The following is a 284208-nucleotide window of genomic DNA, read 5'->3' on the forward strand; positions in this document are numbered from 1 at the left end:
GCAGAACTTTAAAGTCTATTCTTTGGCGAACAGGCAGCCAGTATAAAGACCTCAGAAATTAACAGATGTGGTCTACTTTCTTGGTCTTAGTGAGGACTTGAGCAGCAGAGTTCTGAATCAGCTGCTGGTGTCTAATTGATTTTTTTTAGGTAGAACCTGTAAAAACACTGTTACAATAATCAAGCCGACTAAAGATGAAAGCATGGACTAGTTTTTCCAGGTCCTGCTGAGACATCAGATCTTTTACCCTTGATATATTCTTAAGGTGATAGTAGGCTGACTTTGTAATTCCCTTAATGTGTTTTTCAAAGTTAAGGTCTGAGTCCATCAATACACCCAGATTTCTGGCCTGGTTGTTGATTTTTAGTTGTATAGACTGAAGCTCTGTGGTGACACTTAATCGTTTCTCTTTTGCGCCAAAGACAATCACCTCAGTTTTGTTTTTGTAATGGTGACGTATACCCTGGTAAAATTAGTGAAAATATTGTGTGTTTGGTTACACAACCGATTCTGAAAGAAAATGTTCTATTTAATAGATGAGGCCATTTAAATTATCCAAATTGTACTGATTAATAAGTTTATGTCCACTTGTTTGGCCTTTAATAACTTCACAAGTTAACACACCCCACTTTTATTTGCAATTATTAACAATAATCTTTTGTATCTGTATGTATATTTGATTGTAATATAATATAACATATAACCCTCTGTACAAACCTTGCTGAATAATAAAACTACATGGACAACAAAAGGGGCTTTTAAAATGACTGAAAGAAAAAGGTTGTTGAAATGCAGGGAATCAGGAATAGGATTTGAAAAAGATTCCCAAAGATTTGAACGTATACAGCTAATGGTACAAAGATGCCCTTTCAAATATCAACTAACCAAACTAACATAACAAACCAGCACACTTGTAATATTGCAGTTCTTGAAAAAACTCAAAACCTTGGGAACAAAGTCATTTGAAGTGCTGAAATCAAAATTGACCTTTCAAGCTCAAATTCTCGAGTCAACAAGGCTTTTAATGAAAAGTGAATCATTCCCTTTGTGAAGCAAGCTGTAGGCTGTAATGATTTGGGGAATGTAACTTGTATAGACACAAATAATTAGAAAGAACTGATGACAGGAGGGATACAACAAGTTATTGGAGAATATTAAAAGAAAATCTTTACCCATCTTGGTAACCTGTGCATGTGATGCACTTGGACTTGATAATAATCTGATAGAAAAAAGGGAAGGCTTTGAAGTTGCCATCACAGACTACTGACTTCACTATCACTTAAACCGCTGTGAGAAGATTGCAGTTTATTTTTATTTATTTATATTCATTTAATTTTTTTGTACAAACTTCACATTTTCAAAGCTTGGAAGATAATTTTTCCTTTATTCCAGAATGGAAGGCTCAACCGTCTAAGAAATATTACAGATTGTCCACCTTTTAACAAAAAAGACTACATCATTGACGCTGAAAGAGAAAATACATTCCAGCTTTATTTTAATATCTGTATGAGCTCAATATCATAGCAACATGTCCAATGATTGACAAATTTCAAAATCAGCTAAATTTAAATTAAAGTCAATGGTACATTTATAGCGTTCAAAGATACAAATACAATACAGATACAATAACACTGTTGTTTCCCTCTTTCTGTCAAAAACTGAAGACAGCCATGTTTTTGCATTAAATAAAACGATAAATGACAAATGCAATAAAGCTTTTTATTTATTTAAAGGTTACATTGCCACTGCAGACAAAATGTCTCAAATTTGACTTTTTTGATCATTTTTATGTGACAGTCTGAATAGAACAAACCAGATTTAGTTTAATCCGACCCAGGCCACTTTTATACTAAACCTGATATATAGACGATCTTTATTAAAGTGACCTCACATGAAATGTGACACGTGATCGTGTTACATTTCACAAATCTAATATCAGCAAAAAATTGTAATTGTGTATTAAGAACTGTAGTGTGAATGCTGCCATAGATTAAAATAACTTGTATTGATAGTCACACATTGTGGCAGATGGGTTGATGTGAACAAAAGGGGCTTGTGGTAATAATTAATTTGTTTAATGAACTATTAAAAGTTAAATGCACAGGATTGTATAAAAGACTTTAATCTTTACATTATTTAGATTTCTAAGCAATGAAACATCATCACATCAGGGAGGCTAGATATGATTTGTCCAAATGTATTCAGTTGCATGACAACAACCTCATATATAAAGTCAGAGTGATATATTTAGGAACAAAAACAAGGAGTCCTGCAACAGATGGTGTGGGTCCTTGCTGTAGCTCTGATCTCAACATTATGTCAAACAGCCACAAACCTCAGAACTGTGGGAAGCTCTCCAAAATGCTCAAAACAGATTGACAATATAAGGACGATAAAACAAAATATCATTTTTGAGTTTTAAACACGTTGCTTTTAGTGGCATTATGTATAAGTCGTGTTGACTTTGCAACATATTTGAGATGCACTGTGGTCACATGACAAAATTTTCTGTTTGACTGAAAAGTTAGCCTCTCCATCTGCAGAGAATGGTTTTAGTGAAAGAGGAAATTTCTACACAAAGTCTGTCACTGTAGGACCTCCCACACTCAGCACAGGGGTGGCTGATGATCCATGAGCTGACTTAAGATTTAACATAGTTGAGTAAGTTGATGAAAAGGGCAGGACTGCTAACTTCCTCTTTCTGTCTACTTGTGTGAAACAAAGGACTTGTGTAATGCTTCATTGTGCTAAGAAAATGATTGAATATTGCTCACAAACTATCAGCCATATCTGATGCCACCTGAATTACATGACAACTGCTTCAGGCTTCAAAGCATTGATTTTCCTGACATTCACAAATGAGACTCTGAATGCTGAAGAAAGCCACAGTAGAGACCTGCCAGGCCTCAGAATGCTCAGGTTATAAACCCTGAAGGGCCAAGCCCAGATTTACAGGGACCCGTCACAGTCGCACAGCAGCAGGTTGTCAGGACTGCCACAGCCATGCTGGAATGTCCTTCACATTTCTGTAATAAGAAATTGAATTTTCCTCCCTTTGGCATGACACTTACAGGAACAGGACGAGCAAGCAGTTTTTGCATACAATATATGTTATAAGCAGTTTTTGCATACAATATATGTTATAAGCTCTGATTTAGAGTATATTTTTTTCTTGTGAAAATCGTTTTTTTCCATTTTGACTGCATGACTGTAGGTGCTGGTCAATTATTAATGGCTTGTTTTATTTATGTTAAACACTAACCTGAGTGTATGAAGTTTAAAATGTAATTTTCAAAGAATTCCTTTAAACAATAGAAATGGTAAATGACAGAACTATGCTCCTCGAAAGGTTGTGAGCATTTCTGATGAATTCCTTTCATTTGATGTTACCCAGCACACACCATTCTAATCAATGGTGTAGTAACAGGAGCAGGCCTCCAGTTTTGTATTTACTTTTATGTTTTCTGTTTTCATGTCAGCTTTTGTCATTATTTTACAGCCATTGGGAAATTTTAAAAGACACACTGTGGATCAGTTCTTCTTTCTCTTGTTTGGTCATCTATACATCACCTTTCTTAGATAAAGATTTAGAATAATTTTATTAGTCATTGGAAACAGCTCAGCATCAAGAAGTTGTCACAGTCAGGGACCGTAGCAAGGAGGACCCAAATGCAAACACACAGAGAGGTGAAGGACGGAAATGAACAGTCTTTGTTTACAACTTTTCACTAAAACCGAGTGGCTTGGTTCAGATACAAGAGTCTCTTCCTGAGAGAGGGCAGACGATTAATGTTGATCTGAACAGGTTCTGAATTATGATGACAAGATCTGTGGCTTTCTGTGATCCAGTGCTTGTTTGATGGTGGAAGGGTGAGTCAGGAAATGATCTCTGGTTGTGGTGTATAAGTTAGGCGGCAGGCAGGGCTGAAACAGGTCTGAAACAGGGCTGGTAGAGGCATGGAGTCCAGATCCAGAGTTCTTAGAGGATATCCAAAAGTTTCTGAAGCAATCCAAAAGAGCTGAGGGGAAACAGAAACATCCAGGTGATAATTGCAAAAAGCCAAAAAGAAAATATGTGTAAGAAGGTTGGATTACCACGCAGTAACATGAAACAATCTGGAGCTAATGCTTGTCCCTAAATAGAAGGGTGCTGAACAGGATAACGAGCAGGATGATGAGCTGCAAGTGGTGCCAAGTGAAGCTCCAGACTCCACCCTGAATCCCCATGGCAGCCTGCTCTGCCCTACCTGCAAACTCAGACACACACACACAGAGCAAACCATGACAGAGGTCATCCTGGCCCTTACCTATTGCATCTGCTGAGTTGTCCAGGATGTCCTGGTCTTAGTTGGCGTTGGGCAGGACCTCAGCTGGCAGGATAGATGGTTTTCAGGCTCATAAGGCTCTAGGTCCTGCACTAGACTTAGGCTTAGTTGGTGCCTGGCGGGGCCGGTGGGCTGTCGTCCCTGGCCTCCTGGGATCAATATTCCATGACTGTTGGTGTTCTGGCAGGGATCTGCTGTCTTCTGGTTGGGTGCATGGTCATCCCTATGGTGGGCTGCTGGTTTCCCTGGTCTTGGGGTTCTTTTTGTAGGCTCCTGATTCTTGGAGGGGGAGCAGTTGCATTGGTTTTTTCTTCTTTTTTTTTTTACCCTGTCCTGTCCAGCATCTTAACATACAGAACGGTGGTCTGTGTGCCATATTCTGCTTGACAGATTTGCTCTACCAAGGGAGACATGTTATATACATGGCTGCACTTGATATTTTTATTATTTTTTATTGTAATCTTATTTTCTTTAGTCTTCATATGTCAGTGCCAAACCAGACAGGGAGATAGAGGAAGAGGGAAAAAAGGGAGAAAAGGCCAATGCCCCAAAGGCCCAGCAGGTCCACAGAGCACCAATCCCAGGACAGCCAAAGCAGATAGAGCAGTGGCCCACTCAGACCAGAGCAGAGGGGCCCCCAGACCCACCGGGCACCGGGCAGCCCAGGGTGATGGTGAGCAGGCCGCATGGACGGCAAGCACCCCACAGGTCCAAGGGCCACCCCCCCCCCCCCCAGCAGAGCCCCCCCCAGGAACCTGTCGGGGCCCGACCACCCCAGGCAAAACCACCACGAGCCACGCCAACCCAACACCAAGGCTGTTGCATTTGAATGATTGCACTCATCATTACATACAACTCATTCTTCATATTTTGCACACACATACATACATTAACATGGATTCTTAGGTTTGATAAGACATAGCTATTTGTGTTTTTATATGCTCAATGCTTTTTGTTAATGTTTATGTTTTTGTCATTTTATTAGAGCTCTTCGTGATGCTCTCATTTTCTTAAAGAAGCCATGAGATGTTTTCTGTTAAGTTTCTTTACATGTGTAACAGCTGGTTGTCTGTTTTGTTCTTTTTTGGTATTGATTGTACAGTTCTTGTTGTTTTCTTACAGAAGCCGAGAGTGACTGGGCTCACATGTTTTTACCACTGTTTTCTTGTATTGACGGGATAATTTATCTTGTTATCTTGAGAAAACAAAATTTGTTTTCTTGAGATAATGGATTATTTAAATGCAGGGTCACGAGGGGACTGGGGTCATTCCTAGTCCATCAGAAAAACAACACAAAGGATAAACATTTCAGTCCGACTCGCACTGTATCAGACTTAAGTCCAAAATGCATGATTTTAGAAAACTAAATAGGTATGTACCACATTAAAAGGGTAGTGCACCCAAAAACTTAGTTTTCGAGCTGTACAACACAATATTACTTAATTGTGATAAAAAAAAACTGCCTATACTGTTTATAAAAGTTGTGTTTTTTATTTATTTATTTATTTTTTTTATATAAAACTGGATTTGTGGGTCAAAAATAGCTCATAACTCACCCTACAGGGTAAAACAAGGTTTTATTTTTCATGATGTAGAGCTGTACTGGTGCATCTCTACCTCACAAGAAAATTTTAAAAACCCCACGGCCCCTCGCTCCAGATGCAGAGAGTCGGGTCCTCACCTTGCAGGCATTGAAAACCATGTCTACCAACAAATAATAAGGAATGTGAGCTCATAGTTTATGGTGCAGATCTGCTAGTTTCAGACTTCTATTCTTTCACAGAATTTCTGATTAAATATTCCTGCAGTGGGACGGATTTGTGCTTCTGAGTGGTGTAAAAGTAACACAGGACTTTATTCTTTACCTGCTGATCCTCATCTGGCAAAAGAAAGCAGCTCAAATCGAAGCAACGGCAACTTACAGCAGCACTTCCTGCAGCTGGCACAACCTGCCGCAAGTTGCCACAGCTTTCCAGAGCCTGCTGGAGCTGTTGACAGGTCAGCGCAACAGCTAACGGTTCAGACTGATACGGTTCAGGACTGTTTTTTTCTTGTGTAGCTGAGGAGATTCAGGAGGGGAAAGTCTTCCACCTCAAAGACCGCTCTGTGGCGTAGGTGCTTTGTGCATCTCGCTTTCCATTTATCTAGTGGCTGCTTAGCTGCTGTCTGTCAATCATTTCTGCCTGTGCATCACAACCCGCCCACTCTCCTCTCCCACACCTCCAACCCCAACCCTTGCAGTTACAGGCATTTTTCAAATTTGGCAGTGGGTGGAGTTACGCAAAAATAGGGGGTGTATTTACACTTTAATAAATTATATTGGCTTTTGTTAAGTGAGTTCATGCTCTACTGGGAGCAGTGCTGGCTTCCAGGAATCAAGGACTCGCAATAGTTCCTTCACACTTTGGTGCAGCAGTCTGTCTTTGAAGGAGCTTAGGCTGTGGAAAAAGTTATTTAGTAGTAAACCTTCATCTTTCCAGAAGCATGTGCTTCTCTCACCTGTCTTTGAAGATCACTCACACTAAACACACTTGACATTCCCTTTGTGTTATTGACAGTTAATCTGACAAAATCAATCCCAAGTTAAAATTGCTGTAGCATATTAACTTGGTTCTGCTGGTTAAGCGTTAGCTTGCATCTGCTGAGTCTTTTATCTTCCTTGCTGGCAGCGCAGCTGCACTTTGTCAGTCTTTATCATTTTATCAAGCTTTGCAGCTGCCTCAGAGATGCACAGATAAACCTGCGTGTTTGTGCCCTCCTGGCTTGTGCTGTGGTTGATTGGATAGAGACATGTGTGTATGTAGCATCCTGAGCTCTACCTGCAGATATTTTTGTGAATCCCTCAATAATTTTGTAACTGTACCTCCTGTTTATAACAGCTGTTCGGTTACCTTTTTTGACCCCTTTATTCCTCATTTGCTTTTTTTCACTGTTCACTATTCAAAGATTTTAATGTGAACATTTAAACATAATGCAAACAAATATCCCTGTTAGGTTTTCCTTTTTGTAACTGTCTTGTTGTGAAATTGCCTGTAATTATGTGTTTTAAAATACAAAATCAGATTTGGCCAGCTGCAATATACAGCTTTTTGGCACTTTCCAGTTTCTAATTACATGTTTTATTTTCTGCCATGTTGAGGTTTTTTGTCAGGATTTGTCTGAAAAAAAAAAAAAATCATAAAAAAAAAACAAAACAAACAAACAAAAAAAAAAAAACAGCAACAAATAAACAGCAAAAAATACAATCTTCTTTTATATCCTGTTTAAATAATACATCTTAAGTCTCAGTTTGATTTCTATTAATAATTGTCCGGTTTAATTTTGTGTCACCAAATTATGGTTTTTAAGATCATAAATCTTTGATTTAAAGTTCATCTAAGATATCTGTATCTGAAGCTTTTGTCTTCTGCAGTGGATCTAACATAACAGCATGCTGTTGTTTGCAGTAGCTTTGTTTATCCAGGTCAAGCAGCAGCTGTGTAACAGAAACAACATTGTGAGGTCTTAAAGATGCTTCACTTTCAATCTGTGTGGGATCAGCAGTTTGAGATAAAAACAAGCAAGAAGACTAAGAATATTCATGCAATACACAAATGATGTTGTGTCAGTTATCTGCTTGGGAAACTAAGAAGGAATATATCATTCAAGATATAGTGGTACATCTTCCAGACATTTTGTAAGACCACAATAGAATATTTTTTCCAAGGTTTGTTTATGAGCTCAGCTTTGATATGACTTGCAGTTCAATGCATTACCTGAAGGTGGCAGTAAAAATCCATCAATGAGTTGGAAGCTGCAGCTCCTCTCTGAATTATGAGCATTATTAATCCTACAGCACCAGGCATTTCAGTTTGCGTTCTTACAATACTTCGCCATTTCCTCCCCTGTAGAGCGGTGTATTAAAGACGCCCACCCATGATGATGATGATACCATTACTTACTATTTATTTTGGGATCATAAAACAATTCTACCAACATAGATGCCCCTTTTATTGCAATGTAGGAGTTAAAAATTAATATTTGCATTAAGAAATGTGGTCTAGCACACTTTTCCATTTATTCAATTTTTATTTTAATGTAGAAAATGAGAATTCAAGTTATTCTTATTTTTGGTTCTTTTTTCATTTTAAAACTAAAACTCAAAGCTGCAAGACTGATAATTAATATGCAAAATAAAACACCAATAACCAGCAGGGATTATAGAAATTAGTGGATGCAGCATTTTTAAACAGCCAAGATGAATGACTGATGTATGCAGATTTTGTGAACTGTATACCAAACATCCAGAAGATTTACGGTGCAACTGCTTTAACACTCTTGTTACCTTTTATGAAACCTGAAATGTGTCTCTTTGGCAGAATGCATATTACATCCATTTCAGGACAATGGTCTTCATAAAGAGTAATGCTTTACAACCCTCTTAGCCTGCTGTATTTTTTCTGATGTCTTCATGTAAAGGTTAGATCCACAGAGAGCCAGAGGTAGTCAAATAGTGAAATCTATCTCAGAAATGGTCATTTAATGGCACGACATCAATTGAACAGAGAACACACAAATGGTCGGACATAAACCTGGAGGTGACCACACGGCAGAGATGCCGACATTACAGAACCTGGAAATGTATATTTTTACAAAGCAGCAGATGAACTAGGACATTCCCTGGAGCTATATCGGTGCATACAGATGATATGGGAATATCTAATTTGTGTCCTAAAATGACCATCTGTATACTATTGGTGTTATATAACTGCTTGTTCCCAAGTGACCACCTGCATGTTATATTATTCTGCTTGTTTTGGGAACTGTGTAACTGCCTATCTTTGGAAGGGTGAGAAAAGGGTGTCTTGTAAATATGTTTACAAGACAGGATCTCAGGACTCATCCTCGCCTGTGGGAAGGACCGGCCATCCTCTCTCTCATGCGATGTTGTGTTTTTTCTAAATAAGTATAAAGACGGGGAAATCCCACATCTCGGTAGAGTCTGCTGCGGGTTACGTACGAACGCCCAGCCGGGGTTTTCTAAGCCACTCTACCGGGACTGTTGGCTCTCCAGTCCGTGTCAAAGGTAGGGCAAGCTATGCTATGCTATGCTATGCTTATAAGGCTGAACCCATTGAGATGTAATGATGAGTGTCATGAGCTGCGGGGAATAAACCTGACACATTTATTCTAGCACTCTGACTTTGTGTGTTTCATCTGCCGACCACCACGAACCTCTAAAATCACACATTACATTATTGGCGTCACGAACATTTAATAAATTGTAATTGATATTATTTGGTGGCTGCGGAAATGTTTATGAAACATAATAAGAAGCCTCCCGCCGTGGAGCAATCTGATGTGCCAGGTTGGACTGGCGAATGGAGTGAAGTTGCGCTCTGTCTGCGGGACGGCGGTGGTCGTCCCGAGCCGTGGGGAGATGCTGTGAAGGACGGCTCTCTAGCGGCTGCATTGCCTGCGCTTAAAGAAATTGTTGTTCCTCCGACATCCCCGTTGGGGGGGATTCAGAGGCGTGCGTGGTTTTGTGCATCAGCATGGCGTGTATCGCAGGAGAAAAAAGAACAGTTGGAAACACAGCTGTCTTTAGCCAGGCAAGAAGTAATGAAAATGCAGGCAGAGAAAGACGCACTGAATCACTGTTTGAACAAAGCTTTGGTGGGATTGGCTCAGACTCGGTGGCAAATGCGGAGGAGACCGCCCCGCCGTACTGACCCTGCCAAAGTCCGTACCGTGGCTGCACGGGTACGGGAGGATGCTAGTTGGGATCCCATGAAATGGGATGAGGATGTCTGGGACGAGGCTGAAGGGTTAGACTGGTATCAGGCAAAACCAGTGACCCGTCGTCGCCAGACTGAGGATATGGCTCAGTTAATGATGAGGGCAGGAGTGTTTCTGGGAACGGCTGATGCATGGGCTGATATGAATGTGCCCAAATCAGTACGGGATCAGCTGATAAAAACCAGTCCTCCACATTACAGACCCCTGGTGTTGACATTAATGTTAAATGCTGTAGACAGACCTGCTTCTGCTGTACAAGGGATGATAAGAGAATTAGAAAATCTGGCAGATGGATTTTACTGGACCATTGCCAGTCTCACAGAACTGTAAATATGCATGTACTGCTGTAGATACTTATTCTGGAGTATTGATAGTTCACCCCTGTAAATTTAGTAATCAAAAGGCAACGTTATGGGAAAACCATGTAGAATGGATTTATCACATTCCATATCACCCACAAGCAGCAGGGTTAGACAGAATAAAAAATAGAAGTAAAAGTGGAATAAAAATAGAAATAAAATAAAGATAGAAATCCAGAGTGGATTGGCAGATAAAGTGCAGTGGCAAGATGATGACTATGTAAATAAAGGATGTGCAAAGATGATACAGAATGTTGAATGATGTGCAAAGGATACAAATATTGTATAATTATATGATATATAGTATCAGAGCGACAGTTATAGGTTGCAGTAAGTGGTTGACTTAGTCCAGTTGTGTGATCGTGGCTCTGGCAGAGGTAGATGAGTTATGAGTTAATTGAAAGACTAAATGGATTATTAAAATCCTCACTGAGGAAAGCCTCAGGTGATAATAGTTTAGATAATTGGAAGCGCAATTTACCAGAGGTGGTTAAACAAATTAATAACAGACCTCTTGCAGAAGGAGTGACACCACTCACTCAAATGGTCATGGTGCGAAAGTGTTAAAATGTGGAAAAAACAAAATGATGCTAAATTCCACTGCGAGCCACGACTCAGCAGGTTTTGGACCTGACAAGTAAATATAGCTGCTGAACCGTTTGTGGTCACTAAAGGTGACAAAATAGCTCAGCTGGTAATAAAACCATGTAATATGACAATGGTGCAAGAAATAACAACACCACAGGTGTTTACTACTAGAGGTCAAGGGGGATTTGGATTTAAAAGACTAATGCTGTGTGCTATATTCTTCTGAAGTCATGTGTCTCTTTCAGCCTGGTGTGCCTGGTGGATGTCTGAGTGGGAGTGGAGGAGGTTGATCGGAAGATCCAATAAGGAGGGGACGCAGAAGGATCCTCGCTAGGGCCCGCCTGAGACCTGGTGGTGCTGCCTGCTGGGGCATGCTGCTAGCTGCCCTCACTGTCACTGCGATGACCCCCCACCAGTCGATGGAGGAAGTGGTTCAGTTTCGAATGGGCTGGAGGAACGCAACAACAATGAGGCCTGTTACATTGCCAATTTATCAGTTAAGAAATGCTACAACCATAGATAATCGGACTAACCCTTTTATTTACCCAGTGGACGCATTGCCAAAGGAACTAGTAATTAAAAATCATACAGCTCCACTGGTGACGACCTGCCAGGAAAAAGCACACGCTGTGGTTCGAACAGGAGAAATCACTTGGACAATGTTGCCCAACACTGGAAATAAAGCTAGCCAGGCCGTTCATCGCCTGGGGAACTGGATGCCGGTCCCTATAGGACCACAAAAAGAGACTGCAATCATTTTACAACAACAGTTGAAATGGCAAACTAGATTGTTTAATGACACTGCCGATGTTTTAATAAATGTAACCAAAGCTATTGATGCAACTGTGTGTGGTTTACAGGTGATATATTCCCGACTACAGGAGGAGAGGTTTGTACGGGTAATAACTACACCTAACCCAAATGAATGGAGACGATTGTTTGATATATCTGATGCTTTATGGTTACAAATAAAACCTGAACAGACTCGATGTAATATGACCATGTGTACAGTAAGTTGGATACAGTGGAATGTTACTCAAGTAATCACCATCTGTAAGTTTCAGGTATTACCATTGATCGTACATAATAAGTATATGTTTTTGAGAACTCACGGTGAATGGTTTAGTCCCCAAACCAATCACACGTATGACCTGACGGACTGTGAAACTACTGATCGAGGCCAAGCCTGCCTCTTATCTAAAGGGTATAGAAATCCATGCTTTACAGGAGACACGGCACTGTGTGAATGGTTTATAGAACCAGCTAGCGACATGCTATGGCAAGTGGGCCCCAACACCCTTTGCGTAGCTACTACTCACAACCATACTCAGTTGCCTACTGTACCGTTCTCAGGTTGTTTAAAAGGTTTACACCTATGGCATTGGCACAATGTAACTTACAGGTTGACTAACTTTACCACAGAATCTCATCTGACGGCTGTCCAGTGGAAAGTGTTACACCTACCATGGCGAATTTCTCTGGAGCGTTTCCAAAGTGCACTGTCTCGCTCCCGTGATCTTAAAGATATTATGTCTAGCCATTCTCAGAATGTTACCCGTGCCTTAGTAACAACTCTAGTTAACCGGGAACAGGTTTTGCATGCAGCAAGGATGGTGGAGATGGACAGTGCTCATCACTGGTGGGACATTTTTTCAGGAATGTCTGTCACCGCTAGAACATATGTAGCTCCACCATTATTGATTCTTGTGGCTATTTTATGTGTATTGACGCTATGCAATGTATTAACATGTCTTTATATACGCCGGATTAAACAACGATTGTCTAGGACCATATGATGCACATACATATTTTAGCAGAAGATGGACCTTATGGAACGATGTGTTATCATGTAACTGTGGATACAGATACTGATGTAGATCAGTTCACTTATATGCACTGGAGTAATCAAGATCGATGGGTGCACAATGATGTATATGCCACGCGAATGGAGTTGTTAGATTTCGTGTGTCATTGGGTCAATACTATCTGCCAGGAGTATCAACATGCTCCTGGCCATACTGAAGATGATGATGTTATCTGGGAAGGTGAAGGTTTTATGAATTAAGGCCATTTTAGGCCAGAGGTGGAATGATATGGGAATATCTAATTTGTGTCCTAAAATGACCATCTGTATACTATTGGTGTTATATAACTGCTTGTTCCCAAGTGACCACCTGCATGTTATATTATTCTGCTTGTTTTGGGAACTGTGTAACTGCCTATCTTTGGAAGGGTGAGAAAAGGGTGTCTTGTAAATATGTTTACAAGACAGGATCTCAGGACTCATCCTCGCCTGTGGGAAGGACCGGCCATCCTCTCTCTCATGCGATGTTGTGTTTTTTCTAAATAAGTATAAAGACGGGGAAATCCCACATCTCGGTAGAGTCTGCTGCGGGTTACGTACGAACGCCCAGCCGGGGTTTTCTAAGCCACTCTACCGGGACTGTTGGCTCTCCAGTCCGTGTCAAAGGTAGGGCAAGCTATGCTATGCTATGCTATGCTTATAAGGCTGAACCCATTGAGATGTAATGATGAGTGTCATGAGCTGCGGGGAATAAACCTGACACATTTATTCTAGCACTCTGACTTTGTGTGTTTCATCTGCCGACCACCACGAACCTCTAAAATCACACATTACAACAGAGAAGCAACAAAAGTCCATCTCTAGTCTTTTCGAGGCCAAAAGGCATGTGTAGATTTTATTTTTCTCTCATATACCTTTGTACCCCAGTGAATGCCACGGGATGATTTTTAAATATCTCTGTTCAAGAAGTTAAATATTCTTGTTTGTATTGAAATTGTTGTCTATCCCACTGACCTATGACAGTTTATTGGCAGCAAGCTTTAAGAAATATCTCACATAAGACACATCTGACCTCCAAGTCAAACAATATAATGTAGTGTTTCAGTGAGTTACTGAGAACAGGAGTACCACCCCATCTTTCTGCTTTCTTGTGAATATACTCCTACATGCAGGTTAAATATTCTGTTTCTTTTTCTATTCTGTTTCTGTCTCTTTTCCATGGCTCCTTTGGCAAGATATTTCCCCACTTAAACACAGAAGTATTGGTTACATCTGTTATCTTCAAGATTTGGCCACAACACTTCCACTCCTAAAAATGAGATGCATATAAAGTTGCTGATGTAGGACTTGCTCAACTGTTAGTTGCTCTAAGTGAGATTACCAACTGAAGCTCCAAACGCAAAGTATAATCTGCACTTAATTATACTTTATTATACCTAATTTACCTAATTAATAACTGTGTCCTTACAGCAATCACATGGGTGAAGATTGTGTAGAATAAAGCTGTTGAGAAGTTTTCACCAGTACTCAGAGGATAAAGGATAAGCAGCTCACTGGCTAACAGCCTCACAGATTCACAATAAACTGAGACACAATCCCCCACAAATGCTCATCTCCAGTGGCAGCATCACCATGGTTTACAGCCAAGGCTGTGCTCCAAGGGTCTTACTGGAACATCACAATGCATCAGAGTGAATAAAGCTGGACCACAACAGCTGACGGTGTCCCTATTGCTCTGAATTGTGCATGGTTTTAAAATGCCCTCTGTTGTCATCATTGTCTTGCTGGATTCGTACAAATCCTGAGCTGCCCTGTCAGTAAGCAGTCTTGGCATCCTACTGCCGTTTTACATGAATGTCCACACAGTTTGGTTGCTTTAATGCTGGTGTGTGTCCTGGCAGTTTGCCTTTGATTGTGGGTACATTGCAGTTGACTTTGATAAATTTAGTCCCCCTGGTCAGACAGCTATGTTTAGTTGTCCTTGAATCATTAGCACTGATTTTTTTATGAAAAAAAGACTAAACACAGTTTTCACCATCAATTGTATTTCTTCAGTGGCAGCTGTACCTTAGTTGGAAGAGCAGTTGTCTACTAACGAGAAGGTTAGTGAATTGATTCCTGGCTTCCCAGACTAAATACCGAAGTGTCCTTGGACAAGACACTGAACCCCATGTTGCCTCCCATTTTATCCATTGGGATATGAATGGTATGTGATAGTTAACTTAGTATAAACCAATATATTGTATGAGTGTGTTTGTGATTCTGTGAAAGTGACAAAAAAAAAAAAAAAATGTAATTTGAGTAGTCAAAAGAGCTATGTAAGCTCAACCCATTCAGTGAGGTTCTTTTTCCAGAGTTATCTTTAAAACAAGCATTCCCTCTAACTATTTAACACCATAGATCAAGTTATATATATATATATATATATATATATATATATATATATATATATATATATATATATATATAATCACTCTGTTTGGCACAGAAAAACTTGCTCATTCTCTCTTTCTCTTTCTTTCTCTTACTCTCTCTAATTTCACCAGTACACCAGTAAGGTTCTGCAGCTCTAAAGCCCATCTATCATTGGGTGGATGCAGTTGATAATTCCTGCACAGCTGCAGCATGTGTTTATTTGTGCTGGGCATGCAAAACTTCTTGACTAAAGTATGTAAAGGAAAACTGAAGCAGAACTCTAGAGCTTGGATCATATGATTAACTGCATTATTTTCTGTGACTGAGACTGGTCACATATGTGCTCTGATAAATATCCCCAAAGAATTAATTATTTCTTTGGTAAAGTACAAATAATGCAGGGAAGCATAAGCACCTTTTGAGGTCTTTTTTTTGTTGTTTTTTAAATCTGGCTAAGCTTGCTAGGTTACGTACAATAGCATACATGCAATCTTTGTCATAACTGATGTAATGGCTATGCTAAAATCTGTAGATGCAACTGATGCACACAAAATCATGAAACCATAATGTTATGTTAGGGTGCTGTACATTCAGCAGTGATTGATTACAACTCCAATCTTTTATCATTTAGAAATGATATGAATTGTGTACATCATGAGGTGTGTTCTGCTGTATGTGGTATGCTCTGTAGATTGTGCACCTTTTGCATATATATGTAATAGTTGTACCCTAGACCAACTTGACTTTTCCAAGCTTAACTTATTGTAGTTTACTCCAACAGTACATTGGTTATGTAAACCTTATACTGACACAGATAATCATAACAGAAACTGTAAAGATAAGCCTTGTAATTCAGCATTACTTGGCCATAATTTCATCATCAAAGTATTTCACAAGGCAATATTCTTTGCTTGTTTTTCTTCTTTCTTTGTCCTATTTTTTTTTGCAAAAAAAAAAATGCATGTTCTTGTTTTTGTTGCTCAGCAAAAAACCAAAAAACCTAAATTAATTATTCTATTTCTTAAAACTGCTAAAAACACATCAATGAACTGTCATGGGTGTGTGCGTTACATCTAATGTAGCCTGTTATGGTTACTCATAGTTTTAACAAGTCGACTTTAATTGTATGTGTCCACATAGTGATTTCTCCAGGCAGAAAAATGCTGGCAGGCACTGGGATAAACAAATAATGCTCATCAAAAAAAGGACTTGCACTCACAAGGGTTGACTATGCAGCTTACAACAAGCTTGCAACTCGAACAATGATTAAAAAAAGAACAACATTCAACAGTGTCCAAGAAATCTGTGTCTACAAATGAGCATTTGTTGAGAAGTATGAACATTGATGACTCAAGCACCTCTTTGAAAACTTCAGAGATTTTCAACCAGTACTTCCAGAGGCTGCACAATAAAGGGTGGAACGTTTTAAACAGGAACGCAAGCTCCAGCACTTTTTGTACCATGCACTCTTCCCTCACTAGCAACAAAAGGCTTTTTTTTTTCAAATTCAGCCTTTTGAAAACTGCTGAAGGGTGATGTTGCTTTGGTTAGATAATTTATTAATTTCCCTGGTCTTTAGTTGCCTTGATGGAATTTACTATAAAATGGTTTGTATGGTACTGATTCAACCTCTATAAATCCCAAAGAGGTTCCTAAAAATAATCCAATTTTTAAATATTCTAATACTAAACAAAACCATTTCAGGACCATTTGTGAACTTCAACTTTGAAAGTTAAAGTTATTATTTCTTTTTTTTTCTTTTTATTCCTTGGTCTTTTAATCTGTGTTATTTTAAACTGAAGTGTCTGAGCTGAGCTTCACAAGTTATTTTGTAAAGGTCCCGTGTGCAGGTTATAGCTGTGTATCATTTCATTATATAGCTTCCATCCACACGTTTAAAAAACTTCAAGGTAATGTGTGTAAAAATGACTGATATCTAGTGGTAAAGATGCACATGGAAATTACTTCAAAAGCCAGATGTTATCGTGAATGGATGGTGCCCAACAGTGGCTAAAATTCCTCTATACATAAACATCATTTCATCTGCAAGTGGATCCAGAGGCCTCAGCTGAAGCAATGACTGCATGAAGGCCCATTTGTGCACGATGGTTAATAATATATTATGGTTTCGTTTTCAGGGAGCTTAGCTATTCGTCGCTTGACACAGTAGACGTAAGAATACCTCCGTAAATCGCGGGCCAGTGCTGAGCAGAACAGCTGACATGACACCAGCATAAAAAACAAACCAGAAAACAAGAAGAGGATCAGGAAGGAAAGACAAAAACATCAGAAGAGCAAAGACAAGGAAAACTATAGACTTTGCACAAGCTTTTGAAGAAACATATGCGAGTGTTTAGAACATGCTGGGTGGTTGGAAACAACTTCATACTGGCCCATTACCACCACAAAACGGTGTCTGAAACTGACGTCAGCTCGCAGGAATGAACTCTGAATTTAGCACTGCCCACTAGTGGAGGAATTGACTTAACAACCATGGTGACGCAAATGACGCATGGAAGTATGAGAATAGTGATGCATGACACCGTTTGAAACGGACATTGCTTTTTACGTACGTAAGGGAGCATAAATGGGCCTTTACCGGTAACTACTTCAAAGTTGTGCACAAGTGTACTGCCTTCTTCAATGTGCCTTATAGGGCAGAGGCACCCAATCACACACCCGATTCAAATTAAATGGCTCTCTGACAAGCTCTGCACAAATCTGCTAATGAACGATTACTGTGACTCAGGTATGTTGCAGCAGGGAGACATCTAAGACCTGCAGGATAGTGAGCCTTGAGGACCAGGGTTGGGGACCTCTTTTTAAGGTGTATCTGCCGGTGTTGCAGTTTTAATGCTTGGAGGTTTCTCGCTTCATATACAGAGTTGTTTGTCCATTCAGGGACACCATAGTAAAACATTTTGGCACAGATATGGCAGCTGTCATGCATGTGGACTCACAGCAAGTAGGTATAAATAGCTCATTCTGAGAGAGAAAAACACATACCAGTAGATACCAATAGAAACACAGTTTTTAATATGTAAAATTTTTCTGTCATTGACCTTTGATTTAGTTTCTTGCTGCACCTTAAAAATGCCTGATTTGTGGTAGGGGCGTTATGGTAGTGCTCCCTCTAAGACAATATGAATACAAAGAATATTGTTCTATTTTTTTACACAAAACATAGTTGGGAATATCAAATTGCACTTCTTGTAGTCTTAAATGAAAATACTGCGGCAATCATGTACTTGCAAGACAGCAAGTATGAAATGAAAATTCTGACCTTCTTAAGAGCTAAAGCTAGTTAAAAGTAGATACCTTTCTTTGGAACTGATGGAGATCAAACAAAGATGTTGCGGGTGTTTGTTTTCTTTTACCTGTTGTCTAAGATATTAGTCCAAGGTCTGTTTGTAAGCTTTTGCGATAAGTATTTATCCTGTTCTATTACTTTGTCAAAATCACACACAAAACACATTGCAGAAAATACAGATCAAACTTCTTTCAGCAACTTGAAAATGTGCTATCCCCATGGTGTTTGGTGTATTATCAACAAACAAAAGCTTATTGGGGATTTGTGTTTACTGCGATTTAAGGTTGTTTTCCCAGCACCATATTCACTTCTTAACATGTAAACAAACTGAGCATCACAGCAAGTTTTTTTTAGAGCTTATTTTGCATGTTCTGTGAAAGCAGATTTCATACTCCTGCACATACAGCTGCATTAGAACTGCCTTCAGCTTCAGCTTTGCCTACACACCATTTTCTTTCTTGTTCCTTTTACACACAAAATGTTGAATGGCACTTTAGATTTTCATAATGGAAATTTATGCATGGTTTTTTTCCCCCCTCTCATCTCTTGAAAACTTTCTGTAAATATACTTAATAAACTGTGGACATTTCAGCACCTGGTAACTTATCTTCTCAAGCTTGATATTTATGTTGAGGAAAAGCAGCAAACAGTCCCCACTAAATGTAGCAATATTGCTGACAGACTATTATTGCAGCCTGGTAAGACTCAGACAACAATGTCAGTCACTACAATACACTATGTTCTTAAAAAAAAAAAAAAAAAAAAAAAAAAAATATATATATATATATATATATATATATATATATATATATATATATATATAAATATATATATATATATACATACATATATATATATATGTATGTATATATAAATATATACATATATATACATAGGGAAATGTGAACCAAACTAAAAAGGCAGTTGAATCTGAGCCGCCTTTGAGGAACCAATACAGACAATGGGTGTGTTTTTGAAAGGCTTTTAACTATTCTCTGCAGCTAAGCAGAAAAATGACATTGATTATATTCTTTAGTTCTAATGGGGAATTTTGCTTTGAATCATAGGGGTCCTATAATAATCTTTCACAAAGAAAATAAGAATACTCCTGACCTTTTATGCTGGATGTAGCTAGAGAACACATGGTTTCAAAGCTCAAAGATTTAGTCTCCTTGCCTTTCTGGAGAAGTACCAAGCTTAAAAATGTGCATTCATTAACAGTAATAGACAGATAAATGCAGTATGACTCTACATAGAACCCTTTGTGACATAATGCATTTTACAGTAAACACAACACTGGGTTAATAGTTAAGTTTGTTTAATTAAAACAGATAATTATAACCATGTCCACCCTAAAACCTAACAGTAATATTGTTCTTGTATACACAAACAAGAAAAATCTTCTTAACTGCAGATTTTTCCATGTGTTTGAATCTGTTCACATTCAAATGCAAATTAATGTGGACTGAACCTGAACAATTTTGAAAACACCCTCCAGGGCATATATGTCTGTTTCTAACCATAATATTCATCTGAGGACTGGAAAGCCCATATTTTAAGCCTGTGAAGACAGACTGCATGCTGCTATTTCCTTGATTTAATATTTTTCTTCAGTGGTTAACTTCGTTAAAGTTGCATTAGTGCTAATGCTTTTATTGTGACAATTTGCATATTTTCACAGACATGTTCTCTTACAAGCTAACTTTGAAACGGAACAGAGGAGTCAGGACCCTTTAGGGAGCACGTTGCTGCTACAATTCAGCAATAGAGAATCCTACACGAGTGTTACCAATTTTGGACCAGGCCCAGTCAGACTTTTATGAGTTTATGCAACACCTTTCAAAACATTTTGCTTATGGCAGGAGAGATCTTACATTCTTAGTACATCACTTTTGCATTTGACCATAATGCTTTGTTTGAAGAGCAGGGAACTGTTATGAGATCAGACATCAGTCCCATCTATGGAATTTTATGTGAAATGATTTTTTCACAGATTTTTTTCAACACCACACCTGTGAGGCTGTGGCGGTTAGCACCACAGCCTCACAGCAAGAAGGTCGCTGGTTCGAGCCTTGGCTGGGGGAAGGTTTGAACCTTGGCTTTTCTGTGCTGAGTTTGCATGTTTTCCCCTTGTGTGGCTTCTCTCCGGGTGTTCTGGTTTCCTCCCACCATGCAAAGACATTTTTAAATCCAGGTTAAAAACATGTCTTTTCTCATGCATGAATTCTGCACAGTAACTTTTTTTTTTTTTAAACTTATCTTGTTTTTAATTATTTTAATGTAATTTATGATTTTATTGTTATTCTTGCTATTTGTTGCTGCCTTTTACTATTCCTTAATATCTGTAAAACGTTTGTAATAAAAAAATTGTAAAGCATTTAAATTGTCCTGTATATGAAATGTGCTAAACAAATAAACTGCCTTGCTTTGCTTTGTTAACTGATGACTTTAAATTGTCCGCATTAGTGGGTGTGAGCATGAATGGTTGTTTGTCTCTCTCTGTGTGCCCTGCAAAGGACTGGTGACCTGTCCAGGGTGTGCCCTGCATCTCATCTGGTTAGGCTCCAGCTTCCCCACGATCCTTCATTGGACAAAGCGGCATTGATAATGGATGGATGATTTTTTTCTTTTTTTTTTTTTTTTTTAAATGGAGGAAGAAAATATTAATATTAATTAAAAGTCTGACTGGAACTCCTACTCAAATTACAATAACAATAACAACAATAACAATAACAATGTATTTCTAACCTTAAATCTAAAACAAAAATCCTAAAAAAATATCTTGAAATGAACACTATGAATGACAGTACCAGTGATTCAGAGCACAACAACAATTATATTTTCCTGTGAATTAATATAGTACAATCTCACAAATTTAAGCATTAACAGAGTCGGCAATTTTCTGCCACCATTCTTTCCTGGCTGTTGCTGTGGCAGCAATGTTGCTTTTGGCCTGGATGACGTGTTTGAATTCTTCATATTTTTGAAGAATAGCTGTCTGCTCCTCTATGGTAAAGTAGGCTGCTCTGCAGGGTTTCTCCATGTTTGCAATATGTGAGGTGCTGTAAACACCACCTCTTTTATTTGAGTGCACACTGATCAAGATGGAAAACCCTGGGTTTCATTACAGAATTAATAACCAGCTTTGTAGCACCACTTATCAGGGTTGTGAATGTCTGGATAAGTCAACCAAGGTAACAGAGTTATCCCGGGTATGATAATCCTGCTTGGTAGTATAGGCCTCTGGCCTTGAATTCAATGTTAATCCAAGTAGAGAGAGATCTGGAGTTCACTTTCACAGCATCTCAAGGGCTGGACTCACATGCACTCAAACCAGGGCAAGATACAAACTCAACAGGCCAAGCTAAGGTTGCATCAGGCGCCTCCTTGCTCTGAGGCAGCGGTGATAATAACTTAAAAACCACAATGTCCTCGAAAAACTAGCAAATCAGCAGCTTAAAACATCTATTAGATCTACATGCATGGAAAAGCTGATTAGCTATTTCAACCCAGTATTCATTATTTCTCCATAGTGATAACGGTGGGAACAGGAAGCTGACTAGTTAATTTTTTATTTTTACTTCATAGACGAAATTTTGACAACCGTTTGCCAAAGAATTGTGTTGCAGCACTTACATGTTTATAGTTTTCACTTTGCATATAGGCATGAAATGATTGAAGGATGAGCAAGATGAAAAATATATGCACTTGAAGTAATATTTTGCCTCACAGAGCTCAATACCAGCCTTTTGAATCTTTTACATAATGCAACTTAGTCAGCTTGGATGCTGTGATTATAGGGAGCTTAGCTGAAATTGCTTTACATCTGTAGTGATTTTGTGTTTGGGAAAGAAAGAAATTGGCATGTTTAAAGTAAAACTGACAGACATATCAAATCTCTTTTGTATCCAATGCTACTACAAGTATTCAAGACATAAAATGAAACGTGTTTGTGGCTGTAAACACCACAAAACTACAGATGAGAAATACAAATTTTCATCAAAGCAAAATCCTTTTTAAACATTGAGGCAGTGGGTGGGTTTGACTAAACTATTAAGTAAAATTTGACTGAAGCATATGTGAGGTAATTATTTAGATTAATTGATATAACATTCAGGATCAGCTATGGGTAATTATTCCAAAATAATCTTGTATAATATAAACAATTCATGCTCATTTTATGTAAATTTTTCCTTATTAAGTTAAAATGTTCAACAGGTTGGCTAGAGCAGTATCATTGCAAGTTCCATGCTGATGTGATTCATGACTGAGAGGGATTATAAAGGTCCACTTAGGACATCCTTCCTGGTAACCAAAGGGAAGCTTTGGTCGTGCAGACTCCTGACAACCGGTCACCATGGCTTTCCAAGCATGAACTTCTAATTAGTCCAGATAAATGAATGGAAATCCTCCAGTATGGTAATAGGCTACTACTAGCTACAATAGACTCCAAACTCTATTAAATCTGTAATGGAAATCATTCATCATGCTTATGGTGTGTGACCTGTACCTTTTGCATGCACTGCTTAATATTCTACCTGTATTATATAGTTGGAAGTCTCACTTGGACCATTCTCTCAGTCATCAACATTTTGTTCCCGAGCTGATCATATTTTCACAAGAAAAACCTTGAAACACTTTGCAGAGGGATTATTTCACTACTGCACATTTTTGTCCTCATCATTGTCCATGTGTATTGGAATTTAAAGAATGAATATTATATGCTTTGCAAAACAAGGTTTTACTCATTGTTAAACACTGAATTTCAACACTTAAAAACAATTACACCCTGATGCTGGATGATCAGTAAATTAAATTGATTTGTAAGTAGTGAAAGAGTATTTGTAATTAGATGTGCACAACACCCTTTGGAAGTGAGACTAACAAAATTAGTCATAAATCCAGCTAAATATAGACTTCAAAGGAGATATTATAGCTGTTTTTCAGAAGTTGGCACATCCTGTTGTCTTAATAAAATATACAGTATCTGGCACACTTTGGTTGGAATAGAGTAGAGATACAAATAAATTTTAAATTTAAACCATAAATCTACAGCCTTATAGCATCAGGGTTTAGGGTATTGCATGACCTTCTGACTCCACTCCACCCCTCTCTGGCAAAAGTTTAGCCTTGATGAAGTTCTTTTCTATAAGAATTTCAATTGCAATTTCTACATGCAAGCCTGAGAGCTCACACCAGCACACACAGGAACAGCAAACCAAGCTCAGAGTACTACCCTTCAAAGAGAACACAAAATGCTTGATCCGCTTCCTGCAGAGGGGACAGCACAGCGTGGCTTTGTCCACCGACTCCAGGAAGCACACCTTGCAGAAGTGGCTCAGGCGGTAGAGCAGGTCGTCCAATGATCGGAAGGTCGGCGGTTCGATTCCCGCTCCCGCAGTCATCTGTCGTTGTGTCCTTGGGCAAGACACTTAACCCTCCTTGCCTCCAGTGTAGGCATCGCTGGTGTATGAATGTGTGGATGAATGTTCGGTGATGGTCGGAGAGGCCGTAGGCGCAGACTGGCAGCCACGTTTCCGTCAGCTTGCCCCAGGGCAGCTGTGGCTACACACGTAGCTTACCATCACCAGGTATGAGTGAGGAGTGGATGAATAATGGATTCACACAATGTAAAGCGCTTTGGGTGCCTTGAAAAGCGCTATATAAATCTAATCCATTATTATTATTATTATTATTATTATTGTTATTTTTATTTCAAATGCTTTATTTGGCCCAGGTTGTTAAAGCACTGCTTCATGGATAGAAATGTGGAAGAAAAATATTTGCTGGCCAGCAGATTATATAAACACCAGTAGAAAATCATGTATTTCCTTCATCAAGTATTGACTCTGGAAACACAGGGCTTCGGTACAGCTCTATTTATCTGTGTTGCATATGGGTTACTTTTAATTCTGGTGAGTTTATGACAAACTGGACATCAGATGTTACAACTTTTACTGGGAAAAATAAACAAATCTAATTAGAAGCTGACTTGGTTGGGATGAAAAACATTAAACAGTGTACAGGTTGAGCATTAGCTCATTTATTTCCTAAGTAAACTCCTCATCTAAGAATCGGTTGTTAATAGCAAAGCAAAAAGGTTTCAACTGGTTAAGTGCATTATTAGGGAGAAATCAAGATGAGGAGGAGGAAGAGCAAATACAAGAAAGTACTGAAGTATCTTTTATGTCTGATAACGGTGGAAAATAAAAAAATCATGTGTTATTATAATTGGGAATTACAATTTTTTTTCCGTTTCTTACTTTCTCCATATGTCAACATACTGTATGGAAATATGTATTGCAGAATGGAATTATGCATAATACTGTTTAATGCATTAAGCTTATTCAACGAGTCATGTTAAATTTCTTAATACGTACATGAGAATTTTTTTATGCATCACCAGTCCAGCTGGTTTTTTTTTTTTGGTTTTTTTTCATGTTCTCTTTAATTTTAATTTGATCACTCATTTGCTATGGTACACAGGAGAGAAAACATTAAATTTAGATAAGAAAAAAAAAGCATAAACACAGCATCGCTTGGCTTTAAAATCATATTTCAGTTTAGCATTTTTCCTCGAAGAAGGGAAGTGATTTCACTGTTCATTCACAGCCTTATATAAGAGCTTTATTAATGAAAGTATCATAAATCAGTTGTTGGGCTCTGCCTGAACTGAGGCTTGACTTTGCCATCACTGAACTATTATATGACTGTATTTCTTGAGATGACTTACTCTAACAATTTATCTTTTTTATCATTATTATTTTTAGTATTTTGCTGTATTTCCACTTATCAGAACACAAGAGGCAGAATGAAATGAATGGACCAACACAAAACAATAGCAAAAAAAACGCCTTTCACCAATAGCTGAAGCAGCATGGGCGCTGACATCATATCACTCCCACATCTCCCTCTCTTGATTTCAGCCCCACCCGCTCTTTTCCATTACCAAGTCAGTCCATGTCCCTGTGTTATTTAAAGCCAGAGATCCTCCCTCTCGCCGAGCCACTGTGTTGCATCTGTCTGCCTCGCTGCTTGTGTGTCTGGGTGTGTGTGTGTGTGTGTGAGAGAGAGAGTGCGCTAAAAAACCCGAGCAGCCAGTGGGAGAGCTAGAGAGCGGGGAGAGAGACACAGGGGAAAGGCAAAAAGCATCTGAGAAGGGAGAAGGAACGGGAGTGTGAGACAGCTATGAAATTCATCCAAGCTATTTGCTTACTGCTTCTCTGCCCAGCTTTGAGCCTCAACACCAGGTAAGAGACAAATAAGAGTGTGTTTTCTTTCAATTTTACCCTGATATTGACTCTGAAACAAAAGCAAGAATAGGTTCAAAGCATGCCTCAGCCAATCTTGGATTACTAATCTGAAGGTCTGTTCAGTCCTGCCAGATACTGAAGCCTTAATTCATCCTGGCAGAGGCTCTCTGTGCTACGCATGTTGGATGTTGAAAGACTTAAAAGGAGGAAGGAAGGGCTTATCTGTTCAACTAGGCTATTATCTTTCTCACTTCGTGGCAGCCTGAGCGACAGTTGTCCTTTTGTGGTGGTAATTCACAGAATTTTCCTCCTCCGATGCCTCCTGAATAGCAGCGGCATTGTTTTTTGGGACTTTTGCTGCCTGCTGGTCTGAGAGGGAGCAAGTTGAAGTGACGAGAACTGAGAGAAAGGACAAGGCTACTTGTGTTGCAGTGCTTTAGAAAGAGCAGGTGCTTGTTTGTGTTTCTGTATATGTACTTATCTGGAATATCAGCCTTAAAAAAAAGACCTGAAGGCAGAGTGATTGGCAAGAAGAATGAGTAAGAAAGAAATATGTGGTGAAGTTTTAATGATTAATTATATCATTGATAAAATCATCCTCATTCTCTGTCAGTGCCTGACACCACTGCCTTAATGAGAGCTGTGAGAAGAAATTCAGGGCTTCACTATACCATAGAGACAAGAAGACATGCATTATAAAACTTGGCTTTTCATTTTCTCCTCATTTCCTCAAGCACTTGGATATTGTTGTCATCTTTTCGTAGTGAATTAGGAGGATGCTGTTTCTGAGGAATGCATGCGGGGGGAGAACAATGGCTATGAAGGCAAGGTTTTGTTGAGGAATTAAACCAAATAGACCAATACCAATGTTATGGCAGTGTTATGCCAAACACAAAAGAGAACATGCAATCATGGATTTTGCCTTAGGAGTTATAATAGATTTGTAAAAAAATTCAAGGTTATTGCCTAATTTCAAAGTGATTGTCAAAATTAGAGGTTAAATGATGATGCATGAGTCATATAAGCTGGGTCTGTATGTTATGTTAACCTTTAGCATTTAGTTTCCAGCATATTATTCATACGTACCCTTTAATATTTATTTAATTTTTTTTCATATAACTATGGAAGTATTCTATTCACTCACTATATTTACCTATTTACATATTTATTTATATAAATCAGTGCTCATGTGTAATTAGTAATCAATCAAATACCCATTGTCTCCAACGCCTGATTTGTAAATACTATTTGCCATCATCATTCTGTGAGGTTCTAATTGAAGAGGGAGGCATTATGGTAGTAATTTGGCAGGTCAGCACAGATTGTATGCTACCTCTTGAGGGTGAAAGTAATTACCAGACCACACAGATATCATCAGCGTTTTATTAGATGAGTTGTTTCTAAACTAATTTTTTTACTGAGTAAAAATAATAATAACAATAACATGCTCAGATGCCTATTTGTTGTTGAAGGCAGAGGGTTTTCCAGGCAAAAGTGATACCCCAACTGTGAAGCTGGGAACGTTTTATCTACTTTATAACCAGGAAAGCAAAACAGAGCTTGTGCCTGTTTCTAAACAGATTTGGAACACCATAGCTGCCTATTTTGCCTTTGGGAAGCATGGGATACAAGCAGCTAATCTTAAAATGCCGTAAAAGAAGAAGACAATGTTCTGGGCGACTTTACATAGTAATCATGCAGCCTTTCTAGAGTTTCAGTCTCAGGCAGTAGTTTTCTTGTTTGTCATTATGTGACTTCAGATTAGAAGAAAATGGCATATAATTTGTCCTTCAGTTATTGTTCTTTTTTTCTAGGCTTCTGTGTTTCAATCAAGATTCTGAAAGTCTTCTTTTTTCTAAGGACAGAAATGATGTTCCTACAAGGAGTCCTTGACATTATTTTGCTTTTTGTACAGATATGACATTATGATTCCAGAAACTGATTCATTGGGTACCTACTAAGCAGATAAAATGCTCAACCAACATCTATCGCCCTCATCTTCTGCTGTTGATATGTCAACTATCAAACAACCAGTACACAGTTAGCTATTATTTTAAAATCCTGCTGTAATTAACTGCAGTATTATCTTATTTTTAAGCCATTGCCATGCTATGTGAGTAAAATTAAACCTGACTTGCAACATTTTAGTAAAAGCTATTAAGATTACTTCTTTCTTGTGATGTACCCCAAGAATCTCTCTGCTTTGTTTGAGAACAATGGCGTTTTATGGGACAGTTTTGTTTATGATCTAGGCAGTACTCGAAACTATTCAGGAGCTAATTGTTACCTGAAAACCTGTCATATAAGTGTCAATTTCTGATGTTGTGGGAATCCTAATCATCATGAAACCCTTTTCTTTTTTCTTTCTTTTTTTTTTTTTTAATAGTATCCCAGAGAGGAGATTGACTATGAGGTGCATCTGCCATAGAAAATGAATTGTGGTCTCACGTGTCTAGTTTTCATAGTGGGGCTCACTTTTCTTGATTCCCTATCATCTTATCAGTGGTGCGTGAGAAAATCCATTTCACATGTTTAGTGCAACCTTCATTGGTTGACCTGATAAAGTTGCCTTGAGGAATGCGAACCACTGAAGTAGGAGTCATGTCAATTTTCTTGTTTAATAGCAGCAGTTTTTGATCTCAGCTTATTTCTGTTGTACAGCTTTAAACTCATATGGACTCCCGTTGTATCACCTTGCATGCTACACCGTTTATATTGACTAATTGCATTGCAAAATACAACAGGTTAGCTTTTTTGCATGATTTTTCTGCAAGTATTCGGTTTTAATAAATTTACTTGGTTACTCAGAATGTGTATAAGTGGTGCATGGCCGTGTGTCATTGCAGAAATCAATTGGTACTTATGCAGAACACAAGACTGCATTGACATTAGCCCCATGAGATATGACTGTCCACCTCTGGTTCAGAGTTGGGAGGCTGTAACAGTAAACCTGTTCTGCTATATTTGGCCTGTTTCATTCCTTTATTATTTTTTTTATATACAGATCAAACAGCTCCACCTTTATACACTTTCAAATATTCTCTTTCAGGCATTTCTTGAAACACATTTGACACATTGTCTTGACACTGTCTTTGATGTCTGTTACCTCAGCAGACTTCTCTTGGAAGCAGTGATATCTGGTGGGATCCCCACAACATCAAATATTTATGAGTGTTTTGGACCACAATTAAAAGGACTGCAGAGAGCTTTGGATTATACATACAGCGCAGCCACATTGCTGTTTAAATTAGTAGCTGCCTGTAGATTTTAACCATGCTAACATTTTCTGTGGTGAGGACAATGTGTCCTTATACATTTTGGGGGCATGTTATTTAGACTTCATTTCAATACATGATGAGTTGAAAACACAGATTACCATTTACTGTGCGTTCAATCAATATTTCCCTAGAAGTGACAATACATAAATGCACTACAGCAGCTGAGAGAAACTCCATGTGATATTCTATGAAAACAAATACTCACTGCCTGAATTTTGTTCCTATTAATAAATGAAAGAAATGTGAAGATGTGTAACACTGCGTCCAGTGTTGAGTAGATTCATTAATCAGGGAGGAATGAAAATATTCTTGCACTAATGACACTATAGTTGTTTAACAATTAACCCTTCTTAACCCCGGTTAAGGTTTACTACTTTGTTAACAACAGTGTTACCTTCCTTCGTTAATGTGTAGTGTGTAGTGCTATACATCCTTTTTTTAATTTGGTAACTTTGGAAAGGCAGTGATTTAGCTTGACATATTTGATGAAAGCAAATTCTCAGTCTTCATAGCCGCTGGAAGGGATTGTCATAAGTAAGATATTCCTCCTGGAAAATTGCTTTAGGATCATTTGAAAAAGACAAACCATTTTTTTACACAAGTTATCTGTTTTATATAGTTACCATCAGCAACAGTCACCTGTGCAATTACAAAGCAAATGACACCAAAAATTATTTTAAAAAAAGTCAGTCGGATCAAAATTAGACTTTTGAAGTTAATGTAAACATGTTTAGACCAGAATCATACAAAATCTAGCAGAAACTAGCAGCCGGTTAATGTGGTTGGGAGAAAAAATATGCTTCCATTTAAATGCTTAACTAGACTTGAATTTACTCAGCACATGCTTTACAGTTGTAAGTGTCATTTTATATAATACAGATGATTTTCTAGTATATGGTTTAATTCAGGTATGTTTTTCAATTTCCTTTGTGAAATGGCCAAACACATCTCCTATGCTTGTGCATTGTGACAAGCACAATAGTCTGCTTTGTATGTAACCATACAGACAGGCTGTGCTCTGTAAAATAATTTAGCTCATGCATAAAAATAACATTTTGGCAGTAAAATGCTCATGATTTGCCATTTTCCCATGCCATCAAACAACATTCAAGCAGAGATGATTAGATGAATGACTTTCAGGGGTGACATCCTAAGAGTGACTCAAAATGATATTTGTGCAGCCTGGTAATGTCCTCAGCGCAAATCAAATGGCAAATGATAATTAAAATTCAAAGGACATCTAGTAATGGTCACACCATGGCAGCAACACTGGCCCCATGATAGTTATGAAGTGGACCACAATAAAGAAAACCTTGGGTGGCTCCAACAAATGAGAAATTAATTAAAAGGACCAAGACCGGTGCATGGTGGAGAGTCACCAAGTGCCTAATATTCAAGACTACACTGCAGGTGCCATGTTCTCTAAAGACATTTGAAATGACAGCAGTGTTTATTCTGTGTGAGATGATGTCTTCACATTTTCATCAGCTAAGAATGCAGATGCAACATGACTTTAAAAACTGGCGGATAAATCCACTACAAATGAATTACAAATAGTAATTGTCTAAGCTGTTTAGTGATGGAAAATTGACATAATACTATTTCCTCTGTGTTTCCCAATGAAAAATTGAATAAACAAGTTGTCTGCCATTGCTATACTATTTGTGGTGGCGGGACATTTTCTGTGGAAATTGCTCTGAATAACTTGAAATAACAGTTTGATTATAAACAAATTAAACACAAGCTATCAACTGACAACTAACTCAATCAGTGAATGTCTGCACATGTCTTATTAAAGCATTGCCCACCACCTGTCGCCACAATAGTTTTAATACATGTTGGAATTATTTTTTAAATTTTTTGAAACAGTACTTAAGGAGTGGAAAACCACTCTCATAATGATGCCTGATCATTTGATGTCTTGATGGTAGTAAAGAGCAATGTCTAATGCCTTGGTCCAACATTTCCAATGAGCGCTGACTTAGATGGAGGGTACGGTAACTGTGATGCCCATAGCTAGTGATTTACATAAAACTCTTACTCATCAAGCCAAGTGACTCATTAGATTGAGCCATCATTGTCCTGGAAGAGAAGAACCCAATCGGGAGGGAACTTTTGTCATCATAACAGTGATCATGCAGATTGACTTATCACTCGCTGTGACCTCTCCCTCTAACATGCAAAACAGGATCCTAACCTTGCAGGGGTCAAGCATTCAGGCTATGCCCCGTCTGCCCTAGACATGCTCTCATCCACTTGAGAGTATATTGGAGGAAGACTTATCTGACCATATAACTGTTTTTCACATCCCTTGGGACAAGTGCCTACAATTTTTGCACCACTGAACTCTCAAATGTTCATTCATCTTTGTAATGAGGGGTTTATGCACTGCAACCATTCTTTAATATCCCTTGGTGTAATTGCTGACAGACTGTTCTTGCTCTCAGCCTGATAATGTCCTGGACTGACACTCTCAGTCACCTGAATTCACATCTTACATTACATATCAGTTATCCACAAACTATACAGTCATCAAATGTGCAGTTTCAACTATAAATATTCTCTCTTTCTCATAATTCTGGGGTCAGTAGCACAAAACACCTTCAGCTAAGATTTTCCCTCTTGTACAAATTAAGAGTTTCTCAAGATCTATTGCACAAATAGCATTAAGCCTCGTCCTGAAGATTTCATTGTAAAACTGTTCAGTGTTTTGTTTTTGTTTTTTCCTGTCTTAAACTTAATTATTTTATAAATGCGTTAAACAGTCTTTACTGTGTCATTGCAGCAGGATGACAGTGTTGATAAGAAATAACTTACAGTGACCAGAAGCAGTAATAAATACAAGATGAAAATACAAGATGAAAAAAAAAGAAAAAAACTGAAAGATTACTAATAAATACATTTTTGAGAGACTCTTCATTAGATGACAGAATATGAAAAATCTTAATATCCCAGAAGAACAAAACTAGAAGAACTTACAGGATGTGCTTAACAAGTGCTTGATTTTGCATTATAGATTTGACTGTCACAAAATGAATAAATTGTCAGACTGTTTACAAATGAATGACATTTTCCTGCAGCTGCACTCTCTCTGCAACTTCACAGTTAATGATCACTCTGCAGTTATATGCACCGTTGCTGGCAAGCAATTCGTGTCCACAAGTCAATGGTGTGACACATCATTCATAAAGTCTAAGTCATCCTGCTCCTCCAAACACTGGTGAAGTTACCAGCTTAACAACAGAAAGGGATAGAAACACGCTTGACTTCCCAACAGTGTGTGTGGTGATTGACAGCACATCAATCTCATATAACATGTGTGATCAATCAAGGTCTTGTAACTGTGTGATCATAGGAATATCTAGGTTTTTGCAATATTTTCTAAGTGTTTCAACTTATAGATTATTAATAAAAATGAAAATGAAAATTTGGTGTCTGGTCACTGTCCCTACTGAGAGACAAGCCAGCTGTAATGGAAGCCACTTTGCTCCATTTCCCAAGCATCAGTTAGGTTTTTGACACAAAACCAGAACAAACTGAGCCTGGTTGTCATATTTCTTTTACATTCCAAATATTGCGTTATTGGATGTAAATTCCTTAATTATGCCATGAACAGCACCTGCATAAACATCTATATAAATTAATTCTGCATTTGTGTGTCTTCCCTCATTTCTTTATGTCCCCTTTGATTTCTTGGGAGCTACTTCATCTTAAATAGAAATTTAACATGCTTGGAAATACAAAATACTGTAAATTTTGCATTTATTCTACAACAGAAAATACAATCTGAGGGACATGATTTTAAAAAAAAGAATTAATTAAAAACACGTATTGATCATGTAAACATATAAAAACTACAGGTTATAAATTATTCAACACAGTTGTGTAGTGAATGTAAAATTCAAACAGCTTCCTCTTTCTGTTTGGAAATAAGATATGTTTCCTTGGCAGGAAACCAAAACAAGAGGCTAAAAGGCTCCGAAGAGATAAAAAGTAGTTTTCTTTCTCAGAAACATGTTATGTGAACAGTGCTGCAATGATGCTAATTTTATGTTTGCTGCAGAGCATATAGTCTGACAGCTGTAACATCAGGAAAAATTATCACTGTTCAAAACGTTGAACAGAATAGACAGTAATGTTCTTCCTTCAACTAGTGCACATGGAAACTGTTTGCTGGTTTTATTTATTAATGCTAGAATTCAAAGATCACAATTTTGCCTTCGATGGTGTCTAAAAGAAGTATAAATTCAAATCCAAAGTGCTATAGTAAATATTATGTTTTCCAACCTAAAAGGGTTATAAATATAACACAAGTCTCACTTTTTCTTTCTTTTGATTACTGCTTAGATACATTTTATTGTTGTTGTTCTTAATTGTCCAGCTGTCATTAGACAGAGAAGTTTGGTAAGTTTCATTTATTTATTTATTTATTTTTTTTTTTTTGTGAAACTACTTAGGCAAGCAAATGTGACATGAATGTTACACTGAACTAAAAGTTCCACTTTAGTTGTCATTTGATGAATTATCAGACATATCGATCAAGCTGAAGTTTTAATCACTCTATACATCCAGATCCTGATTCTGTCAGCAGTGGTATTAGTCACTGTTGTAATTGGCAGACACTTAATTGCTTAGTCCCTGCAAACATGTTGGTTATGATGTTTCAGTGATGAGTCATTAGTTGAAGGCCTGGTGTTTTTTTCTACAGCGAAACACAAGATGTATAATTGTAATAAACAGTTCTGAGAATCATCCTGTCACAGAAACTGTGCATATAAAATGTCAGTGTTGTTTCAATGGAATGTTGTCAAAGAAAAAGCCAAAGAAAAACTGCATGCTTCACTCAGTTTAATTTATTTATTCTATTTATATTATAAAATTATCGTGATTTCATTTTTTATATTGAGGCTAAATGGTGTAGTATTATAACATCACCTCAGTTTTGATGGGACTTTACAAGTTTAAAGACATGATTGCAGTTTATATGGATTTCTCAATATATATTTTGTCGGTCTGGACAGTTGGGGCATTGCAAACATGTTTCTACTGTTGAATTTGCCTTTACATATTCCTGATGATGAGTATTTAAAAGCATCTGTCTATCTCAATTCCTTATTTGAGAGGACACATTCAGTCTTAGAAAGATGAAAATATTACCTTTGCTTTCCTGTTTGCCTAGCCTACATGCTTTCATTGTATTTGTATTTAACCAAAGAGGAGCTGGTAAGCACATGTTCTCTCTCCAGCAACGGCAGTTTTTTAAATTCATAGCTACACTCTTTCACACCAGGGAACACCCCTTCTCAGATCTTGTGGCCCTCCTTTTCAGTAGCTCCGCTGAAGCGCTCTACTGCTTGCTCGAGACTACCTCTGCAGTAGTTATAAAAGGATGGGAGGAGGGGTCACGTGTTCACCTTGCGTGCCCCAATTTTCTCAACCTTTCATGGGATTCCACTTTCAGTCACAGACTACTTGTCTAGTAATTAAAGCTGCCACCAGTAACCTACCCATCCTCTGATTTCATCCTTTTTCACAGTTTAATGGGCCATAATTGGTTCATACCGACAGAACCAGAATGCTGAGAGGCATTATTAACAGAACATTAGGGAGATCAGAGAAAGCGGAAGTATTGGTATTGACATGAACAAAAGAAAAGGATCATAAATAATATGGGTCGGCCCAACATGCTTACATCATGTAACTGAAACACAAAGAGAGCTCAGTGTTTGGCATTTTCATCAATACATTTGTGTCTTTGTATTATCTCTGCTCTAGTTAAGAGGCTGCCTACTGAGACCATTGTTTTGTGTAAGCTGTCATTAAGTCTGTTCTGTTTTTGTACCCTTTTACATTAGTGGTCTAATTCATCTGGATTTAAATAGACATCAATTTGAATGTCTGTGATTAATTAAAATGGCATCATCATCTCTGATTTCCTTCTGTTTGTATTTATAAAAAAAAAGTAATGTTTCTTTCTATTTTTTCACATGTGATTATAGAAAAAACGCATTTTCTTTAATAGTAAGAATGCATGACTATAAAAAAGTCTAATTGATAATTTTATAAAACAAACATACATGCTCAAAGACCAATATACAATAAATATCAGGAGATATGGCATTAACTGATTCTAGTAGAAACATGCTGTGCTTTATTCTCAAAAGAGTTTCATTCCACACAACAATCAAGTAGAATCTATTAATTGAAGAAAAAGGTCCGGCAGTTTTGTTTAAACTGTTTGAAGTTTCAGTTAAGATGCTGACACACAATCACTGTCATCAGGTGGCTACACCTCAACATTTGTCTGATATTAGACCCTGAGGCCTGCTTCACAGAGAGAATGAAGCTTATGTGTTGCATCTGATTTGCTGAACTGCAATATTGTGGATTCATGTTTATATTAACTTCAACAACCTGTCTGCTACAGCACAGCTGCTGGGAAGCAGTTGCCTCTATAAAAAATATTTACTTAAACACAGCATACCTCTGGTAAAGGCCATGGAGGCCATAGCGGCTACATTCCCCAAATGTAGACATTTTTAAATCCAGGTTAAAAACTTTTCTTTTCTCATGCGCCTATGCATGAAATCTGCACGGTAACTTTTTTTTAACTTATCTTGCTTTTAATCATTTTAATGTAATTTATTATTTTATTGTGATTATGTGTTGATGCCTTTTACTATTCTAAATATCTGTAATGTCTTTGTTTTATGTAAAGCACTTTGAATTGTCCTGTACATGAAATGTGCTATACAAATAAACTGCCTTGCCTTGCCTTGCCTTGTATAATCCATGGTTAATCTGACTTATGAAGTCAAGACATGAAAGTAACTTAAGAGCAGTAACATGCAAAGTCTAAAACTATCAGAACCAATCATCTTTGTAACAGGTAAGCTGTATTTTTACAGTCTGACAATTGTCTAATGAAAGTACGATAAAGGTGTGTTGTTGTGGACATGAGGTAATTATGATGACATTGAATGTTTTTCTTGTGTGAATAGCTGAGAATTGCTTCCCTGATAATGATCTCACACCATGTCCATAAGGAATGTGGCTCATTAAGCCACTTCTAAGATTAATGCCTTATTCAGTTGTTGGGAATCCTTTAAATTTAAATGATCAACACACACATTTGCACTTCCAATGTGAAGAAATATATTTAAAAAAAAGAAATGCAATGGAAAATGTACTTTTATTCATTTCCTTGCGACAATAATAATGTTTTGTTTATTTTATATATTTTTTTTTATTTATTTTTTGTTAAACAAACTTACTTAAAGTAACAATCGGTAAATAGCTCAGAAAGCAGCTTAGCCAAAAGGCAAAGCTCTTGATTTAACTATCTATTTACGTTCCTATCCTCACCTTTGATCACAAACTGTAGGTAGTGACTGATAGAAAGAGATCGCAAATACAAGCGACCAAAATGAGTTTCCTCCGTAGGGTGGCCGGCCTCTCCCTTAGAGATGGGATAAGTAGAGTCTTTGCTCCTCTGCATTTAGAGGAGCTAGAAGAGGTGGCTTGGGCATCCGGTTAGGACTACCTCCCTTGTGAGGTAGTCCAGGCATGTCTCACTAAGAGTAAATGCAGGACGAGCTGGCAGGTTATCCTGGGAACATCTCTCGATTGGGCTGGGAACGCTATGGCATTTAGGACAAGCTGGCCAATGTGGCCGGGGAGAGGGACATCTGGGCTACCTTGCTTAGGCAGCTGTGAGATGTATGTATCACCATGTTTAGGTTTTTCTCAAAAAAAAATAAATAAATAAATGAAATGTTCTTTTTACATACCAGCTGAACATAAATTCCCTAGGTTTCATGTGTCAGTAGTGATGGCCTATGGTGTTTTATAGAAAATTTGTTTTTTGATTTGTGGACCAATGTGGCTTAAATGTTAGTGTTGTTTCTAAGAGTTCTGACAAATTGTACTATTGTTTGTAAAACATAGTCAATGTTATTGCCTTTGGACAGTACTTTAATAATTTAAGCTTTCTGTCAAATAGCAAAATCAAAAGGCTTAATGGACTAAAGTATAGTTTGCTTATCTACTGAGATTGTGAATAGTGTTTTTTTTTTTAGGTTTTTGATTTTTTTTTTTTTTTATGTTATTTACTGGAAAAATGCCCTTTGAGGCATCTATAAGCAGGAATAAATTTACTTCACCTAGCTAAATATCTTCAAGTGTATAATCCATCAACATGGATGGCAAATGGACTTGTACTTATATAGCGCTTTTCCAGTCATTTTGACCACTAAAAGCACTTTAGCCTACTCATCACATTCACCCATTCACACCCCGATAGGCACATCGGGAGGCAACGTGTGGTTAAGTGTCTTGCCCAAGGACACTTCGGCACATAATCAGTGGAAGCCTGGAATCGATCCGCCTACCTTCCGGTTGAAAGACGACTGCTCTTCCTGAGCTACAGCCGAATGTCGACTTTGTTTGGTACTTGAAGTCACAAGATAATTTAATAGAGAAAATATTAGACCATAATACATTTTTTTACATATATATGCAACTCCATGTATAATTTTTCATCAGTCAGTCCTGAAATTCCTGTGATTCTACTGATTATCTTATGAGGTCAGGGTAGACTGCATCTCTAAGTTTGCTCAGAAGTTGTGTGGACATAATTAAAATCCAAGATGAAGAAATACAAGTGCATCTTCTCACAAAATGACATGCCTATCAGGAACCAAGAGTAAATTGCAGCATCTCTTTTCCTCTATGGAAGCCTATGCCTAGATAAACTGCCTGGCCAAGGAAAAGATCTCTACCAAAACAAAAAGAAAAAAAGTTTTTTGTTAGGCCGTCTTTAGCTTTGATTACAGCAACATTTGCTGTGCATTGTTTAGATAAGGTTCTGCAATGTCACAAGATTTATCTCCATCCAATGTTTCATTTATTTTTTCACAAGATCCTGTACTGATGATGGGAGAGTCGACCACCTTCTCCAGCACGTCCCAAAGTTTCTCAACGAGGTTGAGGTTTGGACTCCGGTGGCCAGTCCATGTGTGAAAACGATGTCTAATGCTCCCTGAAGAAACTTTTTTATGAGCCCAAAGAATCCTGGCATTATCTTGGAATATGACCGTGCCATCAGGGAGTCCATTGATTGAATAGCTCATTCAGTATATTCAGGTATCAACTGATCTCATTCTTTTGATACATAATGTTGATGAACCTGGACCTGACCAACTGCAGCAACCCCAGATCATAGACTCCTCATAGACTGCACAACTAGGCATGATGGCTCTATCATTTCACCTGCCTGTCTACTCACCCTGATGCTCCCATCACTCTGGAACAGGATAAATCTAGACTCTTCAGACCACATGACCTCCCATTGCTCCAGAGTCCCATCCTTATTCTCCCCAGCAAATTAAAGCCCTTTTCTCCGTTTAGCCTCCTTGGTTAGTGGTTTTCTTATGGCTACAAAGCTGTTCAGTTGCAATCCCTTGAGTAACCTTGCATTCTGCATGTGGAAATGCTATTAGTTTCACTATTAATTCACTATCTATTCTGTTTTTCTTCAATTTTATTTCTCCAAAGTTCATAATTAATTAAAAAAAAAAAAAAAACCTTCTGGGTTTTTTTTCTGACCACATTCATTCCTCTGATGATGGTTCCCCACTATCCCTCCAGTTTATAAAAATGTGGTTCTTAATCCAATCTTAGCAGTTTCTTCATCTCCGTAGATGCTTTCTCTGCTTGATGCCAAGGATTTGACCCTTTAACATCTTTTCCACATCCACAGGATGTGTCTTTCCACATGGTTGTGAGGATAAACCATGAACATAACAAAAAACAAACATAGAAAACAAGAACAAAAGTAAACCAAGGAACATAAACCGGGAATCATGACAGACTGTTTAAGAAATGAGAAGCTACTCATTGCATCAGTTGGGGTTAAGTAACTTGTTGCCATCGGAAAGATAGTCAACCATTCAGTAATTATCCAGTAGTAGCCTCCTACTTACTTGCTTAGTTAAATCCAGATAGCAACTTTTTTTCTTTTTTTTTTTTTTTTGCTAGGCAGTGTATCTTGTTCCATCTGATTTAGGTAATCTGGTTACCCAATCCATTGACACAATGATTTTATTGACACTGAAGTTTGTGTCTTAACTAGATTACTTTAATTGTTTACCAGTTTGACTGGTATGAAGAGAACCAAACCAGCCTCATCAAGCTTTTTGCATGTGATATGGAGAGACCAGGATTTCTTTCCTGAATCAAGATTCAGCAGTAATTTACAAATTACTGCTGAGTCAGCTTTTTCAAGGGAACAGCATTGTTTCTCAGGTTCATCTCTGTTAGGTCTAGTTTTGTCTCTGAATTGTGGGCCATTCCAAGTTCTGCTGGGACAGTTTTGTCTAATAGTTTATTGCAGATCAGACTGGAACAAATCTGAAATTAATTTGCTGCAGTACAGGGGAATAAGTGTAAGCCGTTGTATAGGTGCCATGTCACTGAGTAATTGAGGTCTGATTGGTGTTGAACGCTGGGATTGGATGAGTGTATGAGCTGCCAGAATTTCCTCCTCAGCTGTCAGTGGTCTTAAGTGTAAAATAACAAAGGATATTTGATGTGAGACTTTTCTACATGATTACAAAGTTTTTTAACATCAGACCATTTACAAACAGAAATTGTTATTTTGCACATGGGTTTACGGACCATCACAAAACTGTATTGTGCCTTTGACATAGATGCACTGTCAATATTCAAGGACAAACAAAACAAGCACACATTCAAGAGATGGAATTGATTTCCGAAGACATCACATAAATCTACCAAACTGGTGTTGTGTTTTTCATTTCCTGTCTTTTATTAACCCCTCTGCATTTCCTGTCTGCTGGATGAACTGTTCATCACAACCGAGCTCCTATGTGCCATTTTTCAAGAAACATAATATCTGCTTCTTTTGGTGAAGGCTACATAAATCTGAATCCTTTATCAGTCACCAGCACACCTTCTCGAAGACGCCCGGGCGGATTCTGTTATTTTTATCTAATCATTTCCTGAGCATATTCTGGTGTCAGGATCCATCTTAGCTGACAAGAGCTGGTTCCATTTGAGTCCCCTATCGCCCTGTTTTTCCAGTGTTTTGCAATGACACCTGACTGATAAATGTGCTGTTCTGTGTGTACAGAAAGGGTGGATTTTAGCAGTGACACTTGGCATTTAATACATAGAAGTCATTCAGCAGTGTCCACAGTGGCAGTTTATCTTATAAAAGTGTTGCTTTATATTTTCATTGAGGATCATATGCCTGCAGACCTCAGCGTTTGATGGCACTTTGGAGACTCCTGTTTATTTACTGCAAAGAAAAACTGTGTCTTGAGGAAATGTGAAGTGCCAGATATCATTAATTCACAGGCTTTGGTCAAAGGAGCCACAGTTTGCATGAATTTGTGGGCACTTTGAAACTAATGTCAGGCTGAAATTAAAACTATATTTTCAGCGTTTTTGAAGTTTTCCTTCAGCATACACACATAATGATCTTGTTTATGAGTTTTTTATCACAAAATAAGACAAAAACATCTTACGGCACATTCAGTTGTCGAACTGAGAGGTTCTTGTCATTTTCCAATCAATTTCCTTTGTCAGATCTACTTTTTGGCAACAAATGGGAACCCACTCATGCAGTTCCTTATCTTTCTGATTGCATCTCTCTGATCAGTCTGTGCCAGTCTGCCTTTTTTTTTTGTGTTTTTTTTTTTTGTCATTTCTTGTGAAAGAAAACTGCTAAGTGTCCAGTGTAAAGAGAAGTCTGGATTAAAATATTATGTCCTTTCCATTGTGTGTGCATGTACATGTATTTAACCTCAACACTGGACACAGTGAGGACAGGAAGAGGGTGCTATGTTGCTAAAGTCCACCACTCCCATTTGCCTGTCTGTCAGATGTCTTGCTTGGCTGAACTCCACACAGTGATGGTGTTGACAAAATGACAGGAGGGAGGGGGCACGCCAGTAATGTCAATTTTGCTGCAAAACACAGTTTTCCCTAGGAGCATTGAAGTTCTGTCACATCAGAACAGAAAACAAAAAAAAAACAAAAAAACTGTTTAAAATAAAATGTAAGTCTCACACAATCTGAGATTTACATTGAACACAGCCATAACAATGTATGCTGTACAGCTCGTGCTCTTATGTCTGCAAAATGTGCACACTGTGAGTGAAATTACATCCTTGCAGCTGCAATTAGCCGCCTTGTTGAGCAAACTGCAATAAAAATGCTACCTGGAATTTTATCATAATAACAAAAAGGTGTTGAATCTGCCAAAGCAGGATTCGGTGGATTATCTTCACAGACTGTGTTCTCAAAACTTTTCGTGGCCTTGCCGACTGTCCTGACTTGACTGCTGGGATTAAAGACGCATTCTAATGTGTCTCTAATCTTATAATCTGCCTAATAGGGGCCCAGTTACACAGCAGCCCTTTCATGTAAAAACACAGAGTGGGATGTAGAACCGTAGAGGTTACTGGGGACGTTTTGTGCAGATCTGAATCTATAAGCTCATCATTAACATTCACTTAATATTCCTGTTTGTATCTGTCTTAAGAGTCACATCTACAGAACTTTTGACATAATCTGTTTAAATTACACTAGAGAAACTTCCCATGTTTTTTTTTTATTATTATTTATTTTTTCAAAGTAGGGTTTCATGACAGGTGTTTGAATTAACGCTGATTTAAGAGTTTTATGAAAGCCCCATGAGGATGAAGGGAAACAAACAAAACAAATGGAAAATCTCTTCTCCAAATCCATCAAAATGTGTTCATGTCTTTATCCTAACTGATCCCACCATGGACACATCACAAGATTATACAAGTACTTGTGCTGATGTATGACTGAGGAAGAGACCTTGATTGTTCAGGAATGAATTTCCCAAAAGGCTCAGTCAAACATTAAATTCCTCTGGACTGTAACGTCATTGCCATGCACTAAGTCCATATTGTGATAGCGTAATTAATTGAAAATGCTTACAAAAGGTCATTCAAAAGGCAGCAGTCTCCATCACACTGTTTTCTCTTATTTTAGAAGCTTACAACTAAAGTTTTATTTAGTTAAATAATACCATTGGAGTAATAATTCACCATAGGAATGAAACAAACAATGTCCTGCATTCAATCTGGTACCACTGTATATACTTAAATAAAACATTCGCTCTCCAAGTAATACCTCAACTTTCTATTAATTTGTAACGCGTGGGTAAAAATAGCCTCAGGGTTAAAGTTTTCCAAAGGGTTTCAACTTTTATTGTAAACATGAGCCCATGCAATCGTCAATATGATTATTTCACTGAAGAAAACAACATCTTCCATACAGAAAAATAGGAATGTATCACAGCGCCACAGTACATGTATGTATACTTCAAATGACTTGGTGCAAGGTTTTTATACAATGCCTCAAGTTTCTGTTAATTTCTGTTTGGATGAAAATAGCCTCAGGGTTGCAATTTATTCCTACAATTTATATTATTTGTAGAAAAAAGAACATATTTATGTTTCCATAAATTATACATTCCCAGTCTTTTTCTGATGAAGCTGTAATACTGCTGTAATTTAACATAATTCATTTTTGGTTTCCTTATGAATGGGTCGGGAAATTAAACAATAAAATAATCCAGAGTTTTAACATTTGAAATATCGGTTGACATTGAACTGCTACAAACAAATGCAAGCAAATGTATTCATTTTATTTTCTGTTCATTTAATATTATTGTTGCATAAGCTTGATAATTGTGCAACCTTACATCAGTTATCACACTACTTATGAACACTTACATTTTAAAATAGCTTCTGCAGCAAAATTAGCCTGAACAACCCAGTCTCACTAGTTTGAGTAATAAAATGTGTGGTGTGTAACAATGTAGTTTTCCATAACTATGCATTTTGTATGTACATTAATTATGTATGTACATTAATACTCATGTTTTACATTGATGGATAATTGTTTTCTTTGTTTTTTTTTTGTTTTGTTTCTTTTGTTTTGTTGTTGTTGTTGTTTTTCTCTTTCTCTCTTATTCCACTGAGCCTTTGTAACATCTGGCCTGGGACAATGGATAAAATTAGACTCATGGCTAAATCCAGCAAATTTAGAAATGTTTTTTTTTTTGTTTTTTGTTTTTTTTTTTGTTTTTTTTAAACCTGACAACTGTCCCTGTCAAATAAAAAATTCAATACATAAATATTTTAACCCTTACTATTTGCTGATAGGAGAGAAGTGAATGTATGTGGCTGCAAGTAGAAACTGAAATAGAAAAGTTAAAAGACTGTGGAAAATATGGCAGAAAATGGGCTTTAAACTAGCAGTCTCTCACTTGAGAGTCAGGGGTTTAAGGCAATCTGTAAAGCTCCTCCCGCTCACTGATGTGGCATTTCCGTTTTGGTCAACATCATTACATCATGAGCATCAACGTCATAACACATGCGTGAAAACATCATCACCAGTGCAGAGAACAAAAAGCAACTGAAAAGAAAACTACATTTTCTAAGACTTTGAGGTCAATATCCATACTTACAAATATTTATTTATGAGATTTTGTTGAAACTAGCAACTTAATTTAAAGAAATTCTTAAGGGGACAGTGTGTTACAAAATCAAAAGTCAATGACAGAAACAATTCAATATATAATTAAAATGATGTATCTATCTAATTGTTATGTTTAAATTGTCTTGGAATGAACTGTTTATATATAAATACTTTGGGTCCACAAACATGGCAGCCGCAAGAGATGGGCATATCGATACTTCAAGATCCACCAGTCAAAATTTCGGATTTGATACTGATACAACACTCATTTGTTTTCGCTCCCGAGAGTTTTAGGCAATAAAATTACGTGCAAAGTCAGCAACAGTGTACTCATTGTCTGTCACATGACTACGTATCACATGTCATGATGTCATGATGATGCTGTTACTGTTAATGATGATGAGGTTTGTTTTTTTATATGTTGCAGGTTCAATGAAGGTTTTTGCATAGTTTTATTATTTTTATTATATTACCATGGAATGTCAATAAGCTTATGTTGATATTTAGTTGAACTATTTTATCATTTTAAATATTATATATACATACATATATATATATATATATATATACACATATATATATATATATATATATATATATATATATATATATATATATATACACACACACATTTATATATACAGTAATATCTCGAGATACAAGTTTATTGCTCGTATCTCAATTTTCCCCATTTAACTTAATTGAAATCCCATTAATCCGTTCCAGCTGCAAAATTCCAGTCCCGTTGTTGTTGATTTCCTGTTTTAATTCAATAGACATCATCTTCTTCTTTTTCACAGCACTGTCCTTTACACCCACCTTCTTAGGACCCATCATTTTTTTTATGCGATAAAGTTGTACTGTTTCCAAAATAAAAGCACAAAACACGAGCACAGCTTTACACAAGTGTTAACAAAGCGAGCTACACAAACACTAACCGAGTGAGACACGGGAAGCTGAGGCGGGGGAAACAGAGCACACGTTGTTGTGGGTCTTTGTTCGGTGGCGGCGGCTCGGATGCTCGTATCTCAAAAATTTGTTCGTATCTCAAGGCAAAACTTTGGTCGAAGCACACCTCATATCTCAAAAACTTTGTACGTTAATGCACTCGCTGTATTTTTTATTTATTTTTTTTACTCAGTAAAATTTATTAGCGTTTTAAAAGCATTTTATATGATCTTGAGTTTTATTTACATTTCATACTGCTCTAATAACACTGATATTAATGCAGACTGTTCAATCCTGATATTCTTATAATGGGCAAAAGTATCAATATCGGTATTGATATTGAGATCAATATAAAAGGACCATATAGTCATGGTATTATAACAACAGGAAAAATGTTTCTATCACCCATCCCCAGCAACCATTTTTGGTATGGCGTCTCTTTATGGAAAAACAGCTCTGTCTTTCTGATCTTTAACACCATACTACTGGCTTTTATTGATAGATGCTAGAGCACTCTTTGGGATAAGTAACGCCTTAAAAGACACAGAAGAAGAAAGTACAGATGTAGACAATGTTGAAGTATTTACCTGTGGTTCAGTCATCATCTAAGATCCCTTGATCCACTCACAGATGAAAAGATGTTTAAGTTTGTTGTTTTGGCCACTGACGGCCACCGTCCATTCACAACTGTGACTGGCATTTGAAGTAATGTCTATGTCAAACTATACCACTAAATATCAGTAATTCTTACACACTGTACCTTTAAAGATTATTTCAACCTTAGTTTCACCAACTTACTATTTTAATTCCCTATTTGGGGTGTCAATATTTTTCTGTCTTTCTATAAGAGTAGTAATTTAAATACGCTTTAATTAAAAAGTTAAATTCATAGAAATGTTTCTCCTATTTTTTTTTCGGGGACCTAATGACCCCATTGGAATCATCACAAAGTCTTCTGCTTAGTACAAATTGTCATATGTGTGTCTACAGTAAGTGCAAATGGGCACAAAGCACCATGTTTCTGCCCACCTGCAGGCACTGAATAATTTTCTCTGTTGCTGGAAGTGTTTTGATGGGTTCATTCTCATCATCACATTTTGCAAACGAGTTGTGTGAATACCAAATTACAAAAAGACATTAATGTCAGCTTCACAAAAGAAAAAAAGAGAAAAAAAAGAAAAGAAAAAACCAAGTAAACCAAAGCAGGCAGATCTCTTTTAAAGCATCCACCTCAGAATTAATTAAAAAGATGTATTGCTCCATTCAACATGTAGCTGTCTCAAGCAGAAATATTGCATTTTCCAGTTTCTGGTTTTCCTGCTCTCCTATTGTTATTTTTAGCATAGGTGGTTTCAGCTTCTAGTTTTTTTTTTCAGACTAGCTAACTAGCTAAAAAAAAAAAAGCATGTAACCTTGGCCATTCACCAGTTCCATTAAAAAAGTTGACAAGAGCACATAAAAGATGAACATTTTAGTTAGAATTCAGTGTAATTTATCTGCTGTTGTATTCAATGTGGAGCTTTTATGCCATTTTGTTTGTATTATTTCTTATATTGCTGGATAACCATAACTAAGCCAAATATTTAAAGATGTCACCCAGTCTTCTGAACACTTTTGAAAGCACATTTTATAGTATTTAACATTTTAAAGGATGGTCAGTAATGGAAATTGCCATTAGATGCAGTACAAAAAGAAAAAAACACAAAACAAAACAGGGAATTAAGGTCATAGCCTACTTCTCTAGAAATTGTAAAAGTAATTAATCCTCATTAGCGGATGCAGGGCCATGTTTGTTTCTTTGTTGCTCGATACTTGGACATGGAGTAACAGCAATGACAGCATTTCAAAGAAAGCTGGTGACCCTGTGCAAGATCCTGCACACACTGTGATGTGTGAGGGAACGTCTAAGAATGGTGTTGAGCTGAAAACTTGACGGGTTTAAAAAGACACGAACAATGGTCACCTGTGGGAGTGGAAAATTGTCCCTGCTGAACGCGACCTTGCCAGTCGTCTTCTGATCAACCTCAACACAGACAAAGACTCTGTAGTGTCACCTGCTGTGGGCATTGACCACAACACAGTGGAGAGCAAACCTCGCTATGCAAGTCTGTCCTTGAAATCAAGTAGTTGCTTAAAGGCTGAGTGTTTCAAATCCTCTGACTGCTTTCAGAAGTTTTTCTTAGATGTATGCAATGAAAAGCATGTGATCATAGCTAAAAGCAGCCCAGTTTGAAATCCATTTTGCTACAGTGGCTCAGAAATTCCTTTGAATTTATTTAGTTCACAAAGAGAGAAATTAAGCAAAGCTTTAAATAAGTGATTCCTAAATTTTATTTGGGTTGTTCCAAAGGCTGATTATTTATCCCGTAAGTCTCTTCAATCTTGCGTAATGTGTTATACAACTTAATCCAGCACCTCCTAACCTGACAACAGGTTTCTTTGAGAAAGTGCTTGGCTGTATAGTGAGCAGAATCCTATTACTTAAATGGCTAGGACTAATAATAAAATATCACTTCCAACATAACCGGATTAAGAATGATCTTCTGCTCTTAGGAATTGGTTGAGCTGCCTTTTCAGCATAAACACCTTTTATACACAAAGCTTTAAAGCTAGTTCATTTCATTTGTAGTTCTTTGTGTTCAGGGATTGGTAGAGGAATAATAAATGCATGCTGGACAAATAAGGAGGAGGGGGGAGGTAAGGCTCTTTAAACAGCCTGTTTATGTGCTTACTGCTGCACCTCACTGTATAGCTGAATTAATGCCAAGTGCATGTTAGGTCAGTGAGGGAATGCTAAGCACTGGAGACACATGCTGTTTGTAGACTCCATGCCAGTGAAAATGCTGATGAAAGAAAAGGGCAAGACTCTCAGAATCAACAACCAGGACTGAACTGTGCGGAGCAGGACTCAGGGCCTCTTATGCTGATTGACCTCTCGTATCTGTTTTCAGGGTGAATTTTTATACGAGTCCGTAACTCAAGAAATATTATTTAATTTTAAGGGCAAATGCAAATGCAAAAAAAAAAAGAATTACCCCTCCCCCAAAAAAAGCAAAATAAGTCAGCGGATGATGCGTATGAACTGTTTTTTCTTTCCAGTTTGTGTCTTTTTTACTTATTTATTTATTTATTTATTTATCTTCTAGAAACCAACATATCGTTTATTCAGGTAAATATAAAATATGCACTGCAATTTGGAAAAAAAAAAGGCTCTAGCTCAAAGTTTTTAGCTGAGTTCTGAAGTGGCCAAAAGGGGGAAGCAGTCAGTTGTACTTGTACAGATTTTAGTCTCATTATAATTAGATGCAATAATGTTCAGGATGATAATACATAGAGTTGGATTTGCACCAACAAATCCACTGATATAAGCATGATAAGAGTGATTCATATGCATAATATATACAGTATATTAATATGGATAAGATTCAGGAGGGTTATAAATGAGTGCAGAGCCTTCTGGAAGTATCACAAGTTTAATTTATTAAAATGTTGATGACAGCATAACTTCATAATGCCTTTACTCCTATTCTCACCCATCCTTTCCCCCAGCACGCAGGCCACTAAATGAGATGATGTTACCTTTACATACAGTTTCATAACCTAGATGAAGGTTACATCAGATCTTCTGTATTACTTAATGAACATAAGTTCACCCTCCTATCAGATGTAATATTTTTAGACAGGGTTGAGAATTTCTTTTGACAGGTGAAGGCAGTTACACAAATAATATTGGGGGTTTGTGCTGCAGAAATAGATACTTGGCAGTCTAGTCACAGCCCTCCCTTTTGGCTAACAGTTAAGATAAAGTCATACCTTAAGCACCAAGTGCAATAATTGTGGTTGGAGACTGACCTCCTTAAACCTTGTGGTTGAATTAGCAGGTTTTAACCAATGTAAGAAACTGTAACAGTGAATGGATCTACTGACATTTAATCTGAAACTATTTAAAGGCCAAACTGCCTTTTTATTGAATGTCTGTTGATTTCTATCAGGATTTTTATTAAATTAAATAATGTGATATTTAAATCAGCCATTTACAAGCATATGCTTAGAGGACACATATGTAATTCCCGTTCATGTCATTTTAGAGGAACATAATGTGAAAAAAACAGCAAGCAAGTGTTGACATCATTGTTCGCCTCAAGATTTTCTCCTGCTTTTTTCTAATCTCAACACATTTTGATTGTCTAAATCAATAAAGACTGGCAAACAGAAAGGGGGAGAAAGAGGGAAAGACAAATTTAATCTGAATTAATTCAAGTTACGTCAACATCTGCATTAGTTTTCCTGATTTGTTGGATTAGGTTTCTGTACTTCATCGTCCAAATCAGATTAATTTAGAAGAATTTGATTTCCAAACAGCTCTTGTGTCTCAAGTAGTTTGGGGAGTTGTTGAAGGAAAATATCAAAATTTTACATTTCTTAAAAGTATGCCCATCTATGATCTCCAAGTTAGTTTTCTGTCCCTTTAGACCACAGATATGCATGATGTCGGCTGCTTTTTTTGTTTGTTTTTTGTTTGTCTTGCACGACTAGAGTCGTGCAGACATTACAATTACATTACATTGTGGTTCATAAACTCTGGAGTCTCTTATAAATGACAGCAGGATATGAATAGGTGTCAGCTTTTAACACCCAAACTCAATGCAACCAAGTTGTTAAAGGGATACTAAGCGAACAGACCTAAGCGAAACTAAGCAACAGCGAAACTAAGCAACACCAAGTTATAAAAACAAGTGAAACTATCAACAGACGAAGGCGAAAAAAACAAAAAAAAAAACAAAAGTTGAAGCTGATTATCCTTTTCTCCACCTTGACTGCAGCTGTCCCTATGTAACCTTTGCTGCTTGTTCTCAAGTAAACAAATAATTAATGCTCCCGCTGCACGGCTACTCTGACACCAAAAGACACCTTGTTTACATAACGGCTGACAGGATTCTAATTTTTCATATTATTTGTCATACAAATAATTACCATCAGTGAATTAAATGCTGGAAAACAATGTGGAAAATCAGCCTTTTTTATATACCTATATAAAGTAAATTATTAAAGACAGTTATAATTATTATGCAGACATAATCACTCCTATCTTAAATAAATGACTTACATGATCTGGTTTTAATTATGAGAGGCCTTGTGCATACCTCAGACTTGTCAAGTGCTTTGACAGAATGGAAATAATGAAAGACTTTAGGATCCCAATCTTTGTCAGCAAACAATAAATCTGTATGGAGTGGAATTTAAGAAATATGGAGAGGTGTTTACTTTTCATCGTGAACGAGTGTCTTCATTTAGGGCAGTGTTTGTCAGACAAAGTCCTCAGGATCCACTGCCCTGCATGTAACCTGTTGAGAAGACCCTTTTGAATTAGACGTGTTGGGCCTGGGAAACTTCTGAATTTCACAGGACAGCAGATCCAGAGGAGCGGGAGTGGAAAACAGTGGAGCAAAATAGCAAAACTGTTTCCTTTGAAAAAGTCGCTAAAAAGGGTTTCAGTATGGCTTTCTGAGAGTCATGTGGCAAATTAAAACATTGTTATTGGTTCCCTTTAGTCTTCCCTCTTTTCAAAGTATTGCGTCATTCAACGGGATGCCTTTTTGAAAAGTGTCAGACCACAGCTGGTGTGTGTGGAGGGCTACACAGTGCAATAGAGATTTGATAGCAGGGAAGTAATGAATTAACTCAGCAGATGTTTGTTTTTGATAAGTTCAGCCATAGTGTTTCTTGTTTTTTTTTTTTTTTATCTTCTGTTTCACTTTCTTTAGCATAGGTGACAATTCTAGTTTGGTAAAGGTAGGAAAACTATTTGATCTAGGTTAGAAAAATGTTTTCAGGAATGCAGCCTTAAAAACCATATATGTTTCACTCACAGCAGCACAAGATGAGCTTAGCCAGAAGTATTCCTCCTTTTCCTATGAAATATTAAAATCATGATTTTGTGGCAGAAAAATATAAACTGTCCAGATATTTATATTAACGCCATGGTTTCGACAAGCAGAAAATGGCAGTTTACTCTGGGCTGGGCTTGTTAAGGGTTCATCAGTTCTTGGGTACTCCTCATGTTGAAGTAACTTAAACTAATACCAAATATCTCCTAGTCATGGTAGTAAGTAGTCTTATAGCATAAATGTAGTATGAATAACTACATTATTAATCAGTACATTTTTATTGCATTGTTTGTGTACAGCAAATTATTATATATATTTCTTTTGTTTGTTTTTTTTCCCTATTGGGTCATCTATGACATTCTTTGGTGAGTAAATATTATAATTATTCTAACTCAAAATGCCACATCCATTGTGTAAAAGGCCACAAATATGGACCCACCCAGCCACACACAAGATTTATTTTAATGAAAAATATGCAACAGTTTTGATCATGCAGGAGTAATATTTATCATAGTAAGATATGAGTTGTGGCTTTGAGTGACAGCATTTTGGTATTTTTTCATATTACCGGAGACATTTTCTAAAACACCCCTATCTCTCATCTCATCACAGTTGTACTGCAAATGTTTCAATCGATAATATTATCCCACGATTTTTGCATTTTTAACTGTAGGCTGAGAAGCTGAAGTCATCTGAGAATGCACATTCTGAGTGACGATGAGGGCAAGAACTATAAAAATTATTTAAATGAAGGGAGCGACATAAATGTATAAACAAAGTAGAAGTCTATCAAAGATTTATCTTGCAGAAGGCAAAGGAATGTCTAAAGAAGCTGAAAGAAGTAGCAAAGAGCATAGTGAGAGGGCAGAGGGAATGGGAAAGGGGACGTCAAAAAACAAATGACTCAGATCCGTCAGAGCAGCCAGAAAGAAGGACTATTGTTCTAACAAAGCACGTTGAATACAAGAAAGTACCTTGTAGCTTCACTGTATGAGAACAGGGATACAAACCAAAACAAAATGTAATTTTCTCTCAATGCACTTTCTCCACATTTCAATTTAAGTAAAGGGCAGACTCATGAATCAATGAATATCATATATCTTAATAAAAAATCAAGCGGTTCACGGTGGTTCCTTTCATCATTACCACCTTATTTGTCTCTGAAATTTAAGTTTTATCTTACTTTTATTAGTTCCCTAGTATGCATACAGTAACAATTTCCTCTGAATTATTTTAGTCTAAACATTCAATATTTAGCTTATATATAAATTTTATATGATTTGCCTTTAAAATATAAGTTAGATTAAACAAAATCCACCTGACATAAAGCAATCCCACATAAATACAAAGCCTTGAAAAGGCAAGAAATCTGTGAAAACTACAAACCTTGAATCACTGAAACAGCCATTGTCAATATTTATGCAAACTGATCTTTCAGTATAATTAAAGTGATTAATAGTTGTTGAAAGTCAATGTTGTATTTTTCAGAAAATATAAACAAGTTCACTTAAAAGAGTATAGTTACCAATCCAAATTAATTGTCTATAAAATAACATAAAATGATAAACATACAGATCTTTAATTTATCTTTATTTTGCATAAATTACCTTATTTTAATGTTAACATCACAAACCAGAAACCGGCATATATGGTGCTATTCCCCAGAACGCTGATATATTCATGTCTGAAACAGAAGAGTGGCTTGGAGTATAACAAGCAAGGTCAGATCCTCTGGGAATTACTATGTGAATAACTTTGTGGTACTACATCAACATGCAAACATGAAACCAAGGTTAAAAAGAAGATGTTGAAAATCTAGATATTAATAGGGATGCATTGTTCATTTTCATTATTTTACCTCCGAATCAGAAAACTGTATTTATTCCATTTAATTTTGCAGCAAAAACCAATCAAAATTCAAAGTGTAATGTGTAGACAGGAATTAGAACAGTACACATGAGGTCAGTTAAATTAAAAGATTACAACATTAAATAATCAACAATAAAACAATAAATACCTGTTTACTTTTTTAACAAAATAAAATGAAAACAATATAAAGCTTAGATCTAATTGGGGAATCCACTAAAAGTAGTTTGGGTATGACCTGAATGATAGAGGCCTTCACTATTTGGCAATTTTCAACACTAGTACTGCTGCCGATTTTAAGGCTTAGATTTGCCCAGTTATGATTTCTGAGTCATGCATGGCACCCTTTGACCAGTTATACAACAGATGAAAGCAACTGGGTGCAGCTGTCATAATAGTCAACAATTTACTGCCTTTAAAATTAAGGGTGTCATTTTAAGGGTGCAGATGTTTTGGGATTTTTTTATTTATTTTTTTTTTTTCATCTTTTTCCATCTTCAACTACAGTGCAGTATTTTGTAGAAATCAGCCTAACCTAGAGTCTGTTATTGAAATGGTGTTAATAAATTGTCATTTGCCCAAGAAAAACCTAGTGCATGACAGACTTTTTCCTCTGAAGTTCATTGAATAACTTCAATGTACTATGAATGACACTATGAAATTTCTTTTAATTGCATTTTCATGGGGGCATGTGAACAGCAGGGCTGCCTATGCTCCACTGAGTGCAAACACAGAATGTAATGGTTCATGAATGTTGCATGCCTGGGTGTGATCTGTGACTGCAGTACAGCTTTTATCAGCAAGCATGTCCACATCCATTTAATGTGACAAGACTGACAAAATATCTGATTCCACCAGATCTTCAAAAACAGATATTGAAGTTGTCACAATGAGGATACATGAATACCACTAAGGATGTAGCCACACTGTGATATTATAAACTATTATATAAGCAAATACATTGAAATTATGGTTAAAAAAAAAAAAACAAGGCTATAAATCAAATGTCCATATACCAAAAAATAAATAAAAAACACATGTGTTCCTTGTATATATATTGAATATATATATATATTGAGCCAATTTATATCCCACCAGTGCCCAGACTCTTCAGAGGGTATCAAGGACTGCAGGACAAGGCCTGGCACTGCCAGTAAATGATGGAAACACAGCAGCCAATACTCTGGTCTGATGAGTATTTACCTACAGGGGGTATGCTCATCCCTTCCGTTTTATCTCAGCAAGCACATATGGTGCCCTGTTGCAGGAGCCTCCAACAGGAATTTCTGTTTCCAGAGGATGCCTGTAGTTTATTTATACAGTTTTGTGTACTTGTTGTACAGCAATGTAGTGTTGGACCAAGGGGATATTTTGTCAGAATTGTGGAAATTGTTCTTACTTTACTTGTCCTGGAGTGTCATGCTGTGATATTACATTGTGTGGTCCGATTACAGTGCCAAGAGCAATATGTTCCCAATAAAGAACATTTTAATGCTCTAGCATCAGTAGGTGCCATCATTCTTGTCCTTCAGACAGCAAGAACTCCTGTTGAGCCCATGTGAGTCACTGACTTCATTCACTTAAGCATGCTTTACCCTAACATCTAACATGTCAGTCAGTCCTTATTGATTGTAGTGACCCCTCCAAGACTGAGGTGTACATATTTATGCAGCAATAGACAGCTGTCCTTCCGAATAATCTAATAGAAGGCCTCAGAGACAGACACTGAAAGAGAATAATGGCTCCACTAGAGATTTTCAACTGCCAGCATCATCACCTTCATAAGTTAAAAAAAACACACATATTCACTTTGAATTAGTTTATCAGCTTGACCTTATTGTCCATACTGATGGCTTGAATGTGCCCCCAATCAATGATATTTACATAATGAGATTTACAATGTCAAATGCTTGTCAAAGACAACTGTTCCAAAATGCCTTCCCAAAGGTGCAAAAGATGAAGGGTGAACATGTCAGATTTTTCAAAAGAGCTCGGCATGTCATGTAACGGGAACAATAAATTAAATTACCCGAACTTTGTGCGTCAAGGCATGCGTCTGTTCTCAAGAAGTAGCGCCAGGCAGATGAAAAGAAACCTATGTAATGAGAGAGATGTTAAACTGATGAAAATCAAAAGACAATATGTATACAAATGAAAGGTGTATCCATTTGTGATGGCACATGACACAACCCGTTTTCATCTCCATATGTTTCTGAGCTCTACTGCAAGTTAAAAGTGAGTGATGAAATCTCTTGCCAACACATTTTATTTAAAAACAATGCCAAGTTAACTGACATTTTAGGAGATGGAAAGCAGCCATGTGCCTTTATCTAAGCTAAAAAATAATAAATAAATAAATAAATCACTTTATTTATTTTTTTTTCATATTGTTGCAGCATTTATACTAAATTGGCTTCTCCTCAAATACATCAGGGCTTAAAATAGGTCAGAGCTAAGTTGAAAAAAAAACATAGATTATGGAAAAAAAAAAAAAAAAAAAAAAAAAGATGGTGGCTGATTTGTGTTTTTGCACATTTTTACCAACATATAACACACTTAATCATTTTAATTAATTAAATTAATTAGGACTGGAACTAAACACATTCCTTTGGATGCAATCAGTTTGCCTTTGAGTGGAGCTTTAGACTCACAAAAGGAATAATATTTTTGATCTAATGACTTGAAATCAGACACTTTTAAAGGGTTCTTAATGACACAAATAAACAGCTGTTTGTGTTTCCTTATCCCCACAGTGTTTATTGTTGCTGGTTGAAGTGGCTGCATGCACACACACGTTAAAACTTTTTCCCTTAAAAGGGTTGTTAGTGAGTGTCGGAGCTCCTGCTGAGTTGTTTGGCCTTAGAGCGGCAACCAATTAACCACTGTCTTGTAGCAACAGTATTATTGTGACAAATTAAATTCAGCTTTGAAGTTACATTAAAAACACTTAAATGCTTGAAGGAGTTGATTAAACTAACTGATAACTGTGTCATAAGCCCTTCGACGTGCGACAGCGTACACCCCCTTTTCGAATTTTACCTTCAAATATTCTGGCTTAAGATTAACATCTTTCAAATGTGAGTGCAGCAGACGTTCACTGATTCACACTATAATATAAACAATATCACCATGGCAACTTCAGTGGTATTAACATGAGTTAAAACCTTTATGGCAAACTGGAAAGCACTACAGATATGATAGATTTGATTAACTTGTTTAGATTATTTGAGTATCTATCTCCCTATTTTATTTTCTTATAAAATTTCGTCACCAAAAAAGAAAATTGATTTAAACATCCGGTCCTTTTAGCAGTGACTAATTAAATTTCCACGTTTGCGTTGTGAGGATTAGTAACTGAAGATCTTAATCCCTTATTTGTAAATTTTTTATGAGTTGTTCTTAATTTCTTTTGCCACATCTTGGTTTTGACATGCCAAATCCATACAATGATACAAAGAGCACTTACTGATAACTGATATTCTGTATGACACCTGCACAGGAAGAGCTGGAATCCACATTTCAAGATGGCACCTCATTACCTCAAATTAACTCAGAAAACAAGAACAAAACAGTTTTCAGTAAAGACAAGTAACAGTTAGAACACGATACTGTGGATGAGATCTGAGCCAAAACCTTCATAAATCCTGTCTTCACAAGGATTTAAGATGGGGTAAATTCATCACCAACTTTTATCAGATTTGTAGAAATCCTGCAACGTTTTGTATTAATGGACTCAACGTGCTATATTAGTAAAAGGATAGTCCCGAATCATTGAGCATGTAGCTCAATTGATTGGTGACTGCACACAACAGAGGGTAGAATAAATTATGCTTGCTTTAAGGAAAAGCCTTGAGTTAATTTATTTATTGGTGTATTCATTTATTTGGGTTGTGGAGCAGTGGGTCATTCACTGAATAGGTGAACAAACACATTAGTACTCTCTGGGAGACTTTTAGATAGAATGTTAGCATGAGCCTTAGCTAAGACATGGGGAAAAATAGTCATGTCCATACATATGTGGGAAATGATTTATTCCTCATGCAGATCTCCCTCTCTGCCTTTGTAATCTGAGACCATCTGGGGAGGTTAACAAATTATAGTTTAGTTTTAAATGAAGTATTTATAACTAAATGTATGTTAAACTGATGTGGTCTCTGTTCTTGTGTATGGTTAATATTTACAGCTTGTAAATTCTTTTTGTAGTCTGTATGGTTTTATTTGGAGTACATTCACCATTTATCTCTGAGGAAGGCCTCAAGCTTTGTTAAATTATTGTACCATCTCGTGCAGACTGTTATTCTCATGTTTTCAGTGGCGTTTAGCTTGAAGGACTTTGACGGTCAAGCGAAACCCGTCAGCTTGTGCCTTTGAATGCAGTCAGTTGTGGATTTTAAGTATTTTCTTAAACATTATGATCCCTTTTGTAGAAGCCCTATTTTAAACTTTATCCTTTTCATACAAAAATATTTTTTAAGAAATAAAAGATATCCTTTCTTCTTCAAATAATTAGAGAGGTGATCTTTTTATATGAGGACCAGCTTTATTTGTTCTTTTAGGCAGTTAAGATGTTATTATATTATTTTATGGTGCGTTAACACAGTTTTTTTTCAAAGTTTGTTGCTCACTTGCTTTGAAAACACATACAGACAAACTACAGTTGGTACTTTCTTGGGATGGGAATCATAATGTGTATCAAACATTAACAGCATTTGTGGTTGGGTCACTTAAACCGGTGTCATATTGAGGTCTGTTCATTATTCTCCAAACTCCACTTCATCAACATGGGAAAAGAAGCGCACACTAATTCTCATTTTACTTGAAACATGAAATTGCTACAAAAAGTGTAAGTTCCAAAAGTTCTTTATTTTAACATGATTTAATCTTATGCAATAAAGCTGTCTTCAACAGTAACACATAATGGATTTTTTTTCTATATTTTTTTCTCACGATTTAAGAGTTTTTTCTTTAAATGCAGATTTTATTTGAAAATGTGCCCATTCAGATCACTTTTATTGGTTTGATGTCATTGCCTTGACCACGTGGAACCTTTTTTTCCTGCTGCTTCTGTCAAAACAGGATTTTAAAAGAAAATAATTAATTGTAAATTACTTGAGAATTTGCACAAATCTGAGAACATTATTTATTTTTTCTTGAAATATCACTTCCTCACGCACAATCTAATTTTAATCCTGCTTTTTGTCTGTTAGAACAGGGAAACAAACTTGATGGCTGCAAATTCTTTATTGAATATTTTTTCCTTTTGTGTGTTTTGAAGAAAGGTAGATTCACACAATTTTGGAAATTATACTACTTATTTGTTTTCTTTTAACAAATTAATACTGAACTTTTCCTTGTTCTTTGTTATATATTAGATTTTATTATGTTTAAAATGAGATTTAAAATGATTATTTTAACTGCAACTGTTAAAAGTATCTATTGTTGTTAAAAAGAAGTGTTTGCAAACCAAAGATTATTTCACTTTTTTTTTTTAAGTTAACCTTCATTATTTCAAGAAAATTGTTTGAGAACCAATTCTCATTTGCAAATATGTCCTGATTGTTCATAAAGTAGTACTCAGTAAAAGTGTGCAGTGCACTCATTGTTGGACGTTACAGTAATTATATTACTTTTTAGGGTAACGAAGTAAAGTAATGCATTACAGTTAAAATATTGCTAACGAACTGACTTTACTTGGCTACAGTAACGTGTCTTTCTGCATTATTCAAGTCGTGTTTGCTAATGTGTAAAGTTCTGATCTGTTTCACGTGTTACGTGCATGCTGCTGCCTGTGTGTGTGCTTGCCAGGGCACGTTGCCATACAGATCGATTTGCGTGGCGTAGCTGATTGAGCGCCAACCCAGGAAAAAGAAAAATTGAGCTGGAGATGGAGACAGGGGCTGTGTCCGAATGTGTACCCTATTCCCTACATAGTGCCCCAAGTAGGGGTCACGCCATATTTTAGGAGTGTCCGAATGTTCAGAGAGAAAAAATTAGTGGACTTAAAATTACCCACAATGCATCTTGAAAATTAGTGAGCACTGATGGTCACTAGATGGGTCAATATAGACCACAATGCATTGCGGGCAGAAACTCAACATGGCGCAAGGAGTCAAAAAAGTCGAGCAGCGCAGAATGACCTATAAGAAACAAACAAAGAATAAAATACAACATAAGGAATAAAAATTAAAAAAAATATTTACACACAACTTTGGATTGGATTTGGAATGACATCTTGACGAGCGTTGTGCTTGCCCCGATGACGGCTTATAGTCACGTGGTCTGTGGCGAGGAAAAAATAGGGAGCTTTGTGTCCGAATCACCAAGAGAATGAATGCACTATGCAGTGTGCTATATAGCGCAGCCCTAAGTAGTGAACGAGGGGTTTGGGAGTAGGGTGGACATTCGGACACAGCCAGGGGCTTTTGGTCAGTGGTGACATTTGCATTATTTTCAGTTCAGTCCAGATTCAGTCCAAACTTGTGGCAAAAGATCCTGCTCACTGGTTAATGGAAGGAGTCCTTCAGCTGCCACCCCACCTAAACAAGCTAAGCTTTTTTCAACATTTCTTGGAGCGCAGCAGCCGGTAAAAACAGACAGAAATTAACAAGCTATTTGCAGGGTTCATTGTTGGAAACATGCTCCCCCTGTCGACTACTGAATCGCCCAGGTTTAGAAAAGTACTAGATAAAATGATTATGAGACAAGTGTGCCCATTTCTTCCCACAGACAGGGATGTTGTTCTTATGGATTTAAAGACATTTTGTTTACAATATACAGTAAACACTTTGCAGACAGGCTGTGATGATTCGGCTATGATGTTTGTCCATGTCTACATGGTGAATTAAGAAATGGTAAAGTAAAGTAATAAGTAGTGGCGTTACTTTTCAAATGCAGTAGGGTTAGGCTAGTAAAGTAATTTCATTACAATTTAAAGAAGTAATGAGTAACAAATAGCTAATTATTTTTTAGAGTAACTACCCCAACGCTGAGTGCAATACTTTTGAATTAATTATTGAGTTATATGGATAATAATGTGATTAATAGTGATTAATCAGAGAAAATAATGCAGTAAATTGAGAAAAGAAACTTCCCTTATTTACAGTCGTCTCCAGGTTAGTTGTTATTATTTCTCTGCAGACTTCTGTGACTTTTTATGAGATGCAGCTTCAGGAGTCAGAATATTTTCGATCACACGATTTTAATTATGAATACTCAAAAGCCATGCAAAAGGACAAAAAAAGAAGTCTAATTTTATTTTCCTTTTACTGAACTAAACAATACTTTTACATACATTTAAATACCACTGTATAGAAATGTTAGTTTTTTCCCAGTGTAACTACACTTCACATCATTCTACAACCATTTCCTTCAGTATTTCTCACTTCTTATCGGCAGTGTACCAATCAAGTGCTTTCAAAATTAGGCCCTTCATTTTTAAATGTGGGACAGTGACACAGTGTGAACGGTTGCTGATTTGTTCTGTCAACTGAGAAAGTGGGGCTCAGAGACACTGACAAGCTGTCAGGGAACAGCAAACCCTCAGGCTGATAGATTCTCATTTCTACTCTCAGGCTGTCTTAGTGTCATGTAGCAGCCTGCTATCCCTGTCCACCCCCACTGTTACTGAAGCAGGTATGGCCCCTATGCCTCTTGGATGGACCCAGAAAAAAAAAAAAAAAAAAAGGATTGTCATTTGACATATACTGAAATGTAAAATTATTACCATGCAGGGAATAATCAAGTTGTCAGTTTAATTTTGATTATCTTCTTGAAATACTCTGGTTGTGGCAACAGAAACAGATCTGATCAATTTCCAGTCAATATTACATTGTATGCATACTCCATGCAAAATTTATATATATATATATATATATATATATATATATATATATATATATATATATGTATATATATTTTAAACTCAAATTGAAGTAAAGAGGTTAGCTTTTGGTGGAATTTTCAATCTTTTTCTCTTGCCTCAGGACAGGTCTAAGATCCTAATGTGTTTTAGTAATACTCTCTTATCAACACAGCTCAAGGCTGTTTAGATTGGCCTGCAGGTTGTGGATATCCTCCTGTCAGGATTTAGGATTATTTATTTATTTTTTTCTTTTCAAGTTGATGATTTAAAAAATAGTGAAGGGAAAAAATGGTTTAAATGAATGAGTCATTTTTCGAATGTAGGCAATGAATAATGTAACTAACGGACTCTTCTATAACTCTCACTTAGTGTATTTTCTTAATTAAATTTGAATTTATGATTCACTTGTAGACACTAACTGCCTTTAGCCACTGTCACTGCATGTTTCTGATGATATGTATTTATAAGATGTGATGAGCATCATGATTGATGTCTATTGATTTATTAATTAATTCAGCTGATAAAATGAATCCAACTGGAGCAGCAGGTAGAACCATAATTTGATTCAGCATAGGCAATAAGTCGTTTTACTTATGAATAATAATTGTTTCAGAATTTTATTCTTCAAGCTTGGTGCTTCAGTACATTGAAGACAAATTAAAATAATATATGCAAAATATATATATATCCATTGACTCATATTCTCTGCAGGCAAATCAGTAATTTTGCAGAAACAGTGTGTAAGATGATTGTAACTGTATGGTTCCTGTAAAGATTTGTCTCCCTATAATGTATACTTCCACCACAAGAGGCCAGATGTATTTGGTAAGTCGCTAATAAATTAAAACAGCATCAAGAAGAGAACTACCAAACAAATTAACCACAGGCTGAACCTTTTCATAGAAATCATTACACATGACAAAGGCTGAAAGTGATGTAATCTGATGTGCAAAGGACTAGAAGCAAAGAGACAGGCTTAATAATGTCATTACCAACATTTCGAGCACCTTCAGCCTCCTGAACGATGCAATGAAAGCTCAATCTGAAGGACCACAGTCTTTATTCTGCATAAAATTCCTCCCTTTTAATAAGAAACGCATAACTATTTTTTTTTATCAGGAATTAGCACTGAAACAGAAAATTTGGCAATGCCTAGCTCATTTCTTTTATTCCTCTAAATTCAAAAGGAATAAAGGGTGGGTTAATTTTTGAAAATGAAATGAAAGCAAAGATTAGACAAAAGATTAGATTAAAGATTAGAATTTCAAGATTTACAAAAGATTTTTAAACTTGCAGGTTCTTATTTATCTTCTGTTTTAATCAATATTATTATATTTACTTCCAAATGTTTCTTCTAAATGAAATCTTGTCTGAACTCTCATCTAAATCATCATTTGGGTATGGTGAGGACAGTATGGTTCTAGTCATTAATGTGCCATAATCTCCAAGAGCTCTGAAAAGGTCTCAAAACATGTAAAATAGAGGCAATATCAAACACTTTAAGCTGTTGTTGGTAAGCCTGAAAATGGTAGATACTTTTTCTAGAAAGGAGAGGAGAGGCAGGAGAGGAAGGAGAGTCTTTGTGATAAAATCTTGCTTACCTTCCTTATGACCCTTCGAGCAGCACTCCTTAAAACATGTCTCTGCAGTATCTCCTCTGCAGTTCATAAATGTCATCTCGCTTCCTCCTCTGTAGATGCTACTTGGAAATGCTTTGCTATCAATTTATCATTTTAAAATGTGTTAGATTGACCATCTGGAAGAAAGTAATATGTAGATTTTCCTCACAGTCTCACTTGCAACAGCTATCACATGAGTAGAGGTGTTTATGGATGTCTGATTGACCACTGTGGAGTTAAAATCAGAGTACTGAGTCATCGAATGATGGCAAATACCCTTACTCAGGAGAACAGAGACAATGACTGGATTCCAGATGTTGATGTTCTGGCCAAATGAAAAATAGTGGTAGTTTGGCGACAGAGCTGACTTCTCTCCTGATTTAAATTAAGAAATAAGTGTATAAATAAATAGCTCTGACAGCATACTCCCAGATGTTAGCAAATGACTACTTTCAAAAGAACAGTCCTCATTAACCCACTTACTGTAACAATGATAGCCCGTGCAAGAATAGTAGTGTATAAAACATTAAACTTTAAGCCAAATTTGTTGATTAACATCTGTCCTTGTGGATGTAATCCTCACTTTAGCGGTAATTATTTACTATGACAAAAGTGGACTTTGAATACTAAGTAATTTCTTACATTTATGAGATGTGAAATACTTCCAAAAATTTAGAAAAACGTTTAATTGATCTTTATCACTCATAAACTCTCCGCACTGTTTGAAAGGGGAACACAGCATCAGACAGATGTGGTATTTGATTATGTGTTTAGTAAGAACCCCTCTATGCATCTGTCTGCTTGCCCCAACCATCGTCTTATGCTGATGCTCGAGTATTTGATGCTCGAGTATTTATCCTCTTCCTACTTGTATCCACAGTAGATTTCTTTGTCCTAATTGGAAAGCTGAGTTAATTATCCCCCAGTCTGTACTTGGCACACCATCTAGACCTCCCCTGGAGAGACTGTTGGGTTTGGTTTATAATCCTGAGGAAGAAGAAATCACACTGGGCTGAAAAAGAAAGATGTGAAAGCACTCTGACCTGAACTGGGCCCTTGATTGATTGATATGGATTGGGGACCAAGAAATCAAGAACATCCATCATAATTTTCAGCTGTCTGCATTCACAGCTAATTGGAAAGGCACGCATTGGGTTGCAGTTTTTAATTTTCCCCCAAGGTTTTTCCAAAATGCTGGTCCTCTGTATATCTGATGTTAATAAGGTCAAGTCAGAGAATAAGAAGAAATTAATAAGGAGTCACCTTGGCCAGATTGGCACCTTCACACGTGACAATGACACTATAGACTAAGTCTGAGATGCCAATAACTGTTTGCGTTGTCTTTGACAAATCTCACTTGTGTTGTTTGCAAGGACTTTGGGGGGGGGGGGGGGGGTAGTGCACCCAAAAATGTTTTTTTTTTAGCTGTAAACAACACAATATTACTTAACTGTGATGAAAACCACATATACTGTTGATAAAAAATGTATTTTGTTTTTAATTTAAAAACAGGATTTTGTGAATAAAAATGGCTCATAACGCCCTCTACAGCGTAAAACCAGGTTATGTTTTCCGTGGTTATCTACATCACAAGAAAATTTTAAAAAACCCCACAGCCTTGCAGACAGAAAACCACACCCTCCAATGCATAGGGATGATGTGAATGTATATGGTGTATGTATGTGTATTGGGGTGTAGTTACACTTTAATTACAAGTTTATCATAGAAATCAATAGATTTAATAGATATGTTATGCATATTATGATGCTGGACAGGACAAGTTAAAAAAAAAAAAAAGATTTAATAGATACAATCATATTCATTGTGTAGCTGACAAAATCACTATCTATTATTTTAAGTCCCTGATGAATCTTTTGCAAAGTTGAGAAAACAAACATAATGTTTTGTGCAGTTCCCATTATTCACAATTTAAGAAGCAGTATTTTGCCCAATACTTAATCTTCCATGTCCAATTTCACTTAGTACTGTATAAATTGTAGTTTGTTCTCATTATTATGTCAGACAGGTTCAGCTCTTGAATGGCACTTAGTTAATTGCCAGAAAACAGTCACATACCTTGTGCATTAATGCAACAAAATAATGCTTTCTCTGAAAAGTAAACAGTAAAGTAAACACTAAAGTAGAGCACAACTGGATTGATTGTAGCACAGTTTCTCTTGGGATATATTTCATTCAATTTTACAGAAAGAACTGACATACATTTTATATTATTGATGATGGATCCTGGGGCAACCCCCGAAAGGCTCGTGTGAATTGACAAGACTGCATAAAGCACAGCTTGTAGATGTTATTCTCTTCTCTTCTGCAATCTGTATGTCATTACTCAGCTCTGCTCCAAAATAATATAAAGTTTAAGAGTCACTGTAAAAATTTATGACATCTCAGACTTATTATAACTGAATGAGTTTCAAGATCGTTTCCTCTTTCAATTAGACACCAGTGTGCATGAGTCATCACAAAGACTTCTTCCAGCTTAACATGTTGACTTCTAGATTTCATTATGTCACTAACAGAAGTAAGTCTGTTTGTCCAAAGCCTAAATGCAAATTTTACCCGCTAAGCACCAAAGTTGCACAATTGCGAAAATCACCAGGTCAGAAAGAAAGTTTAAACCATTTTCTACTTTCCACCCCGAGATGGCACGAAGGTGAATCTTCAATGTAACACAAAAGGTAGGGAGGAGAGGGTGGGGGAGGTGAGGGAGGGGGTCCTTTTAAAGTTTATAAGGAAATCGAATTTGAAAGACATAACATGGAGCTGATGAAGAAGCGCTCATAGTCGCCGATGAGTGGATTACAGAGAATGTACGCAACATATCACAACGTTTTTTCACTGTTGATGCAGTAGTTTCTCAGCTATTAGCCATCTCTGATTCTGGAGGGGAATATTTGCCTTCTGAGGATGATGATTGGTCATCTGGCAACAGTGAAAGTGATGCTTCTGTTAGAAATCCCAGTGCATCCGTCTATAATAATAACGTATCTGGAGAAGTACATGTGGGAGATGTTAACTCTGAGGTTTTACCCAACCAAAGTCGACAAGGCAGAATTCCAATATTTAGCACTTGGTCACTTGGTAAAGAGTTGATCTAGTAAGAAGTGACTAAATCAATAAAATCCTAAAATCTGAAAACTTAACCAAGTCAGTTTTGGGAGATCTTTGCTCAATATTTGGTTTAAATTCATCTTTATCCATATAAATTCAGATATGCACATGACATAGAATGTACCTGTTGTGCTAAAATGTTGTGCATGTCTCCCTTAAGAGGAAACACTCTGAAAAAGACATGAGGCACTTAAGCTTTAAAAGTAAATCAAGTTGGAGGACAACAAAGCTATCCTTGAAGTGGGTTAAAGTGAATAATGGTAAATGGATTTACTGTGAAATGAAAATTATTGGGCAGCAGATACATCTATTGGTCCTTTTATATTATAAACCATTGCCTCCATGATCTAATTTCAGTGAGATGGTTTCTCAGCATTGAGTTAAGGTTTTTGACGTTGCACACCTCAGACAACTGTGATCAGATGCTGCTCAGAATGTGTATTGACAATCTGATAGTGTGTTGACTATCTCCCAGACACCAATGAAATCGCATGCTTCAGCCTACTTAAGAACCCTGGAGTGGCAATCTCTTAATAGAGGAGTTCTGTTCAAGGATCTGAAGAGATGTGGCAAAGGAGATACTTGATAGAGTGGCTGTCTTGGAAAACTGATGAGAAGGACGAGATGCCTTGAATGTGATCAAAATACCAACTCAGCAGCTCAGTCTCCTGGTCATAGGGAGATTTGTGCGAAAATTGGAACCTTGTAAGCCAAGTGAAAGAGGTCTATGCATCACATCTGTAACTCGTGCACATTCTCTGTTATCAGCGTGCGTCACTGCAGCCAGCAATGAATGCCAAGTCTGGTCCACTATAAACCTAAATGCTCTGAGAGCTGCTTTGCCTATGTGAAATGTTCACCCTACATGCTGGATTGTTGCCTATTCTATTGTACTTCTGTTATGGTCATCTAATCCTCTTAAACTTTTATCGGTGTAGTATTGAAAGTCTTCTTACCAGCTCCATCACTGTGTGGTTTAGTAATCTCACTGTGAAAGAAAAGAAAACTTTAAACAGAGTTGTTCGCTCCGCTCAAAAGACGATAGGTTGTGACCTACCAGTCCTGGAGAACATATACAAATCCAGACTCTTAACTATAGCTTTAAAGATCATCAATGATCCCTCTGACCACCCTGCTACGAAGATGCTTGACCTCTTGCCTTCAGGGAAACGAGATTGTGCTATCAATTGCACTACATCTCGTCATTTTAAAAGTTTTTTTCCACAAGCTGTCATGACTTTGAACAATGCACTCTGAAATGCCTTAGACATGCATTTGACTGTTTTAGTTATTTTTACTGCTAATTATTTATACAGTGTTTTATACAGTGTTTTTTTTTTTTTTATAGATTTAGTGTTTTTATTGTTTTTAGTCTTATGCGTTTTAGGATGTGTCTATGTGTTGTATTCTTAGGCTTGTGGCCGTATGTTTGTTTTGTCTGTTAAATGTGACAATGCACTTTGAGTTCCTTGCAGCTGTTTTTTTTTCCAATGTGGTTTCCTTCTGCAAATGGCAAATAAACTAAACTTAAACTTACACTTAAACTTAAAGAGTTCCATTCGAACGTTTGAACACACTCATTCAAAATGAAATTGCTCTTTTTGTTACTTACTCCTCACAGCTCTTTTTAGGTTGCTTTCAAACTGTCGATTAGTAGAACATCTTTCATTCTTTACAACCCTGTAACTAATTCCTCACTGCAAAGTAAATGGAAGATCTTTTATTGTCAAGCAAGTTTGAGTTGGTTTAATTGAAAAACTGAAAAAGAGGACATTAACTTGCTTGTCATAATCACCTTCTTAACATCTCAATAACAAATAAAGCACATGCAACCACTGCCATATAAGCTAACACACCAAAAGTTTTTTTTTTTTTTTTTCTTCTTAAATTAGATTAAATTGCTTTGTACACATATTGTTGTATAATATTACATCATTGTTGACCATCTTTTGAAACAATTTACCTGAAAAAGATCCTCAAATGTAAGCCTAACAGGTCTAAACTGCCTGCAGCTCTCCATGTAAGAGGCTTTTAAGTCATTTCTGACAAATAGTAAGACTCTACACTGAATCGGTACATCAAAAACTACCACAAATCTAAATTGTCAGTTTGGAGTACATATCAGTCTCATGGTAATGAGCCAGGGATACTGACATTATTTAACCTGTTCTAAACATACTCATCTACAGCTCTGCCAATTTTAGTGCAATCAAGATTAATCAAATAATAAAGCACTTTGTAACATAAGTTAAGTTTCACTTTAAATTTGCTGTGCATAACAACGGTGGCATTTTTATTAAAAAATATATATTTATATTTACCTTGTGTGATATAAATTTGGTTTGTTTCTGGTGCATTGCAACTGCAGTATGAATGATAGCAAAATTAGCCACATCATAAAATTGCTGTTTTGGCAAACTCAACATTCACTATCTCAAGTTGTTAAATTTTATACAACAGCAATCTTTCTCTATATTCAGCCCTCATGCCCTGAGCCTCTTTGACAAATAGTGATGAAGTTACATGGATGTAACATAAATTTCAGGGCAGCAACATGACTGCAGTTTATGACAGGATGGACTTGATTGATGCCGGTTATAGCCAGAGGGCTCTCACACAGCACATGGCAGTCAACTTGATTAATTAACACTATCAGCTGCAGTAAATACAGAGGTAGTAACTAAGTTTTCTTAATGTGTGCATGTAAATGCTTCTGAAGAACAGTACTGTGTGCACTGTGTATGTTTCTATCCATTATTATGCAAAATTATTGTATTAAAGGTAATTTTTAACTTAGCCTCATGCAGTTGCAATTTATTAATATATTTATGTTAAACTCAAAGCCAAAAATATTGAGGAAGCCCCAGATCTTTCTGTGCTGTATAGCATTGAAAGCAAACGTTGATATGTTAGCTAATTAAATGAATTATACCTCACATTTTGTTCTAATTTCACAGGTTGCTTACAAATCCTACGCCCCTGTGTTCTGACATAAGTTGGTTTGGAACCCATGCTAACATTCCTAGATAAGATTTCTTTATTGATTCTGTGGGTGACGTGAAGGTCAGACCATCAGTTGACTCAAAGTGGCTGACCTTCAGAGGAACTGTGGCACAGACAGTTGTCTCATTACATTTGACCGGGAGCATTTTCAGGGACTGATGTAGCAGGATAGCAGATCCGTGTGCTTTTTCTTTTTCAAAGGTGTCCTTTAGAAACAAGTAGTGCATATTAAACGGCCACTAATGGTTTTACATTTGCAATATTCAGCCTGTGTGATGTCCTCTGTGGTTTCAAAAATGAGCTTTTTAACATCTCTGAAAACAACTCTTCAATTGCCATTGGAGTATTTCAAGTGGGCCTTTATCATTATTAGAATTTCCGTAACAAAAATCTCTGTTTTGAATTAGGATTTATGCGAAAAAAACACAACTGTTTATCAAAACAGGGGGACTTGATAAAATGTGCTGTTGAGTGGGAGCCTAAGAATCAGTGGTTTAGGAACTTGACACAGAGGGACCGCATTGGGATTTGAATCCACCAAGTCCCTGCATAAATCTTGCTGGAGTGGGTGGTTTTAGAGTCACTGCAGACAGGAAGAGGGGGGGTCCTTCAAAAATAAACTGATTCTTGGTGCAGCACCTGCTCTGATGTTAGCTTTAACCACAATGATGCAGTCAACAAATGAAGCCAAGGAAAGGATTAAAGTAGGGCTTTACAATACAGATGGGGAAGAGGATGTGTCTCACATGAAGAAATGTCTGTGTTGTGAACAAGCTACCATATCATTAGAAAATTGCAGAAGGGGCAAAGTGTATGGATTGAACGTCTAGACCAGGGGTCTGCTACATTTACAAATAAAAGAGCCATTTTTACTACCTGTCCCACTAAATAACAGTTTAGAGCCTCAAAACACATTTGACCTTTAAAAGTAACTTACAATAAACAAAAGAGTTAACATTTTCTTGCTTTTTTATGTGTCACAACAAAAGAAAACACCAAACTTGTGCACCATCAGAGTTCTGTCTACATACCAGCGCTATCCGCTCAACATTGTCGACATCCCTCTACTCGTCACAGGTGATTGAATCTGCTGGAGCTGAATCAGTTTGTTGAGTTGTGATGGTTGTTGTCATTTTAATGGTCATGACCTCGCCATTTTTTTGCAGAGAGAAACTTATCATTGATTTTCTGAACTATTTCAGATTTGTTTGTTAAGTTCAAGTATAGAGGCTCTAAAAATTTTATGAATTATTCTTTTGTGAATTCTCCATTTGTGAAAGGCTTCCCACATGCTATCATCTCTTATGTTGCCAGAAGACCTGCACCTCTTTAGAGTATGCACTGCTCAGCTTTGTACAGAAAATCTGAAACTACATTTTGTCTCTCATCTTTACTTTAGTACATTTCAGTAAATATTGAGTGCTTGTTCTGTAAAAGTCTTTAAATGCTACATTTTTTGTTGTTTGCTAACTTCTTCACACAAATCAAGTTGTTAATTAGCATGAATGTATCTGTCCATGTAGAATGACACTATTTTCCTTTGGAGCAACAGCACAAGTGCTGAAGACGTGCATGCAGTGGGCTGCAGATCCCAGGTGTGGGAGCCCTGACAAGGGCTGTGTTTCATTTAAGGACTATAAAGAATTTTCACTTGGAAATAAATTAAGTATTTCTGAATCTAAACCTAAATCTGAAGACAGAAGGAAACCATTTGGTTGTTAATTTCTTAACCTGTTGAAAAAGTCTCCTAACATAGCTATTGTAAACCAGATATAACAGCAGCCACAGCTAAACATATAGACATGTCTAAACAACTAAACCTTGATTGGTTTTATTTTTACTTTTGTACAGAAGCAAAGAGTGGCCATGCCTGCAATTTATTTTTTGCTGCATTATCTCTAGATTACTGAAGAAGAAATTCATTTATGGCATCATTTTGCTTTGCCTTTTGTTGTTTCAAGGAAATATAACAAGATAACAAGCCTTCTTCACAAGATGTTTAGGGAGAGCTCAAAATGAGTTGTTAGCTCCTAATTTAATTGGTAATTGTCAAAATCAATGACAGTGGGTTTCCTGAAATCTAAAAAGAAACCCTTTTTTGTTTTGTTATAGGTTATGAGTATTTATTTATTTAATTTTGCCAAGAAAAAAAGTACTTTATAATAATTTATATATTTTCTAAGAGCATGGCTTCTAAAAAGTGCCACACTTTTAAGTCTTTTAACTTGTTTATTCTGCCAAATCTTACATTGCATTGTTTTGCTTTTAGGTTAAACTTTTACAAGGTGTTTCTGTTTTTGCTCATTGTCCCATACATGTTTCCCCTGCCTTTTAAATAAAAATAAATAAATAAATGAATAATAAAATTCAAATAAATTCAAATGTAAGATATTAATCATTGTAGGACTCGTGATAATGGTTCCAATCAAGCAGCTAAAGTGAAAAATAGTTAAAAGATTCTTGCAAAACATAAAATCAGCCACCATGTCAAGGTTGATGGAGAATCTATTTAGGGCATGGTTTTATTTTTAATCTTTTTAAGCAGCAAGATTTTGGCACGATGGCTGGAATTTGTGCAATGTCACAAAGTGTCACAAAACACTATATGCATATTTAGACAGCCTGTTGTATATGATTTATTTTTATTTATTGTTTTATATTTACTAAATCCTCAGCATCAGTGTTTACAAAACTCTTAACTAGAGCTCAATCTGGAGGTCTGACAGTGTTGGCGTTCTGACCTTTTTCTGAACGATTATAGTTGCCCTCAGATTTAATTTAGTGACAGCGCTGCAAGGCTTCAGCCTGATGGTGACACAGACATATAATTTGCTCTCTGCATGCACAGTGTGAGCCTCATTTAGCTTATTAATATCTCATGAGTTAAACACAAGCGAGTAGTTGTGTTGTAAAAAAAATTATATATTTTCAAACATGAGATTTTGAAGCTTTTCTTAAAGCTTTTATAGGTAAACATTTTGTTCCTTTATCTTTTTCTGACATGACCTTTCGACAGCTGTCAAGTAAGACTGTCAGAGCATGAATACATGGTATTGAATGTAATGAGTGGGAGAAATCAGCAATACATGTGGACAAATTCATCTTGACATAGATGAGATTACTGGCAGGTCTGCAAGGCGGCAGCTGGTAAATAAAACCTAATAAGCAGACAACAGGAAGATGGATCTGTTGGAAAAATAGAGGACTAAGAATAATGAAAATGCTTAGACTGTAAAAAGACATGCAAACAGTTGCCTATTTATACAGCATAATGCATGCTAATGTGCAAATTTAGAGTGTGACCTCTTTTATTGTTTAGATGGAAGACTGTCCCAGCTTTCCATACTGAAAGAGCTAGTGGTGCAAATGGCAGAGAGTAGTGCTAACAATGGCTGTGCCTTCAGTCAGAATATTAAGAGGAAAGAAAAGAACATCTGGAATTATTTTAGAGAGTCAATGTAAAAGTTTAAGTCACAATTTAACTATTTCTCAGCTGCTATTGCATAACTAAAAATGGCAATAATAGTCACTAAGCAGAAATCTTGGTCCACATAATTAAATTAAATTAAATTAAATTAAATTAAATTAAATTAAATTAAATTAAATATAAAGAAATTTAGCTATTTTTATTTATTTCAATAACAATATGTATGCTGATGTGAAAATGATGATTTTGTATAATATCACAAATTCTATGCAATTGCTATGAGTCAAGTCAAAGTTATTAAAACTGTTAGGATCCTGTTACTGTAAACAAACAAACAAAAAAAAAAACTTACCTTCCAGTGGCCCACTATTGGCCACTTTTATATCCCTACCAATGTCAACATCGAACCTATGCCCTTGTGTGCAATGACTAAGTGTGCAGCCACTGCCTGTAAAATGAACAGCAACAAGCTGAGTATGTGACGTACCAGGAAAGACATGAGAATTGGGTGGGGAGGGTGGGCGGTGGAGGTAGGTTTTAAGTATCCAGCTTCAACCTGTCATTTTAACGCATAAATGATTTCAATTAATATTTTCATTTCAGTTAAACATAACTCATTTCATTCAATTTCACAGTTTAATCTGACTTTTCATGGTAATATTGGCAGCACCTCTGCCAAGCTGTAGAACGGTGAAAAACATATCACATTAAGTCCTCCAAGCCGAGGTATATTAAATGGTTTTATATCTGGCAAAGGCCTCTTACCTGCCAGGGCCATGAATGTAAAATTATGACTAGAACTAAAAACTGATGGAGTGAATAAACAGATTAATGGCAACAGCTTTGCTCCATCATTGGTAATGTCTATGTTGAAAATCTGTCTTTGCTGTGGTGGTAATTCTACAGACTGTCCATCTGAATGATGGTTACGCCTCCAATCACTGACTTCCTGATTCCTGTTGCTGTCTGTATATTGTTTCACTGCAGCTGATTTTACAATGAAGTTGTTTCTCAGCTTCTTTACAGAAGTTCTGGAGACAGTTTGGTAGAGGTGGGAATCTTTAAATACCTCACGATTTGATTCAGTTACACTTCAGAGGGCTACATTGTGATAATAAAATAGCTATCAATGCAACTTTTTAACTTTTTAACTTTTTTTCTAACTGTGTGACTATGAGGTACTTCAAAGCAAATTAATTTACTCTGAATATATTTCATCAATAAAAACAATTCCACTTTTGTTTGCCAACACGGAGGTCAAAAGAGCAACTACAGTTAGTGTTTGTGAAAAAACTGAATATCTTTTCCATTATTTTTTTTTATTCAAATGCATTGACCTGTGCATCTTTGGATGAGTACTTCACAATGTCTATTATTATGGTGAAAACCCTTCATTTCAATCCTACCATGTGAACAAAGGTGCACCAAATCTCTGCTCCTGATGTAGACGTCAGCTTTCCAACAATACTGTGGCCCTCCAGAAACTACCTGAAGCCAGAGGCTCAAATAGAAAGGAGAGCATCAGCAGCACACACACTGACACAGAGGTGGAAAATCAATATACACCGCCTGCTAGATATGATGTGGAATCTGCTTTGCTTCACTGCAGGTGATATTTTCACGGGTAACCTGCTGCTTTTCAGGAATAATGAGACGCTATGGACTGTCTATGAGTATTTCACGTAATTTGCATGTCTCTTACATATTTTTCACTGCATGCTGTACATATCTTTTAAGGCATGGTAGTCATGCTCTAACTACAAGTAAAGGATAGACATTTTCACAGTACTGACTAATATGTACCCCCTAAAGGAGGAATATCATTGACTTGTGTGATACCAATCTTGTTCTAAAGAAGCTCCCAACAGCAGGATTTCCTTATTTCATTAAGCATCCCAACATCTCCAAGATGGATTGGCATATCATTTTGTAGAGTTTTACAAAATATATCCTTTTGGCTTTCTCAATTCTCTGAATTTTTCTTTTTTTTTTCTTCTTCTTTTTTTTTAACTATTGCCCCATAGAAGCACATTTCAAGCTTTACGAGATAAATCTTAAAAACTACTGGAGGGATTCCTTCTACATTATCAACTTTTGCTCAGGAAAAAAGTGTAAAAATCCGATTATTTTCCATCAGTTTTTTAATTTTTATTTTCCTTTGTGCCTTTTACAAAAGCCAAAACAAAACTGTAACTCAAACAGCATTCTCGTGTTACTTATCTGGAGTTTCTATACTTTTATTCTGCAGAAATTAGCGACAAGCATAATTAGAATGGTGAGCATTTTGATGTGTTCCATCTCAAAGAGCTGCTAAGCTGCACACCGTTTGTCTTATGTTTGCATATTTCTTAAATACCTCTTAAAAACTATTTTATTTCCCCTCTCACTTCATAGCTGTGCAGCAACACAATGATATGAGGACAATTTGGACAATAATATAATTACAATGCAGTTCAAGAGCATCACAAACTTCAGCCTCCAAAATAATTAGGAAACTGGGTCAAAGTGTATGTAAAAAAGCTGGCAAAACAATCTCATCACAAGGCATATAACAAGCTGTTTAATAGCATTCAGTCATATTACATACTCTTTAAAGATGAAGTTTATCCCAAGTAAAATAATCATGTTGTTCTTTTAATGCTTTTATTTTATTTTAGGATCTTTTTTTATCTCTAAGTTAAAACCAAAGTGAAGCATTATTATAAGTGAGAACTCTTTAAAGCGGTTTCCACAAAACCTTTTAAACCTTTGACCCAGGAGGATTTATCACATCGGTGATACATTAGTTTGAACTACATGTACCTAATAATCTTGCAGCTGAAAACATTTCCTGTCAGCTGTCATGAGAGATACAAGTCTGAGTATAACTCAGACCAAGAGATACTTAAAAAATGAAGAAAATTAGGGCTTTACCTTTACTGCAGTACATTTTCTTATTTGGGAAACTTTCAAGTTTTGCAGGTTGTTTTTCTAATTATTCAGGGATAACTGACAGGAGCTGGCTTCCTCTAAAAAGAACAAAATTATACCCCATGCTCTTACTCACTCTCTGCAGACACAGGCAGGAAAAGAGAGAAGGTCTTCACTTTCATTTTCATAGTCTTAAAAAATGTAATCAATTAAAAAAACCCTATTACTCTTTAACTTCGTCCTGTAATAAGAACAGTAATGAGACAAGAAAAATGGTTTCCTGCCTACACTGCCAGTTATTTCTTTTCTTGACTGTCAGTGTTATGCAAATTTCAACCAGGATATGCCGCACAGTGTGTCAGTGGTTGAAAGAAATAACTTGAAATAGCAAGCCCCATTTTTTGAGGACAGCTAATTATTTTGGAGCTATCCTCCATCACTTTCGTCACACGCAGCCGATCTACTGGTTTGTTTAGATGCTATTTTCTCTTCTTTTTGTTTTTATCCTTTACCTCAATCTGCACCTCATCCAGTTTTATTGACGGTGAAAAATGAGCTGATTAACGCTTTGGATGATCAGCTAAACCTTGATCTGCAACTATTTTAATAATCCATAATTCTTTTAAGTCCTGACTTTAAGCTTCTTTAATGTAAAAATTAGCTGTTTTTGTGACACTCAACAAGACATTTTCATATTTTACATTTAACAGGATATTAGGGATTTTCTCACATTTTAAGGACCTTTTTCTTGTTCCCTGTTGACTTCCAGCTGTGGAATTTAGAGCTCTTGATGTCATACTCAGTTGTAATGTCTTGCTTTAGGAAGGTGATGTCATTGGTATAAACCAGGTCAGAGCTGCAGCGTAACTGGGATTTCACTTGAGAGAGTGTGCCCAGGCCTACATGCTTCTCCCAACACTTTTCCTGTCACCTGTAGCTGACTGTACCCTGATGGATAAAAGCACACCCCCTTTGGCCACTTTTCACCTGCGCTTATCGTTCCTTTTTACACCTGGCAACCGTTTCTTTCTGTTGGGGAATTATCAGCACAATGTGCAGAGATTATACATCTAAAGCTGTGCATTTTCTGTGGCTTGTGACAGGATATATTTGCCTTTTGTATGTTATCTTTACTGTAAATGAAGATTAGTCACCTTTTGTGCATTTTTTCTTTGTGTGTGTGTGTGTGTGTGTGTTTGCATGCCTGTGTGTGTAAATTTTCTATTTTTCGCGTGTTTTCACACATTCAGTGAGTACATTATTTGCCAAGTTGCACACAGCTGACAGGCATACAATCTTGGACTAATCTTGAATCTACTTGTCTTTATTTTGAGGGCAATTTACAGTTAGTCTGTTTGTCAGACAGTTTAGAGACACAGCAGGTGTTTATTGGCCCATTTACATGAACTCATAATTAACAGAAAATGCATATTCCTGGCCATCAGCACAACAAAAATACAGCATACAACTAACTGTGTTTGAACAAATAACTACCCAGAATATATTCCTTACTACATGATGGAAATATTTTGATCTTGGGAGAAAAAAAAATGGGCTCACATGAAGTTTATTTGTTTTTCTTTTAATGGCTTGTTTACAATTTCCATCAGTCAGTGGACTTTACACAGTTGTCATGGTGATGTCTCAGTTAGGATTAAGGTCTTTGGTCACGTCTTGACAACTGATACAATATAACCATCTCCATGACAACCAACTATACTCTTTGCTTTTGCTTGTGTTTTTTTCTTCCTTTGTTAAATTCCTACATTGAATCATCCTGTGAATTGAGCCCTATGCTGAATCATTTAAATAAATTAAATCCTGACTATATTAACCAAATTAAGGGCTTTTGGGGTGGAAGAGAATAATTTTGTTTCCAGTGACTGTGCTAAGTTAAATCACAGCCATGAAAGAGCCTGACAGCAGTCAAGTTTATAGTTTTTTTTATTTTTCTTCACACCCTAAAAACTACAGCTGTACTTAATTGCTGTTCCTACATAACTACTAAATTTTCACCAAATCTAGAAAATTTTAAATTTTCAAGCATGTTTAACCCTTAAACTTTTAATATAATAATACTAATATTATTAATAAGTTACCCTTGCCAAATATTTTCACATGGGCGTCTTTTACAAAATGATTTGCTAAAAACATTTAATTGGAGGTTCCTGCATATGGCCTTGGTGCACAATCAGACTATTTAGCCATCAATATTCATGGAACAGGATAAGATTTAGAGCAGGGGGTAAAACCAAGTTACAAATTGATTGAAATTGTAAGAAAATATTAAAGGGGCCTTCCTACACCCCAGCGATATATAGCAGAGAGGTGTGGTTAATTTTTTCTCTGCACTTTTCACCTTCTGATCCAGTCCCCACCTCTATTTAGCTAATGAAAAATGGTCCTTTTGTTTTACAGACAGGGCTCCTTGACATGCGGTTGGTTACCAGCAACGTGGCAAGGGTATCTGCTTGATTAATGCAACACTGGCTTGTTCACAATGCTTTCAACCTCTTACATAGAAGGAAAGGTATTCAGTCATGACTGACATGTCTAATTGTTGCTGGGTTTTGTTGTCTGATCTAACAGTGAGAATCAGACACTGCTGTGCAGCAGGTGTGGGGCTATAGTGAGATTTATTTATTTACTTATTTATATTTTAATCCAGCAAGTTCAAAGGGCAGCGTGTTTATAGCTCCGGCATAATTCTGCTGAGATTTATTTCCAGCATTAAAGTTTTACATGTGCAATCGTACAACCTAGTACAGAAATAGCTGCCTCGAGTCCATATACATACCCTTTAGTGAGCTCCCGTGAGGTTATAAAAGTGCAAGATTGCAGGGTGTAGATCTAATTGTACTCTATTAACATAATAAATTAACATGGCTCCATGCATGTAGTTTGTCATCACAAGAAGTTGCTATCCAGCCGAGCAAACCTTTTCAGCCTCCTCAGTATATTTCTATTTTTCTTTTTAAATACTTTAGCTAATCAATCCATTCAAGTCTGCTTATAATTATATAAATTGCATTTTTATTTTACAACAGTCTGACTGACCTATGAGGATGTTGGCATTTTTCATTTCCAGCATGCACAAGAATCCAGACTGTATTATATATTTATACTACCGTTCGGGCTCTGAGTGTGGCACGTTTAGGGTGTGTTACAGGAATTGGTTATGAGATGTATCTCCTGACAGGTGAGACTGATCGTTCAGCAAGTTAAATTTTTCTGAAATGTAGAGAATGAATGACTGAGATGCACATGCTGTGTGTGTGTTGGATGCAAAAGGAGGTCAAACACAAGGTTACACATGAGAATAATGTATCAACTGGATCCACCTGACACGCATGCACCAGTTAATCTTGTAGAGCTGCTATCTTGTATTAGAAAAATGTTGTTCTCAGACCCTGTCAAGGGGTCAAAAACTGGTCTGTTTCCTGTTTGAACAGGCTGCAACGTTGTTAGAATGTCTGGTGTTTAATTAATAAAATAGAAATGAACACCTCTGTTAATTAATATATCACTTGAAAATCAGCAGGTACTTGCAGTTGCAAATCATAAGTCTTGTTATAACCATGTCTTGAATTAGTGTGAATAAGATATAGTCTTTGTCTAGCTAGTGGTGTAACAGTTGACTTTAAACTTATATTTATCATCTTTTTTTTTACTCATTCATTTTTAAATGACCAGTGATGGCTGTTAACTGGCTTGTGGGCTGTATGTAGAGGTATAACAATGACATCATAAACAACAAAATGCACTTTAGCAAACACAGACAACATAACTTTTCCTTCAGAAAAGTTTGCATCATCACTTGTAAGATTTTTTCACTGGTATGCTGAAACCAAAAAAATGGCACAAAATTCATTTAAAAATCTTGACATTAAAACGTTGCTTTCCACTAAATCCCCCACGAGACTCTCCACCTGCGTGAGCTTAGACATTTAATATAGATTAAAGCTACTTCTATTAAAATTACCATAATCAATAGCCACGAATAAAAGAAACATTTTCTGAAACTATCAAATCTATTTCTTGATAGAACACCAGAATACTTTAATTTTTTCACATTGGTAACTTGATTTTAGGTCTTCAAAGGCCAGATTGTATTTGTTATTTGCATTAACTGAACATGACCACATCTACAGATGTTATCAACTCCATAGCCCCACCCCCTGGTGACAGGAAGCAACTCACTTTGTACTCATATTAAAGCCTAAATGACCTGCATTACACTCAAAAACTTACTTTATTGCTTCATATAACTCAGCCCTGCTGTCCAATGCATTAAATGTGACAGAAGTGATGCAAGGTAGCAACATTGGTCAAAGCGACGCTAAAGATGTGAGGGCCTTCATCGTCACTTTAATCTGTTTTGTTTCTATTGAAAAGAGTAAAGTACTAAAGATAGCTTATGGATTAAAATCTTTAATCTCGTTCCCCTATAAGATAAAATTATTGTCCAAAAGGAAGTTAGTCTTGGCTTTAAGCGCTGACACAACTGCATTACAGCAGTTTTAGAACACACGTTAATAAAAACAGGAACATAGGTACAGTAAAGAATTACATGTTACTTAAACTTATACCACAGAAAACTATCTAATTAGTTGATAAATTAAGCAATTCAATAATTAAATAAATGTAATAAAGTAATAAACAGATAAAAGTACAGATAAAACAGTCTAATGAAGGAAAGACAAGTTATATCTACAAAGTCCATGTTGTAAATGCCTTAATCTCAGTACCTGCATGTGTTTGACTGACATCTGCCAGCAGGCCTCCAGTGTGCAGATATAAGCGGTAAAGTAGGAGAAGCAACGAAAAACAATTAGAACTGAGACTGCAAGCCGTGGGCAGGCAGATGGGCTGACGACATGTTTTCTCGGTAAGTTTGAAGAGTATCGTGCAGACAAGAATCAAAGAACCGAAGTGACATTTCCAGATATGGCTTCATGCTGTTAAATGTGCTGCGGCTGAACAGTTAATTAGCTGTACAAACTGCAAACAGGTGTTAGTAGTGCACTTGTTGCTGCTAGATGTTCAAATCAAAATAGGGGTGGCCGTGACTCAGGAGGTACCACTGTCAAATCTCAGTGACAACATTCTGTTAATCCAAGGAGAAATGGTTATCAGATTCTTTTTATTTATTCACTTTTTGCCATTGTTACATGAAGTGTTCCCAAGTTCATTAACGTAAAAGTGGCTCTGACGAAAATCAATCTCACTAACTAGGCTCACCAGGACACTGAAGTTGTGTCTTTGAACTGATACTGGAGGAGAAAGATTGAAAAGTCTCTCCTGTAAATGTGTGTCAATGAAATAACCTGTACAGATAAATAAAAAAAAGAAAAAGAAAATGATGAATGAACTCTTCTCCCACACTGTGGAATTTAAGGTTAAAAGTCCTTTCAGTGACTAAACAGGCTTTGAAAGGTTTTCTTTTTACGACCAAGGTGTGGTGTAGGATGTTGCTGTGATGCACCATTACATCCTTGCTGCAGTGTGGGGTGTGAATTGATGCAAGATAATGATGCATTTGCTCCAAAATAAATTCTGCAGCATTTTGGACTCCATCGAATAGTTTCATCTCACCCTTTGCATTCTTCTTGAAATTCCTCATCACATCACAAACCCTTTTCCTGTCAGTCTGTATAAATCTACAGTGCATAGAATGACACATTCTGCTTACTGTACTTAGTGCATGTAGGGTTGGATTATCACAATACTGCAGCACATAAAAGGCTGGAAGTGAAGCTGAACACTTAGCACTTTAACATCTGTTTTCCGTGTTACTCAGTGTTTTTCCTATAATCCCGGTGCACAATACCAACAGCTGAACCCAGCAATGTAATTTTAAATAAGGATTAATCATGTATGTTGTTTTGTTCTCTGTCTTTCTATTTGCCACCCTCCGCTGAGGCTTCTTTACAAATTGCAGCGCTGGTGAGCTGGCAACTTTCCGCTCTTGCTCTTTGGAGAGACGGCAGCAGGCTGAGAACAACAACAAAAAGAGAAACTGTTTCTCAGCCTTTAGTTAGTAAATGTGAAAGTGGTAACTGTATAATATGTCTATGTAGTTTTTCTAATATTTTTTTTAAATATAAGCATTGATTTGACCTATTAAATTATTAAATTATTTATCTGCCTATCTATCTATCTATCTATCTATCTATCTATCTATCTAGCTATCTATCTATCTATCTATCTATCTATCTATCTATCTATCTATCTATCTATCTATCTATCTATCTATCTATCTATCTACATAAAAGGGTGAAAACTGTTGGGGGACTAAGGATGGGATTTTGGTGCCAGTCTGAGTTTTTGCAGAGAATCATTCAGGTTTATCTGGAGAAGGGGCCTCCAATGACTTGGTTTGTGCTACAGGCTCTTGACATTTCTGTATCAGATTGGAACGTGTGACGCCTGGAAGCTGGAAGGAGTTGTTGTGTAGCAGTTTTTGCAGTGCTGTGGGGGACATTGTTCTGCTGAAACAGTGCTGCTTAAGTTGATGCTACTTATTAAAGTACCATCCAGTAGATTGTAAGCCAGAGCCCAGTGTTTACCATAATTGTCACATTGATCAATTTGTGTAGACATTTTTGGGCTGAGATGGTATTATTTTGCACAACCAAGCCTGAAGGCTTATGAGTATAAACTTTTGGCAGCTTTTAGTGAGTGGAAAACATGTATTGATAACTGTTACAAGCTAGCCATCTGTCAGTTCCAGGACATTATAAAGAACGAAAGAAAAAGATTAATAAATTAAATTAATAAAGGCAGTCCAAACTGTTGTCGTACAACCAAATACTGAAATATCTCCCTGGCAAATAAATCGACTGCCAGCTCAGGTGAAACAAAAGAAAATACAAACTTTTTTTAAGAAATAAGGGTTCACGTTGTTTAAGTCTTGATTATTGCCCGTGTTACAGAACAGTGTTAATGGATGTAACCTGGTTCATTATTTATTGTAAATCTCAAGAAAATGCCACTGTTTTCCATTTTCAAGTCCTTTCAGTTGCCTCCCACATAATGTTGACTGAATTCGGTTACAGTGATAATACCATTCATGAACAGCTAAGAAAGAAATACCTGGTGATGGTTTCACTGATGTGAGCTTTGTTAATGTTTAATCGTAAAAAGCTGGTGAAGATGACAAATTCATGCTTGATTACTCGACAGATCAACAACAACAAATCTGCTGGATGTTTTGTCAGCTGTCTTGCCAAAGAGGGAATATTCCATTCTGTTTTGTTTTTTCTTTTTTTTACCCTTCCATCATAGCTCTGAAAGAACCAACTTTTTCATCTTCACACCTGTTTCTCAGGATGATTCATCAGCACACAATGTTTCATTTGCACATCAGCCCACTTTGAAGCTCTGTGAAACCCTGCTCTAAATATTTAATCAAAAACCAACCAACAGAAATTGAGGGAAAAGGGGCACTGAGCTGAAGCTAACACTTTGTGGCTTATCTTTAATCTTAAAGGTCATGAATGAACTGAGGTCCCAAAGCAGCAAGAATAGCAGATTCCTCTCACTTTGACACTCATATAAAGAGACGTACGAGCCAAGAGGAGGGTGGGAGGTAAGAAGGGAGGGCTGAGTCTGAATCTGTTCTTCCTGCTTTGTCTTTGTGAGGAAGAGGACTTACTGTGAGGAGCTTACAGTGTGAAGGAAGAATGCAAAATTTGTAGTGACAAACACGGCATTTGGACTCCTAATATCATTTGAGCTTTAGACATTATCTGTCTGACTTCATCACAGGCATCAGCTTTGATGGTGTGCTGTTCTGCAGAATTTATCCAAATGTTAATGGCCTTGGCTGGAAGCTGCAGTAAAATGGCCTCAGTGTTGTCAGCAGCTCAGCCAGTGTCTGAAGTGCAAGGCCAAGCTTCTGCTCCAGCTTTTAGCAGAGCACATGGCCCCTTGGAGTAAGCAACATGATTTGTGCACATAAAAGCTCTCATGACACATTCAAATATCATGATTGCAAAAAGTTAAATTACAAAGGAAGGCTTACAATAAATCATTAGAGTTAGTTTTATACTGATCCTGTATTAATTGATTTGCACTGAGACAGAAATTTGTGTAAAATGTCACCACAAAAGAACTTTTTTCTACTAATTACGATTTAACTATTACAAATAAGGCATGTTGGATGATGGATTTAGTTGGTTTTAGAAACATGCTGAATTTGATGCCAGCACCACATAACAAACATGTTTACTGCACTGCTAAATCATCTGTACTTTGACCAACAGTCTGGAAAGGTTTGGGAACTCAAGAGAGCTACTATTTGCTGATTTGAAACTAAAGCAACAGTCCAGGGCTTACTTTGTCTCATTTATTTGTTTGTTTGTTTCAGAGTGATTCAAACATAAGGTGACAAGTCTGGACTTCAAGTAGTACATTTTAACACCCAGATGTTGTGATACATACAGAATATGTTTTTATTTCTAGATGGTATGCTGCTCCAAAATCTGTATACATTGTTCAGTCTTACTTGTGCCTTCACAGTTACATAAATTACCCATGCCATGTACACAAACAGATCCCCAGACAATCGCATGGCCCACTGATAAGGACAAGATAGTCCTACTCCCCTTTAACCAGAAGGACAAGGTGTCATGAACCAGTTTTCAGATTTCTTCCACAGTCCATAAAGTAAAACTATCTGATTCTATAATGTCATCCAACGACAAAGCCAATGTGACGGAGCAGGGACCAACCATACAGTCAACTGTATATAACATGGCAGCGGACAGGAGAAAGGTTTTCTATTATCACTGCCAATCATGGCAGTGATATACACACACACACACACTAGCACATTTGCCTAGACCAGGGATCACCAACTCCGGATCTCTTGGGCCACTGTCTTGCAGGTTTTAGATGTTTTCCTACTGAACATCTTTGCACCAACCTCTTAACCAGGTGTGCTGTAGCAGGAAAACATCTAAAACGTGCAGGACACTGGCCCCAGAGGTCTGGTAGTTGGTGATTTCTGATCTAGATTGTTTACATTTTTTGATGAGGATGTAAAAGTTACAATACAACCAGATGCAATGTCTATGTCAAATATATCCTCCATCTTTTTGTAAAAATTGAAAGGTAAAAAACAATCTTGAATACCTGTATCCTTGATGATCTTATTCCAATAACTGTACATATTTTTTTTTCGGTTTATTTACACTCACCAATTGAATAACCCTTTAAGCACAAATATTTTTGCACTTGAGCAAACTGCATTGTATTCTCATTTATTAAGTGTCTTATTAGACGAACACTTCACTGACATCCAATTCAAACCAAAATGAATTAATCCCTCTCTTTTTCCATAAACGGGCATCATTGAATAAATAAACTAAGCCCCACAGCAACTATTTTTTTTTCAACAAGAAATCATCGTCAATCATCATAATCATCATCTAATTATAACCAGGGGTTTTGACAAACAGAGAAATGAGATATTAGTAAAAGAGACACGCAAGCTTGAAATACGTGATTGTCTCACTGCTCTCTATTTAACGAGACTCATTTCATCAAAGTCTGGCCAGTGATCTATTTTTGGCCCCGTTCAAATTGAAAAATGTAGATGAGGCATCATTAAAGACTTACATGTGATGAAATTTTCTCTCGTGGCCAGTGTGCAATTCTTCCTCCATTTGTCCAATTTCAGAGGAAAAATAGGCCCAATCAAGCATACGTCAAATTTATTACTGTTCATGATAGAAGCACATTGTATTGGTCTCCATAGTAAAATGGCAGCTTAAATCATGGTGACAGAGTTAATTGCCCTGGTTCACAGTCTTGTCTAGTCATGGCATCCAGCATATGTGTTCATTGTTTGTGAGGATGTGTCTTACATGTTGTCATCCATAAGGAAAAGCTCTATTTGGGAAGGCTATCTCCCAATATAACAGTTGTCTTGTTTTTTTTTTTTTTTTTTTACCATTTATTTATTCATTTATTTATTTGTGACCAAATGTGGTAAACATTTACAAGCAGCTGTTTATAACCAAGTTTAACCTCCAGCATTTACATAATCATGAACAAATTTCCCTGCCAGTGTGATAAATGAACTCCCAGTATCCAAAGAGAAACATGTTGAACTTCTGTTTCTCATAGAGAACGTGATCTCCATTTATTTTGTGTGTGTGTGTTTAAATTGCCTGATTCCAGGTCTTTAAATGTTTTTACATTATAGACCACACATTGTTAGTTGAAAAGGAAAAATATTTTTTTTTTTATTCATTAATTTTCAATCTTTGTTGGGGTGGTTAAACGGTCAAATGTGCAGAATTTCAGCAAACTAACATTTACTGATAATGATTAACTGGGGAACAACAAAAGCCATCTCTCATGGAAATCAGTTGTAGCTCATTGTGGGAGACTGACATTTTCAGATGACAATTTTCTAATGATCTTGTTGTAAAAAGAATAAATAAATAAATAAATGGGAAAAATATACCCCCTAAGATTTTGATGCTTCTGTGGAATATAAGCAAATGTTTTAAAGTGATTACAAATGACTAAACCACTTGGAGCAAATTTAGCCAGCAGTCTGTTTCACTGATTCCTGTGTAAACATGGAGTTCAAGGATGCCATGAATCATGCAAAGTATGTCTTGAAATGACCATTTCTAAATGTTGAACTGAGCAGGGTTCAGTAAGTGTATTTGTATACCGTCAGCAGCTTTTATAGTTCTGTAACATATAAACAGATGAGCTGATTCTAAACCGAAATAAATGTTCTGTTGTTTAAATTGTTCCTTACAAAACAAAACAAAACAAAAAAACAAAAAAAAAAAAAAAAAAAAAAAAAAGTGGGTGGGGGGAGGGGGGGATAGCCATGGAAAAAAAAAAAAAAAAAGTGGGTGGGGGGAGGGGGGGATAGCCATGAAAAAAAAAAAAAAAAAAGTGACACTCTTTGTGAGACTTTGTGCTTATGTTTTTATCCATGATAGATCACTGCCTCTTTTTTTAATAATCTTTTGTTTTTAGTCCCAAGCATCAATAGAAAGTGATGAAACTGACATGTTTTGCTGAAATTTGGTGTTTCTTTTGGAATTAACGTTTGGTGTCAGATAAGACATTAAATAATTTGCAGGATATTATTTCACTTAGTAGTCGACTATAAATTCTTGCAATTTCAGGCTTTTCTCCAGGTTTTTTGTGTGTTGCTGTATGTTAAAAATGACATGAATGTGCAGTAGGTCTGATTTAAGCATCATTTTTTTCTTTTATCTGATAGTGCTGTGAAATTTGAGTCCATTCAAAGTGATTATTTTTTGTTATCTGTCAAAGCACAGAGTGTTAGTTAGGCTTCTGCCTTTCCGGAGAAGTATGTCTTCCTTTTACTTGCAGCCATCCTGCTGTGCCTCCACTCTACTACGGGAGCCAATGTTACCAGATCCTGTGACAGGAACAAAACACCTAATCTATCATTTAAACAAGTCCAGAACATAACAAACTTCTGCTTCTTGACAAAGTACTCCAAAGTCCCTAAGAAGCACACCTGGTAACACTGGAGGCATAATCATTTGTTTTAAAAGAACATTATGTGTAGCAAAAAGCTGGTAGAACATAATTTTATTATTAGGGTGTATCCGTCTCTATGAAACTGACACCAGCATACAACACACAACTTAATTCTGTTCTTGTTTACTCTGAATGTGACCTTACATAGTTTAAAGGTCATTAGAAACTGCTGTGTACTGGACAGTGTCTCATTTAATCTATTTGGTTTAATACTGAAATATTGCTGTGTATGTATACGGAGATCACAAGTGAATGAACCCGATACCCCTTAGTTTTCTATTTTATTGGAGATTTGTAGCAAGTGTAGTAAAGTCTTGCGACCTTGTAGCCTTCCAGTTTTTCAGCTTTTTGGGCCTGCATCTTGTGTAATACTCACTTGTTTGGTTTTGTATTGTCTGGTTTTTGCTGGTGGTTCTTTGGAGTTTTTCTGCCAATTTTCTGCTTTGTCTGCATTGCCTCCTCATATTTGACCCCTCATTGGGAATAAACAGTGAGGGGTTTCCACCAATATTTCCAGGAATTTTTATTACTCAGAATTTTTTTATCAGGGTAAAATTATTCCTGTTAAACTGCCAGACTTCCACTGCTCTGCAAAGTTCCTGAAAATGTATTCTTATCAAGTTGATACCACTTATTGGTAGGATAGTTGAACCTACTTTGACTGTTGTGGTCCTTCAGCTTCTCAAATCTTCTCAGTTTCTTTAACTTTTTCCAAAGTTGTATCTGTGTGTGTCCTACTTTCAGCTCTGTTAGCTTGTTGGTTATTCTTCCAGACACTCTGTTGTTTTGAGTTTCCCGACTTGAAATCAAACTGAACGTCGTTCTCTTCAAATATGCTTCCAAAAACCTGGATCTTCTGTTCCTTCCATGTCTGACAGCTACATTTTTCAAACTATAAAACAGAGTTACGTTTGTCAAAGCAAAAGAAATGTTTTTAGCTGCATACTGGCTTATACATGAAGTGTGGAATACTGTATGATTTTGATTTTCTTTTTAAATCCTGAGTAAATGAACAAAGTACATCTGGTGAAGAAGGGCTGTACATAGTTCCTAGATTTAAATCTGCCTTCTAATCCTGCTCTTAAATCTTCCTTCCCTGAGTAATCATCACAGCCCTTTATTTTTGTCAAACTTAGACATCTTCAATTAACATACAGTTTTGATTTTATCTAGCTTCTTTATTATTTTCATCCTTTATAAAACACCCATAACGGCAGATAAAACCTGATTACCAGTTTTGATACTGTAGGTGGTCTTTCACTGAAAGATCATCTAAGGACACTGTAATGCTGACATTCTGAAATGCTTTATGAAAAGGCCACGAGTCTATAGAAAACTAAGCAGTACCACTGAACAGAGTATTTAGTTAAGCTTGAGTACACTTGTGGCACTTACAATGGTAAGTTATGTCCATTAAAATTTAACACTGCATTGCTCGCAATGCTGAGATAGCTGTAAGATGCGATTGAGCCAAATCATATAGAGATATAAATTCTACTTGATGAAAAGTGACAACAAAGGATGCTACATTTTGGCCGTGTTTGCTGTTTAAAATCTAATTTTAGACTAATTGGAAAACTTAAAAAGTGACATTTGACTTTAAAACCTCGAGCATGCTGTAATGCAAAACTCCTGAGAACAGCAGACTTGCAAAACGAGGTTTCACTGTAGCAGATTCATGGCCTCGCATCCCTCTGGCATTTCTGAATAAGTGGCCCTTTAAAGTACATTTTAATAGCATTTCATTTCTCTATATTACACATTTCACTGGGGAAAAAAAGATGGGAGATAGGATGAGAAGTAGCAAAGGTCCTATGCAGGATTTAAAAACAAGATATTATGACTCCACATAGCCAACGCTTTGGCTAAATGATCTGCCAAGACAGGCAAGCGATCTCTTAATCCGAATTTACCCACGGCCTTTTTAGAGCTTTTGCTGCCAAGTTGCATATTTACTCAGATAGTTACATGCATTATTCATCAAGCCTATTATTATAATCCTTATACAATGTTTTTCTTTTGTACCCTTTAAGGATTTTGTCTTTGTGAGATCATTGAACCAACAACGCTTTAAAGTCACTTTGGGGATTTGTATTAGAAAACTGTTTTCATTAATCTGTCATAATTACAAAAACATCAACTCATGATTAATGTCTGTTTTCAATGCAGTCTACTCAAGTACTATTTTTTGGATGTTTTGTGCCTTACTTCCACTCTTTTGCTACAAGGAAACTTTTGTAATAAAAGTTGGACAGACATTTGGTGAAAATAAGGGTTGCACAAAGTAAAACATGAACCCTTGCTAGGAACAGTTGTTAAGAGGAAGAGGTCCTGAAAGACTGTGGCACTTTATAACACTAGTGCACCAATTTGATGCAAGAAAAAAGACGTGCAAGTTTAAACTAAATCATAACATTTTGGTGTATGAGTCAATCAGGCTCTTGACATTTGGAGACAAAGATAATTGTGATAATTGACTGCAGCTGAGACAGAGCCTCAGGTAATATAAAGCCTAATTAGAAGAACACATCTCCTCTCTTGATGATGTTTAGGTATTGAAATGTTTGTACTAGGTTGAGGAAATAATTGTGACTGGGGGTATAGTTGGAACCTGTCACGGCATGTTGTAAATTCATATTCCATTTTTTTTGGATCGCCAGTGTTTGAAATCCTGTCATGAGAGCACCCTATCGATAACATCAGCATTTCACAAATATGTATACAGACATATACAACTCCCATAAATTTTAAAGTGTAACTGGCTTGACAAGGAAAGCCTATTCCAACATTAGCCAATTTGTCCATCAACAGTGCACATCTGGAATTCATTCTAATAATCACTTGGGCTTATGATTAATGAGGAACACAGTGTGTTCAGCTTTTCATTACAAGGACAAACAGAGGCTGTTGTAAATGTTCAAACGAACATTTGCTCATCTGAAGTAATCATATCAAATATGTGGTTTTATACTGGTAAATCTAATCCTGCAAATTAGCGTGTCCATAATCTTTCCATTTAGAAATAAGTCTTTATAATCCTGTTTTATGCCCAATTAAAGACTGCAAATGATACCCATATCTTACCTCAGTTATGCAAATAGAAACTGCATTTTTATCAACTACAAGTTATGACTATCTTTTAATGCGATAAATATTCATAGACAAGCGAGCTTCTTGTCAGAAATCCGAGACGCAAATTTTATTTTTAAATATCCCATGCTAAGGGTTAAAGAGGAAAAGCACAGCAAAATAATGAAATAAACCAGTAGTTTACTTAGACTGTGAGGGAAACTTTCATCACATTTAAAGTAAGTCAGCAAGATTCTGAGCCAGGAGAGTGACATAGAAGAAGGTGGCTGCTTTTGTTCTTTTTTCTTTTTAAGACAGGGTCAAGTTGACACAGAACCTGGATGTTAACAGATGGTAAAGCTTGAGAGGCCAGGTACCTGGGGCAGGCAGCAAGTGTATGATTGACAGTTTCACTGACAAAGCACAGTAAATAGAAAAAGTAAGCTGTTCCAATACAAAGGCATGCAGAAATGACACTTGTGTAACCAGTGCATTTGTATTTCAAAGCATACTTTATTACTGTTTCTGCCTGTTTCTAAAAGACAAACACTTAAAACAGCTGAGCGGTGTGGCTCAGCTAGATGGGGCAGGTGTCTTGTAACCCAAGGGTTGCCGGTTTGATCCTTGGCCAAATCAATTTCATGTCGAGGTGTCCTTGGGCAAGACACCGAACCTCTAATTGCTCCTGATGGGTCGTGGTTAGCGCCTTGCATAGCAACTTCTGCCATCAGTGTGTGAACGTGTGTGTGGATGGGTGAATGTGATGTATGATGTAAAGTGCTTTTGCCATTTTGAGAAGTGTTTCATTAAATGTTTTAAGGATTATCCAGAAATTTAAAATCCACAATATTGAAGGGCATTAAGAGAGATATAGCCAATCAAAAACATATGTATTTATTTAGGATTTTTATGGACAGGTGGAGCTGTCACCCAAAAAAAAAAAAAAAAAAAAAAATGGTTATAACGTAATAGTTTATTGTTATATGAATCATAGTAGTCTGTACTGTATGCAGATGTTGTTGCAACCTTTATTGGAGCAAAATACATTTTATGGAAATTATTCTCGTCAAGCAGAAACATTTCAGTTATTTTTTAGCAATGAATAATTGTTCTACTCTGGTTTATTGTACACACAGAAATGTGGGACAGTTATGAGCAACATGGTGCATCACCTGCCTGTGTGCAGTGAGACTCGGTGTGTCTGAGTTGCCATAGATTGTGTGCTGCTTTTAGTCAATAACATGTACCAGTGATTACACCTATGGCTGTCTTCTGAAAATAAAAATGAAACTTATAAACGAAGTACAATCTAATCCCATTTGGTAAATTAGGCATTTCTCTGGCCATAGCATGCACAATTTAACATACATACATACATGCATATACAGCAAGAAATATGGTTTGTAGTCTACGTTTTCACCACAAAACGTACGACGTTATGAAGTGATAAGGTCTCATTTTTTTTATTTGGGTGACAGCGCTATGCTCCCACAAATATTAGACAAATTCATTTTTTTTTTCTTTCTTTTATATTATGTAAAATCAAATTAAACATCCTTATTGTTTGGAGTGCAGCTTGTGCCCAGATGCTTGTGTCATGATGTTAGTAGATGATCAGACGTGTGGTGCTTTGCACCTATTTCTGCTCTCGTTGCTCATAAAACCAATTTAGAAAAGCCTAATTTTCCTCTATGCTCTTGTTACTGTAAATAGACCTGTTCCAGCAAACAGTTGTTAAAACCCAGCACCAAAAGCTATTAGACAAGGCAGTGATGGTGTTGCTTTATGGGGGAAGGCATCAAATACTTTATAGTAACTGGATAATTATCTAAGTGGTGCTGGAATGAAATCACATATTTTTAAATTGTCTTCTTGTCACTCTTGCTCAAGGCCAAAGCTGCTTACATTCATTCTTATCAACGAAGGGTGAAGACCTCTATTAACCTTTGTTCATTTCAGTTCGTCTTCAGATTGGAAGTATTTGTGGGCATGAAAGATAATTTCCCCTTTTCAATACAGTTCAGTGTGGCATAGTTCACATAAAGCAATGTAAATGGACTGCAGATTATAGTTGATTTTGTACTTAATATGCTAATAAGTGTAATCAGAAACTTGATAGAAACCCATACAGATTAAAGAGAGAATCTTTGCCTTTCTCATGTGATCTATTAACCAATTTTAATACATCTTAGTTTGGTAGCTTATCATTTTTCATGAAATTTGGCTGAACATGACTGATAATAAGTGGTCTGCTAATCTTTGCATTATGGTAACCAATACATGGCTGATATGGCTGCTAGTTGAAAATTGTTATTTTTGAATGTGCGTGGATCAAAGAGCATTTCCTCCCCTGACCTAAATAGCTTTATAAGCATACTACCGCGTGTCATCTCATTTGTTCTTGTCCTGATTGCGCTGTTCATGGTGCCTTTGTGGATGGACTGTTTATACAAAGACTGTTATGTAGTAAAGTTGAAGCCAAACACATTCAAAAGGAACTAGAGACTGTTATTTACATTATTTTCCACAATAACCTTACTTATTCCAGTCAGCAACAAGATTTTAGAGTTTAAGTACCTAATTAATGCAATGGTAAAAGGTTGTCAAATTTGGAACTTTTATTCACAAGAGAATATAGTTAACATCGAACGTGAAAGGAGGCCACTTTACCCATTCATGAAAAAATATTAGCTTATTTTGAGTCTGAATGTAACAACACATCTTGAAAGCTGAAAGTGGAGCAACAGAAGGCTGGTAAAGAACTCAAAGGAAACAGCTGGGGGGAACACAGCATGTTGCAGCCAATTAGCTTAATTGGTAATAGGTGATAACATGAGTTATTATAGAGAGTGCACCTTTATAAAGAGCCTCGCATAAGTAAATATGTGCACAGGTTCACCAATCTGCAAAAAAATGTTCCTGTCATGGTTTGTGTGTTTTTGGTTTAGTTTTACTGTCCTGTGGGTTCTTTGTTTTATCTGGTTTCCTGTTTTATTTTGTAGTTCCTTCCATGATGTGTTGTATTCTGGTTTGCTCCCTCTTAGTTCACCTCTGTATATTTACCCCTTGCTTAAACTTAAATCCTGCCATTTCTTTGTAGTCTGTGTGTTGAGTCTTTGTGTTCTGTTACAGTCACATGTTCTTTGGTTCCTCAGTGTTCATCTTCAGTTCTCATTAATAAACCCTTGGTTCCTGCACCAGTCTGTCTTCTGCCTCGGCAGTCTGTGTTTGGGTCGTCACCTCTGCCTCAGCCCATGGCAGATCTCAATGTGAAAATTTAAACTAGTCAAACAAAGAAGACTGGAAGATCTTTAGAGAAAGCACTGCCTTATAAACAGACATGATTCTTCGGTGGAAATCACTGCATGAGCTTCGAAACACCTCCAAAAATCTGTGTCCACACAGTTTGCTGTGCTGTCCACAAATTAGGATTAAACTCTACTATGCACAGAAAAAGCAAAATGTGAACATGATGCTGCCCTATTCTCTGTGTGAGCTGAAGTATAGGGGAAAACTGTATGTTTAACCTAGCATTACAACTTTTTTGAAATTGTATGTGTGACTTTAAAAGCCTATGTGACTCCAGCATATAAATATATGATCACCTCCTGTTAACAGTGTGTAGAGTGTTAATGAATTAAACCCCTCTGCAGTTGTAGTGCTTGTCTTGTTTTAACTGATTCACTACACTTCCCATCCATTGTGTATTGAAGCAGCAGTAGTGTAACATTAAAGGTGTATGATCTAAATAAGTTACATCTGATTGTTATAACTGCAATGTGCTGAGGTTACTCCTTGGTTAAGCTTGTATCCTGCCATTTCATTGCAGTCAGGCAATGAATTGGCACTGCCAGGCTACAGAAACATGGCTGTTTGTTTCTGAGATCATTGCCTTGTAAAATATGGCTCAGTGGGTAGAGTGGTCGTCTTGTAGCCTGAGGGCTGCCGGTTCAATCCTCTGCCTCATGTCAAGGTGTCCCCTGAGCAAGACACAGAACCCCAAATTGCTCCTGATAGGTTGTGGGTGCATAGCAGCTTCCGCCATCAGTGTGTGAATGGGTGAATGTGATGTATGATGTAAAACACTTTTTTTTTTTTTTTTTTTATTTATTTATTTTTTTAATCATTTTTTTTATTATTTATTTTTTTATTTATGTATTTATTTATATATATATGATGTAAAGCACTTTGGGTATCATTCAGTAAAAGCGCTATATAAATACAGACCATTTACCATAAAATACTTACTGTTTTGTTTGTCTGGTAAACACTTAACATACTTATTCTCGTAGCATATTATTTCACTTATTGAACTAGATAATACAGTTTCATGTGAATAAAATATTAAGTATTTCTAAGGATTAATTGGTTTACAATAAATCAGTAAATGTCTTCTAAACATCTGTATGCTGCCTCTGCAGGTAATTGAACAGTCTTTGTCAAATCTTTTGCTGAAGTCATACAAAACGCCGCTTGCAGCTTGTGACTGTGTAGTGAATCACAGGGGTGCAACTTTTATGTAGGTTGTTTCTTAGCCCAAGGATGATTTGTGGAAAACCAGCAGCAGCATCACAGACAACATACCCAAACAAATATCCACTAGAGACGGCACTGCTTTCCTGAGCTTATAAACTGCACATTTAATATGATTTGTTAAAGTGGAAGGATAAAAATGCACAATAGTTAGGCTCTTTAGGAAGAAAAAAGGTTAAAGCTACTAAAATGAGCTTTTTATAATAAGGTTAACCAGAAAACCCATCCAGGTATGGGGGTGCATGCGAATCTTCCAGACCATGACTTATTCTGAACTCAGTAAAGAAAACTATTTATAGCAGAAGTGGTTGATTTGTTTTATATTTTTAGTCTTTTAATGGGAAATAGCTTATTGTAGCCAGTTATTCACTACCTACAAAGAATTGAAGTTGAAAGTGCTGAAACTCTAAGCACAAGGGCATTTTCTGACTTTTTTCTGCAGTATGGCCATATTCAAAAACAATGGTTCCTACATTTCCCATTATCTAGGTTGAAAGATTGTATCATGTGACACCTTTATTCAGTTAAACCTCCTTCCACACTCAATTAAAATGATACAGGCTGTAAGAGGTTTTTATGTCATTTTCTCACAATACTTTGCAGAATCACTGAAACACCTCTAATCTCCATGTTTGTGAAAAGTTTGTTTAAAGCGTCTCTCTCTTTAAAACAAAACTTCCAGAAAGATCCAGCCTGCTCTGAATGATAAGCCCACATGTAAAATATGGTGAAGTGTGATGGAAAAGCTATTAATTTATTTTATTATTAGGCAAGGAAGGCATGGCAAATTCATTTGTATAGCACATTTCATGTACAAGACAATTCAAAGTGCTTTATTTAAAAGATTTCAGCAGGGTGCACAAAGCAATACAAGTGCATTAATAAAAAAAAAGATTAAAAGAAATGCAATTAATGAAATAAAAACAACAAAGATGCTAAAATAAAATAGATAAAATGGAAGAAATAAAATTTCATTGTGGGGAAAGACAATATTAAAACATGATTCCAGCTTAAGAGAACCAGATGTAGATTTTGATTTCTAAATAAAAACTAGTTCCATGCAGCAGAGAACAGGTGGGTCTTTAACCTGGATTTAAATAAACTGAGTGTTTCAGCTGATCTGAGGCTTTCTGGGAGTTTGTTCCAGATATGTGGAGCATAGAAGCTGAATGCCTGTCTGGTTCTGACTCTGGGAACTGATAAGAAACTGGAACCAGATGACCTGAGGGATTTGGTAGGTTCATACTGGGTCAAGAGGTCACTGATGTATGTTGGTCCTAAACCATTCAGAGCTTTATAGACCAGCAGCAGAACTTTAAAATCTATCCTCTGACAGGCAGCCAGTGTAAAGACCTCAGAGCTGGACTGATGTGGTCCACTTTCTTGGTCTTAGTGAGGACTCGAGCAGCAGAGTTCTGAATAAGCTGTAGGTGTCTAATTGATTTTTTAGGTAGACCCTGTAAAAACACTGTTACAATAATCAAGCCGACTAAAGATGAAAGCATGGACTAGTTTTTCCAGGTCCTGCTGAGACGTCAGATCTTTTACCCTTGATATATTCTTAAGGTGATAGTAGGCTGACTTTGTAATTCCCTTAATGTGTTTTTCAAAGTTAAGGTCTGAGTCCATCAATACACCCAGATTCCTGGCCTGGTTGGTGATTTTTAGTTGTATAGACTGAAGCTCTGTGGTGACCTTTAATCGTTTCTCTTTGGCTCCAAATACAATCACCTCAGTTTTGTTTTTGCTTAACTGAAGAAAGTTTAGACACATCCAGTCATTAATCTCCTCAATGCATTTACCAAGAGCCTGTATGGGGCCTCGATCTCCTGGGGACATTGTAATATATATCTGTGTGTCATCTGCATAGCTATGGTAACTAATGTTGTTTTCCTTTATGACCTGTGCCAGTGGGAGCATGTAGATGTTAAATAGAAGAGGCCCCAGGATGGAACCTTGGGGAACTTCACATGTAATTCTTGTCTGCTCAGATGTAAAATTACCTATTGATATGAAGTACTTTTTATTCTCTAAATAAGATTTAAACCAGTGTAGTGCAATACCAGAGAGGCCCACTCAGTTCTCCAGTCATTTAAGTAATATATTGCGGTCAACTGTATCATGCAGCACTGAGGTCCTGTAAGACTAAGACTGACATTTTTCCATCGTCTGTGTTCAAACATATGTCATTAATGACTTTGGTCAGAGCAGTCTCAGTGCTGTGGTCCTGTCTAAAACCTGACTGGAAGACATTGTAGCAGTTGTTTAGTTGATGAAAAACAGCTTTTTTGATTATCTTACTTAGAAAAGGAAGATTTGAGATTGGCCTGTAGTTGTTCATTTATGTCTTGTCTAGATTGTCCCTTTTTAGGAGAGGTTTGATTACAGCTGTTTTTAGAAGTTCTGGGAAGACGCCGGAAATTAAAGACAAGTTCACAATCTGTAACAGATCTGGCTCCAAAGTCTTTGAGACCTTTTGAAGAAATCTGTGGGCAGGATGTCCAAGCAACAAGAGGAGGAGTTCAGCTGACATAAGATGTCACCCAGATCTTTGCTGTTAATGGGATTAAACTTTGTCATGGTGCTTAAACTGGTTTTCAATGGACACAGTATGTCTGTTGAACCTGCTGTTGATGAACGAACTGCTTGTCTGATATTCTGGATTTTTTTCAGTGAAAAATTTGGCAAACTCATTGCAGGCCTCAGTGGAATAAAGTCAACAACAGCAAACAAGAGCCGAACATTATGATAGTTTTTGCTAATAATGTCAGAGAAATAGGACTTTTTTGCATTCCTTGTAAATTGTAAGAGTGAAGTTTCTCTTTAAACATGTCATAATGAACCTGTAGATTTGTTTTGCTCCATCTACGCTCGGCTTTCTGACACTCTCTTTTTCCATACTTGTGGAATTTCTCCATGTTGAATTTCTCCATGGAGACTTTTTCTTTCCAGAGACAACTTTCACCTTAATAGGAGCAATAGCATCCATAATATTTAACATTTTAGTATTAAAACTAGCAACAAGATCATTGGCTGAACCCCCTGATAGGGCAGGTGTTAAAGAGAAGATCTGGTTAAACATTCCACTCGTGTTTTCAGTTATACACCATTTTGTGATGACCTCTGTTGAGACATTTGTGTGAACAGAAACTGTACACTCAAAGAAAACACAATAATGATCAGACAGGCCCCCATCACACACAGTAACCATGGAAACATCCAAACCCTTAGAAATCACTAAGTCTAGAGTGTGTCCTTTAATGTGTGCGGGCTCTGTTATATGTTGAGTCAGCCCAAAGTTATCCAGACTGTTACCCAGATCTTTAGTCGCTTTGTCCTGAGGATTGTCTACATGGATGTTAAAATCACCAACAATAATTACACAGTCAAAGTCTAAATAGATTGCAGCCAGCAGTTCACTAAACTCATAAAATTCTGCGCAGTGCCCTGGTGGTCTATAGAAATTTAGATAAATAATAATAAGCTTATAACTGAAGAGCCACGTATTCAGAAGAAGTAAAACATCCAAGAGATAACACTGAAATGATTTATTAAATAAAACTGCAACCCCACCTCCTCTCCTGTTCAGTCTGACCTCACTGATAAAACTAAAGTTGGGAGGGGTTGATTCTATAAGAGTGGCTGCACTGTTATTTTGGTTTAACCAGGTTTCAGTTAAAAACATAAGATAAAAGTTGTGCTCAGTGGTAAAATCATTAATTAAAAATGTTTTTCCTACTAATGACCTAACATTTAATAAAGCTAACTTAATGGGTTTAGAATTGTGTACCCTATGTTTGCGGGCACGCTGTGGCTCACAGGGTATGTTAACTCTACTTGGAAACCTTTTAGAAAGCAGATCTTTGTGTTCTGACCGAGCTGCATTTCTCCTTCTGTTGCCAAACATTACAGATATTTTTGAACCTTGGTCACAGGAGGGGCTGGGTGCCCTCCCTTTAGCCGCTCTGGTGGGGGGGTTTATGCGGGACAAAAGCATACTGGGGCATGGGGTTAGTTTGGTCGCAATAGTGACCAGCTGCTTCACCTGGGAAGTGAAGTCCAGGAGGGGTGGGGAGGATGGGGAGAGGGAGGGTGTCTTGGATGGAGTATGATGAGATGAAGGGGGTGGGTCCTCACTAAGAGCTTTAGGGCTTTCTTCGGGAGGGGGCTGAGGTGGTTTTTTCCTAAGGTTTCCTCTAGGCTCTGTCTTATCACGTTGTTTTGGGGTGAATCCCATTTCACCCCTTGGCCCTTCCCCTTAGCCCTTCCCCTCCGTTTTTCACGTTCACGTGTAGGGGTAGGGGTGTCCCAATTCCTTTTAGGACAGAGGGGTAGGGGTAAGGGGTAGGGCTATATACCCCTTCAAACGAAGATTTTTCAGAGGCCCACTTGAAACGGAGGGGTATGAAAAATTTCCTGTTCTATATGAGAAAGCAAGTGTTTCTACGCACATCACGCTTTCTTGAGGTGCAGGACAACACACACTCGCACAAAAAAAAAAAAAAAAGCCACAGAGAAAAAGAGAGTATACCAGCACACACAATTAATTTTAATTGCATGAAAAATTCGTACATTACGTCCCACATATGCCTGTCGATAAGCAATAAGTCAATTACTGTAACGAAAAAATGAGCGCAACAAGTTTGACGCCGCGATAGTTTTTATTAGCCCCCTCCCCCATCTTAGTTCACCATAGACTGTGTATGACAACAGGTTTCACTATGGAGTATCTCGAATGAACCCTCTTGTGGAGTGATCTCTCTCATGTCATATTTGACAGCAGCATGTTGCAGCACGAGACCGTGGTGAACCACTAACCTGTGCGAGCCGGTACGCTGCATTTGTTTTACAGGGCTACTGTCACGCATCGGCCGTGAGATTCATGCATTTGAGTGGCTTCTTACGCTCTCACGCTAAACCTCTGATTTCTGGAATACACATCAAGAGCAATGCCGGCTAATGGAGAGGTTCTAGAGGATTCCCAGTGGGCCGCATTACTTTTGTGCCGGTGTCCCGGCGTATATGTCAAAAAGACGCAGTGTCCCGTTGCAGCAGCGGTTCGCTCACCGCTCATAGATCAGACTGACACGCAGTGATGAGGGAGATATTTCAGCTTCACAGACGGCAACAATGCACAATATAGTTTTTCCTAGTTTTTTTAAATACAGCTGGCAGTTTTGCTGGTTTTTCCTGTTTGAGCCCCATGTTTAATATTTTTTAATAAATTTATTGTTTTTTTTTTATTTAAAGTTTCTTCCAGTTCCTGTGTAAAATGTTCTTTAGTGACTACTGATGACGTATGTGACTGTTGAAGGGGTGTCCCAATTCGTAGGGGTTGACTTTTCAGCCCTACCCCTTCTAGCTCCGTTTTAAGGGGTAAGGGGCAAGGGGTAGGGGTAAGGGGTAGGGCCAAGGCGTGAAATGGGATTGGGCCTTGGTCTCATGTCTGTTGTCCCTGTCATGGAACAGAGTGTCTGCTTAGAAAATAAAACAGGTTGGAGGCGAACAGCTTTACTCCTGACCTGTTCAGGCAGAATCCATTCGTTTTAAAGTGCCTGCGGTCCCAGAAGAAGTTGAAGTTGTCTATGTAATGAACTGGATGTGTGGTACATACAGCCGACAGCCATGCATTTAGACTTAACAGCCTACTGAATCTCTCCACTCCTCCTCTGATGGGAGGAAGAGGGCCACTGCTGAATATCCGGGCATCCAGACAGCGGATCGTATCCAGCAATTCAGTAAAATCCTGCTTCAGCACCTCACCTCACCTTGTTGTTTCACAACATCATTCGACCCCACATGCAGGAAGAGGTTTTCCACAGTTGGGTGTGCCGCCATAATTTGTGTAATTTTGCCTCTCACATCTGATACCATATCCTTGGGAAAGCACAGTACTTTTGTACGTTTTCCACACACATTTCTCACATCTTTCACACCAAAGTCACCAACAATCAGAGTCTGAGGCCCAGCCATTTGCTTTTTTTGTTGCCTTTTACTGTCTGATTTGCTTTTTGGTCTAACCTCGGTGTGTAGGGAGATTTCATTCTGATCATCAGATGTAGATCCAAAATCCTGCAGCAGTGGAGCAAACCTGTTCTGTAGTTGCATGTCCGGTTGTTGTGGAGAGGATTTGTTAGTTTTCCTTCTGATAACTGGCCATGACTGTGTCTTGCTAATGAGTATGGGGTTGAGGATGTGCTTGGTCTGGATGGTAGAGCAGGCCAGCCGGTCGCGTCGCTAGTCTCAGTAGACTGGGCTCTGCCTGTTACTCGTCCTCCCATTTACCTGTGAGCTGATTTACTCTTTGACTTTGTACCAAGAGAATTCCAGGGAGCACTATCAGTGAAAGAGTTATTACTTTTTCTCACAATTCAGTGACAGGGTGTTTCAAAGTGCTGTTAAAAAAAAGTAAAAAGAAAGAACATTGGATACAAACAGAATTAAAACATGATCAAGTTTTAAAAAAAATCAAGCTTAAAAAATAACAGATGCAGATTTGGACTTTTAAATAAAAGTAATCCAAATCTGGCTATTTCTCATTTTAACCGAACAGTTTTGTCATTGTTTGGCTGTATATTTATATTTAAAATATATATATAATGGGATCTGGCAAAAAAAATGGATCTAGAGTCCTGCTCAGAAAATGAATGCAGGATAAAATAATCAATAACCACAAAAATAAAGCACAACTGAAATAGTGTGGACCTTTGTGATGGGCAGTTCAGAACAGAAGTAAATTTGACAAAAACCTTGATAGGAATTTTCATTTAAGAGTTGGTCAGGTGACATCCCAGTAGCAAGTATGTCCCAGAGAGGAAACTTCAAGTGCAGGTAAAGACAGTCAGTCGGCCCTGAGTGGAACAATAGATTCTTGTCTTTTCCAAACTGATAAGCCAGCCACCAGCAGGTTTTCTCATCCAGATTGGTAAGGCTCACCAGCAGGATAGTTAACCAGTAATCAAGTCACATCCGTCATCCAATTCCAAATTCTCCACCTCAACCCCCCCCACCACCTCCTCCTTCCCTTCTGCCTGGCTTAACTTGTCCTCTTGTGTTTTCCCTGAGTGACACTTGGAAATTGGTAAGAGGCCTCAGTGATTGCCCTTGATGTGAATCAAATGCATCTGCCTGTTTGTTGCCAGTTTCTAACTTCTTAGCCATTGGTCAGATGAGAGAAGCAAGGCACAGAGCAACACTTTATTTATATATATATATATATATATATATATATATATATATATATATATATATATATATATATATATATATATATAATTAATTGCCAAAGTACTATGATAAAACAGATATTGCTTATTTAGTAAGGAAAGTGACTATATGTTGTTGCTACACATGATCCAACTTTACTCTTATTCATTAGCTGCCATTTGTATTTAATTTAGCAGTTTTCCTATTGACACCAATGTCTACAGGGACATTAAATGGCAAAAAACTTGAATTAAAGGAATTATGAGAACATGATTTGTTAAAGCTGAATTTGTATTAGCATATTACAAACTTGAATTTGTCTTCAAATAAAATTACTGGATTCATGAATTAAATTATTATTATTATTATTATTATTATTATTATTATTATTAATAATAATAATAATAATAATAATGTAGAGGATAGTAGTGCCTTTTTCCACGGCTGGGATGATCTCCTTTATTAGACTTGACTTCATATTTTAACTCCTATTAGACAAGTATTACAAGTGCTCTTTTTCAAATAATTTTATAAAGAAAAAAAAAGAGAGACAAATGAAAAGCAGTCACTGTCTGGTAGTGTTTTGGTGGCTATTTGTGGCCTAAAAGATTTATCTTTATAGAAAGATATGCCTTTATGAAAACTTCAAGGCTGCTGGCAAGCAGTTCAACACACGCCAATGCAACATTGTGCCTGGTTGATTAAAAACTGTCGGCAGCTAAAAAAAAAGAGAAAAAAAAACGTTTTTCAGCTCACTGAACACAGCTCACCAACACCAGTGATATTAGAGCCCCATCAGAAAGCCTTCAAATCTGCTGCAAGTGTCTACTCTGAAGAAATTAAGAAACATGTTACACAGTCGTTACACAGAGGACATTTTCAATTGGAAATTTTTTGGCATTAGTGAAAATTTTGGAACTTTTTGTGCTATATGCACCAAACTCTAATGTTGATTCAATGCTTTAAAACTTAACTGTTAATAAAAGTTTGTAAACTATATTTTGCTTCCTTCATCCCACTCATTAGTCTGCAGAGTTTTTAGTGTAAGTCATACAACAGGTCATACAATGAAGCATTGGGGCATTTTTAACTGACATTACAACAAAAGTGCACAAAAAGTTACAAAGGAAGTTCATAAGTGCTCTGAGTATAAGTAACCTGCTATTCCAATATACTTTTTAAGTATTAAGTAATGCTTCATCAACTTAGTTACTTTTACAAGTAACGTTACCCAGATGGGCTGGCAGTGTTAAGGGATTTGCATTCAAACAACCACCACTCTTGCTTGCACCCTCCAGAATCCAATAACCATTTATCTGAAGTTACTGACAAATGAAGGAATTTCTTGGGACAACATTTCATCCTTGATCCTAAATTCCCAGCTGCAGTGGAAGCCAGAAACATGCCCTCAGAAGGAGAGTCGGCAAGCATAACCCAAAAGATGTCAACACTTTGCCCAAAGTGACTCACAAGTAAGAAATGCATTGGGAGACAGTGTGAAGTCCTGCATCTTTCCCATCAATACCGCACCTTTTGAAATGTATTAGTTATAGTTGGCAAGTTAGAGATGGAACCACCAACCTTTTTAGTTAAATTATTATTGCCTAACCTTTGCCACGCTTGTTCTAGTCAAACAAGTCTAATCTTGTTTGACTAGAACAAATTCATCAGTCAAATTCATCCATCCATCCATTATCTATACCACTTTGATCATTAAAGGTTGCGTGGAAGCTGGAGCCTAACCCAGCATTTCAAACCAAATTCATATTGATTAAATTTCTGTGTGTGGGTGTGATCACACAAAGATGCTCTTCAAGGAGATGCTTTTTCTCACCTTTTGGCTGAAATTCTCTTGTAATTTCTGCTAGCTGACCTGCTGGGAGCAGAAATCCAATTTTAACAAAAACACAGTGTTTGATGATTAAAGATTTAGGCTTTCAAATCCCTCACTCAAATTTAACAAAGATCTCCTCAACATCGTCTTAACTGGCTTCGATAGTCCATTGATTTGAAAAATAAATAATATTTAGAAAAAAATATGCTGGAGTTTTTACACAGTTTAACTCTGGTAAAATAAAACACATGGATGAATTGTTTGGATTTTTGTATTGGAAAATTATGCTAGTTGATGTTAGTTTCCCTGTTAGGTTGTCCACACACCTACAGTCCTACCTTCTGTTTCTTCTCTTACAAAAAATATAAAAAAGCATCTAAGCCACAAACTTTTCTGGGCTTGTTTTACATCAGTTTTGACAGAGATGCAGTACTTGCTTTTATATTAGGCCTTTGGGAATAACAGTAAAGATCCATTTCTTTGTTTTGTGGTGTTGAAACATCAAAATTCTCTTCTAGAATGAGGTGTTCAGCCTTTTGCATCTGTTGTCTTAAAATCCTCAAATAATGTGAAAAATGCTGTAAAATGTCACACATTGTATCTTTGCATTATCCATGTTATACCTATAATGCATATTTTCTACATGTTGGTTAAGCTACCTTTGTCAATTAGCAGTTACACCCATTTATGCTGTGACAAATTAACTAAGGATTGTTGTAGTTTTAATACCCTGAGTATGTTGGTTGCTTTGCAAAGCACCTTGTTTCACGCAGTATCCAATGCTGGAAAGAAAGCTGGATTAAATGTTGTCAAAATGTCTTTGAGGGAAAATGTGAAGTCCGCCCACACACACACTTTTTCATTTGCAATGGAAGTAAGCATTGATGTCTGGTAAAGTACCCTTTCAGAGTAAACAAAAAATCCAAGCTCAGTCCAGCTTTATTATAGTCCAACAATTATTAAAGCCGGAGTCTCAGTGTAGCGCAGCTTTTAAAAAAGGGAATGGATGGAATTGCATTAGATACACTCAAATCCCAGATTTAATTGGTGCTGGCAGCCGTAAGAGGTTCCTGGGATGCTTTTAAAGCCGTAATTTGTGTGGTATTGGTCCCTAGATGGGAGACTCTTCTATAGGAAGTCAGAATGAGTAACATCAACATCATGTATCAAGCTGAAGAAAGACTCTAAAACAGAAAATCTGTGTTTTTCTAATCCTAATTGCAATGCTTTGTCTAAAGTATTAGTGGCATGTATAAAAACAAACATAGTATGAATGTGTAATTAACCAAAAAAAGGCTCACCTACAGGTTTACCAGGAGTGATGAGGAGAGTTTCATGTCATTGTGTCAAATGATTTGGGTTTTTCAAGATAGAGTGGACTACATCAGTGATGGACCCTGGTCCCCGAGGGCACTGTCCTAGAGTTTTTAAATGTTTTCCTGCTCCAGCACACCTTATTCAATTTAAATGGATCCAACAACTTGTTGTCAGGTGCTCCACAATGAATCAGTGTTGTTTTTTTTTTGTTTTTTTTTTGTTGTTTTTTTTTTCATTCAAAAATGTGCTCTAACTTTTTGTGAAATACTTGTCTGAAACCAGTATTTTAAGGTACATGTAGAGTAGTGTATCTGAAGTCGAGGGAAAGGAAGTGGCATCTACTTATACATGAAAAAGCCTGCAAGTGATAATTGAATTATTCATCTAATATGCTAATTGTTTCTATTTCAATACCATAAATCTCTTTGGTGCAAATTACGTAACTTAAAATTGAGTAAAATAGAAGGACTCACACTTCCGGTATGAAAATATTAGAAGGATTTTGTACCAGTTCATGACTGCTTCAGTACTTTCTTTTTTTAGTGTATAGCGTATCAACTTTTTAGATTTTACATTCAGTGGGCAGTTTACATGACAAACCAGTTCACAATCTTCTATCTTTACATCCATAAAAAGCTTAAAAATTAATTTCTAAAAAAAAAAAGAAAAATTAGGTTTGCCTTTTTTCAAACAGTTGAAAGTTAGATTATCAACATTTATTGCCCATGTTTAAAATTGGTTTGAACCACTTCAAATTTTATCTCTCTAAATGATAAAATACTTAAATGCAAATTGCTCTGCAGTTAATTATTTTTAACAGATGCATCCAGGCTGTATTATTAACTGGTTGTATGATTAGACGGGTTTTGCAATAGAACTCGCTTTGCTGCTTAGCTGTACATACACTTTATTCACCAATCACCTTTTCAGACCCCTAATGTCTTATTAAAGTTATATATTAGTTTCCTTGTCTTTTTTTCAAGTCTACAAAGTCTACAAAAAGTACAAAAAATAATCAAGTTTTGAAAAAGTAATCTGCAATTCAAAATGTCTCATTTACTGTCAATGTGAACATTATTTGGCATCACTGGCAGCCTTAAGTCTCACTACAAGTTTAGCTTACCCATCCTTAAACTATGTCTTCCTGGTGTAAGTGATCCATCCAAGGTTCAGTGCACAGTCATTGTCAGGTCTCCCAAGAGCTGCTGTAGTGGGTACCACTTGATAAAAACCTTGCTATCTGTATGCTTGAAATCCTTGTTCATCACTGGAAACATGCTCTAGAGGCTCTGGAGGACTTACTGTGTGCTCGGCTGTCTCCTGGATGGAAAATTCAGATCACTGTCACTGTAATGCGAAGAGTGAAATATTACTATAATTAGACATGTTACATTTGTCAGATCAGATCAAAGTGACAGTGATCGGATACTTTCACTGACAGAGCAGAACACATGCTGTCTTCTTTTAGAGTGGGGTGCATTTGTAACAGTGAAAAGGGATGCTGCACATCTTAGGAAAACAGTTTTCATCCAGTCGAAGATCCTAAGTGCTCTGGAAAATACTCTCATTCCAGAATGTCCTTTTATTCAAAATCCATGATTCTGTCCATCCTTTATAGTTTTTCTGTCAAAGCTGTGGGAAAACATCCACATAAAATTCTATTCTCTCAGCATGAGTCACTCAGGTGACTTTTGGCAAATGCCCAGCCAGCTCTCAGGAATGATTATTCTAACTACCTAATGGTTGTGTGTCTGTAAAGTTGTTCCATCTCCTAAAAATACAATCTGGATCTCATTCACATATCATATCATCAGCTTTTTGGTTACCAGTTTAACCCTTGATCCTGCATTATTCAGTTTGGCTGAGCAGCAAGGGCTAGGAAGTCTGGTTGCTCCGAACTTCTTCCATTTTTGAATTTGCACTCTGCCTATGGGGGCTTTAAACATTGATTAAATGTCCCTCATTTTACCCTCATTCAGATCTGTGCCTTGACATTTCATCACTGGATAATTCCCTTAACCTCACAGCTTGAAATCACTTGGCAGAACTCATATGGACAACTGTGTACGTTTGTCATCATATTATATGAATTCATGTAGAAATCTTGAAAAGAAATGGAAAAAAAAATTATATTTTAATAAAAAATGATATTTTGATAAAAGCTGAATGCAACAGAGTTCACTTGTTACTGTCAAGGAATATGAATACATGTGTGTAAAAGAAACATTGTTGTATTTAATTCTAATTAGAAAAGAAACTCAATGTGGAGAATTATGTGTAGATTAAGTTAGAAATAATAATAATAATAATATTAATAATAATAATAATAATAATAATAATAATAATCTCAGATTAAGGTAAATTCATTTACACTGACAGGAATGTAAGTTGCTTGTTTCATTTCAACAACAACAGACCTAATTACATTAAAATACTTGAAACAAAGAGTTGGCTGTGGATTCATTGAACTCACATGAAGCAACAAATAACATTGTTGTTGTTTAAAAAAAATCTTTATGAGTAACAATCAAATCACATGTTCATTATCACCAAACAGTTCCCAAATGCCAAATAATAAGTCATTTAAAATAAGATTAAAAAATGAAAAAGCTGGACGATGATTTTAAAAATTGACAGTAAAAAGTAAATTGTCTCTTTCAGATGGGATACACTCAGATGATATTGTATGAATTTGCATTAATTTAGTAAATTTTTATGCAATTTCAAATGCACAAACACGCCTCACGTCCTCATGTCCTGTTGAGGCATTTGGGGTCTCCACATTGCAATGACCTTTATTGACAAAACAAAATTGCCTCCCCCATCACCAATTGTTTCATCATATCCCCTCACCGAACAATTAAGGAAGATTCAGTGTCAGGCCTCCCATGACATGCATGCAATTAATATTCCCTGCTGTCTGCCTTGTTTATACAACAGTTGGTAAACATGACTGACTCTTTTTTGCAGATGCAGGATGGTGGTCATGCTCTGCTAGAGGAATATATTAATTCACTGACAAGCCTTGGGCAATCCCACTTATTAAAACTATTTATTTGCCCTCCTTCAAATGGCATACAGTAATTAATCCAGCTAGAAATTGGAAGTACCACATAAACTGCTGTCTGCCCATAATCTGCATGACGGCATATAAACTCCTTTTATGCTCAGTGGCTGTTTGTTTCTGAGGTCAATGCCTTGTAAAATATTATGTATTTACCTTTGATCTTACAATCATGAGTATGGCTTATTTTATTAACATAAATACCACTGGCACCACACTCCCCTGTTTAGGATGTAATTTATTAGGCGAAGCCTTGAAAGCAACCGTGACTGATGAATGCTGACTCAAGCTTTCATATCCACTCACAACACATGTAATAAGTGCATCAAATGTGACTATTTTGACAAATTCATCAGTGATATGTCAGAATTAAAATTTAGTATCTAACCACAGTTTGGTCATGTTTATGACTAAAAGGATGAAACACTAGGCTAGCAGACTCCTGTCATTACTGATGGGCTATTCTATTATTGGTCAGATGACATGGCATACCAGATTTTCTTGATTTGAATTGGTAATTTATATGAACAAAATAGGTCATATAGGTCATAAGAAAATATCCAGTATGCCTACAGATGCTGGAATACATCTTTTTGTTTATTATGAATTATGTTCTGAGTTGACATTTGAAATGCGTGATTGATGGAGCTCAGATGCAGCTGTGGGTGGATATTAAAACTGGTAGTGGAGAGGCCTCCAAAGACACTGAGCCCAGAGGGATCCTTAAATTTGTCCTTGTCTGAACCACTGTCTGACTCCTGCAAATTTTCCAAAAATAGCAGCATTGATGTTGAGGAAGGGGAGACGCTGAGTCACTCAACCTGCTGACACACACTGAGCTCCTCGTGTTTATGGAACTAATTGCCAAGCAGATGATGCTGAATTATATCCTCAATGTCACTGTATTTTCTATTAGATTTCACTCTCCTCTACAAATACAGACTTTTTTTTATTTTCCTCCCATGCAGGGAAATGATTCCCCATATCCACTGTCTCACAAACATCATTTATAAAATTTATACCAGAAGAGGGGTAAAGGTTAAAAAAGATTAACAAAGATGTAGGTATAGCAATGCAACCAGTCACAACAGAGTACAGCTGGCACTCTGCCCTTGACTGTTCAAACAGATGCCTGTGGAGAGAAATTAATTGCAATTTCAACCAGAGTGAACACAATAGAATTAACATCATCCACTCACTACAGTATGTTGTAGTTTGATAAAAGCCTAAACTGTACCTTTAACACCCTGCTACTTTGAGCTAATATTTCCTTTTTGTAGACTGAACTTTTCTTATGAGCAATATACACTGATAATGGCAAACATTTTTATACAGTATATGAAACTCTCCTCCCAAAATAACTAAAATGGCTGCTGGATCCATCAAATGGATCTAACAGCCTATGAAGTTCTGCACAATGACTCATTATATTGAGTCATTGTGCACTTCAGGTGTATTGGGGCAGGAAAACTTTGAAAGCCTGTGGGTTTGTGATTCTGAAAGACTAGAGCTGGGCACTACTGATTTAGGTGTTGCATGTAGATCTGGTTAAAGCTTCTGAATTTTACCTCTTGTTGCCTTCCACTGCCTCAAAAGAGCAGTAATCAACATACGGAACAGCTTAAAAATGTAGACCATGGTTTTGGTTCGCGTTGTTGGTTGCTGCTCTGTTAGAAGACGAAGCTCGTTAGCCTTTCTGGAGAAAGTAAAGATTTTAAAACCAAGAGCTTAAAATGTAGATTGCTACCACAGAACATTGTTTCAGACAATAGATGACCAATTCTGGTCCTCTTGGCTATCACTGTTGTTGTTTATTGGCCTGAATATTGCATACTGCACTTGGGTTCACTTTCCTCCAGTCAACATTTGACCAACTTGTTGCACTACTGTTTTAGTGTAGATACCCTCAAATGGTTGTGAAAAGTTACAAAAAGTAGCATAGTATTATTATATTTCATTCCCAATCATAATACCATATAATGTGTGTCTGAGACGTTTTAAGTTAAATGTTGGCACTCTGTTGTGACTTATAAGCAAATCAGATTTTCCAGATAATCTTGACATACATTTTTTAAATGTCAAATATAGTTTAAAATAATACCCTAAAATAAATTATACTATATATAATATATTAATAAAATAATACTTGACAATGGTGTTTGCTTTAATGTTGTGTAAGAAATGTATTTCCCACGTGTTTCCTGTTAGAGGACTACCCTGGTTTATCGTAAGACTGACCAACCTATTTGGTCATTGAAGAGAAGACTTTTTGTATGATGCTGGTCCTCCATACACCAATAAAAACAGACTCTAACCACTGAGGCATGAACTCCACAAGGTATCAGACAACAAAACATTAACAGCAAATATTTTAATTAAATTCATCAACCCCTACATCATTAATCCTTAGTGTCATCATTGCTGAAAGGAAGCATCCTACAACTTATGCCCCAGTTCAACCATTTTGGCCTATAACATTATTAAAGTCATTCAGGTCTTTTCATTTGATCATTACTCCAACACATAACCGAAAAGACGATGACTCCCTTGAGTAACAATTTTATAGCTTGATTTTTATATAAACTACATTTGTTTTATATGTAAGTGGTAATTGCTGTGGTCACTGTTGTTGTGATAACAGCGGTAACTGTTTAAGCTTGTTGAGGGTCCCCAGTTAATGTGGTCAGACTGCTGGTTGGTTGAAACAGAACTGGGTAAGAACATAATGTAATGCACCTGTAAAGATAAGGATGTACACTCTTAATACTAGTTTAGTTTAGTCTGTTGCAAAGCTTGTGTATGCCTTTTTTAAATGGGCTCTTCTTTACAGTGCAAAATACTACTGACAAGTGGTAAAGTGCATAGTAATGTATGAAATGTTGTCCATAATACTATCAATCAAGATTATTTACACAACAAAACATAATCTTGTTCAGCTCTTTCTGTGAAAGTAGTTACCACAGCCTTGACTTCCTTTATCAATCCATGGTTTGGATTCTGGCAGTCATCTTTAGCCTCAGCAGTTCTATTTCACACTGCAGTGTCAGCCTCATATAAACCTGCTCTGACTCCAAGGGTAAAGAAATATTAGTCCTCAATGATCTGATCCTATAAATGACATCCCACCCCCCCCCTCAGTGTCAGTAGTTTGATGAGTTTCATCAAGTCAGGGACTCATTTCAATCTGCGGATGTCCAAAAAGAAAGATTTCATTATCCCATCTTCAGTGCTTGATGGCCGTGCCTGGTGGTGCCATTTTCATCATAAGGCTTTTTTGTCAGGCGCTGTGGTCGTCATCATTGTCATTAATGTCACTGGCTTTAAAGAAAAAAAAAAAAAAAAGAAAAGAAAAAAGAATCTTTGTTTGGTAGGTGCCTGTTACAATACCAAACTTAGTGGGGGTCATGGTACAATCACACGGCTGTTACCATTTATTTGCTGTAATGAGAAATGTATTGTGGATTGAATTGGTAGAAGAAAGGCAGACTTTATACAAGAATCTTGTGATATACATGTTTCTGTGTCAGTGGGACTCAAATTATGAGCCTCATTCATTTCACAGATACCCAAGGGCCTTTTCCATTGGGTAATGAATAATACTGCAGACTGGGAGGATTCTCTCACCCTATCTTCCGCCTTTGCTTGAACCTGTAATAAATTTTAAGCCAGCGCCATATGGTAGCAAGTCAAGTGTGGGATTCAGTATGCCATGTTATTTATTTATTTCCCAGGTGCTGCTTTTCTATTAGAGATTTATGTGTTATTGTGTATGATCTGCTGCTGGGATCTATGACAACGGGTGTGCAGGGTTTTTGGGAGATGGCCCAGGTTGAAACAAAGCCATGGAGCCAGAATAATATAACAGCACTGTTTCATCCACCAGCATTCCAGTTTTCTGCTTCTGTCTCTTAGCATGAGAGGAATCATCAAGCTGATGGGTGTTGCAGCTTAATGTAGATATTGGCAATAAATTATTCTGCTTCTAACTATATAGCAAATATTTTGAAAGTCGGTTTGTAAGGAAATTTCTATGAATTGTTTATTTTGTTTAAAAAAAAAAAATAACATCTCATTCTCAATCAGTTGGTGGGGTTGTGGTGGTTTCTGTACCTCAGTGAAAGGTTTAAGCTTTTTATTTTAATCACCCTTATCTGAAATTGCATGAAATGTTAATTTCCTCGAAAAAAGGTAGTAGGTTATTTTCCTTTACAAAATACATTTTTGCTTGCTGACATAATGGATTATTATGTATGTACTGCTTGTTCAGAATTATTTTCTTTTTTCTCTCTCATAAAAACAGTCTAGTTACAAAGAAGTTTCCAAAATGAAACTGTTGATCACAGATAAGCAGAACCAGTATGTCCCAATGAAAATCAAATAGTTTTTTGTCCTCTTTCTTCTACTGTTCTAATTGTAATGGGTAATATTAGAATAAAAAAAAAACACCATTAGAGGAAGCTGTTTTTAAAAGTAGCTTGAGGGGAAATTTGTCATAGCATTTGTATTGGCTTTACACTTATTCAGATTAACTTGATTTCAGTAGTTAAGCAATGTAAAACAATAAATCTACTTTCTAAGTGTTAAAGTATTAATTATTAATGGATATTATTGTTGATCCTTAAATCTGTTTCTGCAGCTCTGCACAAAATCAATCCAAACATGTGAGTTTAGTTCTTCCTGAAACTTTGTGCTGCTCTCAAACATCAGCAATGGCCCTGATGGATCTGCTGCTGTTGCTAGAATGGCAGTGGTGACATATTTCAGTTTAATTCTTCACAAATTCAGAGAGGTTTTTTATTTCTCATTGTTATTTTGAAGTTTAATTAGAAAACCTCTGGAAATTCTGACACCAAGGAAAGAAGCATTTTAGCTAAATGGCTAGCAGGCTAGACTGTTTATGCTATTTGAGCATTAATGAGGTTCTCTTTCCTTGTCTTAAATATTAAGTTATCTTGCATCATAAATTTGTGATTTTAGGCCTTTCCTAACCAGGCTTTGATAATTTTAACTTGGTCTATTTATGTTTTCTTTATCTTTGTTCATTCTTAGAATAATAAAAAAGAAGTAGATATAATTAAATATATATATAATATATATATATATATATATATATATATATATATATATATATATATATATATATATATATATATATATGCCTTGCAATCAATCTCTCATCCATGCAGGGACCGATTTGAGTAGATATTAAGTTTTCTTTTCTTTTTTTTTTTTTTTTTTTTTTTCTCCTGTTGCTATACCCTTTAGCTTTTACAATGCTTCTGCTAATCCAGTATAGAGCACATCTCTCCTAGGGGCGCCAATAAAGAGTGAATTTTCTCAGCAAGTGGCTGTTATTTAATAGTGAAATCTTACTCTCTCCTTCTCTCAGCAGACAAAGCTACGATGGGCTGGAAAAGAGGCTAAAGGAAGTCTTCAGTGAACGAAGCAGCATCCTGCATCAGCTCTCCAAGACATCAAAAGAACTGGACAGCATAAAAGGCAACCTTCAGGTTGGAATTTTCCTGCTTTTATTCATAAGATAGCAGTGTTAGAAGTCTCTTTTGGTTGAGACTTATGAGCCTTAGGTAATTTTTCCAGGCTGTTTTCAGCCTTCTGTAGCATTTTACTTGTTTTTCAGTCAGTATGGGGTAAACCAACTTGATTTTATGAAATATTGATGTGGAAATGTTTTCAATTTGCCAAGCCAACCCAGTTTTACTTATGTAATGTGTCACTAGAAAGCCAGCTGCTGAATAATGGAAATAGAATGTGTAATTAAACTAATTTTAGCATTCATTCTCATTCTATTTCTCAAAAATTTTGGCTGTAAGGTATCCATAACACTTAACCTAAAGGATATTCATATTGTATTAGAAGTTGGTAATATTATAACAAAAACCTTAGCAGTAATTGTTTTCTATGGAATTGTTTCAACAAAAATAAAAATAAAAACAAGTCCGAGAGGATCCCGACCAGCAGGTGATTGAGATTTTGTTATTTCAAAATAATATTTTTTTCCTTTTTCAAAGTTAAAAACACACAGGCTATACTGTGCACTTGTGGCTCATAATGATGTTGATTCCAGTTTTACATAATAACAGAATAGTGCAGTCATTTTGGGTCCAGTTAGTTTCAGTTTTTCACTCTCAGTTTAAGAATGTTGTCATGCAGTAGTTAAGATCTATCAATTGGCACTACAGAAATGTAATTACAGAATTCAGACTATGTACAAGGATAACTGCAAATGATCCAGTTTTGTGTTATAATATCGTTAAATAAAATATCTGAAGTTATTTATCAACAATACCTGGGGAGCGTGTCATGCGGTGCATGTCGGGCTTAGGTGGCCTGGCTCCCGGCACATTGCGGTCACTGCCCTTCAGTTTTAATTGCAAACAACACACACTACATAAACAGTCAGGAGCGGGGTGGGAGAGGGTATTGGAGACCTCTCACACACCTGTTCCACCTGGGTGTGGCCGGGGGCGAGCAGGGGGAGGTGGTTGCCCCAGGGGCCGGGACCCGGGGTGGCTGCGCTAGTGGGCTTCTGGCTCTGTTGGTGCTGGGTCGGGGGGGTGCTTGGGGCTCGCTGCCCTCTGGTCTGCCTGGGGTGTCCGCCACAGGGCATGGTGGGTGGTGTATGACATGATCACACAGTCATGTATGACATGACTGTGTGATAGTGAGTGCTTGTTGGTACGGTACAGTCGAGGGTGTGAGCCTCTGGGCTCCTGGGGCCCTGGGCCCTTCGCTTGGGCTGCCCTGGGTGGCCGGTCCCTGGCGGGGCCGGAGGCTGCCGATTTTGGCCCACTGGGACCTGTGCCCCAAGACCGTGGGGGGCTCTTGCTGGGGCTCTCCTCTGCCACCCTTCAGGTGGGGCCGGAGTAGTCTTCATGGTGGGGTAGCTTGGGTTAGTACTCCGGGGCTGCTGCTGGGGGCCCGGGTCTCTGGGCTGCCCTGGTCTGCCTCTGACCTCCGTAGAGGCGTGGTCGCATTTGCACGATCTCACTCACCACTCTTCATCACTGATTACTCCTTATTCCTCATGCTCTGCATGCTGACACAGTCCAGTGGGTTTATATACTATTATATATAAGAGTGAGTTAGTATCTGGTCGCTTTTATGCTACTTTCATGATATGTCTTTTTGATTTGGTTATTATTTAAAAACTCTTAAAGACTAGCAGCTCTATTTTTGTTTTTTTGTCTTTTTTTTTGTAAAAGTTGTAGGAAATTTTCTGGTGTGTTCATGTACAGGTGTAACAGTTTGTTGTCTGGTGATGGTGTGGATTGAAGGGTCGTTGCCTTCTGTCTGTGATTTTTTTGTCTCCTTTCTTCTTTCCCTTTTGCATCTTTTTGCTATTTTCCATTTTTTTCTGTCCCCTCCGGTCAGGTCCAGCACAATTACATAGGTTCTGTGATTCAAAGTAAATAAATAAATAAATGAATCAGATGATCAAGAGGAGCCTTACCCATAGGCCTCCCCTTGGCAGAGTAAATTTGTTCAGCACGATACAGCAACCAGATTATCATTTTGCTTGAAATGATGCTGGACAGGACAGGTTAAAAAAAAAAATCAACAATGGGAAGATTTTCATGTAATCAAATACAGAAGGTGCAATCCCAAAATGGTGTTTAGAAAATCATGGATCAATTAAAAGGAAAAGCTCTAATTTTATAAGATACTGACCATTATCTCTGTTAAACTGCTGCTGGTTAAACTTTCACTGCCCAAAAGGATTCAGCCCCAAAATCAAAATACTTTTTAAAACAAAGCAATGAAATGACAGGCACCACCACCATGGAAATATATTTTCTTTTCTCTTTTTTTTTCTTCCTAGCAATATTGTTTCATTAAAATTTCATAAAAGCAGTTTTTAAACCAATTATGACCAGGGTACACCCTTGTTAGACCCGCACCTGCCTCCGCCACGGACACACCCGCTCCGGCCAGGCTTCATCACAGCCAATCCCCAGAATACTAATCAATCACACCTGTATTCAATCTACTCACCAGGCTTCAAATACTCCAGCTCCCCACTCAGTCCTCATCAGACCTCGTTTCCACATAGATGGACTATCCTATTCACCCCCTCCCGGTCTCGACTCTTCTGGCTGCACTCCAGACTTCAGTTTGGCTTCCTAGCTCCCTGCTCTTCATAAGCTTCTTTGAGAAGGAACAGTGCTTGAATAAATCCTTGTTAAACTCCGATCTGTCTCAGTGGGGTCCTTCATAACAACCCTACATTTGCATTTTTTTTTTTTTTTCTTATTCTAGGTCATTTGGGCATTTTCCATGGTACTGTTGTCAATGACTGACTTTGTGCATTGTATTTTGACATTTTAATAAAAATGATTTATTCCCTGCTGTAAGGTTACAGTTGAAGACAGTAAATAATTCTTATGAGAATGGCATTCAGGATAAAAACAAAACAAAAACAAACAAACAAAAAAACAAAAACAAACAAAAAATAAATAAATAAATATCCATATGGTATTTGGATTAAATCAAATTAAATGGGAAACAGGTTTCCAAGGCATCCTGGATTACCTAACTAGTAAAATTATTATCACTTCTACAAAGATGCTGGATGAGGCAAATACCAGCCTTGGACATATTATCATGTATTACTCTTCATTATTTAGTAGATAATGAAATTCTGTTAGAATTTTACATATCACAATTATCTCAGTGTTGGTTACTACACATGACTTCCCACCAGTCAATTGAGGTTAGCTTCATTACAGCTTTAGGCAATAACAAGAAATGTAGAGAAACTCATTTACATATTCTTAGATATCCTAATAATTTAGCATTTTTCTGTCACATTTGTCTGTGCAGTCGTGGTCTTACAGAGCATGACATCACTTATACATGCAGATGTTCTGTTCAAGATGCCCCTGTGTTTGCTCCCATACTTGTACACTAACTCATAGTTTACTCTGACAAGCTTGCTAATAAAGTTAGACTTTAGACAAAACTTGGGCTCCACTAAAATAGTCAGAAAATCAAGAGTCGAACAATTAATATTTTCACCCCTGCTCTGGTGTGTGTTTGTCAAAGGTATCCCATGTGTCTGTGAAAAAAAACAAAAAACAAAACAACAAAACATGTCTGGCCACCATCATCCCTGGGGCAGGCTTTGATGTCTATTTAGTCCAGGTTAGCTAGTTTGGGATCTTCGCCCTATGCACCAGCATGTTGGGGAGGGCAGAGGTTGGGTTCGATTTAAAATGGTGTGCTGTGGAACAAATCTATTCTTCAGGGGCAAAACACATCATCAACTTTTAATAATGAGAATCAAGTCAAGAGGGAAAAGCATCCCATGTTTCTGGAAAAGATTATAGAGCATGTGCTCATAATTTTAACAAGTTGCCCTCTAGGTGCAGGTCAGCAACTCCAGTAATTAAATTGGGTGCTGGATGATTTATTTCTGGCAGTAGCCCTGGGAATGTTTTGAAGCTGTAAAAAATGGGTTTAAAGTGGCTATTGTTGTTTAAATTTAGTGTCAAGATGGTAAAAGCTTTAGGCATTTGCACATATAATGGATTATGGCCCCATCAAAGAGGTAGATTGAATAGTAGCCTACCTCCCCACAACCCAATAATCTACATAGTCTATACATATAATATGAATACAAGCCTAAATATTATTCAGCTAACATATATCTGCATCTGGTAATTATCACTATTTTAGCTTTAGAGCATTTTATGATCCAGAAACTGTAATTTTCATCCTTGGGTGTGAAACTGAACAGGGTGTTTTATTACAGAAGGTAAATGAAGGCGAGAGAAGAATATAATCATACAAATTCTACAGTATTTCAAAACTGTACCAAACAAATTTTTCAAGGCTGGACTCAAAGTTTTGAAATGAACCTGGCTTTGGGAAAATCTGAATAGACACCAAAGAAAACAATAAGTTTATCCTCCATTGTCATGGATGTCTTCATGAGTCTTTCTCAAACAGAGATCCAAATCATTCAATGTCAAGCTGACTATAATAAAAACTAACTAAACAGATTTAACATTGTATGGATTAAAAGCCCATAAAACATAATTGCATACATTCAAAGTTCATTTAGAAAAATTTCAAATACTGAAGTATATACATATGTATGTATGTATGTGTGTGTGTATATATATATATATGTATATATATATATATATGTGTGTAAGAGATAATGCCCTCTGAGGTGGCCATTATCATAAATTAATGGACCACGCGGAGGCATGAACCTCCTCCGTGTCGTGTAAAATCATAGGTTTTTCACAAGAAGCAGTTGAGTGGACTATTTCGTTGTGACGCGTTGCCACGGTAACCGGCTCTGACAGAACCTGCAGCTCGGTCAGCTGCAGACGTGACATAAACATGTCAGAGGGCTGGTGCAGCTCTTACTGTTTGTATCCTCTGGATGATGCTACATTTTGTTTCAAAGAGTCAAAGTCCACAAATAATTTCCTAAATCTTTTTTATTGAAAGAAATACTATCCACCACTCTGATCATTAAAAAGTGTATCAAGTAAGTCTATACTAAATCGTTTTTATAATGTTATTCACCATTCACTCTGTATCAAGTATGTAAGTAAGTGTGGTGGAGTAGGTTTTTCTTACTCCAATCTCCTCGCTCCCCCATTGAAGGCGCAAGGTGTAGCGAATATGGCAGTAATTTCGGGGCAGAGTAGAGCTCCTTTATATCCGGGCAGGTGTTTGTCCTTTAATGCTGTACGCTGACAGTTGTGTGGCTAGCGTGCCACAGAGTCAACATTACCTCCCCTGCGATCTTAAGTGCCATAATCTCTTTCCTTCTCCACTGGGGCTGTGGCAGTCCTTGGGTATTTACACCTGCATGTTTTTTTGCAGCGCTGCGGTGTGCTGATTGTCGTAGCTGTGTGGAAAGCCGCATGATGGGCGGTTTCACCTTTTCGTGCACTGCTGGGTTGTGACTGAGTTTGGTGCTGGGGCAGCTCAATGGGACCTGTCGCGGTATTCCTGGTCTCTTCTCTCTCCCTCCCCATTTTGGGATGTACTGGTAAGACTGCTTTCGCTCATCAGACGGAACGGGACATTAATCTGCATCATATGATTGGTGTGTTTTCCTTTTTTTTTAGACACATGAAGTAGCGTGCCCTACGGTATACTGTGCGTGAGAGGTAGCTGTTTTGTCTTGGATTTCTGCCAGCTCCTCCAGTTCATCGGCCCTCCGTACGATCTAAACCCCGGCATATAGGGTTGTTTTGGAAAATTGTCAGTTTTTATGTTTTATTATTAATTGTTTAAAAGGAAATTGTTTAAATAAAATGTAATTTTTATGGGAATCCACCTGCCAAGGTGCATTTTATTTGAACCTACCCTTTTTAGATTTACTGGGGGTTTTAACCCCCCAGCTGGGCTGTCACCCCTTTCTTTTTTTGTATAGAAATTATTGCCATTCTCTCTCTCCTGGACTGACGGAGCCCAATAAGCCTGCATCTTTAAAAAAAATAATCAAATTAATTATAGGCTTTGTAATTCATGTCAATTAGCCGCACTTTAATCACATGTTTTTATTTAAATGGATTTAAGTCGACGACTTAATCAAACAATAGACACAGACATTAATATTTTAAACTCAAGTTCTAGTTATGTCTGAAAAGTACTTTTAGTGGCAGCTCCAGCTGTTCTCTAAGAGTCTACAACATCTTAAAGTACTTTTAACTTTTTAAATGTTTTGTTCACACTTTTCATTAATAGGCTCTAGTATCTGACAGTAAGCTTGGGTGAGATCAGCCAGTAGAAGCTTTACACAATTTATTTTCAGTCTCGTCATGGAGCAGAGGTGAACGTCTCCTGCTCTGACTGCAGCTATGTGCGCTTTTGGACGAGGGAGGATCCTGAGTGCTGCTTAAAGAGATTAAGTAAACACGCTTTCACGTCAGTTTCCAAAAGTCTCCAATAACACCAGAAACAGTCTGTAAATAAACTCGTTAAAGTCTGGGTGGCTGTTTATCTCAAGCTCGGGTACTCTACCAGAATCCTGGCAGCTTGAGGGTCCTACGCAGTATCTTAGCTCTTTCTAGGACTGCGCTCTTCTGGATGGAGATGTCCAATGTTTCTCCAGGAATCTGTTGGAGCCACTTCTTCAGTGTGGGGGACACGGCCACCAGTGCTCCGATGACCACTGGTACTACTGTTGCCTTCACCTTCAAGGCTTTCCCCAGCACTTCCTTTGGGCTTGTCCTCCCATGACGGTTTCCCATTTCATTCTCCTCCAGGTTCTATTGCCTGAGGCACCCACTCAGTGCTTCATCCCTTGGGGCCATTTTCCTAATGTATTCATGGAGCTTGGATCTTTCATCTTGGATATTGGCCCTGATGTTCACTAATCCTCAGCCTACCTCATTGTGCTTAGCCCCTGGACACAGGATTCTGTGTTTTAATTTCTGTGGTCTTGTCTCTTGTTAAGGGTCTTGTTTAAGGACCAAACTGGAAGCTGTTAATATTTGCCCTATCATAATATGTCCCCTGTGGAATTCAAACTGGAGGCGAGATTGATGCAATAGTGAGTCCTCGTCATGTTGATCATGCTGGCATAGCCCTGGTTATCTAGCTTCATTCCACATAATGTGGATTAGACTTTGTTGTTCAGTGAAGTGAAATACTTCTATCTTGCTCTGGTCTGTTTCTTCTGCTATAAACTGTTGTAAAATGTTGTAAAATTTGGTTGTGTCTCTGTGTTGATGAACATAACTGTCCACCTGCCCCAAACAAAAAGTAGTCATCTCTTAACCTGCATGGATCACAACTTTCACTACACCAGTTTGAAGTAAATTTTAAAGTAGTTTCCTAATTAGTCATCCTTTATAAAAATGTTGGCAAAATGCTCCACATTTCTAGAGGAGATTTTGTCTAGACATCAGGTACCAATTAATTAAGAGCAGATGCTTTGAATCCTTCAAGCTTTGAGGTGTGGCTTCATGGATCAGTCATATTTTTTTCAGCCAGATTGGATTAAAATCTCGGCTGACTGGATTGAAATCTGAGGCCTATTAAAACTAAAACAAAACCTTTAATATTTTGTGATGTTCCTTAACCATTCTTGACTAATATCTCACATGTAGCAAGAGAGGGGCCACTGCTATCAGGAATTATGGGAGTGTGTGGTCTGTGACAATGTTTAGGCAGGTGGTACATCCAAGTGAATAAGGTTTGAGATCAACTTGACTTTTGGATGACAATTGTTGAGATTTGGACCTTTTGAGTTTGAAAATTATACCATCGGCTAAGGTGGGATTCCTGAAAAACTTTTGCTTTGAAATGAAGTGAAGGAAAGGAAAATACTTGATCAAATCTAAATAGGAAATTCTAATGATGCAGTGGATTTTTGTTTGTTTTTCTTTTCTTTTTTTTTTCTTTTTTTTTTGCATTCTGGTGTTTTGTGTGCAGTGTATGGGAAGCCATTTCCATTGGAAACACAGTTTTACACAGAGGCTGCACTTCAACAGCAACAATGTTTATAGCTAGTGCATCCAATTACAATCCATATTAAAGCCAAGATGCAGTTTTCCAGTAGAACATTACATTGTTATGAGATGATCAATGCTATGCATTTCACCCACCTATGGTTTTAATGTTGCAACAGATCTGTGATGTTTTGTCACCAGCTGCTGTTTGCTCCTTTTTCCGCCTTCAGCCTCGGTAGAGATTCATGTGAAATGAATTTGGCCCCAGGCTTCTTTGTGACAGAAAGAAACAGGCTTTGTAGAAATGTAACCGTAAGTGCAATTTAAGGCACTCCCTCTGAGTGCCACATTTCCTTAGAAGTCCGGACATTTTCTTTTCAGATCATAACAAATAAATATAAATCAACAAGCTTGTGGGAGAACTAACTAATTCATAATTACCCATCAGGCTTCTGCTTAGGCACCAACAGAATCCAATCTGTGCATCTCCATGCACCCTCATTAGGACATTCATTAACAGATTATTAAAGGCTATGTGATTTGGAAACTTTTTGCATCTGTTGCTCATTTATTAATGTTTTCCTCAATTATTTCATCAATTAGTAGCTTTTTTGCATTGTGCTACAACAATTTGTTTTTAGTTCTGTCATGACTATTGTTCACAAATACAGTTTTGCTTGTGGGAACATAAACTCCTGGGTACAGCACATTGTGAAAATTTTACTGCACAGTTCCATGTCTCTGTTCTTGATTTCTGTTGTACTTTGATGTATGGTAATATTAAATTTGGAGTTTGTCATGTCTTTAGTAAATCTTTGGAGGAAAAACTATTTGTTTTCTGTTCTCTTTTAGTCCCTGAAAAATGATGACACTGTGGCCAAGAAGGATGTGCAGAGGATTCTGGAGCTCAGCCATAAGCAGAGGTAAAGTGGAGTTCCATGCATGACTTAGACATGAGTTTGCATCAGTGCTTCCCTTCTCTTGATTGTCATCATCATTTAGCTCAGAAATGCATACATATTTGTTATGGTGGTGATGATTATTTGGCCTAAAATAATTAAAAAGGCAGTAATTTGGTAAAGGTGGCCAGTATTGTAGCGAAAACACAAATATATGGACAGTCACGATTAGAAAGAATAAAAAGAAAGAACAACTGCATTGACAATTCCTGTTGTTTCATAGCTGTGTTCTAGTTCTATGTGAAATAACAACACCTCCTACCAAAAGAAGTGTATAATATTGCCTGATTTTGAGTAATAAAGCTGATGCATACTTTCAATTTGACTGCTTTTATAGGAACTTGACCAGCACAGCAGCCCCAGCTGTGAGGAGAGACGTTCACACTTCAGTGGACTCAATTTGGCTAATCTGACCTGTAACTCAGACCCAGGGCTGTACTAATTTTTCAGCTCCTTAAAAAAAAACCTCTTTATTCACCATCTACTTCCGTTTAGTTCATTTAGTTAAAGCTGACTCATGACTTTCAACTGCTAAACATTTTTCTTTTTTTTTAAGTGTCAGCCCTTTTTCAAACAGTTTCTAAGGACGACTTCCTTCTGAAGCCATTAAGTTATTACTTTTCTGCGTGAAACATGACTGAATCTATGTACTTTATTGAGGTTTTCTGATTACATTTAACTGACCTTGACATCACAATTACTGATTTGAATATTACAGTATTGCATGTTGAATGCATTTGGGAAAAAAAGAAACAAACACAAAAGATATATTCAGATATACACAAAAAAAAAGACTTGGAAAAAAAAACTGAAATATACTGTATAAAAATATTACACTTTTGCACAACACAAGGTCTTTATATTGATTCTAAGAATTAATGACAAGAACCTGAGCTTTTTAAATCTTTAGATATTCACTACTATTAAGTTGGGTTATTCTAAGCATTGTCCTTTGTTTATGGTTGTGGAGAAAGTGGAAGATGGATAATGCATGATTCAATCATAAATCCTCCATGTACATTTGAAAATCAAGGGCATGTCTTCATTTAGTTAAAAACAATATAAACCATGTGTGATTTAGTGTTTATTTTTTGCAGTCAGCGTGAAAAAGGATTTATCTAAAGTGGTCTACCAGTTAGGATTCTCTGATTAATGCTGTATGTAATGAGTCCGTTCATGATTAGGTGTAATTTGTGGCCTCACATGCTCTCTAAAATGTCAGTCTGATTGAAGTCCAGCCTCTTGTGTGCAGTACCTTGATAGCCAATCAATAGCCCATCACAAGTCTGTGGCAGCTCTCACATGTCATGAAGCTAAAAACTATAAAGCTGCAGATTGGCTTGATGTAGCCTACCAAGCATTTTGTAAGTCTAGTTTTTTTTTTTTTTTTTTTGGGGGGGGGTATTAATCCACCTTCAGAGTTCCACAGCTGCCAAGTGTGATTACTAGCTGACTTCATCACAGTGGATGCAGACAGGTGATTCATTGAAAGTCATTTATTTTTGACAAGTTTTAACAGAGACTTGATTGCTTTCCTGAAAAACTGCAATACAACAGAAATGTTTACCAACAAAGGGGACATACAGGTTTAACTTTTTATATTTTAAGATTTCAAACTACCAATTAAACAATTAAACCAGCTGTGCTTTAAATTGCCACCAAAAGAGTTAGAATTTCATGACGTGTGCTGACTGCTCTGGGCCATCTAGGTATGCCTTACACTTGTATGCCCTTTTCTGTCAGTTTGGACAGCGTTGATTTTGAGCGTCAAAATGTTTCCATGTCTTGGATGCTGTCTTGGATGCAGGAGATGGGATTATAAATGAAATGCCAAAGCAGGGGTGGAGGGCTGGTTACTGTGAAGAAAAATGTTTGCTAGACTGAACTTATGCTAAGAGACAAGACCACTGGCATATAAAATGTAAGATATCTGGCTGTTCCTTTCAGCACTGACTCGGAGTGCTGCTGTAGTATCTTGAAAGGTGCTGCCGCTTCACTACACCACCGCTTCACCATGACTTATACTTTTAAATCTGTGGCTGTGGTTAGAAATAGTAAACAGTCTGTTTGCTATATACTTTTAACAGTGCTGCCTCATGTGTTGTGATTTCTACACATCACTTGCCTACTTGATTCATAATTCATTTTTGCATTGCCATTATTTGTCAAGAAGTACTAAAATAGCCTCTGCATAATATTTAACATTCATGTTAAATGCATAATGAATGCTGTACTGGTCCTTAATGCTGTAGGTGTAAAATTGCAGTGGAGTGATTCAAATTCTACATAATCAAACATGTGTAGGGTGACAAGTGGTATAATGTTTACACATTTCAACAGCTTTTTCCTTTATTTTGACATGATGGTGAAGATACATAGTTGATAATTGCATCAAGAGAATAACTGATTATGATTCTGAACATGTTCAGGTTTAACAGTGAAACATAATATTGAAACATGTTGAATTACTCTTTTGAAAATATATTGAATTAAGGAGTGAATGTTTTGACTCCAAAGAAGAAAAATAAAAACTGGAACCAAAGTCCTGGAATGTAAAACTGGTAGTTGTAAACAAGGTAAAATATACAAACAAAAGCAATTTATGGCAATGTTTGCTGTCAGAATGTTTAAACAAAAAATTCCATCTTTGCATTATTACTGCATTCATTCCTATGACACACCTGTAAAAAAAAAAAAAAAAAAAAAAAAGTGCTCTGCTTGCTGAAATGGGAAACTTGAAATCATAAATATTTGACACTGGTCCTTAAAAACAATGTCTAATACAAATTTTACATATGTAAAGACTGATAAGCACCCATCTCCACATTTGAAAGCCTCATGATTTTTTTCTTTTTTCAAGTCAAAGAGATGGCAGAAGTTTGAATCTCTTCCTTCTTTCTGAACTTCTTTCTTAGTTCAAATACAGTAAACCATACCCTTAAGTGAAACTTTAGTTACATAAATCAGCTTAACTCTCAGTTGTGGTTGCTTACAGTTGGAAAGGCATTCTGTGGTAGAGCAGTGAAGGCCTCTGAGAGTGTGAGGGGAATGTGCTAACAGGGTGTTTCTCACTTCTCTCCCACTTGACAGAGAGGAGATGAAGACCCTCCAGGCAGCCTTGCAGAAGCAGCTGGATGAGGCAAATGAGCGAGCTGAGAAGCAGCAGGCCACGGTAAGACAGAGCTGACCTCACCATTGGCATCTAGGTTCCTCTAACCAGCACCTTCACCTGTCACTCCGGCCCCTCAGTGATCCACACTCATTACACAGCAGCCTGCTCTCACCTCCTTCTCTCAACACTTAACAGAGACTCTGAAGCTGCAGATAAAAGACTTTGTGCCACCTTGTTGTTTTTCATATACCACAAGACAAAAAGACAAATATGTTTAGCTTATTATCATGCTGAGCTGGAACAATTGATGGTTTTTTATGATTGTTTAAATAGCTGCTAACTGCTTTTTTGTTTTTTGATTGACAAATAAATTTAGAAATGTCAGCTTCAGGCATTTAACAGAAGCCTGATTATATTTCAAGAATGCATGTCTTTTACACACAATATTTAAACAATTGTGTTTGCAGATGACAGTTTGCCCTTAATTGCAGGGGTCTTAGGGTTATAAGTTCTGATTTACTTTTTCAAGAAATAAAAAAAAAAGAAACTTAAACAGTCACAACCATTTCAAATGAGTATTCATATGCAAGGTCTGGAGGTGGAAACAAATAAATTACTGACAAAGAGTGTTATGGCTAGAGAAAATTAGCCGTAATGAAAAGAGTTATTCAAAGTCAACGGAGAAAATCACCTTTTCTTAGGCCAGCTATTGTTGTGTCTATGTTGTTCAAATTAGCTGCTATACTGGTCCTTTTTCTACAAACCAATACCTGACATATGCATTACGGACACATGAGGGAAGATAAATATTGTTGACTGTTATTGATATATTAATATAGACTTACTCACTCAGATCACAATAAACTCTTATAACCATCACAATATTTTTGCTTCAGCAGGAACTGTTGCAATTTAAAGTTGTACTATGTGACCTTCTGACCTTAAAAATATGCATTCCTGACTCATTTGATGTTGCTCTGACATTTATTATAAATGGTTCTGCCATTGCTGCTCAGCAGCGTCTTGAGGTTGAGAAAGCTCATTTTACAACATTTGCTGTCAGGATGCCACATGACGTTGCAGCTGAGTTTTGCTTTACACACGGCGTCACACACTAGGAAACTGATATCAACACAATGGCCGCTTTGAATGCACACAGTAAAGGAATGCAAGAGGACATAAGGGGAAAAGAAAGTCAGAAAGAGGCAGAGCAAGAAATAAGACAAGAATCAACATAGGACCGACTGTTACTGTCTGGTGAGAGCTCAGGGTACAGGTTGGAGGCAGGATGACTTAGTGGTTGTTAGGGGCTTTTCAGCCGATGTTTCGTAGTGCCTCTTTAAATACCTGTTGTGAAATTATTTTACTTTAAGGACCCCACAATGACAATTTGAAAATTGGAAATCCAAATAAATATGCCAGATGTTGTTTTTAATGCATGTCCTCCATCTTACTGTGCCATCCCACATTCTGGCTGCACACACTGCTAAGCTCTGGCATGTTTATACGATTATAAAAACGTTGTTCTCTTGTAGTCTTGACACCTTATGCACAGTCACAAGGTTCGATGTGCATCATGACATTACAACCAACAATCAGAACTTTGATATATAAACAATACCTGTAACAACTGATGTGACATTTCTAGGGACAAATCCTTGTTTCTGGGTTTTATGGTTTCTGGGTTTATTGTATGTTCTTATAAACAGAATTGATTTAAAAAAAAAGAACATGTCAAAAGAATGCAAACACATACAGGGACATACATTGTGTGATTTCTTCACATCTTTACATGTATAAATTTTTCTTTACAAATATTTGGTCTAGAGTATTCCTTGTCATTGACATCCAAAAGCACAGGCATAATGAGCAACATTAACAATGACCACATTCCTTTTAGTGCCCGGCAAACCTTGACAATGAATCAGCGTAACAACAGCAGAACCTTCCCCAACTGGAATGCAGCCATCATTACGCCTTTCAATTTTCTCCTTGTCAAAATGCCTGTTCTGAAAAAGTATATAAACAGTCAAAATATCCAAAAATATTCAGACTCCAATTTTATGGATGGCACTGTTGGTGCAGTCCATATTTTTTTACCACAACTTATATTTGTCAATTACTCATCAATTCTCTATGGGTTTACAGGTGTTGCTCCCTCTTGGAAATTTTAAACTTCATTTCCTTCCTTCATTTTAGTGATTCTTAGCCAAATTCATACTGACTATAGTTAAGGTACAAATTAACAGAGGACAGAACATCTTTATAATGAGCTGATGTTTGAGATATTTAACCACTTGTGGGATAATTAGTGTCACTGTCATGACACTATCCACCTGACCTTTATGCGGCTAAATTATATTGTTGTCATTTCTGCGTCGTGTGTCCACCTGGTCAATATGTGAGAAGCTGGCGTCACAATTACGGTGCAAAAAGGTGTTGAAACTGCTTGGATAGTAAAAATATATTTGCTCTGGATGTGACTGATATGCAGTGCCTGATGTCACCTCCTGTGTTAAAGGATAGTTACTATGATTTATACAGTTTAGCATACATTGCTCAACCAAAAACAAAACAAAAAAAACTCCCTTCTGTTTTAAACAGAAGAAGCTTCTTGAATAAGTCATGAAACTTTGTAAAACTGTTATCATTACTGTTAAATAAAGTGGCATAAAAATCTGTACATGCATTAACTTCTTTTAGGTAACCTGAAATTGCTTTAGTTATTAAATGATTTTTCATTTAGCCCCATTGTCCGGTCACCTGAACTATGTGCTTGAATAATTCAGGAAATTCCCATCTGTGTCAGATGCACTTACTGTATGATCACTCTTACAAACTGCTGTGATGGCCATAGAGACAGCAGTTGGTTGTGATTCAGCTGGGAGAGTGGCTGTTTTCCATTTGGAAGGTTGGTAGTTTACTTCTTAGTGTGTCTTTGTATTGAAGTGTCCTTGGGCCAGACACATGACTCCATGTGGCCCCCAAAAATTTGACCGGTTTGTTTTATTTATTTAACCAGGTAAAAATGTTTGAGAACCAGTTCTCATTTGCAAACATGACCTGATTTGTGATTGTAATGAAAATAACACTCCATACTATATATAGGTGGATGAGCCATTTTTTTGGGGGGGGTTAATTATTTAATAGTGAAGTAGCTTCTCAAACAGAGTAAGCTGAGTTAATGTGTCACGGAGTCCTGCTTTACAGCATCAAGACATGGCTGTGTTTTCTGACTGAATTTCTCTTTTAACATGTTGTAGCTTAAATTGATATATAAAACAGCCTTTTGACTGTGTATTTAACACCGTTACCTGGTGGTTTTATGATTTGTTTTTTTTACCCCCTTTTACATAAAAACCTAAGGCAGCATCGCTATTTATTTATTTTTTTTTTAGCTGTTTTCTTAAACATTCCTGTGGGCTGTAACAGTGACTGAAGGGCACAAACATGAACTTCGATGTTATCAAGCCCTGCTTTAGGAACTGTCAAGATTCAGTTTACTACTCCCTGGGGTGCATACCTGGCATGAGGTCACCAGCCCTATGAATCTTTTCCTTTTTGTCCTCAGGACTAATCTAGATGACCTCTATGAAGGTTGCACGGCACTGCAAAAAAAATCCCTTTTTTAGAACAGATAAACAGAAAGAGACTAAACCTTGACCTATCTATCTTGCACCAAATTCATTCCTTTAGATGTTAGTTGCCCATAGCAGGAGTTTGCCATCTGCAGTAGATGTTTGAACCTCCATCTGGCTGCAACAAGTACACACACACACACACAAGCCATGGGGCTGCACCAACAAGACATCTGAGCTTGTGATAAAGGGATTGCCATAAACAAAGATATCACTCTGACACAATAAGTGTATGGGTTATTAAGTCAGGCACACGGTGGAAAATAGCCATTTGCTCACAGCAGGAATTAATGTGTCGGTGTTGCATATGCGTGGAAATCAACAAATCTGCGATTAAACATTAGTGGACACTTGTTATGCTACACTAACTTTGTAAAACATGAGAGAAATATAATGTGTGACAGGGTTTTTTGTCAGAGTTAAAAAGCCTTTAAGCCTTGATAGGTGGCCATCTGAACGGTGATAAACTGTTTTAAAATTTCATGGCAGCAACGGGCCTCTGCACCTCTGCCAGCTTGTAAAGAACCGTGTTCATCTATAGTGAGAGCGTCGGTTAAGCTGCTTGAATGTAAACTTACCAAACCTGCAAATACTCAGAAAAATAGAATAGTTTATTTGCATCAACTGTCTTTAAATGTATTTTTATGCAATGAAAACCATTAATAAACCTAAGGCTCTTCCTTCTTTCTGCATTTGTTTTATATTTCTCTATTTTTTAAGGGCAGTGACAATGACTGAATATGACCTTTGATGTTATCGTGGCCTGCTTAGGGATGTGAGTCAACTGGTGAGGTCTAACTCACAACACCCCAGGGTAGCTCACTGGAAAGTGGAAATGATGTTACTCTGAACTGTGGGGGAAAAAAAGCAAAAATAAAATGCAAAGCTGTTTGTGGACATAATTTAACATTTTTAATATTTCTGTAAGCAGGGGTAAATGAGCTTAGGGTGGCCAAAAAATGATGCAGCTGATTAAATATAAATAGTTAAGCTAAGCATATATAGGCAAAAACTGCAACCCTAATTTAGAAAAAAATAGGTATGATGATACATAAAATGTTTATTAAATCAAATACAATGATTGAAACTTACTTTGGTTTTATTATGTTTGTTTAGTTTCTTGTTATATATCTTTTTGTGTTGTTTTTTTGCCAAAATATAAAAGTCTTTCAAACTTTTAATTATTGTCATTCTTGTGAGCGAGTGAGTGAATAATTGAATGAATGAATGAAAGAATTGGTGTCCTCTAATTAATCAGGAATCACTGGTGACCAGTGTGGGTTTACACCTTTGCAATTTACATACTGAAGCTCCTTAAATTATAAAAAATGGAGGAATATGCTCGTCCACTCCAATGTTTGTTTTGAGAAACATTGATTTTTTCAACCACCAACTTGACCATCTTTTTTCCCTCGAAGACTCGCTTTTCTGTTTTTAACCTCAATCATAAAAACAGTCCTCCTGTTGACGTCACATATTTGAAATACCATCATATAATTCAATTTAATTTAATTTATTTATCTTCATTATTTTTTAACCTTATTCCAAACTCTCTAGTCCATGGCAGAGCTTTTTTCTTTTATCTTTTTTTTTTTTCAATCTGAGTTGCATAACAGGACTTAAACTTAAAAATGAATGTAAATCAACAAATGAAATTGAGAAAACATAAGAAATATTGTTGGTTTAAATAAACTGTGTGAAAAGAAAAGTCAAAGCAAATGTAGAAATAAATGTGTTCTGTTTTATCTTGAATCTACTATCAAGTCCCAGCTGATTTTGGTTTGAATTACTTTTGTCGTGCTCTTTCACTGATCTTAAACACACACACATACAAACAGAGCGAGACTCTCAGTTTGACTGTGTGTCTTTTCTGTCCTCAGATTAAATTTATTAAAGTGGAGATGGAGAAAAAAACCAAAATCATCAAGGATTTACAACAAGAGGTGAGTCACCAAGTACAATCTGAAGGCTGAAAAGAGTTGCAATACTGAAGTATATGTACTTGTCTGAAGCCATAGTGGTACAATTTCCAGTAAGTTAGCCCGACTCCCCCTGCCATGACCACTTTTATTTAATGATTTCTGAAATTGCCAGATGCTTCTTATCTCTTTTTTTCAGTCAAAGGCAGACATACACTGGCTTGTATTTATTATGTGAACATATCTTTGATCATGAATGGAATCATGGGTGTTTAGGCTTGTACTGGTTAAGAATTTGGTCTCCCCTAAGCTTATTACTGAGCTAAATGACATGATATGGCTGGCCATTTGGCTTTTTCTATTGAAGGATTCAATAGAACAGTTCAAATATGCCAAAAAATGCAAGGAAAATATAATTTGCCTTGAAATGCACCATGGTGATATCTTACATTTAATATGTGATTGTTTTTAAATAATTTTTACTTACATTGGTTGGATTATTCTTTATTATTTTTACCAGAGTAGGTTGTCTGTTAGCAGTGTGGCATCAAACAATAATGAATTTATCTAACTAAAACCCCTGCAGACCACTACTGTGACAAATTTCATAAAATCATGCAGCGACAGCCATTTGATTGATGGTATGGAATTTTGTAGACATGGAAGGTCTTTATTCAGTCCCTGGAGAATTTTTGTAGAAAAATACTGTTTCATTACAACACGAAAATACCCTGTTTTAAAAAGCATAACTAGGATGGACAAACAATTCAAGTGAATTCACAACAGAACAACTTTATGAAAAACAAAAACCTTCACAACCTTATGCGAGATGACCTTGAACAAATGCTGAAAATTACACTTTGCTGTTCTTTGCTTCTTTGCCAAGAATAATTTTGAACCATTCAATTCTGTTTTGGCAACATGATCAAATGCCTCAAATGAAAAACCAAACAATGGCACAATGGCATCTATTTAATCTTAACAAGCTGTTATGAAACGTACGTGCCACTGTGCAAGTTCCTGTTAATTTATGAAACAAGCATGAAAAAAAACTGAAAAACAGAAAAAACAAAGCATGATCACAAAGTAAGCATTATGTTCATCTGTGCCTTATTATTGCCTTGCTTCCTGCTAGCTAAGATTCCATATTTGTAATGTTGTAAACCTATGTGGACTGATCTTTTTTAAGGTTACACTTTGCAGCTCATTGCTGCTCTGCCAGAGATGATCTTCGTCAGATGTTCAGATCAATTTTGAGGCATCTCTAGTTAAACTCTGTTTAATTAGAATTATGTTTGAATTATTGTTTTGATTTATCCTGTAACAACAAAACCTTCTCAAACCAGTTGTCCCCACTTGTAATTTATTATAAAAAGTGCCTTGTGTTCTGCCCCTAATGTTATTTTTGAACTATGGAGAAGGAAAAAACAAAAAAAAGACATTTTGACCCAGTACCACAAACTGCAGAAAGACTGCAGTTTTCCCATCATGATTAGTTTTAGAATGTAATGCCTAATGAAAGAATGGGACTGGGTATTTGTATTTTGTGTACTTGGGTGTCCATAGCTTGATGGGTATCAAGATTTTCCTTCGAAATCTAAGAATTTAGAAAAGATTGAAAAGGCACCATATAAATTTAGACCATATTGAGTGTGAGCCACAATAACTTTGCCATGATTTTATTTTAAAATGAGCAAATACAGATCCTTTAATTTCTAAACATCTTAATTAGGGTGTAGGAGAAATTCTGAGACACTTAAGAAGAAGCCTTAAAAATTATTTAATCCTGCACATTCAGTGCAGCTTCTGTATGATTTCATGTTTTTACATGTTAAGATTGAGGCCCTCCTGCTAAGACCTCATTACCATAAGCCACCCATCAATGTACACAATAATCTCCCCCCAAAACACAGAACTGGTAAACAGCTCTGCCAACTAAAAGTCTTAAGTTAGAGTTAATAGAGCTGTAATTGAAGAGACTCAATCAATTAAAATGAATATAATTTTTATTTATTTATTTTTCCAGCTAACAAGGTAAATTTTACTGATTGAGATATTTTACATATATCATTGATATACATTATGAATAACTTTGGCCCTTAGACTGGCCCTTGTGGTACACCACACCCAAGGTTCAAACAACATGACTGATGTTCACCCAATTTCAAAAATGATTTCCTGATTTTCAGATAATTTTCCAATTTATTAAGTAAAATTTTGTGGTTTATTGTATCTAACAGATTTGTACAGAACTTGACAATAAGCTGTTGGAGATCCATTTTATTTGATCAGGTGCTGTGGTAGGGAAACACCAGATACTTGCAGGACACCAGCATTCGAGGACTGGAGTGGTGATCCCTGATGTATGGCATTGGTGGTTTCCTCAGTTAGTTCAATTAATGCTTGTGAAGTGGACTGGTTACTTTTGAATTCATAGGCAAGGCAAGGCAAGGCAAGGCAGTTTATTTGTATAGCACATTTCATGTACAGGACAATTCAAAGTGCTTTACATAAAACAAAGATATTACAGATATTTAGAATAGTAAAAGGCATCAACACATAATCAACACATAATCACAATAAAATAATAAATTACATTAAAATGATAAGTTAAAAAAAAAAAAAAAAAAAGTTAAAAAAAAAAAAAAAAATATTGAATCTATAATTTGAGTATGAAAAACTAAGTTATTAGTTTCAATAAAGTTATATAATCTGTTGTTGAATTTTTTTTTTCCAAAGTTTTGAGAATTGTGGGAGAAGATAAACAGGCCTAATTTATGAAGTGGTGCTTCTCTCCAGTGGGGTCACTTTAGCTTTTTCATTTTATTGGGCAATTGGCCCATTTGTACTGACAAACTAAATATGTATGTTAGTAACATGTTTTACTATTTTCACATTTGTACCATTAACCACTTATTGCACTTATTGACTATATAACTGATCTCCTCCATCTATGGGTGTTAAATACATTGATCTCATGATCCGTCACATCTAATGATTTCTTTCTATAGGATAGTTGATGGTTGTCACTGGATGCTAGATTTTATTGGCAAATGTGATATGACACTAAGAAAAACTTATTACAGTAATTTTCTATATTTTGTTTACATTTATAATATATTTTTCTTTAAAATTGTGCAATGACTACAAGTTCTAAAGGAGGAGGGTTTAAATTATCTATAATGATTATCAATAATAATAAACTCTGTCAACCTCTATGTGGTTCAAGCACGCACAAAAACAGCATACAATACAGAAATGATCATTCAGCAGTCTTTCCCAGGACCTGTTCAGTAAACATAGCCCTCCCTGCTGCATTTTTGTCACTAGGTCATAGTATCACGCACCCAGGTGTTGGCTTTTAAATGACTCCTGCCTTAGTTGTTTTTCACTACGTCTTAGCAGAAGTTTCAGGATCCGCCCTTTTTCCTAGCTTCCTCTCTTTGTTCCCCAAAGTAGCCCTTTTCTTAATGTAATACGTGCAAAGCTGTTTCCTGTGTTTATGGGAGCTTCTTCCTTAAGCAATTATCTGTTTGGCACTCTATAGGAATTCTAATGATTAAGCTGTTTAGTGCTTACAAATAACTTTAACAATAAGAAAGCATATAAAATAAAATATTTACAACAGAGCACACACATGTCTGTGTGTGTTCTCACTGCTGTGAACACAAAAAGCAGGCACAGCTATGACATGCTGTCATGTAAATCAGAGAAATAGCATCGGACTGTTTACTTTTTGAAAAAAAGACAAAATGTAAACTTGTTTTAGAGGAAATTTGACTTTAACTGACCATATCGATCAATTGTATCTTGCTGATACAATTGTGAAAAGGCTTAAACCACCCTTCTTGACTGGATTGAAAATTCTTTCCAATGGTGGCCAATCGGATCAGCTGACATGTTTACATGATGCATTTTTATTCTGAATGGACATTTGATCGGAACAAAAGTGATCAATGTAAACACAGCTAGTGTTTTCTTAACACTTTACCATTAACATTAAAATCAATAATATAGTAATGTCAATAGTTAAACTACCAAAACAGCAAAAGAAATTAATAATTAAATCTTTCACTTTGGCATTACACACTCAAACCAAGTGGGAAAGATGGCCCAAAAAGGTTTAATTTAAATGTTATTTAAAGTAAGTCTCTTCCAAAATGTAGAACAGGTAAATAAAGAATTAAAACGTATTTTCACGTTGCACATCATAGTAACTTATGAAAGTGTGTCACTGGGATAGTCTTACAACTGCAGTTGGATGTCAAATTATTATCAGTGATTTCATTTCAGAGCTGTTATCAGTAGTTTAGGGAGCGTGATTTTCAGGCTGACTTGGATCCTGCTGGGCTTCTTTAGGTTCTCACAGAGCATTGTAATATACCACTTTACCACACAACTAGCACAATGCTACTGATCCTGACATTTTTTAGTCTAAAATGGTGTATTATCATTGTCTTCTTCTTTTCATGCAATTTCAATGTAATTTCACTGGATAAGAGGCAGAAAAAAATGTCTCTGTGAAACTCTTACCAATTCTGAAGTAGGCAAAAAAGATGGAGACTGCATCATTTTGTGTTTTGAATGGGGAAAAGACAGCAGATGAAGCAATTAAAGTTAGAGGTTTGTTATTATCGTCTTACAAGCTGTACAACTTTTTTTTCTGTTTAGAAACATTGCTGATTGACCCCCAGTCACTCAGACAAGGGCAGTAACCATGGCAACAACCCTACAGACAGAGCAGGTAGAGCTACCGGTGTGGAAGATCCCGGAAAACACTGGAGTTAAAAAGTAAAAAGGAGATTAAATAAACTTATAAACAATTCAAAGTTTATAAAAACTGTGTACTAAAAATAAAATAAAACAATAAAACAGAGAGCCATATAAATAGGTGGTATTTTAAAATAATAGAAAAATATATGATTAAATAAGTGAAAATCAAATAAAATTCAACTATAAGCTTAGCTAAAAGATAAGTCTTGAGCCTTTTTTAAAAACAGCAACAGTCTCCGCAACCCTGAGGTTCTCTGACAGGCTGTTCAACAGTCCAGGTCCATAGTGGTGGAACGAGGCCTCGCCATATGTTTTGATTCTGACTTTGGGAACAGCTCAGAGGCCAGTACCAGAGGATCTCAGGGTCCGCGAGGTCTGACAAATAAGAAAGTGCAAGATCCTAAAAGATCCTGAAACACATGAGGAGCCAATGCAGCTATTTAAAAACTGGTGTGATGTGTTCCCGCCCTCTGGTCCTCATCCGAACTCACGCTGCAGAGTTCTGAAGTAATTGTAGGTTAGAAATAGACTTCTGGTAAAGACCAGAGAGCAGGGAATTCCAATAATTTATTCTACTATAAATAAAAGCATGTATCAGCACCGAGGTGCTGGCAGGAGAGAGAAATGGGCAGACTGGCGATGTTTTTAAGATGGTAACATTTGACATTTCTAATGTGTGAAATAATATCAAGCTCAGAGTTAAAAAGGACACCCAGATTTCCAACACACTTAGAATATTTAAAGTTTTGTAACTTTGGTAAAATGATTTATCTCTTGTTTTTAGGAGAGATAATATATATATATATATATATCCTTTAAAATTAGTTATAAGGTATATTTGAACAAATCTTAATTACAAAAAGAAGAAGAAGAAGAGGAAGAAAAATAATAAACACCATACAAAAAGCAATCAGTAGTGATTGATGAGCTGGTCTAAAACCTCCCAGACAATCACAACTGATAGAGTAACAAATTTAGAGGTGCTTCTAACTGGAAGATGAATGAATAAGACTTTGATTACCACAATAACATTTTGATTGGGGTTTAGACTTTAGCTGAGTATCAACATGTTACAGATATTTTACCTCAATGATAAAAGCAGACATATGAATGTCATTTGCATCTTATTCATATGATCTATCTTACTTTTTATGCAGAGAGCATTTGCTATCAGTTTTTGACATGTATACTTATTTCAGCCCCCAAACAGCTCTGACCTGAGCTTTCTTCATAAACATCATTGATTGTCTCTCAGATCAGGGGAAACCTAAAAAAACTTGCCTTCAGTCTGATGTGGCTTGGTATGAGTTAGTGGATTAACGGACTGCTTCCTATGCTTGGTCAGTGTCGAAAACATTTCCAGGACTAGTTACTCACTCCAGTTCCCATTATTTTATCCACACATAACCAATTTTCTCTTTGAGAATTGTAGTGGAATAAGTCACCAGAGCTTGATCTTTAAGACATGGGGACCTTTTTCAGTATGAGAGTGTTCATTCCAGTAAAGCATTTTCATCACAGGAACTTTTTCAAGAACTGGAGTCTTTCTGGGATTCAACAAATCAACTTTAAATTTAATGCAGAGCAATAACCCAAAAAGTTGTGAATCCGAGCAATGAAACGTTAATCTCTGCTCTGCCTAGAGGTAAAAATGCAAACATGCATAAACCCATTAACACTGACAGATTTTTCCAGTGAATGCAAATAAAGTGCACTTCTTCGTTTAAGTCTTTTGTTTTTTATTCTTCTTTTGAATTTGTTATATTCCTTTCTGGCCAAGTATCTGTTCAATGACAAGCATTAAACCAAGAAATCATGTGATTGAGGTACAGATTTCTCCTTCAAGCATGAGCAACCATTCATTAACTTCATCACCTGCCAGCTCTGCCACATTTTCTGCTGTGCCAAATTTCATCTGCTTGGTTTAGGTGTATACATTCAGACCTCTAGTCCCAGTTAGTTTCCGGCCAGTGGCTCTTAGAGGATACCCTTTCATGCATCACTGAATCTCGCTCGCCATAGTTAATGAGGGAAGCAGCTTTCCTGTCACATGATGGGACTTACAGAAAGATTAAAAGGAGTCAATTTATGCAAGGATGGAAGTATATAGATCCTGTCACAGATTTTCTCCAAAATGGGAGCGTATTGATGTCATATGGATGGGGTTAGGGACTGAAAAAGTTACATTAAAGATTACATTATTAGATGGGTTTTAGAAGTTAAGAGTGACATACTGTTTATGGTTTGCTTATTTTGGGGTTTTGGCGCCTTTCCTGATGCTAGCTTGAAATATCCAAATGGAGAACCAGTGTAGCTGCCTCCCGCTGCTAAATAATAAGAGCAGTGGCAGAATAACTTTAGGAAGAAGACAAAAGCCTTCGTAAATTTCTGCAGGCATATTCATGGAGGAGAAATACAGAAAGGAATTCTAAATCCAAAAGCAGGGGAGGGAGTTCTTTGTTCCACTGTTCAAATCAGTAACTTCTGGTTTTATTCAAATTTGTGCGCATATAACAAAAAGTCATTTGTCGTTTGCTGTTTGCCTTTGTTACCAGGGCTACAGCTCTGTAAAGTTATTTCAAAGCTATATTAAAACCTTAAGTATATTTTTAATTTTTAATTTTCAGCCAAGAAGAAGAAGAAAAAAAAAGAAGAGATGTGAAATATTAAACAGAAGATTAGTGGAAAAGTCTACAGGATGTTGACCTCAGTTTACAGTGACGATAATGCTTGTAGTGGATTGAAATACGATGTGTTTTTATAGCCAAGAGTTAGTTTGCAAACTTTATTGTCTGTAGCAGAAGCTGCTCTGATAAGTCAGAGACTTTTTTAGGCAATGCTCTGTGTCAGTTTTTTATCAGCAGGGCCAGTTATGCAACAGATGACGTCAAAATGAGCAACTTTGTGATCTTCTTCACTCTCTAATGCTGTGCTGTTGTCTTTTTTAATTAGAAGTGATAAGCCACAGTTTGCATATTTGCAGAGATGGTTAGAGCTGATTAAAACCCTTTGTGAGGACTGTTTCTCAGCAGTGAGTATACATGCATGGAGGAAACAACATTTTTTTTTAAATGAAAAGAGGGGAGAGAATAAATAAAATCAAAGTACAGTAACATAGCTTGTTAGTGATGAAATCTGGATTGGCAGGTAAACCTTAAAGCACATCATGTGGGATCAGTATCTCTTACTAACAGGAGGGCATTTTCCCTCTGGGACCTTGGGGGCGACTTGTATTGAATCTGCTTTTCCTCCCCAACACTGCCAGAATGCTGCAATATGCAAAAAGAGAAATTGTAGTTACCATCTGTGAAACCACCAACGCAGCTATTTTACTTTAGTTACAAATAATATTTTTTCACTTTAAAAACTCTAAATATCATCCATGTAATTGTAATTCTTTGTCACGCTGTACGAAGGCTGTTCTTTTCACAACCTGCTTAAATTCACAATATCTCCTTGCTTGGCAGCGCTGACTGCGTTGTCTCTATATGTTTTGTTTTTAAGTTCTATAAACTTTTCACAGATTTAGATTTTTTAAATCAAAGTCATTGTTACTGTAACACAGAAAATTTAAATATCAAACTCTTGGTTACATGTGGTTATTTATCATCACAATTTAAATGTTTATACCTCTTAATCCCTTATACCTCAGTTAAAGGCTGCTAAAATTAGATATGCCCTTTATAATTTAAGCACCTATGACGTATTTATTATTATTAGTATTATTATTATTATTACAATTGGGTACAACATATAATACAGTTTAACCACAGAGTGGGCATCTTTCTGCTTTTGTCCTTCGATCACTACTTTAGTATCTACTGAGATGTGTCTTTAGATGTCCCCCTCTAATGTAGGAACATTGGAACTAGTGCAAAACCAAATTTTAGTAACTTGTTTACGACAGGTGCTGGCGGACTCCATGCATCCAGAGGGCTAGTGTCATGCTGTCACTAAGCAGCTTCATTTTATTCCTCTCAGTCAGCCTTGGATATTGATTTCTGGCCTTCAGCTTCCAGATAAGTGACCAGTATTCTTTGGTATTCAGCTGTGACATCATAGTCACCAGTCTAGTCTGTTTTGTATAGAAATGCACTGAAGTGCGTCATGAAAGATGAAGGCTGTGACTGCAGATTTTACTTTGAGATACTCGGAAGATTTCATTTTATATATATATTTTTTTTTACTTTATTGTAGCTAAAGGCTGTTTTAACAAACACTGTGCCTTCACAGGCTGTTCAATTTCAAACTGTCTTGACACCATGAGAGGGTGTCAAGACATCAGAAACTATACCTATAACTTATTTTAAAAAAGAAGCTCTTGAAAAGTATTGCAAGTAATCCAATATTTTTCTGATGCAACGGAGCTCCTGTTATTAGAATAATATGTGTGCCATGCTATTTCTGCTTGATTACAAGAAAGATTAGTGTGATCAAATAACATAATAATAATATAAAAATAGCATAAGATAGGTTAAAGCTACATCATTATAGTGTTGTAAGTAATTTGCTTGACAGTTTTTATTTTATTTTATTTTATTTTGTCTTTTTTTTTCTGCAGTCGATAATAATAATGGCTCAGTGAAAAGTGTTACCTTTCGTGTTGTGTCACACATCAGAGTGCTGCTTTGCCTCCTCCATATGGAGAATTCTCACTTTCTTTGCTGTCAAGTCCTTCCCCTACAAGAATTTCTGTAAATTCATCTCTATTAATTATGTGAATCATGTAATCCCATCAAGTATACAAAAACTCTTCCCTCAGCCGCCACCCATCTCCCCCAGTTTGGGTGGGTGACTTTTTATCTCGAGCTCGGGTCCTCGTCCAGAGGCCTGGGAGCTTGAGGTCCTGTGCAGTATCTTAGCTGTTCCTAGCATTGTGCTCTTCTGGGCTGATTAAAATAGCAGTCAGGTCGGTGGGTAAGTTCACCAATGGGCAGCAGCTCTATTATTACTCTCACTGCAATTCAAATGTTCACAAAATTCTTGCTACTTCACATGGAATACCTCAGATCTTCTTTGAAGCAGCAACACTCGACAGGAAATACCAGCGAGGATCAAGAGGGTTCATCTTCTCTCATGTCTTCAAACAGCCGGAAGTCTTGCCCCACGTCCCACACCACGGCTCATCAGCTATGAGATGTACAGAAAGACAATCTGTAGGATGTGGACAATGTTTCCATCAGAATGGTTTAATTGATTGGGTGAGAAATTGAAAACAAATTAAAATTATGCTTCTATGTTTGCCTTAATCCATTATACCCTTTATTTTGCTCTTTTACATTTATCAAGTAAAATAAAGGGAAGTTTATTTTTACGGAAAAAATTTTTTTTCCAAGTTTTCAATACACAGATGAATTTTCTCATTTGTATAATCCTTCCCTGTGACTTTTAGAGTCCGTAAGAAACTGCCAAGTTCAAGTTCAAGTCAAGCAGCAAAACATCGTGTAAGACGCCTGGGGTTACGTCATATTTAGTAGTTTATCCACACTAAACATTTACTTTGGTGATTCCTATTATTTATATTGGATGAGTTCCTCAGCTTTGTAGCAACTTGTTTTGGCCTGAGCTCAATTTTCTGTGTCTTATTGTGTCTTATTTCACATGTTATGAGTGAGTCTGGACTGTACTGACAGATTGTAGTTGGTTATGTTTAAAATCTGTTCATTACGGCAGAGTAGACAAGTTTTGCCTTGTCTGACAGAGCAATGTTTTTACGTCACTATAGCCATGCATATTAAAGACTAAAAGAAACTCCAGAGAACAAGGAGAAATAAAAATCTATCAAACAGAAAGATTGTTAAAGTTACTAAAATACATTAATTTCAGTTAAGATGGAAAAAAGTGGTAAAAGTCCCCCAAAGATTAATTGATTATTATTATTATTGTTGTTTTCACAGCTGATTTGACCGTACATAAAGACAGTTTGTGTCTCTTCTCTTTTCTGCTTTATCATTAGACCTTTTTGGGATTCTCGGGAAAAAAAAGGGATGATCCCAAAACTAATAGTGTTATTAATCAGCATACAGAACTCTGACCTAAGAAGCACATGCAACATTTTCAGCTTTTGATGTTTATCAGGCTCTGGTGTATAAATAATTCCACTTCCAATACTTGCTATTAAATATTTGACAGTAGATCATTTTGAAAATGAAACATAACAGCATGTGAAACATAAATGGAAATGCATGGCAAAGAGGTTTCATAGAGTCAGTTCCATTATCCCCGTGTGGTCTTCGGTCTTTGATAATGATTTGACACAGACATTTGGCTCCATTTACAATATTGTTGAGTAACAACTATAAATCAAAGTTTGGAAATAAATTTAAAGCACTTAGTGAAAGAATTAGTCAGCGTGAATAATAAAAAAAAAGAGAACAAAACATCAAATATATTGAGATGTGTGTTGGTGAAAATAGAAAAAAAATGCATATAAATCAGGCACAGATGGTGGTTTAACATAAAGATTAACAAATTAACACAAGTTGTTCAAGGAGTTTTCAATGTGTTTGTAATAGTCCCACAATATCAGACTATATATATATATATATATATATATATATATATATATATATACACAATCTAAGTTTTCTGACCACAGTGTTCCAATAAGGGATATTTGTTGTATGACATACCCAAAGAAAATCATCTCTTTATTTCATGAAGATGTTTTTGGCATCACTAGTTTATGTCTAGTTTATGAATATTGCCCCAGACCACTTCAGAATTCACTGCTTCCCTAATTCTTAAAGCTGTCTCCTTTAGAGTGGATCAGCTAGAAGACATGCTAATACCTGGTGGAAACTGGGCCTAAAACCCTTTGTTCCAGCAAAATAATCTGTCCTGCTGTCACATTTTTCAACACAGAAAGGCATTAAGTAATCTAAAGTGACATTGTGTTTATGATTCTAAAATGTTTAGTAAAAACTATGCTGAAACCAGAAAAGCATCTTTTCAGTCAGCGAGTGCTTATAATAAAGAGCCTAATTAACACCTCCACTAGAAATAAATACAGCCTTTTTTGTTTATTTGGCACTGTTCAGAGCAGCCTTTAATCGATAAATAATGATTTTCACATAACATGCAAACTCATAGAGCACTGATGCATCTTTTTTTTTTTTGTTATTTTTTGTTTTTTGTTTTTTTTTTTGTTTGTTTTTTTGCATTACCTTTGTATTGACCATGAATCACTTTGGCCACTTAGGCAGGCAAGTGTGATGAAGACAGTACCTTGCTTTTAGCACTTGTGTGTTAGTTTCAAGCAGTGTGCATGTGTAGAGTACAGATAAAAAAAAGTTAATACGAATGGCAAGGTGGTTTTCATAGTTATTCAACTTTTTTTTTTTGTTAGATTTTTTTTTTTTTTTTTACCTATATTGCAGTGCGTTATATATATAACTCTCAGCGTTCTTGGTGTAAATGAAAGAACAACTTGACTGATTTTTTTTTTTTTTTTTAAAAGAGGGGGTGTTGAGTAGTGCGAAAGCTGACCTAGATGAACAGCACATATCAACACTCAGGCACTGCCAGCATGTCATCACTTTATAATGTGTGAAAGTAACTGGTGAGTTCACTTGAACACTTGAATGGACATTTTTCAGTGACGATGTCCTTCAGATTTTTAGCAACTCCTTTGTTATATTTCTGAATACTATTAAAAATGCATGCATACTCACTTGTGTGCACACACACAAACATCCCCACCACGCACTAAGAATCCACCTCTCACACACCCTGGCACCAACTGGTCCTCCAGACCCCACCTCCCTCTCACCCCATCCTGCCCACCAAACCATGTTTAAAAGCTACTCTGGGCGTGGTGTTTAGTTCATCTAGCACAGACACTCTGCTCCACAGCGTCTGTTTCTCCTCATAGACAGAGGCTACTGCCTTTTTTCAGCCTTAGCATCTCCCTGACCACTTTCCCATTTACCTACTGTACAGAGAGGCAAGAGCTCACATAATGTTAAAAAATAAAATAAAATTTTGGTGTGTGGAACACACGCTTTATACAAAGAAAATTTGACACACATTTTACAATTTCACTATGGGGATGAAGTCTTTTTCATTTAAATATTGATGACACCGTGATGGCAAGTTAACTAATCAACTAATCGATTAATCAGTTTAAATTAACCTGACTAGTGAACTTCAACAGTTACTTAGAGTGGAAAAAATAACACAGAATGAAAAAAAAATGTAATTTCTCTGCGTGACTTGTAGTCACAATATGACTAACAATTAAAAGAAAGCAAAGATCCATAGACAAAATGAGTTGAGCTTCCCCGAATGCTCAGCTATGATAAGGTTTGAGCAACATGATCTTGAAAAAATGCTTTCAGGTCCAGAGGGTGACAATGCTGTAAGAGTAACACATAATGACATATACAGCTCAGTGTGTCTAATTTTGCATAATGCATTGCGACATAAAAGCTCCAAAGGATCTTATTTTCACTCTGAGCATGTCCTAGGGCTAAGCGACGTCACATTTTATGATGGCTGCCAGTTCCACATGTCCTCAAATGGTGGTCCCTCTGTAGGGATGAGAGGAGGTGCAACAGCATGGAATTCATGCTTGGCCAGTTTTGCCTCAGTGATTCACAAAACAGCTGCCATCACATCTCAGTACATCTTCCCAGTGTGTATGTACTGATTATATGAAGAATACAGTGCACCGCACAGGTGTGGGTGTGAGAAATGAATTGCAAAGAAAAAAACTCTAAAATGTAGGAAGACTATTTCCTTTAAACCAAGTGTAACTTTTTGTTGCATCAGCATATATATATATATATATATATATATGTGTGTATATATATATATATATATACACACATATATATGTGTGTATATGTATATATATATATATATATATGTGTGTGTATATGTATATATATATATATATATATATATGTATATGTTCTGGTGGATGAGTTTGAATTGTGTCCTTGACTGGTAATTACCTTTTTAATAAACTCATTTAAAACTCTAAATGCAATGCCGAGAACTAGGATAGATACATCCATAAAAGCCAATATAATGGCTGTGTGTACGACATTTGCTTTCTTAAACAGGCAACACACTATTTGGTTGTCATGACAATACCTTTTTAACACATTTTAACCCATACAAGCCCAACATGACATATATGTTACATACAGTTTTTGAGACATTTTGCTTCAATTTATGGTATAAACTTTGCTGAAAATCCTGTTAAACCCAGTCTGATACTTGTCTTCTGCCCCCTAATAGATACCCAGAAACAGAAAACCACATTATAATAATTATATAATAATAATAATTTTTTATTCATCACATGGTAGTAAATGGTAGATATCCCTCCCAAAAATGTTTTTAATATTTTTCTTACATTTTGTTAAAGAGCCAAAGAAAGACCTCATATTAAAAAAATTGACTTTATTTACCATTTTTTCATGGGTCGGGTCTTAATGGGTTAAGCTCATGTTAACGTTTTAATTTTTTTTCTTTTTTTTTTTTTTTGCTTGTTTTGTAGAGCGTCTTGAACGTTGTATTTATTAATTTAAATACAAGATTCACACATGCAGCCCACTCCATCAGGTTTTTACCTTAAGTTTAGTTTTTTGGATGGCTTGCTATCTTTGCTGTGATTTAAACTTGGCCTCCTGCATCAGGGACTGAATAAGTTTCTCATAACTGCACTCACTGGAAGCAGGCCAACTTTAGTGCTTTTACACCTTAGTGAAGCTTCTGTCATGGTTGGTTGTGCCATTTTATTGGGTCATCTTGAGCTCTGGATGTGTACTTTGGGTTTAGCATTAAGCTGCTTCAGGAGCACTCATGATAACAGATCACTGCCAATTACAATGGGAAATTCCCTCCCTCACAAATGGTCTTATCACATTCAGTCCTCTTCTGCCTTAACATGCTCTCTCTTGGCTGTGCCCTTTGCAGATTTTCTTTGAACATTAGAAGAAATATACTCGGACTAAATTCAGAGAAAAAAAAAAAAACTTTAGTGTGATGTATAGCAGCAAGCCTATGGCAGTGAATAGTTGTGTTGGGTTCTTCTGTGACCTTCTTTTAAGTTAAAGGGTTTTTACTTGTCTAAAAGCAGCTCGGCTATGATTTAGTTCTGAGGTTAGATAATTACAAAAGTAAGGAGAGTCACATTTTTTTCATTTAGTTAAATTGTTTTCGTTACAAAGAAATTGTATCTTATTTTGAAATCTGGAAATGATAATTAATGTTCCAAAACACATTAAATATAAATTTATGTAACACACTTAACTGTACTCAAAATCACTTCCATGTCTCCAGATCATGTATAAAAATTAAAACAAGGATTAGCAACAAACAACCCACTGTGACCTACAGATTGGCATATTTCCACTCCCCACCTGTCATATTAGTGCTTCACTAACCACCCTTAAAGTTCTGTTGTCCTGCTTTGAACTACATTTTTGTCACTTCAGGAGGCCTATGAGCCTGAGTGAACCCTCAGACAGGACGCATGAGACTGCTCCTCAGTCTTGTCTGAAATTGAGAGGCAACCAAGCACTTGCAGCCAAGGCTCTTATGCAGCCAAATGTGCTGTTGGAGAAACTAAAGCCGTGCTGAGTCAATAGAGCTTTTTATGAAAGAAAAAAAAATGCTAGAGGAACATTAGTACCAGCCAGACAAAAGCCTTTCTGTCCTTTCTCTTTTCCAGAACAAGAGCTTGAAAAACAAGTTGCTCTCGGGAAACAAACTTTGTGATGCCTACGCTGAGGAGGTAAGGATTTTCAGTTTGTACCGTTTGTTTAATCACATTACTATCTAATTGTTTGCTGCCCGTTGAAAACATACAAGTCCCTTTTTTCTTTTATGAGAGCAGTGTTAACATATTATGTCTCACAAGTGAAATGTGGTTACTTCCATCTGTTTGAAGCAATAATTTACAGTCATTTAGTAGTTGTTGTAGTAGTAGTAGTTGTAGTGTATCCTTGTTTGACTCACTACTATATAGTGCACTTATATGTTATTGTAAGAAAGTAACAGAGTTTTTTATTATTATTAAAGCAGTTAGTTTACTGAACAAAAATGCTAGGGTCTAAGGTTTCACTCTTTAACTCTCACTTTGTTATGAAACATAATCCATTTTGGAATCAACACTATCAGACCCTGAAGCAAGCACCAATCATAACACATCCCCAACCATTCTTTATGCTTGTTCTGGGGTTGTTTTCTTAACAAAGATCAGAACTTTTCAGAACCAAACATGTGTACTTTCTTAGTCTACTTAGCATGTTGTTTTAACAAGCCTGATGTTTGTGCTCATGAAGATTTACAGTTTTGCCACAATCTTCTTCCCAGTGAGCAAAGGCTTTCTCTTACCAAGCTTTCCTTGCAAAGCAAACATGAGCAGACTGTTAGTTGACACTTACACCAGAAGAAATTACCTGAAGATCTTCTGATGAAATTATGTGGTTGTTTGTGCATCCTATTGCCTGCTTTTGGGATAAATTTGCCACTCCCGGATGGATTGATAAGCTGTGCCACCTCAGTCAATTGAAAGAAGACTGTAAGAAATTAATCACATTATTTGAAATCACTTAAATCTCTTGGCATGTAGAGCTTTTAAATCTGAAAACAACACCTGTGTTGTTTAGCAAGTCACGAATCCCCCGATTCTTCTTTCATGGATTTGAAAGTTTCAGTCTGGAAATTTTCAATGTGACCCATTTGTTTTAAATGTTATTATCGTGACAACTGCAAAAGAACAGCTCTGCAACTCAAGTGAGTATAGTTGTTTTTAATAACCATACTTGCTTGGTTACATATGTTAAAACAGTAATCTATTTCCAGAGGACTTGAGCTTTGATATGAATCAGAAGAGTGAGAGAAGAAATAAGTCACGTTTTTTGTTATATTATTTACTATTATTTAAGCTATATATATATGTATATATATATATATATATATATATATATATATATATATATATATATATATATATATATAGTCATAAAGCTGCTGCTATATAATGAAAGTCTTACAAAATCTAAGCTAAAAAAATTCATGCTTGCCTTTGTTCCTTATGGAGTACAGACAGGCACTCGTGCTGTCTTGGTTTTGGCTGTCCATTTCATTTCAGACTAACAGACAGCCTTTTGATGGCTGTGCAGTACAATCCGAGGAACTGTGGTTGCACTAAGAGCAGCTTGGAGTGCATTTCGTTTGTCACTTTTCCTCTTTTTCTGCTTCAACTGTGCTGCCAATTGCTACCGTCAGCACTGTCCACCAGGTTCACATGCTTATTGAAGCCTTGAGCTTTGAACTGCTACTTTTACCTTCCTGCTGACCAAAGCTCATGCCGTAATTTAGCCGTGAAGGTCCTTACAAGGCAGTTAGTCTGGCAGGCATCCTGATGTCATGCTCAAGTCAGTACGACATGTGTTGTGTAATCATAGGCTTTATAGCAATGCAGTCACACAGTCTGTAACCCCAAGCTTGTCTACAGCATGTGGAATAACACAGTGTAGAGCTGTGACACAGTTTGATAGAAAGATGACAACCTTGGTGTGCTGGGTGGTTTCTACTGAAAGACCCTGGGCTATTTTAAGGATGCACGAAAGCTTCCACAATGACAGCTGAGGCTTGTGGGATTAATGCTTCAGTTGATACTAACAAGGTTTTTGCTTGCACCAACTAGTAATTTTCTGGACTAGATTAACAATAATGAGGCTTTGTAGGGATAAGTGTTGAAAATGTTTTTTGTCTCTGTAATTAAAAAAAGCCTTCTTAGGAAAGTAACTAATGCCCTTGAGCAATTTCAGTAGCCACTATATCCACTTTATATGCTGTTGAGGGAGGATGGTGAATCGATTCTTAGTCAGTGGCATTGGGTGGCAGGTGGGTACCCAGAAAAAACCTTCAGAGAGAGAATATAAAACCTTTCAAAAGGAGGTACAATCAGCTTTAACTCAAAACTTCATTGCTGTGAAGCAACAGTGTTAACAAAACTATCACTGTGTTTTCAAATTACTATCTTCTTAAGTTTCTTTTCAGTCAGTGTAGTAGATCAGTGTAGGTTCTGCTTGATGCTGGTGAGTTAAGCCCAGTACACGGTCATGAACAACACTCCACAGCAATGCAAGTTAAAGAGGCCATAAAGTTAAGTTCTGCCCACATACCAATATAACAGCTTGTATCAGTGCCAACCCACATCAGCTCATTTATCAACTGACTCTCCTTCACGCATTCAAGTGGCAAATCTCATACATAGTGCACCATTTGTGTTACTTTAGCATGCCTTTACTGCAAGCTGCTTTGCAAGCACCCTCCACCCCATTCCACCTTTTCAGTGTCAGACTTAATTAATGTCAGGACTGCTGTCACTGACATTGCTCTGTTCTTTACTCTGAGGGTCTTTGCTGCTGCCTTTCATGACTCAGATGTCCCCTGCATGCTCCTGAAAAGCAGGGAGATCTTAGAACAGAGTCATGCAGTCAAACATAAATGGATATGAATTGCTACTTTCGTCCAGACCATCTTAACAGTCATTTTGATTGAAATGGTCCGACAGTGGGTTTTATTACTATATGGTTTATATCTGAGCTTTTATGTTAAAATGCATTAGCTTTCCATCAGTGTTCTTAATTAATTGGCCAGTGCTCCAGAATGTTAAAACCCTTTACATATTGTATATATGCCACATGGTCACTGTGCCTGAATTACAAACTTTGAATAGAATTAAGTCATTTGGGGGCATGAATAATTAATTTGAGGTAATGCATCATGATTAACATAAGAAATAGAACAACTATGAAATTCACTGCTGTCTTGAACAGCATCAGCAGTGATGAACTAATCTGTGAATTGAACACTTACATGACCACACAGCTCCAAAGCTCACAATAAGAATTTACTGTTTGGGAGGTTTTGATGTTGAGGAGCTACCCAGAAATCTGCTCCAACACTAAGGTTACTCTTGCATTCCCACTGAGACACCGGAAATTGGACTAAAACATTTTACTGACCTTTTTTCTTTTGAAAAATCTTCTGAGAGAACATCCTTGACAGGCTGCCAGCTAAGCTTATCCAAGCTATCATCATATATTCAAACTGTAAGATGATGATGCCACGATTTTACCATGCAGCCTGTCAGATAGGAAGAGTTGGAATGAGTTAAAAAAAAAAGCAATGAATATATGCTGATTGAAATTGTGGGTCACTACTGTGTACTGAGCTGAATTTTCCCACCAATAGTAAAGGAAATTATGAAAAAAGGGGACCAAATGTGGTTGGTTGACTTTGCACACACTTGACATACAGTAATGCATTTTCCTGGCTCACAGCTGTCCTCTGTGTCTATGTCTGATTATTTATAAAGACCCATTGGTAAGGCTGGTGGACTTTGAGATGTTGAGGGAGCAAATAGCTACCAGGCTTCTGTTGGACAGAGGTAGATGGAGGTCACTGTCTTCAATTCCCTCAGCAGACTTTTGATTTTCAAGTAAATCAGTGAGAGGAAATTGTTCCATGCTCCTACTTTTGTCCTAGAAAGTTATTTATGTTTGAAGGGTAGAGGTTACAGACTGAACCTGTAATCGCACTGTAATTACCACAGAGTGACAGAAAAAGATGGACCAGGAGGCTGAAAAACAATCGCTAAAAGGTGACTGCAAACATTATTCTATTACAGGTCTGTCTGTAGACTGTGTGGGACTCAGAGCTAACTATCTTCACAGTATGAGTTGTAATTCTGTTTAAAATTAGGCTTTTTCTACAATGAAATGACTCTTACTGATTATTGCCTTTAATTGTATTTTAAGTTTAAAACTATGTATAATTGCCTTTCTTGAAAATGATAAATAAATCAGTCTAATAAAAGAAATAAATGAATAATTCAACCTTCAGTCAGAACTCTGAGATCTATTGTAGTTGGCTTTTGATAAACTTTTTAAACACAAGCTCCTTTTCTTGCAAATGATAGATTTTAAGATTTCGTATAAATAAGCAGAAGCCTGGTTTTATGTGTGATATGCTCTTTCATCTTGGGCTCTCATCTATAGTGGGATTTGTTTTATTTATTGTGGTAATTTCTTTAACCCTAGGATGCATGTTGGGGTCTTTTTTGACCCCGAGAGGTCTTTCTCTTGCAATATTTTTTAAATGGAAAAAAAATTGTTGTTTCGTACTCCAGCTAATCCTCAAATAACATGTTTTTTATACTAATCAATTGAACATTCTAAATGATCTTTTGTACTTTTTAAGAAATTAAGGAATTCGTAACCCTACCCCTTGAATGCATGTTGGGGTCTTTTTTGACCCCGAGAGGTCTTTCTCTTGCAATATCTTTGAAATGGAAAAATTGTGTTGTTTCATACTCCAGCTAATCCTCAAATGTCATGTTTTTTATACTAATCAATTGAACATTCTAAATTATCCCTTGAATGCATGTAGGGGTCTTTTTTAGCAACTTTGGTTGTGAGTCTCACAGCTCATCAGAATGTCATAGTTAGATTTCACAAGAATGCTTTTATGTCTGAAAAATGTTTATTTTGAATTCTCTTACACACTCAACAATTGGAAGTGAGTAATTTCCTTGAAAAAGAACAATGTTACACAGAACATTTGTAACATGCGTGTTTGTATGTACGGTTGTGTCACAGGTAATTCAATAGAACAAAACCAATGTTACACAGAACATGACAAAGAACAAACATACTGTATGTGTGATAACTTTGTTTGTAACAGGTGACAGACATAGGATACCCCGTGTGTGTGTGTCAGTCAGTCTCCTCACGCTTCACATTTCTGACAGACAACCGCCATGACACCGTAGATGAGAAAATCTAAAAGGGATATTTTGTTATTTGGTATTGTCATAGCACAGGATTGCTAGACATGTTTTATATATTCACACAATAGTCAATAGTCAGGTCTTCTGAATATTCCAATAGATTTTTCTGAAGGTTTCAGCACATGGTAAGGCTACCTAGCTAGCTATAGCAGCTAGCTATAGCTAGCTTAGCTACCTAGCTAGCTTAGTTAGCTACTTACCTAGCTAGGTAGCTTAGTTGTTAGCTAGCTAACAAGCTTAGCTAAGCCGATGACACAATAGAATTATAAATGAATTATAATATAATACAGTACTAACATGATTATCAGGTCTTGCTGTGGAAAAAATCTTCCTGAGTGACTTCTGTCTCTCTGACTCTGACAGTGACGTCTGTCACTGGTCTTCTGTGCACTTGTAATATATTCCTGACAGCCTCAACTGCATCATCAGGTGTATCTGATGATCTATACCTGATTATGTATTCAGGTTCCTGTTCCTGAACGAGACTTACTTTGTTTGGGGTAAAAAAAGACCCCCATGTGAAAAGCGGGGTAGTAAGACAATTATCTCAATTTATTAACAAGTATAAAAAAACTAAATCAAAATTGTAAATGAAATGACATATAACATGTTTGTTTAGCTATAGGTGAAATGTCAAATGATATCAACCCTCCAGGACAAAGATATTGCAACCCTAACAACCCTGTTGGATCAGTTTCCATACGAAATGAATTGGGGTCAAAAAAGACCCCAGAACGTAAGAGAACCAAGTCAGTTGGTCATGCATCCTAGGGTTAACTAAGCAGATTTAACTTGTGGCTGAACTTTTCCTTTATTGTGAAGTGAAGGATCAAGTTTTGTATCCTTAATCCACCTTTTGTTGTGATGCTGTTGCACTCATTCTTATATTAGCAGCTCCACGTTTAAACTGAGAACAAAGACTGTTATATGGATAAAGCAAAACTGAAATAATATTAAAAATCCATGAAAAATAAATGTTATCCCCCAAAGAAAGTTTTTTTTAGTTTTTTTTTTAGTTAGTTTTTTTTTTTGTTTGCTTTCCTTTTTATGTAATGTCTCAAGTTGTCTCATACAATATTTTAAAGAAAATTAGTAAAACATAGCAGGTAATGATTGTTTTTTCTGTTTGCTTTTTAGTCTTCCTATTTTAATTGATCAGTCATCATCATTTTAGTTCGTCCTCTGTCTGGCATCAAGTCTGGCAGTAAAACTGATCACACGTCTGGAAATCCTGTTTTTTTTAAAGCACCATTATTTCCATCTTTTCAGAGTTTCTGTGTTTTCAGAGTGTGAATACAAACCACAAATTAAAAAGCCCATTCAGCATTTAGAACCGCTGTTTAACATACTGTTGGAGAACAGGATTAAATCGTTCATCTGATCATTTGACAATTATCAAAAATTAAAAATGAATAGATTACTGTTCAAGGTTTATTGTAGGAACTATGTATATCTTGTTCTCATCTTCAAAATTAATTTTGTCCATAGTCTGTGGTAAAACGCTAATTTAAAGAAAGTTAACAACGTTACACTCCGTGGTAAAGAGGTGGAGGACCCAAACGCAGGACACGTGCACATGACTTTTAAAGTAGCTGTATACTCCTGAGAGTAAAGCTCCTCGGAAAGCCCCTTTATAATTCAAACCCTAGGTAATAACATGTTGTAGAGTAACATATACTCCTATCCAGATGACATGTTTTCCAGGGAAAGTCTTGCAGACTCAGCAAGATGATGCCAAACTGCATATCTTTTACAGCGGCATGGCTTCATAGTAGAAGAGTCTTCAGCTTTTTTCCCCAAATGATATGCAAAATGTGGTTAAAAAAAAGAAAGTCCCAGGATTTTTTAGCATTATTATTATTATTATTATTATTATTCCATCCATCCATTATCTTGACCGCTTATTCCATTTCGGGTCGCGGGTGAGCTGGAGCCTATCCCAGCATTTTAACAGGTGAGAGGCAGGGTACACCCTGGACAGGTCACCAGTCTGTCGCAGGGCCAACACAGATAGACAAACAACCATTCACACGCACACTCACTCCTAGGGAGAATTTAGAGTGTCCAATTAACCTAACATGCATGTCTTTGGACGGTGGGAGGAAGCCGGAGAACCCGGAGAGAACCCACGCATACACGGGGAGAACATGCAAACTCCACACAGAAAGGCCACAGCCGTCAAGGTTCGAACCTCCCCCCAGCCAAGATTCGAACCGGCGACCTTCTTGCTGTGAGGCTGCGGTGCTAACCACCACACCACCGTGCAGCTCCTATTATTTTTATTTTTATTATTATTATTGTTGTTGTTATTTTCCTTTCACTGTTATGTAATGTGTTTGTTATAATTCAATGACACATAAAAGGTATCTTTTATTTTCTGATTTTTATTCTTTAACATTAGAATACCATTCTGCATTTTAAAGGTCATAAAAAAGTGTTGCCCAAATCCATTTATTAAGCACAGTAAATTGGACTCTGATAAGCCAATTAGGCTAGTTAATACCCAGACAGCCGATGCTATTCATTCACTTCAGTCTCAGAGAAACCATTTAAAATATTTATCTGCTTGCACTTTTTTTTTTTTTTTTTTTTTTTAATATTTAGGATTTTTGAGGTAAACTATGAAATATTTCCTCACAACGTGACTAGAAGTAGTTTTCCATGCTCTGTTATGACTTTTAAAGCTTCTCTGGGAAGACAAGTGGGATAGTTGATGTTCAAACAAAATCATTTGAATGGGAAGGTCAGAGAGAAAAATGTGTCACAATCCCTGCAAGTTTATTCTGAAAGTCACTGGCAGGCAGCTACAGACCTGACACAGATGCATATTTGTTCACCTCACCCGACACCAAATTCAGCTTTCTATTTATATTGGAAAGAAAAGTTACTGGGTGAAGCGGCTGCTGCCTGCTTTATATTCCTGGCTATTTTGCTTTTAATCCAGCTCATTGGATAAATGTTACATAACCTTTCAAAGTAATTCAAATGTGCTCAGGAAAACTATCTGATAGCACAAGAAACTTGAGCGAGTGTCAAAGTTAAGACCGTTTGGCAGAGGAGGGAGATAAATGACAAAGATGTGATTTTATCTATTTCTTATCTACTAAAATTCATCAGACATTCTTTTTTTTTCTTTTTTTTTCTTTTCTGATGGTGTTGGACAGTTATGATTTTGATAAAGGGTGTTGTTACACTTCAATTTTTCATCTCCTTTATCACTGAAATTAAGTTTCATTCTTACATTGGCATTCAATGGAAACATCTAGGAGCTTAAACCTTATGTACTGTGTGCAGATAAAATTTAATTCACCGGATCTGGGAAGATTTCCTGTAATGATGTGTTTTAAGGTGAACGGACTTGTGTAATTAATTTGCTTGGTGTTTTGAATGAATCTGTGTGTCATTATCATCTTGGGTATTGGGGCAATTAATGAGCTGGGGAACGGATCTCTCTAGTCTTAACTCACAAAGCACCCCTTGTTTTAAGAAATAATCTGTGTATCCATAGAAATAGAGGGGCATGATATTTTTTTACCTTTAAAACAACATGTCAGTGGTTGGAGCTGACTCAAGACTCTTCTCTTTTTGTGTGTGTTTTGTTCCAAAGTAGAAATACCTTATTTTTTGTTTATGTCTGATACTAAATTAAATTAAAATGAGGGCTCTGTGTATTATCTTAACTTAGATGTCTGATAATGTTCTTAGGATCTAATGGTGCCACTCTCCCAGGTTGGAGTTCACAGCTCCGAGAGATACCAGTGTCACTCACCACTCCCCATATTCTTTTAACTTCCTTCAGCCTTCTTTAGCCATTGATAGGACTTTCAGCATCTTCTTCAATCTGTCAGCACTACACGCCTGGGGTTTATCCCTCCATGATGGTTCCACCTCATCTTCCTTTCCCATTCTGCCAGAGGCATTCACTCAGGAGTTCATCACTGGGGGCCATCTTGTTTCATCCTGGATAGTGGTTCTGGTCCTCACCTACACCAGCCTCCCTTCCTCCACGTGGTGGGCACTGTCAGGGTGTGGAATAAGTGGAAAAAAAAAAAAAAAAAAAATATATATATATATATATATATATATATATACACATATATATAAGAATTATTTTTAATTTAATTTAAAATATGCCATATAACTCTTGGATGATGCTTTCCCCAGCAACAGTTCTGAATTAGCCACAATCAAGTCACATTTGAACTAATTTATTATCAGTTATGAGTTTCTTTGTTTTTTTTTTTTTGTTTTTTTTTTTCCAATACTCATGTTTTATTTTAAAACTTCCGCCAATGGAGGTCACAAGCTGAAATAATGTTGCATTGCTAACCCAAAACATGACGAGCATAGTCAATAATTTTAGACATTTTAATGTCAAAATAAGTAAATATAACTAAATTGCTTATAACTTTTTATAATAATAACTCATGAAGATCCATAACCAATGATATCAGAGGTACCTCCGTCAATCACATGATCCTTATCAATCATGTCCTAGCCAGTGTTTCTCACGCACAACTCTAAGTTTTAACATTGCTAGTCTTACTTGTTTGTTTGTTTGTTTGTGTGTTTGTTTGTTTGTTTGTTTGCCAAAAGCAACGCATAATTTTAAACGACAGGTAACACTAAAAATGCCTCAAGACTCATACAGGAATCAGAAACGAAAGCAGTGAAACAATTAAAACAGAATATATGGTTAAGTTTTTTTTTTGTTTGTTTTTCTGTCTGGGAGCCAGTCTGCCCAGCTAGCATGTTTCAGCCAATCAGATGCATCACAAATAGGCAGTGTGTTTTAACAGGGTGAGGGATATTGCAGGACTTTGACACAGCCGTTCCTGCTGCGTTTGCACTTAAGGAACATGCTGAGAATTTGTGGACCATTTTGTGCTACTATCAGCAGCCATCGGGGTCATGTCACCTTTGTATGTTTGTATCTGCTTGGATTTAATGTCAGTTGTTGCCCTTCATAATGTAAGACTTCAGTTGCTGCGCAATAACAAAGGACAAATGCAAAATTAAAAAACTGCATGTAACAGCGCACACACACACATACACACACAAACAGGTGTAGTTTTTCATTCACCTTAAAACTGACCAATCAACCCTCCAGTACCTTTCACAGGACATTCATGTTCATAAAACCTTAAGAATTTGGACTGATTTGAATATTGTTTATATTCATAATAAATAATTAAGTATAGAAAACAAATATGGAAAAAAAGGAAAATGAATGAGGTTTAATTTGAAATAATCTGATGGCATAAAAAAAACACCTACATGTAAAAAATATGTATTTACATGTTATTAGAGAACAAAACTTTCATAGTGTACATCAGTTAAATCTGTGAAATTATGATAAATATACTGAAAACATTTTTCCTGCATTTTCTGCCTTCTTTGTTATTGTTCCAGAACCAGAAATGTTGTGTAGACTCAGGGTATGTACGAATATCGATGTGCTATTTTTCTTTAGAAATTATACAAACCATTTGTAAGAGCAGCCTGAACTATTATGATCATGATTTCTCACAACTTGTGTTTGAGCAATTTGAGTAAATTCAGCCTTTCAGTCTTCTGTGGTCTGCGATTCGATTTTTTTTTTTCATATTTATGGCAAAGCACTTCAAGAATACTGTATGTGTGCCTTGTAAATTGCACTCACAGTTTCTGTGGATGAATCAAAACTGGTCTCAAACTGACCACAGAATGATAGAAAAACAACCTTTTCCAGTCAGGATAGAAGTTGATCTCCAAGATCAAGGAACAACAATATGCTTTCTTTGTTAATATAATGGGCTCCAAGGATAAGGACTGAGCAGCAAGAACCTAATTCTGAAAGAGAATCATAAAAGAGTCTGACTGGAGTTTACTGAAATGCATGTTGACAAGTCATAATGCTTCTGGGAGGATGTACTTTGGACAAATGAAACAAAATTATATCTTTTTGGTGAGTCACAACATTTCTGTGTTCACAGAGTAAAAGAAAAATAAAGCTTTTATAGAAAAGGCCACAAATCCCACTGTGCCTAGAGGAGGCTCAGCCCATGTTGAGGGGTTGCTGTGTTGTGTCTGGCATACAGAGATGTTTGACTGTGTGCAGAGCATGCTGAAACTGTACGATTATTGAAGCATCTGGTGAGGTTATGTTCCTAACTATACATTTTTACTAGAGCTGTCAAGTAATTAATTAATTTGCAAGCTGTGATTAATCTGATTAAAAATTTTTAATCATGATTAGTCACTATTTGCGACTGTGTCTGAAATTTGCCAGTTTTTACTGTATTGTGTCAACAGACAGAGCCAACAATTACATTTCATTTGTGTCATTGTTTTCCTGGTCAGTGTCTGGCCCCCAGACAAACATTTCTAGACCTGCCCCTGCACATCTGAAGTAAAAAACCCTGTCATCTACTTTATTAGAGAGGAGAGCGTAGCTTATTTGTATCTCAGAACCTGTTTATAATTTCTCTCATTACATTCATGGGCCCTAAATGATCAGACCTGTGTATCCAACATCTGCACAGCACTAATGATTTAGAGAAGATGTATCCATGACAGTGACATGGACCTGATTGACATGAGACTAATAAATGTTACTAACTTTAGCTAGCATGTCCAAAAACAATAATTTTGGGTGAATATGCACCAGTGTGAATCGCAAATCATTAGTTTCCTCAGCTGAAAGGAAAACAAACGCAACTAGAGAGACATTGTTAGCAAAAGAAAAGCCGATCAGCCGATCACCAACAGCTGCCATGATTCACAACAGGAGAGGGAGCGGTCAGGAGACTGCAGACATCCATATATATATATATATATATATATATATATATGAACTTCACGTCAGACGGTTCACGCCTCCGCTTCGTCCATTAATTTATGATAACAGCCACCTCATCGGGCATTATCCCTTACATATATATATGCGGGAACAGGTGTTGAACCCTCTTACCAGTACAGTGTTTGTCAGTGTGGGTGTTAAAGCAGCCACATCTCCCACGGGTGTGATGAAAAAGTGAGTTGACTGGCTCTATGCAATTTTTCTGTATTGTCTCTAGACAGTCATTAAATGTGTTAAAAATTTGAACGCAATAAATTACATATACTAGTCACCATGTAATTTTTTACAGCCTTAATTTTTACATTGATTAAATGGTCATTTACCAAACATTAATAGATATATTTACTTTAACATCGTGTTACTGAATGTAGCAACACTGAAACCTACTAAAAAGTGTGAGAGCTGTTTCAGAACAGCTGGTCTTACAACAAAATTTCACAGAGTTTCACAAAACATACAGAAAGTAATGGACAATGGTAAAATTCCTGGTTGTTAATTCTGATCCTAATGAACTAAAACCAGAGAACTGATACAAACTGCCATTTAAGAAATGAATAGGTCTCCTTCACAACAATCCCTCTCATATATTGCTGCTCAGAATGAAACGTTTGTCTTAAATGAAATGCCTTGCATTTCTGTAAGCTAGAACCACCAAGGGGTCTTTTTTTCCACTTTTGAATTTTAAACTTCATGTAATGCTATTGATTTTAACCCTATGTATCCCATACTTCATGACTTTCCCTAAATGACCATTTTTTTTCATCCTATGAAATTTGAGACGTCTGTGATACAAAATAAAATAATTATGATGATTTATATAGAACTGCAGAGGGAATCATTTTGACCCCAATCAACTGTGGCGCCACAGCAACTGTTGCTAGGCAACCGGGTTGTGCATCAATAGATGACAGAGGGGGTGACATTATCAGGTAGAGCTCATCAGATTTGATTTAGCCTACTGATTTTCACCAGTAGCAAAGTCAGACAAATTTCAATAAAATCTATCTGTAACTCAGATGGGAGTAAGATTATCATCTCCTTAAAATCTGATGTGTCAGTATCCCATAACTTTTATAAGATGAGAATTCCTCTAATGAAGATGATGACTCAGTATGTCAAAAAAGGCTTCAGGTGACAAGGAGGAACCATCTCACATTATCTTATCCAACTGGTCAACTCAGTATGAAACACTTTTTGTAGTTTAGCTTTTTAATGGAAACTACACAACCAGGTGAACCTAACATGAATAGTTATATTGTCACTGTCTGCTCCAGGGGATCAATTCCACTTTACAGCCACAGATGGGACAGTGTAGAGTTTTATGTAGTCATACATAGTCACAAAACAACCTCACAGAGGATGCAGCCCAAGCACAGATGTCCATCACTACATTGCAGACCATCTCAGTGCCTTTATGTCTCATTGATCGTGTCATTCTGCAACACATCAATAAATCAGCTGTCTGTCAACAAACATTAATCATTTGTATATGTAATGTTTTTATCGACATTTATTGTTGCCTCGTGTTTCTTTTAATGTGTGTTAATCAAAAGCAGCTCACACCCAGAGATCTGTTGATATTCTGGCATGAGCCATATATATATATATATATATATATATATATATATATATGTGTGTATATATATATATATATATATATATATATATATATATATAAATCCACTCTAAAACCTAAGCTATTAACAAATTTTTATTTTTATTTCTTTATTATTAATTATAAAATAAATAAATAAAATACAACCTTGCAGAGCATAGGCTGCAAGGACACACTGTGTAAACCTCACTGTGTTTGTCCTTGGGCCACCCTACTGAAATGTAACTGCTCTGTCATCCCCTTCAAAAGAATGATGACTCACTGACACATTTCACGAGTCTTCTGCAAAAGTTTGGAGAGATGTTGAACTCCAGCAGAGTATATAAAATACTGTGTCAGTGTATTCAGGAGAGTCTGAATCATTAGGAAGAAAAAGACAGAGATGCTGCAGTGATTCTCCAGGACAGCACTGATAATTCACTGTACAATAAAGACCAACTCAGCCCAGTACAGTCAGACATTTATATTTAGCAATTAAAAATCTATATCCTACGACTAAGTAGTCTCATACTATGAGCTGTTCTAAGGAGCATGTGGAAGACTCCATTTAACTTATAGAATTGAAAAAATTGTAGAATTTAATGAAATGTGTATTTACCAAATATATATTGAATTATTACAAATGCAGGTTTCCTCTGAATCTCTTCAACCTGACCATGTTTTTGCTCTTTTTTTTTGTTTTTTTGTTTGTTTTGTACATGATGACTCAGTACGGTTTTTAAATCCAGTTTCAGAGATGGCTGTTCTGAGACAGACAGAATAGCCTTGTAAACAAGAATAACATTTAAAAAAAAGGCACAGGTGTTTGTCAAGTACACAAAACCATGTGCAAGAGCAACTGCCCCTAATCACTGTGAGAGGTGGGCTTCTGTAAAGAAAAACCCATGTGTTAAATACCGGTGTTAAGTATAGATAAAAAGAAGGTGCTTGATGGGCACATTAAGCTGTCCGGAAAGACAGTCTGAAATTTCTTTTGTCTTTGCTTTTAAAGCTTCAAAAGTCAAAACAGTTGTATTTGCATAACATCCAGCCTCAGCCTTTTAAGGCTTCACAATGCACATGTCCCAAAAGACACATGGTAAAAAAATAAATAAAAAATTCTTTCAGCATCACTGATGACTCTGAAAGACTTTATGAAATGCTGCTGAGTTCCATGTAGACACTTTCAGTGTTTGTGCTCACATCACAATGAGCCTTCAAGCTACGGTGGAGACAGCCTCTGTCCTGGATGTGTCCACTGATGTGGAGCAGCAGAGTGGATGTCAGGCAGAGCTGGTCACTGCATTTGCTTTGGTGGCTGCAGTGAAGAACTGCTCTGTTCGTGTGTGGTGCTTACTGATGCTGGGACAGAGCCTGACGCAACCTGCGAGCCTGCGTGCATGTGGTGGTGCCGGCAGTCATGTGTGCAGCGGGAGTGAAAATTCAGGCTTAGACAGAGGGCAAGATGCCAGTGCATGACTGCATCATTGTGTTGACTACACAGTTCAGTGAAGGGTAAATTTGATATTTTCTTCCTCTCTGTATGGGCCTTCCTTTAAGCCAATGCTTCTCCCAGGGAACTCTCACAAACGAGTCTTCTGCTGCAGCTGGCAGAATCCTGCTACATGATCTAAAACCAATTTCACTATTTGAATAAGCTAACACTTATTTTCTTATCTTTCCCTTGCAGTCCAAAAAAATCCAGGCTCAACTGAAAGAACTGCGGTACGGGAAAAAGGATTTAATTTTTAAGGTAAGCTCAAACTGAAGGTGGGTGGTTTTATAGTAGCTGCAGATCAGGAGTAAACAGCTAGTCCTGGCCACTTTGAAGGGATGATCCCATCACAGAAGGAGTGCCAATTAATTCAGCGTGCAATTACAAAGTCGCCTCCAGCAAGGCAGAAGCCTGCAAAGTCAATTGGCCAGCGCTTTAACCACATACTGCAAAGTCTTGTCCTCTGTTTTCTCCTCTGCATGATCCAGCCCATCTTTTTCAATCATGGGAGGTGTGTGGATAAATGATGTAGACAGGAGTGGATAAAACTGATGCAGAATTATGTGTTAGGTCATATGAGGAAATCTTCAAGACACAAACCACATATGACACAATATATTGCTACATTTCCATAGTTGCCGCATATTTTAAGGCTTCAGAAATTTGTCTCCCCTGTAAATACTCCTTTTGCAAGCACAAAACAACCAGCAGTAAACAAGAAACTGCTGTAGTAATGCTCATTCACACATACACCACTGCCCCTCATATTGCAAGGACTAAATGCTCTTTTATCTGAGCTTGCACGTAATATTTATTGGCATTCACCAGAACCCACGCTGACCTTTCAGGCCTTGTTTGCAGTGCTAAAATGTCAGTCGATGTTTCTGGCACGATAGCTTTAAAGCATCAAAACATACACACAAGAAATGAAATTACAAGCTATCATTTCTGAGGCTGTGTCATATACAGTATAAATTAATAAAAAAAGGAATCAGTCTTCATGGAGCAAATTTTATGTGCTCAGCTTAGGAGCTGAATATATTGTCCCCAGATGTCCTGGTCCTTATCGTATTTCAAGCCTGTGAATGATAAATGTATTGACTTGTTTGCTTGGTGTCACTGCTTGTAAATCTTTGTCTCTAAATTGCATCAGTCCCTCACACAAAACAACTTTATCGCTCAATGTCAAGCAAACATTTCATGTGGACCTTTAAAACATGTCCCTCAGTGATATGCAGCCATTTAGGAATGAGACTAATTTGTTTATTCTTTCTGACTTTTACAAATGGCCGTCTTGGCTTGATAGCCAATTGCTTTTTTTTTTTTTTTTTCTTTTTATAATTTTTCCCCCCTGTTAGAAAGGTCAAAGTGAAAAGAGTCACATCTCAATGACCCCTGATCTCTCTGGCTGCTCATGAAAACTTATCAGTATTCCCCATGTGCTGTGATCAAAAGCTCAGCAGGGGACAAAGGAGCAGGAAGTAGCAAGGAGTAACTGAAGCTTAGTAAATGTCATCAGCCTCAGAGGGGGGATGTCTGTCAAGGCACCTTGGCCAGCAGGAGGTTGAATTGGTTATGACAGCTGTTGTTCCATATCAAAGTGCATTTTGCGGCACAATGTCACAGTACACAGAGGCCACCTTAGAAGATTTCAAAACAAAGAACAATCGAGAAACTCAACAGAACACATTTAAATTCAGGAGCTGTTAGGTCTAAAAAGTGACCATTATAGCCATGAAGGAGAAATAGACTGTGGCCCTGTCCACACATGGACATGTTGATGTGGCCTAATTGTGAAGATATATAAAAAGAAAAAAAAAATGGGGGGCAGGGTGCTGTACTGCCAGAAGAAGCTAGTATCATCAGTGTTTTCTTCAGCTGACAAGTTTTTATTATCATAGCAGACCTTGGATTTGAAGGACAACCAAAAAAGAAACCAACTCTGAATCTAAATTATGTTTCTGTCTCGGCTCTAACCAGCAGAGAGATGCAGGTTTCCCTTGACTTGCTCAGACATAACATTAAAAACGTTGAGGGAGCTGGTGGCGCCTTCGCTGTGCTTCCCTATGAGAGAGTATTTTTGGATGAGAAGCTGTTTGCAGACTTTCACATCTTCTCTCCATCAGTCCACTTTTAAATTTACCCCTACGGCAGTTTTCCCTCAAACTGAAAAAAAAAAAAAAAAAAGGCGTTAAAGAAAAATGACAGCTTGATAGAGCTGAATGCCTTGTCCAGCAGAATGGCCAGTGCCCCACTAACCCCACACCTCTATAATGGACTCAGTGCAGAAATATGAAGCTTAAGACGGGGAGGCGCTAACCCTGAAAGTCAGCGTTTCTGGGTCAGTGGCCGTGTGCCCACAATCCCCAAAGGACTATCTGCTGATGATGCTCCTTGTAATGGATGTAATGGCTCTGTGCTGTAATGCTGCTCACATTCACACACAAAGAAGGTTCAGATCCTTTAGAAGACAAATTAGTAGTGGGCTGTATTTTTTCCCTTTGTGCATGGGGGAAATTATTATTCACAAATCTACACTTTGTTAAACTCAGAAGTTTTGCATCTTCTTGCTTCACACAGACCATAAACATAAAAAAAAGAAAGACAAAATAAACACCCACCACGGCTAGAAGTTCTGACTGAAACAATCTGAATTTGTTATTTGTGCAATTTCTGATCTACTGTAATATCTAATGCTATTTGATTCACTTACAAATGCCTAATTAAATGTTCCCACTCTCCAGAAATTGAACTCCAGGATCTTCTTTTCATGACTCTTCGGTATCCCTTAGTTTTACAAGAGCTGCATATCAATGAATGTTTTGATGTGCCATTATTAAAGAATTTTCCTTCAAGATTTACGACCCTAAACATTGAATTTTCTTTTGAGCACAGCCCAACAGTTACAAATGGCTTTGTGCAGTTGTCCCTAATTCCCCTTATTGTGCCTGGAAAATAAATAAATAAATAAATAAACTCCAGAAAGAAAACAAATTCTTAAAAAAAACACACGGGTGATTGTTGTTCAGTCCTTGCATCCCAGCATGACTCATCCACAATAAAAAAAAGTTTGAGCTGTCTCATGGAGTGGTAGAAGTGACAGACATGTTCATCATTAAAATGATTCAAATTTGCTGCCAGAAAATGAGATGAAAAGGAAATGAAATTGGTACACATGCCAAGTGTCCCTGTTGTGTCTCAAAACTCACTGAGGCTCGACACGAGTCCATAAAACTCACCGAAAACTATCAATCATCCTCATCACTGCCCTATAAATTCACTCTTTTTGCAGAGACCGTTGTAGCTGTTTGTTTGGTAACCTGACCTTGGATGTTTCATAATGTAAGCCTATGCAGTTTATCACTTTGAGAGACCGGCAAAAGACACCCAATAAAAGTTCATGGCTCAGTCTACTCCTACCAAGGCCAGTTTTACACAGACTGAATGCAAATTATCCCAATAAGGGCTTTTTTTTTTTTTTTTTTACTTTCTTGATGATTTTATCAATAAAAAAGGACCAATATGAAGATATATCAGCTAATTCCCTGAAAACTGCCTTTTTCTGTATGTTTTCAGTGACTGCACTCTAGACATTTTTCTCATTAAAGGGTTGGATAGAAGTATGCTCTTAGGAGTGTTAAGACTTTTAACTTTTCTTCTGTGCGAAGGGCAGATGTGTTCCTTTTCAAGTGTTTCAAATTGCATGAACTCTAACTTATTTAGTTCTAAAACCCCTCTGGATTCTGCACATTTCTGTGTTCTGTAACACACACCTTGCACAGAGCAGAGGTATTAACAAGCATTTATGATAGCAAAGTCAAAGTCAAAGCATAACTAATGTCATATACACCCACAAGACACCTTATTAGGTACACTTGTTCAGTTGCTTGTCAACATAAATTGCTAATCAGCCAATCACATGGGGGCAACTCAGTGCATTTTGGCATGTAGACATGGTCAAGATGACTTGCTGGAGTTCAAACTGAGCATCGGAATGAGGACGAAGGAGATCTGAGGGACTTTGTACATGGCATGGTTGGTTGCGCCAGACAGATTGGCAGCACATCTGTTTAGGACTACAGTGTACACATCATCCCACAAAACTAAAACCATCTAAAACTGTTTTTTTGAACATAACTATGATTTAACTGTACTCCAGTGGCCTCTACAGTTTTCAGATCTCAATCCAACAGAGCACCTTTGGGATGTGGTGGACTGGGAGATTCTCATTATGGATGTGCAGTCAATAAATCTGCATCTACATTGTAATGCAATCATGTTAATATGGACAAAAATTTCTGGGGAATGTTTCTATTAGGGCTGCAACTAATGACTATTCTGATGGTCGATTAGTCAACTATTAAAACGACTAGTCGACCAATCGGATTATTTATCTCATGATTATTATATATGGATCTTATTTCACTTTCAGCTTTGAAATCTTGCATGAGGTTGTTAAGTAAGTCCGACGTGCCTCCTCTTTAAATGTTCGAGCATTGCAGACGTACTTCCGTGGTACACAAGGTCCGCTTTACAAATATCACATGTAGTTAATTTATTTTCCCAGACTTTTAACGTTCTCCGCCGCAGATTTCCTCCCTGGTCCTGCACCATATTTCTCCCCTGGCGGACTTTATGGCGCATGTGCAACTCTCAGCAGAGATAAAAAAAATGAAGACGATGTCTCACTTTGTATTTTTTTCCCCTCTCTTTGCGCATGTGGATTGTGCAACTCTCAGCAGAGATAGGATTAGAAGACGATGTCGCACTCCGTAGTTTTTTCTTTTTTTTCTTTTTTATTGCCGACAATAGTCGACGGCTAAATTCGTTGTCGACTATTTTTATTGTCGACTATTGTTTCTATGCTATGAAGAATTAAGCCAGTTCTAAAGGCAAAACAGGGTCCAGTTCAGTACTAGGAAAGTGTACCTAATAAGGTGACGAGTAAGCATAGGTTTGATTAGGAAGGCTGAATTTTAAACATCCCAATGAATTGTTTTTATGTTAAAGGTTATTAAGGTCCATGTTTTAATGTCCAATCACTGCATGTCTCTGCATATGTATGTAATCATGAAGATTTTAATGAGGACAAAGGAACCTCAATCCTTGTTGCTATAGATTTGTGTTATTGAAAGTACAAAAGAGCTAAGCAGAGGATGAAGAAATGCTTTGTTTGCGCAAATGAGGCCTAGGCTGACTCAAAACTCTTTCTGCAGGGCCAGCAGCTGCTGGATTTGGAACATAAGCTAACTGTAGCCAAGGAAGAACTGGAGAAGACAGCATTGGATAAGGTAACAGAATTTTCCCTCTGAAACATTTCTGTATTTCTACAGCAGGTTAGAACATTTGTATTCTGACCCATTTAAACTCTGTAATGGCAAACATCAAAAAGAGAAACACATCTAAATTCCTGAATGAATAAAATATATGTAGCAACATAAACTGCTGTTTTAGAGAGTCGAGTTTAAGCATGGAAGATACTGTGTGTGGCAGGAAAATAAAATCAGTTTTCCCTGCAATTTTATCATTAATATGGGTGTGTTTTCAAAGGGTTCAGCTTCAGTGCTTTAAAAGCATGCACCAGCATTAATTTGTGAAATATGTTATTAATGCGTGTGCCTATTCACGTACAGTTAGAGGAGGTTAGATGAGTTAAAACTGCTTGGGGAGAAAAATGCTGATTAGTAAAACAGGTAATTCTAATGCTCATTTCAGGAGTATTGACATCTTGGCCTGTTGTAAAATAATTACACCAATAATTCTGCCTGTTATTATTGATTAAAATTAAATGATTATTTTCAGGCCTTTTTCCTTTTTTTTTATTGCTCTGGTGATTTCCGCTTCATGTCTTGCCTAATGATGCCTTCTGGCTGTTCTGCAGTCACTTTAAAGCATGGCCTCCCCTGGCTTTAATGCTTAAGTAAATTTCTCATGTGGATGGAAGGAGAGATGGAAGGATTCAGAAATTGTCTGTGTGTAATCTTGTTTGGGGACAGGAGTCTCAGCTGAAGGCGCTGAAGGACACAGTTCACATCTGCTTCTCAGCTGTCCTGCACAACCAGCCCAGCAGCAGTCACAGATTTCCTACCTCCCCCACCCACTTGTTCAGATACTCGTCGCTCATCAACAGCTCCAGAGTCACCTTTCAACAGCCACATGCCAAGGTATTTCAGGATTCCACATGCTTCATTTTGAATTAATTTTTTTCCAAAAGACAGCCTAGGTGCAATAAAAATTCAACCTTTTCACATTTAATGAATAAGCAGAGAGATTTGCACAGTTTATAACATATCTACTATTGATGAGGTCTCGCTGTCCTTGAACTAACAGAATGTAAGATGTCAGTATGTGATATGCTGAGACGTTTCAAAGGCAGGCATATATCTAACACTTTTTACAGTCTAAAACCTTGAAAAGGAAATGGACCGTACGACGGCTCTGTCAACCAGGAGCTGGTGTTTGACTGTTCTTGTATATTAACATTGGTATCCGTATTTGTGGGCTAAACTGTCACTAAGAACTGTTTTTCATAGTTCCATCTTTCTGACAAAGTTAAGGAAGTAAATGTTTTTGCCTTGACATGCTTCTTTTGGCATTTGCAGTCTTCCTCAGAACCATCACCTGACAGCTGTGACATGTCATTTATCAGTTGTTATAGGCATGGCCAACCTGAAGGACTTTACAAATTCAACAGGTTGGTCGAGCCCATCAGTGGTCTCTGGAGGAGATAGCCCCAGCTGTGTGAGAGCATAAATGCTCCCTTATCCCTGTTATCGTCTTTTGTGTTGGTTTGTCTCCGATCCGATGATTTTTGCATTGTCCCAGTCCACGATTTGATTGTTTCTTTTGCAATTATCTGACTTGGGCAATTTTAATTGTTCTTGTTCTGCTTATTCTTTTTGTGTTCTTGTGAGATACAACTATCTACGACTTCAACTTTGCCGACAAGAATAAACTGTGAAATACATTTAAAGAAAGAAGAGAGGAAAGAAGGACTCAACCAACTCATGCTTAACTTCAGTTCAAATAAGCTGTTAAAAAATTATGGAATTAAACTCAGAGCAATCATTTGTTCCATGGTTGCTTGTCCATGTGGGAATCATAGTAGTTTGCATAATGAATAGTGTAATCCTATGGCCCTCTTATGTTACCACAAGCATGACCAATTAGCCTCTTTCACAGCCGACGTTCTGACTGGCCTTCTTGCCAGAGCCGTAAAAGCTGCAATTAATGCCATTAATAATGGTTCTTTTCCATTTAAGTTTATCCAAAGAGTTATACAGGATAGTACTTTCCTAAAACATAGTGAGCTGCCCTTTTTACTTTATGTTATTTTCCAGCACTCACATGTCAAGTTATTATTATTGACAAAGTGTATGGCAGTGACTTCAGAAAATAGATAGATTTGCCCTGCAAGTTAAAATGAAAGCTAAAATAGATTTCATGTATGCCTTAAGGTTGAGTAAAAATTCCCTTCTAACTTTTGAGAAAAGATAATGATTATTCCTGTTTTTTGCTTTGACTCTTTGTATAGGAATACTATCAAACTGAATCTTTCAGCTTGGTGACATTGTGAAATATAGCAAAGCGCCAAATATTCACCTCAGTGCACATCAGAGCACACACGATGCACAGTCTACGATATGAACATAAGTGTTAGTGCATTATTACCCTCTTCTCAAGTGGCTATTTGTCAATCTGATGCCTATAGGACTGGATCGCTGTCTAGAGAGAAAAAGCCAAGGAAATAATTACTATCAAATATAAGAGTTGGCCAAACAGGATTCCAGAAATTGTTCAGACTAATATCGTAGTCATAAATTAGAAAGCATTCAAGAAATATTTGCTGATTTTTGTAGTTTATAATGATGCAGCTTTTGATATAAAACATAAAGAGTCTAGAGCATTACAGATATTTTGGTATGTTTGTGCTGTATGGAAACTATTAACTCAGTGTGACCCATTTTTTATTTAGATGCTCTCAAAGTCAAGGACAGAGTAGATTCAACTAAAGGCTTAGGGTATAATCCCTTTTAGAAGAAAAAAACAAGGTGGCTGCCAAGAAGACTCGTTTAAAATAGGATTATGCATTCTGTACAGATAAAGCTTTTTGTTTTCTTAATGAAAACACTTTGACATGTTAGGATCAATAACAAGTGTCAAGATTCTAGCCATGCAACTCATCAAAAACAACCAGTACTGACTGATTCAAACAAAAAATCTGTGTGTCTTTGTGACTCAACAGACCAGAAATAAGAAAAATATGAGAAAAAGCAAAAGAAAACAAATAAAGCAGAATATACACATCAATTTTGTGTCTGGAGAATGTACTCCATAGCACTGATGGCCTTTTTTTTGCATTCCACCAAGCAGTCATGTCAACCTCAATCAGAGATTGTGTTAGTTGTGATTTCTGAAAAGCAGCCGTTGCATTCGCTTTGAAATCATCAAGCTGGCCACAGCACAGCCGTGTCTTATCTGCCATGATCCTGGTAAGCAATTCTGACTTTAAGAGGCTTTTCTCCCCTCAAAGCAGTCACAATTTACTGTGCGTCTCTGTTGTGGGTGCTGAGATTTGACAAGCCACTTAGAGGATTTTTTTTTTTCATCTTAGTTTTCTTTATTTCTTATCAGGCCGATACCACCATTCCCACCGGGTGCCTTTACTGTCCCCTCAGCTATGACATCATATGAAACTATCTATAATTGATGCTCTATGTCCACATTTACATTCTGGTTGGTGCACCGAACCAGAATAGGGTGGTTGCAGCAAAACATGATTATCCCATTATACAGAAGCAAGTAAATGTTAACCCATCATCTTCCTTTCAGCACTCAAGTCAAATAAAGAAAAATAAGCATCTTTCCAAGGCAAAGACAACTAAAGGAAGCTCAAGGATTCTTTTTTTTTTTAATGCTAATAAATTATGTCTTTCCACTTCATTAGCATACAAATAGCAGCACTTTACTTGCAAGCAGTTGCTACTTTGACAGGCTGTCTGATAAACCAGAGCAAGCCCCCACAGTAAAAGTTACTGCGATGCTCCATCTGCCCACTTTGTCTGTGCATGCGGAGGTGGGTCAGAGCTCACTTAATCAATGCCAAATTTATTTCACATTAAGCTGTAAAAAAAAAAAGAAAGAAAAAGAAAACAGCCCACAATAGCAAATGACCCACAGGTGAGAGGACAAATGTCAAGAAATTGGCTCTTTGTCATTATGCTTATTAACAGCATGAAAGCCTTTGGCAGATTATTGCATCCTCTATATGAGTTTCTAATACTTAATATTCTCCATTATTGGTGTTAATAAAACTGTTTGGCCTGGATATAAATATCACAGTTCTCTTCACAACAAAAAAGTATGGAGAATCTCATATGCTAATAATATTCTGCTAATCACATACTTTTATTGCTGATTCTCAAAACACACCACATTGTACTCAGCAGGGTTTAATTCAGCAACCACCAATGGGAGAAAGTCTTTATCCACCAGCTGGGTGATAAAACACATATGAGTGTAAGGAGAGCATCCAGACTACAATCTGTTTTGTTTTTGGATTGAAAGTTGTTTGAGTTTGAAGCTTGTACTTTGAGTTTGTGTAAGATAATGTGCAATAAGCTCAGTGAGTGATTACACTTTTCCTCTCTCTCTACATGCATATTTTTTTTTTTTACTGCTAAAAGATTCATTACTGTGAGGATGCAGAGATCAGCAACACTGGAGTGGAAGTTGCTTCATATTTAACAGTCTTGGGAAGAGAGCCAAGTGTTATGGTTGAAAAGTGTGCAGTTTTAAAAGTAATGGGAGATGATGTCTAAGATCCAATGAAAACTGTGCTGGAGAACAACCCAGGCATTTCACCACCTGATTCTCTGCACTTACCATTTCACTTTTCTCTGCGGTCTTTAAATTTTCAAATCATTGGAAAATAAACTTGTTGTAGATATAAGAATCTAAAAAAGGACTTGTATTTAAAAACACCAAACATAAAGGCATATTCTTTCTTGAAATTAACTTAAGATTTGGCATTAAATGCTGATGTTTGGAGAATTAAGAATTGAGGAAAGAAACATCAGGTTAAGACAGTTGGTCTTTTTTTCCTTATGCATCAGTATTGCCTTCTCATGTCAAATAGTCCAGAGAGCAACTGATCCACCTTCACAGGTCGTATCAGGAGAGTAAACCTTGCACTTATTTACCAGTGCTGGCTTTAAAACATAGGGCCAGCGGGCTGCAGTTGTTCCTAATATAAAAGACCTACTAAGCATCATGCTTTTATGCTCAATAAATGACAAAAGTAAAGGATCAAACCAGGGATAACTGGAGGAGACCCACTGGCTGTTAAGCCGCAATCAGCATGATGTCAAAGCAGCTGTAAAAACTGAAGGAAATTGGAGACTCATACCTGCAACACCACAAGCCATTTAACAGGGTGTGTACAAAGGGGGGGGTTCAGCATAGCAGTGACAATGACATCCGCATGCCTCTTATGCAGGCCATGGTGTCATTGGCCAGCAATGACTGCACACAAGGGGAGCTTGTCCCATTTCATAAGTCAACCACAGGTAAGACACCGACTGATCATAAGTACTTTACCCAGCCTACTCAGAAAAAAGAAAGACAAAGAAATATCCTTTTGACAGTTTTTAAACTTGCATGAACCATCTGTTTAAGGTGAAATGAATGGTTTTGGACGTAAAAAGGCGCAATCTTATGAATGATATATTCCCATTATTTATTCATTTATTAGTGAACTACAACCTTAAAAACTCCTGAATGATAAATGTTCTTGGTATAAACTATATGTTTTCACTGGAGAATCTCAGGGTAGATTGCCTCCCTTCTTCCACTGCATTATAGAAAATGTGACTGATTTTGACAGATCCTGTCAAAAGTTTGGAAATTATGCATGAAATGGCTAAAAGGGGGTCACTTCTTCAAGTAAAGCCAATTCCACTGAATCAGCGTAGAAGGATGTTTGCCTCAGCTGACACAGAAGGAATGTGGTTTGACAGTGACAGGTTAGGGCTGACTATGTTCATCTTGCTGCTATCTTATTTTATGCTCTCAAGAAACCACTTCTGATCCAGTTTAACTGTACCCTTGTGCAGAAAACTGCATGAAGCAGACAGAAACATACTTTAAAAGAAATGCCTGCTTTATTAGTGCTCTAGTCTTTTTATCATTGGTTTATACCACGATGTATAAAACAGACAAATAATAACAATAAAAAAATTAATAAATAAAAGAATATAAAATAAAAATATCTGACACAAAAACAGTTTAAATTGAATGTCCTCCAGTATTTATTCTCAGTGAAAGTCAAGATATTTTGCATAGGAAATAAGATTTTAAAAAGTCTGAATCGCCTGCCATCGCAGTCACATAAGCTGTTAAACTGTTAATTGTTTTTTTTTTAACTTAGAACATTACTGGGTGGGGGGACTTGAGCTGCTAGCATGTCTAAAAGGCTCAAGGTGAGGGTAGTAGCCGAATAAGAAATATTCTGTACCATACACAGTTAGGAGAGGACTTATTGAAAAAACTGCCAGAGGGCCTGTAGGCAAAGACTGTCCATTGGCATTTTAAATCTGCTAATGCTGAACAGAAAATAACCCCAAAACAGTACCAAAGTTTGTGAACCCATCAGAAATTCTGCAAAAAATATTGGTTTAGTTCAGTAATGAAATAAAATTATATATCTCTGGGTCAAAATTACAGTCATTATGACAGCTGCTCTGCGAGCACATCTGTCTTATTTTGAAGAATGGGGATCTGATTTGGATGAAGTGTTTGTGAAACTGGTTTGATCATACGCTGGAAAAGAACCATCTTTAATCAATATATATTCAGACTGTGTACAAATGGAGGGAATTTAGGACCTTTTTTGGCTCCCTAGGCATGGTTGAGGAGTAAGTATCACTCAGTAGCAAGGAGTGTAATAGTCTGAAAGATCACACTTTGTTCAGCAACTAATAGGCTCTCTTATTTAGTCCCCAATCAGGACTACCCAATGTTAAATGGGCTGCATTTATATAGTGGCTCTTTAGCGTTTGAGAAGTATGTAGAGATAAACCTTCACCTTGAAAAACTTTAAAACAATCACCAGGCATGATAAAATAATAAATTGATTATTTATCTTACTGGACACTGCATGTCCTGTATTGTAATATACACCCTGCAGACTAGTTATGTACATCTTTTAGACAACCATAAATTACATTATGTGTGTGTTCAAAATATAGTTTAGAAATGGTATAAAATTTGATCTTCATGATTAATTACACATTTACATAGATTCATTTTTTACAAAAGAAACATTTTAGGTGTATATATATATATATATATCTTTTTTCTTTTGTTTTTTTTTTTTAGTTGGTTTTTTAGTTGGGACCAGTTCACCCAGGCAGTTATTCGTTGGCAGTTGAACAATGTTTTTTATGGGATGGGATAAAAGTGACTTGTCATGTCATGTCAGAATTCATTCAAGATTTTATTTATTTTCTGACCTAGAATTTCTTGCACCAATAATAAACCAACATTTCTGCTGGTAAGGAAATAGATTGCTGTAGCGCCTCGAGGGAAAACCTTTTGTTTTTCTCCCACTATTTCAGCTTTTGCAGTCTTTGCTGTGGGTCACTTTCCTCAATGTTATAGTGTAGCTTTTTTGTTTTAAAAGAATTAAATTCCTCACACAACTTTAACAATTACACTCACTCATTCAATGATGATCTTTGCTTATTTTCACAGACACCAAATGAATCTAGTTCTGGAAGGTCCAACATATGGAACCTTAGTTAGTTGGCAGAAAATAGTTTAATTAAACTTTAGTTCTATTGAGCTGCACTTTGTCTGGTCCCTCCCCTTCAGACCTGTTTGCCATAAATGACCCTACCAGGGGAATAAAGCCCCCGACAACATAGCTCTTAGTTTGTCAGGACACGCAAACTCCTCCACTGCAGTAAGGTGGCGGCTCAGGGAGGTGGAGCACAGAGGCGAGCGCTTGGTGATAGGGCCTCACGGGCTAATGCCCAATCGGGTTCACCTTGAAAGGGTGACATGGGCCCCCTTCCTGTGGGCTCACCACCTGCAGGAGGGGCCGTAGGGATTGGGTGCAGTGTGAGCTGGGTGGTGGCCGAAGGCGGGGACCCTGGTGGTCTGATCCTCGGCTGCAGAAGCTAGCTCTAGGGACGTGGAACATCACCGCTCTGGCGGGGAAGAAGCCTGAGCTGGTGTGCGACGTTGAGCAGATCCGGCTAGATATAGTTGGACCAGTGTTGTTTTGGTCAGCGATGATGAATTTATTTAGTTGACAAACCTTTTTTTCATGACGATAAGGAGACAGTGACGAGCTAAAAATGGGTCTCTGATGATGAAAACATGACGAGACGTCTGTGAGATTTCATTGACGAGACGAGACAAAAATGTTCAAGGGCTGATTGTCCGACATTAAAAATGCACGACATTTCTGCGTATTGTGAGCACAATCTGTCAGTCAGCAACGCTGCTGCACCTTGGCCACACCTACCACCTGATGTGCAGTGCACACAGACAAGCAGTTTATTCATTCATAGATGAATCATGGCAGCAGTGTGGACGAAGGGGTTTGGTGGTCAGAAGCAACAAAACGATACATCGACATATTTTAACTATAATCCATAATAATTTTACTGGCAGACCAGGTCAAGCTGAGCATGTGTTCCTCCTCATCAATTACTCATATTTTGGGCATGTGCATGTTTAGGGTGTAGTATTGCACTTCAGAAAATTCTCAGAAATAAAGCCACAGTTACCAAAGTAAGAATGTTGTTGCTCTTTGGTTTTTAGGAGTAATTGATTCCACAGTTAAGACTTTATCTGTGCAATGCATAGCCCTAAGTAGATCAGAAAGTATTTGCTGTTGGTTGGGAAACCTTCAAAGTCTAAAACCATTCATTTTTATTTAGAAATTATTGATGAAAATCACCAAACAACTAGCTCACAATGTGTTGCTATATGTTGAACTTATTGATCTGCTATTTGCTTGTATGATGAAGTAGGACATCAATTCATGAACAAAGTCGAAATATAGAAATAAAAGGTTTCTGCACAACACCAACAAAGTATAGCACGGCAGCATTGCATCCCTGTTGATGGGGAAGTCTAGGCTAAAGCTATCAATCTGGTTATTAAGCAAGGCAAGGCAGTTTATTTGTATAGCACATTTCATGTACAGGACAATTCAAAGTGCTTTACATAAAACAAAGGCATTACAGATATTTAGAAATAGTAAAAGGCATCAACACATAATCACAATAAAATAATAAATTACATTAAAATGATTAAAAGCAAGATAAGTTAAAAAAGGTTTACATGCAGATTTCATGCATAGGCGCATGAAAAAAGAAATGTTTTTAACCTGGATTTAAAAATGTCTACATTTGGTGAAAGTTTAATCTCCACTGGCAGTTTGTTCCACTTGTTTGCAGCATAACAGCTAAATGCTGCTTCTCCATGTTTAGTCTGGACTCTGGTCTGGACTAGTTGACCAGAGTCTTTGGATCCAAGAGCTCTGCTAGGTTTATATTCTCTGAACATATCACAGATGTATTCATGGCCTAAACCATTCTGGGATTTGTAAACAATCAGAAGGGTTTTAAAATCTATTCTGTGACTGACTGGAAGCCAGTGTAAAGATTTCAAAACTGGTGTGATGTGTTCAGATCTCTTAGTCCTGGTTAAAACTCTAGCAGCAGCGTTTTGAATGAGCTGCAGATGTTTAATGCTCTTTTTAGGAAGTCCTATTAAAAGACCATTACAGTAATCCAGCCTACTGGAGATGAATGCATGGATGAGTTTCTCTTGGTTTTTTTCTGGGAGACTAAACTTTTAATTCTGTTGATGTTTCTGAGCTGGTAATAAGCCGTCTTAGTAACAGCTTTGATGTGGCGGCTGAAAGTCAGGTCTGAGTCTATCAACACTCCAAGGTTAAGAACTTGGTCAGTGATTTTAAGAGCCCGAGTCTCCAGGTGTTTGCCAATGCTGACCCTCTTCTCTTTGCTACCAAACAGAATAATCTCAGTTTTGTCTTCATTTAATTGTTGAAAATTATCCCTCATCCAGGTGTTTATTTGCTCCAGACACTGACACAATAAGTCTATTGAGCTGCAGTCATCTGATGACAGAAATACATAAAGTTGTGTATCATCTGCATAACTTTGATAATAAATGCTATAGTTCTGTAATATTTGACCCAAAGGGAGCATATACAAGTTGAACAGAAGAGGTCTAAGGACTGACCCCTGGGGGACTCCACAAGTCATGGCCACTCGCTCAGATTCATAGCTGCCGATCGTAACAAAATAACTCCGGCTTTCTAAATAGGACCTGAATCAGTTAAGGACCGCTCCAGAAAGTCCAACCCAGTTTTCCAGCCTGTGCAACAGGATTCTGTGATCTACAGTGTCAAATGCAGCACTGAGATCCAACAGAACCAGGACTGATACTTGACCAGAATCAGTATTCAACCTTATGTCATTTAACACTTTGACCAGAGCTGTTTCAGTGCTGTGATGAGGTCGGGAGCCGGACTGAAATTTATCAAGATTTCCACTTTCATTTAAAAAGTCATTAAGCTGGTGAAATACAACTTTCTCAATATTCTTGGAAATAAAAGAGAGGTTAGAGACAGGCCTATATTTGTTCATTATAGAGGCGTCTAGAGTCATTTTCTTTAGGAGTGGCTTAATAGCAGCTATCTTTAGTGACTTGGGAAAAATGCCTGATGCCACTGAGCTGTTAACTTTAAGTAGGAGATCACTTTCTATTGAGGTAAAAACTGTTTTTAAAAAGTCGGATTGTATCATGTCCAGAGTGCATGTTGTTGATTTCAAATGCCAAACTGTTTCTTGTAGGGTTTTTTCTGTTTGCTCAAAGTGCTCTTAATTCTTATTGGTGCAACAACATCCATTACATTCAAGACTTTCAGATTGAAATGATCCAGGAGTCCATCAACTGACTCTGCACTGGTTGTTGGTAACATAGCTATGGCCTCCACAAACTTAGCACTTGTTCTTTCATTTATGTACCTCTTCCTAACTGAGGAGCAGGTTGGTTGGACATTCTGAGTGATCAGTAAATCAAACAAAATACAAAAATGGTCAGACAAGGCCAAGTCAGTGACTGCAACAGAAGAAATATCAACACCCTTTGAAATAACCAGGTCCAGAATGTGACCTCGTATGTTTACATGTTGCTAAAAACCAAACATGTCCAATATGGAAGAAAATTCCTTGACATTACCATCCGTCTTGTTATCTATGTGAATGTTAAAATCCCCAGTTATGATGAAATGGTTAAAATCAGTAGAGATAACCGACAATAATTCAGAAAATTCACTAATAAAATTTACACAGTGTCCTGGACTTCTGTAGATGATTAGAAATAGGATTTTAGGAATGCCCCTTAAAATCAAACTAAGATATTATTGATATTATTAAGTAAAATCAGCACTGGAATGAATCTTTAAATAAGGCAGCTTCTCCTCCCTCTTTCCTCCCGATTCGACATTTATTCATAAAACTAAAATGAGAGGGTGCTGTTTCATTAAGAACTGCAGCACTTGTGTCTTCTGTTAACCATGTTTCTGTTAGAAAAAGAAATCTAAACTGTGAGAAATGATGAAGTCATTAACTAACACTAACTCGTTGGACAGAGATCTAACATTAAGTACAGCTAGCTTTATGAAGTTTACACTGGTCTCTGTTGTATTCTGAGTTATACAAGGTACAGTTAACAGATTAGATCGATTCACCCCACAAACTGACCGTGTTCGATTCCTTATTTTACTAACTAACACTGGAATCCTACTGGGTCCAGACTTGATCTCAGAACAGCTGTCAGTAGTAGCAAAACTACAGCAAGGACCCTGAACGCATCATGGCATGTTATCTTTGTTGTAAATTCTGCTGCTGCTCTGGGAACCTCCTGCACATACCCCCGTGCCCTGCTCTGCCAGGACAGATGATCTAAGAGGAGGATGAGGAGGGGGAGGAGGGGAAGCCCTGTATTTTTTGGTAGATGGTGGTCACTGGGGTTCAGACCGGGATAGAGACATCCTTTGAAGACCTAGGGTGATGTGGAGAAGAGGGTCTGGTGAGGAGGGAGAGCTGGGAGATGATCGCCTCTCTGCTGTGTCCTTTGCTCTTATCTTTACACTCATGTTTGGGCTTGCCGTCCCAACAGCATGACGCAAGTGTGCACCAAGTAATCTGCATCCAGTTAGATTTGGATGCACACCATCAGGTCTGAATCGCTCCTTACAGTTCCAAAAGATATTGACGTTATCAATGAACTTTATCCCATGGGTGATACGTGCGTTTGATAACCATGTGTTCAGGCCAAGAAGTCTACTGAAAAGTTCAATTCCTTTACCCGCTGTAGGAATGGGTCCTGAAATATGAACATGGTGTGCTCCAAACTGGCACAGTCTCTCCAACAGCAGAGAAAAGCCTTTCTTCAGGATCTCAGAGCCAATTTTCCTCCTCAGAATATCAAAAGACCCCGTGCGGACAATGATCTTCATACCATCTGGATATGAAGATAGAATGGTCGGCATCATCTCTGTCAGTTCCCTGACTGATGTATCAAAAAGTGTTAGATTGGATGGATGGATGGATGGATGGATGGATGGACTTTTGTTCATGTAAAATTCAAATCCAACCATGAACTAAATATAACGGAACCCAGATGCTTATAGCTTTTTTACTGGGTAACAGGGCATATTATACAAAAGGTTTACTTAGACACAAGTAACATGTAAGGTATAAGAAAAGAAATTTAAGAATTCTAATATTACCCACTAAACAGTGGAAGAGGCAGGCGTATGGTTGGAGGCTTAGAAGCTGAAGTTATTACAGAAAACCTCAACATCCATCAAATGCAGACATCAGTTTATCCAGGGTTAAATAAAGAAATTAAATTCTGTCCTGTATTGTCATTCTTGATGTTCATGTCCGTTTCTTTTATTTTTTATTATAATCATTTTCTTCTTTCTCCCTTTACTTAAGCTCTTCTTTCCTTGATGTTTACCTTTTGGCTTCTAACTGACTGCTTCTTCAGGTCATCCTGCACTCACTAAACTGGGAAAAGTTATAAAAAGTTATAAAAGTTATAAAATTCTATTTAGGGGTGTGGGGATAATGCCCCATTTCTATGCACTGCAATGACAGTTTGATGCTCAGCTTCTTTTCTATCATGTAACCTGTTAACCTTTGTTACTGGAAACTCAATCTCCTAAACCTCAAGTCTCAGCTGTATTCTGTGTTTACTGCAGCAAGGACACACAGATACAGCAGTCCTTATTCTAACCTGCTTCTGGCACTTCCCAATATGAAACAGCCACTCTGCCACAATGTGTTTGTTATAATCAAATGAAATCATTTTAAATTAAATTTAAATGGGAAGTACTGCTTAGTTATTAGCTTTTCTTTTCAAGAAACTCAAACCTTTAATTTTAATTCCTAAATTGAAAATGTCTCTTTTCTTTATAGGATATTTCTAAAGTTCAGAGAATTGTCACAGCCAGTAAATCACCCATGAACGGCGAAGTAATGAGACGAGAGGGCGGCGGAGTTAAAGAGTGCCAGATGGAAAAGGTGAGCCTTTGGAGTAATTAAAGTGTAATGGCCTATGTGACCTGAGGGTTCATATTCATGAGCCTCATCTACTGACTAAAGTTGTGGTCAACTCCCTCATCAGAAATCTCATAAGCCACTTTTGCTCAAAGTCTCCTCACCAGGTTCATAAATTGTAAGTTTAATTCAAGATGCGCAACAAGTTGATAAATTCTGTTTTTAGACCAACTTTGTACATATTTTATTTTGTTAAAGATAAAAATTTTACTGGTGTGCCTGATTAGAAGAGAATAGAATAGAATAGAATAGAATAGAATAGAAAAACAAGTCATTTAAATATAATTATAAATATTTACAATTCAAACATTATTGAACAAGAATATCTGTGCTTACAAATGTAAGTTTTTAGTTGTTTTTTTAGTTTTTTTTTTTTTTTTTTTTTTTTTTTTTGTGACAATCATTTGTCACAGTTTTATTAATACAGATGATTGATAAGCAAAAGCAGGTGATGTGGAAAAATAGTTGAGAGGTAAACAGAGCTCCAGACGCCAGCTTGATGTGTAATAAAAAATGATGATTTATTACAAAAAGGGACATCTTAAACAGATCTGTATCTGTGAGGTCTATGGTCAACTCTGAGAATCCCACTGAGCATTCAAACCAATGGACTTATGTTAACAAACAAAGACATTTCTGAGTTCTTCTCTGACACCTCTTCTGAGGCTAAACTTCCCTTAGGCTAACCTAAACATATGGAGTGTTTCCTATGGTTGATCGATAAATGTCTTTGCTGAGTTCAAGTGATATTTTCTACTCTGAAGGTCATTTTGTTTGCTAGATCCCTGTGATACTCCCAGAAACATACCCTTATGCCTAAATTTGTTCTTATATCTAAATATAATTACACTACCTACATAATGCTAATAATTGGGCACTACACAAGTTGATACATCTGTTACCCTGGTATACATAATGTAGATATACATAGCATGTGTTCTCTCTGTGGCGGTGGTGGTTAGCACCGCTCAACAAGCAAGAAGTTTGTTGGGTCGAGCCTCTGAAGGGGAGGGGTTTGACCTTTCGGAGTGGAGTTTGCAGTTCCCACAGTTCCAAGACATGCATCTTAGGTTAATTGGTCACTCTAAATTCTCCCTGAGAGAGAGTGTGAGCATGAGTGGTTTGTGTCGCTATGTTGGTCCTGCGATGGACTGGTGACCTGTCCGGGCTGTGCCCTGCCTCTCCTCTGCTAATTGCTGGGATATGCTCCAGCTTCCCTGCGACCCTGAAACAGAATAAGCGGAATCCAAAATGGATGGATGGATGGATGGATGGATGGATGGATGGATGGCGTTCTCTTTGTGTATGCTTTTCTGGAAGTATGACATTAGCATACTAGCATTTTTTTTTTTTTTTTTTTGCTTTTTACAGCCATGATTAATGAGTTGGTCAGTCAGCAGAAGTATTATTGGCAAAATTGATCTGCTGCTTTTCTTTTCATCAAAGTAAATTGCAAATATTTGGTTGATGAATTCTTGTTTAGATAAAGAGATATTTGGGACAAATATTAAATATCAATTTTAGAAAAAAAAACCCTTGCAGATAAATGAATTTCTTTCTTTCTTTCTTTCTTTCTTTCTTTCTTTCTTTCTTTCTTTCTTTCTTTCTTCCTTTCTTTCTTTCTTTCTTTCTTTCTTTCTTTCTTTCTTTCTTCCCAGCTCTGTTCTACCCAGTAATGGCTCCATCTCTGCAGTGAAACTATGGGGACTGTAGTTGCAGTGACAAGAAAATGTCCACATTTGTACTCACTTCAAAAAGCTCCTCACTTGGTGCCTCGCTGGCACTTTAAAAGTAGCTATTGAGTACAGAGAGAGAGAACCGGTCCTTGACCTTTCCTATTCAGATTCTTCATGAAATACCCTAGAACCTTACAGTCTCAAAGTTTATGTAGGAGACTGTAAGCAGTCAGTTATCAAGAAGACTCTGAAAGAGGTGTCTGCCAAAATCAAGAGGATCTGATGAAAGTAGGGGGAGTGAACAGGGTTCATAAGGATTTGACAAGTGGCCATCAAGAACTATTACAGATATAAGCTGTTAGATCAGAGGAGACGGGGGATGTGGAGGAATGCCACACAGAGATGAAATGGCTCCATATGTAGACTAAGCCATCTGTCAAAAATATCATTACTTAATGAAATTGTGCCAAAAACAATGTACACTTGTATCCTGAAATTGATTATATAATTTTGGCATGGTCATAAAAATTCTGCTGCAAGAAGGAGGAGCCTGCTGATCCAGATAAAAGGAGACATATTTTGAAACCTAAACTTGGATATTGCATTTGGTTGTTAACACCAATACATCACCTTCTGTCGTCCTCTGTGTGTAGGTAGGGAGAAGATGCAGAAAGACAGATTATATGAGCATGCACAGCTTACAGGCTGTGCCTCAGTTTAAAAGTGAAATCCTATACCTGGAACTGACTATGCTTTTAATAGACGGAACTTTTACTGTGGTGTGAAGCATGTCAGATGTTCACCTTTTCTTACTTATTTGACATGTGATGTGTCTAAATATTTTTGTGCACAGCAGGCATGACAACCAAGTAGTTCACTGTTTATTCAGATTGATCAAACTGGGTGAGATTTTGTGGCTTATGGAAGCATCAGTTTGTATGGGGCTAACATAAGTATATTGTCTAGTATTACTGAAAGTTTTAAGACTTTTTGAATTCTTTTAGTTTGGGTTATATTTACAAATAATCTTAGAATGGAAAAATTTTATATTTTTATCTCATCATTTCACAAAATACTCTACAACAAGCCAAAACTGTGTAGTTGGGAGTTTCCTGGTTATTTATTTAAGACAAAGTTAAGATACAAGTGCAGATGTGTGTTATTAAGGGTTATGCAATCAGCATGACTGCAATTGGTCTTTGCTTTGTTGAGTCCATTGGATGTTATTAAGAGGGCTTACACAAAAGAAACCTAGTCATGTTTCAAGACAAATGCCTGAAACAGGTTTATGTCAAGTCACAGATCTAAGACAATAAAAATGAGAAGCCCATCAGCCTTCATCACTCTTTAATGGAAGCAATTTAGAACAGACTTCCTAGATCTCACTCCTCAGCTAAATGGAGGATGGGTCTTGGACAGATAAAGTGGCCCGTGACCACTATGAATGCAGAGATGGGGGAATCTCACAGATGGATAAGAATTGATGCAGCACTACACCAATCAGGCCTGTATGGAAGTGTGACCAGAGAGAAACTATTCTTCTCTAAAAGAGACATGACACCACACTGGGAACTTGACAAGGGCCACCTGAACAAATCTCAGATCATAAGAAGCAAAATCCTCCAGTCTGATGAAACAAAGATTGAGCCATTTGTCCACAGTTCCCAATAGGGTGTGTGATGGAAAACTGCCACTGGGCATCACCTCTTTAATACCATCCCTACAACCAAACATGGATGCTATGGGACATTTGTCTGCAGGAGGGGCTGGGAGACTACAAGAAAGATGAATGCAGGGAAATACTGGGCAAACGTAAGAACCAGAGAGCTTATTATATCAGGCTAGCACAAAAGGTTTACATTCCAATAAGACAATCATCTATCTATCTATGATAATAAAGAGAAGATCTGTTATTTGCTTTGTAATAGTTTGGATTTTAATTAATAGACCTGGATATCTTAGACCAATATGACCGATAGGTACCAATGTGTTAGATCAATATCAGTGAAGCTTCACAAAACATTAATAATATGAAAGTTATTAACTTTACATCCATAACTTTATTTTTGTTTTTACTAATTACTGATACCATAATGATTCATTTGATCATCAGTGTTACTGTTTATCTTTCACTGTTAATTGACTAATAAATTAAAGATTTGCAATTCTAAGCCAGTGTTTATCAGAAGGGGAAAGATAATCGGATGATTCTGGTTTTACAAGTTAATGAAAACACTGCTCTCAGCTATTTTTTTCTAAAGATCAAAAGGCATACTAAAGTTAGTGATATGAGATGACTCACTTCATGTGTTTCTTTTTTTTACTGAATACACACAACTGAGTAGAAAATGTATACTCTGTGCTGACCTGTTTTCCCCGCTCCTCCTTTAGACCGAGGGGGAATGTTTCCAGAATCAGACGGAGGAATCAGCCCCGGAAAGTAAAAAACAACCAGAGCTTCAGCAGGTGGGCTTCACTTGAATACACATGAAATATGAAATCCAATTTAAGTCAATGTCCAATAAACTTTTAAACACATAAATGACAAAAATATGGCAAAAAACAGGATCTTTGTAGTATATCCTACAATGAAAGAATAAATGAATAAATATTTAATGTACTGTTGTTTTTTTTCTGAAACAAAACAAAGTGATAGCATTCTTATTTATGAAGCCTAGGGAAGGGCATTTAAGAAAAATGTATTGAATATTGCCTTCTAATGTACACAAGAAACATTTCTGCTGCTGAGTTGAACACCTCGTACGACGAACTCTTGTACCATCAAACAGATGTCTTCTTTCCTGACATGAAATCCAGTTTTTTTTTTCAATGCACTAAACATCCATTGATACCCATGGGGTTGGCCAGATGTTTGTAATTATTTATGAATGAAAGTAGTTGCCAGATCAAGGCTGGTAAAAACTTGTTTTAAGCAGCTTTTGGAGGTAACAAATTGTGGCCCCGGACAAGCAAATTTTCAATGTCTTCTAAGCAAGTCCAAGATTAAAATACAGCTCAGTTAAGTCACATATTACCATTTCCCTACATAGCTGACTGGAATGCATGGAACAGTCTTCTCTGCTTACGAGAAACTTTCTAATGTACTTCTGATAATTTCTTAAATACATGAGAAACCAATATATATATATATATATATATATATTTATATACCCTTAGGGCTGATATCCTTGCCGTTAGTGACGCGTCTGTGTATGTATCACGGCTGCCATATGTTTCTAGAATTCATTTGGCACGTAGGCCGCTCGCGTTGACGCAAGGCAACATGTCATGTGCGTGAGTTGCAATATTGACTTGAACGCTAAAGGCACTCATGCGAACAAGAGCATGAAAACGACAGGTCTGAGTTTAACTCAATGGCGGATAGTTTTCAAGACCTTGTCCACAACTACCAGCATCTGCATGATTTTCCTACCTGTTGAACAGTGATAAACGCTTGTGCCTTAACAGTTGGCGACAAATTGATGACCCAGAAATACAATATGACCGGTATATGACCTTTCTATGATTTCGAAGTCCAAGTGCTGTGTCGCTCCCTAATGGTACCCTCCAGTATTGAGCATTTTGCTGTGTCATGCTTCAGTCATTTGTTTCAAGTATATACACAAACGTAGCGTTGAGGTATATGGTTCTGTTGTAGGCATTAAAATGCAACCACTCACAGAATTTTGTGAGAAATGTGGGATCATGAGCATTTTTGACAGGTGCCTGGTTAAATGACTGAAATTAGATGACTGCACCCTTTCACTTCAATTAAAAAATACTTCAGTAAACAATGTAAACAACAATTGTGTGCTATATAAAGTCTATATGGTCTATATAGAAGTATTTATTTTTAACAATTATTAAAATAAATAAATTAATTAAATGATTTTATATGGTGCATGCATATAACACATTAATATGGGGAATACCTGTTACTCTGAAAATAGGTCAAATATATATATACATATATATATATATATATATATATATATATGTATATATATATATATATATATATATTTATATATATATATATATATATATACTGTAGGTATTTTATTGAAAAAGACATATTTTTCTGGAAAAAAATAACCTAAGGAATAAACTGTTTAAGAAAATCTACTCTCCTGAGCAGATTCATTAATTGTAACATTTAGATTTTACTGCACTGCAAGATAGACATAATTACTTCATTTAATCCTTTACATCTTTTAAGTAGTTCCTTTGCTGCTGATTAAAACTGTTTTTTAACTGATGTTGGTATATTAAAAAATATTTTTACTTCAAATTAAAAACCACATATTCTGTATTGAATATGTAAAAACAACAAAAAAAAAGAAATCTAAAATTACGTGTGCCAGTGTCACCTACAGTGTGTCACATTCCACACCCTGCCAAAGTCTATGCATGACTGCTTCTCTCATCCTGTTATTGAATTGAGTCACACCTGTTTGGCAGTGGCAGATGGTACGTCAAAACAATGCATCTCATTTCAGTGCAGTGCAATACTGTGTAACTGAGCAACTGTTTTGCATCCCAAATGGCAGATATCCATAATCAGATATGCAGAATGTTTGCACAAAAACGTTCGAATATTTTGAAGGAGATCATGACAAATGCACATATTTGACCTAATGGGTTATTTTAGTGCCAGAAAATATTCACTAAATATCTGACAGTTCTTTGTTTTTTGACAGTTCAGTACTGGACGGTGTTAAAGATTTAAAGCAGCCAAGAATCAAATGGTATTCTGATTTTTACTTGGTGTGTAGAGAAATATATTCTAATATGTAAACTGGTATTTGTTTGTGAAGTCAAATGCAGTCAGTTACCCAAGGGGATTCTCTTGCTCTCTCTTAACTCAAGAAGCAATGCTATTCCTCATATTTGTAGCACAACTAACTTACAATTCAACTTCTCTTTTCAGGTTTTTAGTGTTGTATTTTTTGTTATGTCATTAAATAGAGAGATTTCCACATTGTGTTACTGCACCAAATCATCAATTGCCTCTTTTCCTGCTGTCTGTCGGTATCGTTCTGGCAAAGTCTTTACCATTAATGATGTAGTAAACAATTTGATTAGTAGTGATTTGCATTCTGGTCTCTGTGGATCAATCTGTATTAAGTTCCTCCCCATTTCTGTCACTCTGCCCTCATTATGTGTTCCCATGTTCGATTGATGAGGATGAATACCTGAGGCGTGTCTTATCTGATGTTCAGGTGTTTTTGAATGAAAAGGATTCATGGTCTTGCACTTGCTGAACTTTTGTATAAGACAACAAAAAAGCTTAAATCAAACAGAGAAGCATTAACACGCCCTTATCTGTTGTGTTTGCTGAGGCAACCTGAGCATCAATGTCCTGACAGACCAGTTGGACAAAACAACAGACAGGACTTCTCGGTGAGGTTATCACAAGTTCTGACTAATAATGTTTCTCAATTAAATATATAAAAGGTGAAGACTTTAAAGTCACAGTGCACAGTTGGATCTAAACAATCTCAGTCATAAGATGTTTCTGCTGAATAATAATTATAATAATAATAATATCAATAATAATAATAATAATAATAATAATATCAATAATAATAATAATAATAATAATATATTATATGGTCTTTATAAAGTCTAGGCATTGTATAAGTACAATTTCAGGTAAAAAATAATACATGACATAGAACATTTTGTCATGAATACAGTGGATTTCCCAGGAACATCAGCTCCAGCTCAAATGTTGCAATGGTGCAGCTATAAAAAATAAAAATCTGAGAGCTATATACATGTCAGGTTCTAAAAGGCCTTCCTTAGCATTTTGAATGTTAAAATTTATAATAGCATAGCACGAAAAAACAAGTGTCTTCTCTCCAAAAACACATTTTAGCACAGCTTTTGTAAAGTTGCATCTGTATAAACAGCTAAACTCCCAGAACAATGTTCTTTAGACAAATGACACCAAAGTAAAGATGTTTGACTATAATGCATAGTGCCATGTGTTGTGTTAAACCAAACACAGCATTGTAGATACTTCATACCAACTGTCAGCATGGTGGTGGTGAGACAGAATGTCTGACAAAGATTCAGACCATAAGTATCAAGTTCTTGTAATGGTCCAGTCCAAACCCAGACCTCAATCTGACCAAAACATAGTTAACTTGAGAGAGCAACACATGAGCAAATGCGCCAAGCCTCACTGAACCGCAGCAACATTGTAAAGATGAATGGCTAAAAATTTCCTCCATTACCATGCTAGAGACTGATATGAGAACAACATACAGAAAATATTAAATTACAGGGTTTAAAACTGGTTGAAGCTGTTGAATAGAATGATGGACTGTATTTAGTTTTTTATCACACAATGTTTCTGCACCTTGGCTTAGTATTCGTTCAATTTATAATTACACAGTGCAATATGTGTTGTTCACCTGAGGATGTATTGACATAACTTTATAACTTGATGACATGCTGTTGGCTAGAGATTTTTTTTTATTTCTTTATTTCCTTCATTGTTTTTTTTTGTATTGTTCTGATTGTAAAAATACTAAGAATTAAAAAAAAATCTATTCTTTTTTTCAATTGACTTTGTACAAGTTTTACACTCAGAGGGCACTGATGTTAGTTTCTGACATTTTGCAACACATGAGCTTCCAAACTGTCCATTAGTTGTTGAAGCCAAAATTCTATCAAGTTATGATCCATTTTATTTTCTAATATGCCTCCAAATTCATGAAAATTGTGTTATGGAAGTTATGAAACATTGAATGATGGTTATTGTGAACTAACTTAAAGATGCATTTAAATTCCTCTCTAAAGTCCTTGGAGATATTTCAGGTTTTACTTTAACAGTAAAGAAAAAAACAATAGCAGATCCTGATGTCTAAGTATATGACAGATTCCACCTTTACCTCCTGAAGCAGGTTCAAATCAATGGTGTGAAATTCATTCATGTAATTTTTTAGATTACAAGGTCTGGTGTACATAAACTGGTACCTTTAAATAAAAATATGCATTTCATTAGTGAAGCCTTTTAACAATAAATCAGCTCTACTTACTGTGTCAAAAAGGGTTAGAAGTTCAAAGACAACAGATTTTGAAAAATGCACCTAATTGCCAATGTGACTGTACACTCATAATTAAATGCGGCTTTAAAAACAGGTAAAATGTATTTAAATATTTTTTCTCCATCATTTCTTGGAAAATAGATAGTCAACATGAATCACAATGAAATAAATAAAGTGTATTTTGGCAGCATTAAAGAGAGAGCATAAAAATTATTTCTATCAGACATTTTAAACAAAACGTGTGAATCAGCTTTACTGCTGACGATGGTGCAGCTAACACTAAATATGTTGTAGTCTACACCAGAGTTGGCAGCAATGAAGGATGGCAAGAATAATTACATTAAGTGAGAGATCAAGGACCCTTTTGACTCGCTTACTGCATGACATACGTTTTTTTTTTTTAAAGAATATTCCTCACTGTTATGACATACACTGTATGTTTATAATTGCTAAATTGAATTGCCAAACTCAAAGTCTGCATGTTTTTCAGACAGTGATGAGCCCCTTTTTATTTGTTTTGCTTCAAGCCAGGTGATAGAACTGAATCCCACCGCCATGCAGAGCGATATGTGACTCAATTTGTGAGCAGCCAGCAAGCCTTAAGGCATTCTCCAATGTGACACTGGTAAACACTAAACAGATGCTTTGCTTCAAGAATTGGTTCTCAGAGCTGGTGTGAAGTGCTTAAACATGTCATTGCCAAAAAAGACTTAAATTATTCAAAATAGCTGAGGAAGCTTTATTGAAGCAGAATTTTGTTTTCAAACTGAAAGGAAACGGCGAGCACTTTGCTTCAATGTGCTATTCAGCTTTAAATACAGATTACGGGGAAGCATTGTTTCAACTCCTACTAGCATTTGTTTTTATTTAGTAAACAGTAAAATGAATGCATAAAAGCAAATTTCCTGCAGACTGAAGCCTTGCGACTGGTTTAGCTGAATTTCCTTTAAGCTATGGTTTTCAAGGTCGGCATGGTGACAGACGGTAGCATCACAGCTACACACTGTTGAATACCACCAGCTTTGACATTTTCCACCAAGAATGAAAGAAACAAAGCTCACAATGTGTTCTTATTGCTGATTAATTTGTTCACAAAGATTCTGAAAAATAAAAATATCTAGCACAACAGAGGAGCAAGAATTCCAACATAAATAATTTATGGGAGGAAAATTGTTAAAATGTAAGATACCTGTTATTCTTTAAAAGAAGCTGCTTCTTTCTGCAGCTAGTTGAGAGATTAGTGTCTTTCATAAAAAATAGGACAAACATGTTTCCGTGGACATTTGTCTTCTTTATATATATATATATATATATATATATATATATATATATATAATGTATTTATTTCCATCCCCTTGGCGTTCTGTTAACTGCTTTGCAAGCTATTTGTGGAGAGATTGTTATTAACCAATCAAAGAATTTCACATCCTAAACACACGTTCCTGTATAAGATTCATAAAAATATCTCAACTACAATTTAAGTCATTTAAGAAGATTCATAAGGAGATTTTGGCGAATGAGGCCCATTGTCTTCGACAAGTAGCTTCTGCTAACCTTTCCTATAGCTTGCTCGGTTTTATATCACTTTTTCACAGCGGTAGCAAAAAGCCTTAATGCAGCATTAGCTTTTGTGTCCGTAGCTATGGGGATCAGATCAATAGCAATTCTTGAAAGGCAACACCTTGATATTTCTTCATCAACTAGAGTGGCTGCTTCTAAACAGCTGAATTAATGCAGCATGTTAAAAACAAGGACTGAGATGGAATCAGTCTGAATACAACATCCACAGAAATTGCAATAAAACGATTGCTGTCAAAATGACCTTTTAAATCAGAAAAATATTTTTTTTGTTTCCATTAGATCTTCCGTAGCATTCCCAGCACAACACCACATGTCTACTGCAAAGTATCATTGTAACAGTCTTGCTTATTATGAATCTTTTTCTTCTGAACCTAACAGCAAAGGAGCCAAGCGCAGACTGGAAAATTCAATACAAAGCTCATACACGACAGTGAAGAGGCAGAGGGAGGCAGCAGCAAAAACACAAAGCTGCAGAGCTACAACTGAGCGGACGGCATGTCATCGGAAAGCTGAGCCCTTGCATCGCCTGAAGGATCTTTTAAAGAGCACACACTTGCGCACTCTCACAAAAAACGTGCGCCCACACATACATACAACCTTACACTTAAACACACACACACACACACAGTTATACGTTTGCATATCAGTGTTGTTAGCTAAAGCTAAGACGCTGGAACTGTCAACAAATTTCAAACTGTCATCTGAAAACCACCATAGTAAAATGGCATGCGTTTAGAAATTCTTTTCAAAGGTAGCAATGGCACTGGTAACTTGTTTCATGATTGTTTATTTGTTGTTTACTTATCTGAGTTTTATTTTGAGTGAGGACACTGCTTTCTTAATGTGTGATCTTTCTGGAAAAAAAAAAAACCCTTTGCACTGGTGAGGTCTGACACTGTTTCCTGTGGTACGTATATCAATTGACAAATAGAAAGTACTCCTACTACTACTATTACTACTACTACTATTACTACCCAACTTAGATTATTGTTTGTCACTCATTGTAGCAAGGTTAATTTACTCCTCCACATTTTGAAATATAGAGGCTCAAGTTGGCTGGCCAACTGTTCAACGTTTAATATTTCAGCACTCTTTTCTGCCTTTACCACTCCGGAGGCAAAGAGCCAAAGACTCACAATGGGTCGTCTCCCCGAGAATGTGCCATGCACTGAGTAGTAACTCCTAGCTACGTGTATCTGTGTTATCTGACCTTTCTGTGTCCTTTAAATAAACTGTAATTTTCAGTAAATGTGTGAAGAATAAATGGTTATTTGTGGGAAAGAAACGAGTGAGCATGTTTGTGAAACAAAAAAAAAGCCCTTTCTAAGACAAAAGAGATGTGGTTTTACATCTTCCGAATGTTAACTACATGTTGTACATTGCAAACCACTGCAATGTCAGTGACGTACCAACATTTCTAAGAAAAAATGATGCATCACATCATTTAATGTTCCTGTCTGTAGTATTGAAATGGACTGATTCGTAGAACTGCAATGTTATTCATTCGTTCATTAATTTTCTGTACAGTTTAGTCCAATTACAGATAGCAGGGAAGTTGGAGCATAACCCAGCATTTAGCAGGCGAGAGGCAGGGTACACCCTGGGCAGGCCGCCAGTCCATTGCAGGGCCGACAGAGACAAATAATCAGTCATGCTCACACTCACTCCAAGGAAGAATTCAGAGTAACCCATTAACCTAACATGCATGTATTCAAATGGTGTGAGGAAGTTGGAGTACCCGGAGAGAATTACCACCGCACCACCGTGCAGCCCCTGCAATATTATATTCCAGAGTATTTTTTATTAGTGTATAATCATAATAAAAAATCCTATCTAAATGGCATGGATCATCTTTAAAGTGGTCTAGTATGTATCTTTGGGTCACCCAAAAGTGGCAAAATCCTGTACATGTTCATGTTATTATTTGCCATGAATTTAAGCCTTTAGCTGCCTATTCTTTCCTTTGGTAGAGCAAAGTTTTACTGATTTTAATTAATCTTATTAAACATTTGTAGACATTCATCTGCTTGAGCCATCTCTACAACGTGGTTGTACCACAAATAATTGTTTGATGTCCATTGCTGTTTTAGGTAAATGAACGATTAAATCAGTTCATTCATATGGACACACTCAAAAAAAAAAAAAAACACACTTATTTTTTAAACCAGGTCCCAAAATGAATAAACCTGAAAATGCCAGTTGTTTACAAACCGGTAATGTAGTACAGATACCAAAATTTTGTCTGTAAAACCAGTTAGAAAAAGTAGAAAATTTATACCTTTAAGGAACTTTGTGTCTTTAAAAATTATTAAGATAACAAAAATTTTATTTAAAAAAGTATTTTTCATCCAGTAGTTGCTCCAGATAAATATACTGCAATACTGTTTAAGTACTGCTTGGGTAGTAACTATAAAGAAACAGTCATTAGTAAGCTTTATTTGACCTCATCAATATAGCCTACATATTAATTTATTAAGGAACTAAGAAAAAAAACAGCAGAACAGCTGTGGGTTACTCCAAAACACCTTGATCATGATCAGAAATGAGACTCTGAAGTTGTGTCCTGAATGGAAGAAAACACGTCATTGTGAGTTAGTCATTAAAGGCAAAACATTAAACAAAAATTCAATCACGCATTTTAAAATGGATACAAATTCTCGATATTTGTTCATCATAAGGTGTTAAATGACTTCAATTAATAAGGAGTGAAAGTGAAGCATAAAGAATTAACTGAAGATCTTAAGGGAGTTCTGAACTCGGTGGAGCGTGGGCAAACTTTAGCACCAGAAAAGAGCAACAGACATTACTCTCATATGTGTGTCCTACAGCATGTAAAACTCTGTGGCTCTTTATTCAGCAAGGACAACCACCAACTGCTGTAAGCAGCTTTTTGGTCACAGCATCCCTTCATGTGACATTTTGGTATGTCTTTGAATTCAAGAACATTCATGCTGATAAATATTAGCCAACAGATGCAGCACTCTATTTGAAGACCTGTAATCCATCTATTTAGTGAGTGTGAGCGTTTTTTGCCAATTCGGCTTTACATCTTGCTGTGAGCAAAACAAAGGGAACTGTCACCAGGATTTGGTACCCATGGCGGACCTTGCAGACTTTGCCACCAAACCCTCTAGCCACCAGCAGCCCAAACGATGGGAGGGAAGAGAGATGGTCAAGTTTTCCATCAGACAGTCAGGCTTGGGATGTGATCAAAAGGGACAGTATGGGTTTTGTATGCTCTCTTCATTTGTCTACCTGCTGTTCACTACTTGTGATAATGATGTACTTTTCAAGGACAGTTAGATATCTAGCTGTGCTGCACAAGACACCAGTTTCCATACACACTAAGCTAAGGGCAAATACATTTTTCTTCTACTGCCTATTGTTAATTATGATTTTGTTTTCGCCATATTTGCATCTGTGTTTGAAAAAGATGGGTCATAAGATCCTCATGAATGAAAGCTGGTTCTTCTTATATAGAACTCTAGGTTTTTAAAACAGGATAGCTGATGTCAACAGTAAACACTGCTTAACTCTCAATATCCTTTACAGTTTTTAAAGCTTTTAGTCAGTAGTAGGAAAGAACATGCAAACAGTGTCACAGCTAAGCAAACCAGTGACACAAAGATGCTGAATACATAACAATGAGTGGCAAACATGGTAAGTACCACATGTCTGTAACAAATGTCAATATATTCTAGATTCAGATTGTTAAATATGTTTCTGCTGCACATAAAGAATGCTTAGCCTGTCAATAGTTCTGATTCCTGTCCATTTGTGTCACTCATCATTTGATTACTCTGCACCTGCTCAGTTAATCATCACCTTCTCTGCCATATACTGCATGTTCCTTAGTTTTGTTTGCTCTATGCCAGATTTTCCATGTGCCTTGCAGACAGGCTTTCCAGGCTTTCTTCCCTTAGTTTCATATTTCCTGTCAATTCATCCTGGCAATTCTGCAGTCTGTGACAAAAGCCCTCTGGCAACTGGGTTGGAAGATGAGCACTGAACCTTATATTTCAGGAACTGATTTTACAGCATTTTTGACAAGTGATGATGATCCAACCCCCATTTCTGTTTCTCTACACAAAAGTTATTTCTTAAATAGTGTAGCAAAACCATCAGCTTTATGTCCATAACAATTGAGAGGTATGTAAAAGAAAATTGGCTTTAATTGCCAAATACTTTAAAACTCATAAGGAACTGTGTTTTTTCAAGCAGTGCAGACAAAATACACACAATGACTCAGTACTTTCTATTTTATTCTACAGTCATTCAGGGGACACTTATCTCCAAAGCAGCTTGCATCTGAAAGTAATGAGGTGGTTAGGCAGTAGTGTTAAGGGTCTTGCCCAAGGACTCAACAGGAAGGTGTTAATATAATATGTAATTTGTCCCCTGTGGGATGCGGGAGAGCTGACTTTGAATCCTGAGTTCGATAGCTCAGTTGGTTGTCCTACCATTTTTATGGCATACTTGTTCTGATTTGTGGGCAAAAGAAAAAAAACTGTGATTTTTTTGTCCACTGCCTTTACTGTTTTCTAGAATCTGTTCCTCACCTCTTTAAAAGCTGCTCTAAACCTAACTGTGATGAATGTGGACCAGATGGATTCAACAACTCCAGAGTGGAATGGTCACAACAGCTCCTGAGGCCAACAATACATTCAAAGTACATTGCTAGAGTCAATGTATGTCTTCCACTGTAAGTATCTGGGAAATAGAATTTTCTATGACCTAAAGGACCACAAAACTAACACATGTGATAGTAGTTAAGCAGAGAGCCCATTCAATTGCCAGTAGGTGGTCATTGGCTAAATGTCACATTGCATTTCAATGTTAATTTTCATTGGGTAATAGTTTTCTTCAATTATTTATTTTTTTAATAAAAATGGGATGATAGCCAAATTAAAACTAAAGCACAAGAACATAAATATAACAAGAAGTATTGACAAAAAATAAATAGATAAAAGTATTCAGCAAAGACAATATCCAATCAGACCTAAGTCTCCAGTGTGGAAGGACAGGACATGATAGCAAGAGATCCAGTCACCAAAAAAATGTACTATTGATCAATCATAATTATAATCGTGGCATATTCAAAGTAAGAAATATTGCAGCGTTCTAAATTATGGAGCATGATCCAATTTTGCTGACAATTTATTAGTAGGAAGACAGACTGCTGTTGGCCGTCATTATGCAAAGAAAAAAAAAAAAACCGCAACAGCTGTAACATCAGCTTTGTATTGACTTGCTCCATCGTTTTTCCACACACCACATACACAAATAAATGAATAGCAATAACTGCCCCCACTTAATTTCCAACCAATCACAGATTTTAAATGAGACATTTTTATGTTTAGTTTTGGTTAAACATAGTGGTGATATCTATTTATTTATTTGTATTAATTTCAAGTTTGGTAGCATTGTCAGTAGCTTTGTAATTTTATAAAGAGTTTACTTTCTCATTGTGAAGTGATGTGGTGTTTCCGCCCCTGGAACTGCACTTTGAGAGCATTAAAAGAGCATCAAATTGTGTATCTTATTATGGACATGTGCTTAGGGTACCCAAATTGGCTATTGGCTATTAAATCATGAAGCTGTGGAGTAGTAGAAAATATTGATAGAAAGATGTATACATCAAACTATGTTTACTATGTACAAAAATTATGTTATAAATTCACAATTAGCGATGTAAAGAACAGACTCTGGTCAGGAAAACAGAAGGCCGTTCAGTCTCAGGGGAAAAGAAGTATCTCCAAGCAAATTCTCAGAAGGGAAAACAAGGCCAAACTCTGAGGGTGGGCTAATATATACCAGCATTTCACGGTGGTGGAACAACTGTTTTAACTAATTAATCCCAGCTGGGGATTAATGACTATAATGAAGGATGTATTTAAGATGACAAACATATCAGAGTGATACCACGGTGTGTCAAACCCATAATGAAACATGGTGACAGGAATATTTAAGTCTTTGAGTGTTTTGCTACTCTGGAGTGGGACACCTGCATTTAATTGAAGATATACAGACAGAGAAGAGGCAGCACTCAATTCCTGAGAGGCATGCTGCACCCTCTGCTTTGTATGCTTGTGAAGAAGAAGTTATGCTTCAGCAGGGTAATGAGCCCAAACTCAGTTCAAAGCATTCAGGAAGTTCTTGGAGACTGAGATGACAAAGGATTTTTGTCTTCAGGTTTATTAGTGTTGTCCATGCTAGCTTGAGAGCATGTTTTTGTTAAAGCAAAAAGGAGAAAGCAATGTACAACATTTATTTTGCAGAGATTTTAATAAAAATTTTCCAGCTCTTGTTGGCAGTAACAAACACGATCTGCACTGGCATCATCAACAGCAAGTGGCAACACTCCTTCAAGTGTACCATCACCTTTGATTGAGCAGGTAAGAAGCCCCAGCCCCCAAAGAAGACTGGGGCCTGTTTGCAACAGCAAGGGTATGGCAACTATTGGTTGACTTTGGGAGACAGTCGAGATTCCCACACATCATTGTGGCAACAACGCTCCAGAATCAGTCTTGATGTCCAGGGCAAGCCCACAGGTTGTGTTACAGGAGCTGACTGTCCCCTTGGAAGACTGGATGGAAAGAAGGCCAAGTATTCTGACTTGGTGGCCGAGTGCCAGAGGAATGGGTGGAAGGCCTGCTGCAAGCCCATTGACATGGTCTGCAGGGGCTTTTGTAGGCCAGTCTCAACATTGGGTCCTGGAACTCTTAGGGATATGCGGACTGAATGGGCAAAGAGCCATTAGGAACAACAGGGGGCTGTGCTAACCTGGGTAAGGGTGTCTGGTGTAAGACCCGAAACACTGCAGATTTGTCTAGGTTGCACCACAAGATGTATTTTAGTACTAGGCTGATATGACACATGGCATCACAGCATGTCCTAATTAGTAGCCAAAGCAAAAGAACAAAGGTGGCCATGAACTGTGCACATAGAAAGAGACCTACAATTTGGAAAATATAAAGAAAAAATCAAATCAAATCTTTTTTTTTTTTATGATGTAGCTTTCCGAATTCAAATCAGAACAGTTGTATCTATTAAAATTACAATAACTTTGTAATTATTGGGCAGCATTGTTGCAGCTTTAAAAAATCCACCCATTCACAAATCAGGCTCTCCCATTTAGTCCACTCTGGACGGAACTTTGACCAGGCATCTCCCTCTCTTCCCTGCTCCCCCCCGCCCTCTTGTTATGTGTGACATGTTGTGTCTTTTTGTTCATTACTGAATGCTCCAATTAAAATCTGTAGGAGTAAGCAGTTGTGTTTCATGGTTTTTTAGTATGTCCGGTTTTTGTCTGCTCCAGATGTTTACTTGATGTTTTAAATGCTGTTGAAATAAGTTGCACAATATTAAACAGGATCAGTTCGGTTGAGCTCTAGTATCCATTCTCTAACTTGAACTTATAGAGTATCTGTACAAGTTAGTAACAGAGCAGTCCACCCAGGTCTTTCTTTGCCTGGATGTAGACGTTTGTTGAGTGGTAAGAGCATGATGAAAACATCTGCCCTAAGCATCTGTGTTGCTGTGTGTGAAATGTGATCCATGGTGCTGAACATAACTCTCATAACATCACTGTTTAGGTTCTTAACTGATCTTGGACTTAGACAGTCTGACATTTAAATTGTGATTATTGGCTGACATTACTAGGCTGACTTTGTTATTCATGAATGAACTGTTAAATCTTCTCTTATATCTGTTGGTCTCAACTGATATCAGCTGTATCCACGTTTAGGCTAATAGTCAGCCTTTTTTTTTTCTTTTTTTTTAATTATGTGTTATTTTTTTTTCGTTTTGTTTTCGTCCTTTTAGCTTTTTTCAAGGTTGTTTTACTCTTGGTAATTTTAAATACAGACACTGGTTTTTAGAGGTATTGTATTTCAGACTCTAATTTTCTCCACAGAATGATGTCTGTTTTTACTGTACTGCTGCCCAAGGGCCTGAAGACCAAAACCATGTAGTATTGGTTTACAGATGCTTTTCTGAAATTTTTTCTGTGTGGAAATTTTTCTGGATCCTCTTAATCGTTAAACCCATTGCAGCCCATTAACCGTTTACCTAAGGCCACCTCATCTGTCCTTCAATAACAATATGCTGTGTCAGGTTAATGATTTCCTGGAGTGATGATGAAGATTAAAATTTATTTCACAGACTCCCTATATATAACTTTGAGCTAAATTAAGTCACAGGACAATGAAAGTAATCTCAAAGCAATTGAAAGATACAGTTTAAAACTATCTAATTAATCAAATTAAATCAATTTCATAATAATCCACATTAATCCAGTTTCTTTTAATTGTGTTCATATAATTGTAATTAATAAAGTGTTGCCTAAGGAAACCAGGAGAACAACGAATCATCTCTTTAATCCAGCTCCTCATTCGAAACATGGAATACACAACAAGAGGGTAAACTCTCTTTTCACATGAAGGAACGACCAGTAGATCCACTCAACAAGGGTAACCATCTGCTTTGACTGGAAAATAGTTTTCCTATTTTCAGTTTAAGAAGGGATTTAAATTATTTGCAAATGATTAAAATCCCATTTCATTTATATCTCACTATAAATAGTTTAGGAGTAGGGAAGTCAGTGGCATTATTTCCAGCTGCAGTAAGTTGGAGTTTAGGGAGATAAGACTCGCTGAAGAAGCAGTTAAATATATTGCACACTTATTAATCATTTCTTACAATGTATTTAACAATCAAAATAAGAACATTTGAGTAGGCCCTATACCACATGCCACCAATACAAACAAAATCTTTTTATGTGGGAATAAATGATTCCTAAGTATTCATAATTCTGTAAATTATCAGTTAAACCACCGCTGAAGAGTATGAGTAGAAGTGGAAACTTTTCATATAATTGGATTCTTCTATATGCAGTCGTTTACTGAATTAAAGGGTGATATTCTTATACAATGATAAATGGGGAAACATGTCTACAGCTAAGTTTCAAGACTGCAAAGGGCAGCTGTATTATGACAGTAACTGGCCACTCACTACTTAAGCACACAAGCCTAATTAAACGCCCACTATTATTACACAGCCTGGAATCCCTTCTTTTACAAGTTGTGCAGCTTTTTAAAATATATTTGTTTTCTTTCTTTTTAGGACAGAGCGCTGACATGACATGACATTGACACACACACACACACGCACACACACATGCATGCACGAATGACAGCAAAATCTTTATAGAGCGTGCACAAGTGTGTCAGGATTGCCCACTTCATCTGCTCTTTTATCTGAAGCCCTTTAAGCTCAACTTGTTAATGTGCTGAGAGAGTAAATGATTTTAATGAGGTGGAGGGGTTGTGATGGAAGAGCTGTTTTATACACCCATCAATTCCAAGCAGAATAGAAAGCAAACCTGGGTCAAACAACTGGTGCAAGTCATCCTTTAAACAGTTATGTTAAAGGTGTTTTGAATAACATAATGACTGCATGGCTACAAGCAGATGTCAGTCACAGATTAGCAAATATCTTCTAAGTTTTATGGAACTTGTACATACCAAAGCTCTCATTAAGCAGACACCATCCACCCTGAAGTTAATATGAAGTACAGCAGAAGGAAACCATTTTACTATTACAAATATCTTATGCATACTTCTACCCCCAGGTCTGAAAAATTGTTCTTTTCCATGACTTTCTTCAATTTATCAACAGCTAACCTTATAGCAACAACAGCAGCCTTATAAACGAGACTAAGTTTTTTTTGTTTTGTTTTGTTTTTTGTTTTAAAACAAAATATATCTTCTTATATGAATGTAATTAAAACCTGAGTTAAATTAAAACCTTAAAAACCTTGTGCTGTAATTATAAGAGTAACTCCCACTCAGTCTTATCTAATGATTTACTTAAACTTTTGCTTCTTAGTACATGATGTACATGTGAGAAGATTTTTCTGTAATGACATTTCAGACAGTCAGCCACATTCAATGTTTGAAAGTAGTTTAGAATCTGAGTTAAATATAAGTATTACACAATAATCTGCTCGTCTCATTTATTTAGAAAAGAGAATAGAAACGTTTAAATACCGAAAATAAGTTTCATGAAAAACAGCAACACATCCATGAATTAGCAGTAACATGTCTCAGAAAAGTCAGGACAAAGGCAACAAAAGGATGAAACAAATAGAAACCGTGTTAAATAGAAAACACTTGAGGAACTATTAGCTTAAATAACAATCAATCAACTCCAGCTATTTTCGAAAATTACTGAGAATGGTTTGTGTTACCATCAAATGCAGATTAATGCTCCATTATACGCCATAATAAGCTACATGTAAACATAATTCAGAAATTCTGCTAGATTAATTAATGCTAAAAGTGTATATGTGCAAGTTTTAGAGCAAGATATACTCCCACCTGGGCAAGATCTTTTCAGGAAAAGCCTTCCATAATTTAGTGAAACAATGCCACACCAGATATTGCATAAATTACAACATAGCCTCATCCCATCCGTGTACTTTGATGATGTAATGTTGACTTATCTTGTTTCACTGCACTCACTTCCTGGCAAAGTACAGAATGTCTTTTATTGCCTGCCTTTAAAGTAAAAGAAAACATCCTAAAAACATTTACCAGTCACTTTTACACCACTGAAAATGAGTCTTTTCTTTTTGATTTGACAAACCTGAAAGCTTCCTGTTACAAAGTCAATATTAGTCAATAATAAACTGGTCAGAAGTCACTAAATTTTCACAATAAAATTCACTGCAGGTAAGTCTATTCTGCAGTGAAGCAACCAGGAAAACTACAACCTTCATTTTGTGTTGTGGAGTGCTATATTTTGCTAAACCTATGTACTATAAATGTATTTTCAGTAGCTGTGACACATTTGAAATACATAACCAGTAAGAGTACACTGGGACCAATACATCACCCATGATGACACATTTAATGATACAAACATACAACCTACATGTATAATTGTTTGTTGAATATCATAATAAATTTCTGCATTAATGTTACTCAAATTAACTCGGGCAATGATGAAGAGTGTGCCCTTTTGTGAAATCTTTGTTTAACCATGATGTGTTTGTGCCCTAATGAGACAAAGTCTAAATGTCACATCAGTGGGTCACCTCTGCTCCCCAAGACATCGGACCTAAAGTCCTCAATTAACATCCCATGTTATCAGGTCCAGTATACTCAAATCCTTATCTGGTTTGGCAAAACTGGTCCCAAATGTTCCTGCTATTTTGACCAGAGTGTTAAATCACACAGTAAAACAATTCATCATTTACTACACTCAGATACACATTTTCACCCTGTGGATAAGTTTATAGCAGTTTTGTCCTTCCACTGTGTATTTTTTAAGTAAACATATAAGCATCCACCATTTTTCTTTAGTTTTAGAACTGAATAAAAAAGATTCTGCACATGACTCAAAATGAGACATCCAGTTATAAAAAAAAACAAAACAAAAAAAAAACATAGTGCTAAAAGGACAACATAACAACAACCAGTTGCAGGTATTAAAATTACATGAGAATAAATAATACACATTTTTATTTCCAATAACTTTATTTTTATATGATTTTAGTCAAACACAGCTGAAATTTAAAAGTTGTGGATCATAAAGGATGGATGGATGGATGGATGGATGGATGGATGGATGGCTGGATGGATGGACGGATGGACGGACGGATGGACGGACGGACGGACGGACGGATGGATGGATGGTGTATTTCTGAGTTTGCTTTGCAGATGCTGCCAAGATGATTAGTAGCATGAACCTCAGCTGAGCCCAGTGTGCTCTGGGCTGTAGGATCTTAACCAGTCTGCATTCTGTGTGTGTCCCTGGGTAGACTGGGATATCACCTTAGGTGTTGTTTTGTGTTGCCTATATGCATATAAGTATTATTAAAGAATGCCATACACTAGTAATACAATCACATGTTAATGTTTTTATGTTGTTGTTGTTGTTTTTTTTTTTTTTTTGTAAGTAAACCATTCATGTCAGTGGACTCAGCCAGGCTGTAATAATGAATTAATGAATGAGTAATTGTTTTAATTTTCCAGCATTTGGAATAAAAAATAATGAGTGTTCAAACATCAGCATTTCCTGTCACACAGTTTTGTACTTTCTTTCTGTATTCATCAGTTAAATATTGTAATTTCTTTAACTGAGATAAGCATGAAGAAAGGAGCCAGTAAATGTGAAACCGTGTGTCTTGTCCCAAATGGCTGAGTCAACGTCACACGTGCATTCCTGCACACATTTGTCTTTTCATGAATTTTAAATGACAAGACAGACAAATTAAAATACAATCATTTTTCATGGAAAATGACTAATGTAATAATTTAAAACAATGGCCAAGTAAATAAAGTGAAATAAAATAAAGACTGTCAGCAACTGGCACCATCATAGAGAAAAGGCAAAATTCACTGTATAGGCTACCTTTTTGTAAGGAAATCCTTCAAAGTGAACATTACATCAGGTCAGACAACTTTCAGCCTCATTCAGTGACCAAAGAATCACAACATTGACAGGCCTCTGACACATCTTACATCAAATAACCCTTTCAAGGTTTAACTGTCTTATAGCACAAAATGACCTTAATATATCTGCCCAGGGTGAACAGAGTTGATCAATACCAATAAGACGAGTAAGATTTCTAGCTGACAAAACTCATTTTCCGGTCTTTACACTGGTACTTAAGGCCTTTACATCACTCAGACTCTCACCATTTAGCTCTATTTCAATTATCTGTTAAACTGAAAGGATTTCTTGATTTATCAACTAATCAATATTTTGTATATGATAACAGAAAGCAGCACAAAAAACATCGTCAAAGCTAAGGTGATATAAGATTGTGCACCCTAAAAAACTGAATTTAATGAGACCTACAATATGACAAAGACAACTATCTGAGATTTGTAGACCTGGAACTGAAAAAGTGGAAATAATTATCATGAATTACATTTACATTAATTTTCTGTTGCTCCATGAATTAATTCATCAGTTTTTCAGCTCTGCACAAAGCAATCCATCAAACCTCTACCTGCCATTAAATGCCAGCTCTATACTTGGCTAGCCCTTCAGCTTCAGCAAACTGCCTTGCGTTTTCTTTTTTATTTTTGGAGACACAAATTACTAAATTGTTCTGTGAAAAGGCTGCAAAGTTCAGTTCTGTGTAAAAAGGAAAAAAAGAAAAAGTTATACATACTGTTCCCCCACTTGCTGAGAGCAGTCTGAATATTCTGAGTAAACAACTGAATACCATTAAGGTTTGGCTGAATACTATTTTTTATGAACAATAGACTGGATTTAAAAATAGGCCTCTGTTAAAACACCACTTTTTGAATAATTTAGAACTAACATATGCAGGCCTTTGCTGAAAATTGTGCACCTCTGTCTTAGTTGTTGTAAAATTGCTCATTAGAGCCTAGAGCTGGGCCCAACTTATAACAAGTGTCAACACTAATACTGGCCTTGTAAAATCACATACTGCAGGAGCTGTGGGGTGAGCCAACCCTCGCTGGCCGGGGTGCAGAGAGAAACACAGTCAAGTGCATCTTCATCATCAAGCCAGTTGTCACTTAAACTGCAAGAGTCAATCTCAAAATGCACACCCTTTTTTAATTCATTGAAAAGTCATTGGGTAGAGAATGTTAGTAAGAAATATTAGATTTCTACTTAAAAATATGTTAATTTTTAAGAAACTAAATTGTTGTCACAGACCAGTGAAATATCTTTTTAATTATTTCCTATTAAAATGATCCAGTCTAATCTATTGTTTATCTAAAGCTCCCATTGCTGCATGCATTGGATGCTGAGTCTTCTTTACTGTTTAGCTTCAGCTTGAATTTGCAAGTTTTTACTAAATGATAAAAAAGCTATTTGTTAGTAAAATGCCTGGAGAGAAAACTATGCACAATGCTGCGTGCAGAAAATAATTGTTTTCTATAAGAGGGCTGAACTGAAACTGCTTGCTAATTCAAAACACAGCTAAATTCTCTTTTCATGGAAAACATAATCAGCAATGCACCAAGACAAGCTTCAATACATTAAGCTATTCAACATGGCATTTAACACACCACTAAGTCAAGTTAAAAACAGTGTTCCATACTTTTAGTACGGCAGTAATTGTTTAAAGGTTAGAATTTCATGGCATGTGCTTCCTACAGAGAAGGAATTGAATAGTTTAAGGGTATTTCTGATTCTGAGTATTTCTGAATTGAATGTGGAGAATAATACAAATGCTATTTTATGATGCCTGTAACCTTGCAGTCTTAGGTATTTTCAGCTATTCCTCAGTGTTATGTGGAGTGTTTTCTAGTTCTGGTCCTGGGGTCAGCTTGTAACCAAACATTGCAGAAACCTCATAATCTCTCATTCATCAGAATCAGGTGTGAAACAGGGAAATATCTTAAGCATGCAAAAAGTCTCCAGAATTAGTGTTGGTAAAGACTGATAAAGTGTACATTTATTTAAGGTATTTGGGATCACAATAAAAAAAACTTAAATAAATAAATAAGGCAGAAGGCAAACAAGCCTGATATATGGCAGTCTAAGGCGATAAAGATTTGGCAGGAAATTGCTTATTTATGTGTTAAGCAGACAAAATGTACCTAACCTTTGAAGTCATGTTTAAGTATATTGATAATTAACTAATTCCTTCACTAGGTTTTAGCTTGAATTTGGTCTTCAGTAACACCTGACAAAATGTTTGACCCCACTAAGTCTGCTTGTTTGTTAAAAGAAGAGCCCCTGCTTCCAAAAAAAACACAGCTGACTGACCCATAAAGTAAATGTGCCATAAAATGAAAGCAATGAGTTTTTAGAGAACAGGCTAGAAAGCTGTGCAGAAGTGCAGTGGATAACAGTGCTTTCTAAAATAATGACTTCAAGCATTCTCTTTTACATTATTAAAGACACTTGGTGGGCTTGGGTCTGGAGAACCTGGGTTTTGTCCCCAGGCTGGGGACCACTGTGAGCCCCTAAACAAGGCCCTCAACCCCCAACTGCTCCCCATGAACTGTAATCTGGCAGCCCACTGCTCCTAGCAACTAGGATGGGTTATACGCAAAGAAAGAATTTCCCAGCTGGGATTAATGAAGTAGATTAAATTAAAATTTAATGAAGAATAAATATAAATACTGCAGCTTTAAGTTGAATAGTAAATGTGTTCCTGTTCTTCACTGCTAATGTTGTAGAACCAAATGATAAGAGCTACTTCTAGCTAATCTAAGCTTTAGACCTAATCAGATGTTTTTAGTTCACAGTAATGCATAATTCTGCCACGCATCTGGTTTTGTTTTTGTGGTAGTGGGGTTAGGAATTTAAAAATATGTCAGAGAACTGCTGATACTGTAGACCTGCACAGCATGCATAGGAATACTTCATGAAATTAACTCAGTAAAATTGAAATACAGACGTGCTCTGTGTACTCAAACTGGGAGGCATGCTGCATAGATTGTTTTCTGCCATTAAGGGAATTGTGAGGGTGCAACAAAAACAAACAATAAAGTGTAGGATGGCGACGTGTCTGGCAAATCAGTAGCACAAAGTAATGGAGGAGAAAATGGAGGAGACTCAAAAACAGGTTTTTCATTTTAATTGATGTTTTAGAGTCAAAAATTCAGCAAATTCAACCTTTTCCATGCCCCTCAGCCATTCAGCCAGGTGTTTTTTGGTAATGCAAAGGCATCATTGTTCACTTGTCTTAATTTGTTGCACCTGTGTGGGTTGAGGTAAAAGTCAAGTTGCTGCTTCCATGGAGGCATGCCACCTGTTAGCTGCTGAAGCTCACTGTGCTTGTGTTTGTTTAACACTGTCTGCATGTATTGCTCCTTTTTACTCTTATTTGGGTTGTACAAGCTGAAGAGTTGGAATGTAGCTCATGCTTTACACCACCTCAAGTGCATCAGCCTGCAATGCAAATACACTATGTCTGAACTATTTTTGAAAAACTGAAACCAGCATTCTACTTTTATTTATTATTCTTATTATACAAGATTTTTCTCAATGTATTTTCCTATTGTCATCGTCTGTATTTCCAACAATTAATGGATCAAACAAAACTGCATTATTGGCTCTTTTGGTATAGAAAAATGAAAGAGAAATAACATCAGCAGCAATGAAATAAAGGAAGGTGGAAGTACTCTGTAAAAGGTAAAGAATAGTTTGTTTTTCTTTTCATGTGTTCAGGCAACACGACAATGGGGCCTGCTCATGACCAAAGAGCAGCGGAACATGTCTGTCATTTGTGGCTATGTACGACATCCGGTTCTATCCAGTTCGATTACATAGAGGTTCAGGGTAGAGGGTGTTTTGTGCCAGCATAATTTGGCTGTAGAAAGTCTCCACTGTCTTTGTCCATATTGTGTTAAAAGCCACATAATGAATAAACCACTTGAAAAGATAAATGAGAGAACTCAACTTGAGAATGTGATAAAACAGAGTCAAATGCCAAATCTTTAATTACTAATAACGAAGGACAGTACCCATCTAAAAACGGCATTTTCTTTAAACAGACACAATTTTGCATGTTTTTAATGAAAAATGTTGTACTTATTTTGAAGGACTAATGAAAAACAAGTAGGTCATTAACATCCACAGCTTTGTTGACAAAAATAATGTAAGTTTGAAGGCCAAATTCAAATCCAACTATATTCAAGAATTATAGATAACATTGCTCTCCTGATTGAAATATCCAACTATATTCAAGAATTATAGATAACATTGCTCTCCTGATTGAAATAAGTTGTGGACTTGATTAGTCACATATGTGAACCTTTCTTTGTGGAAAATGAAGTTTTTCCTCAGAAATAAGCCTTGGATCACCAGTGATCAGTGGATGATTCATCTGTTCCTGCATGTCTCTAAGTTTCTCCCTTGCTGTTGTAATGGTTTTGAAGAATGGGACTTAATGTTGTGTCCCTGTGTGTAGGTCTTCCAGGCCTGGAGTTACATCAATAGATTTTATCACTGAATTTAGTGAATATGTTGTTTATATTTCAAGGAAAGGTAATACTCACAAAATCACTGTAGCCTACTTCACATAGTCATTCGCATAATAGCAGATCACTGCTTTATGTGTCCATATTGATGGAGTTCTGACATCTTCTCCACCTTGTATCTATGGGCCACAGCGTTCTTTAGAATCTATCTAGATGAAAGAATATTTGACAGATCAAACAATGCCACAAACTCCTTGAAGCCAAAGTCATCCACAGTGGTAAAAGGTTGGGAGTTTTTTTTGTTTAATACCACCACATTCACAACAGCCTCATCTAGCTCTCATGTCTGGCCCACTTAGACAAATAAATGAAGACATGGAAAAATGAATAAAAGAAAATTAAATGAAGATTTATGTGACAATTGCATTTAAGTGAAGTCGGCCTATGAATCATGAAACGGAGTCATAACATATTGTGTTAGGGTTTCTAGTTAATGATAAATAAAACATTTAGCCTTTTATGATTTGTGTTTCTCTGTTAACACTAGCTTCGCGCTGAAGCAGCTAATCATGAAGGAAGCATTCCCATATTACTTTAGTTCAGTTGAACACATAAAAACACTGGACTTGTAAAGTGAACCATTTCTAAATGAAAATGCTATTTGTTTGTATAAAGCTATAGCCTATAATGGCAACACTAATCACCATTATACTGTAGTGCTACTTAGTACAGACTTGAAACAGACCAAAGCTATAGTAGTCTACTGACAATTACATTTGTCAAAGTAACTTTACTTTTTCAATGTAACATATTAAATAGTCAGCACATCTATGCATGTTCTCACATGTCAGAATGACCTCTCTTCCTGGCCGGCACTATAATTATCCAATACAGCTGCAATATCAACAATTCAACAGCAACCAACACCTCCTTCAACAACACGCAAATTATGTATTGTTTAAAGCACTTATAAAGTTTTAGGCACTCAAATTCAAAACTGTTTCAACATGTCAAATGTCATAATCAAGACAAAGAACTGAATGGACCATGACCAGGTCAAGTGATTCATTCAGACAATTCAAATGTTAATGTTTGATTTTTTTTATTTTTTTTTTACACCACCAAAGCCAGCTATGAAGAAGTTGTTATGTGGAGTCTTAGTCCAGAGTTTGTAGCATGTAATGAAGCTGAGTTTCACACTCCCATCACCACTGGATAGGGCAGGCCCAGATACTGCCAGTCCCAGGTGGAACAGCTCTGAGGAATTCTACAGCACCTCTTTCATCATCTGAGTCAGGAGAAAGGTCCAGTGATGTGGAAGACATTTCATCTTGTTCTGGTGCCTTTATAAAAACCTAATCCTTTAGCTCTTCAGCTACTACAGACCAGCCAATCTAAACATCACATTTTATAAAAGTTAAGACTTTTATTTGTTCACCTGAGTAAGCACGTGGGCACTTTTTAAATCCCCACAGTATTTTGCTTATCATCTTGGGGTCGAAAATGAAGAAGCTATCTACTTGCTTCAGTGAGCAACTCTTACCTGGCCAAGGTAGTCAGCACTTTGGCTAATTTTGTCTAAACTATTTAATGTTTGCTGTATGTCTGCATTTACAATACAAACAAAACCATGGCAACCCATTTATCTCCTCTCATTCTGCAGAAGGGGCTACTATGATTATTTTTCAGATCATATTCGAGAAGGGCTTTAATTCAAATAAATTACAGAGTCCATATTAAATACATTAAAAAACAGTAGATGAGAGTTGTGTACAGATATAATCTTGTGGAGGTGGTCATGCCCATAAGGCAATGACATTGAAACTCTCTTTGACTTCCAATGCTCCTTAGAATGTTATTTTTCTATAAACCTCAAGACATTAAGCTCGATCAAATAGCAGTTGGTAAGACTACCCAGATTTTTGCAGCTTTATCTTAAAAAAATGTGCAGAAGGAAAATAATTATAAATGGTCATTGCATGATCATGCATAAAATCTTTGTGAATCACTCTGTTTTTCTGGGTGAGTCATTGTACAAAATAACTATAAATGTGCTTCCTGATACACATTCCCTGCTGAATTATAGCACCTATATGCACATAATACAATCTACTACCAGGCTAGACAGTGAAAAATAGCATGATTGTTTCAAAAGAGTGCAAACCTGGACTATAGTATTGCATCTTTGTCCTATATACAGTGCACTAAGCATCTGGGTCTGCTTTAACATCTGTGTGTCAAAAATGCAGATGTAGAAGATCATGGTAGAGAAGTTAGTCACTGAAAGTCACAGCTCTCATCAGTATGAAAACTTAGATTTAATTTCAAATGATTGTTGTAGAAAACCTGGAAAACTTTAAAAAAAAAAATCTATTTAGGTCTTACATTTCCTACAAAACGTAAATTAAGTTTGGGATAAAAATCTGAGCAAGCAAGCAAAATTACTGTAAAAGGAAAGAAGTCTGAAATACACGTCTTTAAATTGCAATGTAAAGCATTTTAAAATAAATGAATGAATAACTAAATAAATTTGAAAACTTGGGAAAAAGTATTGTATGAATATGAATAATTAACTGTGGAAGTTTCATTGTAAAGATTTTTTGCTAATGAATCTGCATATTATTCCTTTCATATTTTCTGACACAAAGTTTATTTATGAGTAAAATGAACTTGCAGTGCTTGAGTTAAATAATTTATCTGGCCACATGGTTTGAATGTCAGGTGAGTCTGGTGAGGCTCGCATGGCCATTTCCTATTGTGTTCATGCCATCTTTCCACCATAAATACTCCATGTGTCTTGGAACTGGCCCTTATGCGGATGCTGAAGTGGATATCTTCACATCGCTTGGAAAATCTGGGATGACCTACTAATGCTAGACTGTATAACTCTGGTTATCTTCTTTTTTAAAGTCAGCAAAGCCAGATAACCAAAAGTACCCTGGCTATGTTAACCTACTTCATATAAGGCATTATTTATAGATATAAGGCAATGTTTATAGATATAAGGCAATGTTTATAGAGAGGTCTACAGACCATGGTGCCCATGCTTCCGAAAGCAGCAGCTCCCTTATAACTAATGAGTTTGAAAGGTCTGTTTCACCTTGCTGCCTTACAAGACGGTTGGTCTTGATTCATGGCTATTCTAATTTTTACCCAAGTGCTGCACATTCAATATGGCAAGGATTATTAAGTCTGTGTGGTGGCTGTAGCTCAGGAAGTAGAGTGGTGCTCTTTCAATCAATAGATTGTTGGGTCGGTCCTCAACTTCCCATTCTACATGTCAGAGTTTGCTCGGATAAAATACAGAGCCCCACAATGCCCCCAATGTGTTTCTCACATGTCAGTTTGTATTAAAGCATCAGATCCTAAGTGAATATAATATGATGTAATATTAAGGCAGCACAATTTACCAGACATTTATAAGATGCAGGTTTGTGGTTGCAGGACCTTATTGAGTAGGAATGGTCTTCACATCCTCGAGTGAATGATGGACTGGCTCAAGGCTCAAGATCACCTTGGCTTGCACCTCAACAGAAAAAGAGCATGATGACAAATTTGTCTATAAATGTATGTATTAAAAATATGAAAACTGCAATTAACATCAATCCTTTAAATAAAAAAGTAGGTTGAAAAAAAGCCAGTTTTGGTTTGCCTCACACAAAATTGTTGGATTATTAAATATCAGTATGACTAATTGATAAGAAATCTATATCTAGTGAATTCATTCTACAACTTGTTGTACTACATATTGCTTATACTATCCACTGCTTCAGGTGGAGGAATAGTTGAAAATAATTGGCAAATATCTGTCATGTCTTTGCATCCCTTGACAGTCTTTGAATACATTTCCTTCTTCTGGAATATTAAATCCCACCCCCGAAGCCCACATCCCATTTCCATCAATAGGAAACTGCAATAAATTGGCCAAATGAAGGACTTCATTTGAGATTGCAAAATCAAGCATTTCACACAGAAAAGTAAGCAAGAAGAAGATGTATTAACCTTTGAAAATACTATGGGGTAAATTGCATTTAAAAGGTCATTTTTATTAGTTGTATGAGAGCCACTGGCACCAGAAAGGGTCAAAAGCATATCCTATAATCTTCCTGGTCACAAGTCACTGACATTTTAATTCAGTCTTGTAATAGCTCCTAACTCAGGAAGCTAAAAGCTCTTGTGGTGTGATGCTGGAAATGTCAAACCACCCACACATGGGACACGATTTTGAGCCTGTCTCTTTGGAAAACACATTTAGACATACTCACAATGGAAAGCCACAAAGAAACAATGTCTCTCTTACGGACAGTAGAGCTCCCCATATACTGTCATTACAGCCTACTATGCCATCTCAAGCCTATGCTACACAGAAGGAAACTACATCTAAGTGTACTTTTACAGTGAGAGGTCATGGAGGAAAGTGGGCTTTTCTCCTTAATAATGATCCATATCTGATATCAAAGACAACCAAAAAGTTCATAATTTCTGTTAGTTCCAACTCCAACTTCTAGTTGATACTTTTAGAGGATAATACGGGATTAAAGAGCACAAGAAAAGTCTCTCTGTGTCCAATAATGGTACTGGTTATAAAATGGCTGTATGTTCTATAAAATTACCCATTTTTGCTGGGCTTGAAGTTATTTTTATTTCACAATTTCTTAATCAAGTTGCGAATTTTGTTGTCTCTGACATGGATCTGTCTACTCTATGCCAAGTTTACAGCCCACAGTTACAAACTATAAACCATTAGTATCATGCATTATTAAAATAAAGCACTATGTAAATGTCTATCCGTGCAAAGCAGCAAGGAAAATAATACTTCATTGCTTTTTTTTTTTTTTGTACATGTTCTGATGTAGAACAAATTTTATAATGTTTGAATAATAAATATTAAAGTGCTCAAATAAGGAATGAAGTCAAGGCAACAAGCATTTAATGGTTTAGCTATCCTTGCCCCACAATCCTTGTTTCAAGAAGATGTTCATTGATTCAAAAATCAATACAACCAGTGATTTGATGAAACAGGACCAGTCAGTAAATGATGGATGCCATTATTGACTATCGATTTTAAATCTGCCTGTAGTCACCAGAATTAGTTCATCTCTAGGACAACATGCTAACTCTACCTCTAAAAGAGCGAAATACATATTTATGCTAGAGTCTGTGGAGGGAAGGTTGTTCCCTGGAAACATAAACCAGGAAGATCTTGGACTGATGCTGGCCTTATGTGGAAAGCAAAATATCATTGGAAAACTAAATACTTCTCCTAGTACATTCATCATAACCCAGTAACTGCACCAACAAATCTTGTGGGTCATTAAAATGGATAAAGTGTGAGCAGAATTTCTGCTAAGGGTAGGAAAAGAAAATGGGAATACAATTCCCAGGCACATTAACCACAAGAGGCTCTCTCGCTAATCATGGAACCAATCTGCTTTGCTCTTGGATAGTGATCCTCTTATTACACAATTAAAATCCCTATTTTATTCATATCCCAGACATGTTGACATTGAAACCTCCTTTGACAAATGCATTTCCTAAGTTATCTTAAATAGAGCCCTTATTGTGCTTGAAGCTCAGAATCCCGACAATAGACATGTTGCTTCTGACATCTTGATGGACAGAGTGCGGTTTAGGCTTGAGGACAGATGTCATTCATTCCTCAGCTGCCTTACCTCGTTATGTATCATGCATTATTGTGTCTTTTGGGATGTCTTCCAGGTATGTGAAATTAAATTGCACTGCAGACTTGAAGGTAAGCTGTCAGACCTGGAAAAACATGTTCATATGACTGCCTTTAATGGCTTTCACATGTCACAAACTACCATACCAGTATAAAATCTATTTATTAATTGATTTTTCAAATGAATGGATTCACTTTTTGGAATGTAATTGTGTTGTTGAAGAGTAAGCTAATTTTTCAGCAGAAAGAATTTATCTATCAGTACTTTGCTAAGAAAGGGTGGCTAGCTGCCACAACTGGTTGGAGTTATGGGGTGAAAATAGACTTAAACTTAAAATATTCATTGCATGAGCATGCCATGGCAGGAAAGTGGGAATGTGAGTTAAGCTTTTCAGAGATCTAATCATTTGTACAAACATTTTTACTAAATGTTCTTTTTCTTAAAGGTACATTTTGTATAGGAATAAACAGAATTTACAAAGGTAATTTGTGTTCTTTGATAACGTGTAAATTTTAACCAGCCAAGTGCAGTTGTTACATTAGTGCCTTGTTTTAAAGAAAGACTAAAATCTTCCAGTTGCTCTCTAAAATGTTCTAAAAAAAATTTCAGTATTCAGCTTACAAAGTCACTTTGGGGGGGCAGTGGCTCAAGTGGTATAGTGGGTCATCTCTTAACCACAGTTTTAAAGTTTGAAACCTTCTTCATCACACTAATTCTACCATTGTGACCATGGGGAAGACATTTGACCTACTCTGCTTTCAGTGTTAGCTACTCTGGTGTATGAATATCAGTGAATGAATATTCGGTGGTGGACGGAGAGACCGTTGGTGCGGATTGGCAGCTATGTGTCCATCAATCTGCCTCAGGACAACTGTGGCTGCACATGTAGTTTACCACCAACAGTGTGTGAATATGGAATGAATGAATAATGGATTCAATGTAAAGCGCTTTGGGTGCCTTGTAAAGCACTATTTAAATCCAATTTTATTATTGTTCATTTTATTGTTATGTATTTAGTCAAACAAAGGTGGCTAATATGAAACTGTTTAGACATTGTAAAACTGTCAAGGATAATTAATCCGGTGGCGGTTCGTTCATACTATCATGGTTGCAGAACTGCACTGCAGAGCTGCAATCAAGCTCATCTCCTACACCTGCCCTGATTGTTCATTCTCCTCACCTGCTCCCCGCCCTACTTATACACTCTCCACTCTCTGCTTCCCTGCCAGATGGTCAGCAGTATTACCTTGTTGAGATCCAGCTATTTTCTTGTTTCAGACTCCCTTGTCATCGACCCTGTTACGACTAGGGATGTTGAAAGCGAGGCCTCATGAATCATCGAGCCAACTTTGAACCAAATGCTTGAAAATGGCTCGCTGTTCTGAATCATTTGACCAAACCAAAGAGCTCCATCTGCTGGCTGTGGGTGTCTGATGTATCAGAAGGACAGCGTTGACACCTCACATCTGTCATTCCTATCTGAACTTTGAATACGTGTTCAATAAACGATACGTAATCTACCATCCGAGTGAATATTTATTTTCTGTTGTTCATATAAATAACAAGGAGGGGTATTAGGTAACATTTGTTAAGGTAACAGAATTGTGGTGTAACTTAAATAAACCAATCTGTAATGATAGTAGTTATTCAGTGGGAAGGCATGAGGGAAGGAGTGTTTGAACGAGGGTAGTGACTGTGTTAGTTATTTTAGACGGGTGTAATAAAATTGTTTACTGTCTTATGTGTCTTATTATTTATAATAGATATTGCAAATGCGTGTTGTCGTCTCCCTCATGAGTTGTTTTCTTTTGCATAGCTGATCGTTGTTAAGTTCATGTCTATGGACAAATGCCAAAGCAATCAATAAATGAGAATTTGAATGGGCAGTACAACTTAACGCCTTACACATCACATTCCTGATGTCCACAAATCTGAGCTCCGTCTCTTAAATCCTGGATTCAGTCCACTCAATAGAGCCACTAAACATCAGCTTAGATGGCTAAAACTTCTGGGATTGTACTGAAGCAGGATGAAGCTACTTTTGTATGGGAGATTGTTTTCAAAAGACAATCCCTAGTAAAATAGTACACTGTCTAAAGAGATCTACAGAGAAGGTAATTCTTCTAAACCATTGTGAAAACCACATGGTAATGTGCAGATAAGCTGTTCTTAAATAGCATCTGTTTTTCAAATGTAAACATGGCTGCTCTGTGTGGAAGATGAAATTAATAACTAGAATCTTTGATAGAGCCTGATGTGAGTCTTATCTTAATCAAAGTGAAATACCAGAGTCAATATTCCTCTTTTCACCAAGTGTGCATTGAAAAGGAAAAAGAGATAGGATTGAATGATAAAGCAACTGCGCTATTTGTAGTTAATCAACTGGCAAGGACTTGGAATAAAGTGTGTGTGTGTGAAGTGACTATGATGGTCACTGAAACATCAATATAAGAATGTCCTAACATTTCTTTAGAACCTAAACTTCTTACAAAAGATAGAATAATACAATCATACATCAGTGCTTTGAACATTTATAACACAATTCTGCATGTCACAAACTGTTACGTTCTACAACAACAAAAGCAAAAAAAAGAAAAAACATGTTTTGTTTTTTTTTTTTGGGAGGGGGGGGGCTGAGTGGGATAATACACAGATTTCTTACCAGAAATGAATCCACTGAAGCTTTCTGCAGCAAAGAAAAGACATTAATGATGTGGTTCAGGCACCAACTTTATGATAGAAATGAACAATGATTCAGGGTTGGTCAAATCTATTCTTCGAGGGTAACAGCCCTGCAGGTTTTAGATTTTTTTTATACAAATACATGGGTGTACAATTGGGTAGGGATGGTAGGGACATGTCTCAACTGTCCCTACCCAATATCCAACAACTCCCCAGTTGTCCCTATCATTTTCTGTTGCATAATCATGTGAGAGATCTGTGCTGTCAGCTGGCAACACTGCTGCTACAAGTCCCACCTTATAGGCTAATCCATTTCAGCTGTTATGGTAAGCTCTGCTCTTTTTCTTTAACATTATTGGCTTATCCTGCTGTCACACTGCACTGGTTGTGTTAGCTAGTGGGAGAGAGCAAGGGTAACTGTGGTTTTCTTCAGTCAGAATTTTAGGAGCAAAGAAAAGAATCAGGACATCAGGAGTGAATCAACATAAAAGTAAATCACAAACATTTTTTTTTCCAACTCATCGATGGTGATAAGTCACTAAGTAGCAGGAGGCACCGGCCACAAGTTACGCAGATTCACTCCATACTAGCCCGGGATTCGAGGAGGAAAGCCAGAGATTGAGAAAGCAGCCAGGAATCCACAGGTTCCATGGTGCGCCATGAAACCAGGAGTTGAGGGAACAACTGACGAAGGGTCCTAAGTACACTGGGAGAGAAGAACACCCAGGCCTTCAGTTTGGTGAGACGCCCTCTGTGCGTACCCCAACATCTTCACCAGTTGCTCCAGAAAGGTGAGACTGGAATGCAAAGTAGGTAAGCTAGTAATCCAGCCAGAAATGGAGGCACAGAATTTTATCAAATATTATTAACAAACTGCACCAATAAGTCAGAAAGACAAAGCTCCAGGAGTGTCTGGCAATCATACGACAGTGTGGATATGATATGTTGCATGACACACATTAAAAACAACATAAATCATGAACACAGTAGTGACATATACAGTCATGGACAAAATTGTTGGTACCCTTCGGTTAATGAAAGAAAATATCACAATGGTCACAGAAATAACTTGAATCTCACAAAAGTAATAATAAATAAAAATTCTATGAAATTTAACCAATGAAAGTCAGACATTGCTTTTCAACCATGTTTCAACAGAATTATTTAAAAAAATAAACTCATGAAACAGGCCTGGACAAAAATGATGGTACCCCTACAAAAGACTGAAAATAATGTGACCAAAGGGACGTGTTAATCCAAGGTGTGTCCACTAATTAGCATTACAGGTGTCTACGATCTTGTAACCAGTCAATGGGCCTATATATAAGCTACAGGTAGTCACTGTGCTGTTTGGTGACATGGTGTGTACCACACTCAATATGGACCAGAGGAAGCAAAGGAAAGAGTTGTCTCAGGAGATTAGAAAGAAAATTATAGACAAGCATGTTAAAGGTAAAGGCTATAAGACCATCTCCAAGCAGCTTGATGTTCCTGTGACTACAGTTGCACATATTATTCAGAAATTTAAGATCCATGGGACTGTAGCCAACCTCCATGGATGTGGCCGCAGGAGGAAAACTGATGACAAATCAAACAGACGGATAATACGAACGGTAACAAAAGAGCCCAGAAAAACTTTTAAAGAGAATAAAGGTCAACTTCAAGCTCAAGGAGCATCAGTGTCAGATCGCACCATCCGTCGTCATTTGAGCCAAAGTGGACTTAATGGGAGACGACCAAGGAGGACACCATTGTTGAAAACAAATCATAAAAAAGCCAAACTACATGTTGACAAGCCACAAAGCTTCTGGGAGAATGTCCTATGGACAGATGAGACAAAAATGGAACTTTTTGCCAAGGCTCATCAGCTCTATGTTTACAGATGGAAAAATGAAGCATATGAAGAAAAGAACACCGTCCCTACTTTGAAACATGGAGGAGGCTCTGTTATGTTCTGGGGCTGCTTTGCTGCATCTGGCACAGGGTGTCTTGAATCTGTGCAGGTACAATGAAATCTCAAGACTATCAAGAGATTCTAGAGAGAAATGTGCTGGCCAGTGTCAGAAAGCTTGGTTTCAGTCGCAGGTTATGGGTCTTGCAACAGGACAATGACCCAAAACACAGCTAAAATCACCCAAGAATGGCTAAGAACGAAACATTGGACTATTCTAAAGTGGCTTCAATGAGCCCTGACCTAAATCGTATTGAGCATCTTTGGGAGGAGCTGAAACATGCCGTCTGGAAAAGGCTTCCTTCAAACCTGAGACAACTGGAGCAGTTTGCTTATGAGGAGTGGACCAAAATACCTGCTGAGAGGTGCAGAAGTCTCATTGACAGTTACAGGAATAGTTTGATTGCAGTGATTGCCTCAAAAGGTTGTGCAACAAAATATTAAGTTAAGGGTACCATCATTTTTGTCCAGGCCTGTTTCATGAGTTTATTTTTTTAAATAATTCTGTTGAAACATGGTTGAAAAGCAATGCCTGATTTTCATTGGTTAAATTTCATAGAATTTTTATTTATTATTACTTTTGTGAGATTCAAGTTATTTCTGTGACCATTGTGATATTTTCTTTCATTAACCGAAGGGTACCAACAATTTTGTCCATGACTGTATATATATATATATATATATATATATATATATATATATATGTTTTTTATCCAGTTGTGCTGACTGGGATTTGTGAGGATATTTTCTAAATTAATTTCATATACGTAATTTCAGTTGCAGCAATTTAGTTGCAAAAATAAAACTTGAACAAAGTATGAGTTTTCTGTAACTGTCACATCTGCTTCATTCCCTGTGTCACTCTGCCCAGCCAAACTCCCCAGCAATCACTCTCCTAACCCGCCACAACTGTTCCAGCCAGTCACTCACCAGACTCCTAACCCGCCACACCTGATTCCCATTCACTCACCCTACAATATATACCCCAGCATCACAGTCATTCCCTGTTGAAACGTATTATTATTCAACCCAGCATGGACCTGCCTTCTCTACCTCTCCAGCTCCTGGTATACGTACGTTGACAAGTGACGTCACGCCCACATGCTCACTGACCCAGTTTCCAGTTGGAGGGCAAAAAAGCCGGTGCCCTCCATTGTTAGAAGACGTGAAGTTGACAGCAAGTTATGCTAAATCTAAATCTCGCCCTGAAATATTATGAAATCAGTATGGTTAACACGTGTTGCACTGTAGCCTGCACAAATAGATGAAGGGAGGACAGTCATGTCAAATTTAATAGTTTTCCAGTGGATGTAAAACGCAGAAAGCAGTGGATAACAGCCATGAGGAGAATGCGACTGGATATGAATTCTTACTCTGCTTTGCATGTGCAGTGGGCAAACACTACGTGGCCTTTTATTTTTCCAAGCAGATCCACACCTGATGCTTCCGTTTCTTGTCGGTTATCTTCTGCGATGGCATTACGGCACACTTTAAGAAACACACTACGTTCATGCGTTCATTGCTGTGGTACAATATCTGCCCCACATGTCGACACAAAGAAGTTATAGCCATCTAGTGACTTGTATGCCTTCATCGCCTCTGCTGTATAAATTCCTGGCGTGTTAATGAGGTAGTTGTAGATCTCGCCATACTGAACTGGCGGTCATTTCTGAGGACTGTCAACCCATAGATCGTCAGCTATTTTAAATGGGTCTGTAAGCTTTTCGCTAAATAAAGTTAGCTTTGCACTGTACCTTTCGCGATCATCTGCACAAAGATGATCTAAATTAGTAATACCTAAATCTTTAGTTTTCATTATGAGAACAGATTTGGTCAAAATGACGATATACTTGTACACTACAATGTTTTGGTCATCATGAAAGCAGAGCTTTTTGCCCTCCAGTGTAGTGCGCATGTGCGGGATTACCGGATGTAAATAATAACATTCAACGTGCGTATAAGGATGTCCAATCAGCCCTCCCACTGTCTGTTGCAGTAAGATGGTTCTTTTATGTTTCTGGTTTAAATAAAGTTCTGTTAACCATTCTTCTGTCTCCGTGAGGTCCATCTCTGACAGTAACAAACCAAAAAAAGGGAAAAATGTATTTTATATTATGTATTTTATTTAAAAACATGTGTTGGTTGCTTTTAAAGAATGGGAGCAAAACATACAGGAAAAACAAAATAGACGTTATTACGCTGAAAGCCCTTCGGAAAAAAACAAAACACGTCATAAGTCAGGACCTGAGCTTTGCCATTCCAATGTATAATTCAGCCACATGTTTAGTTTTTAGCAACAGCCAGAAATGCTACAACAGATGCTAGTGTAGATGTTCTTCAGTATTAGTTCCAATTAATTAGTTCACATGAGAAGAAAGGGGAGAAATGTTGGTCTACTATGTTGACTGTCTCTGCATATCTGTATTTGTAAAACTTGAACTGTGCTACATGTGCTGGATTATTAACTAACAAAAAAAAAAATGTAGCAAAAATGTTTTTACCAACAATAACATATTTATGAATAAATAAAAACTTTTCTAGACAAAGATTTCTCCTTGTTTCTATGTTTGCTGAGAAAACAGTGAACTTTTACAAAATACATTGCATAAAAAAACAATAATAAATAAATAAATAATAAAACAAAGAAAATTCTTCAAACAATTTTTCTTCAAATTGCACTTGGAATTTGCCAAAGAAAAAAAAAAAAAAAAAACCCAGGTCCTGGTCTGACACTATTCTCACTTAATTAAAAGCAAAAGCCTTTATTTGCCATTCAGGGAAACATTCATTTATTTGGGACGTGCTTTTATGAGAAGCAGGCGTTTATTTCTCATTCTGTTTTTACTTGTCCTGCTTTATGTACAATTCCTGATTCTTAGGCTTCAAAATTTGACCTTAAAAAGAATGCGCTAAACTTTTCCATCTCTTTTCCATATACCTGTGTTTATTTGAGTCGGCTAAAAAGCCATTTATAACTTGACTGAATTGTGTGCCAGGAAGTTGGATAAATGAAGTAGTGTCAGGCTAACAAACTACTACCTTGATGTGGACTATGGGTGAATAGTCAAGAAAATGACCTCCTGTCGTCTTTTCCTAAGCTGTTTCCCTTGACTTTATTGGAAAACCTCATGGGATTAAGTAAAGGTAAAATTTTGAAAGGGCTAAAAAAAGAATGAGCTGAAAATCAGACCACGCTAAACTTCAATATGGGTCTATAGAACTGAAAATATGTTCAATGTGCCTTGGATATTTCATTTAATGCAATCTTTACTCAATGGAGACTATAAATCATTTTAATATACTAAGATATAACATAAAACTATACATTCAAAAATAGGCAAAAAGTGAAATATGTCACGCACACATACACACAAACACACCATTTTACTCATATTTATCCTCTGAAATCCCAGTTAGCACAACTGGATAAACCTTATCAAGCATCACTTTGAAAGCTGCAACCACAAGAAATTGTAAAAAGGAATTAATCCCTTTCATTCACACAGGATGCTCCAGTGTTTCATCTTGTAAAGGAGACAATAAAGGAGGCATGGGAGCTCTTTTCCTTGGTATTTTATAGAATCCAAACAGCTTTTATTATGGCTGCCACTCAAATATCTGTGGGTCATTTCACTCTGTTTGGAAGGTTCCTAAGCACAGTAGACTATTTAATCAGACCCTTGCTATTATACACTTAACACTCAATGCACTGTGTGAAATTAGAATCTCTTGCAAATTTAATTGAAAACAGACAATCCTGTTCTTAGACTGACTGTAGCAGGATGATCTGAACTGGTTCAGAATGATAGAATCAAACAGGACAAACTAATGAATGTGTAATTCAATACAGCAAAATGTAAAAAAAAAACAAAAAACAAAAAAACACAATAATGTCCTTGAACGTATGAAAGTAGAGAAGATTTATTATATGAATCATCAATCTATTTTTGTAGACTCCATAACTATAACTGGTATCCATCTTTTTACTGATTCAGCAACATCCGTCTCTAATTATTCCTCTACTGCCTCCACTGGCCCTGTCAGTATTTAGAAAGTTCTTTCTGCCTAACACCAGTTTCCCTGGTTTTTTATGCACAGAAAGAATTAAATATTTCAAAATCTTATTCATGTTTATGATCACAAAACAATACTGTCAGGAGCAACACCACAAGAAACTTAAAATTAAAAGTCCAACTTTCAAATCAACGAGCACTTTTTGTCCATTGTTGGAGTTCAGAATAGTTCTTGTCTGTATAACTTGCAGGTTTTAGTGAAAAGCTGAATAGAGGTTGGATGGCACATTAGCTCACAGAATGGCAAGTAGTTTGTCAGTTAACATCTGACCTCCTTCTTGCATTTCCAAAACCTCAATCATCTGCGTCTTCCTCCCTATATAGTCTCCATCAGATGTCATCATTCTGTTACAATGTGCAATTTTTTTCTGTTAAATTAATCTCTGGCCTCATGTTTCCATATCTTATAAATAATTCCAGAGGGTTCTGTACAGGCCTTTTCATTTTACACTTAAAGAAAACAAATGGTAATTACATACCTAAACAGACACCAAAATGTGATAGGAGGAGCAAATGCGAATAAGGAGAAAGTTAATTAGATTTGGTTGTCCACCACCTTGTTTATTCAAAACAGAAAGGTAGTATATTTTCTGAAAATCTGAATCAGCTTGTCTGCAAACATTACATTTTGACAAAACATGGCCGAAACATTTAAACAAATCAGTTAGGTGCTTAGTGACAGAAGAGACAAAGAAATGTGTGCGACCTTCTAAAATTGTTTGATTTTCCCTAAAGGACTGAACTTTAAAAACTAGTCTAAGTTTCTTTTGTTTAAAGTTCAAAATGACATCAGTTGTGTTGTCATTTAGAAAAGACATTTTAAATTTACATTTTCTCTGGCTGAAGAACCCAATCCTCTTTTAGCATGAAAAACATTTGGCAGGAGGTCTTGTTGGAGCTACTTTGAATCAAAGTTACACAATTTCCTTTCAGAAATCACAGTGTGAGAAGCACATTTAGCGGAGCTGCTGCAGTGACAGCTCCATTTTTGTGTCTGTGCATGAGGTAATCATATTCAGTGTAGAGCGATGGTAGTAGCTGAAATGTCCCCTCAACAAATCAATAGTAACTGCACAGCATAAAACTTTAAATAATAAACTAAGTATTTGTGCTAATTACAGACAGAAAAAGCTTAGGACGCTTTAAATAAATCTGGACCGTCTTTCCTAATTCCCACATCCCAACCACTGATTCAGCCTAAAAAAGAAAATGCTAATTGTTTGATGCACTATGGACGTAGAATGATGGAAATCAGTATCACACAATCTTTGATAAGTACAGTGAGCAAAATACATCTAAAATACATCCTAAAAAAGATAAATTCTTTTCCAATTTCTTGGATTTACATCTGCCTGTGTGGAGTTCCCTTTGGACAACATGTGTAGGAATAGATGGAGGAGCAGCTCTCAACCAAGAATCAGACATGTTACTTTACTACACTCAGTAAACTCAGTAAACTAAAAAAAATTCTAAATTCAAACAGACTATATTTTTTTTATTAAATACAATCACTACAGAGCAGCTTCTTCTCCAGCACCATCATTTTAAATGGTTTGGTATGTTGTACATTTTATATTGTTCTTAATACTTGATACTTGATTAAGTTAAAAATGAACATTCTTATACCAAATAGTTTCCTCTTTATATACTTTTATAAAATTCACAGGTTGTATCAGGTGTTTAAAATGAAAACTGCTGGAGTTCTCTTGAGATTGATAACAATTTATCTTGCTAGGTTCAGATTTGACCAAACCACATTACTGAAAACCAGTCAATCCAGTTTTGAAGTTAAGGGTAGTGGCTGGGGTGCAGGGCTAGACTGAGATACAAAGTCAGGCGGGGTCTCATGCACTCACTCAGGCCACCCCAGCTCATACACTGCATGCACATGATAACACTCACACAATTGTACATATAAACACATATGAACTAAGTAATCATCACAGGTCATTATTTTAGACCAACATTCACATAAAATTACAAACAGTCCAGTGTTTTTTTTTTTTCTCTACCCTCATCAAAAGGTTCAATACAATAGTCAAAACATGGCTCATACAATAATGATGGTATTCATGGTAATCATTTAGATGCCAGTTTACTGTAATACATATAATACACCAACACTAATATTTGCTACTAAAGTAAAAAGAAAGGGTCAACACAACTTCCTGATGTGATTCATGTAACATTAGAAAATGAAAAAAGTTGACTCAACAAGTTGACACTGATTAAGTTTTATCATCAGCATTTAACCTGGACTAATAAAATGCAGCTCTTTGCGGCAGTTTTGCAGTTGTTTCTGAGTTGGACATGACAGATGTTGACCTGTGTACAGACCAAAAACATCAAAACATCAACCTGTTAGTTTTACGCAGCACATTATATTTTATTTAGGATACCAGGCAAATCCCATATAGGACCTACTTTATATCCAAGGTTGGAATAACCAGTAGCTTTATATTCGAGCTAACAGGAGATATGACAGTCCTGCAACAAACCAGTGCAATAACAAAATGAAGTAGTATCAAGGTGATTATTACAGCTTCATGAAAAGGATCATAAAAATCTTGTGATCATCATGTGATGTTCAGATATAAATCTGCAGCTCTTCACCAGCCATCTCACCTGTATCTCACATTTATTAACCAGTAAGTTACTGCTAACTGCGGCACGCTGCTGCTGGTGGGGACTTTGAAAATATCAGAGCACTCCCTCATTCTGAAGTGCTTTATTATTCTCTCTCTGCTCCCCTTTTACTCTTTTTTTCCACTTGTGCCACCACGTTTCTCGTCCTCTCAGCTGTTTTGCCTCCGTACGCTTTGTTTGTGTTGGTTATTCTTAAATAAAATCTACATTCTTCTACTGACCAATCGGTATTAGCTTATTAATGACAACTGGGTGGGTCAGCTGCACCAATGTAGAGCATAGTGATATTTTATCGATTGATTGATTTATTTATTTATTTTCATGCAGGCCAGTCAGGCCACTTAGGACTCAGGCCACCAACAATTGTTTTGGTCCGCCCGTGGGCCAGTCTGGGCCTGCTGGGGCGGCTTACTGTTTGGAGTTTATTTATAATGAATGAAACAACAGCTCATTAAGTCAACTGAATTTTTCATTTTCTCCTTATAAATGTCTGTTCTTTTCCAACAAGTTTATATTTAGGGAGCAAGTCTGCTGTTATATCATGTATCTTCCCTGCCCTCACACCTCTCCATCTTGTTTCACCTCATCAGAGATTATGTTTTCTAATAAATTTGGATTTGTTTCCTGCATTACAGCTTTATCATTCTTTTCGTGATGTTATGCTTACATCAACTGCTGCATCTCACATCACTGTTCTACTATCAATACTGATTCAAATTTACTCTGATGGCAGTAATATCCCTTCTATAATTTTACAGATACAGAGACCAGTTTTTGGAACAGCACAGAGCACTGATTTCTGAATGAACAAGTGTTATGGCAAACAAATTTCTAGTTACCATCTCAATTTTATAGCAGCAGGTAATAAACCTGAGAAATATGAGCACAAACAAGTGGTGGCCTATAATTACCCAAAGGCAAAAGAAAGAAGAATGTATTAAAATAGCTAAACTGGACTCAAGGCGTATGATTTAACCCCAGGTTTATGTTTTGCCTGAGGTTTGGCTGATTAACATTGAAAACTAGTATCAAGCCAGATAAGCAGGACATTTTAACTCAAAAACAGAACAAATGCTGTTTTCAGTAAATTATTAATATGTGGGGAGAAACTGAATTTAGTATTCTCTATTGTCATCATCATATTTTCAGTTTTTGCCTTGATAAAAAACGTCTCTTGGAAAACCTGCTAAAATAATAGGTTGATGTTTCTAAGGAAACTTAAAGAGTTTTCATGGCACATGAAATTAATTCCATTCAGAGCACTGAGGAAGATTAATTTTCAATATCTAGTTATAAAGTCCACAAGAACTTTCCCAGATGTCCTTATACCTCACAGTTCTCATACTGAAGCTCACCTGTCACTCTCAAGTCCTCGCTTAAATCCCAATATATAAAGTAACACCCTGTGTTTGGGGTTTCAATATCTGCAGAGATTGTAACTTGGTTTGCACTCCTTTTGATAAAAAATACATATTGTTCTCAGTCTTTGCACCCTTCTCAACTGTTCAATACTCATCATCTAGCAATGTTTTCACATACGCCAAATAAAGCCAATCAGCATGCACGTCTCCATCAATACATCTGTGTGGTACACAGCATGTCTCATTTTAAACAGAGGACAAAAACCTCTGCAAACCGAAACCTTTTCATCAGAAAACCTGAAATGTCTCCTGTTCTTCAAAGGAGCTGGGAACATACTGAGCATGCAAACTGTGACATCTACATTCATTTCAGCAGGATCATGAATCACTGTCTTTTAGGTTTTTGTTCATTAATCCAAATCCTTTTCATGTCTTCAAGAGACAAAACAGAAACACAAAATGAAAAAAAAGAAATCTTATCCGTACCACAAATTTGTGAGTCTTTGCATCTTGCTGAAGTTTTTGGATGCACAATGACAATAACATAGTAGATCCCAAAAGGCATGGTAAAACACATCAGTGCAGCTGATGAAATTCACTTATGCCATGGGGTGTTCTGACAGCCATATATTCTGACAGCAAAATACAACTATACAAATATAAAATAGATAAATAAATAAATTTAAAAAAAAAACTTTCAATCAAATAGAACCCTAATAAGCTTTCAATAGTAGGCATATATAGAACAAAACACACCAAAGACTCAGCTACAAGAAGATTAAATCTCTGATGAGAAAATTATCACTTTTAATATGTAAAAGGTGTTTCAGGTAAATCAGATGCAAGTAGAGCTTGTTGCCAAGAAGAAACTTAAAAAGCACTTTAGACACATATCATCTCTAGTAAACAGGAAAGGAATATGGAAAAAGTAAAGCTATGCTCACATGACATTAATTTGATATGAAAAATGTCTTTGTCCAACAATACAATGAAAAGAACAATCAGTAACATGTCAGACTGCGTTAGATCAGCGCTCCATGTTTCCACTGGCATCAGCTGCACCACAGGCAGCTTCTTCAGACATTTTCTTGCTGCTTTTCATGTTTGGCTAACATCCAGGACTATGATTAGATTCAACATTCATTTAATTTAGGAATCCTTAACTGAAAATCTCAACATTAGAATAAGACAGGAGTGGATACAGTTCTGTATAGGAATAGGATATAGGATAATTATACTGCAATAAAACTTACACAGTATGATGACAAATTCTTTATATTTGATTCATTATTAAAGTAATTTTTAACTAACAATGCAAAAGAAAAAAGAAAATCCTTGTTTAATAAAATAGACAAGTGTTACTTTTCCCTCCTGACATTACAATAAACTAAATATCTGTTTGAGTTCTAGACTCAGGATATATTTATTTGGGACTTAACGAAATGTGGATGTTGTCACTCCTGCCTCTTAAAAGTCACTGAAAGTTTTATGTTTCTTGTTTTGGAATGTAAACTAACTGTGCTGCACATACTTATTTTTCATGTTTTTTTGTTTTTTTTCATTGTTCCAAATGACTCCATTATGCTCATTTCAGGCTAATTTATTTTAATACGTGAGTCCACATGGGCCGGAATCAATCCTGCATTTTTCACAAACCCCTTTATTTATTTATATCAACTCTCTCAGATCAGCCTCTGCCAGAAACAAGCAGAATGAGAGTCTTCCGCACGAAGCCCTGCCTCCCAATGATGCGGGCTGCTTCTGATTGATCAGAAGCTTCTGCTTCTGAGTTGTTGCTGGAAGTGCACGCTGCTGTTATCGTTATATTTGTAGCATTTCGATCTGCAGTGTTAATCACTAACTTTCTGTTCATCATGACATGTGTATTACCTGCTAGTAGGTACACGTCAGGTAAAATCGGGGTTAATTCTTTTAGTTTAGCCACTGCTCACACACTAATTATCAAAGCAAAACAGACAACTTATTCGGTTTAACTTACAGTTTGTGGTTCATGATCAGACACGCGGTCCTTGATTGTAGGAACAGACCCTCCTTTCAGTTAAAGACTGGAATCTCTCGTTGCCCCGGCCCTTATTCCTCCAACAGGCTTTGATGAACTGCCGGTCACAAATATAAACATTAGTGCCACTCTGTGGGTGGTTCCCAAAAACAAACTTTATCAAAAAAAAAAAAAAAAAAAAAAAAAAACTTTATTGCTGTCTAAGCAGTGCTTCCTACAGGAATTTGAACAAATGTAGCATTCCCTCACAGTCGAAGGAGCATTTCTTGTGTGACATGTTGACAAAGAAAACGTGATGGTGTCTACTTCTGTGTCTTCCGCGTTGTCTTCTGCCTTACACTGAGCAGTGAAGGTGGATGTGTCTTTTTTTTTCTTAAATGTGCACAATCTGGAGATGATGACCAATGACTGAGTTCCCCCCAGGAGGTCACTGAAATATCAAAGTAGAAAAAATCTATTGTTTTTAGCACCATGGCCACTGAATGTAGAGACACACTGGAAAACTCAAACATCTGTTTATGTGACAAAAAATGGTGCAGTTCACTTGTCTGATGAGTATTCAACCTTGTCACACTGTAGAAAGCTCAGAAAAGAGCATAATAGGGCCCCTCCCGATTTCGGTTTGGAGATGATTCCTCTGGAACTGAAGCTGCAGTATGTGTGGGTAGAGGCGTACAGGATGGGATGGCGGCGGAAACCTAGGAAATGACGACGTGGACACTAAAAAGGATTGTTAAATGCATGTTTCCCAATCTGCAGCCAAAGGATGTTGCCTTATTGTAGAGTGCTGAGAATGAATGAGGAGGACTTTATAAAAGGAAGCAGGACAATCTCAAATAAGCAACTACACTTAAGTGACAGTACATCTACTGTACATCAATGTGTCAGTTCAGTGACGCACTAGCACTAATCCAGATGAACACATTGATTTAACACGGATATAAAAAATCCTTTGTAAGACGTGCCAAAGACCCAACATATAGTTTCCGCTTTCTTTGTTCTACCAACCTTCTTGATCAGCTTCTTTTCTTAATTAGATGAAAAAAATGCAGACATCCAAAGGTGTGATTTCTTTTACATTATGAAGGAATTTAAATGGTCAATAAGAATAAGGCATGGCCATTTTATTAAATGTCTGATAGCAAAGACTAAATCATTACTGCTATATCATAGCATGATCAAACTTGTGCTTTAACACCCCCGAGAACATCAATATGTCATGGTCAAGTCTGTTTAACAAGGCAGAGTCTACATAAGGAAGAAGGGTGGGTGGAGAGATGGAGCAGCTAAGTGCTGTCAGCCTTTGTGAGACATTTTCTAAAACACTATCCTCACTCATTTCCTGGTTGAGTTGGTTGGTACTAGCATCTACCCACAACTTGCCATGATTACTTATAAACACATGAAAAAAAAAAAAAAAAAAAAAAAAAAAAAACAATTTTCACAGGCTGATTAGATCAAAGTAAAGGACTAAAATACAAAATTCTTACACTGCAACCATCATAGTCGCAGATGCCATTTTATCCATGTCAAGCCCGGCTCGTGAGAGCTTGACAAAAAGAAAGCGGGACAACAAGGGATGCCAATTAAAGTATAATTTATTAAGAAAAGTGACCAAAGTAAATAAACGGAGATTAACAGTGTATCCTATGTGTATAATCTGTAGCATCAGTAGTGTATGGGAGTGTTGGTTGTGGGAAGGTGTTGTGTGGGAAAGCTAAAGTGGACAAACTAATGAGTGCACAAACAAAGGAAACAGAGCGCTGCAGGCGTGCAGCCTGGCGCAAGCCGAGAGCCAAAAGCCAGAGCGCAAGGGGGAGCACAGGTGTGAACGGCCTGGAATTTAATCCCAAGCGGGCCACGCCCCCACCAGGTAGCGAGGGAGGACTGGAGCAGCAGACTGGCCACCTGAGAAGAGGAGGACAGAGGCGGAGAGAGGAAGAGGCAGAGCAGGAGACAGAGCTGGAAGCAAAAGTTACAGCCCCCAGAGACAGACAAAATACAGCCTGCTCTGGGGTTATCACATCCATCACATGTAGTTGTTCTCCTGACCACTTAAGGATTATACTCTTTGAATCATAGCATCTGCCTGAACACATGTATGCTAAATGCAAACCTTTTTATGAAGATAACATTATCAAAGGCCAAAATTTATCTATTTGTTTATCTATTTTAAATGAAGTCGGACAAAATGTGCCAGTAGCGTACAACTCATGCTGAAAACATAAAAACAAGGCTGACATAATATGAAATTAACGCCTTTAAAGAAAAGCAGAGACTGTTATGCTGCACCACTTTTCGAATTATGTTTAATAACAATAATTATAATCGACTGTATTTATATTGCATTTGTTAAGGCACTCAAAGTGCTTTACATTGATTTCATTATTCATTCACTCCACATTCTGGTGGGGCTAATTAAGCTACATGTGTAGCCACAGCTGCCCTGGGGAAGACTGACGGAAACCTTTTAATTTCAGACTTAAGTCAAAGTAGATAAGGTATATGACCACTCCTAATCATTGAAATCCTGAGAATAAAGATGAATTCATTACAAATTATTAAAGAGATAATTTTTGGGACCTATGTATAAAGTGATGGGATTATATCTCAATGTGTAAAAGCATAGCTAGACACTCTTCAGTAACTCTGCACTGCAGAAAACCTCTACCTCCAAGCAAACTCTGACATTTACGGAATAATTTCAACCAGTTTTTATATTTCATTTCCTTGCACAGCTGATCAAAGGGAACACCAAAGAAATCTCTTTGAGGGATCGAGGGACAGCCAAATTTGATAAATTGATCTTAATGAAACCAGCATGCAATTACAGCAAATCAAGATATATCGGCAGCTTCAAGTCAAGTTTGAACTTCCACTAAAGAGCATCAGAAATGCATTAAACTCTGCCCCAGCCATGGCAAAATCATTATTGTGTCAAAGAAAAGTTGACTTATCGGCAAAGTGACAATGACATTGGGTACAAAATTTGTGAAACAGATTAAAGAAAAGGACAAACTCTGTGTAATGACACAAGGAAGAGGTGCCCCACGGCAAGCTTTTGCACAGGGCAGTGTCTTTACATGCCACACGTCTTCTATAGATTTACACTCTTTCTCGCTGTTTCAACCAGGTGTTAATACATCCAACGATGTTGTGCCTATCACAAAATCAGAAAAGAAAAAATGACAACTTTCAACTTCCAGCTTTTCCACATTAACTACTGTATGCCCACTTCAAGTTTCCAACCACTCACACAACTGTCCTCTGATGCCACATGAGAAAAAAAGTTCTGCTGATATGTCAAGACCAAACCCCAAGAATTTGGATTACAAGAATATGCCACTTTCAGAACAAGAACATCCACTAATGGACCACCACAAATGAACCATGACCACCTGACCGAGTGAGTCTCAGTTTTTTGATATATTCTTGAGTTTTTTTTTATTAACTTTACTGATTTATGAACACAGCACAAACCAATACTCAGGTTTTCCCATAATGTCATTTCTAAGTGTCCTTAAATTTTTTGGTAATAAAATTACAGGACAGGTTGTCAGTCTGTCTCTATACATAAAAAAAAAGAAAAAAAAAACATTAAGAAAATAATGCATGGTTAAAAAATGTGATGCTTGGCATAATATAACAAATTTATTACATCACGTGGTTGCATGATGTCATGACTTCACAGTATATGACATATTGTTGCAATAGAACAATCGTGCCAGTCTACTTATTCTTCTAAAATAAGCATTCCGTTATTGTTGACATTTTATTGAGTGTTTCTGTTTTGTTGCAAATAATTAAAAGAAAAAGAAGAGAAAGAAGAGAACAAAGAAAATCCCTGACTGTCCATTATTAAAGATGTTTAAAAAGACTGTTTTTATTATGGAAGTTCGTACATTATTTTAATGAAAAGGACAAGCGCACTCAATCAGTGAAATATATACTGTGCTTTGAAGACAAGATGACAAGCGAAAAACTCACTGAAGTAACATCTGCAGGCTGAACACAACTCCACAACACCTGTGTTTCAGCTGATTACAACCCCATAATCCTGGTTGTTTCAATTCAGCCAAAGGAGCTGAAGATGCTTCCAACAACAGCTGAATTGTCATCATTCAGAAACATCATGAAATGATCCTTATAAAAAATACTACCTTACAGCTTGTTATGCTGTTTGCACTGGCCACAGTTAAATTATGTTTTTTCTTATTCAGAATTAATGATTCAGAATTAAATCTTTTGAAATTAAAGTATTCCCCTTCACGCTTACATGGAGATAGTAATTCCAAATTGAAGTTTACATGGAAAAGACATTTAATCGCCTTTATTTAATTCTGCTTAAGATCTGTGGGTTGGGAAGGGTTCTGACTGGACAGGCAGTGATGTGATATATGTACATCTACCAGAAGAAAATAAGCTCCAGTTCCTGCTTCTTTTCTTTTTGGCTACAACATGGAAGATCACATAATATCAACCATTTTCGCTCTGATTTTGATTCTAGGTTTGCAGAATGACCAGAGCGAATTTAAAGTGGAACGGACGTTTAGATGTTTTAGGAACTATTCAGTTTGGATGTAAAGTCAGAATGAACCAGCCACTTACTTAAGATTTAGGCTTAATTAGGAATAATCATTTTCATTTGTAATTAAGTGTTTACAAGGTTATTTCTAATCTTTTAAAAAAAGATTTAATTTCAAGTCTAAATCAAAGGGGAACTAAAACTCTCATGTAAACGTGGCTTTTGAGCTCCACACGCCAATAAAATGCTGTAAAGCGGAGCGGATACTGTGTCTGCTATGCTTTTTATAAGTTTGTGATGCTGCAGACAATATTCCCTAAAACAGATAAAGGATAAAGGGGGCAGGTTGTTAAACAGGCCACCAAGGTGTCAACTCCAGCTGATGCTGAATTATTTTCTTTGCAAAAATCTACAATAGATAAACTCCTACTTATTAAAACTTAAACTTATTCTGGCATAATATGATTATTTAACAACACAAGAATGTCTATCCGTCTTTTGAGTCATTTATAGTCAAAATTTTAGTCATTTATAGTTTACTTACCATGACGGATGTAAAAAGACATAGCTTATGGCAACAGTTTTTTTTTCTATAATGTCTTCTATCTAAGCAGCCAATTTAGCCCAAACACAGCATTTCTTTAGATGTTAAGAAACAAATAATGCTGTGTGTTGGAGAAGATGTCCGATTGGAGTGTGACATCATGAACATGCCAACTGCGTGTTTGACATTGAACAATGCCAGTACAAATAACAAATCTAATCAAGGTGGGATGGGCCTCCTGCTTGACTCAACAAGCACTTTTCCAAATTCCCCCAAACTTTATATACAGGCTCATTTCAGCTGTTAAACTGAAATACACTTCTTTCATGATTGTTTCACAAAATTCTGAAATTCTTTCCATGTTTTTTGTTAGTTCAGTGTTAACATATATGAAATAAAAGACATTGTTGTTTATGAATAGTTTGAAAGACCTCCTATAAACTGTATGGATCAATAATATGCAAGAACCTTAAAATAGAAGTCTAACTGTATTGCTGTAATAAAGGTCAATAAAAACATGGTAGGACAAAGTAAACTTTCAACATCTAAGGTATAAAGTCTCATCTGACTTATTATATTATTATCCAAGGAGCCTCTAAGTAGAGTTTGCTCCATAATGAGGCCAGGAAGGAGCAGTTGTTGCAGAGTTGCTTGAGGCAGAAGTGTATGTTTACACCTCAGAATGATGTGTGTGTTGGTCACAATGGTTAGGGAAACCCTTTGAAAAATCCATAATGGTTTTAAAACTCACCAAAGATGTATCCCAGAGGTATGTGTCTACCGCAATCCTGAATAAAATTCCCACAGCTACCGCTACCAGCTCGACATTACTTTTGATTAAATACTTTGTGTTGTAGCATACGTTGCTGGTCCTATGGGTACAAGTTAGTTGGAATTCCAAGTAGGATTTTGTGTTTCTGTGAGATGAGATACAAGTTTTCAGAGCTATATGGCCAGCAGCAATGGAATAAACATTAACAACTTCAGAATAAACGCATATCTTGGGATGTGAGTGGGTGGGAGTGAGAAAACAGCACCATTCCTGTTACTCATGAGAGAATAAAGACAGAGGCAGGTATAAAGAACAAAAAAATTAATTATTGCTATATTTTAGCCTTAAGTTGATTTTTGTCATCTGTCTAACACATTCCTACAACCAGCTGTAAGTTCTTTATTTATTTATCTAAAACTTTGTTCTTACCTCACATACTCAAAAGTTGACCAATTTCACAGAAAAATATCACAATAATAGCTGTATCTGGCCTTAAGAATACCCTTTCCATAAATAGGGTTGCAAAACACCATCATGCGCTGCATTTGCCTCCTGATGGATCTTTTAACTATCATCTCTTTAAAGATGTCTGAGATAGCTTCATCCATACCTGGTGCTAGTACATCAATGTGCCAAAAGTCTGGAAATGAAGTTATATTACAGTACTACTATATAAAGATCCTAAATAAGGACTTTAATTTAGTTTAATCACACTCTATTAATTCCAGCTGGGAAATTAACATTCAAAGGATTCAAAATCTTACGCAGCTAAACCTCAGTTAACTTCTGTGTCAACATGGCCTTAATTTCAGTCATGCAGGCTCTGAACCTTGTGGGGTTAGGGACCTTAGTTTGGGAACCACTGTACTAAGCTACCACTTCTACATGGCAGATGTTTCACTGCATGAGCTAAAAAGCAACAACAGGAAAGGATTCCAGAAGACGTGCTTAATTTACCATGCTCTAATTTAAAAGCAAAGGCACTGCTAAATTACCCTGCGGAAGCTGGAAGGATGAAACAGCAGTGTTCCAGTGAACCTTAAAGGGCAAGCAGTTGGTGTCTGACAGCTGATTGGCATGAAGGTAATTCTCCAGTGATTTTCAACCTTTTTAGCAAGTGACCCCTAAATTAAATGGAAAATTGTTTATTCATTTTCTTTTGTGTTCTTTTTGCACATTTTAAATGAGAAAAGCTAAATAATTTTTTGTTCAGTTCATTAAACAACAAATATACTTTTGAATTTATTAGAATCTAGATTGATTTATTCTAAATATTAAACATAGTTAATAAAAATATAGAAGTGATACCTTTTTACTGTTTATTTTTTTATTTATTTTTTTTATTACTGAACGCTGGTTATATGTAGTACACATAAGTCACAGACACATCTGGAAACACAGGCTATCTGACTCAGCTCTTCATAAGCAAATGCAAATCACATTCTTAAAATAGGGTTAAATTGTATTTGAACTGTTAGCACTTCATTTAGTAAGTCAAATACAATGACTGGCACCAAAAATTCTCCTACAATGCTTATGCCTGCAGGTGAAACAACTGTTTATCCTTGTTATTGGCAGATAGTTGGATGAGACTGTTCCCTCCTGGGGATCTTTCAGAATCAGGACGGTTCGTCCCTTGGTCAGACATTCAGGGTAGGTCCCATCCCTCAACAGTTGGTTCATCTGTGCTGCTAGGTGCTCATGAAGCATTAACTTTTTTAATGTGTGGATCATGTCCCAACCAGATGCTATCCAGGTCTTACCTCAGACACACTGTTGGATGTTTACCACTGTAATGGTTACTGGACCTTGTTCAGGGAGTGTGTTGTGGTCCCCCTCTTAATTCTTTTAACCACTGTGCTTCATTGTTATATGATGCTTCCTTCTACCATATGCTTTTCAGTATTGTTCACGTTCAAGTTTAGTTTCTATGTTTTGATATTCTGTATATCAAAGTTTCATTTCTATAGTGCTGTGCTGCAGAAATACTGGGTGCGCACACACACACAAACACGCACACACACACACACACATATATATATATATATATATATATATATACACACACATATATATATATAATACACAAATTGCTATACAATAAGTATGTTAGTTTTCCAAAGGTCATATGAAAGTGTCTTTTGAGATTCAAAAGCTACTGTAAGTTTAAACATATCATGCATCAAATGCAAATGTCACAGCTCTCTGGAGGCATTTTCTTACAGATCAAAGCCTTTCTTCCTTCTGTTACAATGACGAAGTAAACACAAGTGAAAATATTCTCATCAAACATGTCAGTCTTCCACCTTCCAGAATTATTTTGGGAGATAACCACAGTAAATTTGGCCCACATGTGAAAGCTAGAGAAAAAAAGAAAAGAAAAGAAAAGAAAAGAATGTGGGGGCCACTGCAAACAGCTGAGACGCCTAACACCAGCCCACTTATAAAGAGACGAATATTAAGTAGTGAAATCATTTTGCATCATGATCTCACCTCAAGCATCTTCACCGTGGTCCCCTCCTTTTCACTCACACACTCACTGGGTTGCCATGGAAACAAGGAGTCTACTGTTCTTTCCTCCATCCAAAGTGCTGCAGCCATACAGCAGACCAAACCCACCCCTGTTACAGCTTTTCAAGAATGCAGCATTGTCTAAAACAGCTGCAGACAAGTTTATGTTTTTGCAGAATCCTGTCGTAGATGATTCCAGTTGTGCAGTAGATCACACACATTAAACCACACACAAAAAAATAATCTCCCAGGAGAAAGTCTTTGCATCACCCCAAACTCAGCTATGAGCATGGCATTTTAGTCTTTAACACTGGTTAAAGCATAAACTTTACTTACAGGATATAAATGGATTGCATTAAAAGCAAAGTCAACATAAGAAAGTGTTGAATAACTTTGACATTTTTTTTTCTAAGCAACAACAAAAAAAGTGCATCTCATGGGTACATGTTGTTGACTGAACTTCATTTCAGTGTTTAATTTAAAAACATCACTGTTAAATCTCGAAAGTTACTGGTAAGATTATTTAATTCAAATGTGACATTTACTAAAGGGCTCTAAATACATAAGCTCCTGTAATATCCTTGTAAATACTTAACTCTCAATTTAGATTCACCATATTGTGAGCAACCCACATTTTTTAATGCATTTCAAGAGTATTTAGTTATTCTTTTTGAAATGAAGAGCCGAACACTCGGTGAAAACGTCAGTATTGTGACTCCAAAAATCCCTGTCCGTCATCAGAATGCTCTGGATGAAGGAGGGGTCCTGTTTATCTGTAACTGTGTTTGAAAACTTGTAATCCCTGTTGCTCTGCTGTGAGGAGCGCTCTCCTGCTGTGATCAAAAGTGTCTGCATGTCTAAGATCAAACATTGTGACGGAGATCAGAAGTTTTCAGCTCAGTACACAGCTAATCACGTGCCCACCTCTATCCGGAACATGATTCGTTCATGACAGCAAACGGGGATTTCACGTGCCAGGAAAGTGATGTTTTCATCCAATAGCTCAATAAATGTCTTCGTTAAGCTTCCTCTGTTGGTCTTTGGATATTTCTGGACTACATTAGAGTGCGCTTTCACACGGTAAAGAGACTTTGTGAAATCAGCAGCCTAATGACCTTTCCACCAGCGCTGTCATGCATCCAAACAGCGGGATGTTCTCATATTGCTTCTGCTTCTGAAAAACAAAAAGACGGAACACACTTCAAAGACGGTGTCCAGCTGCTGGCTAAAATGTACAGCCTATATGTAACTTGTCATTCCATTTATGGACCGTGAGAAACCAGAAGACTGCATAGACAAAACCTGTACATTGTGTTTGTGTCATACAGTGAAAGAGTCCTGTTCTTTCATTTTATTTTCAATGCATGGGTTAAAACAATTTGCTTTGTACATGTTTATTTTAGTTCATAATGATATTCTAGTCCAGCAGCTCCAACAAAAATATGATCTTTCAACTCAAGATTTTTATAAAAATCTACAATGAAGGCATTACTTACATAAAAATAAGCATTTGATGTCTCTACAGGCCCCATCTTCCAAAATAGAAAAATTTCTTAGTTCAGTAATTAAAGAAAACAATTATTAGTAAATATGTATCTTGTGCTGCACGGCTGGCACACAAAACACAACACTACCACACCACGAATGAGGGGAGACAAGACGCCCAGTCTTGCCTCTTCCTCCGAAGGTGAGGGAAACACATCAATCTCTCTCACTCCACACACGAGCGAACCCTTTCGGCCACCACAACCGAAAGGAGGCCGACGGCGAGTTCACCCCCTCCATGCTTCGAATGACAGGCTCACCATACCACGGAGCAGCTAAAAAGGCATAAATAAAGGAGAGCGCCTGAACACATGCAGCCGTCACACATCCGCACCGTCTACACCTTCACCAAGGTGTCAGAACTAGTGGCGGCATGTCAGGGGAGGACTACAGGCACTCAACCCGCGTCACCCTCTCAACCTTTTGAGAGGTACGTCCTCCGCCTCACGAAGGGTCGTCCCTAGGCCAGAGCGCCCTATGCAGCTGCAGCCTTGCGTTCAGGTCACCATCATCTTTACACACACACTCCCACAGGAGCCATCGCCACAACCGCTCCAAATGCCAGCCTGTAGTGAACTCACCCGAAGGCACCACGCTCCACCGGAAGCTGCCCACCGGAAGCTCCTTCACTTGACTGAAAAGTGCATTTTTATTTCACAGGAATGTTTGAGTAAAGGTGAACATTGGAAATAAAAAAGGGTTAGAACATTTCGTTCATCCCTTAAATAATAAAATTAACATAAGGCATAAAAACATCTTAGGAAAACCATTTGGGTTAAAACACAATCTAGCGATTTAAAAGGAAGCTACACAAACAGATAGAGTGCCAAGTCTTTGGTGTGGAGATGCTGCGCCAGGTTCTGAATGCGACACAGGCGGACGTTCTGAGCGTCTCCTGCGCTGTACACTCTGAATATGTGGTAGCGCTCCTTCTCCTTCAGTGCAAAGTCCAGCTCGTTGGCGGAGAGGTGGATAAACGACTTCTCTTTCTTTATGGTCGACTTCACCTCCACAAACACCACCCCCGTCGCTCCTGCTGCTCCGAAGCTGAGCCTGAAGTCGTAGGGCTGGCCACTCTCTCCCTTCTGATTGCACCACAGGACGTGCGTGGGCCGTGCAGGGTCGCTGCTGTCCCTCCAGTGGCAAAGGAAGGAGTTGACCAGATGCTCCCCCCACATGCCGATCGCCGCCACATCCAAGTCATCAGTCAACACCACGGTGGTGGGTCTCTGGCATTTGAGCTCCATGTCCTCCAGTGTGGCTTGCGGAGACTTCCAGAGAGGGAAGTCCAGGTTCAGAGGAGGACGCTGAGTCTCTGCGGTGGCTGTAGCTCCCTGGAAAGTACCGGAGAGCACCACGGCTTCAGGGGTGGCTAGGCCGTTTGGAGGTCCCGGGTTCAACTCCAGGACGAGCCCCCATTATGTTACGACCCGATTCAGGGGCATGAGTGGGGCGCAACATAAAAGATAGTCGTGGAGAGTTGTTCGGGTAAGAACTCAGCATTTTATTGTTAAAAGAATAAATAATGGGTAAAACAAGAAATCAAAACCTAGTCAAATGTTGGGGTTAGAGGAACTGCAAAAAGAAATGAACCCATGCAGCTTATTAAAATCCACCAACTTTCTTCACCCTATTCACAGGTGTCAACTCACAAAAAAGTAGTGTGAAACGGGGGAGATGTACAGGCACTTTTCCCGCATCTCACTCCCGACGAACGAAAAGTTTTCTTCCACACACAATGGGTCGCCCCTAAGCCAGAGCGCCCTTACAAAAGCTGCAACCACACTAGGTTCCGCAAACACCATAAGGTTTTTTCCCCACGCCCCACCAACAGTATTACCTCGGCTTCCAGGTGCCAGCTTCCCAAAGCACAGAGTGTGAAGCTCGAACTCAGCATGACGAAAAGCCCACAGGATGCACTTCAAACCAAAAGACTAACTTACCCTCATCTACTCTCAAAACAACACCGGCTGGTTCCTCCACAATGTGTGTACAACCAGGTAATCTTTCCAGACGATGTCAAAAGGGAAGGCTACCCCTATCTGAAAGAGCTCCCGGACGAGCCCCCACTTGTTACGACCCAACTCAGGGGTATGGAAAGGCGTAACAAAGAAACACGGTGAGGACAGATGGTACTTCAAAATAAAAGCACATTTATTTACAATTCCCGTGAAAGTGATGGACAACCTGTAAAACAAAATAAAGATGAGCTGGGGTTAGCGGACCTGCAGAAAGAAACAAACCAAAACCTATACCAAACACTCACCGAGTGCACACACAGACACAACCGTTGCGGTTGTGTCTGTGTGTGCACAGGTTGTCCATCACTTTCACGGGAATTGTAAATAAATGTGCTTTTATTTTGAAGTACCATATGTCCTCACCGTGTTTCTTTGTTACACCCTTCCATACCCCTGAGTTGGGTCGTAACATGTGCCAACAAAATGCTACAAGAAGAAGGTAATGTAAATACTTTTGATATTAAGAGAAAATGGGAATTGGAAATTAAAATAATAATTGAGAATGAAGACTGGGAACAGACATTGAGGAAGGGACATAAAATAACCAAAAGTCCAAACCTAAGAGAGTTTGAATGGAAAACTAAAGTCAGATTCTTTGGAAATCCACTCATAAATTCCAAATTTGGTATAACTTCAGATCAGTGTTGGAGAGGCTGTGGACGTGTGGGAGACCATACTCATATATTCTGGGACTGTCCTGAATTAACAAAACATTGGAAAGATATACAAAGGGAAATAAAAAAAAATTGTCTTGAAGTAGAAATTCCATTAGTATGGAAGCCCATTTCCGTCACTCTGATGAAAAAAAAAAACATAGTATCTCATAATTATGACTTAAGTATCTCATAATAATGAGATACTATCTCATTATTATGAGATAGTATTTCATTATTATGAGATACTATCTCATAATTATGACTTAGTATCTCATAATTATGAGATACTATCTCATTATTATGAGATACTATCTCATAATAATGAGATAGTTAAGTCATAATTATGAGATACTATCTCATTATTATGAGATACTATCTCATAATAATGAGATACTTAAGTCATAATTATGAGATAGTATCTCATTATTATGAGATAGTATCTCATAATTGTCCTAACAAGATGGCGCCGCGCGAGTGGCAGCCTGCAACAGCAGCTCCTGCTCACCGTTGAGCTTTTTCTTACTTTTCCTACTTTTAAATTATTTCTTTCTCTTTGCTCTTATTTTTGCTCTTGTGTGCTTTTAACTCCTCTTCGTCATGCACACAAAACTTGCGGAGTTAGCGCTGGTGGCTCTTCTGGTTTTTGCCCTTTTCACGGCTGTGTCCGGAGACCGCACGCGGAGTCATGGCTCCATTGTTTACAGCAGGGATCAGCTGTTAGCCCTGCGCAGCGCGCCGGTGCTATCTGTGGAGCGGCCCGATGTTCCCCCCGAACTGAAGAGGAGGAGACGGGGACGCCGGGCCGGAGCCGAGCGCCGCGCTAGGAGGAGACGTTACCGGCCCGTTCTCCCGTCCATCATCATGGGGAACGTAAGATCTCTAACCAACAAGATGGACGAGCTGGCGGCGCTGACCCGGCACCGGCGTGAGTACCGGGAGAGCAGCCTCCTGCTGTTTACTGAGACGTGGCTAACTGCGCTGGCTCCGGACACGGCTGTGGAATTGGACGGATTCACGCTACTACGGGCAGACAGAAGCAAGGAGAGCGGTAAGAGGAAAGGAGGAGGGCTGGCAGTGTTTGCAAATGATAGATGGTGTAACCCTGGGCACATCACTGTTAAGGAGCAGCACTGCTGTAAGGACATTGAACTGTTGGCTGTGAGCATGAGGCCCCACTACCTGCCGAGGGAGTTCACTCATGCCCTCGCTGTGGTGGTGTACATCCCCCCCTCTGCTAACGCAGATGCAGCCTGTGATGTCCTGCTCTCAGCAGTGAGCAGGCTGCAGACACAGCACCCTGATGCCCTCCTTCTCATCTCTGGAGATTTCAATCATGTTACTCCACCCTCCTCCTCACTGCCCAAATTCACCCAGTATGTCACATGCTGCACCAGAGACAATAAAACACTGGACCTGTTTTACGCCAACACCAAGGAGGCATATCATTCACTCCCTCTTCCTCCCCTGGGCCGTGCCGATCACAACCTTGTGCACCTCCTGCCTGTGTATAAACCTTTTGTGCACAGGCAGCCTGCTGTCACCCGCACCGTTAAGAAATGGTCCGAAGAAGCCGAGGAGGCCCTGAAGGACTGTTTTCACACAACGCTGTGGGGTGTCTTCAGTGATGCCCATGGGGAAGACATCGACAGCCTCACCGACTGCCTGACAGACTATATTAATTTCTGTGTAGAAAACACCGTACCAACCAGGACTGTACGGAGCTTCTCCAACAGTAAGCCCTGGATCACCCCAGACATCAAGGCTCTCCTGAAGGAGAAGAAGAGAGCCTTTCAGTCCAGGAACAAAGAGGAGCTGAAATTTGTGCAGAGGGAGTTGAGGAGGACGATCAGGAGGGGGAAGGACAGTTACAGGAGGAAGATGGAGTACCAGCTGCAGCACAACAACATCCGTGATGTCTGGAAGGGACTGAAGACCATCTCGGGCTACAAGGAGCCAAAGTCCCAACGGGTGGGAGACCAGGGCAGGGCAAATGACCTGAACTTATTTTTCAATAGGTTTGATCAGGCACCCGCTCTTCCATCGACCCAGTCTCCTCTGCTGCAAACCCCATCAGCTTCTACTGCCTGCAGCTCCGCCTTACCCCCCTCTCCCTCTCTTACAATCTTTGGCTCACACACCTTCACTTCACACTCTGTCCCGTGTGCCCCTCCCCCATCAACACCCCCCTGCTCTGGTCTGTCCTTCACTACATACCAGGTGAGGGAGGCCCTTAAGAAGACCAGGGCTAGGAAAGCTGCAGGTCCGGACGGCATCAGCTCCAGGCTCCTGAAGTCCTGCACAGACCAGCTGTGTGGGATCTTTGGGTACATGTTCAACCTGAGCCTGAAACTGGGGAAAGTGCCAAAGTTGTGGAAGACATCCTGCATCGTGCCCGTGCCAAAAACATCGCACTCAAAGGAGCTCAACGGCTACAGGCCAGTAGCTCTGACGTCTCACCTGATGAAGGCGCTGGAGAGACTGGTCCTCGCACATCTGCGTCCGATGGTGAGCTCCTTCATGGACCCGCTGCAGTTCGCCTACCAACCTGACATCGGGGTGGGTGATGCCATCCTCTACCTCCTCCACACCTCTCTCTCTCACCTGGAGAAGGCTGGAAGCACTGTGAGGATGATGTTCTTTGATTTCTCCAGTGCATTCAACACCATCCAGCCCAGGTTGTTGGTGGACAAGCTGCAGCTGGCTGGGGTGGACCATCACCTCACCTCCTGGATTCTGGACTACCTTACCCACAGACCACAATTTGTGAGGGTGCAGGGCTCTGAGTCGGACCGGCTTCTCTGCAGCACGGGTGCACCGCAGGGAACGGTTCTGGCTCCTTTCCTGTTCACCCTCTACACCGCGGACTTCGCACATAACACACCATCATGCCATCTGCAAAAGTACTCTGATGACTCTGCTGTTGTTGGCCTCATTACAGATGGAGACGACAGGGAGTACAGAGGACTTATTCAGGACTTTGTGGACTGGAGCCTGCGGAATAACCTCCAGATCAATACCAGCAAAACCAAGGAGCTGGTGGTGGATTTCCGCAGGCATAACAACTCTCCACCTGTACCAGTGAACATCCAGGGAATGGACATCGACCTGGTGAGGTCCTACAAGTACCTGGGTGTTCACCTGAATGACCGTCTGGACTGGTCGGACAACACCAACGCCCTGGTCAAGAAGGGCAACAGCAGACTGTTCCTGCTCAAGAGGCTGAGGTCCTTCGGAGTGCAGCGCCCACTCCTCAGGACCTTTTATGACTCTGTGGTGGCCTCAGCCATCTTCTATGGGATAGTCTGCTGGACCAGCAGCATAATGGACAGAGACAGGAGGAAAATGGACAGACTGGTGAGGAGGGCCAGTTCTGTCCTGGGATGCCCCCTGGACTCAGTAGAGGTAGTGGGAAATGAGAGGATGACTGCTAAGCTGTCATCCATGTTGAACAGCCCATCCCACCCCCTCCAGCACACCTTGACAGCTCTGAGCAGTTCCTTCAGTGAGCGGCTGCTTCATCCTCGCTGCGTGAAGGAGAGGTGCCGCAGATCTTTCCTGCCTGCTGCTGTCAGGCTTCACAACAAACTTAATGCCCGCTAGACTGAAGAATATAACGAACTATACGGACTTGTGCAATAACATATCATTTATCTTACTGTCCATTTTTCACTGCTGTTTTTGCACTACCCATTACCTTGTATATACATCCCCAGACACACCCCCTGTACTGTGTACAGGTTTTTTATTACATTTAGTCATTTATTTAACTATTTCACTTAGTTTTATTATGTTTAAGTACTTACATTTCTTTTTATTATCCTCTTAAATTGTACCATTTGTTGTCTATTGCGTGTCTTCTGCTGCTGTTGCGCTGCAATTTCCCCGCTGTGGGACAAATAAAGGTTATCTGAATCTGAATCTGAATCTGATAATAATGAGATAGTATCTCATAATTATGACTTAACTATCTCATTATTATGAGATAGTATCTCATAATAATGAGATACTATCTCATAATTATGACTTAACTATCTCAATATTATGAGATAGTATCTCATAATAATGAGATAGTATCTCATAATTATGACTTAAGTATCTCATTATTTTGAGATACTATCTCATAATAATGAGATACAATGGGTTTTTTTTTTCGTCAGAGTGACGGAAATGGGCTTCCATACATTAGAGCCAAAGTTTACAATATTAGGAATATTCCCTAATAGATTCAGATTAAATTGTAATGTACTTTTATAAAAAATATTACTCTTAATCTCTAAAAAAAATTATTACCATCCCCTGGCTTAAACTTCAGCCCCCCACCATTACTCAATGGAAAAACAAATTACAAGAAGTATACCATATGGGTCAAATAACGGCAACCTTTCAATCTGAACTGCTGCACCTACCAGCACTGATAGACCACTCATTTCACCTATAATGCTGACTGTATCTACATGTATGTATATATATATATATATATATATATATATATAAGGTGTGTGCATGTATGTATATATGTATATGCATATATGTTTATACATCTTTTTTTCATGGACATAAATAGTATAATCAATATACAATGTAATCTGTTTTACTCAACAACTGTATGATGTAGCATGCACTGGATTCTGACAAAAGTAATAAAAAAAAAAAAAATGATATTCTAGGTTTAAAATGTCTCTTTTTTTAAAAGGGGTTATACCTGTGAGGAAACTGATGCATTGAGAAAAAGAAGGATATACAAACAAAATCAAGATCAAGATCAAGAATCTTTATTGTCATTATGCAAGGCACCATGAAATTTTGTTCAGCAGCTCTTGGCTTAAGGCACACAGTAAGACGCATATAAATATAAAAAAAATATAAATTATAAAAGTATAAAAAAAAAAGGATAAACTGAATAAAAGAATAAAAGTAACAGTGCATGTGTATGTGCACAGTAAATGTGTAAAGTGTTAAACTCTGGGCATTGCACTATTAAAATGTGCTAAACTAAGCTGGGTGTGTTTCTCACATTTTGTCCAAGTTATACTGAGCTGTTCTCTTTTAAATCATTATTCAGTTTGTTTGTTTTTGGTAAATGAAGATGGCATAATGAAGAGACTGCAGCATCCTGAAGCTCAGAAACCAGTATTGACAACATTTTTTGCAGCATGGGACATCATGACAGCTGAATTTTGCTTTATGATGCTGTATCACATGCCAGAAAATGGATATCAACACACTGGCTTGTGACGAAATCATCAGAAAAGAGAGAAAAAAGAGAGAGAGAGAAAAAAAAAAAAAAACAAAGCAACACATAAGACAAGACCCAACATCAAACTGACTTTTACTAACTGAAGAGAGCTCAAAGAAGAGACGGGGTGAAAGAGGAATGTAGATTTACCCTTCATTAGGGGGCACAACAGTGTAAACATCTGCTAAAGTTCAGTCGTACAACTTTAAGTTGGCAGTTTTCTTTCTGATATCAAGCCACCTTCCTTCTTCAATAGTCACTAAGATTTTAAAGAAAGAAAAACTAAAGTTGATATGAGTCAGTGCCGATGATGCGTTGCACACTAAAGATATGCAATGCATCAGACATGAAAATACAGATACAAATATCTGTTGGAGCCATTTTTCCAGCAGGCACTTGCAAAGGGGGTGCTAAAGGGGCAAGAGACACATCTGTGGTGCATCAACTTTAACACAGCAGACACAATGCACAAAGCACAGTAAAGACGCATTCAGTCCTGCCTATAAAGGGGCTATGTGAAAAGCTCAACGGTGTCACAACAGTAAAATGTATAATCAATTATTCATGTCCTGCTATGTTTTATCCTTTTATTTATTTTTTTATTTATTTTGTATGGGCTTGGTAACACATAAGAATACAGTTCCACAGTATTTGGTGAAAGTGATAAATAGTTTCATCAGACAAAGTCCACATCAGGAGCTTAGAAGGGATTTGCAGTAAAGCTTTTGCTCTAATGTTTTCCACTGTCTCTATCATTTGAAATGTAACTATTTTCAGTTACTGTTGTTTTGACTTATTTTGAAATAGCTCCTCACAACTGCATTCTAAAAAAAAAAAGCCCTCCTTTTTCCTAGCTTACTGGGTGACAAGTCCTGCCCTGTCATTAATATACAAAATGTGTGGGGTGCACACATAAAAGAAGCATTGTTACTTTGAAATTTATCCTCAATGCTGTAAAAATAATGAACAGTTTGCACCCGTCAACACAAAATATGATGTTTTCATTCATGCCTCTTTCTAGTTTTATAGGTACTATACAAATAAAAGATGTATAAAGTCACAGTAACATCAGCTGCTGGCTTGTGAACTATTTTCAAGTTAAAGCCAGAAGTGATCATATTTGAAAAAGAATGTTAAGCTAAAGGTGGTATCTGGAAACTGACTGGATAAAAAATATTTTTTCTCTTCATTTGTTTTTAAATATCTTTAAATTGTTTAATTATTATCTCAAGAGCTACTAGCACACTGATCAGACTTGACTCAAGCTAATGATTGCATAACAGCTAATGGATAAACTGAAAAGTTTAGTATTTTTATTAAAGGTATTTGAATGGAAGACCATTGAAGTCTGAAATCCACTTGGTAGCAGTCAGTGGTGTTGTGCTTGTATGCATGGCTTTACAGTGGCACTGACTAAAAGAAAATCATTTAGGAGTTTATAGATGAAGAAATCCATTTAAGCCTAAAAATATGAAAAAGTTCATTTACCACTGTGGTGAATCTGATGCAATTAGATATTTCACCACTTAAAAATGTATTTGTAACAAAATCTTCCCCATTCCTGCCAAAGAAAGCAAACAAACCCAATAACCCTCTTCTTTTGTAGTCTACTCATTGTGTGCTTTGCCACTGACTGCAATCATGTTAACCAGAGGTTACAATTGGTCTCATGTCTGTATTCAGGATGTGTATATTTTAGAGCAATCACACAGTTGAACCAATAGGTTGAAGCTGAACATGATTTGCATAGAAGTGTGCAATTAAACTAGGCACTGTCATTACTGTGAAAACTCATTTTCATGCAAGTATATGGCTGGACAACCACCAAGTGCAATTTGTGTTCAGACTGGTGACTGTTTAAGCACTGTCCATCCAGCCAGCATCTTAAAGAGATCACAATTAGGATTTCACAGCTCACAGCAGTCGTCAGCTCAGGAAAAAAAAGGAAAGCCTTCTTCATTTCTTTTGATTGCAACAGACTCAAAATACAAAGATGTTTAAAGAAAAAAAAAAACTGTTTTTGCCATGTACACTCACAGAGCTAAGCCTCTAGTTATATTGAGGCTTTATATTTTAAATTATTTCTAAATGCTTATGTAGCCGTAAAAAAATCTATTCAATATTAAGATTTTTATTACAAAATTTTTCAAATATGGAAAAAATGATCTTAATTTAATAAGTTCTGCACTGAACTATAAAAAAAAACATTTTCTTGACATTTTCTCCTTAGTCATTAAATCATGTCTGTACTTCTATATTCATGCCCACGTTCGTCTTTTTAAATGTACTAGTAATAAATTCAAATCACTGTTAAATCAAGAGGTTCAAATATTTGATTTGTTATTTAGAATTTTAGAACTTGGATAACAAAAATAAGGAGACAATTGCAATGAGCTCAACAACTTTTTTAAATTTCTTTTATGTTTGCTCTTTATTTGGTGCAACAAGCATTTAAAACAGCCAGTGTTGTATCTAACAGAACTGAAACTGAAGTTTCCTTGCATGCATCAAGAATACACCAACATTCATTTAATGAAATACATTTAAATCACCACAAACCATTAGATCTACTTGTCCTTTTAAGGCGCAGCTGTCACATTTTTTCCTCAGCTTACCTCCTGCTGTGGCTGCAGCAGCTGTTACTAATCAACCTGTTATTTAATTATGATTGGTCATCAGTGAACATGCGGTCATTAAGGGAAGGAAAACCTGAGATTTGCAGTGTTGTAATACTCCTTAATGAGATCAGTTAGGATTAGTTAAGCCAGATCACCTAATGATGCACAGAATACATTTGTTGTACAAGCTCCAAGTTTGGTTGACTAATGCCTTTACTTTTAAATTGTTTGTCCAGTTTACTCCTGATTCAAGACATGTCAATTTCTAATTGTAAGTATGAGAGTGTGTATGAAAGCTTGCATGGTTTTCCTGCCCTGTGTGTGCTGATATGGTCTGAAAATGTAGAAAGGTGATGAGCCCCTAGAATCTTCCGAATCTTGTTTGTTGCACTATCAAGTTTATATTTGAGATATAAAAAAAAACATGGAGATTAAACAAAAGACTGTACTGACAACAAAATTTTAGACTCAGTTCTCTAGAGCTACTTCTAACTGATGCAGAGTAGAATATAAAACTATGTTACTGATCCAAGTTTCATCAAACCCCTTTGGCTGTTGTTGAAAATTACAAGATAATAAGGAAAGTAGTATCACCATCTTCTCCCTATAGATAATTCCTGGCACCCCTGCATGGTTGGACAGCCTTGCCAGTGTGTTTCAGCTAAACACATTGTCTATTACAAATTCTTTTTTCTTTTATTGAAGCAAACTTTGTTTTCAAGCAGCGCTGTGAAGGCAAAAAGCCCCCGATTCTCATGCTCCCCGATTTATTGCACTTGGCTTTGAATTAGATGAAAGTGTCTTTTGTTAATGTAAGACCTAAAGAAGAATTCAATCTGGTTTGAGATAGTTTTTCTTCCAATGGAACATTAACGTCTTGTTGCGGTGTATTAGACTGTATTTGACAGCTTTATCTAGAATGTACCACTGTATTTTCTCCTGTATTCAGTATCACTCAGCTCTTTTTCCTTGTTTTAATTTAACATAACACCCTTTACAAACCAACCATGCCTAACAGGAGCAAAGCAGGAGCTGGTGGTGACTCAGTGCCCAAGAGGAGATTTCTCATGGTGAAAGATAGACCGGCACCAGCAAAGGCAGAGAGTCCTTGGTGTCTTCATAGTTGTTTCTGTGATATGGTGACTTTATCATATGAAGATCTTCTCCTCTAGAGCATGCTATTTTGTTGTGAATAACGTTAAGCTAATGGTGTGGCAAAGTACTTTCAGGTAAAAGAGCAGCTCCGGACGTCAGTTTGATGTATAATAAAAAAGATGGTTTTATTACAAAAAGTGACATCTTAAACAGATTTCTGCAGAAAAATCTGGAGGTCTCCAGATCAATATGAAACCTAAAACCACATGTGTGAGGCACCTTTGTATACCTTTCAGACAAAGACATTCCTTAATCCTGAGTAAGCCAATCCTTTGGAGACACATATGTTTACATATATGATGAAGTCCAGTCTCTAAGGCACCAAAGACACTAAGAACCTTATATGGTAAAAACCTGAGTGTGCCTTACATCAGCCTGTCTATACATGGAGTCTAAAATTCACTACTCTTAGCAAATTGCAGTCTGCTTAAACTGCAACCCAATATAATCCTAATCTGTGTAATTTTAATTAATTCTAATTATGAAATGTGGAGAATAAGACACTTCAACACCACTCCAGCCCTGTCTTTTACCAGTCTTCCCTATACCTTTTCTTTCATCAACTATTTTCTAAATACAGTTTTAGTTGTTTCAGTGTACAGAACACTTTTTTTTAAATGAAAAAAAGTCAATTTGGACATGGGAAAAATTCATCAGAACAATTTGGCATTACCATGACATTTGTGATCATTGTTGTCGGTGGATTTCATTTAAATTTAACATGTGAAGGGGGGGCAGCACATTAAACACAGGAGCAGGAACAACAACAACCCTAACCTGTGCTGAATACATTCCTTATGATTTTATAAGGGACAGTGTGTGTGTGTGTGTGTGTGTGTGTGTGTGTGTGTGTGTGTGTGTGTGTGTGTGTGTTGTTTTCTTGTTTATAATGAAGAATAGTGTTTTAGAATGTTTGCAAGCTTTTTTCCACTGTGTTAACTCTTGTACTCCTGCTGTTTTCTTAACAAATCCGATCAATAAATCTAAAATCCCTACTGGAACTCATTAATTCAGAACTGTGCATTGCATGTCTTGGTTGTGTGTTGTGTGATAGCAGCACAAGATATTTGTTTAGTTGCTGTGAAAAATGTTTTCAATCTTTCTATTTGCTTTGTGTAATGGTACTTTTTAAGGATGGTCAAAATGGAATCTGTTATCTTAGCCAAGGTAAAGAGGTAATTAAACATTAAAAAGGCAATCTGCTGAGACTGGTTTCGTAAAGGCCAGCAAACAAATGACATTTAGCTGAATTGTCAGTCGCAAACCAGTAGTAACAATTTTCATACGGGTCCTAGTATCCATATCAATTTTCTTTTTATTTGTGATGTGTTAAACCAATAAAATTCAGTTAGTAAAAAAAATAAACAAATCTAAGACCTAAAGTAGATGTTGATCACAGTAAATTACACAGAGTACGCTACCTTTAGCGGATACTATTTTCCAAACAGCGATCTAAACTCCAGAGCACATATCACCATAATGAAAGTGCATCTTATCCAGCTTTCACACCCTGCCCTTAGTGTGTAAGGAAAATTATTTCCAAGTGCAACATCAATCTTAGTAGCACTGGGCTTTGTACTGGCAATCAAACACTAATAGAACAACTGAACTTGTTGCCTGGAAAGAGCACATTCAGCATTTAGTGAAGCAGACTGTATAGGAAAACAATCGCTCCAATTATGTAAAATAGATAAATACACCAAGACCTGTGAACACTGAGTGTCTACCTAATTCAACTTTTGCAACAGAACCTTCAAATGATAAATTGAAGCATCTATCTTAGTTATTACCAGATAGATTTTCATAGCTTTTGCAGCTTGAGCCACTAGCGTTTTTTATTTTTTTATAACTTGCCTCTGATGCCACCAGGGAGTCTTGACATTACCTGACCTGGCTTCTTAGATGACAATTTTCCATTGGTGGAGCATGGTAATGACCAGTGTCCAGTCTTTGTTGTTTACTTTATCTCTTTGAATTCAGTTCAAAAAGAACTGAACACCCACCACTGCCCACTGTATAGCTTGTTGGAGGATTTACAGCAAAGTCAACACATAAGTGGATGTTAAACACATGGTAGCCTACAGTTGGCACGTGTTATCTAATTGCCAAATAAGCTTACATTATATTATATATTTAGGGTTGGGATTCAGATTAAAAAAAAATAATTGTCTGGGGTGGGGTGGTTGGGGTTTGTTCTCTGGTATTGCTGCTAATCGCTCGGTTCTCTGAGCTGCCCTAGTCAGCCTCTAGCCTCCATAGAGGTGTGGCCGCATTTGCACAATCACACTCACCTCTGATCAGTCCTTCCTCATACTCTGCATACTGACACAGTCATCGAGTTGTCCAGTAGGTTTATAGATTATATATAGGCACGTTGACAAGTGACGTAACGCCCACTTGCTCTTTGACCCAGTTTCCAGTTGGAGGGCAAAAAAGCCGGTGCCCTCCACTGTCAGAAGACGTGAAGTTGACAGCAAGTTACGCTAAATCTAAATCGCCCTGAAATATTATTAAATCAGTATGGTTAACACGTGTTGCACTGTAGCCTGCACAAATAGACAAAAGGAGGACAGTCATGTCAAATTTAATAGGTTTCCAGCGGATGTAAAACGCCGAAAGCAGTAGATAACAGCCATGAGGAGAATGCGACTGGATATGAATTCTTACTCTGCTTTGCATGTGCAGTGGGCAGACACTACGTAGCCTTATAATTTTTCCAAGCAGATCCACACCTGATGCTTCCGTTTCTTGTCGGTTATCTTCTGCGATGGCATTACGGCACACTTTAAGAAACACACTACGTTCATGCGTTTATTGCTGTGGTACAATATCTGCCCCACATGTCCAGACACAAAGAAGTTAGAGCCATCTAGTGACTTGTATGCCTTCATCGCCCCTGCTGTATAAATTCCTGGCGTGTTAATAAGGTAGTTGTAGATATCGCCATACTGAACTGGCGGTCATTTCTGAGGACTGTCAACCCATAGATCGTCAGCTATTTTAAATATGTCTGTAAGCTTTTCGTTAAATACAGTTAGCTTTGCATTGTACCTTTCGCGATCATCTGCACAAAGATGATCTAAATTAGTAATACCTAAATCTTTAGTTTTCATTATGTGAACAGATTTGGTCAAAATGACGATATACTTGTACACTACAATGTTTTGGTCATCATGAAAGCAGAGCTTTTTGCCCTCCAGGGTAGTGCGCATGCGCGGGATTACCGGACGTAAATAATAACATTCAACATGCGTATAGACTGTTGTGATACATGTTGATGTTGTCTTGGTTATGTTTTTTTAGGAACCCCTGATTATTGTCAGCTTAGTTTTCCTGTAAAAGCTGTAAGAAATTCTCAGTTGTGTTTCTGTAAAGGTGTAACAGTTGGTTGTCTGGTGTTAGGTTGAAGAATGAAGGGTTGTTGCCTCTACTGTATCCTTATCCATTTGTCTACTTTTCTTTTTACTTCTCTTTATTATTCTCTTTTTTTTTTTAGATTACATGAATTTCATAATTCTAAATAAACAAATAAGATAAAATTAAAAAATTAATTAAAAAAATGTGATTATCAAGAGGAAACTTATAACCATAAAGGTCCCCTGGCAAAGCAAGGTTGTTCGGCAAAACACAACAGCCAGACTATTATTCTGCTTGCTATAATGCTGGACAGGACAAGTTAAAAAATAAATAAATAATTAGAGACTATGTAATTAATTTTTCTTAATTACCGTATTTTCCGTACTGCATGTCACACCTTTCTTAAATGTTTGGTTGGTGATGTGACTTATAGTCAGGCGGGACTCAGTGGAAAAGAGCCAGCTTATTTTTCTGGCATCTCTTTCTCCCTCTCTCTCTCTCTCATTATATATATATATATATATATATATATATATATATATATATATATATATATATATATATATATATATATATATATATATATATGGCTTGTCAGCCCAACCCTCCAGGATTGGTATAATTTTAATCAACTGGAGTTGATTCATTCATGATCTGAACCTTACTCACCGGTCTTTCTGGTTCTTTAATTTTTATAGCATTGATATCATGACTTATGGTTCATTTATCCTGTTTGATCAATGTTCCATTACAATGTGTATCAATTTAATGTTTCGACAATGACATCACTTAAGACTTTAACATCTCATATCATACAGATGTGTTTACAAATGTATCTGATACTTTTAAACAAAGGGAATCAGAAAGGTTTAACACTAAACTAACCCCTCATGTAGGTTATCTGACCTCCAGCTGAGCAGTACAGAGTCTGCTCTTGTTGGCTGGAAAAAGCAAACTACTCTGCCTTGTGACGTGGCCCCGTCTCCAAAACTTAGAACAAGAAGGAGGTTTTGTCAGGATGCATGAAGATGCATCTAAGCTGCATCTAAATTGTGATCTTTTACTTTATCCAGTTTCTGACTAATTTTATGTTCCGTCCTTAAACCCCTGGACAAATGGGAACGTACTAAGACCGATAAGATTTGATTAAGTTAAATGAATTAATTTAATTAATCTAGGACTGTAATGGTTTTTCATGCTTCCATTAAGAAAAAATAAATCTTGGTGGTGCTCCAAGGTTTACAGATATTAATTTTGATCATTAATATTTTATATTGATTATTAAAATGAACATTTTATCTAAAAATTATTAATGATATTTAATGACACTGGATCTCTACACTTTATTCATTTTTACTCAAGGGGGTGGGGGTGTTTATACACGTGTTGATTTGGATTAGCTTTTCCCACATTGAGACATTCTGCATCTACCAGACTGTTACACACCGACAGTCCTGCAGAATCAAGCTGTAAGACAGGATTGGACAGACCGCATGTCCAGCATCTCCTGCCAAAACCAAAATCAAAGCTTACTTGATAGTTTAGGAGGTGGATGGAAAATTAGCCAAACTCCTAAAACAATTAAGTTGTTGCATAAGAGGAGGAGATAGAGAGCAGCTCTGAATGCATGAGGATGTACATTAAATCACTTCCTGATTAACCAAATCCCAACTCTCTCACCAACTTGTCTCCTGCAGGCCACAGTGACAGTTTCAGCTGATTCTGCTGCAGGAAAGTCGAGCAAGAAGTCTCTCGGTCTGATCAGGCAGGATAATTTGAACCACAGCTGATCTAGGTAACAGGGTGCACAGGACTTAAAGCATCTTTCTGTACATGTACAGAAGAAAAATGTTAATCCTTTACACATTATATGTCATATTTTATAGAAAAATACCTGTCACGTGTGAGCGGCGGAGGTGAGGACCCAAACGCAGGCAGGTCAGGCAGGGGGCAGAATTGGTGCAGGCAAAGGGTTTATTCTCCCAAAACTCAGGAACAGGGAAACACATGTTGCAGGGAATGAACCACATAAGGATCTGACAAAGACAACTGAAAACCAAGGAGCATATATACACAGAATGAGCAATAAGGAACAGGTGAAGTGAATGAGAAATCAGACCAGGTGATCTAACAAGCCAGGAACAGAAAACAAAGAGCACATGAGGGAAAACTACAAACTGAACTAAACATGACAAAACCAAAAACCCAAACCATGATCCAAGCCTAACACAAACCAAAGAACACACCAAAACCCAGGAACCATGACAGTACCCCCCACTCAAGGGCCGGATACCAGATGGCCCAACAAAGTCCAAAAAGGAAGAAAACAGTCCAAGCTGGGCAGGCGGACGGGACCCGGAGGAGGGACCAGACCCAAGCAGAATAATCCGGGCAACAAATTTCAGACAGAGGCCGCGCAGACAGCAAACTTGGTTCAAGGGGTCGACCAGTACCCAGAAAAAACGAGCTGGACCCTTGGAAGACGTGTAAACTGGATATCTGGCGGATGGCCAGGGGGCTGCACTGACTGGAGCTAGACCTCCAGAAGACCGGATCTCTGGAGGCTGAGCAGGCCGGGTCTCTGGTGGACAGCCAGAGGGTGGTACGAACTGGAGCTGTACCATGGAAACGCAAACTGAAACTGGATCTTTGGGAGGCGCGCTGCATAGAGCCGGGTCTTTGGGAGGAGCGCTGCATGTAGCCGGATCTCTGGGAGGTGTGCAACCTCCCGGTCACCCACAAGAGACTCAGTCCCTGTTAAAGTGACCGCCCAGATGTCCAACAGTCGACATATTAATGTTTGTTTGTCTTCCAGTGATTCAGTCTGTGCTCCCGCTAAAGACCCAGCTCCAGTCTGCAAGCCTCCCTGAGTTCCAACCCCAGTCTGCATGCCTCGTCCTCCGCCTTCTTGTGTGAACTAAGAACTAACAGATCCTTTCAAGGTGTTGCATTCCAGCCAGGGAATAAGAGATCCTTGTTGTTGTTGGTGTTCAGTGAAACTGATAAACTACCCCCACCCCCACACACACAGGTTTTATCTCTAATTATAACAACAACCAGACCATCCTTGGATATCTGCAGATCTTATAACAAAGACTTTGTTTAACTAACATTCCAGATGGGTCCTGAAACTTTTTTATCTGCCATATAAGAAAGAACAAAGGTTGTGTTTTGCCATTAAATAGTGTTCACTAAATAATATGCTGTTGATAAGCTATTTATATCTGTACTGAGGAGCAGACCGTTCAAGTCATCAGTATTGGTATAATGTTTAATCAACTCCCATTGATTAACGAGACCAGAATGAAGAATGAAGACTGTAGGAACTAAGCTGAACCTGCATTTTAACATGCATGAAGATGCCTGCTTAGGCAGGAACAAGCTGTTCATAAAAATGTTCAGACCCAATGTGCTTAATCTCTGTTTTTGTTATCTATTTTTCTTTTGTAACTAGTTTACTACATTCAGTTTCATGTTTTCCTCTTTTCTATATTTTGGTAACTACTTAAATCAAGCCTACATACTTCAGTGCCAGTTTACTAAGAGTTTTTTCCCTGGAATTTTTCATCTTTTTGCCATCACTCTATAACTCATGTGGCAAACACCTTTTACTATACACCATCTGTTGACACCCAGCAGCATCCCGAGAAAGGATCGCATGAGACGAAGAACCCTGCAGACCTAAAGCATGTGGACCGCCACAAGTGACAGACCTTTAGCCTTCATTGGAGCTTTAGTCAGGACTCAATCACCAGCAAGCCTTCCTTTGTGCACCAGAATTGTTCAACAGAAATGGTCATAAGTGGGTCAAGTTGGTCCAAATAGAACCGGACGAGTACTACCAGTCTCCTCTCTACATGACTGCTAAGAAGTAGAGGTTAATGTTGTCTTACAGAATCATACTGAAATAATTAGCTCTTTCTAGTTATGTTTCCGTCTAATGCTGGGCTCACACCAAACGATTTTCACAGTCGCAGACTAAAAACGGAAGTCTTTAGGAAATCTTAGGAGTTTTGCTGGAGTCACAGCGCGCTCCCGTCATCTCGTCGTTAGGTGTGAGCTGGTAATCTGCACTGTTTAACGTCAATCTTTCTCCAGTCTTGTCTCTTCGCAGTGACGAAACACGATCAGCAACCAATAGATGAGCTCTGACAAAAGCAGAAATAGGAATCCCAACATTCAGACCACCGGCAAAAAAGGACGGGGGGAAACAAAAAAGAAAAAAGACGAACAAGAAGCAGTGATGAAACGTCGTCGGTGGACCGTCCAGAAAGAGGAGCGGATGGTTATTTAGAAGTAAATGTCTGCTGTGGATCATTTATGTGTTACAGTATAATGATCTAACAAATAAGAGAATAAAAACTCATTCATCCCTCCAGATTCTGATGAGTCGGTGTAACACCTGGTGGAGATGCAAAGCCACACTTAATAATGATGATGTGTAATTCCCTCCTGGAGGAAAACTCTCCCCTTGCTTGCTTTACTGTGTGCAGATCAGCCCTGTTCCATATCAACTGTCCAACATGTCACAAAAAATGCTAAAAGAAGCTAGTTGCAGTCTTGTAATTTGTGACCCTATAGATTCACAGTCTTTGTCAAATCTCAGTCTGAGACTAGGCTGAGACATAAGACATTGGTCTTTAGATGTGAGCTGGTAGTCTTTCAGAGTCTTGTGTAAATCGTTTAAAAGTCTTTTGGTGTAAGCCCAGCCTTAAACAGACTACACCATTCAGCTCCCTAGGATTAAAAAATCCTTTCAGCCTCCTTTTTGAACGTTAGTTTAATTAACGCCACAGGTTAATTAACTTGCTCCACACTTTACATTGCCTTACCATAAAAGTCTGGTTTGAACATTACACTTGGATTTATCATGTCTGTTTGATTCATGTTTTCCGTTTACCACTTGTAAATATTCCTTTGATATAAGGCAGGTTAGTTAATAAATATTCACATTAATTTAACTAGTCATTTTTGTGATTTGTTCCTCTGAATCATATTTAATTAATCTAGGACTTTAATGGTTTTCCATGCTTCCATTAAGAGAAAAAGCTTGGTGGTGCTCCGAGGTTTACAAATAATAAGTGATATTTTACATTGATTATTAAAATTTATATTTTATCTAAACATCATAAATTTTAAATGATGCTGGATCACTACAGTAATCAAAATCCATCCAAAACTTTTGAGTTATGTTGATAACAGACAGACAAACCAATGCCTCTGAATACATGACCTCCAACTTGGCAGAGCTAATAAAAAAGAGGTGATCAAACCTCAAGGTGGAGGCATAAAAAATAAATAAATAAAACAGACTTGCCTTCCACCGTCAGTGTGTCTGCAACCTGAAGGGGTATAAGCACATCCAACTCACACACTGGACCATAAAATGAAGGAGGGAAACACTGACTTGGCAGAGACTACAGATGAACATGGCAAAGCTCTGCTACATATTTTATGTCATGACAGTGTAAACTATTTTATACACATGTAGAGAAAACATTAGGCTGATATACTGTATCCTTCTTTCAAAGTCGGGGACGGGAGGTGGAGATAAGGAGGTCCCGACCCAACAAGGGAGATTGGCTCGGCTGTCCCTGTTTGTGTGTACAGTGCGCATAACGCAGGCTAAATCCTCATTTGAATACTGTTTGCGCCTGTTTTCAATTGTGCGATAAAGAACACATGCAATCTGTTTGAGAATACATGTAAATTGGCAAAAATAATTGTAGTTGGTTAATTTGTAATCATATCTGTTTATGATTTTCTGCCCTTTGCAGTTTTACTTTCCAATTGTGGACGCATCAACTGACAGTGGTTTTCAGAAAAGTTATTGCACCAGATTTCCACTGCAGAATCGCATCTGCTCTCTGTGCAGAGCTGCTCGAGCACTGAAAGATCATGGCAGCTTAATATTATCCTAAATGAACGGCTGCTGGTCCTGACAGGGATCTTTGCCATCTTACAATTAGCTTGTTACCGACAGACATTAACATAGAGCCAGAAACCAGGGTTCTTGATATTTATATGTGCCTCATTTGTATGCTTGCAAAATTCTTAAAGCAAATTGGACAGTAAAATTAAATGGATGAAAACCCCAATCAACATTTTGTTGATAAACATAAAGGTAACAATTTTATTCTGTTTAAACTTTTGTAAAGAAAACTGCAAATATGAAGAAATTATACTATAGTAATCTACTAAGATACAGTCTATGTTACGACCCCCAAACATAGAGCAAACAATTCTAAATCCATCAAGTTACCTTTATTAAATGTTAGGTCTTTAGCAGGGAAAACATTTTTAATTAATGATTTTATCACTCAGCACAACCTTGATAATATTTTTTAACCTAGACTTGGTTAGACCATAATAACAGTGCAGCCGCCCTTATTGAATCAACCCCCCACCCCCATCCGAGACTATCGGTTGTATTTAATGAATCATTTCAGTGTAAGTAGTTATCGCTTGGAAGTTTTCCTTCTTTTGAATATGTGGCTCTTCAGCTGAAAACCCCTTATGGAGTCGTTTGTAAATATTGCAGGGCCCTTGGACACTGCCCAGCATTTTATGATGGTTTTAGCAAACTGCTAGCTACAATCTGCATAGATTTTGACTGTGTCCTTGTCTACATGGATCATTAACTATAATTACAAAGGTAGCACACTCTGCAAACATTTTCACCTTGCAGGAACAGATCATTTTAGCTGTGCCTAACTTTTGCATACTTTGATCAAATCATAGAAAAGGGTGAATTTGTCTGAACGTAGGTTGTGAATTTATTTGGATCAGCCTTGAGGCCCGCCATCAAATGATATTCACTATACTGTTTCCTCCAGTTGCAAACATGCAGGTGCTCGCCCTGCAGACATAGAAAACCGCAGCAACCGACGCATATGAATGGATGTAAACTTATATGGTGTTTAATACTGTTTTTATCCAATGTTTTTTTTCCTTTCTCTTTTGTTTTTAATGTTAAATTATGCTTTGTTTTTTGTAAAGCATGTTGAATCGCCCTCACTTTAAATTGTGCTATACAAATAAACTTCCCTAAGTTGTGCTTTGTCTTGGTACCTCCTCAATTCATAAAATAGACACTTATATTTAGTAAGTTAGTAAAAATAAGACTCAAAAACTGTCTAAAAATGTTGGTGCAGTTCAGTGTTGGAGTAACAACTTAACAAAGTAACGCTTTACAGTAATGATATTACTTTTTGGGGTAACGAAGTAAAGTAGTGCGTTACACTTAAAATATTGGTAATAAAATTACTTTAGTGGACTACAGTAACGCATTTTTCTGCTTTCTTCGAGTCGTGTTTGCCTTTGTGTAATGTTCTGATCTGTTTTAAGTGGTACACACGTGCTGCTGCTTGTATGTGTGTTTGCATGGGCACGTTGCCATAGAGATTGATTTGCTTGACGTCGCTGACTGTGTACCAACTAAAGAGAAAGAAAAATGAAGCTGGAGATGGAGAGGCTTTTGGTCATTGGCGATATTCGCATTAGTTTCAGTTCAGTCCAGTTTGGGTCCAAACTTGTGGTGAAAGATCCTGCTCACCGGTCAGTGGAAGGAGTCATTCAGCTGCCGACCCACCTAAACAAGCTAAGCTGTTTTCAACATTTCCTGGAGCGCAGCAGCCAGTAAAACAGAAATTAACAAGCTAGTTGCAGGGTTCATTGTAGGAGACATGCTCCCCCTGTCGACTACTGAATCACCCAGGTTTAGAAAAGTACTAGATAAAATGATTATGAGACAAGTGTGCCCATTTCTTCCCACAGACAGGGATGTTGTTCTTATGGATTTAAAGACATTTTGTTTACAATATACAGTAAACACTTTGCAGACAGGCTGTGATGATTCGGCTATGATATTTGTCCATGTCTACACGGTGAATTAAGAAATGGTAAAGTAATAAGTGGTGGCGTTACTTTTCAAATGCAGTAACGGGTAAAGCAATTTCATTACAATTTACAAAAGTAATGAGTAACTAGTAACTAATTACTTTTTTAGAGTAACTACCCCAACACTGGTACATGGCACCTGGATTCCCTTTATCCTAGGCAAAATTAGGTTTCCCATATTTCACAATAAATATAACAGTTACTTCACACTTTTGCCAGTATGTTTAAACAATTATGATAAAAATACTTTTAGTCCTCTTTTTATTTGGTTTAACAAGCATTTGATATTTAACCTTGTTACTAGCAAATTAATTTGTCATGAAATATGCTAACTGGATATCAGAACCTACTGCAAGACTGTTTGATTTTTGCTGTTTCTCAGCATACAGGAATTCTATTACTCTTAAAGTCTTAATTCACCACAAAATGTCCCTATCGCATTTTGCTTCATCATTCATTAATATAATAAAATATATGAACTAAACTTCAGGTATTTTATGAAGCTAATTTAAAATGTATTGAATTGATATTCTTTCAGTCAGACAAAGAAATCCAAGACTCAAATAGACATCTCTGTCATGGATTAAGAAGGAAGTGAACCCAAATGCAGGACTCAGAGGCAGGAGGCAGACAGAATGCAAGAACAAAATTTTAATTTTAGGAACAAACCTTACAACAAACACAAATGAAAACTGGAAGAGAAACGGCAACCTAGGAAGAGTAAATACACTGAGGACCACGGGTGAAGTAAGTTTGCTTATTAAACCAGTTGAGCTGACAAACAGAACTCAAAATGACAACACTAAAAAAAAAAAAAAACCCCTAAGCCCAAATCCACAGATCATGACAACCTCAGTATCATTAAGTAAAACTTCATAAAAAAGAAAAAAATAAATAAAAAATGAGAGACCAGTTTACAGGCACTAGTGATTTATTTTATACCACACGTCTGACGGCGGCAGTGTGATTAAATAAAGGTCACTGAATGATAAACTTTCTAATAAATGCTTCAAATTTATATAGACTTAACCAACTAATAAGTAAAAATGAGAATTGATTCTCCAACAGTTTTGTCGTAAATCAGCTGACTGGTAAAAGTGGTACGAAAGATTTCCACAACTTATATATTGTTACTTATTATATTGTTTATGCAAAGAAAACAATTAATCAAAGGCCTTCATTGAGCAGGTATGAAATCTTTAATTCAGAAACACTTGCAGACACCAAAGTTTCGTTATGCTCCTGTCTGTATTTTTAAAGGTTTTACAGAAGGGATTTTTGATCTCTCATTAACAGTCTAATTTTTAGAACATTTTAGTCAAAAAACATGGTGAAAATTGAGGGTTTTCTGTGTATTAATTGTATTTTCTAAATTGTGAAGTGATAAGAAACCCCTCTGTGAAAATGTCTTACTGTAATATACAACAAAATTCAAAAGGAACTTTAAACCAGGCTTAGTCCAGTATTTAGAGTTCCCTGGAAATTTATGCAAATTAGCACAGTTTTGGCTATATAATTGTTGTTTCTGCAAAGAGGTGATGCCATTGTGTTGTGACCATCTCTGGACCGTGACGCCATTTTGCATTTTATTCATGGAAGCAAGTGATGTGACAAAAATAGTTTCAGGTAACAAGAAGAGCTCCAGACACCAGCTTCATGTATAATAAAAATGATGGTTTATTACAAAAAGTGACATCTTTAACAGATCTGCAGAATCTGTGAGGTCTCTCGCCAATTTCTGAGATCCCACTGAAAATATGTGTGAAGTGCTCTTATTTAGAGCATTTAGAGAACATTCCAAAACACATTTTAGCCAATCCTAAGAGCAGTATAGGGAACAAGTAACCCTATACCCTATGGTCTGCGTGCTTCGAGTTTCATGTACACATCCTGTGCTGGAGTCAAGTCCTCCTAAGACACAAAGACTTACCCGTCCTTTATACCGGGCGCACATTACGGCTGTGCAGTGGCCTCCGCTGCTATTCGCGGCCATTTTAGCCAATGGTTTGGTTTCCACCAGGAGCGCGGCAGCGCGTATCAGAAGCGTCCCAGAAGCGTCCCAGAAGCGCAACAACCCGGAGCTCAGCTAAATTTACGCGCCGGGTCTATTTTTGATGTTTTGATGCAGTTCAGATAGGGGCAGATAGGAAATCAAACACGGGAGCAGTGTAAAAGCATCTAGTATTTTTCAAAATAAAAAGCCCCCATGCAGCTTTGCGCTGCTGAGCCAAGTAAACATTACGTGTTTTACCGGTCAGGAGGTCTCAGTGTTTTTATTTATTTATTTTTTTATCATCATAGATGATAAGATGTTTACAGTAGTAGCGGTTTAAAAGTTCCCCTGTTTCCATGATGGGTCCTTGACTGGTTCTTGACTGGTCCTTGACTGGTCCTTGACTGATCCTTGGCCGATCCTTCACAGGTCTGTGGGGGTAATGTAATCCCCCGCAATGACGTCGTCAGCGAGGCTCTGCCCCTAAGCAGCCCAAGTAAAAAAACAGCTGCAATCCCTCTTTTGTCCACGGGGAGGAGCAGTGATTTGATCTTGCTGCTCTCTAAACAGTTTATAATGAGCTGTGTCGCTCATTTGTTGCATTTTTGCCAACATTTAAAAAATGATTTGATTTGAAAATGGCGTCAAATAAATGTATCAAAAAAGCCGACATGTGTAGCTAATGGTGTTATGAGGCAAAGCACAACCTCCTCAAGTCGGGTAAGTGGTGAATGTCACTAGCAGCGAGCTTTCTAAACATCCCGAGGAGCGCTGCCAGCGGTCATTTGACTGCAACGTAAGTTATTCACAGTGGGGGTTGATACAGCTGCTGCGTAACTGAATATTGACAAAATCATAACGTAATATCGGCAGGTAAAAATAACATAATACTGATAATGTGTAAAGCAGGGATCACAAAAGTCCGGACCCAGCCCAACCTATATTCTGAATTAGGCCTCAAAGTGCTATTATCCTAAGTAGATAAGTAAATAAATGGTTTATACTGTGAAATGAAGTGTCCCTGGATTTTATTCATAGCGATCTAGTGATAAAACGTGATAAAACGTCATACAACTGTGTCTCAGCGGTGGGACAGCCGCCTGCCTGCTGTCTGAAGCAGGCACATGCGCAAAGGCTGGTAGGAATGACAGGAACCAGCAGCCTATCATCACACAGGGTTTGTGATCTTACAGCCAATCAGAAGCAGAGTAGGGCGGCCATTTATTACAACTCCATAGCCGTGATATACGACAGTTCGGCTGAGAAAGAGTCTCCCTGAGCGGCTCTGTGGAAGTTTAGACGTGCTAAACTGCTCGTAAATATTGATGTGTTTACTTTTCCAAACAAGTAAGCAGGTAAAACTATAGACAACAACTATATAATAAAAGTCCTAAAATACCAGGTTCAGCCGTTTAGTTTTTAATACACTATAAGCATGATAGCGTGACTGGCGGTCATCAAAAGACCGCTGGCGGCGCTTCCAGTGTTTAACACTAGAAAACCCAGAGATTTCTTACCCCTCTACCATGCCCAGAGTACAACCAAAAGGCTGCCCGGTTTGAAATTAACAATTCAATGGCCAACAATTAGCACCTTTACATTTGTAAACACAGCCATTACCTGCCGTTAGCTGTTCAAGCATACTCCTTGGGGGGAGGAGTGTGCTTGAAAAGAGCCTTGTGGACTGTGCTGTATAGTTTCACTCACCACAAACGGTATTTGTGCTTTTGACCATTTCTCACATTTTCATGTACCCTTTATTGAGCATTGGTCATGTGAGTTTTCATCGTCATCACACTATTGTACGCCCAGCTTACTTTCAAGTGAGAGATTATCACGTTTCTGTTTCCACAAAGGCAAGAAGGAAAGCATAATCAAGTATTTCAAATGAGAGATAATTACATTCCTTTTGACCTGGGAACAGAAAAGCAAAATCAATTTAATGTTCCTCACTTCCTAATATGGTGCAACAAGGTTCACAGTCCTCAATGTTTTTAGTAAAAAAAAAAAAAATTAAAAAAACACCTTACTAACAGGGTGGAATGGAACATAACAGAGTGGAACAGAATATAACAGGGTGGAAAATATTTGTTCCCAATTCCAAATAAAAACGCTTCAATGGCCAGATGATCAGCAATGAATAAAGATATTTCTGTCACGGAGGTTGCCTGTGGTTAGATTCTCCCAGCTATCCCTGAAGGCATCTTTCCTCCGGTGCGCTCCTGATTGTTGATGCGCTCCACCTGCGCTGCTTGCTTTATTTACCAGTGCACAGCACCACTCCTTTGCCAGATCGTCTCGGTTTACCCTGCACGTTTCCAGCCATTATTGCCTGCCTGTGTTCTGATCTCCGACCCGTTTTCTGACCTGGAATACCTGATCCTGCCTGCCCCCTGTCTGGTAACTTTGCTGTCTATTGTTTGGAACCTGTCTGTGCATTGACCCTTGGACTGTCTTTGGATTTGATTATTGGATTTGGATAACTGGATTACTTGTTTGGATATTGGATACAGGACTTCGGACTTGGATCTGGATGTGGATGTGATCTTGGAGATTCCCCCCTAACATTACCTGTCCTCTATCTCCTCCCCAGAGGATTCAGTGGACCTCAGGGCTCTTAGGCCAAACTAACTGTTTTTCCCCTTCAGTTTTGCCACCAGCCTTGTCTCACTCTTCACATCACCACAGCCCCAGTGGATCTCTCACCGCCCTCCCAGTACAGCGAGTCCCCCTGCGTCCTTCCTCTCCTTGGCCGGTACGTAAGACGTCATTATTCTTACATCCCCATTTTTGCCACGCTTTTGCTCACCTGGATCTCCTATTCTCACAGGCCAGTGGGTGACGTCTCCAGACCCGGATTTCCTGAGCAGTATTCAGTCCCTTATAATAAACCTGTTTTCTTACCCAACCCTCTGTCCTGATCTTTTTGTGGTCCAGCTTGCTGAACCGTTACAATTTCTACAGTGATCCAGATTTTTTGTTTGTTGTTTTTTTTGTTTTACATTTTAGATTTTGTAAGAGATGGGTGTGTTTTAACAACAGCAGTTTTATCCGTGACTTTAATCGATAATTATTATCATTATCCAGTGTATAAAAATGTTGGTGTAAAAACGCCAAAGATAGATAAGCATGATGCTGAACTTCGTGGTCTTAGCTCCTGGTTTGGTGTGTCTTGTTCTGTTTGTTATCATTCTGAAAGGTATACCAAGTTGTGGGCTGCATATATGCAGCCCACAACTTGAACAAAGGCTAAATTCCTCAACATTCGCACTTGCTCCATAAAATTACCATCTCCAAGGCTCCTCCACCACCACTTTGACTATGGATTGATAAGTAAATGAGCCGCAGTTTTGTAATTGTTGCATTGTCAAAACAGTTCTGTTAGTGTTGTCACACAAAATCCAGTAGACTAGTTGGTTCCTATGCAGTGAATTTACATGTTATTACAAAAATACACAATAATAAAATAGGCAAGTGGCAAGATTAGAATAATGTTATAAGTTCTGCGCAAAGACTCCTTTTTCATTTTCCAAAACAAAACTGACATAAACAATCTTGAAAAAAATGTGCACGTAGGCTATAAGGAAAGAATGAATGCAATGAAGTAGGGACTGGTTGAATAAACACGGTTTAACTGGACGCCTAAGCGAGCGCGTTGCAGGATGGCTCCAGATTTTATTGTCAAATGGTTCCAGGTCAACCAAGTCCGAACTGCTTAGAGCAGAGTCCTGCACGGTTCTGTTTTGCTACGCATACCTGCCCTAACCCGTTAGAATGACTCCCGAACCTGACTCGTCACCAATGTATTTATTCCATTTAAATCCGAACCAGACTGATGTTTAACCCGCGACCCGAGCCATTAACGCATCATTGCCATGCTGCACCGCTGCTCCTGCTTTCAAGTCTTCTTTTCCATTATAGCCTATTGTTGTTTTATCATTGTGTTAATCTAAAACACATAGATAGCCTATGAATGTTTATTTTAAGCTTGCTCAACATTTTTAAAACAGCTTTATATTCCTCTGACTGAACCATTTCAGAGTGAAGACTAAACCAGACCAGTGTGTTTTATTTTGCCACTGAGAGGGTATTTATAATAGGCTACTCGGAGATTGCTGTGCTTTAACAAAATGTAATCCACCTTTCCTGGCAGCAGCTGTGTTCTCCGTTCCTGGACTACAAATCCGGCGGCAGAAAACTCTGCTGCGCAAATACCAGCGTAAAATAAACTTTCATATATTTTCTCTGTGTTGTTGTAGTATATTCAGATGATAAAACAACAATATAATAAAAAAGAAGACTTGGAAGGAGGAACAGCGGTGCAGTAGGCTATGGCACACGTTAACGTTAAAAAGCACACTGCTTGTTGTAAATACTTGGTTTATGCTTTAACACTAGAAGTCCCAGGAATTTTGATATCTCCCTAAAGTCCCAGAGAAGGGTCGAAAGACCTTTAGTCCAAACTGACGACTCTGCTGGCAAAAATTAGCATCTCTTCATTTGTAAATGCAGCCATTACCTGAGGAATGCACCCATTGCATCCAGCCCCTCCTTGTTACCTTGAAACGTCTGGTAAATTCTGTGGCAGTGGGGGATGGTGGGCTGAGGGGGATAAATAGTAGCTAGCTTCACCTCCAACAAATAGAAGGAAGCAAAATGCAGAGGCGGCTTACAACTCAGCAGGCATTGGACCTGATCCTCAACGATACAAACCCTTGTGACTCAGATGGAGAAGAGATACAAATTCAGCTGGATTCGGACTCTGACTCTGAGCAGTCTTCAGGTAAGATTTGAAACTATTATTGAACTTTTTGGTATGACAAATTTCTTTCTTTCTGCTTTGTCCTGTACTGTGAGTTGCAACACTGGAATTTCTCCATTTTTGTACAAATAAAGGATTTTTTTAATCTTATTTCCAAAACATCCTATTTTCGTCCTCTGAAATTGTGAAATTGTTTACCTTGCAGATGATGAGACTGCTCCACTGCCAGAAAAGAGGGCTCGGTTGGGAAGTGAGAGGACAGAGATGGCTAAAGATGGCACAGTGTGGCATGAAGAACAGCTGGGGACATGTCTCAATTTCACCCCAATAGAACCATACGGCACAGATGGAGAGCCAACTGCTAAGGCCAGAAGAAGTATCCGGACTCGTCTTCAAAGCTTCTTCTGTTTTATAACACTTGAAATGCTTCGTAGCATTCAAGAATGGACCATTCAGCATGCACGGCAAAAGGAGCAGGCAGAATGGTTCATGAACCTCCCAGAACTAATGGCATTTATTGCAATTATTATCTTGCGGGGGGTGAAGAAAGTTCCATCACTACGTGACAATTGGTCAGCAGAGCTGGGAAACCCACGAATCATTGCTACTATGGCCCGAAACCGCTTCCAAAACATCATGCAACACCTACGCTTTGATAACATGTTCACACGCAGTGAGCGAGTGGAGACAAATAAGTTTGCTGCAATTTCTAATCTGTGGGAATCTTTTGTCAATAACTGCATCAGATCTTATAACCCTGGTCGACACATCACTATTGATGAACAGCTTTTCCCGACAAAGACTCGCTGCAGTTTTCTGCAGTACATTGCAACAAAACCGGACAAATTTGGCATAAAACCGGACAAATTTGGCATTAAGTTTTGGCTGGCTTGTGACTTGAAATCAAAGTACATTTGCAATATCCTGCCATATCTTGGCAAGGACCCCAGTAGTCCCAGTGGAGAGAGACTCTCTGAGAGTGTAGTGATGAGGCTGATGGAGCCGTTCATGGATAAGGGCAGAACTGTAACAACAGACAATTTTTTTACATCGCTGTCCCTTGCGCAACGACTGCTTAGCCGGAAAAACCACCATCCTTGGCACAGTCAACAAGATTCGCCGGGAAATTCCTCAGTCAACTAGACAGAAGGACCACACTAAATTCACCACTCGAGTGTTTTCCACCACTGGTGCAACACTCACAGTATATGCGCCGAAACGGAAAAAGACTGTCTATCTTCTCAGCAGCATGCACAATGTGGTTGAGACTGAGAATACCACCAAAAGGAAGCCAAACACTGTCACACAATACAACACCACAAAGTGTGGTGTGGATGTGATGGACCAGATGGTGCGGGAGTACAGCGTGCGTGCAGGAACACGGAGATGGCCAGTCGCCGTGTTCTACAACATGATCGACATGGCGGCACTGAACGCTCATGTTCTTCATAAGGAATGCACCGGAGTGCAGGAGAGAAGAGTGGACTTCCTGGTTGAGCTCGCGAAAGAGTTGGCCAACTCTCATGTGAGTCAGAAGAAGGCACATAAGGAGCAACTGCTTCAGCAGCAACCTCCCACACCTAGCCCTGGGAAAAGGGCAAAATGTCAGGTCAACCATCGATGCAAGAACAATTGCGCAACTGTAAGATGTGTTGACTGCTACAAATACACATGTGGCAAATGCAGGATGGAGATACCATGGAAGTGCCAAGCATGTTTGGACTTAGCACAGACGGACTGCTGAAAGAGCAGAAAAGCCATTCACACAAGGGCATGCCACTGTAGCCTTGTGTAAATATTTGTGAAATTGTTTCATTACTTGCATTATTTTAACTGTTTTGTTGTTTTTTTTATGACAAAAATAAAAAGCATTGGAAAAAATTCACAGTTGTTCTTTTATATCTTTGTCATGTTGACATTTATGCCCTCTTGACTTAGACACTAATGCTTCTGGACATTTTACTCACAGACCCTGCCTGTACCACCACAATCAAAAAATGTTCATTTTAAATATTCAAAATTGTTCATTGCTTGGGCTTTTTGGACATAAGGTACATGAACATTGGGTTAGAAAGTTTGAAAAATTGGTCAAAAATTCTGAAAAATTTGTATTTTTTCATTTGTATGAAAAGAGGAGAGCTGGACCTTTTAAAGTGATTTTTAAAAAAAATATGAATTCATCATTTTGTCATATCATTCTAAATTGTTTGCTTTTTTATTGAAGGCCCACAATGATTATCTTTTTTTTTTCTTCTAAAAGCACACAAATGTGTCGAGGAGGTATATATCATATATCATATCAAATATATTTTTAATTATTTGAAATATACTAGAATGCAGGAAAACCTTTCTGAATCTGTTTGAGGTCTACTCCAATCTCATACTCAGGGGACCAAGCAGTGTCTCAAGCCAAGCTTTGGGCAAAAGTTGACAGTCCGGTTTCAAGAGTCTACAGTGTCTCCCCTAAGTATGCGCCCTCCTGGGGTGTGCCAGTAATTGACTCGTCTACAAACAAAAGAAGCTGTTCGCAGCTTAAGACAGGATTTTAGCTAAAATCCTACTGGTCAATCGACCCATCTCTGGGTTGTAAAGGTAGAAAGGTCCATTGACCCCTCTCTGGGACTTCTAGTGTTAAGAGGTAAATATTTTGGTTAACATGTTGAAGAAATATCGTTGTTTCTTTTTTCATCTCTTGCTATGCTATTGAATTTGGCAACATTAACATGGAAATTCACTGCATTAGGACCGACTAGCCTACTGAATTTCTGGTAGCATGACAACACAAACTGGACTCGTTTGACCACTCTTACCCAATGTGCAACAATCACAAAACTGGGTCACTTGTTCAGCTGCCTCATTGCGGCTCATTTACGTATCAATCCACAGTCAAAGTGGTGGTGGAGGAGCCTAAGAGATGGTAATTTTCTGGAGCAAGTGCGAATGTTGAAGAAGGCGCATGTTCAAGTTGGGGGCTGCATACAGTACCTTTTGGAATGGTAATCAGAGCGTGTCGGGGAATAGCCCACCTGGAGGGGTGACGTAATCGGGATTCCCGGCGAGCAGGAAGTCGCAGCACAGCGAGTGTTGGATGTCCCCCCGCGATTAGACACATTGAAGTGGAAGAAATTATCTCCGATCCTGCGTGGGGCTTTTATCTGTCGCCCTGTCTTCTTATGGAGGTGAAATAAATAATATGAGAATAAAATAACCCTTCCTAGCTACCTCAAACAGATTCTGTGTTGCTTGATCCAAATCTGATTTGTCTATGTTAATAATGCTAATATTAAAAGATTAATCAGTATGATAAATACATCCTATTGAGAATAGAGCTAGGGGCTGTGATCCAGTATTTGAAAGGTTTTATTAACCTACTAGCATTCATTTCTGAATAAAACAATTGGCAGCGCACAAGCATGTTACAATTTCACATTCCACGTCAAACGATGATTATGTATTAAGTTTTATGCATTTTTATGAATTGTGACTGGCCATCAGAGGTGCTTTGAGTGGCGCCTCTGCCGGTCAGTGTAAATTCAGATAAAATCTGACAGACTACGGGCGATGAGAAGTCTGTGAGAGAAGCGCCATCTTCTGGGTCTACCCTATATTACAAGGAATGGGTGGAGTTTGATTAAAACATCGACACTCCCAGGAGAAGGAGGGGGCCTCTCTGGCGGCTGGAAGTTGGAAGGCAGCTGGCTGGAACTGGAATGGAACTGGGCTGGAAGCCAGCAGGTATTCGGCTGGCTTTCAGCTTGGATGGGAACTTTTAAACCGCTACTACTGTATCTCGGAAGTGGAGAATCACAAGATTCTCCACTCCTGTGATTTCGGGATCTCGCGAATCGTGCTAGGTAGACTGCATTTGCGGGCGCTCCACACCTGACACGCTCCTGGTAAAAACTGCTGCGCCACGGAGGTCGGAACAGAACCATGGTGTAGCCGTAACATAGCAACACGCACCTGGTGTAAAGGACAGGTTATAAGGTCAAGACCTAAATGTGTCTTACGTCAGCCTGTCTATACATGGAGTTTAAGGCTAGGTTCATACTGCAGGGCATAATGCTCAATTCGGATTTTTTTGTGAAATCCGATTTTTTTGAGAGTCCGTTCACATTTCCAATTAAATGCGACTTGTATGTGATCTCCTGTATGAACCTTATGCGCACCAAAAGTGTCCCGCATGCATAGAAGATACAACAACGTGACAGTGAGTGTGCGTGTGACGTCTTAATGTTTGCAGAAGTAAACATGGACGGTAACAGCGGAGCTTATGTTGCACTTTTTTAATTTATTATTCAACTGTAGCTAGCACATTTTCAATGGCATAATTTAAGGGAGGAGATTACAAAAGAGGAGAGCCAGATTTTTGGCCATGGCATTTTGTGGAGCAGTGGCAGCAACATCTATACAGAGAAACGTGTGGGTAAGGAGTCGCAGTCCGGAGTGATGGAAGAGTAATGTGAGCGCCTTTACAAATAAGAGTTTATAACATATAACACAACATAAATAACATATTATATATGTTGTGTATGACTTGTAGGTCGGATTAATGTGACCTGGCCGTTCAGACTGAAGTCGCATGACAAAAGATCAGACACGCATCAGATTTAGGACCACATATCCGAGTGGCCTGGGTCGCATTTAAAAAAATCGGATCTGTGTCGTTCAGACTATCATGAGATCAGATACAGGTCGCATAGGGGCCAAAAAATCGGATTTGGGTCACTTCAGCCTGCAGTGTGAACCTAGCCTAAAATTCACTACTCTAACAAATAGCAACCCAGTCTAATCCTTATCTATGTAATTTGAATTAATTCTAATTATGAAATGCTGAGAATAACATACTTCATGATATCTCATTGCATATTTAAATATAACATTTCAGAAAACTTGCAATAAAAAAATATAGTCTAAATGTGAGGGGGAAAAAGGAAAATTTCATGTTGATAGTTGTTAGTTATAAATTTTACCATGTTTACCTGTAGTGACCTCAGGTAGTCAGCTGACTTAATTTTCTGGTCATATGATTCGGCTGAGCTCCACATGAACGACTGAAACATGTCCAGATTTCCTAACAGAATTTTTAATCTAGCACATGTACATCTGATCAGTTGCTAGTCAGTCACTATAATTATTAGTTATAACTCAGTGTAATACATAATCATTTCATTAATCTGTTTCAAGTTCATATGTGCATGTGTTGTATTGGAAATCTTTAATAAAAATAAAGCTGTCAGTTTTAATCTTGTCTTTCTTTTCTCAACCAGTTATGATCACTTCTGCAGGTAATGGGAGACACAATTAATATAGCAGTATAACTTACAGTATAGATAATTCAGCTTTATTTAAACTAAAACACATTCATCAATATGGAGTAAACTTTAGAATAACAATAACAATAATAATAAAAACGCAGCCAGTTTTATCATGAATGTTTACATGTAGAGTGAATATCTCTACAAGGTCTGAACGTCAGAGTCAATATTATACAGAGTTTAAATTGTTAGATAAGGAACAGAACCAGTGTACTTGGCCCATGTCTTTGGGAATCTGAAGCTTCCTTCCCAGAGCTATGAAAGCAAAAGCCACTCTGTAATTCAGCACTTACCCTCCCCACAAGATGTTCTTATATCTTTTATATCTTCAATTTTTACTTATTTATATGTGCCTGTTGAATTTCTATTTTCTTATTTATGTGTGCTAAGCTGAGACTCCTCAAAATTTTGCTATGCTTACACAATGACAATAAAGATCTTGAATCTTGAAGTTTATGGAAGCTGTAGAGTTTCTGCAGCTACACCAGCTGCTACTTTTTAAGTGTCTTTGGCACAGCATCGAGTCTGGTGAAAACATGTGAGGAGCCATCATCTGGATGTCATTTTCGCTCCTCTGATAAATGAGTTCCTGGTCGAACAAATCAGAGATTCAGTCACACTAGGATCACTTCTGACCTTAAAACCACACTTTCAAAAAAGAAAGACTTAAATTTCTCCCTTCATCACCTGTTTGTATTTCAGTATTTCAAAAGTATGGCCTTATAAAAACTCATGCCTGATATGTCATTACTGCAGAGGTCTTTAAAAATAGGGTCTCTAAGAGGAGAAGGGCTCAAAATCTGCTATTTGCTGCACAGCAGGTAGTATTTGAGGTGGTAACACATCCACAGCAGATTTTTAAAAAAAAAAAAAAAACGAAAAACTTTAGTATTGGCCAGGGAACCATCTTGCAAAGCTTTAAAGCTAAACTGTCAATATAAAAGCTCCATTCTGTGTTCATTTCTAGAGACTTTTGGAAACTAACGTGAAGGCATGTTTACCTCTTTTTAATGAGCAGTACTTCTGCCGGCACCTCCCCTGTCACCATATAGCGCTCCCAGCTGCAGTCAGACCTCTGCTTCATGACCAGGCTGAAAATAAAACCCTCAAAGCTGCTGCTGGCTGATCCCACCCCTATTTACCATCAGATATTAATGCCTATTAATGACGAATGTGAAGGAAAACATTTAAAAAGTTAAAAGTACTGTAACATTTTGTACATTCTTTATTAGAGAATCTGTGACTGCAGAGAGCCCTCTGCACGTATGTCTTGGAAGACGAGCTAAGTCTTGAAAGCACTTTTATTTAAGTCTAGGTTATTATTATTATAATGCAGGTGCAGTAAAATAAAACATTATGATAGCCATTAGAAATGTGTTTTCAACTGTCCAAGACTTTGCTCGTAATCAAAGACGTACATGCAGAGAAATGTACAGTACCCCCACCCCCCCCCCGGTCACAGATTCTGATGGGTCACAGATTTTGGTGAAACACCTATCTTTGTAATTCTGTTTCCTGTAAACATATCAAAGTGTTTCATGTAAATGTAAAGTTGCTTTGTCATTGGTAAAAGCATTTGGGCATTGAACATTTGTTTTGTAAATGTAAATATGGTTTTTATGATGTAAAAGTGCAATGTGACAATGTGTTGCAGTAGTTGTAAATTTGTATTGCAAAAATGTAAAAGTTTTCACTCAATGTAATATTATTTTGCACTTCCCGGCCACTGTAGCTTTTGCCTCAAAGTAATATCATTTGCAAGATATCTTTTTTTGTTTTTTTTTAATCTTCAAATTACCTTTATAATATAACCCTTGTGTTTCCCCACCCCCTTTTTCCTTTCTGTTGTGGGGGAGATATCACATTGACATAAAGGTAAGAACATCTGGCAGTCTCACCATCATTTTATGTATGGGCCGACCTGTGGGTCGTAGGGAATTCTCAGCGGGGAAGGACTCACAGCAGAAAGTCTACCTTTTTCTAATTATATGACAGCTTTAAGGGAGAGCGAGCTGCAGCTCTATGATCCCCTCATGCTGTCTAATATCTGATTCCTTTTCATATTGAATCTTTTTGTTCAAAGCAGTCCTTTAATGCTCGATGCACCCTCATCATCCAGGCACTGGAGCTGGCAAAAAAGTGAATAGTTGGTTTTTCCAGTCTCACCTATGGAAGGATGTGTCAGATAATTGCATCACTTCATGTTTAGGCTCATGCTAAAATTTTTCTTGCATGAGGCCTTCTGTGGTTCAAAGCGTCAGATGAAATGCATGGATCTTCAATGGAGCTTCGTGTGTGTGTGTGTGTTTGTGTGAAAGTGAGAGAATTTGGTGCGAGGATGTGATGTCTTTGATCTTGATCTTTTATCTAAAAGCCCAGTTAGATTTGTTTTAGAACATTAGAATTTGCTCTTTGCATATCATTACCACTCTGCAACAGTGAGTAATAAATCGCTGCGTTGCTAAAGAATAGTTTAGGATTGAAAAAAAACCAAAAAAAGAGAAATGTTGCATGGTTCAGTTTTTGTAAACAAGAAATGCAGGTTTTTGAGTTAAGTTTGTTTAAAAAAAATTCTATAATTTTTTTTTTTTTTTTTTTTGCTATTACCTGGTGCTTATAGAGCAATTATAGATTTTTTGGAAAAAATTAATCAATAAAAGAAAAGTTAAGAATTAAGCCCATTTCCACTTCTATTTTGTATTTGTAACCCACCTGGAAATGGGATAAATAATTTTTATTCACATCAGATGATTATTTATTTTCATTTTATGATGGTAAGTTCTGTATGTGTTAATTTGAAAAAAAACAGAAAATCTTTTTGTAAGACTGCATGTAGTGGACTAAAACATTAGCATAGCTTAACATCACTAATTCGCTGCTGCTGTTTCTTGTAGTGTTTGAAAACAAGAGAAGAGGTTGGAGAACCATTGAAAAAGCACTTTAATCGTCCTGGCATCTCCTGTAGAAAATTCCTTGGTCAGGACTTATTGACTTGTGTAAAAAACCTGAAGGCCCAGTTTTTGTGTCCAATGAGACTGAGCAGAGATCCAGTTGATGGCGAGCCTCCCAGCTGAACTTTGAGCTCTACCACATCTTCCAGCCGACTCTGTGGTAGGATTGTTCCAGTCCCATGGATCGACACAAACAAGGACCAACTTCAGATACATTCTCTGACTTGACTGTCCCCCCCAACTTGTCATCTTGAACTTTGATTGGATCCACATCGGAAAATTTTGGATCGGACCTCTCAAAAGATTTTTTACTTTTTTTCAGTTAATAGGCCCATAGGTATTGTAAATGCACTGTTCCAACAATGTTCAACAACTAAAAGTTACAAATATTACTTATACCTGTCTCCATGGTTACTGCTAATACTCTCAGCTCCTACAAACCCAGGTAGCAACATGTACATACTCAAAAGCAGGTTACATAATTATTAAAGAATTATTGACTGAGCTTAATTTAACCCTTTCATGCATGAATTATGATATTTTCAGTCAAAAAATTTTTACTATGTGTTTTTATTAAACTTATGGCATATAAAAAAACAATGCACTTTGAATTTTTTTTTATGTCTTTTTTGTAAGCTTTTAGTGACATGTCCACTAAAGTGGACTACATGCGTTTGGTCGATTTTGCTGAATTGAATTGTATTGAAACAGAGAATAGAAACTCCCCCAAAAAATCAAGTACAATAAAATATAATGTACTTTAAAAGCTGTAAAACACATAGATTCACATTTTAAATCTGTAGATTCACATTTTAAACATTTCAAAAACGTACAGTAATAACGTGAAAACTGATGTAAACATTTGATTTGTGTGATCTTCAACTGTAAAACATTTAGATTCCCATTTTAAAACTGTAAATTCACATTTTAAACATTTAAGTAACATACAGTTATAAACATTACAAAATTGCTTCTATTGTCAGTGAAACCCACATTAAAGTTCTGTATAAGAAAGCTTACATTTTCACTGAAACTCAAAATACTATGCAAATGCCTTCATTGCCACTGAAACCCAAAATGCCTGTATTCCCTAGGTTATTCAAACCACAAGTACAGTGCTTTATAAATGTGACCATAATGTCATTGAAATCAAAAATATAGTGCTTCACAAAATAAACCATACTGCACTGAAACCCAAAATATGTAACACCCAAATCGCTTCTTCCTTCACTAACCAAACCACCAAACTATGTGATAGTTCACCGTCATTACTTCACCGTCATTTGAAAAGAAGGCACATAGCTACATTGTACTGGATGCACAGGTATGCCACTCTTAGTACCCGTACTTTCTAGTTATGTTCACCAAATCTGTCTTAGGTGAAAATGTCCCATGCACCCAGGGCACACAGCCACATTACACTGAATGCAGATGTACTTTGTTTTTCTTGTGCATGCAGGATCTTGGCATCTTTGGGCATTTTTCGTGTTGGTTAGCTGTGGCCAGTGGTTTCCAGGGTGTCCAAACCTAACCTCAGGTGGCACCTTGGAGACAACTTTGCGCTTCACATCAATCTTCATCGCTCACGCAATCATCATCATCGCTGTACACAGATGGTAGTTCCTCTACGATTCTGTACACCCTCCTGTCCTTCTCTGCACGTGTGCCCTTTTAAAAACATAAAACGATTGTTTTTTACCCGAAAACATTACTCTAAATAAACTATTTTCAAGAAATAAGGAGTTAAACCAATTGCATGTATTTTAACATAAATAGTGCTTTTGATGCATGCTGTCCACACAGGTGGACAGATGTAAAATTACAATTTCCTCAGAACATCAAAGTCATGCATCGAATTTTTTGCACCTATAGTGATTATTAGATGTTACTTTATCCCAAAATATTTTTTTTACCTGCAGGGCTCTGCTACTATAGAAGCTAGCAGTCGAAATCCCAGAGGTTGGGGGCTTGTTTGGTTTGCTAGCAGCCATCTTGGATGTCAACAATTTGTCCGTGCAGTTGCAACCAATGACCACAGGATGGCAGTGCTGGGGTCATGTGCTAGGGGCCACTGTAGGGGCTGACATGCAACTGTGACATCAAAAGCCTATTTTTATAATAGAAAATTACATTTGAAGATGTGTCCACTGTAGTGACCGTGATGCGTGAAAGGGTTAATTACCGGAGTACTGCAATCATATTCTGTCAAAGATGTTTCAACAGAGCTTGGAGAAGTTTTCATGAAATGTAATCTATTGATTTGTCAAAAACTGATATTCTTTCTTTTCATACATGGACACAAATACACCTGCATAAAGGAGAAAAGTTTCACCACAGTTTGTTAAATCTGTTCTTGAAAAAATTTGATTTGTCCGGTTTCAATAGACAAAAATCAGGACGTTCAAGAGGATTGGAGTGACAAACCCAAGGTTGTCTCTTATTGTCTGAGTACTTAACACAGTCATTTTAGTTTTAGGTAACCTGGCAAAGCATTGAATCACATTTTTAAATGTTGGATACAAATTTACAAGCACTTAGAAATGTTTCCACCTTTTGTTGAGACAACTGAAGATAAAATCAATACTGAGGCCATGTCTCAAAGTATTTAACAAGTATGAATTGAAGGACAATTAATGACAAACAGAACTCAGAAATAATGCAAAAGGCATCTGGCAGTAGAAATTGTGCTTTTAAAATGTCTCTTATTTTCTTACCTAGCATGCATATGCCCCAAGTAGTTACAAAGTTTTTTGAGTAAACTCAACTTAAGAGTTCTGGTGTTGTGTGAACCTTAAGAAGGTAACTCAAAGTCAAATCTAAAACTGAACAAAGTTAGGGTTGCTTCTCAGATCTCCTCATATCTTTGAGCTCAAACAACTCATGGTAATATGTTGAAATGTAGGTTGATAAAAAAAAAAAAACTTTTTTTTTTTTTAATTTTTTTGAGTTAATTCATATATTTTTGCAGCTTTGCCATTTTAGGTTTTCTCAGCTATTCATTCTGTAAGCCTGTATTCTATCCATCTTTTATAATTGCTTGTTCTAATGCAGTCATGGGGGGCTGGAACCAATCACAGCATTCAGACTCTGACATGCAACATGCAAACCCCACTCATAAAGACCAAACAGGAACCTTCTTTTTGTGAGGCAACGGTGCTAACCGCTACACCACAGTGCAGCCAGGGAAGTTTGTATTAAAGAATTCAAATACTACTTAAAAATCATCGTAAGAACAATTAAATCAGTTGTATCAATTAACAAACTGTTGTTTAGGGCTTGAACCCTGGTTGTGCAGTGGGTACAGATTCATCTTACTCTAAACCTGGACTATCCAAATGACTTGAAGTAGACTTTTGAGGCAGTTCAGAAAGGTATTAATGAACCTGTGCCCACTCCTCATTCGGGGTCCAGGCCCTAAATAACAGCTTGTTAACTGATATAATTGATTGTGGATTTGAAATAGCATGTGATGATGTTGCAATGGAAATGTTTAATTGCTCTTAATAAGCTGACTGTATTTTTTTTTTTTTTTAGTTCACTCAACTTTTTTTTTTTTTTTAAGTGTACACATTTCTATATTCTTACCCTCCACTGACTGAGGCTAAACTGTAGGTCTTAAGTTAGTTATTGCAGAGGCTTCTTCATTTCCCTCAAAGGTTGCCCCGAGTGCAGACTTCTTTTTAAAGAATCTGTGTCTTCATAAGAAAAGATACAACAAGGTACAACTAATCTGCTGTTAAGGCTGCAACTTTGGATGAATCAACCTGTTAAAAGCAGCTGGCACAATCATGTCACACACTGAACCTTTAAGAGCACAGACCTTTACAAGACAAACTAGTGAAACAGGCAGTACGTTGCATGCACAGTTGAGTCTGGCCACAATTACAGTTTAACCTGACCACCTGATTGAAGCACTGTGCTTTCCCAGAATACATGCACTGAAAGGGAATCAAGTCACTCACCAAAGTACATCTGAACACATTGCTTTTATGAGTTCAGTCACAATTGAAGTTAAAAAAGAACAAAAGGAACAGAACAGTATGTGAGTGAGATAAACTTTATTGAGAATTTGGCTGCATTGAAAAATATTTAATCTTTTCTCCTTTACAAAAAATAGGACTTTGGAGCTTTTACAGAGTGGTTAGGCCAATGTGAATCTTGTTGAGCATATACAGAAAGAATTTAACTACCAGGTGCAATATGTGGGTGTGTCTGGTGTTAAGCTTTAATTTCATAATGTCGGTTGGATTAACTTGTTAACATCCACCAAAATCTTGCTGTGGTCTAACACATTAACACAAAAAATAACACAAAAGTAAAGTAACATACCCCATCATCAAAGAACCGAACAAACTGTTGTACTTCTCACGTTTTCATTAAAAAGAGAGCCAGGTATCCTATCTTGAACCAGGTTGTCTTTTCTACGTTTATGAGAAGAAACATTATGGTAATCATTACAGATAATCTTAATTTTATAATTTTTCAGATGCAACTTGGCAGAGCAACACCATCAGTCTGACAGCTCATCTTCAATTGATGCTACATGCCCTGGTGGGATTCAGAATAGGAAAAATTTCATCAGCAGAAAACAGAATTTCTGCTGATACAATTTCTAGACTTATTTGGGGTTTTGGTTTATTCATTACTAGAAACCTAACACAAATTGATTTGTCCATTTGAAAGGATTTTCCACGTTGAACAGGAACTATATTCATATTATGTGTGTGCAGCAATATCATCTTGTGACACGAGTGAATTATTCATAACTCTAAAGAAAGAATGCTGTGTATTCTGTTTTGATGTTTTGTAGGTTAACATAGACTGTACTGTTTATAGAATCTGAGTCACACCATCAGTCCTATCATAGTGGCCTGACTAAGGGACATGTCAGGTTGCATGTTTATATATATATATATATATATATATAATACTAAATATCAGTTGTATTTATTCAGTTTCTGTATCTCATGGAATTAGGTTAAGGATAAAATGGTAAAGAAAGTCCTAAATTGTGTAAATAATTTCTAATTAAAATGTTTGCTTTTAAAATATATTTCATGGGGGTTGAATGTTTGGGAAAAAATTTAAATGTAATACTGATTACATTTGAGAGTTCATGACCTAAAGAATTACACTCCCTTCCTGCCACGGGAGGAGCTTCATTAGACAGTCGCACAGAGAGTTTCACCGTCGGAGGACGCTTCGCTGCTGCAAAGGGAGAACAAGGTTCCTTGCTGTGAGCTGCTGCGGGCCAAAACGAGTGTTACTGCAACAAGGGAAGTGATTCATCGGCTACGGCTTATTCCTGTTGACTTCACAGACACACCGAGGTACTGCTGTTAGAGTTCCAACTAAAAGCCCCAACGAAACAATGCGAGCTTGCAAAAACTAATAGACTACACTAAGAGTGCACTCAGGTCGAACAATTTGGACTATTAATACACAAATGCCCAAGTTTATTTTATTTTAATTTACCTTGTTCTGCTTTTTCAAAACAAAAGAAGGTTAAATGTGTTTGATGGGAATATATTTAATACATTTCCAAAATCTTATATACTATGTTGGTATTATTGAGCTGTGTTTGTTATTGAAGTGTGAAACTCAGCAGTATTTAAAGGGTCGCAGGTCAAAGTAACATCCCATCTGTCTCCAAACAGATTAAAAGTGAGAGTCATGCATCACCCTAGACTGTTATTTACTTGTGAAATGTCTCTTTCACTATATGAATTTATTAAAGACTAATTAAGATTTCATCTTACTGCATAAGGTGGGTTTCTAAATATATGAGCCTATAGTGAAAAGGGTTACATATCGATATCCTAGGGTCCTGTAAAGGTTTCTTCTAATGCACAATGTTTGCAATGTTTGTGTTTATTCCATTATGCCTTATTTTTTTATGCCATACAACAGATTTGTCATGCTTTTTAGTTTAAGTGGGTTTTTAAGATATGTCAGTGTAAATATATAGTAATGCATTTAAATTTGTTAAACGCAATTTCAATTATGGCAGACTAAAATTTAATGATTGAATTGTTACCCTTTATGGTACAGCAACTATAGGAAAAAGGGAAACGATAAAAACATTGTCACTTCCAGCGTTCACTTCCTTCCCTGACACGTACAGTATGTATTGATGATGTTGTACCCTTTACCTGCAGAAAATCTATTTCAGCATTAGGCTAGCAATAGCTTTTGCAAGCTGCTTCTCTGTGCATAGGAGTAGTAGAAAATTAAAGGGAAGATGCAGGTCAGTGAAAGTTGTACTACTATATAGTATCCTAGTACCTTTAGCATGGACAGGTTCTAGTTTAGGAAATATAGCAAAGAACATCTTATTGTATTTGGACAAAAGGCAAACACTGAATTGGAAAAGTCAAGAAGCAGAAGGAAGTGCCACATGATTAAATAAAAAAGAAAAAAAGGCATTTTATGCTTGAAGAAAAGCAAACATTAAGGGAACAGATAATTAGCGATGAAAGATGCACTTCTTGCAGCAAAGGTGAAAAGCAGGGGAAAGCTGCTATCTCAGTGAAGAATACAAATTCTGTCTTTTCTTTTTTGTCTGTCTTCTTTAAAAAAAAAAAAAAAACACTGCAGCAACGACGCTCGAACAGACTGGACATTTTACAGCTGTCTGCAGTATTCACACTTGAGAGCAGGTGGTGCAGAAATGGCATGGTAGAGGCAACAATGAGGTGGAGAGCCAACTGTAAAAAGCCAGAGAAAGTGAGCTGCAAGCAGTCACGACTGCAGATGGCTGACAGCTCCATGGTCGTCTCGTCAGTACTAAAATAAGGAGCCATCAAAAACTCAAATGCTGCAGTTGTTCGAGTGATCAGGGAGACTGATCTGGAGACTCAGACACAAGCTAGTTGAGCTCAGAGGATTTTCTGATGTTTTTTAGGACAGCTGGGTGCTCGACACCAACAGAAAACAAGCCATTGTGGAAAAAAGATGTATTGTAGTTTTCGCTGTCTAATCTGGTTACTTTTACAGTTTTCAATACAATGTTCTGTTCATGAAGGCACTTATGATGCATGAATGTGCAACTCTGTTGAATGTGCTCAGGTCAGTGCAGTCTTACGGGAGTACAATTCTCCGGTGTTCTTTGCCTCGGTCACTATTTTTAGCTCTCCAAACAGACATTTTGTGGCTGGGGCTCTGACAGGAATGAGGCCATCTGAATGCAGGGAATGAACCTGTGCCAGCCACCAAGTGTCTCACGCCCCCCTCTGCATATTCATTGTCCAAAACATAACATCTGGGACATTTCCCAGTTTCCCAGCATGATTTCCACTATCTCTGTAAAGTCCCACTTAAATGAAATTATTTGCTCACCTCTGTCCACGTGAACCATTATTTAAAATGGCAAAGTAACAAATAAAAGGAATGCCAGACATGGTATTGCAAATAACAAGGATTAGGTCAAAGTATATGTGTGTCATAGTCTTAAAATAAACTGAATGCTATTATGACCATTTAGGTTTCATGGATATACTGGGTATGTGAGTGTCTGTGTTTTTTACCATGCGGGCCTGCAGCAATCCTGTATCTGGTAGAAATGGCAATTTGTACTCTGTTTTTATTGCATCTTTGTTTACTATCTTTGTCTTTTTTGTCCAATGTTTTATCAGCTGTAATGTGTCCACTTAGTTTCTAACATGATTTTTGTACACCAGTGGGCAAATAATGCTTGCATTGACATAACACACAATGGCCATGTTTGGATTCATGGTAATTTTCATACTGTATAAACCCTGATGAGTTTTACTGTGAATAAGATGCTGCCATGGAGGAAGCATTTTCAGAAAATCCTGACCTGAATAAGGTTATATTTGGAGTAAGCAATAATAAATTAATTTGTTTAGAGTAATTTGATCTCTGTTGCATAATGTAAATATGTATACACTTTAACACTCTATAATTCTACCAGACATGGGCAGTGTTGTGTAACAAAGCATGGAATACACTGCAGAGTTTGTTCTTTTATTAGCATTATCACTTGTTTTGGAGTTGTGTCACAGATCAAATTCAGCAACGGTAGCCTTAGTCTAGTCCAGTTCAAAAGTAAATGGCTGTGGTAAAAAGAAAATGTGCTTTTGGGGTAGGGGACTAATCTGAGTGGGATAATCCTTTGTGTTTAGTTACGAATGTCAATTTTTGTTTAAAAAATAATCATGTGTTTTTTGTTTAGTGATCCATGCACTAGCTATCTTTGGAAAAGATTATTCCTACCATACCATACCGTTTTATTTCTAAAGCACTTGATAAAAAAGATATATCAGCTGACCAAAGTACTGTACAATAAATATTAAAAAAGACAAAAAAGCATAAAAACAGCACACAGCAGCTATCATATGATATTAAAGTCCGGAAAGATGTTACAATTTCATTCAATGTATACACTACTGACACTATCTGACGTCTCCCAGGATTTCTCTTCTCATGCCATCATTGACTGCACCTGCGTTCTGTCATTACCCTCATGTGTTGCACCTGTTTATCTCTCTATTTATACCCTTTGTTAGTACAGCTTGCTTGTGTAGTTGTGTTTTACTCCAAGTCTTTGCTGGTTCATATTTGTGTTTTTGTAGTGCATCTCTATGCACTGTTTAGGATTAAATGACTTTCACATTTACCTGCGTTTGTGTCTGCCTCCCCGGTGGTTCAGTCTGACAACATGATGCAGAATTATTTACAGTGTCATTTTCATTGATGTTTTGCTTTTTGGTTGAATATGCTGTACTTAAGGAGCTAAAGCTGTGAAGCACTGATATAAGAACTTAAAGCAAATTTGACTGTCACAGACAATTTATTAAACACTTTTGATTTCTTGTTTGGTTGCTCTGATGATTCAGCTACTATATATTTGCATTTAATGTCTCAAGGAATTATACCAACAAATATTTATACTCTGAAATGAATTTTTTTGGGGGTTTCAGCAATTTTTGGTGTTGGGTTGATTACTTTAATATGACGCCCTAAATTGGATCACTATAGATTTTTATGACAATATTCTATCACTACAACAGTTCGTTGATCTGAAATGCACAAATTTTGTTTAAATGCAATGGTGCAAAATATTGATGTCAAATATTTAAATACACATTTGTGGTAATTCATTCAAAACTTAAAACATGATATTTGCTGGGGGAGGATAGCAGAAAACAGTAACCAACCTTCCAGGAGCAATTTTACCCCATGAAAGAAGTGTAATCTACACCAAAGAAAACTCAGAGATTGCCAGCACTGAGCTGTCCTGAGTCCCTTATCAAATACAAAGCAATAGCTGTTAAAGCAGGTTTCCTAACCAGTCATTGCACACTGTGACATTTCTTTCCTTGCAGCTAACAACTGCATTAAATTTGACTTAAAAGCCTTTGGCCATTCATGACAAAACAGCACAAGTCAATTCACTGATAAGTCCCAACTGCCCCTACTGGTGTCAGGAAACCACAAATCTTTCTACTCCATCATTCCCACTCTGTCTGCAACTCCACTTCTGCTGTCTTTTGCTGCAGCATGGTGCATGACCTCTGTTACCATCTTGTCATTATT

The 284208-nt window shown here is 37.3% G+C and overlaps 1 protein-coding gene across 2 annotated transcripts; it reads left to right on the forward strand.

The window, feature by feature from the left end:
* Positions 1 to 25568: 25568 nt before the first annotated feature.
* luzp2 (leucine zipper protein 2) lies at positions 25569 to 190700 on the forward strand. Of its 2 annotated transcripts, none has more exons than XM_041980172.1 (12): positions 25569 to 25829; positions 112262 to 112379; positions 121164 to 121234; positions 124361 to 124442; positions 129901 to 129963; positions 145397 to 145459; positions 160658 to 160720; positions 165679 to 165753; positions 166459 to 166626; positions 178996 to 179100; positions 183204 to 183278; positions 189830 to 190700. In XM_041980172.1, the coding sequence occupies exons 1-12, from the start codon at positions 25768 to 25770 to the stop codon at positions 189935 to 189937; spliced, it is 1053 nt and encodes a 350-aa protein (XP_041836106.1). In that variant the 5' UTR covers positions 25569 to 25767; the 3' UTR covers positions 189938 to 190700. The 2 variants fall into 2 exon arrangements, with proteins under 2 accessions (XP_041836106.1, XP_041836100.1); XM_041980166.1 differs by having other exon boundaries at positions 25571 to 25829; positions 112259 to 112379.
* Positions 190701 to 284208: the final 93508 nt, after the last annotated feature.

This window comes from Melanotaenia boesemani, chromosome 1 (genome assembly GCF_017639745.1).
Source record: "Melanotaenia boesemani isolate fMelBoe1 chromosome 1, fMelBoe1.pri, whole genome shotgun sequence".
NCBI lineage: Eukaryota > Metazoa > Chordata > Actinopteri > Atheriniformes > Melanotaeniidae > Melanotaenia > Melanotaenia boesemani.

Coding starts and splice junctions, on each gene's coding strand:
- luzp2 (XM_041980166.1), top strand. CDS start 25,768: ATGAAATTCATCCAAGCTATTTGCTTACTGCTTCTCTGCCCAGCTTTG. Junction 112,380..121,163: donor GCATAAAAGGCAACCTTCAG/GTTGGAATTTTC, acceptor GTTCTCTTTTAG/TCCCTGAAAAATGATGACAC. Junction 124,443..129,900: donor CTGAGAAGCAGCAGGCCACG/GTAAGACAGAGC, acceptor TTCTGTCCTCAG/ATTAAATTTATTAAAGTGGA.